The 286773-nt window shown below is 40.7% G+C and overlaps 2 protein-coding genes and 2 pseudogenes across 2 annotated transcripts; 1 reads left to right on the top strand and 3 right to left on the bottom strand.

Moving 5' to 3' along the window:
* Window positions 1-9130: 9130 nt before the first annotated feature.
* On the bottom strand, window positions 9131-56956 carry ANXA10 (annexin A10). Its single transcript, XM_068974347.1, has 12 exons — window positions 56849-56956; window positions 49975-50056; window positions 41521-41615; window positions 30668-30781; window positions 28771-28861; window positions 27727-27806; window positions 18261-18314; window positions 18083-18176; window positions 17125-17220; window positions 16554-16612; window positions 11685-11807; window positions 9131-9199 (listed from the first exon to the last, which is right to left on the bottom strand). The coding sequence occupies exons 1-12, from the start codon at window positions 56954-56956 to the stop codon at window positions 9131-9133; spliced, it is 1065 nt and encodes a 354-aa protein (XP_068830448.1).
* Window positions 56957-133068: 76112 nt separating this feature from the next.
* On the bottom strand, window positions 133069-133784 carry LOC138081228 (coenzyme Q-binding protein COQ10 homolog B, mitochondrial pseudogene; annotated as a pseudogene).
* Window positions 133785-144849: 11065 nt separating this feature from the next.
* MFSD14B (major facilitator superfamily domain containing 14B) lies at window positions 144850-267926 on the bottom strand. The gene is made up of 12 exons (XM_068974114.1): window positions 267545-267926; window positions 221495-221590; window positions 193503-193565; window positions 178317-178444; window positions 175937-176051; window positions 171867-172085; window positions 170882-170995; window positions 166227-166298; window positions 150687-150799; window positions 149135-149232; window positions 147238-147380; window positions 144850-146530 (listed from the first exon to the last, which is right to left on the bottom strand). Exons 1-12 carry the CDS (start codon window positions 267641-267643, stop codon window positions 146279-146281), a joined length of 1512 nt encoding a protein of 503 aa, XP_068830215.1. The 5' UTR covers window positions 267644-267926; the 3' UTR covers window positions 144850-146278.
* A 10653-nt stretch (window positions 267927-278579) lies between these two features.
* LOC138081533 (olfactory receptor 10AG1-like) lies at window positions 278580-279503 on the top strand (annotated as a pseudogene).
* Window positions 279504-286773: the final 7270 nt, after the last annotated feature.

Raw genomic sequence — 286773 nt, 5'->3', positions numbered from 1 at the left:
GGTATTAAGCACTGTCAGTAACCCAAGGGGAGTGTCTGGACCCGTGAAGCAGAAGCTCTCCGTCCTCCCCTCCCTCACGCTCTGGCAGCTACTGTCCTGTCTCTGTCTTATGGATCTAACTCGTCTGGGTGGTTAATATGAGTGGTTTTTTTTACAGTTATGTGACTTTCTGTATCAGACATCTTTCACTGGGGATTTTTGAAGTTCACCATGTTGTAACATTATCAGTCATTATGGTTGCTCAGCTGCTCAGTCGTGTCCGACTCTTTGTGACCCCATGGACTGCAGCACTCCAGACCCCCCTGTCCATCACCAACTCCTGGAGTCTACTCAAACTCATGTCCACCAAGTCGGTGATGCATCCAGCCATCTCACCCTCTGTCGTCCCCTTCTCCTCCTGCCTTCAATCTTTACTAGCATCAGGGTCTTTTCCGATGAGTCAGCTCTTTGAATCAGGTGACCAAAGTATTGGAGCTTCAGCATCAGTTCTTCCAATGAATATTCAGGGTTGATTTCCTTTAGAGTTGAGTTTGTGTATATACAGTTGGTTTATCTGGTGGATGAACATTTGAGTTGCTTCAACTTTTGCCTGCTGTGAATGGTGCTGCCAAGAACATGCGTGTACATGGATTTATTTCAGTGCCGGTTTCCAATTCTTTTGTGTGTATCCCCAGACGTAGAATTACTAGGCCATACATTAACTCCATGTTCAACTTTTGTAGAATCGCTGAAATATTCTCCACAACGGAACCGCTTCACACCGCCAGCCGCACTGTACAAGGGTTCTACTTTCTCTGCAGGCTCACTCCTCTTGTAGTTTTCTTTCTGAGACTATTATAGCCATTCTAGTGTGTGTGAAGTGATCCACGTCCCGTTGTGGTTTCAATTTACATTTCCCTAAACACTAAAGAGTTTGAACTTAGTCTTATGCTATGAAACAGATGCATATAGTCTTTGGAGAAATGCGTGTTCAAGTCCTTTGCTCACTTTGCATGTACGTTAGTTTCCTTTTGTTGCTGTGTTGTAGATGTTTTTTATATCTTCTAATACTAGACTCTTGTCAGGTATATGATTTGCAAATATTTTCTCCTACTCTGTAAGTTATCTTTTCTTCTTCTTCTTCTTTTTTTTGGTGATGTCCTTTGATGCACAAAAAATTTTGGTTTTGGTGAAATCTAACCTTTCTGATTTTCCTTTTGTTACCCTTGCTCTTGGTGTCATATCTAAGAATTCTTTCCCAGATCCAAGGTCATGCAGACTTAGCCCTATGTTTTCTCTAAGAGCTTTTCTTTTTGAGTTGTCAGTCCATTTTGGATGGATTTTGGTGTGTGGTATAAGAGAAGGTTCCAACCTCATCTGTTTGCACGTGGATACACAGTTGCCCCAGAAAAGTCTGTTCAGTTCTTTTTCCATGGAATGGTGATGGTGCCTGTCAGGACTCAGCTGACGGATATATGTGCTCTTCTTTCTGAATTCCTAGTGCTCTTCCATTAGTCTACCTGTCTGTTCTCATGCCAGTAACACCCTGCTTGAGCTTCCCTGATGGCTCAGATGGTAAAGAATCTGCCTGCAATGCGGGAGACTCAGGTTCAATTCCTGGGTCAGGAAGATCCCCTGGAGGAGGGCATGGCAACCAACTCCAGTATTCTTGCCTGGAAAATTCCAGGGACAGAGGAGCTACATACAGTCCATGGGGCTGCAAAGAGTCAAACACGACTGAGTGACTAACACTTGAACTTCACTTTCACCACCCTGTTTGATAACTATAGCTTGTGAAATGTATGGGTCTTCCAACTTTCTTTGTGTCCAATATGGTTTTGTCTGTTCCAAGTCCTTTGTAATTCCACATGAATTTGGGGATAGTCTTTTCCACTTCAGCAAAAACAGCTGTACAGGTTTCCACAGAGATTGCAGTGAATCTGTAGATCGCGTTGAGGAGCATTGAGGGATCGCAGAGTCTGACACCACTGAGCGACTGACTAACACTTTCAATTTTTTTGCTTGCACTCTATAACTTTGCCAAAGTTGTTTATTAGCTCTGATAGTTACTTTGTGAATCCTTCAGCATTTTCTACATATGGGATCATGCCACCTGTGAATAGAGTTCATTTCTTCCTTTTCTTCTTTTTCTTCTTACCTGAGGGCTCTGGCTAGTACTTCCAGTAGAATGTTGAACAGCAATGGAAGCAGACAGGTTGTCCTCCGAGGTGTTCGTTGCTTAGTTTTTTGGCCTCGACTGTCATGTTTCTCCCTTGGCAGCTGGGACGGCTCTGAGCTCACATGGACAGAGACCAGCACCTCAGCTCAGTCCTTGCTGCAGCTCCCAACAGGTTCAGTTCAGTTCAGTTGCTCAGTCATGTCTTACTCTTTGCGACCCCATGGACTGCAGCACGCCAGGCCTCCCTATCCATCACCAACTCTCGGAGTCCATCCAAACCCATGTCCATTGAGTCAGTGATGCCATCCAACCATCTCATCCTCTGTCATCCCCTTCTCCTGCTGTCAATCTTTCCCAGCATCGGGGTCTTTTCAAATGAGTCAGCTCTTCCCATCAGGTGGCCAAAGTATTGGAGCTTCAGCTTCAGCATCAGTCCTTCCAATAAACACCCAGGACTGATCTCCTTTAGGATGGACTGGTTGGATCTCCTTGCAGTCAAGGGACTCTCAAGAGTCTTCTCCAACACCACAGTTCAAAAGTATCAATTCTTTGGCACTCAGCTTTCCTCACAGTCCAACTCTCACACCCATACATGACTACTGGAAAACCATAGCCTTGACTAGATGGACCTTTGTTGGCAAAGTAATGTATGTGCTTTTTAATATGCTATCTAGGCTGGTCATAACTTTCCTTCCAAAGAGTAAGTATCTTTTAATTTCATGGCTGCAGTCACCATCTGCAGTGATTTTGGAGCCCCCCCAAAATAAGGTCAGCTACTGTTTCCATTGTTTCCCCATCTATTAGCCCTGAAGTGATGGGACCAGATACCATGATCTTAGTTTTCTGAATGTTGAATTTTAAGCCAACTTTTTCACTCTCCTCTTTCACTTGCATCAAGAGGCTCTTTAGTTCCTCTTCACTTTCTGCCATAAAGGTGGTTTTATCTGCATATCTGAGGTTATTGATATTTCTCCCAGCAATCTTGTGCTTCATCCAGCCTAGCGTTTTGCATGATGTACTCTGCATATAAGTTAAATAAGCAGGGTGACAGTATACAGCCTTGACGTACTCCTTTCCCTATTTGGAACCAGTCTGTTGTTCCATGTCCAGTTCTGTTGCTTCCTGACCTACATACAAATTTCTCAAGAGGCAGGTCAGGTGGTCTGGTATTCCCATCTCTTTCACAATTTTCCACAGTTGATTGTGATCCACACAGTCAAAGGCTTTGGCATAGTCAATAAAGCAGAAATAGATGATTTTCTGGAACTCTCTTGCTTTTTTGATGATCCAGCAGATGTTGGCAATTTGATCTCTGGTTCCTCTGCCTTTTCTAAAACCAGCTTGAACATTTGGAAGTTCACGGTTCATATATTACTGAAGACTGGCTTGGAAAATTTTGAGCATTACTTTACTAGGGTGTGAAATGAGTGCAGTTGTACAGTAGTTTGAGCATTCTTTGGCATTGCCTTTCTTTGGGATTGGAATGAAAACTGGCCTTTTCATTTCAAAACCTGACGGATTGCTACTGCTACTGCTAAGTCACTTCAGTCGTGTCCAACTCTGTGTGACCCCATAGACGACAGCCCACCAGGCTCCCCCATCCCTGGGACTCTCCAGGCAAGAACACTGGAGTGGGTTGCCATTTCCTTCTTCAATGCATGAAAGTGGAAAGTGAAAATTGAAAGTGAAGTTGCTCAGTCGTGTCCGACTCTGTGCGACCCCATGGACTGCAGCCTACCAGGCTCCTCCATCCATGGGATTTTCCAGGCAAGAGTACTGGAGTGGGGTGCCATTGCCTTCTCTGCTGATGGATTAGGACAGACATATTTGGGAGACAGGGGCCAGTATCCCACAGCGGGACACAGACACTGTCTTCAAGTCTGATGCTAAGCTGGTTGGAGGGAGAGAGATGGTGAATAAAAACGTCTCAGTGGTTTCCTGCTTTCCCCACTGTGTTCTTGACTCTGAGTTAAATCCCAGCTAATTTCCCACACTTCTCAGTTGATTCCGGCAACTTTTGCTTGCGTTTCTGATGTTTCTCTGCAGGGATAGGCCCTCATTTTGCCTCTGTTCCATCTTCTGAGACATCCCAGTTTGGCACTGTTTTAACATGTACAATGACAACTTTGGTCATAATAATGTTCCATAATATAAGAGCACTAAAAGTCAGTTTTTTTTAGCCAAACGACTAGCCTCTTTTCTGATTCAGTATTTAAGTTTTATTTTGTCTCTGGAAATGCCAGCAATTCAGTGCTAATTTATCTTTTCTCAGCTGTAGACTAAGAACACACCCAAACAAAATACATTCCTTTTACGTTGCTGGCTCTTTTCTATAGGTTAAACATAGGTGATAAGTCTCAGTTAATCAGAGGCCTCGTGCTGGTCACTTGGGCCTTTGGGTAGACACCCCTCCCTGTGTTTGGGGTTCCTGTGACCGCTGGAGGTCGATACGCACAAGCGGCCACTGCTCTAACGGTAACGCTCCCTCTAGCACAGAACCTCAGTGAGTGAGTTATGCGAAGACGAGGACAGCCGTGTTGTGCTGGCATTTAAACAACTAGGTGACGCTTTCAACAGAAAACTTGGGAGAAAAGAAAGGCCCTGACTGTGTCCAGTTTTCCTGAGCCCTGGGCACCTGGGAAACTCAGCTGGCCCAGATGCCCCCTTGTGTGTCAGGATGCGGTCACCACCCCTTCCCACGTGGCTAAGATGGGGCTTGTAGCGACTCCTCCTTACCCACGACCACCCTCAACATGCCCTCCCGACTCTTCTGCTTCATCTCATGTAGGATGAGCTGGACTGATTTCCCCTGCTGACCAACCGAACAAACATTTGCTACAGGTCTTTTCCTGTCCACCCCACAGGTCCCTGAACTATATAACCCACCTTCAGGCTCCTCCTAAAAGCTGCCTGGAGGGGATCTGCCAAAGATCTGTCCCCACCCAGCCCCTGTGAGGGTCACTGTGAGGTCAACGGTGCCATCACACCACATGCCCCACTCCCACACTGATCCTCTCCAGCCTCGTGTACTAACCCTGTGAATCGAAGCTGTTTCCTGCTGACCTTTGAGACCCTGCACACCCATGGTCAGCGTCTTCCCTTTGTGTTTGCCTCCTCCACTTACTGCAGTAAAATCTGCTTACCTAAGTCCAGAGGCTTTTTTTTTCCACACTATGCCAAAGACACAAAAAATATTACTTAGCTAAAGTGTAAGTTTCACAATTCCTTGAACAATGTATATAAAGATGTCTTAAGGTGAAAAACATCTATTTCTGCTTTATTGACTATGCCAAAGCCTTTGGCTATGTGGATCACAATAAACTGTGGAAAATTCTGAAAGATGAGAATACCACCACCTGACCTGCCTCCTGAGAAATCTGTATGCAGGTCAAGAAGCAACAGTTAGAACTGGACATGGAACAACAGACTGGTTCCAAATAGGAAAAGGAGTACGTCAAGGCTGCATATTGTCACCCTGCTTATTTAATTGATATGCAGAGTATATCATGAGAAATGCTGGACTGGAGGAAGCACAAGCTGGAATCAAGATTGCCGGGAGAAATATCAATAACTTCAGATATGCAGATGACACCACCCTTATGGCAGAAAGTGAAGAACTAAAGAGCCTCTTGATGAAAGTGAAAGAGGAGAGTGAAAAAGTTGGCTTAAAGCTCAACATTTAGAAAACGAAGATCATGGCATCTGGTCCCATCACTTCATGGCAAATAGATGGGGGAACAATGGACCTTATTTTGGGGGGCTCCAAAATCACTGCAGATGGTGACTGCAGTCATGAAATTAAAAGATGCTTACTCCTTGGAAGGAAAGTTATGACCAACCTAGACAGCATATTAAAAGGCAGAGACATTATTTTGTCAACAAAGATCCATCTAGTCAAGGCTATGGTTTTCCAGTAGTCACGTATGGATGTGAGATTTGGACTATAAAGAAAGCTGAGTGCCGAAGAATTGATGCTTTTGAACTGTGGTGTTGGAGAAGACTCTTGAGAGTCCTTTGGACTGCAAGGAGATCCAACCAGTCCATCCTAAGGAGATCAGTCCTGGGTGTTCATTGGAAGGACTGATATTGAAGCTGAAACTCCAATACTTTGGCCACCTGATGTGAAGAGCCGGCTCATTAGAAAAGACCCTGATGCCAGGAAATATTGAGGGCAGGAGGAGAAGGGGACGAAAGAGGATGAGATGGCTGGATGGCATCACCAACTCGATGGACATGGGTTTGGGTGGACTCCGGGAGTTGGTGATGGACAGGAAGGGCTGACGTGCTGTGGTTCATGGGGTCACAAAGAGTCAGACACGACCTAGTGACTGAACTGGAACTGGAAGGTGAAGTTTTTTTCAAGGAGTTTTTTTTTAATGAATAATTTTTTATTGAAGGATAATTGCTTTACAGAATTTTGTTGTTTTCTCAACATGAATCAGCCATATATGCCCTCCCTTGAGAACTGTCCTTCCATCTTCCTCCCCATCCCACCCCTCTAGGTTGATACAGAGCCCCTGTTTGAGTTTCCTGAGCCATGCAGCAAATTCCCATTGGCTATCAATTTTACATATGGTAATGAAAGTTTCCATGTTATTCTTTCCATACATCTCCCCCTCTCCTACCCTCTCCCCATGTCCATAAGCCTATTTTCTGTGTGTGTTTCTCCATCGCTGCTCTGTAAGTAAATTCTTCATTACCATTTTTCTAGATTCCGTATATATGCATTAGAATATGATATTTATCTTGCTTTTTCTGACTTACTTCACTCTGTATAATAGGGTCTAGGTTCATCCACCTCATCAGAACTGACTCACATGCATTCCTTTTTTATAGCTGAGTAATATTCCATTGTGTATATGTGCCACAAATTCTTTATCCATTCATCTGCTGATGGACATCTCGGTGGCTTCCATGTCCTGGCTACTGTAAACAGTGCTGCACTGAGCGATGGGGTACACGTGTCTTTGTCAGTTTTGGTTTCCTCAGGCTATATGCCTAGGTGTGTGCTTGCTGGGTCACATGGTGGTTTTATTCCTAGTTTTTAAAGGAATCTCCATACTGTCTTCCATAGTGGCTGTATCAATTTACATTCCCACCAACAGTGCAAGAGTGTTCCCTTTTCTCCACACCCTCTCCAGCATTTATTGTTTGTAGACTTTTTGATGAGGGCCATCTGACCAGTGTGGGCATTCCTCTAATAATGAGTGATGTTGAGCATCTTTTCATGTGTTTGTTAGCCATCTGTTTGTCTCTTTTGGAGAAATGTCTGTTTAGGTCTATTTCCCACTTTTTGATTGGATTGCTGTTTTTCTGGTATTGAGTTGTATGAGCTGCTTGTATATTCTGGAGATCAATCCTTTGTCAGTTGTTGCATTTGCTATTATTTTCTCCCCTAAGGTGGAAAGTTTTAAAGTTCTCATTGGGAATTCTAACAATATTTTTCTTCTAAGAGTTTTGGCTTGTACAACAGCTATGCTAAATGTCTCAAACAATTACTACTTTGGCTTGAAATGCTAATGATTTTTTTAATGGAAATAAAACCCAGGTTGAAATGATATAACATCATATGCATCAAGACAACCAGTTGAAGTCTTGAAAGTAGTTTCAGAAGTCTAATTATGAACTGTTTCTACATGCCCTGCACCCTCCCGTGAGGCAGAACCCAGTTCTGAGCAAGTGCACTGTATCCCTGAGCCCCGAGGGGCCGGTCTCCCGGGACTGGGCTGTGAGCCTGCAAAGTGTGTTCCCTGGGGAACAACACCCTCCTGTGAACGTCACTTAGGTTTCTGCCTGCCTGTCTTCATCTCCCTTCTGGCCTTCCTCACCTGCTGCCTCCAGGGTCTCGTTTGTGTGCTCACCCCCTGCCCCCGTGCCCGCTGTACCACTGTGTATTCTGGGACTGCACCCCTCTGTTGTGGGCTCACCCATCCCTGTCCCCGATTCTGTTCTTGCTACACTGTGGCTTCAAGCTCCATTCTCCCCAAATCTGACTCTATGAGTACCTTTTCTCTGCTTCCCCTAATTTACCAAATCTTTAGACACCAAAGGGATCAGCCTCACTGATGGGGCCAATCATGTGCTTGCTTCCAGAGACCCTGATGCTGCTGCTGTTGAGCAGTGAAGATGGAAACCGGGAGCAAGGACTCCTCTGAAGCAGCTGGAGTAAGTGGCTGGTTCAACACCAACGCCAAGGAAAACAGTACCTGGGATAAGGTGCTGTCACTAGGGTGGCTGTCAAACACACACACACGCCTGTGTTTATGTCTCTCACACATCTCAGCTTGACAAGCACAAAGCTGGCTGCATTCTGCTGTTTTGTGTCTTTGCGGTGGTGGTTTAGTCCCTTCAGTCGTGTCCAACTCTTTGTGACCCCTTGGACTGTAGCCCACCAGGCTCCTCTCTCCATGGGATTCTCCAGAGAATACTGGAGCGGGTTGCCATTCCCTTCTCCAAGGCATCTTCCTGACCCAAGGATTAAACCTGCATCTGTTGCGTTTCATGCATTGCAGGCAGATTCTTTATCAAGTGAGCCTTATGTCTTTGCTTTCATTTAAAAGGGCTTTAAATGTTCACTTAGCTTTAGTTGGCCCAGAGTCTTGAATGGGGGAGGGGATGGCCACCCACTGGTTGTCCTGGTCTCCTGCTGGGACAGACATAAGCCAACCCACTTCTTGTAGAAATTGATCCTTCACATTCAGTAACATATATTTCAATACAATGATTTCCTTTATTATTCTAGTATACACAATTTAACAAATTGCTGATTTAGATATGTGCAAATCCAATCCCATATACTTTCATCAGTAGGTTTTCCTTGAAGAACCTATTGATACTAATTATTCTTAAAATACTTTTAAAGAGAGAAAAGAAAATATGATTCTATAATTTCATAGTAAAAGGCAAATTAATCACAACCTATAGGTGACATGTCTGTGAAGATGACGGCGTACTCCAGATTCTCCTTTGCACTTAGTAGTCATCTGTGTCACCCGCACAGATGGCCAGCAGAGCCTTCTCATAGTGCCCTGATGCGAAATTCTGAAAAGGAGCACATATAAGGTATTTGAAACACAATGTCATAAAAAGAAGCATAATTCCTCTGAACTATACAGTGAGACACCATGGGCCATTAGCATCTCAAAAATTATTTTTCCATCCTGATGTAACATGTCCTGGGGACTCTTCCTGGTGGAGGTTATTGAAAAGTAATGACATGGTCATAGTCAACAGAATGGGGTTTATATAAAGCTGATGAAACCCTAATGGTTTTTATTTATTTATTTTTGGCTGTGCTTGGTCTTCATTGTTGCATGTGGGCCTGAATATGTTTTTATAAAGAAGAATGCTTAGCAGTAGAATTAATTCTTCTCCTCACCTTTAGATAAAGAGGTGCCCTAATGTTGTTACAAATTAGTGTAGAGTCTAGAGGGCACACTGGACAATATGTCTCAAATGGTTTAAAGATATTTATACTCATTAAAGCAGTCATTCTACTTCAAGAAGTCTATCCTAAGGAAATAATGATCAATTGTTGATGAGCCCAAGATTTGTGCTCCAAAACATATTGTGTACAATAATGAAAAAGTAAAAGATAATATATAATAATGTAGGGAGTTTATGCTCTTTACAACTAATACAATGGGATCCATGATTTAAAGAAATATTTCTTTAAGTAGTAAAACTTTGATGTTTACATATAGTTTTAAAAAGAAAGCACATACAACAAAACTTTACTGTTGGTTATCTGTGGTGAATAATTTGGTGTTGCTCCGTCACTCAGTCATGTCCAGCTCTTTGCAACCCTATGGACTGCAGCACGCCAGGCTTCCCTGTCCTTCACCATCTCTCAAGAGTTTGTTCAAACTCATGTCCATTGAGTCTGTGATGCCATCCAACCATCTCATCCTCTGTCATCCCCTTCTCCTCCTGCCCTCAATCTTTCCCAGCATCAGGGTCTTTTCCAATGAGTCAGTTCTTTGCATCAGGTGGCCAAAGTATTGGTGCTTCAGTTTCAGCATCAGTCCTTCCAGTGAAAATTCAGGACTGATTTCCTTTAGGATGGACTGGTTTGGTTTCCTTGCAGTCCAAGGGCCTCTTAAGAGTCTTCTCCAACACCACATTAGGGCAATTTAAATCCTTTTATCATCTTCTATAGTTTCTACATTATTTTCAAAAATGATAGTAATTAAAGTATTATAAAACTTATCTTTGTTAAAAGGCAACTCTCATGTTCATGTTCTCTTACACAGCTGTTACTTATAATTCACTGCTGTAAATGGACCAAGTTGCATTAATTATTTGTGAATATTAGTAGATTTTGAGGTGGCCATGGTTAACTGCTGTATAGTATTGAGCTAGTTTACTCACTGAGAAGATGAGTTATGCATTTCTCAGTGAGAAACGTTCATCCTCACTAAAGGTTTCGGGCTTTGAAGGTGGATGCGAGAAGAGTTTTATCAGAGACAAAGGAGGAAGATGTCTCTTAAGTACTCCAATAATCATTCCTCTGAAACCATCTCGACTTCCTGAGGCCTGCAAGGCCTCCTGGGTTATATGGTTTCTTGGTCCTGTGGTTGTCAAGTTTCTCCTGGATCTTTCAGTGGACTAAAAAGCTATTTTATGCAATGGAAATTTTCAAGAAACAATGTGTACAAGACAACAGGGCTTGTTTAGTGGCTAAGTCATGTCTGACTCTTTCCAACCCCATGAACTTGTAGCCTGCAAGGCTCCTCTGTTCATGGGATTTCCCAGGGAGGAATACTGGAGTGGACTGCCATTCCCTTCTCCAGGGGAATCTTCCCAGGTCTCCTGCTTGGCAGGTGGATTCTTTGCCACTGAGCTGCCTGGGAAGCCCAGAGGACCAGGCTGTGCTCAAAATATACCTCAAGATACATTACAGGCCCCTGTGCTTGGGTGCCATCTTGGAGTTCTTTATACTATTTTGAACCACAGGTCAAACATTGTCATTTTCCACTGTGTCCTCAAGTTACATATGCTGACATTTTTGGCTGGGCTTTATCAGGATCTAGGGTAGAGTTTACATGAGTCAGAGTGAAGACCCCAGGCTGCAGACTTCGGAGTCATCGTGTCAGCACCCTCCAGGGCTCATGGGTGCGCGTGCGCAGAACGTTACGGCCCCAGCACGTGTGGGGTCCCGACAGGCTGCCCTCCCCTCTGGTGGCACACAGGCGGCTGATCTCAGAAGGCGCTCTTCAATTAACGTGCTCCCGCTGCAGAATGCAGTCTTCTGGTGCTGGTGCTAAGGCCTCATCACACGATCAGGGCATGAATAGCACTCATGACCAGACCACTGACTTTTGCTTAAAACACATCAAAGAGGGGTAAGTGAGGAGAAGGGGTTTTCTCACCTACTGATGCTCTCCGGCTGCCTGACCCACTAATGTAGACGACCCCTTGACTGAACTTTTAGATTCCACCATGAAGTTATCTAAAGTTAGGCTCTCGTTTCAGTTTCAAGAAGGATGAAGTACGGGTGCAGGTAGATGACGATTAGGAGACTTACCTTGATGTCGTGGAAAAGGGACTTCCCATATCTCTCTTTGTACCGCTTCCTTACGGTCATCAGGTCGATTTCACTTCTGGCGATTAGAATCCTAATCACGGTTTTATTATGGAAGCCGAAGTCCTAAGAGACACAGCCAAGTGGGGGTGACCACCATGAGGAAGCAGCACCTTAAAGACAGTCCGTCTGAATAAACAGCCCTTTTCTGTGACCATGTCCTGTATTCCGCAGACCGTGGTGCTGGCACCCATGAGCACTGACTCAGACTCCGCCTCAGCAATGTGACCACCCCTGGCCGCGGTGCACACCCAGTGAAGCGGTCCATCTCCTCCACTTTTCCAATGCCTTGTCATCTCTGTTTCCAGGGTCACAGCCTTGAGGCTACTAGCCCTTTTCATTTCACCAGGTTCTGCAATAATCTTCCCTTTTATTTTTATTTATTTTAAAAATTAATTCTTATCGGAGTATAGGTGATTTACAAGGTTAGTTTTGGGTCTACAGCAAAGTGAATCAGTTATACCAAAACCTGTTGCCCAGCCATAGCTGACTCTGTGACCTCATGGACTGTAGCCACCAGGCTCCCCCGTCCCTGGGATTCTCCAGGCAAGAACACTGGAGTGGGTTGCCATTTCCTTCTCCAATGCATGAAAGTGAAAAGTGAAAGTGAAGTCGCCCAGTTGTGTCTGACTCTTAGCGACCCCATGGACTGCAGCCCACCAGGCTCCTCCGTCCATGGGATTTTCCAGGCAAGAGTACTGGGGGTGGGGTGCCATTGCCTTCTCCGATTATATATATAGCAGTGTGTATATGTTGATCTCAAATTCCTGTATTGATCCCTCTCTCCTCTTACCTGCTGGTAACCATGAGTCTGTTTTCTACCTCTGTGACTCTGTACTTCTCCCTTTAAACCTGGCCAGCCTCCTCATCGTCTCCCAGATGCTGCATTTTCGGATGCAGATGTGATCACTTGCTCTGTCTATATAAACATTCTTCCTGGGTTGGGAGGTGATCCCAGCTCTGGTTGATGAACCATTGGTATGTCTCTAAGATCACGATTATGTTTTTTTTTAATTAATTAATTTATTTTAATTGGAGGCTAATTACTTTAAAATATTGTATTGATTTTGCCATACATTGACATGAATCAGCCATGGGTGTACATGTATTCCCCATCCTGAAGCCCCTCCCACCTCCCTCCCCATCCCATCTCTCAGGGTCATCCCAGTGCACCAGCCCTGAGCACCCTGTCTCATGCATCGAACCTGGACTGGCAATCTGTTTCACATATGATAATATACATGTTTAAATGCTATTCTCTCAAATCATCCCACCCTCACCTTCTCCCACAGAGTCCAAAAGATTGTTCTTTACATCCGTGTCCCTTTTGCTGTCTCGCATATAGGGTCATCATTACCATCTTTTTAAATTCCATATATATGCATTAGTATACTGTATTGGTGTTTTTCTTTCTGAAGTAAGTCCGAAAGAAAGACGATTATGTTTTTATTTTATCATCTGCTTATTGTGGTAAACTGTGAAAATAATTCCAGGTATTTGAAATACTTGCTGATTTAACCTCCAGTATTGAAAAATGCACGAAAATTAATTCCTGTGTACTAGCTTCAGAAAGAATACCTCTGCACAAAGCAAGTTCAGATTGCCTGTTCAAATGGAGTGATGGTGACACCGAGTGGCCAGGAAGGATCAGCTAATTTTTGAGGTATGAATGTTTTATGTAGTGTTAGTCACTCAGTCGACCCCGTGGACTGTGGCCCACCAGGCTCCTCTCTCCATGGGATTCTCCAGGCAAGATACTGGAGTGGATTGCCATTCCCTTCTCCAGAGGATCTTTCCGACCCAAGGATCGAACCTGGGTCTCCTTCATTGCAGGCAGATCCTTTATGTCTGAGCTACAGGGAGATCCAGTTTTATGGATAGGTTCCAGTATTCTTGGGTTTCCCTGGTGGCTCAGCTGGTAAAGAAGCCGCCTGCAATGCAGTAGGCTTGGGTTTGATCCCTTGGTTGGGAAGATCCCTTGGAGAAGGGAACAGCTACCCACTCCAGTATTCTGGCCTGGAGAATTCCATGAACTGTATAGTCCATGGGGTCAAAAACAGTCGGACATGACTGAGCAACTTTCATTTTCTTCAGTGATCTGTCTGCCAATTCAGGAGCCATGGGTTTGATTGCTGGGTTAGGAAGATCCCCTGGGGGAGGGCATGGCAACCCACTCTAGTATTCTTGCTTGGACAATGCCACGGACAGAGGAGCCTGAGGGGGCTGCAGTCCATGGGGTTGAAAACAGTCGGACACGACTGAGCAGGCAGGCACACACAGGCACTACTAACAAGCTCTACCATAAGTTGAAGTGATGGAAATGAATGATTAACCAAGTTTCTGTATTTAAGTTGTGTGATTAGAGTGTGTTGGAGAAAATCAGAGATGCTTTCCTTGGTGAGGGCTGGTGAAAACAGCTTTCCCCGAACTTGACACTGGAGGGCCCTGACTTGATGTGGTCCTGTGCATGAGATCTCTGATTGCTGGAACACAGGCCTCTCCTCCACACCTGCGACGCTGACTACACACACCTTCCTTTTTGCACTGACACACTTCAGCAAAGCAGTTTTTATTATTAGGGGGCTCTCACTTGGGGCATAATCGGAATCAGTAATGTGATTATTTTCCCAAGGTCGTTCACGAGCAAAACTTTACTCTTGTTGGAGAAAGAAGAGTTGAAGTCATCCATTGTACATGCTAAGCCCTTTAGTCGTATCTGACTCCTTGCAAATCTATGGACTGGAGCCCACCAGGCTTCTCTGTCCCTGGGATTTTCGCATCAAGAATACTGGAGTGGATTACCCTGCCCTCCTCCAGGGGATCTTCCCGACCCAGGGACTGAATCTGCATCTCCTGTGGCTCCTGCATGGTAGGCGGCTTCTTTACTGCTGAGTCACAGGGTAAATCCAGTCACCCAATTGTTCGGTTGCCCATTTGTTTCTGACTCTGCAATCCCACGGACTGCAGCACACCAGGCCTCCCTGTCCCTCATTATCTCCTGGAGCTTGCCCAAGTTCATGTCCATTGAGTCAGTGATGCCATCCAGCCATCTCATCCACTGATGCCCTCTTCTCCTTCTGCCATCAATCTTTCCCAGCATCAGCGTCTTTTCCAATGAGTCATCTGGTTTCCATCAGATTACCAAAATACTGGAGCTTCACCATCAGTCCTTCCAAAGATTATTCGGGTTGATTTCTCTTAAGATTGACGAGTTTGATCTCCTTGCTGTCCAAGGGACTCTCAGGACTCTTCTCCAGCGCCTCAGTTTGAAGGCATCAATTGTTTGGTGTTCTGCCTTCTTTATTATTCAGCTCTCACAACCATATGTGACCACTGGGAAGACCGTAGCCTTGACTATATGGACCTTCGTCAGCAAAGTGATGTCTCTGCTTTTCGATACACTGTCTAGGTTTGTCATAGCTTTCCTGCCAAGAAGCAATCGTCTTCTGATTTCATGGCTGCAGTCACCACCCGCAGTGATTTTAGAGCCGAAGAAGGGGAAATCTGTCACTACTTCCACCTTTTCCCATGCAGTAATGGGGCCGGATGCCATGATCTAAGTTTTTTTTTAATACTTCGTCTTAAGCCAGCTCTTTCACTCTCTTCCTTCACCTTCATCAAGAGGCTGTTTAGTTCTGCTTCACTTTCTCCCATCAGAATGGTATCATCTGCATATCTGAGGTTGTTGATGTTTCTCCCACCTTTCTTGAGTCCAGCTTGTAACTCATCCAGCCTGGCATTTCTCATGATGTGCTCAGCGTATACGTTAAACAAACAGGGTGACAGCAGACAGCCCTTCCTTTCTCAAGTCACTCAATAGCCTTGCCCATTACACTTTTAGACAGATATTTAATCCAATCAGGTTTTCTTCTTGGAAATAGAATAACAAAGAAGCAGGGGACTGTGAGCGTCGATCTTCCTCCTATGTTCCGAGGATACAGAGGTTCTTGTACATAATAAAAAACACTGTACATAACTATAAGTAAATAAATCATTCTTGATGATTAGCATGTTATCCACACTTTCTGGCTACCTCTAAGAAGCTGGTCTCTAAAAATCACTTGGAGGATAAAACACTCTATTAAAATTACTCAACTACTGAGTTTTTAAAATGATTTTCATTGAGTTTTCAGGGCTGTGATGTGTGTAACGACTTGCATCAGACCTTGTCAGTTTCTCAGTGTCTCATGCATGTTGTGGATGCAATATGCATTGTCTCAGGCATGGAAGCATTTGTTTCTTTGAACATGAATGCACCAGAGGATGTGCAATTGACTATCACCTGAAAGTAAAAACATTTGTACTTAATTACAAATACAGCTTTAGAGTTTATCGTTGTCTGGCTGTTGCCTTTTAAGTGGTTTAAAAAAACCGCTATGCTGGAAAGTTTGTAGTGCTCTGACATTTTCTGCTTGACTCCATACGCTGTGTAATTGTCTGAGTATGAGGTGGCCGGGGCGGTGGGGGTGGCAGAGGGGGAGTTTCTTTGGAAGCTGTGAAAGCATTTGGCCTTTCAGTTTCTTCAGATGCTAAAAAAATGCTGAAGCACACCTCCTGGGGGGAAAGGCGCTAAGAAATACTTCTTAGGCACCTCCATTTGATATAGAAAGCAGAGCGTTATTTTTACTTGATAGGTCTCATTTTGGTGTGTAAAATATCTTTTCACTTGAGCATATCTACTTTGAAGGTAATATATTTGCATACAAACTCAAAAATGGGAATCAATATTTAAATGATTGAAGTAAAACTAGTCCTTTGAGAAAGTATACATGACTTCTGGAGAAATATTAAAAATATGTGGGTCATACTTACATGGATTGCACTATACAATCTGTAAGCAAAATAGGCTGGTTTGTCTCGAATACAGAGAACTAGGAAAAAACAGAGAGAAAAGAAGAAAGTTTGAGAGCAATAGTACATATTTTTTTTTCAAAATTTGGGAAACGATGAGAATGCTTTTTTTTTCCAGTTATAATCCTGGGAAACTGATATTTTGTGAGTTCTCTGTGGGATCGCTCATTGTACACTATATTACAATGTCAACATTTCAAATAGTGGTAAAACCATAACCTCTTTACAAGGGAAGGAAATTAGCATGTATGCGATGAATTTAAAGATGTGAGATCCCAATGACCTGAGAAGTCAAGGTTTCCTGTTATGAACACTGACAGCTCTTAGGAAGAGTATAGGTTCATGAAAGACATCAGCTTGCCATTGTATCAGGAGCTGATGTATTTTTTCTCTACAGAGAATGTAGAGAAATGTCTTGTCTCAATAATTAAATTCAAGGGAAACTAACTCAGTCACTTTAATTCAATTGAATACATCTTTATGTCAGTCAGAGCTACTCGACCCTTGATGTATCAAGTAAATTATTACTCACCAACTGCTACTAGCAGCTCTCGAAAGTATCCATTGTAACATTCATTAATGGCATCTACTATGTCTTGCCCAGAAATATTTTGAAATTCCTGGAAAACTTTAACAAATTGATTCAAAGGAGATTATTATGAATATTATAAATTTTAAATGTAGGCATTGATTTGACTGCTTATACACAGGAAGGCAAATCAAGTGTAGGTATGTGCAAATAAGTGTTGGGTTGGAGTGGGCCACCTTTTAAATTATTATAGACTTCTCTGTGTTATGGATAGTAGAAAAAAAAAAAGTATTGTAAAAAAATGAGAGAAGCAGGGACTTTCCTGGTGGTCCAGTGGCTAGGACTCCAGCTTCCACTCCATGGGATGCGGGTTTGATCCCTGGTCAGGGAAGTAAGATCCCTCATGCCACGTGGTGCAGCCGAAAAAAAAAAAAAAACAACCAGTTGAAAAACAAGAGAAATAGAAAGGTATCCAGCAGTTTGGGGAAAGCCAAAGAAAACACCTTTAAAACCAATATGGCAGCTTTGCGTGAATCACAGTTTCAGTAACAGTGACCTTGGTTCCTTCCAGACTTATTAACCTATGTTCAGCATATTCTGTTTAAGACGACACGTGACGCACTGAACAGGACACAGCTGATACATGTGAGTTCTTCACCAAAACCAGAGATGGCTTTCAAAGGTTTAGTACTGAAAGGTTGTTGCTGTTCAGTTGCTAAGTCCCGTCCGACTCTTTGCAACCCCAGGAACTGCTATAATTCAGTTAGTGGAAGAATAAAATTCTACAGAAACTTCCTTCCTTAGCAGTGTTAATGGATGAGGCATGTCTGTACAAATATAATCTAAAATAGGTGCCTTGAGAGAACTGGCTTTCCTCTATTTGTAACACCCCCTTCTCCCCAATTACCTACTTGCTTCTTATGCATAATCGGAGAGGAGCTATAAAACAGGAGGACGTTACCCAGGCACAGCTGCTGGTAGCTCTTGTTACACAGCATCAATTGCAGAAGCGTCTTGTGCTCCCCTGTCCCCTGCTGGCAGGCCTCCCACAGCACCTGAAACGCCGCAGGGCCGCCCGCTAGCACCACAGCCCCGGGCTGCCGGACAAAGCCCCCACAGCTGCCCCAGGTCCTAGTTACCATCGCGTCCTGAGTGGCCGTGGCTGGGTCTGTGTATCCTTCCTCCCTGGTTCCCTGGGAAGCAAGCACAGGTTTCCTTTGTAAGTGTCCTTTGTTTTAAAATTGGAACATGGCTGATTTTTCATACTGTTCATGTTCATGGGGTTCTTGCAGCAAGAATCCTGCAGTGGTTTGTCATTCCCTCCTCCAGGGGACCACATTTTGTCAGAACTCTCCACTGTCATCCGTCCATGAAGCTCCAGTACTTTGGCCACCTGATGTGAAGAGCCAACTCGTTTGAAAAGACCCTGATGCTGGGAAAGATTCAGGGCAGGATGAGAATGGGAATGAGATGTTTGGATGGCATCACCCACTCAATGGACATGGGTTTGAGCAAACTCTGGGAGATGCTGAAGGACAGGGGACCCTAGTGTGCTACAGTTCATGGTGACGCAAACAGTTGGACATGACATGGCAACTGAACAACAGCAACAGTTGTTTAAAACGTTGTGTTAGTCTCTGCTGTATAGCAGAGTGAACCAGCCACGTGTATACAGATATCACTCCCTCTTGAACATACGATAACTGGGTGACAAGCCTTTGAACCATCAAACACACTGGAGATTCCTAAGAAAGTGCTATCACTAGTTAGAGTTACTCTACATTTCTTGGATACTTTATAAGATGCTGGTCTCTTAAAAAAATGTGGGCACTTTGCGTTTTTTCTTTGCAGCCGAGGTAATCTTTCCGAGTTGATGAGCTTTTCACTTTGCCAGCCCTCTGTGCAGTATCTTCTCCTCCCTCCAAACAGCGTCTGCTGCCTGGCCGGCTGGTAGAGACAGGATATAATGTTGTCAGGAGGAAAACGCACAAAGAAAGCATGAGTTAATAATGGACCTCTGGTGCGGAACATCACACATAGGCAGCAGGAAAATAATCATGAAATCCAGATTTTGTGCAGTGAGAAGAGAGTATTTTGTACGTTTGTTTCACTCCTGCCTCTTTATCATATAAGGAAAGAACAGACACGGCCAAGCTGACCGAAGAGGACATTTCGAACAGGAGGGAGGGAGGGCTCACCAGGGCAAGGTCCTCTGGTCCCTGAGGGTCATGACGACACAGAGGAAAGAGAGGTGGGAGAGACGTGTGATGACCCAGTTTATCTCATGCTTCCTTTGGGAGACCTGAAGGAAACGTGCTTTTTGAACTTTGTGGGAATACTGAGTACCCTGTCTTTTGCTCTTACTGTTTTTTGGACTCTGCAAATGAACTCAGTGACACAGGACAGGGCAGAGGGCCCTGAAGACATCTCTGTGCATGATCTGCATCCAGGAGTCCCGTGAAGGATCCCAAGTGTCTCACCCGCTCCTGATGGAGAACCCTGACTGCTGGCTGGGAAGCACACAGGGGACCCTGACAGGTGGAGGGGCTTATGGCCACAGCAGGCAGACCCTTCGGCAGCCCTGGGCCATGAGGCAGACCACAGTGGCTGGAACCGTGTGGGGGACACAGCTGGACATGAGGGGATTCTTCAGTGAGAGCAGAGGTGAGGCCAGACCATCCTCAGAGGTTACCTGCTTCTGACCAAACTGAAACAGAGGAAGGGCTATACATTAACCAACTGAGGCTCATCTTCTCAGTGGAATTTGCTCTGACTGAGCTGAGGCACCTCTTAACTGACCCACCATCCCCTCCCCTGCTGTATTCTTCATCAGCTAACATGCTGGGAAATGCACCAATTTATTAGCTTTCTCCTGTTTGAATCTCCCCACTAAAATGCAAGCTTCTTAAGACTGGGGTCTTTGCCTTTTTTGATAATTCCCAGTTGTCCTTGGCACACTGAAGGCTTTTGATGAATACTCACTGAATCAATACTACACGAAGGAAGGAAAGATAAATACCTTCGATGTCACAGAAGTTAAACATCAGTTGGTAGAGATGGGAAGATTTTCTGGATCACTGAAGTGTTTTCAGTGATTTCCAATCACACGATGTAGCTAAGTTGTAAGAAATATTTAAGAATTTTCTGCAGTTCTGTGCATCTGATATTTTTGTTGAGAGGTAAGAATTTTGGACATTCAACTTGAAATGGGGCCCATATGTGTACTTCTTTGTGCAATTAATTGCCAAAAGCACTTTAAGCAGACGGGTAGATTAAGAAAATGTCAATCCGCTAATGTGTCATGTAGCTTTTCCCACCAAGCAGATTTGGTCACATAAAAAGCCCAAGTTAAGACAGTAGCCTGTTAGGGGATGCAAATGCCAGAGAAATGGCATAAACAGACATTTGGGTTAGGAACAGAATAAACTCGTGACAGGAAGAAATTAAGGGGGTTCAAGTCTAGCCAGAAGAGTCGGGAGCAAGCACAGTGGCTGCAGCTGGTCCCGGGGGCTGCAGGTAGTGGGTCGCCGGAGGCCCCAGGGCAGCCACCTGCGGAGCAGCAGAGGGGACTCCTGGCAGATGACCCTCTTCCTCTCTGTGGAGACACTTGTCATCTGTGTGTGATCATGCATGCGGATTAAGTAACCTCTAAGTGACTAATTCTTCATTATTTGACAGATAATTAGATCTCCCATAAGTCTGGTTTAATAGAAGCAGAGCAGAGGAAGTGCTGTGAATTTAAGTTCAGTGATTGGCATTCATTTCAAGAAGAACGTGTTCTGGTTGAGCGGTTTTCTTATTAGAAATAGCCCTGTTGGAAAATTGTTTGTAGATTAAGTAAAAGCACTTCTTTCCCAGAAAATATGACAATAATTTAAACACTGCACGTTTCATGAATACCTTCAAGCTTCCAATCCCCACTCTCTATTAATTCTCAAAAAAAACCCAAGTGTGTCTGAATGTCCATGGACAGTCTTTCCTTTGATTCTCAAAGTGAAGATGCAGAGGGAGGAGGTGGATGTGATTATAACTGTTGGAGAATTTTAGAACATGGGCACAGGGAGGGAACAGAGAGAAGAATGGTTTCATGACCATTAATTTACGGAGTATGTCTCTGGAATCTCAAGAAAGCAAAATGATAAACCCAAGGAAACACACTGACTTATAGCAGAGTTGAGAGGAAAAGATACATAGATAATACCTGCTTGTTTTACAAACAGTATCTGTCATCTCTCTATCTACTTTCTACCTCTCTACCTTCTATCATCATGTATCTAAGGAATCTAATATATCTGTTTACCTATCATCTATATTTCTATTTTCTACCTATCATCATCTGTTTTATTGGGCTCCAAAATCACTGCAATGGAGACTGCAACCAAGAAATTAAAAGATGCTTCCTCCTTGGAAGAAAAACTATGACAAACCTAGATAGCATATTAAACAGGGGGAGACGTTACTTCGCTGACAAAGGTCCATAGAGTCATGTATGCATGTGAGAGTTGGCCCATAAGGAAGGCTGAGGGCTGAAGAACTGATGCTTTTTTTTGTTTTTAAATAAATTTATTTATTTTAATTGGAAGCTGAAGAACTGATGCTTTTGAACTGTGGTGTTGGAGAAGACTCTTGAGAGTCCCTTGGACTGCAAGGAGATCAAACCAGTCAATCCTAAAGGAAATCGGTCCTGAATATTCATTGGAAGGACTGATGCTGAAGCTGGAACTCCAATACTTTGGCCACCTGATGTGAAGAACTGACTCATTGAAAAAGACCCTGATGCTGGCAAAGATTGAAGGTGGGAGGAGAAGGGGATGACAGAGGATGAGATGGTTGGATGGCATCACCTACTCAATGGACATGAGTTTGAGTAAACTCTGGGAGTTGGTGATGGACAGGGAGGTCCATGGGGTCCCAAAGAGTCAGACACGACTGAGCGGCTGAACTAACTGAACTGATTTCACTGGAAGAACTGATGCTGAAGCTGAAGCTCCAACACTTTGGTCACCTGATGTGAAGATCTGAATCACTGGAAAAGACCCTGATGCTGGGAAAGATTGAAGGCAGGAGGAATAAGGGGACGACAGAGGATGAGGTGGCTGGATGGCATCTCCAACTCAATGGACATGGGTTTGAGCGTGAGGCTATTTTCTATGTATCATTTATCATCGGTCATCATCTGTCTAAGGAATCTACCTAATCTACCTATTTGTCCATCTATCATCTGTCTATGGAGAGAGCTTCAGGCAGAGAACAAGGATCCCAACTCAGGGGAGAGAAGGGTCATGGTCCTGTGACAGCCTCTCAGTCAGCTGGCTGTTTCGGTTATTATCTACTCGCAGTTTCACAAGCCTGTAGGATGCAATTCCATTTCCTTTCTGTGAATATCTAGACAGATTCTCTGGCATGGGATATACCAGAGTTCGTGGTCAGCGGACATGCTGGACTTCATCAGTTCCCTAACTCACTTTTCACATTTTTCCAGTGCTCTAAGTTTATGGATTCAAATCCTAAACTAGGAGTTCCAAAATGAGTCATGAGTGTAGAAATCAGAAGCCAGTGGTCAAATTTAAAAATTTATGAGAAATTGTACATTTTACTAAGCATTACACAGGACTCCTGATCTTGAAAAAGACTATTAGTAAAGGATATTTTACTATGGCTTTTATAAGTTTCTTATATCCAGTTTCAATTGTGAGTTAAGTAACTTCTGTAAAATCTGTGTTATACTCATAAGGTATGTTTTACATTTTAAGAGAAATATACTGTGAAACCTCTTAAATATATAATATTTAAGTACACATTATTAATTTTCCTTGGCTTCTTATAAAATGTAGAACTCTCCCCATTTTTGATATTCTATGTTGAAAGGACAATTTTAATGCTCTGAAAAGCTATTTTAAGGTTAAACACACACACACTCAAGTTCCAACTATAGAAATTGAACTTCAGAAGTAATACTTTATCCTGTAAAGTCATAATCAAAATCAGGTGAAAGCCAGTGATAAAACAAATTGTGTGTTATTTCAAAATATGTATGTCTATACAGATAATATTATTGCATATACATGTGTACTGTATAAAAAATAAAGCATTATTGTTTAATTTCAGGAAAAAGGAACTGCAGTTTTGCTAAGGGAAAATATTGTGCCCTGATTTTTTTCCCTTTGTGACTTATTTTCTCTCATGTTTAATTTTCAGAACTGTTTGTTTTTCCTGAAATATAGAGCATTTGCTTTATAAAAATCCTCATTCTTGGGTATCAGTTACTTTTAGGTGTTTTGTAGCTCAGCCTTTGAAGAATGGTAGAGATTCTGAGAGGCAGCGCACTTGATCACTGGAATTTCACCAAATAGAAACAGAAGTGGAGAGGAGTCGATGAGGTGGAAACAATCCTGTTTACCATTGTGCTTCCCTGTTTTCAGGCTGGGCTCTTACTCAGCAGACGTGAAGTGTCGGCCCAGCCACAGGGCCCGTCTGAGCTTCCAGGGAGGAGGTGCCGTCAGCACGCTTCCCTCAGCTGGCTCTGAGATGTGAACCAGCAGTTATCTTTGTTTTTTTGCCTTAAATTTTTTGTTGTTGGTGTTTAGTTGATTTATAACGTTGTGTTAATTTCAGGTGTATAGCAAAGTGATTCAGTTATACATGTATACATATCAAAAAGATACACGCACCCCAATGTTCCCTGCAGCACTAGTCACAATAGCAGGACATGGAAACAGCCGAAGTGTCCATCAACAGAGGAACGGATACAGAAGACGCGGTGCATGCGCATGGCGGAACACTACTCAGCCGTAACGATGGTGGAATAATGCCATCTGCAGCAGCGCGGAGGGGACTGGAGATTGTCCTACTGGGTGGAGGTGAGTCAGAGAAGGACAGATATCGCATGATACCAGTTATATGTGGAATCTTAAGAAATGGTACAAATAAACTTATTTACAAAGCAGGTGCCATGTTACTGTGGGATCAACTGTGGACGAGAGAGAAAGGAAGCCAGACTTGGAAGGAGAGTCTGGACTGAGATATAGCCCTAGTGGAATACAAAATAGTCCTTACAGAATGCATTTTTACCCTACTTATATTTTTCTTTAACAAATTGAAATACATTTCTGTTTGGATACTAAGAAAATAAAGATATGTTTGCCCTTAGATGCAACTTGTGGATTTATAGCAGCACTGTTTTCTTTATTCTGTTGGGGCAGTACTAATGCCAATATGAATTTCTGACTGGAAACTGTTGCTTTAATTTACATTATGGAGTGTTAGTCCCGGAAAGCCAAGAAATGATGACCCTTCTAAGTTGAGAGAATCTTGTAACTAATCTTACAACATTTATCAGTTAGAAAATATTCGATTGATGCTTTGCCAAATGAGATTATTTTTACTATTAATAATGATTATTAAAAACTTTTTCACATAACAAGACTCAACTTCTGTCACAAATTTAAATAGGCTTATAGCTCAGTTGGTAAAGAATCCACCTGCATGCAGGATACCACAGTTCAATTCTGGTGGGATGATCTGCTGGAGAATGGATAGGCTACTCACTCCAGTATTCCTGAGCTTCCCTGTGGCTCAGCTGGTAAAGAATCTGCCATCTGGTAAAGAATCTGGTAAATCTCCTGCAATGCAGGAGATCTGGGTTCGATCTGGGTTGGGAAGATCCCCTGGAGAAGGGAAAGGCTACCCACTCCAGTATTCTGGCCTGGAGCATTCCATGGACTGCACGTCAATGGGGTCACAGAGTTGGACACACAGAAGCTCACACAGAAGCCTCCTGTTGGGCAACGTAAAGCCAAGCTCTGTGTTCTCTATTGATGTTATCATCCTAGAGAGTAGAATCTCTGAAGGTGAAAAGACAGCCTTCAGAATGGGAGAGAATAATAGCAAATGAAGCAACTGATAAACAACTAATCTCAAAAATATATAGGCAACTCCTGCAGCTCAATTCCAGAAAAATAAACGACCCAATCAAAAAATGGGCCAAAGAACTAAATAGACATTTCTCCACAGAAGACATACAGATGGCTAACAAACACATGAAAAGATGCTTAACATCACCCATTATCAGAGAAATGCAAATCAAGACCACAATGAGGTACCATTTCACACCAGTCAGAATGGCTGCGACCCAAAAGTCTACAAGCAATAAATGCTGGAGAGGGTGTGGAGAAAAGGGAACCCTCTTACACTGTTGGTGGGAATGCAAACTAGTACAGCCACTATGGAGAACAGTGTGGAGATTCCTTAAAAAACTGGAAATAGAACTGCCTTATGACCTAGCAATCCCATTGCTGGGCATACACACTGAGGAAACCAGAAGTGAAAGAGACGCGTGTACCCCAATGTTCATCGCAGCACTGTTTATAATAGCCAGGACATGGAAGCAACCTAGATGTCCATCAGCAGATGAATGGATAAGAAAGCTGTGGTACATATACACAATGGAATATTACTCAGCTATTAAAAAGAACACATTTGAATCAGTTCTAATGAGGTGGATGAAACTGGAGCCTATTATACAGAGTGAAGTAAGCCAGAAAGAAAAACACCAATCCAGTATACTAACACATATATATGGAATTTAGAAAGATGGTAATGATGACCCTATATGCGAGACAGCAAAAGAGACACAGATGTACAGAACAGTCTTTTGGACTCTGTGGGAGAGGAAGAGGGTGGGATGATTTGGGAGAATGGCATTGAAACATGTATAATATCATATATGAAACAAATCGCCAGTCCAGGTTCAATGCAGGATACAGGATGCCTGGGGCTTGTGCACTGGGATGACCCAGAGGGATGGTACGGGAAGGGAGGAGGGAGGGGGGTTCAGTATGTGGAACACGTATATACCTGTGGCGGATTCGTGTTGATGTATGGCAAAACCAATACAATATTGTAAAGTAATTAATCTCCAATTAAAATAAATAAATTTATATTTAAAAATAAAAATGACAGTAACAGGCATAAAAAAAGTTTAAAAAATTAAAATTCTTGATGCTTGGCAATGAATGAAATTCTCAGTTGGTGTTAAAATCAGGCCGATGTATTTACTCATTTTTTAACTGAATGATACCAAATACTGGGAAGTACAATATGAAGCTTTTAATCACAATAAACACACATTTGAATCGATATGTGAAGCTACCCTGGATGAGAAAGATAACAAAATTGGAGATTAAGAAGGAAAATAAAGTAGGTATTTAAATTTGCACACTGCCGTTGGTATTTTAAAGGAAAAAAAATCATTGTCAATAGTTGTTTTCTCATTTTAACTCTTTTCTATACACAGACTAGTTCTAGCCAGGGTAGAAATAATTCTTAATTTTTACCTTTCTCATGCAAAGTACTACATAAAACTGCCCATTTTTTAAAAACAAAGTTTTGTAGAATCAAAAAAAAAAAAAATCTCCCAAACTAAAGATTTGAACCTTCAGTTTCAGAAAGAAAAATTAGCTGTGGATCTGTCTACCATGGAATTTCCTGGTGGCTCAGACAGCAAGGAATATGCCTCCAGTGTGGGAGACACAGGTTTGATACTGGAGGAGGAAATGGCAACCCACTCCAGTATTTTTGCCTGGAGAATCCCATGGACAGAGGAGTCTGGTAGTCTATGGTCCATGGGGTTGCAAAAGAGTTGGACATGACTGAGCAATTAACACTGTCACTATTTTCCAGAATGGGTGGGAGATTTTCTGTAGTTTCCCCTGAGCCGATGTCCGCTTATTCTCTCTCATTTGGTAAGTTCTATAACCTGGGCTGGAACATCAGGAATTCCATCCACTACTCCCTGCTAGAAGATGGCTGGTCAGCAATCTGACTAATGACACACAGGGACAGTGGCAAGTTTGCTTGCCTAAATTCAAGCCTCTGGCTTCCTGCGCCATGTCATCAGACACTGAGGCTGTGTCTGAACGATTCGCTCAATACAAACTAAAGCAGAAGATGGAATTACAGACATAAAGAGCTGCTACGGAGGGCCCCCTGGTGGCTCAGATGGTAAAGAATCCCCCTGCAATGCAAGAGACACAGGTTTGATCCCTGGGTGGGAAAGATCCCCTGGAGAGGGAAATGAAAGTTCACTGCAGTATTCTTGCCTGGTTAATTCCATGGACAGAGGAGTCAGACATGACTGAATGATTAACACTTGTACTAAGGAGGGAAAACTAGTTTTTGTTTTCAATAAACCAGAATCTCTTAAATTAAAGTCATATGGGAGGCTCCTGAATCCCAGTTTCTTGTATTTCATCTGGTGGTTCTGACTGTCCACCAGCTGGGTGGGTCCTGGGTTCCTGATGCCTTAGATGGTGTGCACATTCTAATTGTAACTGTAATATTGTCAGCCTGTTGGTTCCCTCGTAATATATAATCAGCCATGCATTTATCTAAAACTATGATCATTTTGCTTAGAGTAGACTGTTTTGAGGACAGAGATGGTGTCTCATTCATACTGGTTTGTCTCTATATTCAACCCAAGTTTCCATTGTAGTGCCTTGAATTTACTGGCATTCAGTAACTGTTATTACTGGAGTTTCCTGTCCTATTTTTTGAAACTGAAACATTTCAGTAGTGCAAAGTGGAGCAAATCTAGGAATCTCTTACCTGGACCAAGCTCACGAGCATGTCTCTGAAGTGTCCTGAGGTCTCTGAGTAGATGTCCTCCTGCAGGTCACGGCTATATTCTGGGGGAGAGCACACCCACGTGGAAGGGTTAGTCACGACGGAACCGCACCTCCCTGTGTTCGCAGAGGTCAGTGCTGCTCCCATAGGGTGACATTCCTTGGTCTTCTACCACCTTCTACTTGCGTGAGGCCCATGAACACTCCACCCAACAAAACTGATCCCAATGATAACACAGGCCCAAGTCTACTTTCTTATAAAAATACTATCTCTATTCCAAAATTGAAAACAACACTGAGAATCATTTCACATTCTGTAACCCTTAAAATTCAGGGCTCTGTCTTCTCTTTCCTTGGCCCATGGCCTGGTCCAGCGGTCCCCCAAGTCTTTGTCCCGTCTTAATATTTTCAGTGAAGGGTCTTAATTCTCTCCCCCGGGGAAAGTCTTGTTTTTGTTTGAGTGCGATGGAGCTGATTGTCTGGAACATTTTGTTCACACTCAATGTCACAGTGATGCAATGGAACTTAAGGTCTTAAAGCTTTTTTGAATATGAAAGTCGTTAACCTTTCCGCTTTTAAAATGCATAAAAATCAGATTCTGAGGTGGATTCAGTGATGATGAGGTTTATGAAAAGTGAAGTTGTTGCCTATATTTGTAGAATTCACTGAGTCATAATTACATTTTGCTTTGTTCTGTCTTCGTAACTGTCCCTCTTGGGTGAGAGACAAGGTCTCCCTGAGCCACCGTCCTGAGTGCTCGCTGTCCTAAACTAAAGTCCACCTTGTAGAAACTCATCGTTATTTTCCTGGAAACTTTGCTTCACTCAATTATCTTGGAATTGCTTTGTTTTTAGTGCCCTAATCACCAACTCTACTTAGACAATTCATTAGTCTTGTGTAAGCGATATCTCACTTGTGACTGTCTTAGATAATTCTTTAAAATATATAAACTGGAATATTTCGCCTGTTATTTAAAAAATCTAAAGTTTATAATGTAAAACATATGTACAACTGTATATTTCCTTACGCAAATAGTAGGCTTCTCGCATCTGGAAAATTTCTCCATTTGTTCTCGAAGCTAATATGTCAATGAGGCAGCTCTCATCAGTGCCTGCTCCCTGCAAGGACAGAGCAAGAGACAGCTGAGGGCCTGCAAGGGGAGCAGCCCCGCAGTGAACCCAGGCGGCCCTGGTGCTCCGAGAGGAGCGGAGGGTGGGCGTGTGTGCGGGGTAGAGGAGGGCCTGCTTCCATCTGGCTTCGGGACCTACTAGGTGTGTAGCTTTCAAGAAGATAGTATCATCTGAAATGAGTTCCCTAATAAAATAAAACAGCACGGGCACCTCTAAATCATGTGGGAAAAGACATTTAAACGGTGCTCATGACACTCATTTTCTTTGCTGCTAGAATGTCAATTCTTGGGCAAACTGGCACTTGATTCTGGGTCCCTAATTCCCCAAGAATGGTGCAGAGACCTCACCCCATCTCTTCCCAGGTGTGGAGTTTTGTACCATTTGCCTGAATATTTGGACTGAGTACTCTCTGCAGCCTCTTCCAGTCATAGGATATTCCTCCCTGATGGTGATTTGAAAGACAACACATCTTTTTCAGAGAGCTTCACTGAAAAAATATAACAGTTTCATCTAAACATTGACATAGGACTTTCTCCTTAGGTTTTCAGTTACATCACTTTGCAAGAGGCGTGGACTGACATATGCAACACTTAAAAAGACATTAGTTGAAATTCATATTGTATATAAGGCCTGTGCTGACCTACTGGTCTTCCCTGGTGGCTTAGCAGTAACGAAACCACTGGCCAAGTAAGAGACACTGGTTTGATCCCTGGGTTGGGAGGATCCCTTGGAGAAGGAAATAGCAGCCCATTACAGTATTTTTGCCTAGGAAATCACATGGACAGAGGAGCCCGGAGTGCTACAGTCCATGGGGTCACAAAGAACCCGGACATGAGTTAGCGACTGAAACACACGACAGTGCTGGTTTGTGCATACGATAGCCATGACCCAGGTCCCCTAATTTCTCCCTTTCCCTTTTCGTGTTGTCCCCAGATGGGGGAAATCAGGTCCTTGGCAGGCATCCCCCTGGAGTGATTGCACCCTCTCTGCAGGTGTCTCATTCAGCATCTGGAAAGATGTGAAAAGTCATCTGTTCCCCTTCCGTAGCCAACAAACCTCTGACAAACCTGTAGTCAGTTTCTTTCATGACTGGCCTGTAAGAAAGAATTGTTCTGATCCTTTAGAAGCAAGATTTTGCTACATTTGAGCAGTAGTTTTGGTAAAGGACTAATTTAGGGTCACAAAAATATAGATGTCATCTATGTTTTTTCTCTGCTTCAGCATTACTGACTCTACTTTATGAGCCCAATTTATACAATAGTTTAAAGAGATTCACAAGAATGCTAACATTTCCATGTAACATAGGAAGACAAACCAGCTGATGCTGCTCTTTAGTCACTAAATTGTGTCCCACTTTTTGTGACCCCATTGACTGTAGCCTGCCAGGCTCCTCTGCCCATGGGATTCTTCAGGCAAGAATACTGGAGTGGATTGCCATGCCCTCCTCGAGTTCTTCCTGATCCAGAAATCGAACATGTGCCTGCTTCATTGGCAGGTGAATTCTTTACCACTGAGCCATCAGGGAAGCTGAAAGCCATACTGGGGAAGAGAAAAATGCAAACAGTCCCCAAAGAACCTGATTTCCTCTTTCCTCTTGGCAGCTCCACACAGGGCCGGGTCTTGGGTCTGAGTTTGCTCGAAAGAAGAGTCAAGTGACCTGCTGCTGGGCTATGGAGGCCTCCTCCTTTCATGACGACCCCCTCTCCCCAGGAGTTTCTCTTGTGTCTTCCTTGCTGACATGCCTCCTCCCCTCCCTGACCACACGTGGCAGTATCACAGGGTGGCCCGCTCTACCTTCATGGCGTGCCACAGCTCGTGGGCATCATACGAGGGTGGGGGGTACATGAGGCCGACCATGACGTCCTTGAAGTGATTGGAAAGCTTCTCCTTCAAGTCCCCGACCAGGTCCTGTGCAGGGAAAGCAAATACTTGCATTACACCACTTCCCAAGTTTGTGGGGAAAACGGGATAATTGCAGAACGTCTTCTAGCAGGATTCCCTTCTCCTTGCCCCTTCCCATAATAGCTAGTTTGGTTTGGGTTCACATGTGTGTATGTGGGTTACACCAGATGATGGACTTGAGGGTTTCAAAATGAGTGATGTCACCGAGGAAACCAGAATCGAAAGAGACACGTGTACCCCAATGTTCATCACAGCACTGTTTATAACATCCAGGACATGGAAACAACCTAGATGTCCATCAGCAGACGAATGGATAAGAAAGCTGTGGTACATATACACAATGGAGTATTATCCAGCCATTAAAAAGAATACATTTGAATCAGTTCTAATGAGATGGGTGAAACTGGAGCCTATTATGCAGAATGAAGTAAGCCAGAAAGAAAAACACCAATACAGTATACTAACGCATATATATGGAATTTAGAAAGATGGTAATGATAACCCTGTATGCGAGACAGCAAAAGAGACACAGATGTATAAAACAGTCTTTTGGACTCTGTGGGAGAGGGAGAGGATGGGATGATTTGGGAGAATGGCATTGAAACATGTATAATATCCTATATGAAACAAATCCCCAGTCCAGGTTTGATGCAGGATACAGGATGCTTGGGGGTGGTGCACTGGGATGACCCAGAGGGATGGTACGGGGAGGGATGTGGGAGGGGGGTACAGGATGGGGAACACGTGTATACTCGTGGCGGATTCATGTTGATGTATGGCAAAACCAATACAATATTGTAAAGTAATTAGCCTCCAATTAAAATAAATAAATTTATATTTTAAAAAAAGAAAAAAAAGAAAATGAGTGTGTGGTCATATCTCCATGCCAGACATCATCTGTATGGATATTCTAGTTACACAAACATAGAACCATGATCCTTCTTTAATCCCAACACAACCCCTCTTCTGAGCTCATAAATAAAAGTTAAAATCTGAAAAGTTTAAAATAAATAAAAGTTGAAACTGAAAGCATTTCAGTAGGGAGTGTAATAGTTTTGTGTGGAAGTAATGAAATATTAGTCCTTAAAGAAAATATGCATTTTGTTTTATCATTGTAGCAGTGTCTTTCAGTAAAGAGTTTCTGGTTATACTGTTGCCAAAAAGCTTGTGTAAATGAGTTAAGTAAGCCGTCTGGGAACTTTATCCAAATAGTCACCTGAAAAAGAAAGACAAGCATGCTAGATTTTTGTCCTTGAAATACAGCTCTAAAGGCATGAAACTGATGGTTTTTAGTTTTCATTTTACTCATATAGAGTAGATGTTTAAAAATATAAGATATGTGCAATTTATGTTTTCTAGGGTTACAAAGATATCTGAAAGATTTGTTAAATGTACCATTTCTTGTTAAAATGTACAGTATATATTCAGTTTTATGTTAAAATATGCAACAGTTTAGTTATGAGATGAATTATAAGATAATTATGAGATAATTCAATAAGGCACAATAAACTTTGTTACAGTAAAAAACAAAATTGTCATAATTTTCATTTTATTTGGTACAATCTGGCAGTATTTTTCCTGTGTTTCTTTTTTAGCAAAGAAAAGCATCACCCACAAGGTGGTGATTGGTGACAGAGAGAATCTATTGAATTTTTGCTCAGGTCAAGGCAGTCTGTTGAATGTCTGGAGCTGTGGCTGGTCTTGGAGTATATATAAGACTTATAAGATCGCCTCCTCACGGAGCTGGTATTCCAGTCAATTCCTTGTCTTTTGGCGTCAACTGTTTCTAATTTCTGAAACAGTCCTGTGTGCTGTCAGGAGGCAGGCAAAAGCAACGATAAAGCCGTCGTGAGCACACGAGCTTGTGAAGACTTTGCTCTCCTGCCCACGTGAGCTCAGCACATCGTTTTGAAGGAACGGCAGCAGTGGACTCAGTGGGTTTTTATTTCTGCTTTTTCTCAGACAAGATGGTAGGAGCTGGAGAAAAACAACACACAGTCTCTGTTTTCAAGAGGATCCACATCCGCAAACATCCCAGACACAATGTAAGTGGAAATGTGAGCTGATGCTTTGGAAGGCTCTGATCGTCATTTTTCACATCATAAGATCCTGAACACTAGTTCAAGAGGGTTCTAAAAATTCAGATAAGAGGTCAGAATGGCCTTACAGGTTTAGGGACACGAGACAGACGAGAAGTTGCTTTGGGATGGGCGTTCAGAAGTCGCTTCTGATAGTTAACTTTATTCACTTTTGCTGGGCCATTAACATTGTTCTAGATGTTTCTGTGAAGGTGTTTTTAGATGAGTAACATTGAAATCAGTGGACTTCAAGTCAAGTGGATTGCCCTCCACTATGTGGGCACGACTCCTTCAGTCTGCTGAAGACGTTCCCTCAAGAGTTCTGCCAGCAGCTGGTCCTTGACCTCAGGCTCCTACCCTCTCTGAGCCTCCAGTTGGCCCGGGTCTCGGCTGGCCTGCCCTGTGGATTTTGGCCTGTCCGCCTCCACAGTCATGTAGCTAATCCCTCACTTCTCCCTGCCTCTAGGTGCCTGTGGGCATCCTTCCAATAGCGAGGACCTTGCATCGTCAGAACAGCATGAGGGTGGCACGCTTCCTTCAGCATGGCTTATGACTTGTCTCTCGGTGAGTTTACTCTCCCACTGCAGCAAAATCAACTGCGAACTAATAATAAAGGTGTATCTGGAGAATCCCAGATACTTTATTCAATGAACCTGAAAATATAACAGGTCAAAATTTGTGACATGCAGCTGAGACAGTGATTGAACATACATTTTAGCTTTAAATATTTATATTTGAAAAGAAACAGGCAGTCAATGACCTAATCTTCCACCTCAAGAAAACTAGAAAGAAAAGAATACATTTAATCCAGTATAACAAGGGAGGAAATGACAGGATGGAATGCAGACTGTGATGGATTAATGTAACTGTATTACACATGTATGAAATATATATTCATATATTTTAAATTTTAAAAAAGGGAGGAAATGAGAATAAGATCATAATTCAATGAAATAGAAAATTAATAAATACTAAAACTGTCAATGAAATCAAAACCTAATTTTCTGAATGTTAATAAAATTCTAATTAGACTGACAAGAAAAAATATTGGCAATGTAAGAGAAACATACTCAAATACTACAGATATTAATGGGAAAAAGAGAATATTATGAACACATTTATACCGCTATATATATTTTTAGTTGAAATATAATTTATTTACAATGTTGTGTTAGTTTCAGGTGATTAAGCTATATATATATGTTTATATGTTCTTTTTTCATAATCTTTTAGGTTATTACAAAGTGTTGACTAAATTTCCCTGTGCTACACAGTAGGTCCTTGTTGCTTATCTGTTTTACATATAGTGATGTGTATGTGTTAATCCCATCCTGCTAATTTATCCCTCCCCCACATTTACTCTTGGCAACCCCAAGTCTGTTCTCTGCGTGTGTGAGTCTGTTTCTGGTTTGTAGATAAGTTCATTTGTGTCATCTTTCAGATTCTACACATAAGTGATGTCATACACTGTCTGTCTTCTCTATCTGACTTGTTTCACTAAGTATAGTGCTCTCTGGGGTCTCTATGTTGCTGCCAGTGGCATTATCTCGTTGTTTATGGCTGAGCAATATTCCATATACATACCACATACACATTCCACATCGTCTTTACCCATTCCTATGTCCATGGACATCTAGGGTGCTTCCATGTCCTGGCTATTGTGAACAGTGCTGCTGTGAACACTGGGGTGCATGTGTCTTTTTGCCATCATCATAGAGCCTAAAATAATACCTGCTGGAGAGGCTGCACTCAGCACCTGTAGGTCATTCCTGTCACCTGGCTGCTGCGTCCCTAGGGACCGCCTGTGGAGGTGTCATGACAGGCGAGCAGAGCCATGCTCAGTTTGCTGGGGGAGGGTGGGCAAGGTAGCCCTTCTGCACTCCTGCTGGGAATAGGAATTGGTGCAGCCTCTGTGGAGAACAGCATGGAAGCTCCTCAGAAAACTAAACATACAATTACCATATGATCTTGAAATCCAAGTCCTAGGCATATATCTGGATAAAAACATAAAGATACACCACTATATTTTAAAATTTAGTTGAAAAGTATAAATTTGTTGACAGCCACAAATTACCAAAATAGTCAAGAAGAATTTCGAACTCAATCTAAATTTCCTTATATAAACAAAAACAAACAAACAACAACAACAAAAAACCCCAAAACTGGATTCACAAGTAATCCACCCTCTTTAATCTCTAGACCCAAGTGGAGTCACTTCATAAAATCTATAACACATTTTAATGTAGAAGTAAAATCATTTCTACACAATATTTTGTGGAAAGCAGAGGGTGAAAGAAGACTTCTCAATTTATGCAACTAATATTGTCCTAATACCCCAGTAAAAAAAAAAAATTAAAAATTAAGAATTCAGTGCCATGCCTCAAAGGTTCAAAGGGGGCCAGACAGAAACGGTAGAATCAGCAACTCTTTGCGAGCCTTCCTCCGGCCGTCAGGGAAGCTGATTGTTTCTCTGCCACGGCAGCTCCACCCTTGAGTTTATTACACTAGATGAATGACCATATTACATGAATTTATGGCCCCCCAAGTCTGTCTCAGGCTTCCCAGCTGGCTCAGCGGTACAGAATCTTTCTAGCAATGCAGGAGAGGTGGGGTTGATCCCTGGGTCGAGAAAATGCCCCTGGAGAAGGAAAGACCCACACTCCAGTCTTCTTGCCTGGGAAAGCCCATGGACAGAGGCGCCTGGCGGGCTACAGTCCATGGGGTAAAAAGAATCGGACACGACTGAGCGACTAAACAACAAGAAATGGCTTTATCACAAATGTTCCCAAATCTGGCCGAGTGCTGAGTGGTCAGATGTGCAGAGTTTATGGTGTACACCCTGTATAAACGAACCTGTAACAAGTTGGAGAATGAAGGAATGAACGTGGGAGGAGAAAGCGCTAAATTTACTGATTAAACGTAAAAAATACAGGCAATGGCTTGGGCATGGAAAAATCTTCCATTTGATCTTCAGTCATTTCTGGGGCCCCTATTCCTCCCGAAAATTCGTGACAGCATCTTCCCCTTACTTTCCCTGTGATCGCAGTGGGCTCTAACCTGAACACCGCGCGGGTTCCACAGCCCGGTGAGGCTCGGCGTGGCCGCTAGATGGCGCGGAGGAGTTGTGCGCCGGAGCGCGGGTGTACACATGTGCGTGTGTGCACATGGCTGTAGCACATGGATTTGATAACGGACCTCGAGGAAGCTGGAGCACTTCGGTGAAAAAGACTGCGGGTGGCGCACGGGCGGGAGGTGGCCTAGGTTCAGTCCGGGCGGAGCATCAGCTGCGCTGTGGGTGGCTCGCCTGGCTGCCCGGGCCGGTCTGCATAGCGAGGACAGCTCCCACCTCAGCGTGGACCTTACTAGACAGTGTTTGCTCAGGTGAAGTCCTTAACATGTTTTCTGGCTGGTATGAGGCACTCAAAAGGTCTTTTTTCCCAAGAAAATATTAGGTAATTTGCTGTAGGTTTAAAATGGCGGGTACTAGCTGTGTTCTCTCTCCCCCTTTTTTCTTTCTCTCCACCCCGGAGAAGGCAATGGCACCCCACTCCAGTACTCTTGCCTGGAGAATCCCATGGACGCAGGAGCCTGGTAGGCTGCAGTCCATGGGGTCGCTAAGAGTCGGACATGACTGAGCGACTTCACTTTCACTTTTCACTTTCATGCATTGGAGGAGGAAATGGCAACCCCCTCCAGTGTTCTTGCCTGGAGAATCCCAGGGACGGGGGAGCCTGGTGGGCTGCCTTCTGTGGGATCGCACAGAGTCGGACACGACTGAAGCGACTTAGCAGCAGCAGCAGCCACCTCATTAGTTGTCTGTTCCCTTGTATTTCTCACAGCCTTTACAGTATCCAGTTGTCAGTGATTCCATGGCCTCTGACTTACGAATGCATCCCCAAACTGACGATTTTATGCCCAGTTACCCCTGCAGCCTCGGCCTCTCGTGGTCATTGCTCCTGCGGTCAGTGCCCAGGCCTCCACAAGCGCCCCCTTGTGCCCTCCCGTTTGCCCTCCCAGCACACCTGACAGGTGACCCTGGAGCGTGCACATCAGCTAGTCACTTCTCTGCAGAAAGGCCCTTACCCACTCCAAACTCCAGGACGAATTACAACTCCTTTTGTGCGGCTCAGCTCAGAATATAGCAAACGTGCAGGTGTTTTATGTGATGGTCTCCAGGGCGCTCAATGGGCCTGTGGTGGTCACATCCCTGCCCTCACCTCCTGCTGCTGCTATCCCTGCTCCCCACCGGCTCCACCCGGCCGGCTTCCTGCAGCTCCTGGGTCTTCAGGCCCCTCCCTCAGCGCCCCGCGTGTTCCTTTGCTGTCTGTGCCGTTGGCCTCCTTCATAGAGCCTGCTGTCCCCGTTTACAATATGCCCTGTTTATCGCCAGGCTTCATCTTTTCTCCAGAGCACGAGTTCATTCTAACATGGTATTCGTGCATGTGTGCGTTGCTTCAGTCGTGTGTGACTCTTTGCGACCTATGGACTGTAGCCCGCCAGGCTCCTCTGTCCTTGGAATTTCCCAAGCAAGAATTCTGGAGGGGGTTGCCCTTTCCTTCTCCAGGGGATCTTCCTGACCCAGGGATCGCACCTGGATCTCTGAAGTCTCCTGCATTGGCACGTGTGTTCTTTGCCACTAGTACAACCTGGGAAGCTCGCTGTAGTGGTGGCTCGTTTTTCAGGACATCAGAAGACAGTGCTTTCATTACGGAAAATAGGTATCGAGTCACATGTTGAAGTAGCCAAACTTCTCAGGCTCAGAGCGGAGCCTTCAACTGTGTCATCTAGTCAGCGTCTTAAATGCTCTCTGGAGGGGCAGACACAGCTTTGCAGATGCAGTCTTCTCAGGGCGCCTCTCCCAGCCTGACTGCTGCTCTTTCCTGTTTGCCAAAGACTCGCCCCAAAGGGACTCCGTGGGCTTCACGGCCTGGGCCTAAACTAAGCCGGTGGGAGGGCGCCGTTCAGGCGGATCTGTTGGAGCTGCAGGTGGGCCACGCCGCAGCGGCTCCGACAGCGCCACTTAAGCTAAAAGTGACGTGGCGGTTCCCTTTCTTTCTTCCTTTCACCTTTAGCTAAATGTGTGCACTCAGGGCAAGAGAAAGGAGGATGGCCCGCACTCTGCTTGTTGCAATACGTTTTTAACTTCTATCGCTTTTCCTGCTGTTGTGAAAAGATACTTGCTATTGAAGCCATGTTGTAGACCTGTATGAAGTGTGACTGAGAAGTTGTCTTCATTCTGCCGACCCCAATAGTCATCCTGTAAACACTCGGGAAATTGTATATTACATTATAAAAACACTTGTGCAAGCTGCTTTGTCACTGTGCACTGGTAAGTAAATTTTTAAAAAATGTATTTACTTATATTGACATATAGTTGACTTACAATGTTGTATTAGTTTCAGATATACAGCAGAGTGATTCATTATGATTGCTACAAGATAGTAAGTAGAGTTCCCTGTGCTATACAGTAAACCGTTGTTGTTTATCTGTTTTATTTACAGTGGTGTCTATCTGTTAATCCCAAAGGTGAAGGTGAAGTCGCTCAGTCGTGTTCGATTCTTTGCGACCCCATGGACTGTAGCCTACCAGGCTCCTCCGTCCATGAGATTCTCCAGGCTAGAATATCAAACTCGTAATTTATCCCCCCCAACACCTTTCCCCTTTGATACCATATGTTTGTTTTCTATGTGAGTCTGTTTCTGTTGTTTATGGAGATTCATCTGTATTATATTAAGGATTCTGTGTTTAAGTTTATGTTTCAGTTATGTTAAGGATTCTATGTTTAAGTATATTCTATGTTTAACATATCATATGGTATTTATCTTTCTCTGTTACTTCATTTGGTATGATAATATCTCTAAGTCCATCCATGTTGCTCCAAATGGCATTATTTCATTTTTTATGGCTGAGCAATATTCCGTTGTACGTATATACATATCACATCTTCTTTATCCATCCTTCTGTCATTGGACATTTAGGTTGTCTTATATATAAATGTCATGTCTCGGCTACTATATGCTGCTATGGACACTGGGATGCGTGTATCTTTTGAATTAGAATTTTCTCCAGATACATGCCCAGGAGTGGGGTTACTGGATCACAGGCCAACTGTTTTTAAGGAATCTCCACACTGCTCTCCACAGTGGCTGCACCAGTTTGTATCCTGGAGTATCACTTCAGGTGACCTTGCCCCCTCTAGGAACCACTGTCAGATTGCCCAGCCCTTCAGCTGGGGCAGTCCCTCCCAGCCCAGGGGCATGTTGGGTCCCAGCTTCCACTCCCCTGGGGAGAACTGCTTTGGGTAAGGGTCTGGAGTGCCGCTGACCAGTGTGTCGGCGGTGTTCCAAGGCTTCTTTGTGTGTCTCAAGACTAGTATCAGCAGCTCGTCTCTAATGTAAAGTATCAAATAGTAAAAAGTATTTAGGGAATGTGCCCAGAACTGTACCTTATTCAGCAGCTAAGAGAGTAATTTCCTCTCATCTTTGTTATTCATGTTAATAAAAATCAATGGTTAACATACAGGAAATCTATCAGCTCCCCCACAGGATGGGAAAACTAGCCTTGTCCAGGTGGAAGAAGTCATTCTGAACGTGAGCAGTGGGGGCAGTCAGGAAGCCATCCCCAACGTCTGGCAGGGTGACTGGGGGGCAGCCAGAGGAAGAAATGAAGGAAAAGGGACATTGAGGCAGTTTGTCAGTGTTTTTTTTTAACTGTTAAGTTTGCCCTAATGTGATTTTTTTCCCCTCCTTTTTATTTACAGGCAGAGTGGACTTCAGTGAATGCAGTTCCTGTTTTATATCAGACCCTGGCTGGACCCGATCCCTGACTCCAGGAGGTGAGGGCTGAGGGGTGGGAGGGAAGGTCAGTCGGCACACCTGGCAGGGAGGGAGAGGTGGGGAGCCAGGCCTGTGCGCCTCTCCTGGCAGGAGAGGATGTGGTGTGGCAGTCTTGGGGAGGGGGGTGTCTGGGGCTGCCTGAGTGTGCAGGTCCTGGGGGAGCGCACGGAGTCCTGGCTGGGCAGTTTGCAGACCTGCAGGGCCTCCTCTTGTTGCAGTGGGCAGCGCAAGAGGTGGCCAGCCCAGTGTGAGGGTCAGAGTGCAGATGCTGGGCACTTGGTGAGAGGGGTGGGAGGACGGGTTGAATTTGGTGCACAGATGGGTATTTTGCGGGGGAATCGACATTAATGCTCCTGTATTAAAGCGAGACAGTGGAGTTTCAGGTTTGGACTCCTCCTGCCTTCAGTTTAGGGATACCCAGGTTAAGGTCTTGGGGCAGCAGCTTGAGGGGGGTGACCATTTCCACATCCATTGGGTACCATGTGGGAATGCCCAAATCGGGACCATGTGAACCAGGGACCCACGGCAGTACAAGTGACTAGGTAACTGACCTGATGGGGTCTCTCAGAGCCAAGGGGCCCCAGCAGGCTCCTCTGAGGGTCCTCAAGTTCCCTGGAGGCCTGGGGCCCTAGCACAGGGGGTCTGACCACTCTGAGACCTTGGGCGTGTGGTAAGGCCCCTTCCCTGGAGGATCCAGTGTCTGAGAAGGTGCAGATGCCTCGTTTCTTAGTTTTTTCTTGGTCTGTTTTAGGGCCATTTTGTAGAGAGTGATAAAGTATTGCTTTTACCTAAGTTAACCTTATCTATGAAAAGCACAGATGTATGTAAACTTTTGGGATAAGAAGTTACTGAAAATGACCTCTCTTACAGCAGTATGCATATTACAGCAATATTGGGTGACTGATGCTGCAACTTGTATAGCTTTTATATTTTCTTTCAAAGGAAAACTACTCCGGGTATCATAGGAACATAAGAAAAGGAATAGTTTTGCCTAGGAAAAAAAAAAAAAAAAAACAACTGATTTCCTACTATGGCTTAATTCAGCTAATTTCATGAGCAGTGGTGGCTTTTTAGATGTCATTCATTCTAAAGCAGAGAACAGCTTTGTTTTGTGTACTGTCATTGTTCAGAGCCTGAGGTTTGGAGATGGACTAATTCCTTAAGAACTAGTCTTACAGAGGAAGAGTTATGATGGTATTTCATCGATAATGGTCAGTTGACAAAAAGTAATTGCTATTCCAGGTCCTTTTGGACCAAAGAGTTTTCATTTTTATTCTGTGGTTTAACTGCACAAAAAAGGAGAGAAATCCTTAACGGCACCTGCTTCGAAACCAGTGCATGATTACGTAAAGTATTCTGGATGGTTCTATTGCCTGAAACTATTTCTGAGCACCATTCTTTTCGAATGGTCTCTAACTGTAGATTTGGGAGGAAAAGCTAGTGGGGAAGCCACTTGGATAGAGATGCGGGTCCTCACCTCTCGGGAGAACTGGAGGGAAAGATCTTCTTTCTGGGCCTGGATTGTTAGTCCCTGTGTGCCTTCCCTGGAGCTGAACACGGGGTGTTCGCAGGCAGTGCCTAATTGGACCAGCTGGTGGTGTTGGGCTGTGAGAGGTTCTCAGAAAGGGCTGGTGGGGTCACACATCACGTACAGGCACTTCTGATGTGTCTCTTTCCCACATTCTGTGCCACATGTTTGAGGCAGAGGAACTGTCTCTAATGTTCAGTGAAGTCAGACACCTTTGTGATCAGAGACTGGAGAGCATACCAGACCCTGTTTGGAGGTGTCTCAGAAGTTCGCATGGAAACGAGAGGGGTTGGGGGGACTCACCCGGCTGAAGGCACCCAGGTAAGCCTCGGCGATCAGCAGCCTCTGGGTGTTGCAGCGCTGGGTCAGGATGTCGATCAGCAGGTCCTTGTCACAGCCTGGAAGAGAGTTGTGTTGGTGAGTGAGTGGGTGCTGTGAGTGCCACACTGCAGGTAGGGAGGGCCCACGGCGCAGCAGTCCGGCCAGTGGGCCAGCTCGTCCCCTGGTGCTCTCAGTGGAGGGAGAAGGCCCAGCTTGAGCGGAAGTTTCAGGGTACCCCTGCTGTGGCCAAGGTGCCTTCTGTCTCCCCCTTTCCTGGTGCTACAGACTTTTCTTTTTTAAAAGATTCAATAAAAATAGAGGGGAGGAGACAATGTGGCCTTTCTCCCCTCCCCTCCTACCCCACCAGCAAAAGGCTTCCCTGCATTCCACACTGATCTGGTTTGAACAGACCCTGTGTCCTTCTCACCACACGTCTCCGAATGACTTACAACAGATGTGCACTGAGAGGAAAGTCACTGCTCTGGTCCTGCTGGCAGCAGGTGAGTCCACCAGGGCCCTTGGCTTTTTTGGAGAAGGAATTCCCCACAGAAATGGGGTGAAGCAGGCACAGAGTTTATTGGCAGCACAGCTCGTGCAAAGCGAACAAAGAAGCAGTTCATGTAGAGCAGGAGCAAAGCAGAGACACAGACCTAGAGAAGAGAGCAGCAAGGTCCCTCATGAGGAGTGTGCCAGAGACGTGATTTAAATCACTGATCTGGGGCACTTTTTCTAGGGCTCTGTTCCGCTCTGGCCAGTTATCTCGCCTCTTTCCCCACATCTGACCTGTCCCAGGGCCCTCCCCATATATATGGTCATCTTTTAGCCAAGATGGATTCTAGCACAGAAGACTGTGGAAGGTTTGACGGCACTTATTATGATGTGAGAGCTGGACCATAAAGAAGGCTGAGTACTGAAGAATTGATGCTTTCAAACTGTGGTGCTGGAGAAGACTCTTAAGAGTCCCTTGGACAGCATGGAGATCAAATTAGTCAATCTAAAGGAAATCAACCTTGAATATTCATTGGAAGGGCTGACGCTGGAGCTGAAGCTCCAATACTTTGGCCACCTGATGCAGAGTCAATTCATTGAAAAAGACCCTGATGCTGGGAAAGATTGAAGGCAGGAGGAGAAGGGGACAACAGAGGATGAAATGGTTGGGTGCATCACTGACTCAATGGACGTCAGTTTGAGCAAGTTCCAGGAGTTGGTGAAGGACAAGGAAGCCTGGTGTGCTGTAGTCCATGGGGTTGCAAAGAGTCTAACGTGACTGAGCGACTAAACAAGAACATTATGGGATGGTGCCCCTCCCTTTCTGACCCCTGAGGAGCCTTCTTGCACACTTGTGCCTAGTGGGGCGGGGTCTGGTCTCCCTGACCTCAAGAGTGACAGATACGCTCATCCTCTCTCCTACTCCTGCAGAGCTCAGCTCCTGCCACTAACGCTGTCGCTGGAGTATCAGGGAAGACACAGCTCCAGTTTAACCCACCTGACAAACTTCAGCTGCTCTGCTCAGGGTCCCATCTGCCCCTTACTCAGTGCAGACCCTCCAGAGAAGGAAGAGCCTTGGGGGAGGGAGCTGTGAGAGGAGGGAGTCAGGCCCCTGCTTGTAACAGAGGCCCTGCTCCTAGGCTCTGAGGCCGGCGCTTCCTCCTCCACCAACCCATCGACCTGGTAAAATGGCAGGATGTACAATCGCTGCAGGGAGATTTAGCTATAATTGTGGTCCGCCTGCCAGTGCAGGAGACATAAAAGGTGCAGGTTTGATCCCCGGGTTAGAAAGATCTCCTGGAGAAGGAAATGGCAACCCAGTCCAGCACTCTTGCCTGGAGAATCCCATGGACAGAGGAGCCTGGTGAGCTGTAGTTCATTGGGTCGCAAAGAGTCGGACACAACTGGGCAGATTAGCATGCACACACGCGGTCACAGTAGTGACCAGGAAGACCCCAGCCAGCCCTCAGTTTGACTAGTATTTAGATAGACTTCTTCCTATCATCAGCCTTTGATCTTTGCTTTTCTTTTTCCTGAGACCATTTACTTTGGAAAACTTGTGGTTGTAAATGCTTTCTTTACTCCTTTGAGATGTAAATCTTCTCCCAACCACTTGCTAGAAGGCTAGAAATGCCTTCCTCAGGGCTTAGGACCCACCCTTTTGAGCTGTAGTCGCAAGTATGACAGTTGCTGTTCCCGGGCTCTGTGGCAGGCGGCACCCTCAGCACCACTGGGCAGACTTAGCTGTCCTCATTGCATGACCGGGCCCCCATCCTGCGTCCTCTGAACCACTCCCTAGCTCAGCCCAGGGCTCAGACCTCGCAGGCCTTTGTCCCAGAGGAGCTGGGGCTGGTCTCTGCTTTGGTAAGGGCACCCTGGCCTGTTGAGTTGTGTGCGGTATAATTTTTCTCTGACAAATTATGGAGATGAGTAGAAAAGCGAGTTGAAGCGCTGGGATGTTAAGCAGATTGTTTTGGGGATTTCATGCGTCCTGGAAATGCTGGGCTCATAGGAAGGCAGTGAGTTGGCTGTGGAAACGTGCAGTGAGCAAGGGTGAGGTTTGGATAAAGGTGGACGGCAGGTCTCTGAAGACCCAGTGTGGGGCGGGGTGTCTGTTCATGTGAGAAAGAGGGTGTGGCAGTGGCAGAGTGGAGGTAGAGAGGCAGAGAATCTTCTCCAAAGACTGGAATTTCAGATTTGTGACCAAAAGGTAGCCTGCAGTGAAGTGGCACCGAGCAGCAGGGTGCCCAGGCTCCCGGGTTACATCCTGGACCCAAGGTATGTGAGATGGTTCCAAAGGAGTCTGTTGACCACGTGATCCAAAATGAATGTAGCTTTAATAATAAGTAGAAGGTTTTTTGGTGTTAACCATCTGGGGATGTCCATGTGTAGAGTTGTCTCTAGTGTTGTTGGAAGAGGGCGTTTGCTGTGACCAGTGTGTTCTCTTGACAAAACTCTGTGAGTTTTACTCCAAGTATCTCTTGTCTTCCTACTTTTGTATTCTAGCCCCCTATGATGAAAAGGACATCATTCTTATTTATTTTTTGGTGTTAGTTCTAGAAGGCCTTGTAGGTCTTCGTAGCCTTCAATCTCTTTGGCATTAGTGTTTGGGGCATAGACTTGCATTACTGTGATATTGAATTGTTTACCTTGGAAACAAACAGAGATCATTCTGTAGTTTTTGAGACTGCACCCAAGTACTCCATTTTGGACTCATTTGATGACTGTGAGGGCTACTCCATTTCTTCTAAGGAATTCTTGTCCACAGTAGTAAAACGATCGTTATCTGAATTAAATTCACGCATTCCAATCTGTTTTAGTTCATTAATTCCTAAAATATCAATGTTGGGCCTTACGAAGCATTACTATGAACAAAACTAGCGGAGGTGATGGAATTCTAGCTGAGCTATTTCAAATCCTAAAAGATGATGCTGTCAAAGTGTTGCACTAATATGCCAGCGAATTTGGAAAACCCAGCAGTGGCCACAGAAGTGGAAAAGGTCAGTTTTCATTCCAATCCCAAAGAAAGGCAATGCCAAAGAATGCTCACATTACTGCACAATTGTACTTATTTCATGTACTAACAAGGTTATGCTCAAAACCCTTCAAGCTAGGCTTCACATAATGACCCTAGAACTCCCAGAGGTTCCAGCTGGATTTAGAAAAGGCGGAGGAACTAGAAATCAAATTGCCAACATCCATTGGATTGCAGAAAAGCAAGAGAATTCCAGGAAAACATCTACTTCTGCTTCATTAACTATGCTAAAGCCTTTGCCTGTATGGATCACAACAATCTGTGGAAAATTCTTAAAGAGATGAGAATACCAGGTCTCCTTACCTGCCTCCTGAGAAACCTGTATGCACGTCAAGAAGCAACAGTTAGAACTGGACATGAAACAACAGACTGGTACCAAATTGGGAAAGGAGTACATCAAGGCTGTATATTGTCACCGTGCTTATTTAACTTATATGCAGAGTTCAGTTCAGTTCAGTACTCAGTCCTGTCCAACTCTTTGTGACTCCATGGACTGCAGCATGCCAGGCTTCTCTGTCCATCACCAACTCCCGGATCTTGCTCAAATGCACCTCCGTCAAGTCAGTGATGTCATACAACCATCTCATCCTCTGTTGTCCCTTTCTCCACCTGCCTTCAATCTTTCCCAGCATCAGGGTCTTTGCCAATAAGTCAGTTCTTCGCATCTGGTGGCCAAAGTATTGGAGCTTCAGCTTCAGCATCAGTCCTTTCAATGAATATTCAGAACTGATTTCCTTTAGACAGAGTACACCATGCAAAATGCTAGGCTGGATGAAGCACAAGCTGAAATAAAGACTGCTGGGAGAAGTATAAGTAACCACAGATATTCAGATGATACCACCCTTATGGTGGAAATGGAAGAGGAACTAAAGAGCCTCTTGATGAAGGTGAAAGAGGAGAGTGAAAAGGCTGGCTTAAAACTCAACATTCAAAAAACTAAGATCATGTCATCTGGTCCCATCACTTCATGGCAAATAGATGGGGAAACCATGGAAACAGTGTCAGACTTTATTTTTCTGGGCTCCAAAATCACTGCAGAGGGTGATTGCAGCCATGAAATTAAAAGACGCTTGCTCCTTGGAAGAAAAGCTATGACAAACCTAGACAGCATGTTAAAAAGCAGAGACATTACTTTGCCAACAGAGGTCCATCTAGTCAAAGCTATGGTTTTTCCAGTGGTCACATATGGATGTGAGAGTTGGACTATAAAGAAGGCTGAGCACTGAAGAATTGATGCTTTTGAATTGTGGTGTTGGAGAAGACTCTTGAGATTGGACTACAAAGAGATCAATCCAGTCAATCCTAAAGGAAATCAATCCTGAATATTCATTGGAAGGACTGATGCTAAAGCGCTAATACTTTGGCCACCTGATGTGAAGAACAGACTCATTGGAAAAGATCCTGATACTGGGAAAGATTGAGAGCAGGAGCAGAAAGGAACAACAGAGAATGAGATGGTTGGATGACATATGAGTTTTGAGCAAGGTCCAGGAGATGGTAATGGACAGTGAACTGGTGTGCTGTAGTCCATAGGGTGGCAAAGAGTCAGACACAACTAAGCAACTGAACAACAACAAATAAGATTTTTTCAGTTATATATACATATTGATTTTGCCATCATCACACATAATTATTGTAATGTGATTTTTGTTTTTATCCTGTTGGGATATCCACAATACACCTCTTTGAATTACTCTCCATTTTTAAAAGTTCATAGCAATTCTGGCTCATTTATTCTTCTAGAAGTTTTTAAAATTATTTTCATATGGATCTCAAAAAATGTTATTCAAATATCAATTACAATAACTGTAAACTTAGGAACCAACTTAGAGAAGTCACTAACATATCTGTTGAATTATTTATGTGTTTTTCTTTTCTAAAAGACTAAGTAAACATTTGTATAGTTTTTGCAAATTACAAGAAACTTTATTTGGTTAAAATTAGTCATATTTGTATTTCTATCAATATTTCAAGTTATATTATTTTTATTTTGGTCTTAACAGAATAATTCCTTAATGAAATAGATGATATTGAACTTTATGTGGACCTTGTGTCCAGAAAAATTATTGAACTCTCATGCTGCTGCTGGTGCTGCTAAGTCACTCAGTCTGGTCCGACTCTGTGTGACCCTATGGACAGCAGCCCACAAGGCTCCTCTGTCATCAGATTCTCTAGGCAAGAATACTGGAGTGGGTGCCATTTCCTTCTCCTGAACTCTCATACTTCTAATAATTTTTTACTGGATTACCTTGGATTTTGAAATTTGCTGATAATGTCTGCTGCAGAAACAATGTCCTATTGCATTGGGGCCAGGAATTTCTAAATAATTCCTACTTGATGGTTTAACAGAAAAGCATAGTGTAATGATCCTTACCAGTTTTATGGGCTTGTATGATGTATGGTTGATTCTTGTTATTCATGATGTGTTTCTACAAAGTCACCATGAACATGAATTAGTAGATGCTGAATGGTTGCTTCCAGGGGAGATACAGGAAAACTCAGCCACGAGGTGTAAAGGGACACTTCCTCCACTTGTATAAATAGTGTCTACATACACCCTACAGCTCACACTGTATTATTGCTGAGTAAGGGCAGGGGCAGGTGGTGGAGGATCTAATTTAAGTAGCACCGAGGGTCCCACAAAGATTCGTTTTGTCTTGCGGGCAGTTTTGCCATGATTTAGGTGTGTAGGTCAAAGATAGTTCCCATTGTCCAGGATCTGATAGGGATGGTCTGGAAGTTACATGTGCTAACTGAGACAAAATAAACACAGGTGCTCTGTGCTCTAAGCGTGCACGGGCTGGGGAAGCAGCTCGTCACAGCTGGGGCTTGGCAAGTGCACTGTTAGAGACCGTTACCTGGGAGGCACTGCTTTTCCTTGGTGAACTGTTATACACTGTAAGACACATTTTATTAAAACAACTCCCTTTCATTTGCATCGGACCATATTTTTGCTTTCTGATTTTTCTAAGTATCAATAAAGCACAGAGCCAAGTCAAAAATCGTCAAGTAGGATTACATCAAACTCAAAAGCTTCTGCAAAGGAAAAGATTACAGTTAACAGTACTGCATTGCATCGCTGAAAGCTGCTGAGAGAGTAATCAGTGAATGTTCTCAGCATAGTAACAAAAATGGGAATTATGTGGTGAGAAGGATGTGTAAGCTAACCTTACTGGGTTAACCATTTAGCGACAGGCATGTCAAATCATCATGTGTACATACACCTTGAACTTACACTGTTGTATGTCAGTTATGTCTCAGCAAAGCTGGAAAGAACCCACAGTAGCCAAGGAGAACACTTGCAGTTGTCATTTTTGGTTGAACTTTGCCAGGAGCATCAAGATGGCTTGACTTTCCAAGCATGTTGACCTGTGTCCTTGCTCCATCACCCTGAAGCATGCCTGCGCTGTCACATGCAGAACCTCCTGGAATCCTTCAGCTAAAACACTGACAAGCAAAAGCTGCAAGGGTCGAAGTGAATCTGAATTCTGACCCTAAAATTGCAATGACAAGAAAACTGAAACTGTTGCAAAGAAAAAAACTTTTTTTTCAATGAGTAGATTGCTCTGACCTATAGTTTTAAAGCAAAATATTCTCCAGAAGGAAGAATTCATCCACAACTTTCTGTTACCCTGCCTTTAGATTTTTCTAGTGATGATTGATATTTCAAAAGGCATGGAAGCAGTGCAGATTCTTAAAGTGGACTTCAGAGCATATTCAAATTCTTTATTATTTTCCTCTGGGGTCCTGCTAGTGGACACACACACAGACACACAGACACACAGACACACACATACACATAGTATTGCTCTCATAAAAGCAACCTTGTCTTCCAAGCTGATAGTTTGCTTTCTCCTGAAAGGCTTTGTATGTTTGGTGCAAACGTTCTGGTGTCAGTGTTTATCTCCCTGCTCACCAGCCGTCTCCTTTAGCGCAGGCTGACGTCTCACAGCTCTGTGTTGAATCTTAAAGATTAAATCTCTTTTTAAAAAAGACTCAACAACTTCCCCCTTCTCTCTACATTTCTTTCCTAAACTCTTGCTCGTTCACTGGACATGCACTTCTAAGGCGGGAGACCCAGCCTCCCCACCCTGGGAGCTCACAGACTGGTCAGCAGTTGATAGAGGTGGACAGGCTGGGTGAGAGGGTGGGGGCAGGGCTGTGGAGAGGAGGCGTCTGGCCTGATGAGTTTGGAGCACAAGGAAGGGCTATGAAGAGGAAGGCTCACTTGAGGGGGTTCCTGAAAGACGAGAATTTGAATGCCGAGTGGATTGGAGAAGAACACAGCCTTCCAGGTGGGGTGGGGGAACAGTGGGGTGGGGTGGGGGGTGCTGGGCCAGTTTGCAGGATGTAGAGGAGCTGCCCCCCGGAAACAGCAGAAAGAGGGCTGGTTTAGCCGGATATGGAGGTCGCAAAGGAAACAGGCTAGAAAACAGACATAGTGAGAAAGGACGCTTATCCCAGATAAAGTTTTTGACTTAAGAATTTCATTGAGTAGTAGTGGTGAGACGCTTAAGAATTTGAGGCAAAGATATATTGATCAGATGTGCAATGGTGAGAAGCAATTCTGGTTATCTTTTCTATTTTTTTATTCTATTTCTTTGCCCAGCTTTTTGTTCGAAGCTGTGTTTGCCTTCTGTGGGGCTTCCCTGGGGGCTCAGATGGTAAAGAATTTGCCTGCAGTGCAGGAGAGCTGGGTTCAGTCCCTGAGTTGGGAATATCCCCTGGAGAAGGAATGGCAACCCACTCCAGTATTCTTGCCTGGAGGATCCATGGACAGAGGAGTCTGGTGGGCTACAGTCCATGGGGCTGCAGAGTCAGACACGACTAAGAGAGCATGCACACACAGTCATAAAATAAGGTAAAAACACAGAAAAAATGATCACAAAGGAGCTAGACATCCCCAGACTCACCGAATCCCTGGAGTGCGCCTCCCAGCAACTCAGCATCCAGCACGGGGTTGAAATTCGGAGCTGGGAAGATGGTACCCTGAACCTGATGGGCAGGGTGAAAGAGAGAGAGGAGTTGGGTAATTCTCACCAAAGACTTCAGCATGTTTTTCATATAAATAAAAACAAAAGTACATTCTACATGTTTGAATTACTCTAAGACACACACATGGGTATTTTAAACAGATGTGTTACTTGTATGTCAGTTGCGGGGACTTAGTTGTGTTCTTTTCAGTCCCATGTTCTCTCCCGTATTGGGATCTAGAAATTGAGCAACTAGTACTGATAGTATAAAAGTGTAAGAATCAAATAAATACATGTCTTCTTAGTAAACAGTAAGCATTTTCTTAGGAATTGGAGACTACTTAGAAACTGAAAAGAGAACTCTATTATGGGGCTTCATTCCATTTAAATGCTGCTGCTGCTGCTGCTGCTGCTGCTGCTAAGTCGCGTCAGTCGTGTCTGACTCTGTGAGACCCCATAGACAGCAGCCCACCAGGTTCCCCTGTCCCTGGGATTCTCCAGGCAAGAACACTGGAGTGGGTTGCCCTTTCCTTCTCCAATGCATGAAAGTGAAAAGGGAAAGTGAAGTCACTCAGTCATGTCCGACTCTTAGCGACCCCATGGACTGCAGCCCACCAGGCTCCTCCGTCCATGGGATTCTCCAGGCAAGAGGACTGGAGTGGGGTACTGTTGCCTTCTCTGCCATTTAAATGAGTTACAGATTAATCCTTTGTCTGTTGCTTCATTTGCAAATATTTTCTCCCATTCTGACCGATGTCTTTCCCTCTTGTTTATGATTTCCTTTGCTGTGCAAAAGCTTTTAAGTTTACCTAGGTCCCATTTGTTTATTTTTGCTTCTCTTTTCATTGCTCTAGGAGGTGGGGCAAAAAAGATCTTGCTGTGCTTTATGTCAGAGCATGTTTTTCTTAGATTTTTCTCTAATAGTTTTATAGTATCTGGTCTTATATTTAGGTCTAAGCCAGAAAGAGAAAAATAAATATTGTATATTCACACATATATGTGGAATCTAGAAAAATGATACAGATGAACGTATTTGCAGAGCAGAAACAGAGACACAGATGTAGGGGATAGACTTGTGGGCGTGGGGGTGAGGGGAAGGGGGACAAGCTGAGAGTAGCGTTGACATGTATAAATGCTTGTTTGTTGTTCCTCACTAGGTCGTGGCTGCCTCTTTGTGACCCCAGTGGACTGTAGCACGTCAGGCCTCCTTGTCCACCGTCTTCTGGAGTTTGCCCAAGTTCATGTCCTTTGAATCGGTGATGCCATCCAACCGTCCCAGTCTCTGCTGCTCTCTTCTCCTTTTGCTTTTAATCTTTCCCAGCATCAGAGTCTTTTCCGATGAGCTGGCTGTTCACATCAGGTGGCCAGAGGATTGGAGCTTCAGGTACCATGTGTGAAACAGATAGCCAGAGGGAAGCTGCTGTAGAGCACACGGAGCTCAGCTCTGTGCTCTGTGATGACCTAGAGGGGAGGGATGGCGGGGCAAGGGAGGTCCCAGAGGGAGGGGGTATATGTACACACGTGACTGCTTCACTTCACTGTACAGAAGAAACTAATGCTACACTGCAAAGCAACTGTACCCCAATAAAAAATAAACAATGAGTTAGATGTGGCAGTTACCACCACAGCTTTAAAAAAAAAAATTCAGGGGCCCTTAAGTCATATTATAGAAAATTGAAATATTGAATCCAGAATTGAAATTCACAAAAACCTAGACGATGCAGGTAGAGTGGAGGGTTTTTGGCAGAAACTGGCAGGTGCAGAGGAAGACCTGAGCTTCTGAAGGCCCTCCTTTCATACTCTGTCGTGTGCCAATAGTAGAGTGACTCTTCGTCTCTTGCTTGAGCCTGAGCCAGCAGTGCTGGGCTGGGTAGGATCACACGCCGAGCAGGAACCGCCAGTTCAGGTGTGCTGAGAAGGGGAGCTCCCCCCGTCTGTTGTGCGTTTGCCCAGAAATGATGGGGAAAGAGCCTTCCCATGGTGACGGGTCTCTGGGTCCTTGAGCAGGCTTGCAAGCAATTCTGCTGAACACACAACATTCTGGGGCCCCCGGTGAAAGAGCAGAAAATTAATTAATTGATGAGCCTGGTTTCTAGTCTTAAGAAACATGCATATACCACCGCCAAAAGATTAATGAAAAGATTTCGGGAGGAGTAAGAGCACTGTTCACCTGTGTTAAAACTAAGAATTAAATTCAATTTGTGTTCTACTTGACCGATATTATTAATAAGTTTTTATACTCAGAGGCACAAACGTGTCCGTGGAATATTCTTTCTAAATCCTAGATGGACAGATGTGTGATTAAAAAATACGGACATAGTTTAGGACCTTAGGATGCCCACGCGTGTGTCTGCACGCCAATGTCCAGTTCACTTCTGATACAGTGAAAGTGAAAGTAGCTCAGTCGTGTCTGACTCTTTGCGACCACATGGACTCTACAGCCCATGGGATTCTCCAGGCTGGAGTACTGGAATGGGGAGCCTTCCCTTCTCCAGGGGATCTTCCCAACTCAGGGATCGAACCCAGGTTGCCTGCATTGCAGGTGGATTCTTTACCAGCTGAGCCACAAGGGAAGCCCAAGGATATTGAAGTGGGTAGCCTATCCCTTCTCCAGCGGGTCTTCACGACCTAGGAATTGAACTGGGGTCTCCTGCATTGCAGGCAGATTCTTTACCAGCTGAGCTATGAGGGATATCTCAAGCTTATTGGCGATGACCCAGGGCCTAGTTTTCTTGAGCCAACTCTCATTTCTATACACTGTTGCATAGGAGACAATATGAGTTTTATTTCCCTGTTCACTATCATCCCCGTGAGTGAGACTCTACTAAGAAAATAGACTTTGATTCTTCTTTCAGTCACTAAAGTGAGTTCAGAAAGCAGACTCTAAGGTAAACTCCTAAACTGAGTTCTCTTCACCTCAGCTGTTTTCTTTTGAATCTTATACTCCTAGAGCAATGTAAGATTTAAACTTTTGAAAGACAAGCCCTGCCTTTAAATGTGAAATTTATTCTCTGATCTTTGTCACTGTCTTTTACTAAGTCCCTTTCATCTGCGTAGCTTTTTCTCAGTTTTTTTGTTGGGAAAACTAAAGGCTCATTGAGGCATGTTCATTGTAGGAGTTAGAAGGCTGTTGCACAGGTCTTGGGTGATGGTGCCATTCATTGCCAGGTGACCTTGGTCTTGCTGCAAGCTCTCAGACAAAGGACTGTCTTACTTATTTATTTTTTAATTCATGGGAGTATAATTGCTTTACAGTGTTTCATTAGTTTTTGTTGTACAATGAAGTAAATCAGCTACATATATATGCATACAGCCTCTTGAACCTCCCTCCCAGCCCCCCATCCCACCCCTCCCAGCCATCACAAAGCACTGAGCTGAGCTCTCTGTGCTTTACAGACACTTCCCACTGGCCGTCTGCTTTACACATGGTAGTGTACATGTGTCAGCCCCAGTCTCCCAGTTTGTCCCTGTCTTAAAGTGTAAATGAGGAAATGTATTTGGAAACAGTGAGACATATTGTTACATATGTGTAAATAGCTTAGGCCATCTCATCTCTGAAGGTACAAATGTCCATCACAAAGCAGAGCATTTCATTCCTGGCTGGACTAGGGTCCTCCAGAATTCCAACTGGAGTGAGTGCTATAAAATGAAACTATTCATATATTTTGCAAAAGAAAAAAAAAAGGCACACACACTTACAGAGCTCTAAAAGTAATACATAAGGAAAGTTGCTGTTCAGTCGCTAAGTTGTGTCTGACTCTTTGTGATCCCATGGACTGCAGCAAGCCAGGCTTCCCTGTCCTCCACTATCTCCTGGATTTTGCTCCAACTCATGTCCATTGAGTCAGTGATGCCATCCAACCATCTCAACCTTTGTTGCCCCCGTCTCCCCTTGAACTGTCTATAGTGATTTATTAGAAAAAATTTGCATGTGAAATAAAAATCCACAGTTTTTTCTTCATTGTTTTTTTAAAATCCTCACACAGACTACTAATACAATGTATTTTTACAATATAATGCAAAAATTCTTTCTTTCTGTTTACACTTCTCATCTCTTGCCACTTAAAGTACTCTCCTTATCTATTCGTCTTAGAAAACACTAAAAATGTTTTAGAAGTAAATTCAACACTAAAAGTAAAAAAGAAATTGTGAATGGTCAGTAATTCAAACAACAGTTTTCTAGTGAGCTCTTGTCATTCATGCCCATTTAGATAGCATATTAAATCATTATATTCATTTCATATCAATTATTGTGTTTCAGTTATGCTGGAGTCAGCAACATTGTTTCATGTAAGGTACCTATTTAGGGTTCCTTGGAATGCTGGCCTCCTCATTTAATGGTCATATTTCCTTGTTTCATTGAGAAGTAACTGACATGTGGCATTGTGCACAATGTGATGTGATGTCTGTGTGTGGTGTGAAGTGCTCCCCTCAGTACAGTTAGTTGGCACATCTGCCACCGTTGTTTAGTTGCTTCAGTTGTGTCTGACTTTGGGACCCCATGGACTGTAGCCTGCCAGGCTCCTCTGTCCATGGGGTTCTCCAGTCAAGAATACTGGAGTGGGTTGCCATGCCCTCCTCCAGGGGATCTTCCCAACCCAGGAATCGAACCAGCATCTCTAATATCTCCTGCATTGGCAGGCGGGTTCTTTTCTACTCGCACCACCTGGGAAGCCCAATAGAGATTGTAGGGGTGTCTAATTCTGAGTCCCCTGGCAGGTATAATGTGCACCTGAACTGAGGCAGATGGCGTGTTCTCAATGAATACAGATCACTTATCTGACCAAGTGTAGTTTTACTTACTGATTTTCAAGGTCTATTTTAAGTTAACCCAATCACTGTAATTTAACCTTCTGAAAGAGTGAGAAACTGTTATGTTAGGTACTTTTCAGCATGTATGCCTCTTAAAGTGAAGTCCCTTTTTATATATGTGTTCCTAATTTGTTCACGTCTTAGAGCAAATTGGAAATTTTGAAAAAGTGGACACTTTCCAATGTGACATAAAAAATAATTCATCTATGATAAAATTTTTTTGCCTTGAAAATGGACAGAGTTAGACATAGTGTCACTTAAAAATAAGTCCTAATGCCTGTCATTTCCACTTGAATTCTTACCACAAGGTAAGCAGAATATGATCTTCATTTCTACTCATTTGTGAGTTTAGATTTTGACAAAGGGATGAAACATACTCCCTTTTAAAAAGACAGAACAAACTGCCTCAGCAATTCACTATGCAGAAGGTTATGAGTAATTTGTAAATTTAAAATTGGTTCCAGAACCTACTCCCCTGAGTGAATAATGAATGGGTTTCTTCAACTGACAGAAAAATTTCAGAATTATTATCTGGAACTGAATACAGACTGGAAGACTCACAGATTGCTCATGAAGTTGATAAAAACATCTTGATCCAATAGGTGCATGGATCAGTGCATATTTCATCTCTTCATAGCTGACCTAGGGGCCAAGGTCCGTAAACCCACGTTGCTCCTTATTCAGCACCCACTCTCCTCTGCCTTTTGTGTCAACCGCACACTAACCACTTGGGAGCCTCAAGAGTTTCGGCTCTGAAATGTCAGCTGGCCTGACTGGTGCCTGCCAGTAGGCAGGTCTCAATGAATGACTCAGCGTAGTTTCAGTGTCATAGGATCCCTAGATCTCCAGGGAAGTGAGCATTTTTGGAGCCCTTTGGAAAACCCTTCAGGAGTCCTGGGTCTTCATTCACGGGCATATTGTCACCTTTGGGGCACTGGTCCCTGGTCTCCACTGACTCAGTTCTGAACACCCTGCACCCACTCACCTGTCACTCCTGCCTGCAAAAACGTCCTGAACGATTTCAGTGGCTTGGAGGCAAACAACACCATGGGGTGATTAACCCGCTGTCTCCCACCTTCCAGGAGCGTGTCCTTCAGTCCCTCTGCTCCTGGCAACACCTTCCTCAGGTCCCCTTATCTCAGCCTCTGCTCCTGCTTCCTTGATGCTCTTCCCTCCCCCAGCATCCCCCCCCCACCCCACACACACCCAGCGAGCTGTCCCCGCAGCCAGAGAGGTCCCTTGCGGGTCAGACACACCACCTATCCTTCTGCCTCAAGTGCCCCCGCCCAGAGCCGGATTTCCCATGCTAGTTTTCTGCTCTGGTGCACAGTGGGGATGCTGTTCACGTGAGAGAAACATCCTGAGACACCGGGATTTACGCACACACCGCGGGGGCTGGCCTGAGCACGCTGCAGGGCATCAGCAGAGCGTGTCCTCACACCCCGGGGGCAGAGCAGGAGTGTGTGGGGTAGAGCAAGAGCCTGAACCTCGGCGCATCAGTCAGTGTCCACGGTGACTCTGCCTGTGACTGAGAATAGACCAAAGTACGGAGGTTTCAACCGCGTGAGCAGAGCTCTGCGCACCATTCCAGGCTGTCTGTGGCGGTTTTGCCTGACTTCCTCTCTCCTGAACCTCTCAGCTCCCGCACACAACAGCCCCACGCTGCAGCCCTAGGGCACTGCTGTCACCCACCCGTGCCCACCTCCGTACCCATTCCCATCCCCGGACCCCTCCGTGGCTCTAGGGAGCGTCCACTCAGGATTTGACTGATGGCTCCAAGGCCACAAGTAAAGGAGTCCCTCCTGACATTCCCCTCCCCCCCAGGAGTGTCTGCACCCTTCCAGAGTGCAGCCGTGTGTCATCCCTTGCCAGTGGCTGGTACCCCATCAGGAAATGACCCTAATTCCCTCCTTCCTTCAAAATACCAACAGAAAGCCACCCCTGCAGCGCTGTGCAGGACCTTGGCCACCTCCCAGATACTCAGAGTGACGGAAGCACACACCCAAGCTAGGATCAGTGGGGCGGAGCGCTGCGGCACAGAGGGAAATGTTCCTCTCAACTCTCCCGGGGTTCCCAGAGCACCAAGTCTCCTTAACTGGACTTCCTGCATTTCGTTGAGGATGGACCTGAACGTGACTGGTCGTGCAAGGCTAGAGACTGAACATTCTCATGAATAAAGGAAGAATATTTGGATTTCCAGGCGTCAGTTTAGGAAGAGACACAACAAGTCACGAGAATGGAGGTGACCCAGAATTACACTCTTTCCTCCCAGACTCTGGAGTCAGCCCAGATTGCGCCTGTACTGTGGCTTTCCCTGATTTTATTGTGTATTACCTGTGGCTGACTTTTGTTATTAAACATGGCCTTGCTTTTTTTGCATTTACCTTTTCCTCCAAATTTTCAGTTTCTGCAGGACAGTGACACTTCCTGCTTTTCAGAGCATTTAGGGCAGCACCTTATTCAGGAAGTGGGCCCTGAGAATGTTTGTAAAATGCTAATTAGAAAAGTGTATGGACCCAAAGGCATCTGCATGCATCTCCCAGCTTCAGAATCCGCTCTTCACAGAAGCGGGCTGTGCTCCGCCCCCCTTCACCCGGGCTTCCTGGGCAGTCCCGGCAGCCGTCTGGTGAGACTGGGGTGTCAAGTGTTTTACAGGTGAGGAGGCGCTGGGGCCCAGTGAGTGGTGTGTCAGGAAGCCCACACTCAGCTCCAAATTTACCTTCCTGGCTGGTGCTTTTTCCACTAGAGCTGGAGTTGATGTAAAATAAAATAACATGTACTGTTGAGGCCCCTATTCACTTCTTTTTGCCAGGGAAAATGTCCCTATTTGCAAAGATTCCTGTGGGTAAAACCAAAACTCTAAAAGCATAAATTCTTACTCTTAAGCCAGTTCTAATAGAACAAGAAAGGGGTGTGTATGTGTGTGTGTCTGTGTGTGTGTGAAGGAGGGGTTGAGGACATTAGAGAAGACAGCCAAAAATAGATCCAGCGGCTGGGCCACTGACGAGCATTTAAGAGCAGAATGTCTAATAGTTAACCTCACAAACAGCGTTAGTCACTCAGTCGTTGTCTGACTCTTTTGCGACCTGACTGTAGCCCACGAGGCTCCTCTGTCCATGGGGCTCTCCAGGCAAGAATACTGCAGCGGGTTGCCATGCCCTCCTCCAGGGGATCTTCCCAACCCAGGGACTGAACCTGGGTCTCCTGTGTCTCCTGCATTGGCAGGTGGATTCTTCTTCTTCTTCTTTTTTTTTTTTTAAGGATAATTGCTTTACAGAATTTTCTTGTTTTCTGTCAAACCTCAACATGAATCAGCCACAGGTATATATATATATATATATATATCCCCTCCCTTTTGAACCTCCCTCCCATCTCCCACCCCATCCTACCCGTCTAGTTTGCTACAGAACCCCTGTTTGAGTTTCCTTAGCCATGCAGCGAATTCCTGTTGCCTGTCTATTTTACATAGTTTCCATGTTTACATGTTACTCTTTCCATACGTCTCACCCTCTCCTCCCCTCTCCCCAAGTCCATTAGTCTATTCTCTATGTCTGTTTCTCCACTGCTGCCCTGTAAATAAATTCTTCAGTACCATTTTTCTATATTCCCTATATGTGTGTTAGAATACGGTGTTTATCTTTCTCTTTCTGACTTGCTTCACCCTGTATAATAGGTTCTAGATTCATCTACCTCATCAGAACTGACCACTGAACTCACCTGGGAAGCCCAAGGAAATATGCATCTAGCATGTAATAAAAATAAAGCTTTGTGATCTGATGACTACCATAGCTCCTGATATTAAGATGTGCTAAGTCATTTCAGTTGTGTCTGACTATGTGACACTATGAACTGTAACCCGCCAGACTCCTCTGTTCGTGGGATTCTCCAGGTGAGAATACTGGAGTGAGTCGCCATGCTCTCCTCGAAGGGATCTTCCCTGATATTAAGATCAGTTCAGTTCAGTTCAGTCACTCAGTCGTGTCCGACTCTTTGCAACCCCATGAATCACAGAACAACTGGCCTCCCTGTCCATCACCAACTCCCCAAGTTCACTCAGACTCACATCCATCGAGTCAGTGATGCCATCCAGCCATCTCATCCTCAGTCATCCCCTTCTCTTCCTGCCCCCAATCCCTCCCAGCATCAGAGTCTTTTCCAATGAGTCAACTCTTCGCATGAGGTGGCCAAAGTACTAGAGTTTCAGCTTTAGCATCATTCCTTCCAAAGAAATCCCAGGGCTGATCTCCTTCAGAATAGGCTGAGTTATATTCTGAAATTGATGCAGAAGTGTTTATGACTATGAACCGATTACTAAATTAGTTTCTGTAAGATCTGTACAACTTAGTAGATGGATGTTAGGAGTTTAAGAAAAGGATCAAGGAACCTGGATTCAACCACGCGGTCTCTGATGATTGTGGTCCAAGAGTGTCTTCCCTCACAGGACTTTATATTTTGAGGAAACAGTTATGAAAGATGTAACTGAAGATAACTTTATCTGAATAACAGGTATTGTGAACATTATCTTAATAATATGTAGTAGAACATTATAAAACTTATCCTCTTCAGAATGAATTGATGGCATCAAATGACTGCTTTCTCTTGAAGCCTCAAAATATTCAATTCCTAATCCCAGGAATCTAAGATGCTCCCGTGTTTGTAGGTGTGATTAAGTGAAGGGGTTTGAAGTGGAGAGTATCCTGGATTATCTGGGGGCCTTGAATATAGCCCTACCTATTGAGGCAGAGGGAGATTTGACTACAGCAGGTGACGTGAAGCTGACAGCAAGCTGCCGCGATGCAGGCTGTGAGGATGAAGGAAGGCACTTGTGCAGGGAGGTAGGTGACTTCTAGCTGCTGAAAGGGCAAAGAGACCCCCTTCCTAGAGGCTCCAGGAGGACCCAGCCCTGGGCACAGCAGCCTGGTGAGACCGATTTCAGGTTCCTGACTTCAGAGCTGTCAGAGGATACGTTGGTATTGTCTCCACCTTTCTGATACTTTGTTACAGAAGTAACAGAAAATGAAGCCTTCACCTTGGAATCCTCCTCTCCGTGTGTCCTCCCAGCCTGAACTCTTAGCTCACGAACCTGCTCAATCCATTAGGAACCCCACCCCCTCATCAAATGATACCCTTAAGTCAGCCCCCTGAATTCATTAATATCCAGCTTTCCCCTCCACCCCGAGATGCTGTTATGACTGTCAACGTAGAACTTCCACTTCTATTCAATCTGCTTTATTGTTGGAGTGCTTTGGTGCCATTTCTAGGAAGCCCGCATTTGATATGATACAATGAGGAAATCTGAAATAACATTCTGTCTGGATGAATAAAAGGCAATGGGTTATTACTGTTTTGTAAGTAAATAAAGACTGTCACTGAAGTTACCAGGAAGACTAGGTTTCATAGTTTAAAAGATCTTAGAAGCATTTTATGTGACTGATGCCAATTAATGAGAATTGTAAAAAGATTATTGCTGTTTGGAAACTCTGTCCAGGGTCTTTCAGAATAAACAGAAAAAAGACATAGGGTTGAGATTATGAATTACAGAAGAAACAATAAGATATAGAGACATAATTTAGGACATTATATTTAATGTATACATCCCTAGGAGAGAGCATAACTATGGAAGAAAAACAATAATAAGAAATAATAAAATAAAACTAATAAATAATATAATCATAATAAATACATAATAATAGCAAAATAATATATCACTATATAAAATAAAAATAAAATAATTAAAAACAGAGAAAAATGCATCATGAAAAATTCAAGCAGTGAAAGGATCACATCCTTGTGATGTGATAAAGAAGGACCATCTTGTCTCAGGGAATACTAATGAAAAATATCAAGGTCAGCACTTAAGGGACAACATTTATACCTATTCCAGTTGCTTACAAGGGACATAATCAAATTGGAATCCGAATTCTCCCTCATAAAATTAAATTTTAGAAGGCATTAATTTGATCAGTCTTTCCAGACTTCAGAGGAAACAATTGAGGATTCAAAGTTTTAAACCCAGTGAACTATAAATTGAAAGAAAGGGCAAAAGAAGAAGTTACCACTTACGTACCCTTTTCAAATCATAGTAAGAATGATTCAGCCCAGTAAAGCTGACAGTGGAAGAAGGAAGTGATGTGAAGAACAGAAGTAATTCCATACTCTTAGCACCTCAATCCAGAAATAATGGCACCCGCTGAGTTTCCAGTATGTCTCAAGAGTCATGGTAATTTATGCCTTATCTAACTCCCAGGAATTAAACAATCAGAAGTACACACAAGATGCATGAAACTTAGGTCACTTTCTGTTCAAGATCACAAACTTAGTGATGGGTGCAGACTGGCACCCACTCCAGTCTGAATCCACCCTCCCCCTCTGTGTGCTTTTAAAATTCAATTTATATTGGAATATGTTTAATACACAGTGTTGGGTTAGTTTTAGGAACAGCAAAGTGGTTCAGTTATACATATGCATGTATTCATTCTCTCTCAGATTCTTTCTTCATTTGAGTATTAGGTAGAGTTCCCCTGTGCTGTACGATAGGTCCTTGTTGATTTTCTCTTTTATGCATATCAGTGTGTATATGTCAGCCCCAAGCTCCTAGTTTACCACTATCCCCAATGTTTCCACTTTGGTCACCTTAAGTTCGTGGGTTTTTAAAAAAAAATTATTGATTGATGGTATCTGGTCCCATCAGTTCATGGCAAATAGATGGGGAAATGGTGGAAACAGTAGCTGACTTTATTTTTTTGGCCTCCAAAATCACTGCAGATGGTGACTGCAGCCTTGAAATTAAAAGATGCTTACTCCTTGAAAGGAAAGTTATGAGCAAATTAGACAGCATATTAAAAAGCAGAGACATTACTTTGCCAACAAAGGTCCATCTAGTCAAGGCTATAGGTTTTAGTAGTCATGTATGGATGTGAGAGTTGGACTACAAAGAAAGCTGAGTGCTGAATAATTGATGCTTTTGAACTGTGGTGTTGGAGAAGACTTTTGAGAGTCCCTTGGACTGCAAGGAGATCCAACCAGTCCATCCTAAAGGAGATCAGTGCTGGGTATTCACTGGAAGGACTGATGTTGAAGCTGAAACTCCAATACTTTGGCCACCTGATGTGAAGAGCTGACTCATTTGAAAAGACCCTGATTTGGGGAAAGATTGAGGGCAGGAGGAGAAGGGGATGAGATGGCTGGATGGCATCAGTGACTCGATGGACTTGGGTTTGGGTAGACTCATGTGATGGACAGGGAGGCCTGGCGTGCTGCAGTCCATGGGGTCACAATGAGTCGGACACGACTGAGCGACTGAACTGAACTGAACGGATTTATTTATTTTAACTGGAGGATAAGTATTATACTGTGATGGTTTTTGCCATATGTCAGTAGGAAACAGCCCCAGGTACACGTGTGTCCCCCATCCTGAGGCCCCTCCCACCTTCCTCCACACCCTCTCCCTCTAGGTTGTCCCAGAGCACTGGCTTCCGGTGTCCTGCGTCATCCATTGAACTCACACGGGTCATGTATTTTACACACGGCAATGTACATGTTTCAGTGCTATTCTCTCAAATCATCCCTCCCTTGCCTTTTCCCACTGAGTCCAAAAGTCTGTTCTTTACGTCTGTGTCTCCTTTGCTGCCCTGCATGTAGGATGGTCCGTACTGTCTTCCTAAACTCCACGTATGTGCATTAATATATAGTATTTGTCTTTCTCTGTCTAACTTACTTCAGAAAGAAATAGGCTTTGTTTTCTAAGATGTGGTACCTATACACAATGGAATATTGATAGATATTATGATATCTATATGATATTATGATATCTATATGATAAAATAGAGATTACATTTAATGTGTGAATGGAATATCATATATATGTATAATATATACAGGCTTTGTTTTCTAACCCTACCCCTAGCCCTAGCCTTTGTTTTCTAAGATGTAGTACGTATATACAGTTCAGGATTACTCAGCCATAAAAAAAGAATGAGAAAATGGCATTTTCTGCAACATGGTTGGAGTTAGACACTGTCCTGAGTGAAGTAAGTCAGAGAAAGACAAATGTTGTGTGATATCACTCATATGGAATCTGAAAAAATGATACAAATGAGTTTAAACTAAACACTGAGTCACAGACTTTGAAAACCATCCCCCCTATTTCCTTCCATGCACGGAACAGAATCCAGTGGGAATATTTTATCATTAAATAATTAACCTACACTTAGTACAATCATGTTAGCAAATAAGAACATCTCCGACAAAAGTTAAAACAGCATTTTTGATCTAATTGTCTACAAATTATTGGTAAATATTTAGTGGCAACAACAAAAGGAAATATCTGCCAAGCCCTCTTCTTGTGCTTTTCATATCTTTACATATAATTGTGTTTGTCCAAATGGAATCATGTTTTACATATTTGGCAATTTGCCTTTTCCTATGGGCTTCCCTGGTGGCTCAGATGGTAAAGAATCTGCCCGAAGTGCGGGAGACCTGAGTTCAATCCTTGTGTTGGGAGGATCCCCTGGCGGAGGGTGTGGCAACCTGCTCTGGTGTTCTTGCCTGGAGAACTCCTTTTCCTAGTGTACCAGTCTATAGGAAATAGCTTACAGTCTCTTCTGTTCTTTTATTTGAAGATAAAATTCTGCAGCAGCTCTAAAAATACTACTCAACCTGACTTACAGATAATCTAATTAAGAATAAGGTATCCTAACACTCTTTTAGTTCTCATCTATATCATTTAAATTAGAGACCTGACTCATACATCAGTGACCTTCCTCAGCGATCAATGCAAAGAAATAGAGGAGAACAACAGAATGGGAAAGACTAGAGATTTCTTCAAGAAAATTCGAGACATCAAGGGAACATTTCATGCAAAGATGGGCTCTATAAAGGACAGAAATGGTATGGACCTAACAGAAGCAGAAGATATTAAGAAGAGGTGGCAAGAATACACAGAAGAACTATACAAAAAAGATCTTCGCAACCCAGATAATCATGATGGTGTGATCACTCACCTAGAGCCAGACATCCTGGAATGTGAAGTCAAGTGGGCCTTACTTGACTTCACTACGAACAAAGCTAGTGTAGGTGATGGAATACCAGTGGAGCTACTTCAAATCCTGAAAGATGATGCTGTGAAAGTGCTGCACTCATTATGCCAGCAAATTTGGAAAACTCAGCAGTGGCCACAGGATTGGAAAAGGTCAGTTTTCATTGCAATCCCAAAGAAAGGCAGTGGCAAAGAATGCTCAAACTATTGCACAATTGTACTCATCTCACATGCTAGTAAAGTGTTGGGGGCCAGCGTGAGGAACTCCGCCCATGGGAAAGGTCATGAGGAAGGAGGCTTGGCATATGCAAAGGTGTGATCAAGCCTCAGGAAACCCCCTGTTCCCGAGCATCTACCCCCAAACCAGAGTCTGTTTTATGCTCTCACCTACACCTCTGACTTTACGGCGGGCTCTCCCCCATCACCATTCCTCTCGGAGAAGAAGTTACCTTGCAGCTCCAAGGCAATAAAAATTCCTGGGCGTGACAAGAATGTTTCAGCTTACGGACTCCTCTGAAGGTTATCTAGCCCAGCTGCATAGGTTCCTCCGACCACATGTGATTGTTTACAGCCTCCCAATCTGAGAGGCACGAGATGTTTTAGACTTACTAAAGGCAAATTCTTTTGGGGAGTTGGAAATTATTAGTATAGTGGGTTTGTTAGGAATTATATTGGTGAAGGGTTTTTCATTTGTTGTGTCAATAATTGCTGCTAATTCCCTGCTCTGGGTGGGACAAGGATGTCTCAGGTCAAACCTCTCTGCTGACAGACTAGCTTGTGTGACAGGATTATCCATATTCCTGCCACTATGCACATGATTGTTTACTACCTCTTAACCATAAACAGCACAGAGTTTTGGAGTATTTTGAGAGTCTTAATTAGCATAGGGCTTTTTCTTCTTGTTGAGTCAATGATTGCCGCCAGGCCTCCATATCCTTAGGCACCTGGGAATATATTAATCAATGTATTTGGAATATAGAAAAGGAAATATAGTAGTTTTTAAGGTTAGCAATACTAGACTTTTTGAGTGAATGAATTTTCTCTTTTGTAATAGATCACTGTAGTTTGTTATAAATCACTGTGTCCTTTCTATGTAAAAATGTAACTTTATCACTATCTTAAGACTAGATCTTAAGGGGAGCATTGGTGAAAGGATTTTCATTTGTTGGGCTGATGTTTGCTGCTAAATCTCCATATTCCCTGCCCTTATAATGAATATAACGAACATATAGGAGAAATAAGTATTAACCTTTAAGCATATAGGAGAAATAAGTATTAACCTTGAGGATTAATCATGTTAACCTTGGGTTAAATAAATTCCTTTCTTGATTGTAACTCACTACACCCTCACCCTATAGGAATGTAACTTTATTTGGAGGGTGGTGCCTGGTTTAAGAAAAAAATACCCTTGGAAAAAATAAGTTTTTGGTTATCAGAAAGAAAGGATCATAAAATCCCTAAGACCTTTTTATGTGAAGCACCTGATTTTGATAAAGGTCAGGACTGCTGACCCCCGCGTGACTCTGTATTCATCCCTATGTGTAACAAAAGGTATATAAGCAAACCCCAAAATAAAGAAATCGGATCAGTTTCCGGAAAGACTGATTCCCCCATGTCATTTCTTTCTTGCTCCCTGTTTTTCAGGCTGAATTCCCATCTGGAGCATGGATACTATTCCACGTAGACCAAGTTATTCAGCCTCTTTTTCTCCACTAATCTTCCTACTACACTATCCGTTTCTAATCTCTCTATATATCTGTAATTAAATATGTATTTTTCCAAGGACGCCGATGCTGTCCCCACCTTTGAATTCCCTGGATCCACCGGGGCTGGACCCCAGCAGTAAAATAATGCTCAAAATTCTCCAAACCAGGCTTCAGCAATATGTGAACCGTGAACTTCCAGATGTTCAAGCTGGTTTTAGAAAAGGCAGAGGAACCAGAGATCAAATGACCAACATCTGCTGGATCATGGAAAAAGCAAGAGAGTTCCAGAAAAACATCTATTTGTGCTTTATTGACTATGCCAAAGCCTTTGACTGTGTGGATCACAATAAACTGTGGAAAATTCTGGAAGAGATGGGAATACCAGACCACCTGACCTGCCTCTTGAGAAGCCTGTATGCAGGTCAGGAAGCAACAGTTAGAACTGGACATGGAACAACAGACTGGTTCCAAATAGGAAAAGGAGTACGTCAAGGCTGTATATTATCACCCTGCTTATTGAACTTATATGCAGAGTACATCACGAGAAACGCTGGGCTGGAAGAAGCACAAGCTGGAATCAAGATTGCTGGGAGAAATATCAATAACCTCAGATATGCAGCTGTCATCACCCTTATGGCAGAAAGTGAAGAGGAACTAAAAAGCCTCTTGATGAAAGTGAAAGAGGAGAGTGAAAAAGTTGGCTTAAAGCTCAACATTCAGAAAACGAAGATCATGGCATCCGGTCCCATCACTTCATGGGAAATAGATGGGGAAACATTGGAAACAGTGTCAGATTTTATTTTTGGGGGCTCCAAAATCACTGCAGATGGTGACTGCAGCCATGAAATTAAAAGATGCTTACTCCTTGGAAGAAAAATTATGACTAACCTAGATAGTATATTCGAAAGCAGAGCCATTACTTTGCCACCAAAGTCCATCTAGTCAAGGCTATGGTTTTTCCAGTAGTCATTTATGGATCTGAGAGTTGGACTGTGAAGAAGGCTGAGCGCCGAAGAATTGATGCTTTTGAACTGTGGTGTTGGAGAAGACTGTTGAGAGTCGCTTGGACTGCAAGGAGATCCAACCAGTCCATTCTGAAGATCAGCCCTGGGATTTCTTTGGAGGGAATGATGCTGAATCTGAAACTCCAGTACTTTGGCCACCTCATGCAAAGAGTTGACTCATTGGAAAAGACTCTGATGCTGGGAGGGATTTGGGGCAGGAGGAGAAGTGGGAGACAGAGGATGAGATGGCTGGATGGCATCACTGACTCGATGGATGTGAGTCTGAGTGAACTCCAGGAGTTGGTGATGGACAAGGAAGCCTGGCGTGCTGCGATTCATGGGGTCGCAAAGAGTCAGACACGACTGAGAGACTGAACTGAACTGAACTGACTCATGCATGTGTGCTGAGTCATGTCCACCTCTGTGATCCTATGGGCTGTAGCCCACCGGGTTCGTCTCTCCATGGGATTTCCCAGGCAAGAATACTCGAGTGGGTTGCCATTTCCTTCTTCATAGAATTTTTCTGACGTGGGCATTGAATCTGCATCTCTTGTGTCTCCTGCATTGGCAGGCAGGTTCTTTACCACTAGCGCCACCTGGGAAGCCCAGAGAGACCTGAAATCCACATCCCAAACAGAACAAAGTGTGGGTTTGCAGACCCTGGTGTTCTGAGGTGAAGGAGGCCTGTGTACCTCTTGCTCTCTGCCTGCCTACTCTGCAGTTTAAACAGTGCCTTTATGGTCTCTGTTTGATTCGAGGTTATCAACAAGGCTGTAGCAGGCAAGGCAAGTGTTCTTTGTTCTACATTACATACGAAAATGATGACTCAATATTTGTATAACATCCTCGGCTTAATAATTGGCAAACAAGAATAATAGTGTTCTGACGTTAAACCCAGATCTTTCCGTGTATATCTTACTTCTCATTCCTCTTCTCTCTTTTTCTTTAAACTCTTTGTTCTTATATTAAAAAAATTAATGCTGCTTTCATATTTATTTGTGTCTCTTTTAAAAAGATTAAAAAAAACCCTAGTGCCTATTACATAGTATAGAGGGAATAAGAGATATCATAACTTCAAATTTTTAAAGGTTAATTGGGAAGCAAATTCAATATAGGATCCATAGCTCAAACTAAAGGAACATGTGGAGTCCTGAATTTCAATCTTAAGATAGAGATTATGTTGCAGTTAATGAGTGAAGAATTGCATTTCATGGATTTATTATAACAGTTTCTACAAAACGAGGCTACTCCTAGATGAGTGGTGATTTCAGCCACTCTACACTAATTTTATATTTTTAGAGGTTGGTAACCAGCAGTCTCGGGAGCAATCCCACACCCAAGGAGTAGTGGCTGCATGGGCACAGGAGGGCTGAGAGGAGCTACTCCACTTTCAAGGTCAGGAGGGGTAGCGGTGAGGAGATACCCCTCGTCCAATGTAAGGAGCAGTGGCTGTGCTTTGCTGGAACAGCCGTGAAGAGATACCCCATGTCCAAGGTAAGAGAAACCCAAGTAAGACAGTAGGTGTTTCAAGAGGGAATCAGAGGGCAGACACACTGAAACCATAATCACAGAAAGCTAGTCAATCTAATCACACTAGGACCACAGCCTTGTCTAACTCAATGAAACCAAGCCATGCCCGCAGGGCCACCCAAGACTGGCGAGTCATGGTGGAGAGGCCTGACAGAATGTGGTCCACTGGAGAAGGGAATAGCAAACCACTTCAGTATTCTTGCCTTGAGAACCCCATGAACAGTAGGAAAAGGCAAAATGATAGGATACCAAAAGAGGAACTCCCAGGTCAGTAGATGCCCAATGTGCTACTGGAGATCAGCGGAGAAATAACTCCAGAAAGAATGAAGGGATGGAGCCAAAGCAAAAACAATATCCAGCTGTGGACGTGACTGGTGACAGAAGCAAGATCCAATGCTGTAAAGAGCAATATTGCATAGAACATGGAATGTCAGGTCCATGAATCAAGGCAAATTGGAAGTGGTCAAACAAGACATAGCAAGAGTGAACGTCAACATTCTAGGAATCAGTGAACTAAAGTGGATTGGAATGAGTGGATTTAACTCAGATGACCATTATATCTACTACTGTGGGCAGGAATCCCTTAGAAGAAATGGAATAGCCATCATGGTCAACAAAAGAGTTCAGAATGCAGTACTTGGATGCAATCTCAGAAACGACAGAATGATCTCTGTTCGTTTCCAAGGCAAACCATTCAATATCACGATAATCCAAGCCTATGCCCCAACCAGTAATGCTGAAGAAGCTGAAGTTGAATGGTTCTATGAAGACCTACAAGACCTTATAGAACTAACACCCAAAAAAGGTGTCCTTTTCATTATAGAGGACTAGAATGCAAAAGTAGAAAGTCAAGAAACACCTGGAATAACAGGCAAATTTGGCCTTGGAGTACGAATGAAGCAGGACAAAGGCTAATAGAGTTTTGCCAAGAGAACACACTGGTCATAGCAAACACCCTCTTCGAACAACACAAGAGAAGGCTCTACACATGGACATCACCAGATGGTCAACACCGAAATCAGACTGATTATATTCTTTGCAGCCAAAGATGGAGAATCTCTATACAGTCAACAAAAACAAGACCAGGAGCTGACTGTTGCTCAGATCATGAACTCCTTATTGCTAAATTCAGACTTAAATTGAAGAAAGTAGGGAAAACCACTAGACCATTCAGGTATGACCAAAATCAAATCCCTTATGATTATACAGTGGAAGTGAGAAATAGATTTAAGGGACTGGATCTGATAGACAGAGTGCCTGATGAACTATGGAATGAGGTTCATGACACTGTACAGGAGACAGGGATGAAGACCATCCCCAAGAAAAAGAAAAGCAAAAAAGTAAAATGGTTGTCTGGGGAGGCCTTACAAATAGCTGTGAAAAGAAGAGAAGTGAAAAGCAAAGGAGAAAAGGAAAGATATAAGCATCTGAATGCCGAGTTTCAAAGAATAAGAAGAAGAGATAAAAAATCCTTCCTCAGCGATCGATGCAAATAAACAGAGGCAAACAACAGAATGAGAAAGACTAGAGATTTCAAGAAAATTGAAGACACCAAGGGAACATTTCATGCAAAGATGGGCTCTATAAAGGACAGAAATGGTATGGACCTCACAGAAGAAGAAGATATTAAGAGGTAGCAAGAATACACAGGAGAACTGTACAAAAAAGATCTTCATGACCCAGATAATCACGATGGTGTGATCACTCAGCTAGAGCCAGACATCCTGGAATGTGAAGTCAAATGGGCCTTACTTGACTTCACTATGAACAAAGCTAGTGGAGGTGATGGAATTCCAGTGGAGCTATTTCAAATCCTGAAAGATGATGCTGTGAAAGTCCTGCACTCAATATGCCAGCAAATTTGGAAAAACCAGCAGTGGCCACAGGATTGGAAAAGGTCAGTTTTCATTCCAATCCCAAAGAAAGGCAATGGCAAAGAATGCTCAAACTATCACACCATTGCACTCATCTCACATGCTAGTAAAGTAATGCTCAAAATTCTCTAAGCCAGGCTTCAGCAATACGTGAACTATGAACTTTCAGATGTTCAAGCTGGTTTTAGAAAAAGCAGAGGAACCAGAGATATAATGGCCAACATCTGCTGGATCACTGAAAAAGCAAGAGAGTTCCAGAAAAACATCTATCTCTGCTTTCTTGACTATGCCAAAGCCTTTGACTGTGTGGATCACAATAAACTGTGGAAAATTCTGAAAGAGATGGGAATACCAGACCACCTGACCTGCATCTTGAGAAGCCTGTATGCAGGTCAGGAAGCAACTGTTAGAATTGGATATGGAACAACAGACTGGTTCCAAATAGGAAAAGGAGTACGTCAAGGGTGTATATTGTCACCCTGCTTATTGAACTTATATGCAGAGTACATCATGAGAGATGCTGGGCTGGAAGAAGCACAAGCTGGAATCAAGATTGCTGGGAGAAATATCAATAACCTCAGATATGCACATGACACCACCCTTATGGCAGAAAGTGAAGAGGAACTAAAAAGCCTCTTGATGAAAGTGAAAGAGGAGAGTGAAAAAGTTGGTAAAGCTCAACATTCAGAAAACGAAAATCATGGCATCTGGTCCCATCACTTCATGAGAAATAGATGGGGAAACAGTGGAAACAGTGTCAGACTTTATTTTTTTGGGCTCCAAAATCACTGCAGATGGTGATTGCAGCCATGAAATTAAAAGATGCTTACTCCTTGGAAAGAAAGTTATGACCAACCTAGATAGCATATTCTAAAGCAGAGACATTACTTTGCCGACTAAGGTCCGTCTAGTCAAGGCTATGGTTTTTCCAGTAGTCATTTATGGATGTGAGAGTTGGATTGTGAAGAAAGCTGAGCACCGAAGAATTGATGCTTTTGAACTGTGGTGTTGGAGAAGACTGTTGAGAGTCCCTTGGACTGCAAGGAGATCCAACCAGTCCATCCTAAAGGAGATCAGTCCTGGGTGTTCTTTGAAGGAATGATGCTTAGCTAAAACTCTAATACTTGGCCACCCCATGCGAAGAGTTGACTCATTGGAAAAGACTCTGATGCTGGGAGGAATTGGGGACAGGAGGAGAAGGGGATGACAGAGGATGAGATGGCTTGATGGAATCACCAACTCGATGGACATGGGTTTGGGTGGACTCTGGAGTTGGTGATGTACAGGGAGGCATGGCGTGCTGCGATTCATGGGGCTGCAAACAGTCGGACATGACTGAGTGACTGAATTTAAATGAACTGTACCAGCAATCTCAAAGCACAGTAATCTGGTTCACAAATAGAAACAGGCTCCTGGTGATTAGAAATTTTTTACCTTTGTAACAGAGATCAGTGATAACTTTATCTGGTTAACTGCCTGTTCTTGACACGTTAATGAGAAAAAGAGTGGCTTTTCTGGGCTACCATTTTACTTCCTTTTAAATCCTGAAAGACTGTTGTGGAAAAAGAATCATGATACTCTTTTCCCACGAGATTTTACCTTTATATTAATGCTTGATTCTAGCTGGGTTGACACTTTTTTTTCTTTTTTCTGAGTTAATATTAACTAAAGCAAGAGAATATGGTTTTTAAAGAATTCTCAGCTAAATAAAATACTGGATGGATAATCTGTAAATAAGTTGTTTAGCTATAAAATAAAGGAAATTTATATTTCTTTATTAAGGAAAATTTAACACAAAGATTTTAGGATTTCATAATAATTTCGATAGATACAACGTATGACTAATACATTTTACACAGCTAAATTAATGACCAGTTTAGGGCAATTTTTGCTTTGAATTATTTCAATAAATATCCTGCAAAGCAGTTCTGCCTCATTCTGTGAATGAAGATGCATACATCTAAAACAAAGCAAAACAAACACACACAAAAACACAAAAGCAGAGAATGTTAGTGAAGATAAAATATGGAGTCACAGTAAAGGTGGAAGCCATTCATTACTACAAGATTTCTTTATAGACATTAGCTGTGCTTCTGCCGTCATTGCGCCGAGGATGAAGAAGACAAAAGGACCGCTTGGTACCTTGACTGGTTTCATACCAGTTGGTTCACAGGTCTCTACTTCCTTAATGAAATGCATAATGGTGTCATAGTAAGGGATCAGGAAGACATTAGTTAACTTTATGGTTAGATAAAGTACTTTTAAATTGTGTGAAAAAGCAAGAGCATTCCAGAAAAACATCTACTTCTGCTTTATTGATTACACCAAAGCCTTTGACTGTGTGGATCACAACAAACTGTGGAAAATTGTTCAAGAGATGGGAATACCAGACCACCTTACCTGCATCCTGAAATATCTGTATGTAAGTCAAGAAGCAACAGTTAGAACTGTACTTGGAACAACAGACTAGTTCCAAATCAGGAAAGGAGTATGTCAAGTCTGTATATTGTCACACTGCTTATTTAACTTATATGAGAAATGCTGGGCTGGATGAAGCAAAACTGGAATCAAGATTGCCAGGAAAAATATCGATAACCTCAGATACACATATGACACCACCCTTGTGACAGAAAGCAAAAAAGAACTAAAGAGCCTCTTGATGAAAGTGGAAGACAAGAGTGAAAAGATTGGCTTAAAACTCAACATTCAGAAAACTAAGCTCATGGCATCTGGTCCCATCACTTCATAGCAAATAGATGGGAAAACAGTGGAAACAGTGAGAGATTTTATTTTGGGGGGCTCCAAAATCACTGCAGATGGTGACTGCAGCCATGAAATTAAAAGACGACTGCTCCTTGGAAGAAAAGCTTTGACAAACCTAGATAGCATATTAAAAAGCAGAGACATTTCTTTGCTGACAAAGGTCCATCTAGTCAAAGCTATGGTTTTTCCAGTAGTCATGTATGCATGTGACAGTTGGACTACAAAGAAAGCTGAGTGCTGAAGAATTGATGCTTTTGAAGTGTGGTGTTGGAGAAGACTCTTGAGAGTCCCTTGGACTGCAAGGAGATCCAACCAGTCCATCCTAAAGGAAATCAGTCTTGAATATTTATTGGAAAGACTGATGCTGAAGCTGAAAACTCTAATACTTTGGCCATCTGATGCAATGAACTGACTTAGTGGAAAAGACCTTGATGCTGGGAAAGACTGAAGGTAGGAGGAGAAAGGGACGACAGAGGATGAGATGGTTGGATGGCATCACTGACTTGACAGACATGAGTTTGAGCAAGCTCCGGGAGTTGGTGATGGACAGGGAAGTCTGGTATGCTGCAGTCCATGAGGTCACAAAGAGTTGGACACAACTGAGCAACTGAATTGAACTGAACTGAACTAAATTGTTTTAAGTATTTAAAGGTAATTTTTAATTTCTCAAGAATACCTGGTTTAATTGGATTTAAATAGTGTTATGCTTTTAATTGAAAAAATTGATCAATGTTCTGATAAATAGCAATCAATATAAGTGATCTCATTGTGAAGAAAAGATCTCAGAACTCTCAAATGTTTAGGAAGGTAAAGATAATTCAGAATCTAATTTTATGGTAAATTTGCTCCTATTTTTAATCTTCATAGTAACCTGTCAGCCAAGTGTCAAACCCCACAGTGATACTAGGATCTATTCAGAAAATGACAGCCACCTGCTCCAATGGGGGATCCAGTTTTATTTTATTTTTCAGAATAATACTCAATTGGTCACTTTTACACTTTAAAGTGTTGGTAATGCACCTACAGTTTTCCTAATAGATACTTAAGTACAGTGTTCTTTTTTGCTATAAATTGCATTTAGCATGTTTTTGTATTACTTTTCTTACTTTAAAAATGTGATAGCTACAGAAATGTAAGTGTTAAAGCAGTACTAGTATTAAGGTAATTTGAAAAACTTGAGAACATGTGTTGAGGAGACTAAAATCCATTAACATTCATGTGATGTCTTATATTACAGGAATGATTTCTGCCACATAAATATGGGTGTGCTGGATAGGAGTCTGTGGTGCGGGCTGCACCACAGAAGGCATATATTAATCTTTCTGGAAAGTGAAATTTGGTAGAGATAGATACTCATTTGATAGACAAACCATAGGGAAAATGTGGCAAACAGTCAAGATGTTTATATAACACTAATAGTGGGATTTGGGGCTTCTCTGGTGGCTCACTGGTAAAGGACCTGCCTGTCATTGTAGGAGATTAAAGTTCAATGCCTGGGTCTGAAAGATCCCTTGGAGAAGGAACTGGAAATCCACTCCAGTATTCTTGTCTGGGGAATCCCATGGACAGAGGAGCCTGGCGGGCTATAGTCCACAGGCTCACAAAGAGTCAGACACAACTTAGCAATTAAACAACAGCAACATAATAGCAGGATTTTAACACTGGTCACTTCATTGTGCCATTTTCACTGAGGCTGTGATTTTCTGGCAATGCAGTGGCCACCATTAGCATCCACACTGCAGAGTGAAGTGGAGCACCTGGCTGGGGCAGCAGAGAAGGTTCTAGATGCCCATTTTGTAACTCAGCCACTCAGCAACCTAGGAGAGGGGAAGAGTGAGAACATGTGTTGAGGAGACTAACACATTTAGAGATGGGATTAAGAGGTGGGATTACTTGGTTGGAGGTGACAGTGTCCTGAGACCCTCTGCTTTGCCATGGGAACCAAGGTGAAGTGTTCCAGGGTTGGGGTGTCTTTACCAAGGGAGCCGCTACAGAATTTGAACGTGACCATGGAGTCCTGACTACACAGCGACTCACACTGGACAAAGCCTAAAGCTGAGACTGCCCAGCTGCCCGAGGTGGGGAGGGTGGCTTTCCTGGGGCTGCCAGCCCCAAGTGTCTGTTCCATTCGGAGTTGGAGGGGAGGTAGGCGTGAGTGCGTTTACCACCAGCCAAGTGAGGGCCACAAAGCAGGTGCATTAATTCCGAGTTAATCTGAAGGGCTCTGGCTCCATGTCTTCCTTCAGGGGGTAACAGGAACTTTGAAAGCAGAGAGATACACAAACCTACCACAGTGGCCCGAGAGGCATCCTCTGTGGCCACAGGGCATCTTGACTGCACGTTACTTCAACACCCTTGATCCACACACTGTGGAGCTTATATAGACGCCATGTTCACCTGAGTTATTTTGAAGAATGAGGTATCATGTCAATCAGAGGTAGTTGCTTTTTTATTGAAATATATAGTTGATTTACAGTGTTGTGTTTCAGTTGAATAGCAAAGTAATTCATCTATCTGTACACATATATCTTTTTCTTTTTTTAAGATTCCTTTCCCTTATCAGTTCAGTCACTCAGTCATGTCTGACTCTTTGCAACCCCATGAATTGCAGCACTCCAGGCCTCCCTATCCATCACAAACTCCCAGAGTTTACTCAAACTCATGTCCATTGAGTCAGTGATGCCATCTAACCATCTCATCTCGGCTGTCTCCGTCTCCACCCACCTTCAATCTTTCCCAGCATCAGAGTCTTTTCCAATGAGTCAACTCTTCACATGAGGTGGCCAAGTATTAGAGTTTCAGCTTTAGCATCATTCCTTCCAAAGAACACCCAGGACTGATCTCTTTTAGGATGGACTGGTTGGATCTCCTTGCAGTCCAAGGGACTCTCAAGAGTCTTCTCCAACACCATACTTCAAAAGCATCAGTTCTTCGGTGCTCAGCTTTCTTCACAGTCCAACTCTCGCATCCATACATGACTACTGGAAAAACCATAGCTTTGACTAGATGAACCTTTGGTGACAAAGTAATGTCTCTGCTTTTTAATATGCTGTCTAGGTTGGTCATAACTTTTCTTCTAAGGAGCAATTGTCTTTTAATTTCATGGCTGCAGTCACCATCTGCAGTGATTTTGGAGCCTCCAAAATAAAATCTCTCACTGTTTCCACTGTTTCCCCATCTATTTCCCATGAAGTGATGGGACCAGATGCCATGATCTTCATTTTCTGAATGTTGAGCTTTAAGCCAACTTTTTCACTCTCCTTTTTCACTTTCATCAAGAGGCTCTTTAATTCTTCTTTGCTCTCTGCCATAAGGGTATTGTTATCTGCATATCTGAGGTTATTGATATTTCTCCCGGCAATCTTGATTCCAGCTTGTGCTTCATCCAGCCCAGCATCTCTCATGATGTACTCTGCATCATAGGTTAACATCATAAGTTAAATAAGCAGGATGACAATATACAGCCTTAATATACTCCTTTCCCAATTTGGAAGCAGTCTGTTGTTCCATGTCCAATTCTAACTATTGCTTCCTGACTTTCATGTAGATTTCTCAAGAGGCAGGTCATGTGGTCTGGCATTCCCATCTCTTGAAGAATTTTCCACAGTTTGTTGTGATCCACACAGTCAAAGGCTTTGGCATAGCCAATAAAGCATAAGTAGATGTTTTTCGGGAACTCTTGTGCATTTTTGATGATCCAAAGGAATTTGGCAATTTGATCTCTGATTCCTCTGCCTTTTCTAAATCCAGCTTAAACATCTGGAAGTTCACAGTTCACATGTTGAAGCCTGGCTTGGAGAATTTTGAGCATTACTTTACTAGCTTGTGAAATGAGTGCATTTGTGCAATAGTTTGAGCATTCTTTGGCATTGTCTTTCTTTGGGATTGGAATGAAAACTGACCTTTTCCAGTCCTGTGGCCACTGCTGAGTTTTCCAAATTTGCTGGCATATTGAGTGCAGCACTTTCACAGCCTCATCTTTCAGGATTTGAAATAGCTCCACTGGAATTCCATCACCTCCACTAGCTTTGTTCGTAATGCTTCCTAAGGCCCACTTGACTTCACATTCCAGGATGTCTGGCTCTAGGTGAGTGATCACATCATCGTGATAATCTAGGTTGTGAAGGTGTTTTTTGTTCAGTACTTCTGTGTATTCTTGCCACCTCTTCTTCTTCTGTTAGGTCCATACCATTTCTGTCCTTTATTGAGCCCATCTTTGCATGAAATGTTCCCTTGGTATCTCTAATTTCCTTGAAGAGATCTCTAGTCTTTCCCATTCTATTGTTTTCCTCTAATTCTTTGCATTGATCACTGAGAAGGCTTTCTTATCTCTCCTTGATATTCTTTGGAAATCTGCTTTCAAATGGGTGTCTCTTTCCTTTCCTCCTTTCCTTTATAGGTTATTACAAATTATTGAGTGTAGTTGCTTGTGCTATACAGTAGGTTCTTGTTGGTTGCCTATTTTATATGTAGTAGTGTCTGTATTTTAATCCCAATCTCCTAATTTATCCCTCCTTCCCCCTTTGCCCCCAGTAACCATAAGTTAGTTTTTATGTCTGAGTCTGTTTCTATTTTGTAAATAAATTCATTTGTGTCATTTTTGTTTTTTGTTTTTTTTGCTCTTTATTTTTCAGTTTTTACTTTACAATATTGTATTGGTTTTGCCATACATTGACATGAATCTGTCACAGGTGTACATGAGTTCCCAATCCTGAACCCCTCTCCCACTATCCTCCCCATATCATCTCTCTGGGTCATCCCAGTGCACCAGCCCCAAGCATCCTGTATCCTGTATCGAACCTAGACTGGCGATTCATTTCTTTTTTTTTTTTTTAAAATTGGTATCTTACTTTATTATTTTTTTGGGGAATGTTTTACATTTCTTTTTTTTAAATTTTACTTTATTTTACTTTACAATACTGTATTGGTTTTGCCATACATTGACATGAATCTGCCACAGTTATACACATATTCCCCATGCTGAACCCCTCTCCCTCCTCCCTCCCTGTACCATCCCTCTGGGTCGTCTCAGTGCACCAGCCCCAAGCATCTAGTATCATGCATCAAACCTGGACTGGCGATTCATTTCTTACATGATAGTATACATGTTTCAGTGCCATTCTCCCAAATCATCCCACCCTCTCCCTCTCCCACAGAGTCCAAAAGACTGTTCTATACATCTGTGTCTCTTTTGCTGTCTTGCATACAGGGTCATCATTACCATCTTTCTAAATTCCATATATATATGTGTTAGTATACTGTATTGGTGTTTTTCTTTCTGGCTTACTTTACTCTGTATAATTGGCTCCAGTTTCATCCATCTCATTAGAACTGATTCAAATGTATTCTTTTTAATGGCTGGATAATACTCCATTGTGTATATGTACCACAGCTTTCTTATCCATTCATCTGCTGATGGACATCTAGGTTGCTTCCATGTCCTGGTTATTATAAACAGTGCCACGATGAATATTGGGGTACATGTGTCTCTTTCAATTCTGGTTTCCTTGGTGTGTATGCCCAGCAGTGGGATTGCTGGGTCAGAAGGCAGTTCTACTTGCAATTTTTAAAGGAATCTCCACAGTGTTCTCCATAGTGGCTGTACTAGTTTGCATCAACAGTGTAGGAGGGTTCCCTTTTCTCCACACCCTCTCCAGCATTTATTGCTTGTAGACTTTTGGATCGCAGCCATTGTGACTGGTGTGAAATAGTACCTCATTGTGGTCTTGATTTGCATTTCTCTGATAATGAGCAATGTTGAGCATCTTTTCATGTGTTTGTTAGCCATCCATATGTCTTCTTTGGAGAAATGTCTATTTAGTTCTTTGGCCCATTTTTTGATTGGGTCATTTATTTTTCTGGAATTGAGCTGCATAAGTTGCTTGTATATTTTTGAGATTAGTTGTTTGTCAGTTGCTTCATTTGCTATTATTTTCTCCCATTCCGAAGGCTGTCTTTTCACCTTGCTTATAGTTTCCTTTGTTGTGCAGAAGCTTTTAATTTTAATTAGATCCCATTCATTTATTTTTGCTTTTATTTCCAGTATTCTGGGAGGTGGATCATAGAGGATCCTCCTGTGATGTATGTCGGAGAGTGTTTTGCTTGTGTTCTCCCCTAGGAGTTTTACAGTTTCTGGTCTTATGTTTAGATCTTTAATCCATTTTGAGTTTATTTTTGTGTATGGTGTTATAAAGTGTTCTAGTTTCACTCTTTTACAAGTGGTTGACCAGTTTTCCCAGCACCACTTGTAAAAGAGATTGTTTTAGATTACACATATTTGAGATACCATATATTATTTGTCTTTCTCTGTCTGACTTAGTGTGATAATCTCTGGGTCCACCCATGTTTCAGCAAATAGCATTACTTTATTCTTTTTATAGCTGAGTAATATTCCACTGTTTATATGTACCATATCCCCTTTATCCATTCATCTGTTGATGAATGCTTAGGTTGTTTCCATGTCTTGGCTGTTGCAAATAGTGCTACTCTGAACACTGGGGGTGTATCTATTCCTCATTATAACTATTAACTTCAACCTGTAACTCCACTTAGGTTTTCATTGTTCTTCTGAGAGTTTCATGGGACTCTACCATTTTCAAGAATCAACTTTATATAAAATTAGAAATGTTAACTTTGTTGAGATGTAAAATGAAAACTGTAAGTCTTATAGGTAACCACAGATAAATTTGTAGTGCTTTCCATTTTTTATCTCAGAAGTTAATGATAAATGCTTTAAAATGTTGTTGATCTGTAATTGTTTCTACCATGTAACATTAACAAGTTTATCACTGAACCTAACAGTTTTCAAGACTTTATGGAATTTTTCGATCAAAATCAGGCAGGAAGAACAAAGTTGACTGTCTCCTCCGTTTCTTTCTGTTATTAAAGGAACACTTATAGCATTAAATGCAGATGTTAGAAAAAATTATCAAATTAAAAATTTAAGATTTCATGATAAAAAACCGAAAAGATAGTGGAAGATTACACTAAAATTAACAGAAGGTAGGTAATGATAAAGACAAAGTAGAAATCAATAACAGAGAAGGCAATGGCACCCCACTCCAGTACTCTTGCCTGGGAAATCCATGGACAGAGGAGCCTGGTAGGCTGCAGTTCATGGGGTAGCTAAGAGTCAGACATGACTGAGCGACTTCATTTTCACTTTTTGTTTTCATGCATTGGAGAAGGAAATGGCAATCCCCTCCAATGTTCTTGCATGGAGAATCTCAGGGGCGGGGAAGCCTGGTGGGCTGCCGTCTATGGGGTCGCACAGAGTCGGACACGACTGAAGCGACTTAGCAGCAGCAGCAGCAGAAATCAATAAAACTGAAGAGAAAAATACATGAAACAAATGAAATGCAAGAAAGAAATCATAAGCTTGTATTCTGAACAACAGTAGAATTGGTAAAACTCCAGCCAGGCTGTCAAAAACAGAAAAAAATACAAACTATAAATATGAATATAGCTGAGACATCATTATGAAAAACGAATATTAAGAACAATTCCATGCCCATAAATATGATAATTTAAATTCCTTTTCCTTGGTAGACAAAAACTATCAAGCTTTACTCAAGAAAAACAAATAAGATGAATAGCCAGATCCTATTCACTTTCCCAGATTCATAGTTAGCATTGCATCAAGAGGAAGAACTTCAGGCACATAGTTTCACTGGAGATTTTTATCAATCATTCAAGGAATAAATAATAGCCAATTTCACAAATTCTCTTATAAGAAATAGAAGAGAACACTTTCTACCTCATTCTGTGGAGCCAGAATTGCACTAACCCCAAACCTAACCATTACAAGAAAAGAAAATTACAGAACAGTAACTTAGTAGGTGATTGCAGCCGTAAAATTAAAAGACAATTGCTCCTTGGAAGAAAAGCTATGACAAACCTAGACAGTGTGTTAAAAAGAAGAGACATTATTTTGCCTACCAAGATCAGTCTAGCCAAAGCTATAGTTTTTCCAGTAGTCATGTATGGATGTAAGAGTTGGCCCATAAAGAAGGCTGAGTGCTGAAGAATTGATGCTTTTGAACTGTGGTGTTGGAGGAGACTCTTGGGAATCCCTTGGACTGCAAGGAGATCCAACCAGTCAATCCTAAAGGAAGTCAACCTTGAATATTCATTGGAAGGACTGATGCTGAAGCTGAAGCTCCAATACTTTGACCACTTGATGCAAAGAACTGGCACATTGGAAAAGCCCCTGATGCTGGGAAAGATTTAAGGCAGGAGAAGGGGGTGGCAGAGGATTAAATGGTTGGATGGCATCACCGACTCAATGGACGTGAGTTTGAGCAAACACCGGAGATAGTGAAGGACAGGGAAGCCTGGCATGCTGCAGAACATAGGTTCACAAAGAGTCAAACACGACTTAATGAGTGAACAACAACAACTCTTAGTAACATAGATGCAAAAGTGCCCAATCTAAGAAAATCCAGTGCAGCAATATGTAAAAACAATAAGTAGCATGACCAAATAAGGATTATTCCAAGAATGCAAGACTGATTTGATGTTCAAAAATCAATCAGTTTATTTTATTATACCAGAAATCAAAGAAACTAAAACAGCTGAAACAGATTTGAAAAAGAAAAACATAATTAGAGGAATAATGCTGATTTTAAGAATTATTATGAAGTCACAGTATGAATGAGATTGTGATATTGGCTAATGTTCTAGAAAATAAGATGAATGAAACAGAATAGAGAATGAAGTAACAGACAAATAATCTTGAGTAAGATGTAAAAGCAGTTCAATGGAGAAAGAATAGTTTTCCCAAGAAATGGGCCTATAGAAAGAGAACATCAATATGCTAAAAATTTAAGCTTGACTTATACCTCCCACCTTATACAAAAATTAACCCCCACTTTATCTTAGGCCTAAATAGAAATGTTAAGTGTGTGAAATATCTGGAAGAAAATATAGAAGAAAATCTGCATGACTTTGGGTTAGTCAAAAGTTTTTAGTCATGACAACAAAAATGTAATCTATAAAGACAAAAAGATAAATTGAATTTTGTCAAAACTGAAAACTTTTGTTCTGTGAAAAATGTTAAAAAATGAAGACAGGGAATTCCTTGGTTGTTCAGTGGTTAGGACTGTATGCTTCCATTGCTGGGAGCATGGGTTTGATACCTGGTTGGGAACCTAAGATTCCACAAGCCATGTGGTTTGGTGAGGGGTTGGGGGGAAGGACAAGTAACAGAATGAGAGAAAATATTTGTAAATCATTCTCTCATGGGTCAGTGGTAAAGAATCTGCCAGCAATACAAGAGACCTGGGTTCAATCCCTGGGTTTGCAAGATCCCCTGGAGAAGGGAATGGCAACCCAACTCCAGTGTTCTTGCCTGGAGAATCCCATGGACAGAGAAGCCTGGCAAGCTACAATCCATGGGGTCACAAAGAGTCAACAAAACTGAGTGACTAACACTTAAAGATACTAAGAGATAAGCAGACACATTTTCAATGACGGTATGGTAATAAGTATATGAAAAACTATTGACATCATTTACGTTAAAAAGTTTGACATAAAGCTACAGTGAGATATTGCTGCATACATTGCTGGGTGGAAGGCAAAACTGTGGGCTGCTGAGGAATAACAACTGGGCAGTTTCTTATAAAGTTTAAACACAGTCTTATCATACAGCCTGATGATCTCAGTCCTAGATATTTGTCTAAAAGCAATGGATCCCCATGTTTATTCAAAAACCTTAATTTAAGTGTTCTTAGAAGCTTTATCGTAATTGCTAAAAGTTGAAAACAAGCCAGATGTCCTTCAAACTGAATAGATAACCAGACTGCAGAACACCCATTCAATGCTGCTTTTCAGCCATAAAACGACAACCTCTGAGTCATTCAACAAATTGGATATATGTTAAATGCATTCTACTAAGTGAAAGAAGCAAAATCTAAAAGATTTTATAGTCTGTGATTCCATTTATGTGAAAATCTGGAAACTCTAGTTAGAGTAATGGTAACTAGGTCAGTATTTGCCAGGGTTTGAGGGCTGGGGTCTTTGTTGACTCCTGACAGAAAGTGTGTATGGTGTTTGGGGTGATGGAAATGTCTATAAGGAAACATATTGGATCAATAACTCAAATCTCTTACAACTGTATACTGCAGAGAACATATTTTACCACACATGAATTTAACAAAATGAGCTATGATGGAAAGGAACCTGACAGGGAACACAGATTGTAGCAAAGCTGTTTAAATTGCACGTGAACCTTGTAACCAGAGTCAAGTGGATTGGGAGAAAGAAAGAGCCCTAAGTAACTTGGGAAAACAGTGTTTGACCAGAAACTGACACTCAGGATGAAAGGAACCCAGATAGGGTCCTCTTCCTGGCAGTTTACCATGTGTTAAATGTCACGGACGTGTGTTTGCATGCGTGTGTGCTCAGCTGCTCAGTCGTGTCCAACTCTTTGCAACCCATGGACTGTAGCCCTCCAAGCTTCTCTGTCCATGGCATCCTCCAGGCAAGAATACTGTAATGGGTTGCCATTTCCTTCTCCAGGGGATCTTCCTGACCCAGCGCTCAAACCTGCATCTCCTGAATTGGCTGGCAGATTGTCCTCCTCTGAACCACCAGGGAAGTCTTCATGTACATGTGTGATAGAGTTAAAGAAATGAGCAGGTGCCTTTTAGGTAGTTTCAGTTATAAATATGGAGGAGGTTGACATGTGGAGCCTGAATTAGATTGAATGTATCAATATGAAAACAGATGATGGATAGCTAGAGAGAGAAACCAGTCACCATAGGTAACTGTACTGTGAACCAGCTGTGTGGACAGGGAGGTGTCTGCAAAGCCTGTTAGCATTCCTTCTGTCCCACTGTCTCTGCTGGCCCAGCTAACACATGTTTCCCAAACACGTGCTTTTCCATCTCCACGTGAAATGCCTTTCCTCCTCTGAGGTCCCAACCCCCTACCCCCAACATCCTCTTTGTCTTTAGCTGAGATGTTTAAGCTGAGGGTCTCAGGCATTTTGGCGAGTGACTCAATTTTCTTGGTTCTTTCCCAGGTATACATGCTTTTCTGTCAGAGAACATTTAACAGGAGGACTCCTGTGTGCTGTTTTCTGTCTCTCATAAATCCTCTGTTCCTTATCAGTTTTTGGTAACTAGTGGAGCAGCACACTGCTCCCAGGACTGAGGTCATGAGATATAATGCGTGCATGGATTACCTTCAGTAAACATTCTCCTTACGACAAAACTGCTTAGTCACGACCCTCTTTCGTGAGATATGGATTGTCTTCTGATATTATGACCATTGTTAATTCCTAGTTTTCTTGATAACAGTTGCTGTACGTCTGGTTTTCTGATCTTTATTGTCAAAAGAAATTCCTTACACAACAGCCTATATATACTTACAGAAAGATCATTAAAGCATCCTTGCTCCACCAGAGGCTTGGGTCCCCGTGTCTTTCTTTCTCTCTCTCTCTCTCTCCCTCCCTCTGGCTAATTCTCTGGAGTGTGGAAACCCACCGAGGTCACTCTCCTGCCCAGGCTTTCAAGACCTCTTCGAGAGGACACCCTGTGCCTTCGTGAGCAGTGCAAGCCTTGTTCAAGGGTTTTATTGGTTCTCTATGTAAACCAGGGAATATTATCTTCTTTCTCTTTTTCACTTTTTTATTGTTGATCTTGAACACCAGGTTCCAGTCCATTAAAGGACCACACTTTTCAACTTCTGTGTGATTTTCTCCTGTTCATCTGTCTCATGCCCATTTAATTCTAGACCAGCCAGAAGAACATAGACAGATGGAAAATTCTTCCTCCCTGGCAGGGCTATTATTTGTACTTATTTTGGCCTGTAAAAACTAAAATAACATTTTCCGAAACCATTTCCAATCTCTGAAGCATTCAAATTACTCCAAATCAGTATTATATGTGAGAGAAAGACCAAGTTCACTAAGGGAGGCAATCAGAAGTCACTGACCTCCTCTTGAAGGAGAGCTTGACACATCCCTGTTCGGTTACCCTATGGTGTTTGGAATGTGTCAAATGACACAGAGAAGAAGTGCAGGGACTGAGGTCTCCAGGAGCTTTTATAGGTCATTAAATCATCGTAGGTTCAGGTGTGACCTTGGCTGCACCAAGAATTCTCACTTCAAAACCAGTAATTTGTGTGTCATTGAGGGTTCATAAATCTGACCCAGCTTTGCTTTGAAAGGACTACTGTACTCACTATGAATATTTGGCTTTATAAAATATGAGTTACATGCTTGATTAAACACACAGCAGTCAGTACAAAGGTGATGAAAGGTACACAGAAGGTGTGTGGCCCTACTTACAGTGCCTCTATCTTTATGCACCCTATTGGTTTTTAAAATTTACCCTTTAAAACGATGACATTTTGAGACTGGCAACTAAATGAAAGCTTCAGTTCAGTTCAGAGCTCAGTCATGTCCGACTCTTTGCAACCCCAAGAATCGCAGCATGCCAGGCCTCCCTGTCCACCGCCAACTCCCAGAGTTCACTCAAAATCATGTCCATCGAGTCAGTGATGCCATCCAGCCATCTCATCCTCTGTCGTACCCTTCTCCTCCTGCCCCCAATCCCTCCCAGCATCAGGGTCTTTTCCAATGAGTCAACTCTTCACATGAGGTGGCCAAGTATTGGAGTTTCAGCTTTAGCATCAGTCCTTCCAGTGAACACCCAAGACTGGTCTCCTTCAGGATGGACTGGCGGGACCTCCTTGCAGTCCAAGGGACTCTCAAGAGTCTTCTTCAACACCACAGTTCAAAAGCATCAATTCTTCGATGCTCAGCTTTCTGTACAGTCCAACTCTCACATCCATACATGACTACTGGAAAAACCATAGCCTTGACTAAATGGACCTTTGTTGCCAAAGTAATAGCTCTGCTTTTTAATATGCTGTCTATGTTGGTCATAACTTTCCTTTCAAGGAGTAAGTGTCTTTTAATTTCATGGCTGCAATCACCATCTGCAGTGATTTTGGAGCCCAAAAAAATAAAGTCTGACACTGTTTCCACTGTTTCCCCATCTATTTCCCATGGAGTGATGGGACCAGATGCCATGATCTTAGTTTTCTGAATGTTGAGCTTTAAGCCAACTTTTTCACTCTCCTCTTTCACTTTCATCAAGAGGCTTTTTAGTTCCTCTTCACTTTCTGCCATAAGGGTGGTGTCATCTGCATATCTGATGTTATTGATATTTCTTCCAGCAATCTTGATTCCAGCTTGTGCTTCTTCCAGCCCAGCATTTCTCATGATGTACTCTGCATATAAGTTCAATAAGCAGGGTGATAATATACAGCTTTGACGTACTCCTTTTCCTATTTGGAACCAGTCTGTTGTTCCATGTCCAGTTCTAACTGTTGCTTCCTGACCCACATATAGGTTTCTCAAGAAGCAGGTCAAGTGGTCTGGTATTCCCATCTCTTTCAGAATTTCCCACAGTATATTGTGATCTACACAGTCAGTCAAAGGCTTTGGCATAGTCAGTAAAGCAGAAATAGATGTTTTTCTGGAACTCTCTTGCTTTTTCCATGATCCAGCGGATGTTGGCCATTTGATCTCTGGTTCCTCTGCCTTTTCTAAAACCAGCTTAAACATCTGGAAGTTCACATTTCACGTACTGCGGAAGCCTGGGTTGGGGAATTTTGAGCATTCCTTTACTAACATGTGAGATGAGTGCAATTGTGTGGTAGTTTGAGCATTCTTTGGCATTGCCTTTCTTTAGAATTGGAATGAAAACTGACCTTTTCCAGTCCTGTGGCCACTGCTGAGTTTTCCAAATTTGCTGGCATATTGAGTGCAGCACTTTCACAGCCTCATCTTTCAGGATTTGAAATAGCTCCACTGGAATTCCATCACCTCCACTAGCTTTGTTCATAGTGATGCTTTCTAAGGGCCACTTGACTTCACATTCCAGGATGTCTGGCTCTAGATGAGTGATCACATGATCGTGATTATCTGGATCATGAAGCTCTTTTTTTGTACAGTTCTTCCGTGTATTCTTGCCACCTCTTCTTAATATCTTCTGCTTCTGTCAGGTCCATACCATTTCTGTCCTTTATCGAGCCCATCTTTGCATGAAATGTTCCCTTGGTATCTTGAATTTTCTTGAAGAGATCTCTAGTCTTTCCTATTCTTTTGTTTTCCTCTATTTCTTTGCATTGATTGCTGAGGAAGGCTGTTCTTATCTCTCCTTGCTATTCTTTGCAATTCTGCATTCAGATGCTTATATCTTTGGTTTTCTCCTTTGCTTTTCACTTCTCTTCTTTTCACAGCTATTTGTAAGGCCTCCCCAGACAGCCATTTTTGCATTTCTTTTCTATGGGGATGGTCTTGATCCCTGTCTCCTGTACAATGTCATGAACCTCAGTCCATAGTTCATCAGGCACTCTATCTATCAGATCTAGGCCCTTAAACCTATTTCTCACTTCCACTGTATAATCATCAGGAATTTGATTTAGGTCATACCTGAATGGTCTAGTGGTTTTCCCTACTTTCTTCAATTTAAGTCTGAATTTGGCAATAAGGAGTTCATGATCTGAGCCACAGTCAGCTCCCAGTCTTGTTTTTGCTGACTATATAGAGCTTCTCCATCTTTGGCTGCAAAGAATATAATCAGTCTGATTTTGGTGTTGACCATCTGGTTATGTCCATGTGTAGAGTCATCTCTCTTGTTGTTGGAAGAGGGTGTTTGCTGTGACCAGTGCATTCTCTTGGCAAAACTCTATTAGCCTTTTGGGTGTTAGTACTAAAAGGCCTTGTAGGTCTTCATAGAAGTGCTCAACTTCAGCTTCTTCAGCATTACTGATTGGGGCATAGGCTTGGATTACCGTGATATTGAATGTTTTGCCTTGGAAACGAACAGAGATCATTCTGTCATTTTTGAGATTGCATCCAAGTACTGCATTTCAGACTCTTTTGTTGACCATGATGGCTACTCCATTTCTTCTAGGGGATTCCTGCCCGCAGTAGTAGATATAATGGTCATCTGAGTTAAATTCACCCATTCCAGTCCATTTTAATTCGCTGATTTCTAGAATGTTGACGTTCACTCTTGCTATGTCTTGTTTGACCACTTCCAATTTGCCTTGATTCATGGACCTGACATTCCATGTTCTATGCAATATTGCTCTTTACAGCATTGGATCTTGCTTCTATCACCAGTCACATCCACAACTGAGTATTGTTTTTGCTTTGGCTCCATCCCTTCATTCTTTCTGGAGTTATTTCTCCACTGATCTCCAGTAGCATATTGGGCACCTACTGACCTGGGGAGTTCCTCTTTCAGTATCTTATCATTTTGCCTTTTCATACATGGCTGAGGTCAGGGGAGGTGGCTGAGAGGAGCAAATCCACGTCGGGCACAGGAGGGCCGAGAGTAGCTACTCCACGTTCAAGGTAAAGAGGGGTGGCAGTGAGGAGATACCCCTTGCCTAAGGTAAGGAGCAGCAGCTGTGCTTTGCTGGAGCCGCCATGAAGAGATACCCCACGTCCAAAGTAAGAGAAACCCAAGTAAGTTGGTAGGTGTTGCGAGAGGGCATCAGAGGGTAGACACACTGAAACTATAATCACAGGAAACTAGCCATTCTGATCACATGGACCACAGCCTTGTCTAACTCAATGAAATTAAGCCATGCTGTGTGGGGCCACGCAGGATGGGCAGGTCATGGTGGAGAGGTCTGACAGAATGTGGTCCACTGGAGAAGGGAATGGGAAACCACCTCAGTATTCTTGGCTTGAGAACCCCATGAGCAGTATGAACAGTATGAAATGAAAGCTTAGTAGAATGTACATGTATATTCAGTACCTCTAAAGAATCGAACAATAATTCAAGCAGATTACTTTTATAGTGATGACAAGAACAGGAGTCAAGTTTTTTTTATAACTTGAAAAAATATTTCTTCCATGTTTTTAATCCTTCTCACTTAAAAATTAAATACCACTAATACTGTAATTGATAAATAGAATAATAAAATACATTCATATCTTGTTACTTTATTACAAATTGCCACAAAATAAACTGAAAAGATAATCCAGAGTGGCCTATGAGTGAAACTGATTCCCACTTTCTCTCTAACAGGACCATGTAACACACAGTATCATATGCACAAATAGCTTAGAATCACTCTTTTGTACATCATACGTGTCATGGTCTGTTAGCATCTTATTTTCCTGTTTCCTTTAAGTGTAGTGACCAGGGTGTCTGAAGGTTACATAAAGCATAATTTAGAAAGACTGTATTCACAACTCTGTACAGTGATAATGAGACAGGAGGGTGCAGGGCTCAACCTTTGAAGGAATGACAGAGCCCAAAGACATGACATAAACTGGCTAGACCCAAATGGGCACAGTGGTGGATGGGTTGACCTCCACTCGACCTGGAGTCTCGGTACACACTCACTGGAAAACAACAGCAAGCTGGGTGACACACCCCTGGCACCATGACCACAAAGTCAGAAAGTGGGCAGTGGCCCAATTCCTGGAAATCACAGCCCCTTCCTCCAAATAACTGGAATACTCCTCCAACTCATTAGCCTATGAAATTTCCCACTGCTACAAAAACTGACTCCCCCAAGGGAAGGCCTGCTCTTGCCTTCTGAGATGACCCACATGCTGTCTGTGGAGTGTGTATCTCCCTGAGTAAAACTTCTTTACATGACTGAACACAGACACATGCACACACACACATACACACACACTTTACCATGGCTCACTCTTGAATTCTTTCCTGCTCTAAGCCAGGAAGCCACACTTGGCAGCCATCCCAGGGCCTCAGATGTGACCCACTCTCTTTCCTGTGTCAGTAAGACGGGATGCTGACAAAGAAGATGAGTCTTAAAAAGCAGTCTTTACTATGCCTTGGATGAGAAAGGCATGTCCACAGGCTATAAGCAGAGTATTATGAATTCTTGTAGACAATTCCAAAGAGGCTCAAGAAGGGAGATTGACAATGTGAACTCTGAAATACATTTTAAAAATTCCCATGATCTTTTTGCTTTTGATGAATGATTACAAGAAGTTTGCACTGATAGCAGAAATTAGTGGTAGATAGAGGGCTGGGTATTGGTCTAAAGGTAGTGCTACAGCAATGAAGTGTCAGCCGGTAATGCCCTCTAAACCATCTCTCTATCTGCTTTCTCCACTTCCTGTTATCTTGGGAATGCATGACTCATTAGAGTAACCATGAGTCTCATTGCTCAGTCATCGTTGCTTCAGTCTTTAATCTCAAGACTTAACAAAAGAAGTATAGTTTTTGAAAGTGATTTGTGATAATCTGATGACGTTCTTGTACTGTTTGTTAAGTGGGCTGATTAATTCGAAAGCATAAAATAAAGATATCATCAACCATACTTTTCTTGTTGGGTTTTACAAGTCCCAGTGCTATTTATATTTGCAGTTGGTTCTGGCTTTGCCCTAATGCTGGGGGAATGAGCACCGTGTATTAACAAGAGTAGACGTATAATGCCAAAATATCTTCCCTGATAATTTGCAATCATCTGGAAACCTGGACATTTACAAGAAGTCAGCATGTCCAGAGAGGTATGTGAGAAAGATATCTTATCTTCCATGGACCCTGTAGTCTATACACTGTAAGCACTCTGGAAACTGAAAATGATGCTACAACATGAAACTGGTATCACTGTTATCGCAGTGAATAATAACTTGTAAACCAAGACCAGAAGCTTGTTTCCATGCTCCTCTTTAATGTTTTTACCTTCTCTTCTGTAACTCACTCCAGAATGATGGTGGTCCCTACACCATCATCAATGGAATTTGTCATTAGTGAAATTCGTGTTTTTGACAGTTGTACTCACTGTTGTGTCCACAAGACCCAGAAGTTTGAGCAGAGATAGAAGCAGGAGTCCAGGTAGGAGGCAGCTGCAGGAAGCCATCAGGTAATGATGATGGTGGTGTGGATGGCTGATTGTAGAGGATGGTGAGAGGTGTCGTGTAGTGAATGCTGTGACTGTAGAGCCTACAGGTTCTGCTGGTGGACAGTTGTGAAGTGTGAGGGAGACAGAGGGACTTCCCAAGTGGCTCAGTGGTAGCAAATCTGCCTGCAATGCAGGAGACTCGGTTTGATCCCTGGTCAGGAAGATTCCCTGGTCGGGAAGATCCCCTGGAGAAGGACATGGCAACCCACTCCAGTATTCTTGGATGGATAATTCCATGGGCAGAGAAGCCTGGCAGGTGACAATCCATGGTGTCACAGTGATCCGGACATGACTGAGCACACACAAACTCATGAGAGTCAGAGGAGTCAGGAGTAACTCTGATTTCCAAGTTTTCACCTTTCCTTTCCTCTGACCTAAACCAAGGATGGAGTGAGTTTTCACTTCCTGAGTAGACATCCGCTTGTATGAATCTGGGATTCAGGCACAGGTGATGAGTTGAGATGTACATTCCAAGAAGGCTCTGTGTGTAGATTGTAATTAAAGCCAGTAGATTGGATGCAATGACTGAAGGAGTGGCTATAAATAAGTTCGAGGGTTTAGCCCTGGGGCTTTCCCTGGCAGAGCCTAAGCTAGACCTCACCCATATGTCTGCAAGGGAAGGCAGAGAATGGGGTATATGTCAGGTCATGGAGGTCACTGCCAACCTCTACAGGACCCTGCAGGTAGAGGGGGTGGGTGACAGCTCAAGTAGGATGGAGCCAGGGAGATTCAGAGGCGAGGAGCTGGGTAACACAAGTACAGTACACTTTGGAGGACATAAAAAAGAGTTTGCAATAACTGGCGAAGGAAGTGGGATTTTGAAAACCTTTTTAGCATGGTAGAAGCTATTTACAGTAAAGATAATTTATTCATATAAGAGAATATATTTCTGTTTCCACCCTTGGAACTTTTGCTGCTACTGCTAAGTCACTTCAGTCGTGTCTGACTCTGTGCGAGCCCATAGACGGCAGCCCACCAGGCTCCCCCGTCCCTGGGATTCTCCAGGCAATAACACTGGAGTGGGTTGCCATTTCCTTCTCCAATGCATGGAAGTGAAAAGTGAGAGTGAAGTCGCTCGGTTGTGTCCGACCCTTAGTGACCCCATGGACTGCAGCCCACCAGCTCCTCCGTCCATGGGATTTTCCAGGCAAGAGTACTGAAATGGGGTTTTTCTGGTATTCAAATTTGCTCATGAATGTTATGAATACTTACACACATATATACGAATATACATATGTGTGTGTGTGTCTCTGTGTATGAGCGTGTTAGTAATGGTGCAGACTTACCCTTCTCTCTAGAAGCTATGTGTGCTGGGATGTTGAGAGCCAGGGCTTCTGCCTCAGCTGGGTACAAATGCTGGCACAGCTACTTAATAAAACTGCTAATAATAGTTTCCAGGCGTGTTTGTGCTCCATGTCTTCTCAGAGCATTACCTGCCAAGTAATCCTCCAAAGACTCATATAATACGGGTGCCATTATAGCACCTATTTTGCTGTGCTGTGTGCTGTGCTGAGTTGCTTAGTCATGTCCAGCTCTTTGCGATCCCACTGACTGCAGCCACGGGATTCTGTCCTCTGTCCATGGGATTCTCCAGGCAGAATACTGAAGGGGGTTGCCATAGCATCCTCCAGGAGATCTTCCTGACCCAAGGAAGGAATCCACATCTCTTATCCCTAATCTGCATTAGCAGGTGGGTTCTTTACCACTTGCACCACCTGAGAAGCCCATATCACCCATCTCACAGGTAGGAAAATTGAGATGCAGAAAGCTTAAGGAAGGGCTTCCCAGGTGGTGCTCAGTGGTAAAGAACCCGCCTGCCAAAACAGGAGATGCGGGTTCAATCCCTGGGTGGGGAAGATCCCCTGGAGGTGAAAAATGGCAACCCACTCTAGTATTCTTGCCTGGGAAATCCCATGGACAGAGGATCCTGGCGGGTGACAGTCCATGGGGTTGAAAAGAGTCGGACACAACTGAGTGACTAAACAACAAAGCTTGAGTAAATGGTCCTCAGCATAGAGTCTTGGGGGTAAAGCCGGCCCTGAGCGCTTGTTCAGTAGTGATCCTGCACTTCTGTTTGCCCTGCTCTTACAGTAAAGCAACCCGTAACTGCTAAAGGAGTTTTGAAATATTATTAGCAATAATAACAATACTTATTAGCAACATGCTGATATAGGGCTACAAGGAAAACGTGACTGCGTAGACTTTTCCAGTCCAGGATGTATGAGTTGAACAGAAGCCTCAGTTGCAGTGGAGGCCCTCACCCACATGAGTCATAAGTCTTGTTAAATCCTAGCATGTCAAGTTCAGACAACACAGTCCTGTGATAGTAAAATTCAATCGCGGTATGAATAACCTTTTCTTATTATTGGTTCAGTAAGTCATACTGTAGATAAGCAGTCAAAATCACATTTCTAGCTTGGAATGTTTCTCTCAGGAATCCCTTTCTATAGGAAAAATCTGCTTTTAAAATGCTCTTGTCTTTGAATCAACTGTACTCCAATAAAATTTTTTTAAAAAAGATCTTCCTCCTCCCAGCTTCTGCCTGCAAGAGAGGGGGGCCTTCTCAGCCCGAAGGCCCTCCTGGACTGAAAGCCCAGACTTGCTTCTAATTTACTGCCCATTCTGCCTTCCCCACCTGCCATTCACACCTGAGCAGCCGTGCATTTAATTCATGTTGTTGTTATTCAGTCCTCAGTCATGTCTGACTGTTTTCGACCCCATGGACTGTCACCTGCCAGTCTTCCCTGTCCATGGGATTTCCCAGGCAAGAATACTGGAGTCGACTGCCATTTCCTCCTCCAGGGGATCTTCTCCACCCAGGGATCAAACCCAAGTCTGTGCCTCCCGCATTGGCAGGTGGATTCTTTAATACTGAGCCTTGTTTTGTGTTAGTTGGGCTGAAATGCAGACTGCCTGGTTGCCCGTTCTAGACGTTAGCTCAGCTGCTGTTGTCAGACTGTTCTCAGGCCATTCTGGAAGCAAATCTATGAGAAACAGCATCTCTGTGAAAATACTGCTGCTACTTTCCTCTCTCAATTGGACTGACAAAGGGTCTGCTCTTTCCTTTATAACATAAACTCTAATTATGTAGGACAATCACACTTAGGGGCTTCCCTGGTAACTCAGCTGGTAAAGAATCCACCTGCAGTGCAGGAGACCTGGGTTGGGAAGATCCCCTGGAGGAGGGCATGGCAACCCACTCCAGTATTCTTGCCTGGAGAATCCCAATGGACAGAGGAGCCTGGAGGGTGACAGTCCATGGGGTTGCAAAGAGTCAGACACGACTGAGTGACTAACACACAGCAGTCGCACTTAGATGTTTTAATTTCTAGCTGTGTATGTGTGATGGATATGGTTTAGGAGTTACATTCTGTTTCGCCACTTCCTGCCTTTTCATTCCTGGAAAAATTATTTAATTTCTCTAAGCCTCAGTATATTCATATGGAAACTGGTAGATAAAATTTTCCTTGAAGGTTGTGAAACCTAAAAACAATATGTTTAAAACCAGTGAGCAGAATGTCTGGAGCCTCCATGAAGAATGGAAGGACCTTTGCCTGTCCAGGAGTATTCTTGTAAAAAGATTCACAGTGACTGTCCCATCAGACAAGGCACGCAAATCTCCTGCTGTTTATCACAGACTCAGGAAATTTTAATAGTGATAACTTCTCTCTGTGTAAAATTAAATGTAAATTCAGGTATGGAATGTGTGCTCAACATATTATATTGCTTGTGATCTTCCTATGATTAACTTTTTTCAGAGTCAATAAATGTGGTAGAAATAGGAAAGTTGTCAAAAGGAAAGGAAAAGGACTAAAATTTCCTTTGAGGCAAAAAGGAAGAGTGTTACCAAATAAAGGAGTCTATAATAAATAGAATGCTACTGTACAAAATGATGGAGGAGGAAGTGATAACCCAGTCCACTGTTCTTGCCTTGGAAAGCCCGTGGACAGAGGAGCCTGGTGGGCTACCGTCCATGGAGTCAGAGAAGAGTCAGGCACGACTAAGTGACTGAGCACGCGTACAAAAAGGGGAAATCAGTTGATGACAAAACCGGACAAAAACAGCCAACAGTTTTGGTAGAAGAATCAGGGCGATGTATGTGGAAGAGACAGTGTTTTTCCGTGGATAAGAGCTTGAGTTACAGTGACAGAGAGACCTGGTTTAGATACTGATTTGGGCATGTTTTTGGTAACGCTCTGCAGTGAAATTTCTTCCACTCCAAGACATACCACCTTCCTGACGGGTGATTTATATCTGGCTAAGTAGTAAATCAAAACAATTCCAGGCTTGCCAACATCATTTCATTAAATCTTGCTTTTAACAGTTTTATAGTCAAGCACACCTGTAAAATACTTACACCTGTAAAATACTTACAGGAAGGTGAATTTACCTCCTTGATGTAACAACTAACCCACTTGAATTACTTTAATCCCTTAGGGTCATCTAACTCCAAAATTCTGGAAAGTAATTTTCAAGGAGTGAATATGCTTCTTTCCTATAGAAATATAACTGCTTTTCTCTAATTCTTGCCTCTTGCTTGATTTCTGTTTAAATTTTCTATGTTTTGTAACTGGCATAATGGATTATTTTGGTGTTTATACCAAGGGGGTGAATTCAGGTGTCATTCAATCAGAGCTGCTGAGAAGAAGGCTCAGTCGATAATTTAACTTTAGTTTAAACTTAATAGTTTAATAAGCAACCCAGTCAGTAACTATCTCCCCTATGACTTGAGGACTTTTACTTATTGTGCAAAAGCCTGCCTTTTGCTGAAGGACACACACCCAGAATGGAGATTAAACAGGTGAACTTGACCTCATATATTGGCCTCTTTAATATCCAATTCTTCCCAGTTAGTCCATAAATCTTAAGGATATATATATAACTGGATTTATAAATGTATATCCTAAAGAATATAAATATGAAAATATAACATGATTATGTAAAACCCTTTATCATCAAAATTTTCTGAGATAATTCATAAAACCTAATATTTATCTCTGAAATAGATGATCAGAACACTTAAAATGAAAGTTTAGGTCTGCTGAAATCCAACTCTTTAATCTCTGATTATCTACAGAAGTATGGCAAACCACTGCATTTCTTTAAAAGCTTGTTATCATTGGTAACTTTTAGTAGTCTCTGAAATGTAATTTAAATATTTTATGAATATATATTTTGATAGATTGGCATAAAATATTAATATAAAACCATATGTACCACACAGAATATAGTTTTAATTACTTCCAAATGATTGTAGTTGAATGAAAAAAAGGGAGAAATTTTCTAGTCATCCACATACAATTATTTGAAAGTAATAATTGGGAGAAAATAACTTCTTTTACAAATTAAATCATTTACTGTGCTGGCCTAAATTATGTAACAACTTCTGTTTCTATAGTAGAATGTAACTGCCTTACAATTAATAAGATGATAAAGGAAGTTTCACCTGCAAATAAGATCCTGAAATCTCAAGATAAAATTAAGATTCATGAACCAACAGTGATGGAAAGTAGCTACTTTTTGGTTCCATTCAATACTTAATTTGAAAAGCAATATAAGTAAATAAAAATTTCTAGGGATTAATATTTTGTAAGTAGGTAAATAACATCATATTTGTGCCAAAGTTTAACCAAATAATTGTTTTCTTTTCTTGCATAAAATTTTTGCACTAAAATAAAAGGCTTCTGGAAAGAATTTTTAATGATACACATTTTTAGAAAATCCTCAACAAAAGTATATATAATTTCCAAGGCTGTGTGAAGTGGATATCTTTTCAAATGATGTATATTTAAATAACTCAGTGTCTCTATAGGCTCTTTGAAAGTTCATGGACTGTTAGAGTAATTGGATCAAAGTGACTCAGACAAGGAAAAAAATAAAATGACTAAACTAAGTCTTACATTTGTTTAAATTATGTATACTATCATGTAAGAAACGAATCACCAGTCTATGTTTGATCTAGGATACAGGATGCTTGGGGCTGGTGCACGGGGATGATCCAGAGAGATGATATGGGGTGGGAGGTGGGAGGGGCGTTCATGTTTGGGGACTCATGTACACTCGTGGTGGATTCATGTCAATGTACGGCAAAACCAATACAGTATTGTAAAGTAAAATAAAGTAAAAATAAAAATTAAAAAAAATAAACTATATTTTCTGAGCATACCATAGATTTTAAATAAAAATTAGCAATCAGGTTTACTTTTAGTTTCTTATAGAGAGAAATAAGTATGGAGACAAAAATAGCTTATTACTACTTCAGTTAGAATTCTGAGTCAGGTAACTTTAGAAAGTAGGGATCACTGAATTGCCTCTAGAGAACAATACATTATTTCAAAATTAGCACGAATTTGATATTTAATAACACAGACTTTGTTTAATAGTTACATTGGACACCTACTCATTAACACTTTAATGAAGATAAATCAAAACACCAATATTTCTTGTTGAAAATGTCAAGAACCACAAATGAAATTTTGTAAACAAGGTTTACACATCTCAAAAAACTATAAAGTTTTATGGAAATCGCCATTATACTCACATAGTCTCCGCAAAACATTTTGATGATAATGTTTAACTTCAGGGCAGATCAAAAGGTGTTTAGTGTGTGGTCAGTTGAATAGACTTGTTTCACCGTGTCCCTAGAAAGAACTCAAGTTCACCGTTCAATCCAACTTAAGTGTGTCCACTGTCCACTTTGGTTTCTCAGGCAAGAAAACAGAGGGTCAGTTATGGACAAGCATTTATTAATACACTGAGCCACCAGTCACAGGCAGAATTAATGCACAAAACAAACAGAATCGGTAGCTTAGCCCCTGGCTCTGTGTTGATTTAAGAAACATTAATTATCAAACCAATCGAAGCAGTGTAATCTTTTGAGAAAGCTGGTGACTTATGGAAAGTGGGTTGATTAACCACGTAGTTAATGATTTATTTTCTGCTTTGTCGTTTTTAACACTCAGACTTTTTCAGTTCCTCCAGCCTCTAGCTTCATGCTTCTCATGACTAGGTTTTATATGCATCTATACCATTCACTTGGAGAAGGAAATGGCAACCCGCTCCAGTATTCTTCCCTGGAAAATCCCGTGGATGGAGCAGCCTGGCAGGCTATGGTCAATGGGGTCGTGAAGAGTTCCACACGACTGAGTGACTAACACACATACCATTCACTAAATATATTAAACTGTTATGTGTCTTATGTTAAAAAATAGTTTATTTAGGAAAGAAATGATTACCCATCAGGAGAAGTTTTGGAGAAATCATATACGTGCACCATCATTTGTTCACTTGTGCTTCCCTCGGAGCTCGGTTGGTAAAGAATCTACCTGCAATGCAGGAGTCCCCGGTTTTATTCCTGGGTCAGGAAGATCTGCTGGAGAAGGGATAGGCTACCCAATCTGGTATTCTTGAGCTTCCTTTGTGGCTCAGCTGGTAAAGAATCTGCCTGTAATGTGGGAGAACTGGGTTCAATCCCCAGAGAAGAGAAAGGCTACCCACTACAGTATTCTGGCCTGGAGAATTCCATGTATAATTCATGGGGTCACAAAGCGTCACACATGATTGAGTGACTTTCACTTTCACTTATACACTTTTGTATGTATATATATTATTTTAGGATTTAGCCTTATTACATTTTGAGGAAACATTTTAAAAACAGCTTCAAAGTCCAATATATTGCTAGGAAATATCTGTAAGCATATGTTTCATACATTATTTCCCCAAAATACAAAATAAATGTGTATTACAGAATTTTACTCCTACTTGCCACTTAGTGAACAACCCAGTGTTCATTTGTTGTTGTTGTGAGTCAGTCACCTAGTCCTGTCTGGCTCTTCGAGACCCCATGGACTGCAGCATGCCAGGCTTCCCTGTCCCCTGCCATCTCCTGGAGTTTACCCAAGTTCATGTATATTGCATCAGTGATGCCAGCCAACCATCTCATTCTCTGTCACCCCCTTCTCCTTCTGCCTTCAACCTTTCCTAGCATCAGGATCTTTTCCAATGAGTTGGCTCTTCCCATCAGGTGGCACAGGTGTTGGAGCTTCAGTATCAGTCCTTCCAATGAATATTCAGGGTCGATTTCCTTTAGGATTGACTGGTTTGATCTCCTTGCTGTTAAAGGGACTCTCAAGAGTCTTCTCCAGCACCACAGTTCAAAAGCATCAATTTTCCACTGCTCAACTTCCTTTATGGTCCAACTCTCACATCTGTACATGACTACTGGAAAGACCATAGCTTTGACTAGTTGGACTTTTGTTGGCAAAGTGATGTCTTTGCTCTTTAAGACACTCTTTAGGTTTGTTACAGCTTTCCTGCCAAGAAGCAATTGTCTTCTAATTTCTTGGCTGCAGTCATCAGTGGCAGTGATTTTAAAGCCTAAGAAGAGGAAATCTGTCATTGTTTCCACCTTTCCCCCTTCTATTTGCTATTAAGTAATGGGACTAGATTCCATGATCTTAGTTTTTTAAATAATGAATTTAAGCTGGCTTTTCACTCTCCTCCACCCTCATCAATAGGCTCTTTAGTTCCTCTTCACTTTCTACCATTAGAGTGGTATCATCCACATATCTGAGGTTGTTGATATTTCTCCCAGCAATCTTGATTCCAGCTAGTAACTCATCCAGCCTGGCATTTCACATGATGTGCTTAACATCTCAGTTAAGTAAACAGGTTGACAATAAACATCTTTGGTATACTTCTTTCTCAGTCCTGAACCAGTCAGTTGTTCCATACAAGGTTCTAATTGCTGTTTCTTGACTTGCATACAGGTTTCTCAGGAGACAGGTAAGATGGCCTGGTATTCCCATCTCTTTAAGAATTTTCCACAGTTTGTTGTGATCCATGCAGTGAAAGGCTTTAGCGTAGTCAGTGAAGCAGAGGTAGATGTTTTTCTGGAATTCCCTTGCTGTCCCTTGATACCATAGTTTTCTTCTGCTGATTTGCATCATTGTAGCTATGGGGGTGGAGAAGGCAATGGCACCCCACTCCAGTACTCTTGCCTGGAAAATCCCATGGACAGAGGAGCCTGGTGGGCTGCAGTCCATGAGGTCACTAAGAGTCGGACACAACTCAGCGACTTCACTTTTCACTTTCATGTATTGGAGAAGGAAACGGCAACCCACTCTGGTTCTTGCCTGGAGAATCCCAGGGATGGGGGAGCCTGGTGGGCTGCCATCTATGGGGTTGCACAGAGTCAGACACGGCTGAAGCAACGCAGCAGCAGCAGCAGCAGCTATGGGGGTTGAGAAGATCAAGAATCAAAAAGCCACAAATTGAGGTCTGAAAGCTTCAAATTCACACTTCTCTTATTGAGACCTCTGCTTGAACATTGCTTCCTGATAATATCTTGACCTGGCCAACCTGTTCTTTTTTTTTTTTTAAGTTGATTTTTTAAAACTGAAGTAGTATAATAATGAGTACAACTCAGACAGTAAAGACTCTACCTGCAATGCAGGAGACCCAGGTTCGATCCCTAGGTTGGGCAGATACCCTAGAGAAAGAAACGGCAACCAACTCCAGTACTCTCGTCTGAAAAATCCCATGGAATGGTGGAACCTGGCAGGCTATAGTCCATGGGATCCCAAAGAGTCGGCCATGACTGAACGACTAACACTTTCACTTTTCAGAGTTGATTTAGAGTGTTGTGTTAATTACTTCTGTACAGAAATGTGATTGTTATATATACATATGTGTATATGTATATATATATATATACACACACACATACATGTACCTTTTATTTATATTCTTTTCCATTTTGGCTTATCACAGGATATTAAATGTAATCCCCTCTGCTGTAAGTAGGACTTTGTTGTTTATCCATCCTCTGTATAAAGCTTGTGCTGTGCTGTGCTTAGCCTCTCCATCATGTCTGACTCTTTGTGACCACATGAATTGTAGCCCTCCAGGCTCCTCTGTCCGTGGAGATTCTCCAGGTGAGAATGCTGGAGTAGGTTGCCATGCCCTCCTCCAGGGAATTTTCCCAACTCAGGGATCAAATCCGGGTCTCCTGCATTGCAAGCAGACTCTTTACCATCTGAGCCACAAGGAAAGCCCATATATATTTATATATGATATACATGAAGCATCCAAAATATTTTTGAATGAATGAATTTGTTTTTCTAAGGATTTGGAACCGAGGGCAAGGCAGTTGGTCATGTTGGTGGCCGCTGGATGCCCCCGTGTGGCCGTGCTTTCACCAGGTATGGTACATTTGGGTCACCTGTTAGTGTAAAGACCAAAGTTACAGGCCATCCAAATTCATCTACTTTTCAGGAATACTCTTTTCCAGGACTTTAAAAATGTTATCATTGGTTATCCTAGCTAGCAATCCCTGAAACCTCCATCTTTGTAAACCTCAAGACTCTCTCTGAAGCAAAACAGGAAATGTTAGCTTTCCTGAATTGTGTTGCTTATCAGTTATAACAATAGATTTTCCTTGTATAAACTGCATTTGTCCAACTCTAAATGTCACTGTCAATTTCATATATGGACAGAGTATTGCTCTTCAATCTAAAGCAATTTTTTGAGTGAATTCACATAGAATATACAATAGATATCTATGTCAGGCGTAAATGAAAAAATATGATTTTAAAAATTATCTTTATCTCTGCACTTTGGACATAGACTGATATTCAAAAGTCCATTTAAGGCTGCCTCTAATTGGAAGTTTGCGTTCACCCTTTCCATTTTATAGCAACAGAATTCATGAATAAAAATAACCTGTTTTAAATTATTTTTCAAATCAGAGACTCAAAACCTTATAAGAAATTTAGTTAAAACTCAAAGAAAAAAGTAACATACTACAAAATTATTTTTACCACTTTGAAAACTAGATTCTAGCACATTAGTTCAGAGAAGGCAATGGCACCCCACTCCAGGACTCTTGCCCGGAAAATCCCATGGACGGAGGAGCTTGGTGGGCTGCAGTCCATGGGGTCCCTGAGAGTTGCACACGACTGAGTGACTTCACTTTCACTTTCACGCATTGGAGAAGGAAATGGCAACCCACTCCAGTGTTCTTGCCTGGAGAACCCCAGGGACGGCAGAGCCTGGTGGGCTGCCGTCTATGAGGTCGCACAGAGTTGGACACGACTGAAGCGACTTAGCAGCAGCAGCAGCAGCAGCAACACATTTGTTATATATATTAATTTGGAACAAAGTTCAAATTTCTGGAATAGTAATTTTCATATATTTCACAGAGATTATAGGTCAGAGAATCATTTTCATTAAAGAAGGAGAAATATTATGATGGTAAATAGGTCTCATGTGAAATTAATATTAAAAGCAATGCGTATTGAAAAGCGGTATCAGGTGTTTCTGGAGGATATTTTCCTTTTGATTTATCAATACCTTTTTGAAACACTGTTTGTTATTTGGCTGTGCTGGGTCTCGTTGCTGCACAGGCTTTTCTTGAGCTGCAGAGAGTGGGGGCCCCGCTCTGTTGCAGAGTGCAGGCTTTGCTTTTTAGGGACTTCTCTTGCTGCGGCGCCGAGCTCTGGAGCACAGGCTCAGTAGTTGTGGCACACGGGCTTAGTTGTTCTGCAGCTTGTGGGATCTTCCCAGACCAGGAACTGAACCCTAGTCTTCTGCATTGGTAGGCGGATTCTTTTCCAGTGAGCCACCAGGGAAGCCCCAGTACCTTTTTTTGTTTGTTTTGAAATGGAAACACAAGATGTGTCTGACTCCCATGTGAACACTGGAGCTGCTCCTAGGGAGGAGTATCAGTTCTCAAGGAGCAGATGTGGACAAAGCAGAGCCATAACCATGACTTAACTTTTCTTGAAATCAGTAAATAAAGCTCATGGCATCATATAAAGATCCTTCCCTGCTGGCTCAAGCAGTAAAGAATCCACCTGCAATGCAGGAGACATTGGTTTGATTCCTAGGTCAAGAAGATCCCCTGGAGTAGGAAATGGCAACCCACTCCTGCATCTTACCTGGGAAATCCCATGGACAAAGGAGCCTGGTGGGTACAGTCCATGGGGTTGCAAAGAGTCGGACATGACTGAGCAACTGAGCACACACACTAGTCTTATCCACTGAAATAGCAAATATGTTTTTTGCAAAATGATATTTCATTTTGATGTGTGACTGTGAAGTATTTAAGAAATAGACAAGCTGGAATTTACATATCTAGGAATGTATTGTTGTTTGCCTTGGGAGATTATTAATGATGGCAGTGATGCCCTTGTTTCAGTGATAAAAGTGAATATTTTTCAGCACCAAATGTGCCAGCTTTGTTCTAAACACTTTAAATAGTTTAATTTGTTCCTATAAAGAACCCTATGAAGTAGGCTTTATTATTTCTCCATAATATAGTTGGGGTTGAATAGGTGGAAAATGAGATTCAGATGGTTGATGCTCTGTGGAGCATCCTTGTATGAGGTTTTAGTGAAGATAACGACCTGGAGTGTCAGGCAGGAGAGTCCAGGCAAACTATGGGCTTCCATCGAGGCCCCCCATATGGGAGGATGCGACACCCACAGATGGGACCATCACCTGTGGATGTGTGTTGCTTTGGGAGAATTTGCTAGAAGTTTCTGGTGAGATTTGTCTGTCTCTGGTTATGGAGGCGAGCCAGGCTGACTCGCCTGCACCAGCAGCTCCTGGTTGTTGTGGGCATTGTCTGGGGTTAGTTTGGAAGTGCTGCAGCGTGACTCCCGCCCGCGATGCAGTAAGGAGTTTCATGACGCAGCCCCCACTTCGGGCTTCTTTTCCTTTCAGGTGTCCCAGGCCCATTTTCTGGACAGCATCACAACCCCATGGCTCCTCCCCAACAAGTGGCAAAAGCCACTTTTGCTGGTGGCGATTTCCTCTGATGGTGCAAGGAACACTGCTTAATTTTGCCCACACAGCGGGTTTCTCTTTTACCTCTTCAGTTAGGGTAATGCCATCAGCATGTCAGCAGAGCACTGTTTTCTAGATGGAGCATAGGTTTGTCATCTTGATCAGCGGTTCCCAACCTTTCTGGCACCAGAGACCAATTTTCTGGAAGACAATTTTTCCACCAGCTGGGGATGAGAGGTGTTTTCAGGATGATTCAAGCTTTACATTTACTGTGCACCTTATTTTTAATCTAATCCCACTACTGATGATGACAGGAAGTGCCTAACCACAGCCTGGAGATTGGGGACTCCCCCTCTAGATGGTCAATGACCGTCCACCATCCATGCCACGTGGATAGTGTCTCTGATAGTGTCACAGGAAAGGGACCCCTCGGTGACATTCTTTCAACAGTCCACAGGGAAATGGAGGACCTGGAGGAACACCAGCCTCCTGAACATCCATGTGATGAGGTCCCCTAATATGCCCCACTCCAATCCCCATGATGCTGTGAAAGTGCTGCACTCAATATGCCAGCAAATTTGGAAAACTCAGCAGTGGCCACAGGACTGGAAAAGGTCAGTTTTCATTCCAATCCCAAAGAAAAGCAATGCCAAAGAATGCTCAGACTAGTGCACAATTGCACTCATCTCGCACACTAGTAAAGTAATGCTCAAAATTCTCCAAGCCAGGCTTCCGCAATACGTGAACTGTGAACTTCCAGATGTTCAAGCTGGTTTTAGAAAAGGCAGAGGAAACAGAGATCAAATTGCCAACACCCACTGGGTCATGGAAAAAGCAAGAGAGTTCCAGAAAAACATCTATTTCTGCTTTCTTGACTATGCCAAAGCCTTTGACTGTGTGGATCACAATAAACTGTGGAAAATTCTGGAAGAGATGGGAATATCAGGCCACCTGACCTGCCTCTTGAGAAACCTGCATGCAGGTTAGGAAGCAACAGTTAGAACTGGACATGGAACAACAGACTGGTTCCAAATAGGAAAAGGAGTACGTCAAGGCTGTATATTCTCACCCTGCTTATTTAACTTATACACAGAGTGCTGTTGATGCTAAGTCACTTCAGTCGTGTGCAACTCTGTGCGACTGCATAAACAGCAGCCCAGCAGGCTCCACCATCCCTGGGATTCTCCAGGCAAGAACACTGGAGTGGGTTGCCATTTCCTTCTCCCATGCACGAAAGTGAAAGGTGAAAGTGAAGTCACTCAGTCGTGTCCGACTGTTAGCGACTTCATGGACTGCAGCCCACCAGGCCCCTCCACCCATGGGATTTTCCAGGCGAGAGTACTGGAGTGGGTTGCCATTGCTTTTTCCGATGCTCTGATACTCTACGCAGAGTACATCATAAGAAACGCTGGGCTGGAAGAAGCATGAGCTGGAATCAAGATTGCCAGGAGAAATATCAATAACCTCAGATATGCAGATGACACCACCCTTATGGCAGATAGTGAAGAAGAACTAAAGAGCCTCTTGATGAAAGTGAAAGAGGAGAGTGAAAAAGTTGGCTTAAAGCTCAACATTCAGAAAACGAAGATCATGGCATCTGGTAAGTGCCATGGCACTTCATGGCAAATAGATGGGGCAACAGTGGAAACAGTGTCAGACTTTAAATTTTTGGGCTCCAAAATCGCTGCAGATGGTGATTGCAGTCACGAAATTAAAAGACGCCTACTCCTTGGAAGGAAATTTATGACCAACCTAGATAGCATATTAAAAAGCAGAGACATTACTTTGCCAACAAAGGTCTGTCTAGTCAAGCCTATGGTTTTTCCAGTGGTCATGTATGGATGTGAGAGTTTGACGATAAAGAAAGCTAAGTGCTGAAGAATTGATGCTTTTCAACTATGGTGTTGGAGAAGACTCTTGAGAGAGTCCCTTGGACTGCAAGGAGAACCAACCAATCCATCCTAAAGGAATTCATTAGCAGGACTGATGCTGAAGCTGAAACTCCAATACTTTAGCCATCTGATGCGGAGAGGTGACTCATTTGAAAAGATGTTAATGCTGGGAGGGATTGGGGGCAGGAGGAGAAGGGGACGACAGAGGATAATATGGTTTGATGGCATCACAGACACAATGGACATGGGTTTGTGTGGACTCCAGGAGTTGGTGATGGACAGGGAGGAGGCCTGGTATGCTGTAGTGCAGGGGGTCGCAGAGTTGGACACGACTAAGCGACTGAACTGAACTGAACCCCGTTGTATGTTCTTGAATGTACCTTTTCTTTCAAAGACAATGAATTTCATTAAATTCTTCTCTCCCTTTCCCTCCCTGTAGGATGACTATGTGACATAACCCACAGTGATGGGCACCTCAAGTCTCCTAATGCATGTATGTCCTTCGTAGTGGGCCCTGGTAACAGAAGCAAGTCCAGGGATTGTCACTCTGTTTCTGGGGAATTACATCAGGTTACTGTCTAGTGCAAGTACCGGTGGATACCACTGGGTGGCAGTGTCAAGCTTTTGCCAAGTGCTTGAGTCAGCTTTGATTTTTAGGTAATATCCATGTTACCAGATTTATCTGGGCTTCCCAGGTGGTGCTAGTGGTAAAGAATTGGCCTGCCATCGCTGGAGACTAAGAGATGTGGGTTCGATCCCTGGGTCAGGAAGATCCCCTGGAGGAGGGCATGGCAACCCACTCCAGTATTCTTGTATCCCATGATGCAGAAAAGCCTGACAGGTTACAGCCCCTGGGGTTGCAAAGAGTTGGATACGACTGAGCGACTAAGCACAGCTCAGTGTTCATAACATTAATTCCCCAGTGGTTCACTGGTAAAGAATCTGTCTGCCAAGCAGGAGACACAGGTTCAATCCCTGGGTTGGGAAGATCCCCTGAGGAAGAAAATGGCAACCCACTCCAGTATTCTCACTTGGAGAATCCCATGGACATAGGAAGCTGATGGGCTACAGTCCCATGGGGTCGCAAAGAGCTGGACATGACTGAAGCAACTTAGCACATAACACAGATTTTTTTAAATTTATATACAGTAATACTTGCTCCTTTTGGTGTGTAGGCCAGTGAATATTGAACTATACTTGACAGGTGCAGTGTCAGGTAACCATAACCACAAATGAGATACAATCTGTCACCTCAAAAGTCTCCCTCCTTCACCAGCATCCTCTGACGATCACTAACCTGTTAGCCATCACTGGAGTGCTGCCTTTCCCAGAACGCTATGTAAGTGGGGTAATGAACGCAGTGTGTAGCCTTCTGGGATTCAGCCATGCTCTTGCACGTATCAATAGTTCACTCCTTTCTGGCTGAGTGTTCTGTCATTGATGTGCCAGGCTTTGCTGGCCCATTCACCTAGTGAGGGCTATATGTCTTCTTTACAGCTTTGGCTAGTATGATGGTGCTGAAACACTGATGGGACTCCCCGGCAGTCCAGCAGTGAAGACTGAGCTCCCAGTGCGGGGCCTGGGGTCAGGCCCTGGCTGGCAATCCAAGGTCCTGTGTGCTGCATGGCACAGCCCCCCCCCAAAAAGCACTGATATGTGGGATTTTGTGAAACCATAAGTTTTCATTTCTCCTGAGTGAAACCATAAGTTTTCATTTCTCCTGAGTAAAACCTTAGAGTAAAACCTAAGTAGTTGCTTATGAGAGTCCGACAGACTGTCTTCCCAAGCAATGCCATGAGGTATTTCCACCAAGAGCGTAAGAGTCTAGTTGTTCTGCAGCATCTCTGTTCCAGCCAGCTTTCAAGGGACAGTGGGAGAGCAGAGTTACAGAGGGCTTGATTGTGTGGTGGTTCTTCGGGGGCCTAAGAAAAAGAGCAAAACCTCTTGTTTCTTAAAGCCTCACTCAAATCTAATTTTTTTCCCTTGGTAATTTTATGAATGTGTGCATGCATACTCAGTCATTAAGCCATGTCTGACTCTTTGTGACCCTATGGACTGTAGCTCGCCAGGCTCCTCTGTCCATGGGGATTCTCCAGGCAAGAATACTGGAGTGGGTTGCCATGCCCTTCTCCAGGGGATCTTCTCAACCCAGGGATTGAACCCGTGTCTCCTGAATCTCCTGCTTGGCAGATGGATCCTTTACCATTGAGCCACCAGGGATGTTATATCCAGGATATTATGAATGCTGTGCTGTGCTTAGTTGCTCAATTGTGTCTGACTCTTTGCGACCCCATGGACTGTAGCCTGCCAGGTTCCTCTCTCTGTTCATTGGATTCTCCACACAAAAATAATGGAGTGAGTTGCCATGCCCTCCTCCAGGGGATTTTCCTCACCCAGAAATCGAACCCAGGTCTCCTGCACTGCAGCCAGATTCTTTACCAGCTGAACTCCTAGCGAAGTCCCAATGTTATGAATAGAGGCTGATAAATCTCTCAGATGTTATTATGTGGTTTTTCTAGAAACCACACAATCAATTTTCGTGGCCTTCACTTTGATTTTGCAGTTGGCAGGACCAATAACTTATTTCTGGCTGTCTGAGGCATGCCCTAGTCACCCCCGTCTTAGAGATGTTTGAGCATTTCATGGGTTTTACTGAGCCCTGTTCTTTAGTTGGTTTACCCAGCCTCTTCCGGTACTGTATGGCTAACCAGTACTTCTAATTTAGTTTTAGTGTAGGGTTCAGGAGATGTGATCAGATTGAGAAATACACATAGCAATAATGTAATAAATAACTGTACTTTCAGTTGAATCAAGTTTATCTTTAATGGCAAAAATATGTAAAGAATTCATACAACTCAGCAGGAAAAAAGCAAACAATTTGATTAAAAACTGGAAAGAGGAACTGAATAGACATTTTCTTGAAAGAGTTAATTATACAAATGGCCAAGCTGCTGCTGTTACTAAGTCGCTTCAGTCGTGTCCAACTCTGTGTGACCCCATAGAGGGCAACGCACTAGGCTCCTCTGTCTCTGGGATTCTCCAGGCAAGAATGCTGGAGTGGGTTGCCATTTCCTTCTCCAATGCATGAAAGTGAGCAAAAGTGAAGTCGCTCAGTCGTGCCCGACTCTTAGTGACCCCATGGACTGCAGCCTACCAGGCTCCTCCGTTCATGAGATTTTCCAGGCAAGAGTAGTGGAGTGAGGTGCCATTGCCTTTTTTGAAATGGTCAAGAGGTGCATGAAAAAGTGTCCAACATTGTTAATCATCAGGTGAATACAAACCCAAACCACAATGAGCTATCACCTCACACCTGTCAGAATGGCCATCATCAAAAGACCAGAGGTAATGAATACTGACAAGGGTGTGGAGAAAGGGAGCCCTCCTGCACTGGTGGTGAGAGTGTAGACTGGTGCAGGCACCATGGAGAACAGTGTGGAGGCCCCTCAAAAGACTGAAACAGAGCTACCGCATGACCCGGCAATCCCACTCCTGGGTGCACATATAAAGAAATGAAAACAGGATAGATACCGAGGCGATATCTGCCTGCTGGGGTCCAGCCCTGGTGGATCCAGGGTGATTCAAAGGGGAGATGGAGTAGGCAAGGAAAAATTTATTTAATTAGAAATATAAGATTAGATTAGGAAAGAATAGTGTAGTAGGAAAATTAGTGGAGAAAACAGGCTGAATAACTTGGTTTCTGTGGAAAGCCAATAAAGTTCCAGACAAGGAACTTGCACCATCTATGTTAGGCCACCGACGTCCTCTTGAATAGCGGAGGGTGCCCCACCTTGGGCTCCTTTTCGCGTGGATCTTAGAAGCCGGGGTGAGTAAGTAGACATGGCGAGCCTCCACACCCCAGATGGGAATTCAGCCTGAAATTAGAGTAAAGAGGAGACACGGGGGAAACCAGTCCTTCCAATGGCTTGCCTGGCCTCTATTGTCTAGAAAGGCCTTTTATACCTTTTTGATTGTACATAGAGATCAATGGATAATACAAAATTATGCAGTGTTAGCAGCCCAGACTTATCAAAACCAGGCTTTTCTCTCCGCATACCTAGTTGTATACACAGTCTTAGGTGATTTACATCATCTTCCGGCCAAAAGGGCCAATTAACATTTTACAACCTTTTTTCTGATAAGGATTTGTCAACCAGAGGACTTATTTGTGTTGATCTTCCCGAAGTTTGGTGCCACTCTCAGAAAACACTAAATAAAGTTCATTCTTACATAGCAAAGATACAGCAATTTATAACAAGTGAAAGGAGTACAGTGATTTATAACAAAAGAAAAGTAATTAACTCAAAAGTCTAGTGTTGCTAACATGAAAACTACTATATAGCTTTTTCTATACCCCGTTTACATTGATTAACATCCTCCCAGGTGCCTAAAAGATAAAGAATGTGGAGGCCTGGCAGCAATCATTGAGTCAACAGTGAAATCCGTCACCAATATGATTTTTAGCTCTTTAGAAAATGCTCTGTATCTTTAAGATGCTTTAAGCTTTGTGCCTCTCATGGTTGGGGGGCTGTAAGCAATTCACAAGCTGTAAGAAGTCCAGGGGAACCTGTTAGGCAAACTAGAGAGTTTTCAGAGGGGGTTTGAACTGAAACATCCCTTTCAAATGCAGAAGACTAAAGCCCTAAGTTAACTTTTTCCAGAATGTGTCAGAAGAGTGGAAAAGTACAGTACAATAAGGCAGGCAGATTCTTATTTTGGGGGGGTACATGCTCAGAAAATACCAGGGGAAAACCCTGAGGCTTGACTCGCCTTGCCCATCAGGCCTCTGCCGCATGACCTTATCATGGGTGGGATTCCTCATGCTGGCTCCCGGCACCTGCCCCCATGTTCACTGCAGCTTTATTCACAGTGATCAAAATATGAAAATTGCCTGAGTCTGTCAATGGATGAGTGGGTAAAGAAGATGTGATATATAATATTATCATTCAGCCACGAGGAAGAGGGAGACTCTGCCATTTTGGCAAAAGGGGATTTGCTGAGTGGAGTAAGTCAGAGAGAGGCCCACACTGCACGATCTCATGCGTGGACTCAGAGATCCAGAGAGTGGGATGGTGATTGCAGGGCTGAGAGCGGGAAATAGGGGATGTCACTCAAGGGTACAGACTTCCAGCTTTAAGATGAGTAAGTTCTGGAAACAGGACAATTTAAATACCCTCACGGAAACACAGTGCAAGTGTATTTTCCCATCCATCTCACATGAATGCAGCTTGTCTTTGAATTTCTCTGTGAGTAGAAATGGAGAGAAAGCATTGACCAACCTCCTCACAGAACCACAGTCTCCTTTAGCACGTCCCCCAGTTTGAATATTCATCGTCACACTCTGCACTGTTGTGGCCCAGGGGCCAGTATTTATTAAGATTTGTGTCGTCTTCAGTGATGACACATCCAGGGTTCTTCAGCTTTTCTCACAGGACATTAAATGAGGAATTTTTGGGTATTGATGTACCTGCCTCTAGAAGAACTTTAATTAAAATCAAAATTTCTGTATGTCCCTCAGGTGTCCAACCCTGGTCTCTCCTAAATGTTTTAAATTAGCCACTTGAGTGGGCTGAGAGAATTGTCAGAGTTACCATAACCCAGCCCTGTTAAATGAGAATGAAGACCAGATTGGCAGGATACCATTCCCCCCAGTCATTCAGGTGAGATAAGACCTTCCATTCCAGCATCACGTCTGTTCCAACAATACAGTCTGGTGGATGAAACAGCCAGACATACACACACACACACACTCACACACACACACACACACACACACACACACACACCCCTTTGATTCATACATCACTGCGTTTAAGCCACACTCTTATCTGTAACAGGAAATGAGCAAGACCGTGGGAGCTCTTGTGCACAGAAGCCTTTCTGGGTCCCCCCGTTTCTTGTTTGTAGGGAACAGACTCCAGCCTCCATGACCTTCCCTGAGTCCCACAGGGAAGATGCAAACAGATGCTGTTCAGGGAAGAGGGTGGATGTAGAGACAAGGGAGGAGCAGCCGAGAAACAAAGGAGCAGCTTTGGAGCAGGTCCTGGTTTCCCCTCAAGGGATACAGATAACAATCTTTGAGCTCTTCTGCAGAACATTTTTTGTTCAGTCACTCAGTTCTGTCCGACCCTTTGTGACCCCATGGACTGCAGCATGCCAGGCTTCCCTATCCTTCACCATCTCCCAGAGTTTGCTCAAACTCTTGTCCATTGAGTCAGTGGTGCCATCCAACCATCTCGTCCTCTGTTGCCCCTTCTACTCCTGCCTTTAATCTTTCCTAGCACCCCCAATAGACATAATATGTTAGCATTCTTCACTCCAGAGAACATCACAGATTGATGACCTTGAGAAGCTCTTCAGGAGGCCACTTGAGGCCAGATTAAAGGACTGCAGTCCTTGTACACACTCTGATTCTTGTCAGCACTCCCCCACCTTGAACTGTCACTATAAAACTCCTCACCAGATCTGCCCAGGTTGAGACAGTTTTTCAAGGCAGGGCCTCACTGTGGCCCCCTTTGCCTGTTATTGTTGTTCAGTAGCTCAGTCATGTCTGACTCTTTGTGACCCCATGGACTGCAGCATGCCAAGCTTCCCTGTCCTTCACTATCTTCTGGAGTTTGCTCAAATTCAATCCATTGTTAAAGGGCTGCACTCAATATGCCAGCAAATTTGAAAACTCAGCAGTGGCCACAAGACTGGAAAAAATCACCCATCATTCCAATCCCAAATAAGGGCAATGCCAAAGAATGTTCAAACTACCACACAATTGCACTCATCTCAGATGCTAGCAAATTAATGCTCAAAATTCTCCAAGCTAGGCTTCAACAGCATGTGAACTGAGAACTTCCAGATGTTCAAACTGGATTTAGAAAAGGCAGAGGAAACAGAGATCAAACTGCCAACATCTGTTGGATCATCAAAAAAGCAAGAGAGTTCCAGAAAAACATCTATTTCTGCTTCATCGACTACACTAACAGCGTTGACTGTGTGGATCACAACAAACTGTGGAAAATTCTTTAAGAGCTGGGAATACCAGACCACCTCACCCACCTCCTGAGAAATCTGTATGCAGGTCAGGAAGCAACAGTTAGAATGGGACATGGAACAGCAGACTGGTTCCAAATTGGGAAAACAGTACATCAAGGCTGTATATTGTCACCCTGCTTATTTAACGTCTATGTAGAGTACATCATGCAAAATGCTGGGCTGGATGAAGCACAAACTGGAATCAAGATTGCCAGGAGAAATATCAATGACCTCAGATATGCAGATGACACCACCCTTATGGCAGAAAATGAAGAGGAACTAAAGAGCCTATTAATGAGGGTGGAGGAGAGTGAACAAGCTGGCTGAAAATTTAGCATTCAAAAAACTAAGATCATGGCATCCAGTCCCATCTCTTCATGCCAAATAGATGGGGAAAAAAGTGGAAACAGTGACAGACTATTTTCTTGGGCTCCAGAATTACTGCAGATGATGACTGCAGCCATGAAATTAAAATACACTTGCTCCTTGGAAGAAAAGCTATGACAAATCTAGACAGTGTATTAAAAACCAGACATTGCTTTTCTGACAAAGTTTGGTCTAGTCAAAGCTATGGTTTTTCCAGTAGTCATATATGGATGTGAGAGTTGGACCTTAAAGAAGGCTGAGCACCAAAGAATTGATGCTTTTGAACTGTGGTTTCGGAGAAGACTCTTGAGAGTCCCTTGGACTGCAAAGAGCTCAAACCAGTCATATTCATTGGGAGGACAAATGTGGAAGCTTATTAACACCTTATTAACACCTTATTAACACCTGTTTCTGTTTCAAGTATGGTTCACAAACAGGAACTGACTCACAGACAGAAGACAGGCTGGTGGCTGCCAAGAGGTAGGGGGTGAGGAGGGATGGAGTGAGAGTTTGGGATTAGCGGATGCATACTGTTATATACAAGATAGATAAACAATAAGGTCCTACTGTACAGCACAGGAAACTATACTCAATATCCTGGGATAAACCATAATGGAAAAGAATATGAAAAAGAACATATATATATATATATATATATATATATATATACATATATGAATCACTTTGCTCTACAGCAGAAACTAACACAGCATTGCAAATCAGCTATATTTCAAATTAAAAACTTTAAAACAAAATAAAAAATAAAACCTATGGGGGGGTGTGTTCTGTGGCCTCTTTTGAGTCCTCTCAGTTATGTAACCAGTTGCAATGTGTGCAGCTGGCAAACTCCACTCTAGAGCTTAATTAACAGAGACGTCTGTTTTGGGGGAAATAAGCAGCGAAGAAGAGAGGGCCAGGAACCCAATGCCCTCTCTCCACATCCCTGGCAGGAACTGGCACCAACGTGGCACCCACTGTGGGGAGGATGCCTATCAGTGACCAGGGGGGCAGATCCCAGCCCCGGCGAACAGCTGGATGGATGTGAGTTGCCCCCGTGGCTGCTTTATCTCTTGGGGAGAAAACGACACTGAAGAGAAGCAGCTTTATTGCTTTTGAGGCCACAGACTGTGACACGTAGCTCAGCTTGCAATGCCAGAGTGGGCTGGGGAGATACTTGTTTTGTCAAAATAACCTCACTAGCAGAAGTCAGTCTCTGTTCACCTGGGGGAAGGGTAACTACAGAAACCCAGGGACAGCCAGCTGCACAGTTACAGTGCTGCGCAGACGGTCATATGCTCACTTCTGAGCCACCCTGGGGACCATGCGCTGTGCATGGACACTGTCCAAGCACAAGCCTGTGCATCTGTGCCCACGGCCCCCCACTTCCTGCAGCTTCTGCCGTGATGCAGAGGGCACACCCCTGTATGAATCTCTGCTAAGGGAAAGGAGAATTGTCCTGACATACCCTCAGAGAGTGCAGCACTTCTGAGGCCACCAAAGTGTGTAGAACACATGTAACTCTGAGTTACAAATAACAGACCTGAAGTCTCTCCTAACTCCGTGCTGTCAATTGAGACATGGTCGGTGCTGTAAGAGGCACCCCACACCCTCAAGATATTAAACTGTATGGAAAGTCTTTATGAACAAATACTGTGTTTATTTTTCTTGTGGATTTTGAAGTAGCAACATAATACTTATCCTTTTTTCTTTTTTAAAATATTTTTAAATTTTAGTATTTTTAATATGAATTTATTTATTTTAATTGGAGGTTAATTACTTTACAATATCATATTGGTTTTGCCATACATCAACATGAATCCACCACAGGTATACACGTGTTCCCCATCCTGAATGCCCCTCCCTCCTTCCTCCCCGTACCATCCCTCTGGGTCGTCCCAGTGCACCAGCCGCGAGCATCCAGTATCATGCATCGAACCTGGACTGGCGATTCATTTTATATATGATATTATACATGTTTCAATGCCATTCTCCCAAATCATCCCACCCTCTCCCTCTCCCACAGAGTCCAAAAGACTGTTCTATACATCTGTGTCTCTTTTGCTGTCTCACATACAGGGTTATCGTTACCATCTTTCCAAATTCCATATATATGTGTTATTACACTGTATTGGTGTTTTTCTTTCTGGCTTACTTCACTCTGTATATTAGGCTCCAGTTTCATCCACCTCATTAGAACTGATTCAAATATATTTTTTTAATGGCTGAGTAATACTCCATTGTGTATATGTACCACAGCTTTCTTATCCATTCATCTGCTGATGGACATCTAGGTTGCTTCCACGTCCTTTTTTCTAATCACATCTTAATATATTTTGTTCCCTGTTTTTTTCTTGGATACATATTATTCTCTATAGTGGTAATTAGGGAAACGTTTACTTTTTTACTTAATGTATGACACACATACTTTTCATGCTCCAAAATGAGTCTTATATTTATTATTTTAATAGTTGAGTAATATTCTATCATATACTTTATAATATTTAGACTATTCTTTTTTTCCAGCACATTTTCTATTATAAATATTGTTTGACTAAACTTTCTTTTTATATTATTTTCTTAGGTTAAATACTTACAAGCATGATGCTAAGTCATAGAGTACATTATTTTATTTGTTTGTATAAGAGAAACAATTTTTATATTATTTTTGAAATTTTTGCCATCTGACAATTAGTGAACTGAATCTATCTTCCTTCAAGACACTCTTGCTAGTATGGGTGTTTTCCTTCTAATTAAATTTGAGTCAAATTGTATATCATTGCACTTTTTATTTGCATTTTGAAATTATATTGTGCATATCAATTTTCCACTTTCACATTAATTGATTTTTACTCTTGTATGAATTGGAGGAGGAAATGGCAATCCACTCCTGTATTCTTGCCAGTATAATTCCATGGAGAGAGGATCTTGGCAGGCTACAGTCCGTGGGGTTGCAAAGAGTCAGACATGACTGAGATACTGAGCACGCACATGCACTTGTATGAATAGTTCATATGATTAGCCCATTTTTCTTACCATATTTCTTGTAGATCTGAAGAGATTTTTTTTTTAAAATTTAATGTGCTACTGCAGCTGCTGCTGCTAAGTCGCTTCAGTCGTGTCCAACTCTATGCGACCCCATAGATGGCAGCCCACCAGGCTCCTGCATCCCTGGGATTCTCCAGGCAAGAACACTGGAGTGAGGTGCCGTTTCCTTCTCCAAAACATGAAAGTGAAAAGTGAAAGTGAAATCGCTCAGTCGTGCCCGACTCTTAGCAACCCCATGGACTGTGGCCCACCAGGCTCCTCCATCCATGGGATTTTCCAGGCAAGAGTGCTGGAGTGGGGTGCCATTGCCTCCTCCAGTTTAACGTGCACCATAATGTAGTTTATGTCACTGCCACAACAGTCTGTTGTAACACAGTTGCTGGTGAACAAGATACTCAGTTTTGCCGTTAGGCAGTCCTGCTTGCAGCTGAGGTCTTTCTTGTCCTTCCATTCTGCGGAGGCGGGTATGGGACTGTGGGCATGAGAGAGCCCTATTTAGAATATTCCTGATCACCACATGTAACCCTGTTAGAAAGTGTCTCTTTTCCATTTATGACAACAAACACAGAATCTTGGTGGGGTAGATTTATGTTGATCTACATGTGAATTTGAGATGGTGAGAAGGTGTATTAAAGCATGATTAACAGATGCTGCTGCTGCCTGGAGGTGGTTGAGGACCACTTTTCAAGACAAGGCCGTGGAGTAGGGAGTGGAAGGCATGGGACAAGTCCATCATTACACAAAGCATGCTCCTGGCTCCTACCTTGGGAGTCATGGAGATTGTGGTGTGTTCAGCTGCCCAATGTCCATTCATGAGCACTGTGACCGGCATGTGTGTTTTCACTTCTACACAAGATGGAGAGGTAGAGGTTTAAATATCCTGGTAATCTTCATGCAATCCAGTGAGATGGGAATGGTCATGTCTTAGACTAGGAAAGCAAGGCACCAAGAACTAGATCTCAGTCACCAGGTTTATTAAGGATGATATTTATTTCAGTCTGTTCACTAGACTGCTGCTTTGGAGTCTAATGGAGTTATTATAATGCATGGAACAAAGTTTAAAGTGTTATTGAATTGCTCTATATGACTGTTGAATTATTACAAGTACACTAAACGCTGGGCTGGAAGAAGCACAAGCTGGAATCAAGACTGTCGGGAGAAATATCAATAACCTCGGATATGCAGATGACATCACCCTTATGGCAGAAAGTGAAGAGGAACTAAAAAGCCTCTTGATGAAAGTGACAGAGGAGAGTGAAAAAGTTGGCTTAAAGCTCAACATTCAGAAAACGAAGATCATGGCATCTGGTAAGTGCCATGGAACTTCATGGCAAATAGATGGGGCAACAGTGGAAACAGTGTCAGACTATATTTTTGGGCTCCAAAATCACTGCAGATGGTGACTGCAGCCATGAAATTAAAAGACGCTTACTCCTTGGAAGGAAAGTTATGACCAACCTAGATAGCATATTTAAAAGCAGAGACATAACTTTGCCAGCAAAGGTCCGTCTAGTCAAGGCTATGGTTTTTCCTGTGGTCATGTATGGATGCGAGAGTTGGACTGTGAAGAAAGCTGAGCACCGAAGAATTGATGCTTTTGAACTGTGGTGTTGGAGAAGACTGTTGAGAGTCCCTTGGACTGCAAGGAGATCCAACCAGTTCATTCTAAAGGAGATCAGTCCTGGGTGTTCTTTGGAAGGAATGATGCTAAAGCTGAAACTCCAATACTTTGGCTACCTCATGTGAAGAGTTTACTCATTGAAAGACTGATGCTGGGAGGGACTGGGAGCAGGAGGATAAGGGGCCGACAGAGGATGAGATGGCTGGATGGCATCACTGACTCGATGGACGTGAGTCTGAGTGAACTCCGGGAGATGGTGATGAACAGGGAGGCCTGGCGTGCTGCGATTCATGGGGTCAGAAAGAGTTGGACACGACTGAGCGACTGAACTGACTGAGTGATGTTTACGTATAACTGATTCACTTTGCTATATGGTAGAAATGAACACACCATTGTAAGACAGCTATACCACATTTAAAGAAAAAAAAAAAGACTGCATATAAGGCACTTGTGTAGGCTCTAGGTTTGCAAGCATTGGATAAGCAATCAAAACCTGCCCTCATGGAGCTCAAGGTCCAGTGGGGAGAACGAGAAAATGGGGGATTAATAAATCCATAAACAAAGGAAACTGCAGAGATATATGTCATTAAGTACTGTGAACAAAACAAGCAGGGAAGCGATTTGGGGAATTTCTGGTGATAATACAGTGTAAAGATGGCTAAGGGTATCTCTCTAAGAAGGTAACATTTGAACAACAGCCTAAGAGCGCAGGAGCTCCGTGTATGCCAGAGACAAGGGGACACTTGTGGAAGCGTGTTCTCAGAGAGGGAACAGAACCTGCTAAGACTTGGAGGCAGGGGCCCAGCAAGGAAGCCTGTCCGTCTGGGGCCAGTGAGAGGAAGCAGGATCGAGGAGACACAGGCTTGCAGGTTATTTATTGTGACGACTGTGGGTCCTGCTCCAAGTGACAGGAAGGCTTTGGAGGGGGTGGTAAAGAGAGACTTCGTCGACGTATAAACAGCTGGTCGGTTTACATTTGGCCTCCACTTCTGTCACACAGGGGATTTGTGTTAAGCTTCTAACAGAATGCTATGGCTTCTTAGGTGATGCAGTGGTAAAGAATCCATTTGCCAGTACAGGAGATGCAAGAGACACAGGTTCGATTCCTGGGTCAAGAAGATTCCCTGGAGAAGGAAATGGCTGCGGCTGCTGCTGCTGCTAAGTCACTTCAGTCGTGTCCAACTCTGTGCGACCCCAGAGACGGCAGCCCACCGGGCTCCCCCATCCCTGGGATTCTCCAGGCAAGAATACTGGAGTGCGGTGCCATTTCCTTCTCCAATGCATGAAAGTGAAAAGTGAAAGTGAAGTCACTCAGTCGTGTCCGACTCTTAGCGACCCCATGGACTGTAGCCCGCCAGGCTCCTCCGTCCATTGGATTTTCCAGGCAAGAGTACTGGAGTGGGGTGCCTTCTCCAAGGAAATGGCACCTCCTTCCAGTATTCTTGCCTAGGAAATCCCATGGACAGAGGAGCCTGGCCAGGTACAGTCTATGGGGTTACAAACAGTTGGACATGACTGAGCGACTGAGCACATTGTCAAATGAAGAAAAACATTAGCGATGCCCAGGGGTCTGGGGGCTGCTGGAGAACATGTGGACTGTATCTCGTGGATGTGAAACCACCTTAGGAGATGATGCACACTTCCTCTAGTATACAAACCCTTCTGTTACCACAGAACTCTAAAGAGACTTTCCCATTTTCATAAATTTCATGTGAATGTATTTTTTCTGTTGTAAAGAATGTAATTTAGTAATAGCACACTTTATTGATCAATAGAAAATATATGCTTAACAGAAAGTTAATTTTTAAAAGCAGATAAACACTTAGCAAAGATCATTAAACTGATTTATTTTTAAACTCCCTTCTTAGAGTAGGTTCAGTTTAGTTTAGTTCAGTCGCTCAGTCGTGTCCGCCTCTTTGCAACTCCATGAATCGCATCACGCCAGGCCTCCCTGTCCATCACCAACTCCCAAAGTTCACTCAGACTCACGTCCATCAAGTCAGTGATGCCATCCAGCCATCTCATCCTCTGTCAGCCCCTTCTCCTCCTGCCCCCAATCCCTCCCAGCATCAGAGTCTTTGCCAGTGAGTCAACTCTTCGCATGAGGTGGCCAAAGTACTGGAGTTTCAGCTTTAGCATCATTCCTTCCAAAGAAATCCCAGGGCCGATCTCCTTCAGAATGGACTGGTTGGATCTCCTTGCAGTCCAAGCGACTCTCAAGAGTCTTCTCCAACACCACAGTTCAAAAGCATAAATTCTTCGGTGCTCAGCTTTCTTCACAGTCCAACTCTCGCATCCATACATGACCGCAGGAAAAACCATAGCCTTGACTAGACGGACCTTAGTCAGCAAAGTAATGTCTCTGCTTTTAAATATGCTATCTAGGTTGGTCATAACTTTCCTTCCAAGGAGTAAGCGTCTTAATTTCATGGCTCAGTCACCATCTGCAGTGATTTTGGAGCCCCCCAAAATAAAGTCTGACACTGTTTCCCCATCTTTTTCCATGAAGTGATGGGATCAGATGCCATGATCTTCGTTTTCTGAATGTTGAGCTTTAAGCCAACATTTCACTCTCCATTTTCACTTTCATCAAGAGGCTTTTTAGTTCCTCTTCACTTTTTGCCATAAGGGTGATGTCATCTGCATATCTGAGGTTATTGATATTTCTCCCGGCAATCTTGATTCCAGCTTGTGCTTCTTCCAGCCCAGCATTTCTCATGATGTACTCTGCATATAAGTTCAATAAGCAGGGTGATAATATACAGCCTTGACATACCCCTTTTCCTATTTGGAACCAGTCTGTTGTTCCATGTCCAGTTCTAACTGTTGCTTCCTGACCTGCATAAAGGTTTCTCAAGAGGCAGGTCATGTGGTCTGGTATTCCAATCTCTTTCAGAATTTTCTACAGTTTACTGTGATCCACACAGTAGGTCACTGTAATCAATAAATGTGTTATTCATACTTTTCAGGACAGTCATAGTTTTGCTATTTAAGAGTTATATCATGGACCTCTTATTGTTTGCTTGTTTGGTTTTTACTTTATATTTGGCTGTTCTGGGTCTTCATTGTTGCACTCAGGCCTCGTCAACCTGCTGCATGTGGGGGCTACTCTCTAGTTCACTGTTAAGTGTGTGGGTGTCTCCTTGAGGTGGCTGCTTTTTTGTTGTTGTGAAGCATGTTGTGGGCTCTAGGTGAAGGAAAGTTACACGGCTCAAAATCGCCTGGAGTTAAAACTCCCCTCCGGGTCCTCCCCACCATTCTATGCAAAACAAAGAACTCTCACCTGAAGAGAAAAATGGACATTAAGGCTGATTACGACCAGCTCCCAGCCAGTCCAGCCTCTGGCTGATCTCCAGAATTCCTTGCCACAGCCATTTAAGAGATACCTAACCCGAACAACTTTGGAGAAGAACAGGCCCCCTTAAGACAGTAGATTTCCACATATATGCCTATATATACTTGCTCTTTTCTTGGGTTAGTGATTGCTGCCCTTTCTCGCCTCATTAAAGGTGATCTGTTCTGGTACAGTGTCGTTCTCATTCTTTTTCCAAACCTTGCCTTCTCTGACTCCTTTACCCTACAGTTGGGGTGCAGAGTTACATGCCTAAATATGACAGTTTCCGCATTTCAGACCGGTAACTCAGGGTGCAGATTTTCCTGCCTGAAATACGAAATTCTCCACCTTTCATCCTAGAAAGTTGGGGAGCATAGTTTTCTGCCTGAAATAAATTTTCCTCATTTCAGGCCAGTAACTCAGGGCATAGAGTTTCCCGCCTGAAATCTGACATTTTCCACATTTCAGTCTGGAAACCTGGGGCACAGAATTTCCTGTCTGAAAAATGAAATTCTCATTTCACCGGCAAACATGGGGAGCAGATTTTCCAGCCCCAAATATGGGGTTTTCTATATTGCAGCTTATAAAATTGGGGCAGAGTTTCCCACCTGTTACATGAAATTTTCGTATTTCAGCCCGGAAACTTGGGGCACAGTTTCCTGCCTGAAGTATTAAACTTTCCTCATTTCAGCTCAGAAATTCGGGGCACAGATTTTCCTGCTTGACATATATGACATTTTACACATTACAGCCCTCAGCCTTGGGGTACAGTTTCCTGCCTGAAATATGACACTGTCTGCATTTCAGCCTGGAATCTTGGTGTATAGAGTTTGCTGCCTGATGTATGACATATTATGCATTTCTGCCCCGAAATTTGGGGCACAGAGTTTCCTGCATAAAATATTAAAAATATCTGCATTTCACTCTGGAAACTTGGGCAGAGAGTTACCTGCCTGAATAATGAAATCCTCTGTATTTCAGCCTGGAAACTGGGGGCACAGAGTTTCCTGACTGAATTACGAAATTCTCCAAACTTCATCCTGGAAAGTTGGGGCACATAATTTCCTGCCTGAAATATGACACCTTTAGCATTTCAGCCCAGAAACCTGGGGTGCTGAGTTTCCTGACTGAAATATGAAAATCTCTCCATTTCAGCCCAGAAAGTTGGAGGTGCAGAATTTCCTACCTAAAACATGAAATTCTCTGCATTTCAGCCTGGAAACTTGGGGCACAGATTTTCTTGCCTGAAATATGAAATTCTCTGCATTTCAGCCCAGGTTCTTGGGCCATAGAGTTTCCTGTCTGAAATATGAAATTCTCCTCATTTCACCTAGAAACACGGAGTGCAAATTTTCATGCCCGAAACGAGAATTTCCATATTTCATCCCAGAAACATGTGGTGCAGTTTCCCACCTAAAATTTGAAATTTTCCATATTTCAGCCTCAAAAGTAGGGATGTAGAGTTTGTACTAGCCAAGAGTTTGAAATAGCCAAGAAACATGCTTTTGTGAATCTGGGAATTGGGCCCTTATGGGAAAAACAATATTTTCCACCTGTGGAAGCCGGTTCACACTTGTTCATTTTTCTCTTCATTCCAACAACAGCTTTGGTCAAGTTTTTGGATTATCTGTAAGAAATAGGCTGCTTGCTACTTCTTTCTGGGAAGTCACCTGACAGTACTGTTTCAACTAATCAGGGTATGAAAGGTTGTGGCTATGAGCCATGAATGATGCCAGGATTTACGACCTCTGGAAGACAGGAATTTGGTCAGGAGCCAGAGACAAAGCACAATCTCTCAGAGCTTTTGTGTCAATGTTTTATTAAAGTATAAAAGAGATAGAGAAAGCTTCAGACATAGACATCAGAAGGGGACAGAAAGAGTGCCCCCTTGCTAGTTTTTTAGGTGTTTTATACCTGTTAGCAAGCTGCTAACCAGATAAAAGAAACACCTCGAGACTAAGAGAGTTGCACTAGGTCCCTCTCCCACAACATATATTTTGAGATAGCATTGGTACAAGGGGAGTCATCTCTGGTTGTAAAACAATTGACATGAATGTTAAAGACAGATTCTAAAGCAAATACATAGTTTTATTTACATAGTTTAAAAAGAACATTTCCGTAAGGAAAACACATTGTTTAGGTGAAGGTCTGAGAAAAGTTAAGTTCAGGTGGAACCAGGTGTCATCATGGCAACACACGATTAGAAGAAGTTTCCTGTAACTTTGTACAGAGAAGGAAAAAAATGTCTGTCACTTGCAGTTTATTTCCTCCTGCTAATTAGGGACCTCTGACCTTCCTACAGAGGCTGCTAACCCTCTCAGGTAACAACTGGCATGGCAATCAACACTCAAAGGACACCGTCCCATGACCTCTTTTCTAATGGAATGGTACAGTGTTTTCTAGCTGTGTCTTTACAAAGCTTTGAAAACACCAGAAAACATGTTTTGTGAACCTGAGAATTGGGCTCTGATGACTAAACAAGTATTTTCCATGTGAACGCTTGATAGTTGCAGCCTCAATCCTGCCAGAAAATCACACTTATTCATTTCTTTCTTCATTACCACAACAACTTTGGTTTAGTTTTGAGTTTTCTGAAAGGAACAGTCTGCGTGTCACTTCTTGCTGGGAAGTCATTTGATAGTACAGATTCACTAATTAGGAAGTGAAGATATGGCAGTCACCACCCACAGAACTCTCTCTTCTGACATCCTTTCTCATGGAATGGTACATTGTATCCGAGGAGTGTCTTTACACAGCTCTGAAACTGCACCAAACATGTTTTTGTGAACCTGGGAATAAGGCCTGATGGCGAAAGAAGTATTTTCCCACTATGAAAGCTAGATAGCTGCAGCCTTAAACTTGCAGTAAAACACATTGGTTCATTATTCTCTTCAACAACAGCTTTCACCATGATTTTGAGTTTTCTGAAACAAAAAGGATGCTGCCAACTTCAGGCTGGGAACTCATCTGACAGTAATTTCTAGTGATTTTCAGTGATTTTCACCTAATCAAAGTAACAGCAGGTATGGCAGTCAACAGTCACAGAACACTCTCCTCTGCCATTTTCCTCATGGAGTGGTACAGTGTGTCCTGAGTGTGTCTTTACACAACTCTGAAACAGCCAGGAAACACATGCTTTTGTGAACCTGGGAATTGGGCCTTTATGGTCAAAGCTGTATTTTCCACCTGTGGAAGCTAGATAATTGCAGCCTCAGAGCTGCCAGGAAAACACATGGATTCATTTTTCTTTTCATTACAACAACATCTTTGATCAAGTTATTGAATTTTCTGAAAGAAACAGGGTGCAGGCTATTTCTTTCTCAGAAGTCACCAGACAGTACTGTTTCATCTAATCAGGGAAACAACAGGTATGGCAGTCAACAACCACAGAACACTCTTCCTTGACCTCTTTTCTCATGGAATGGTACAGTGTTTCCTAGGTCTATTTTTACAAAGCTCTGAAAATGAAGGGAAACATGCTTCTTTGAACCTGGTTATTGGGGCCTGATGGCAAAAGAAGTATTTCCCCACTGTGAAAGCTGAGCATTTGTAGCCTAAAATCTGCTATAGAAACATATTGGTTCATTGTTTTCTTCATTACAGAAACAGCTTTGGTCTAGTTTTTGAGTATTCTGAGAATAAGGAGCTGGTTTCCACTTCTTGCTGAAGTCATCTGACAGCACAGTTTCAGCACGCACAGAACACTCTCCCCTGACATTTCTTTCTCATGGAATGGCACAGTGCTTCCTACGAGTGTCTTTACAAAGCTCAGAAAGCTCCAGGTTCATGCTTCTACAAGCCTGGGAACTGGGGCCTGATGGCAAACCAAGTATATTCCCACTGTGAAAGCTGGAGAACTGCAGCATCAGTCAGTCAGTCAGTTCAGTCGCTCAGTCGTGTCCGCCTCTTTGCAACCCCATGAATCGCAGTACGCCAGGCCTCCCTGTCCATCACCAACTCCCAAAGTTCACTCAGACTCACATCCATCGAGTCAGTGATGTCATCCAGCCATCTCATCCTCTGTCAGCCCCTTCTCCTCCTGCTCCCAATCCCTTCCAGCATCAGAGTCTTTTCCAGTGAGTCAACTGTTCACATGAGGTGGCCAAAGTACTGGAGTTTCAGCTTTAGCATCATTCCTTCCAAAGAAATCCCAGGGCCGATCTCCTTCAGAATGGACTGGTTGGATCTCCTTGCAGTCCAAGGGACTCTCAAGAGTCTTCTCCAACACCACAGGTCAACAGCATCAGTCTTGCCCAAAGAACTTCCTGGTTCTTTTCTATCATTACACCCACACCTTTGGTCTAGTTTTTAAGTTTTCTGAAAGAAACAAGCTGCTTGCCACTTCTTGGTAGGAAGTCATCTGACAGTACATATTCACCTAATCAGGGTAACAACACATAAGTCAGTCAACACTCACAGAACACTGTACTGTCATCTTTCCACATGATGGTACAATGTGTCCTATGTATGTCTTCACACAACTCAGAAAATGCCAGGAAACATGCATTTGTGAATCTGCAAACAAGAAAAACAAGGAAAAGCTATCTTTTCCACATTTACAAAATGGATAATTGCAGCCACAAACCTGCCAAGAAAAAGACTGGTTCATTTTTCTCTTCATGATAACAACTTTGGTCAAGTTTTCGAGTTTTATGTAAGAAACAGGCTGCTTGCCCCTTCTTGCTGGGAAGTCATCTGACAGTTCGGTTACACCTAACCAGAGTAACAACAGGTTTGGCAGTCAACACTCACTCACAGACACTCCTCCCGGCTTTTTTTCTCATGGAATGACATGCTGTGTCCTAGGAGCATCTTCAAATAGCACCAAAACTACAGGAACACTGCATTTCTGTGAACCTGGGAATTGGGGTCCGATGGCAAAATTAGCATTTCCCCCCAGTGAAAGCTGGAGAGTTGCAGCCTTAAACTTGCCAGAAACTCCCTGGTTTATTTTGCTCTTCCTTATAATAATAGCTTTGGTTGTGATGATTTTGAGTTTTCTGAAACAAAAAGGATGCTTCCAGCTTCTTGCAGGGAAGTCATCTGACAGAACAGTTTACCCTTATCAGCGTAACAACTGGTATGGTAGTCAACATTCACAGAACACTGCCCCCTGACACTTTTTCTCATGGAATGATACAATAAGTCCTAGAAGTGTCTCACACAGCTCTGAAACTGCAGGGAAACATGTTTTTGTGAACCTGGGCACTGGGGCCTAATGGCAAAAGAAGTATATTCACCCAGTGAAATCTGGGTAGTTTCAGCCTCATACTTGCCAGAAAAACATACTTCTTCATTTTCCTTTTCATTTCAACCACGCCTTTGGTCATGATTTTGAGTTTTCTGAAACAAAAAGCATGCTTCTGACTTCTTGCTGGGAAGTCATCTGACAGTACCTAATCAGAGTAACAACAAGAATGGCAGTCAACACTCACAGAAACTATCCTCTGACATTTTTTTTTTCTCATGGAATGGTACATTGTTTCCTAGGAGTGTCTTTACAAAGCTCCGAAAACATAGGGCAACATGTTTTTATGAACCTTGGAATTGGGGTCTGATGGCAAAAGAAGCATATGTCCATTGTTGAGGCTTGAGAGTTTCAGATTTGAACCTGCCAGAAAAACATGTTGGTTCATTTCTCTCTTCATTGCCAACATTTGTTGGATCATAGAAAAAGCAAGGGAATTCCACTTGCTTGGAGAGGCAACCCACTCCAGTATTCTTGCCTAGAAAATCCCATGGACGGGAGATCCTAGAGGGCTGCAAGAGTCGGACACGACTTCTTTATGGCCTAACTCTCACATCCATACGTGACTACTGGAAAAACTGTAACTTTGACTATGTGCATCTCCTTTTATTTTTTTAATTGAAGGATAATTGCTTTATAGAATTTCGTTTTCTGTCAAACCTCAACATGAATCAGCCATAGGTATACATATATCCTCTCCCTTTTGAACCTCCCTCCATCTTCTGCCCCTTCCCACCCCTCTAGATTGATACAGAGACCCTGAGTTTCCTGATCCATACAGCAAATGCCCATTGGCTATCTGTTTTACATAAGGTAATGTAAGTTTCCATGTTACTCTTGCCATACATCTCACCCTCTCCTCCCTTCACCCCATGTCCATAAGTCTATTCTCTATGTCTGTTTTTCCACTGCTGCCCTTAAAAATAAATTTTTCAGTACCATATTTCTAGATTCTGTATATATGTGTTAGAATACGATATTTATCTTACTCTTTCTGACTCATTTCAGTCTGTATAATAGGTTCTAAGTTCATCTATCTCATCAGAACTGACTCAAATGCATTCCTTTTTGTGGCTGAGTAATATTCCTTTGTGTGTATGTACCAAAACTTCTTTATCCATTCATCTGTTGAGGGACATCTAGGTTGCTTCCATGTTCTCTATGGTCAGAGAAGATGCTTGATATGATTTCAATTTTTCTTAAATTCACTGAGTTTTGATTTGTGACCCAAGATGTGGCCTATCTTGGAGAATGTTTCATGTGCACTTGAGAAGGTGTATTCTTCTGCATGTGGATGGAATGTCCTGAAGATATCAATGAGATTCATCTCATTTAATGTATCATTTAAGACTTGTGTTTCCTTATTAATTTTTTGTTTTGATGATCTATCCATTGATGTGAGTGGGGGTGTTAAATTCTCCTACTATTATTTTGTTACTATCAATTTCTCATTTTATGTCTGTTCCTGTTTGTCTTACGTTTTGAGGTGCTCCTATGTTGAGTACATAGATATTTACAGTTGTTATGTCTTCTTCTTGGATTGATCCCTTGGTCATTATGTAGTGTCCTTCCTTGTCTCTTGTAATCTTCTTTATATTAAGGTCTATTTTGTCTGATATGAGGATTGTTACTCCAGCTTTCTTTTGCTCCCCATTTGCATGGAATATATTTTCCCACCCTCTCACTTTCAGTCTATATGTGTCTTTAAGTCTGAAGTGGGTTTCTTGTAAACAGTATATATATGGGTCTTGATTTTGTATTCATTCACCAGTCTGTGTCTTTTGGTTGAACCATTTAATCCATTTACATTTAAAGCAGTTATTGATATATATATGTTCCTATTGCCATTTTCTAATTGTTTGGGGTTGATTTTTGTAGATCTTTTTTCTTCTGTTGTATTTCTTGACTATATAAATCCATTTAACATTTGTTGTAAAGGTGGTTTGGTGGTACTGAATTCTCTTAACTGTTGCTTGTCTGCAAAGGTTTTGCTTTCTCCATCAGTTCTGAATGAGATCCTTGCCAGGTATGGTAATCTCGGTTGTAGATATTCCCTTTTCAATACTTTAAATATATCCTGCCATTCCCTTCTTGCCTGCAGAGTTTCTGCTGAAAGACCAGCTGTTAAGCGTATGGGGTTTCCATTGTATTTTAGTTGTCGTTTCTCCTTACTGCTTTTAATATTCTTTCTTTGTGTTTAGTCTTTGTTAGTTTGATTTGTATGTGTCTTGGCATGTTTCTCCTTGGGTTTATCCTGTATGGGACTCTTTGTGCCTCTTGTACTTGATTGCCTATTTCCTTTTCCATGTTGGGGAAATTTTCAAGTATAGTCTTTTCAAAAATTTTCTCATACCCTTTCTTTTTCTCTTCTTCTGGGACCCATATAAATCAACTGTTGGTGTGTTTGATGTGGCCCCAGAGTTCTCTGAAACTGTCCTCAGCTCTTTTTATTCTTCTCACTTTATTCTGCTCTTCAGAAGTTGTTTACACCATTTTATCTTCCAGCTCACTGATTCATTCTTCTGCTTCAGATATTCTGCTATTGACTCCTTCTAGAATATTTTTAATTTCAGTAATTGTGTTGTCTCTGTATGCTTATTCTTTAATTCTTATAGGTCTTTGTTATTTGATTCTTGCATTTTCTCCATTTTGTTTTTCAAGGGTTTTGACCATCTTTACTATCATTATTCTGAATTCTTTTTCAGGCAAGTTTCCTATTTCCTCTTCATTTATTTGGACTTCTGTGTTTCTAGTTTGTTCCTTCATTTGTGCAGTGTTTCTTTGCCTTTTCATATATTTTTTTAAGTTCCCCAGGCTTTAAGGAAAGATGAATTCTTTCCTTGAAGAAGGTTGTATTCTTTATTCCTTTTGGTTTCTGCCCTCCTAAGGTTGGTTCAGTGGTTTGTGTGAGCTTCCTATAGGGTGAGATTTGTGCTTAGTTTTTGTTTGTTTTTCCTCTGATGGGCAAGGCTGAGTGAGGTGGTACTCCTGTCTGCTGATGACTGGGTCTGCATTTTTGTTTTGTTTGTTGTTTAGATGATGCATCCTGCACAGGGTGCTACTGGTGGTTGGCTGATGCCAGGTCTTGTATTCAAGTGGTTTCCTTTGTGTGAGTTCTCACTATGTGATACTTCCTAGAGTTAGTTCCCTGGTAGTCTAGGGTGTTGGAGTCAGTGCTCCCACTCCAAAGGCTCAGAGGTTTGATCTCTGGTCAGAAATGAGGATTCCACAAGTGGTTTTTTCTGGCATTAAGGGAGAGTGAAACAAATATCCAAAAATGAGAAACCAAAGATGAACCCCAGACAAATGGCATGTACAAAATCAGGCAAATAATAATTAAAATAATGGAATATACACAGGTACATATACACTCATGAAAAAAGTGAAAACAGTCCAACAAAAATAAAATACAGTGGATTGATCTGGTGAAAAATGGAAATAAAAAATTTTACTTACCAATTAAGAACAAAACTAACTTAAGCACAAACTGGAGAACAAAAGTAAAGCAAAGTGTCAAGTGGGAAATAAAGCAATGAAAACAAAACTAACAAATATGCTGAGTGGAAAGGAAAGAGAGGAAAGAAAGAAAGAGTAGATATGCAAAGTTAAATAGACGTAGATGAAAAAGATTTATATACATTAAAGATTAACTGCAAGGGGAAAAGAACAGTAGGAAAGGCAAACGAAGGAATAGATGTAGAAAAAATATAATAGGTTTAAAAAAATTAAAACATAAAAAGGAGAAAAGAGAAAAAAAATGGAAGAAGAAAAAAGGGAAAAAACAGGAAAATTTCACAGAACTGCAAAAGCTCAGTGCAGAGGCAGAGGTTTATAACAATAAAAAGTGTGACTGAATATACACATATACACCCAAAAGCAAAATGAAAACAGTTGAAAAAATATTAAGTACAATAGACTGACTCAGTGAACAAAGAAAATAAAAAATGATATCTACCAAAACAAAACTAATTAAAGCACAAACTGGAAAACAAAACTAAAGCAAGGTGCCAGTTGGGGAATAATGCAATGAAAATAAAACTAACAAATATGTTGAGAGGAAAGGAGAGAAAGAAAAGAAAGAAAGAATAGATATGCAAAGTAAAATAGAGGTAGACAAAGATTTATATACATTAAAGATTAACTGCAAGGGGAAAATAACAGTAGTAAAAGCAAACAAAGGAATAAATGTAGAAAAAATAATAATAGGTATAAAAATTAAAATTAAAAAAAGAGAAAAGAAGAGGAAAACTCCACAGAACTGCAAAAGCCCAACCTAGAGACAGAGGTTTATGACAATAAAAAATGTGACTGAGGAAAGAGAAAGGAATAAAAAAAAAGCTGAAAAACTTAATTGGATTTCTTAGTGCCAATAAAATCGACAACTACAACAGGGGGTAGAGGGGAGTGAGGAGAAAAAAATCCAAAAGAATCTACAGAACAAATAAAAAAATAAGAATAATAAATATTTTTCTTGAGTCACTGTTGTCAGTCCTTTCTCGCGCTGCAAATCACAGTCCACCTCCCCTCGCTAGGACGCCCTCCAACACTGTGCTGATCTCTGGACCTGCTGCGGGGGCTGCTGAGATTCTAATCTGGTCCTACTCCTGTGTGTTCTTGCCTCCAGTGTCCAGAGCTATCAGAGATAGTGCGTTTTCCTTTGCAGGAGCTCTCAGTGTCCTTTTATATATTCCATAGATACAGAATTTGCCTAGTTGATTAATGTGGATTTAATCTGAAGCTTGTACAGCTGGTGGGAAGGTTTTAGGTCTTCTTCCTTAGCCACACTGCCCCTGGGTTTCAACTGTGGTTTTATTTCCACCTCTCCATGTGGGTCATCCAGTGGGGTTTAGCTCCTGAGGCTGCCGTAGAGGGCTTGGGTTTGCCCCTGTGAAGGCCAGCTGTGGAGGTGGTGCAGCTGCTTGGGTTGCAGGGGTTCTGGCAGCACCAGGTACTCAGGGGAGTTGGCGGCTAGGGCAGCAGGAAACATAGTGCTCTAGAAGGGTATGGAAACCAATTTTGGCCAATATGCTCCAGTATTCTTGCCTGGAGAACCCCCCTCTCTGACAGAGAAGCCTGGCAGGCCACAGTCTACAGGGTTGCAAAGAGCTGGACAGGACCAAAGTGACCCTGTGCACATAAACACAAGACTTTATTATTATTATTATTTTGCGTGTGGTAGCTCTGCCCCAGTGAGAGTTGAGCATGAAGGTGGTGCAGTTACTTGGCTTGCAGGGACCCTGGCAGCATCAAGTGTGCAGGGACACAAACTACCTCCATGGCAGGAGTTATGGCCCTGTCAGAGTCTTTTCTCGAGCCTCTTGTAGCTGGCTATCAGAAGGCCTCTTTGGCCAGTCTTTCTCCGTTGCTCCACCTGGTCAGGCACTTAGAGGGAATCCCTTGCCTGGGGTCCCTCTCTGTTGTTCTACACATCAGGCATATAGAGGCCCCCCCCCCGACTGGGGTCCTACTCCGTAGACCCCATCAGGCACTTAAAGGGGCACCCTGGGTGGAGTTCTACTCTGCAGTTCAGTGCCTCAGGCGTTTGATGGGCCCGTCTCTCTATCGTTCAGCTGCCAATGCTGGTGTGTGCAGAGAGAGAGGCTATGGTGATGGCTCTACATCCTGTGCGTGACTCAGCAGTACTGCCTTTCTCCAGCTTTCCTCTGCAGGCATTTCCCACCATGATCTTCCCCCTCACATCCCCACAATCCGTCTCTGCACAGTCAACAGCAGCCCTCGCACTGGGTTTGCTCCACAATCCCTAAACTCCAGCTCCCAGCTGCTGCGCCTTCTAGGGTACCTGCATCCCTGTCCAGGGTATGTATGGCTGTGGTAAGGACTGTCTGATTCTCATTCTATTTCGGCTGCCACAGATCAGCTGTTTCACTTAAATGTTTCTCCTCTGACTCAGACAACTGCCCCGCTGTGGGGATTGGACCCCTGCTTCCGTCCCCCCACCTGCCGAGGATATGTCCACTCCTACTAACACTGTTTTTTCCCCTAGTTCCTTCATCCTACTGAGTTTTGTGTGGTTCTATATATGCTTTTCCACTGGTCAGGTCCTCCTGTACGATCTCAGCTGGTGATGCACTTCTGTGTCTGAAGGTGTATTCCTGATGCATCCATGAAGAGAGATGTATTCCACCTCCACCTACTCCTCCGCCATCTGTTCCCCCTCATCTTTTTTTTAACTGTACAAAAAATAAACAAATTAACTTTATTAAGTTACCACTTCAGTCCTTATGTCGATTGTTTATAAAAATATCAGTTTTAAATACATTATTGAAAGTGAATACACACAATAAATAGAAAATAAGGATGCATGGTGCTGCAGACATATAAACCAACTTATCTTGATTTATTGCCATTGATGTAGGCAAAATTTGACATGGATTCAGCATTACTGACACAGCAGTCAGAGTATCAGGGTGAGGGTTGCAAACTATGAGAAAAGTAGCTTAAAACTCTGGACCAAAAAAAAACCCTCTGGATCACTCACCAAAAGAAAGAAAAATATTGTTGTTTATCTGGAAGTTAACCTTAGTATAATACTCAATTATCTACTACTACCCATAGGGACAATTTAAAAATAAGAAAAGTGCCAGGGAACCTTCTCTAATAGTATTTTTAAGTCAGTTTTTACTCTAAGTATCTGGTTATTACTCAAATATCCTAAGCTATGAGGCAGGCCCTAAGGCAATAAATTATAAATAGTCTGAAATTAGTAACGTAAATGTGACATGGTTAATCTCAACCAACCTCTTTCAGGTGAGGTAATAATTAAAAGGTTTAAATTTACAGTTTCAATTTCTGCTCAAAAGAGTGATGTCAGTATTCTAGCAACAGTGATGACATCCTATTATTGTAAATATGCTAACATACATACTTCTCTGAATTATACTTGATTGAATTCTATGTACATGTGGTTCCATATTCCAAGTGTAAATTTTCAACGGTATGGGTTTATAATCAAAGCTGAGTTTGACAAATGCTTTCTGACTTCTGAAAGCAAATGATTAAAGCACTTCCTAAAAGTGAGTAAACTAGATACAATAGGTGACCATTTCATTTTTTTCTTTACAAGTGATGAACTTCATGAAGCATCATTTCCTGAGGTATGTTTGTTTCTGGAACATACAGCTTACATGCTCTTCTTTCAAAGGCAGCCACCATCTGCTTTACAACTTCACTGAAAAACTACTGTGGTAAGCTGAGAGTGTAGAAGTGAGCAAAATTCAAAAGAAATTGAAAAATCCAAAGTACAAGTTCTTGGGTAGTCAGGAAGACCTGGGTGAAAATGCCAAATAGTCTCCAAATGATTGAAGAGCTTCCCATCAGTACAGGATACCTTCACCAAATGTGGTTTCACCAAGGTTACTACTGATATACTGCACTTCAGTACAAGTGGAAATCCAATTTCTAATCGTGTTTTGCAGTATTCAGATCTCCTTGATATTATATCTGATTTTTTGCACCAAAGAACAAAATGCGTGTAATTCTCCATTCCATCATACATTTCCTGCATAGAATAACCTACAATTCTCCTTTCTGAATATTCTTTTGTTTATTAATGGTGCAGCAATTCTGAAGAAGGTTTTTGCGTGTATCTTTTTAGGCAAAATTGAGGTATGTAGTGGAAGAGTTCTGCTCATCAGTATACCATAGGAAGCTAAATAACTGACATTCTTCACAGGCACTGTGCTAGAGCCAGGGTTCTGGAGGCTGCGCCAACTTTGGACAGCATCCTGAGACCACCTTTGGGCTCTCTTACCTGTCTGAGCTGCCATGATCATGTTAGTGAAGCCCGTCACCAGTAAGCTGGGACCAGGCCCCAATTATCATCTTTCCAAGTGAATTTTGGTCTCCTAAAAACTCTGAGGGAAAGAATATTTCTTGTGTTTTTAATGGCAGGAAAGTAGATTTTAAATCTATTTAGACAAAGGCTTTTTGATTCTTGTATAAGTACAAAGCAACAACATACAATAGAAAATTCACAATTATCTTTGCTGATATTCTAAACTCTCAAGTTTGAAACCAGCAATTGGTGAGACTTAGAACTTCCCTAAGTGAAATTTTGGCAGCTTGTCACACTGATAGAAAAGTCAGACTAGAACAAGGAAAGCTCAAGTACTCTTACATGACAGAAGAGGACATGCTGTCTTCTAAAATTAATACGGTCAGAAAAGAAAATAGATGAATGTACTTTTTATGCTCTTACCACTCTTTCCTTTCACTCTTCTTTTTATTTACGGCTCAAGAATTTTGGTATGCAGATATTTTAAAATGCCCATTGTCACAAAATTCTTTTTTCTTTACAAGTTAAAGTTCTAATAGGCCTAACCTTGAAAACCACTGTCTAACCACTGTCATCTAGTGGTCATAATATTTTATTTTATTTTATTTTTTTTTTTATTTTCTCCATGGTTTATATTTTTACTTTCTCAACTTTTAAAAATGAGTGTAAGCGTATAGTCTGTAGTACATTTTAAATTAATTTTCTAGACAATATGACATAGGATTAAGAATCATTTCTTGGACATGAATCTTCAATTTCAGCATATACATTTGTGGATAGACAATTTAACACTTTATTAATGTAGCATTATAAAAAGTCTTAAAATGTGGCAGTATAATTCCTTCAGTTTTGTTGTTCTTTTCCAAAATTGTTTTGGCTATTGTGAGTCCTTTGCATTTCCATATAACTTTTAGAATCAGTTTTATCAGTTTCTAAAAGAAAAAGTCTATGGTATTTGAATTTGGCTTGTGTTGAATATATTAATTCTCAGACAACATACTATGTACAAAGAACACCCCAAAGTTCAACCAAGAAAAACATACTACAATAATAAATTAATTAAAATGATAAAAGAATACGAAGTCAATGTACAAAAATCAATTTTAGCTCTATCTAATAGCAAGAAACAATTAGAAAAATTCATATTAAAAATACTGTTTATACTAAGAGCTCAAAACATGAAATATTCAGGGGTAAATTTAACAAAATACTTGCAAGACCTATACAATGAAAACTACAAAACATTTCTGAGTTGTATTAAAGAAAATCTAAATAAATGCAAAGATATACCATGTCATGAATTATAGGTTAAGATATAAATTCTTGGTCATAATATTTTAAAACACAATGACTCTAATCATCATTACCCTCTTTCCAAGACAAGTAACGGCTTTTAAAAAATGGCCCTGATGGCCATTAAAGCAGCTATACACACATAACCCATAAAAAAATCCCCAAATAGCTAACATACTGAAGTACCCTAATACATCTAATGTATCTTAATATTTTGTAATACATTTATCTTTACCTGTTCATGTTCTTGAACATTATAAATGATTCAACTTAATGAAGCTAATCGCAGGCAGAGTTGAAAAGAAAATTTCAATCCATCCTTAAGTATGAACAGACTAATAATCTCCACGTCACCTCACCTCTGCCCCTCAAATCTCATGGGGTTGTCCATAACATTTTTACAAGTTATGTTCCTTTTAAAAATCTTAGAAAATATAAGCCTTTTTATTCTTCTTAGCCCAAATGACCAAAATATAAAATCAAGTTATTAGAACTAAAATAACAACAACCAGTATTAGAGATCCATGTATTTTAGTATCCCAAAGACAAACATGCACAGTTATTCTTAGTTGACACATAAGACATGTGAGAGTCACTGCAGAGAACCTCACAGCTCAGGCCATTCCAGTGGAGTTGCACTGGTAATAAGAACAAAACAGATTTCTGGGCTCAATATCAAGGAGGCTTAGACAAACACATAAACATCAAAAATAAAAAGAAAGGAAGAAAAAGTTTTCAATTATAAGCAAGCTAGAAAGAGACAGGGAGACCTAGCCAAGATGGTCATTCCTTCTGAGTTAATCACAGAACTGAGAAAGAAAAAAGCTAAAAAGAATAAAATCCAAGCTCCATAGCTTTGCATGGGAAATGATATAGCATACTCTGAGCAAGAATCTAAGGAATTAAGATGCAAGGGAGGAAGTGGAGGGGCTTCTCTTTCCATCACACCTAAGAACATTAACCCTCTTTGCAATTCTGAGAGATGTCAGTCGGAGAAGTGGGTAATGCTGCTATGAGGTGAAACATCTATGGTTCCACTGCACTGGGAGATGAGACTCCTACTTGGCCTTCTCATGCCACTGAGGCAGGAGACAAAGGGGTTGTGCTGCCAGTGAGGAGAAAGGAAAGCTATGTCCAGAACTTCAGGGATTCTCTGAGATAGTTCTTAGTACTCCATGCCTAGTAGCAAAATTACTGAAAAATTACAGATACTAATGATAATGATGATGATGTTGGTACAACTACTGAGGGTGCAGATCCGTTAGTAATTTAGATCTTGGTTAACTGTCAGAAAACTCCAACAAGCTGAAGTTTTATTGAAGGTCAAGGAAATGGAATGGGTAGAAGCAGAAGTTTTAAATATTAGCCAGTTCCAGAAAAACATCTACTTCTACATCATTAACTATGCCAAAATCTTTGACTGTGTGGATCACAACAAATTGTGGAAAATTCTTAAAGAGGTGGGAATACCAGGCCATCTTACCTGTCCCCTGAGAAATCTGTATGCAGGTCAAGAAGCAACAGTTAGAACCGGACATGGAACAAGGGACTGGTTCAAAATTGGGAAAGGAGTACATTAAGGCTGTATATTGTCACCTTGCTTAATTAACTTATATGTAGAGTACATCAGCAAAATGCCAGGCTGGATGGAGCACAAGCTGGAATCAAGATTGCTGGGAGAAATATCAATAACCTCAGATATGCATATGACACCACCCTTATGGCAGAAAGTGAAGAGGAACAAAAAAACCTCTTGATGAAGGTGAAAGAGGACAGTGAAAAAGTTGACATAACATTCAAAAAACAAAGATCATGGCATCTGGTTCCATTACTTCATGGCAAATAGATAGGGAAACAATGGAAACAGTGAGAGACTTCATTTTCTTGGGCTCCAAAATCACTACAGATGATTTTCTTGGGCTCCAAGATCACTACAGTGACTGCAGCCATGAAATTAAGACGCTTGCTCCTTGGAAGGGAAGTTATAACCAACCGAGACAGCATATTAAAAAGTGGAGACATTACTTTGCCAACAAACGTCCGCCTAGTCAAAGCTATAGTTTTTCCAGTAGTCATGTATGGATGTGAGAGTTGGACTATAAAGAAAGCTGAGCACTGAAGCATTGATGCTTTTGAACTGTGGTGTTGGAGAAGACTCTTGAGAGTTCCTTGGACTGCAAGGAGATTCAACCACTCCATCCTAAAGGAGATCAGTCCTGAATATTCATTGGAAGGACTGATGCTGAAGCTCCAATACTTTGGCCACCTGATGCAAAGAACTGACTCATTGGAAAAGCCCCTGATACTGGGAAATATTGAAGGCAGGAAGAGAAGGGGATGACAGAGGATGAGATGGTTGGATGGCATCAGCGACTTGATGGACTTGAGTTTGAGCAAGCTCTGGGAATTGGTGATGGACAGGGAAGTCTGGTGTGCTGCAGTCCATGGGTTGCAAAGAGTCAAACATGAATGAGCGATTGAACTGAACCGAAGGTCACATGACCAGTCACAGAAGTGAGGACAGAGCGGGTGACTATCATCTCCTTCCTTTTGCTGGTGTGAGTGTACATGTAGAGTTAGCATTTTCTTCTTTTCTTCTCTTCTGGTTTTATACAAGTTTTATTGCAGGTTAAAAGGCAGAGGAACCAGAGATCAAATTGCCAACATCCACTGGATCATGGGAAAAGCAAGAGAGTTCAAGAAAAACATCTATTTCTGCTTTCCTGACTATTCCAAAGCCTTTGACTGTGTGGATCACAATAAACTGTGGAAAATTCTGAAAGAGATGGGAACAGATTTCTCAAAGATGGTGGAGGAATAGGATGGGGAGACCAGTTTCTCCCCCACAAATTCATCAAAAGAACATTTAAACGCTGAGTAAATTCCACAAAACAACTTCTGAATGCCGGCAGAGGACATCAGGCACCAAGAAAAGCAGCCCATTGTCTTCGAAAGGAGGTAGGAAAATACATAAGGCAAAAAAAAGAGAGAAGAGGTAGGGACGGAGCTCCATCCCAGGAAGGGAGTCTTAAACAGAGAGAAATTTCCAAACACCAGGAAACACTCTCACTGCCGAGTCTGTGGCGAGCCTTGGAAGCACAGAGGGCAACAGAACAGGGAGGAAAAATAAATAAATAATTAAATCCCACAGATTATGAGCCCAACAGTAACTCCCCCAGCGGAGAAGCAGTGCAGACGCCTGCATCTGCCACTAGCAAGCGGGGGCTGGGCAGGGAGATGTGGGCTGCATTGCTTAGAGTAAGGGTCTGGCCTGAATGCCTGAGAGCAATCTGAGCAAACTAACTTGGGCGAGCAAACTAACTTGGGCTAGCAAACCAGACTGTGGGATAACTACCACGTGAAAAACCAGCCCTAACCCAGGACACCACCAGGCCCATGCACAGAACAAAGGACTGAACAGAGATAGCCAGCTGCAGACCATCCCCCTCTGGTGACAGGCAGCCAGAGCCAGAAGGGGGCAATCACAGCCCCAGAGAGACTTTATCTACAAAACTGTAAGTAGGCTTCTTTGCTAAGATTTCATGGGGTTCTGGACAGTCATCATCTGCCTGAGAAGGTGCGCCGGTTGTACACCCAGAAAACCGAGCAGCAGGGACTGGGGAGGTGATAAGTTGCAGCGACCGTGCTCACCAAACACATCATCACCTGAGCTGCTCAGACCTGGGAAGGGCACAAAACGCAGGCCCGATAGAGTCTGCACCTCTGAGGACTACCCGAGTGCCTGAACCTGAGCGGCTTAGACCTGGGAGGTGCATGCAGCCCAGGGCCGGCCTCAGACGGTTCCCAGTGGAGCAACCTAGAGCCTGAGCGGTGTGGGCAGGGAGGGTACACACGCCGTGAGTGGGGGTAGGCCCAGTGTTGCTGAGGCACTGCAAGCACACGCCAGTGTTATTTGTTTGCAGCATCCCTCCCTCCCCACAGTGCAACTGAACAAGTGAGCCTAAAGAAAGTGTCCACCACCGCCCCCTTTGTGTCAGGGCAGAAATTAAACACTGAAGAGACCAGCAAACAGAAGCTAAATCAGAGGGAACTGCCTTGGAAGCGACAGGTGCAATAGATTAAAACCCTGTTGTTAGTACCGACTACATCAGAGAAGGCAATGGCACACCACTCCAGTACTCTTGCCTGGAAACTCCCATGGATGGAGGAGCCTGGTAGGCTGCAGTCCATGGGGTCGCTGAGAGTTGGACACGACTCAGTGACTTCACTTTCACTTTTCACTTTCATGCATTGGAGAAGGAAATGGCAACCCACTTGTGTTCTTGCCTGGAGAATCCCAGGGATGGCAGAGCCTGGTGGGCTGCCATCTATTGGGTCGCACAGAATTGGACACGACTGAAATGACTTAGCAGCAGCAGCAGCAGTACCGACTACATAGGAAGGGGCCTATAGATCTTGAGAAATATAAGCCGGACCAAGGTACTATCCGAAAATGAATTGACCCTACAATATCCACAATAACACCAGAGAAAGTCCTAGATATATTTTTACTATTTTTAAGATCACTTTTTTTTAATTAAAAAAAATTTTTAAGTCCTCTATTACTCCTTTAATTTTCACTTTTATAACCTACTATTACTTTGCAAAAAAAAAAAAAGACCCTATTTTTTAAAAGAAAATTTCATATATAATTTTTGTGACTGTTTTTTTTCTCTTTTTTTCTTCTTTTCTTTAATATTGTATTTTTGAAATTCCAAACTCTACTCTAGATTTTTAATCTTTGCTTTTTGGTATTTGTTATCAATTCTGTACCTTTAAGAACCCAATCTTCAGTACCCATTTTTACTTGGGAGTGAGATTATTGGCTTGACTGCTCTCCCCCGCCTTTGGACTCTCGTTTTTCTCCACCAGGTTGCCTGTGTCTCCTCCCTACCCCCTCTCTTCTCTCTGTGAATTTGTGTGTGTTTCAGATGATGGAGATCACTTAGGGAACTGATTATTGGCTGGATCTGTCTCTCTCCTTTTGATTTCCCCCCTTTTATCCTCCTGGTCACCTCTGTCTCCTTCCTCCCTCTTCTCTTCTCTGTATAACTCCGTGAACAGCTCTGAGTGGCCCAGCTGTGGAGCGCACATAAGGAAGTGATTACTGGCTAACTTGCTCTCTCCTCTATTGATTCCATCTCATCTCATTCAGGTCACCTCTTGACTCCCTCCTCCCTCTTCTCTTCTCCATGTAACTCTGTGAACTTCTCTGGGTGTCCCTCACTGTGGAGAAACTTTTCATCTTTAACCTAGATGTTTTATCAATGGTGCTGTATAGAAGGAGAAGTCTTGAGACTACTGTAAAAATAAGACTGAAAACCAGAAGCAGGAGGCTTAAGTCCAATCCCTGAGAACATCAGAGAACTCCTGACTCCAGGGAACATTAATTGACAGGAGCTCATCAAACGCCTCCATACCTACACTGAAACCAAGCACTACCCAAGGGCCAACAAGTTCCAGAGCAAGACATACCATGCAAATTCTCTAGCAACACAGGAACACAGCCCTGAGTTTCAATATACAGGCTGCCCAAAGTTACTCCAAAACCACTGACATCTCATAACTCATTACTGGACACTTCATTGCACTCCAGAGAGAAGAAATCCAGCTCCACCCACCAGAACACCGACACAAGCTTTCCTAACCAGGAAACCTTGACAAGCCACCTGTACAGCCCCATCCAAAGTGAGGAAACTCCACAAGAAAGAGAACTCCACAAACTTCCAGAATACAGAAAGGACACTGCAAACTCAGCAATATAAACAAGGTGAAGAGACAGAGGAATACTCAGCAGGTAAAGGAACAGGATAAATGCTCACCAAACCAAACAAAAGAGGAAGAGATAGGGAATCTACCTGATAAAGAATTCCAAGTAATGATAGTGAAAATGATCCAAAATCTTGAAATCAAAATGGAATCACAGATAAATAGCCTGGAGACAAGGATTGAGAAGATGCAAGAAAGGTTTAACAAGGACCTAGAAGAAATAAAAAAGAGTCAATATATAATGAATAATGCAATAAATGAGATCAAAAACACTCTGGAGGCAACAAATAGTAGAATAACAGAGGCAGAAGATAGGATTAGTGAAACAGAAGATAGAATAGTAGAAATAAATGAATCAGAGAGGAAAAAAGAAAAACGAATTAAAAGAAATGAGGACAATCTCAGAGACCTCCAGAACAGTGTTAAACGCTCCAACATTCAAATCATAGGAGTCTCAGAAGAAGAAGACAAGAAGAAGGACCATGAGAAAATCCTTGAGGAGATAATAGTTGAAAACTTCCCTAAAATGGGGAAAGAAATAATCACCCAAGTCCAAGAAACACAGAGAGTTCCAAACAGGATAAACCCAAGGCGAAACACCCCAAAACACATATTAATCAAATTAACAAAGATCAAACACAAACAGCAAATATTAAAAGCAGCAAGGGAAAAACAACAAATAACACACAAGGGGATTCCCACAAGGATAACAGCTGATCTTTCAATAGAAACTCTTTAGGCCAGGAGGAATGGCAAGACATACTTAAAGTGATGAAAGAAAATAACCTACAGCCCAGATTACTGTACCCAGCAAGGATCTCATTCAAATATGAAGGAGAAATCAAAAGCTTTACAGACAAGCAAAAGCTGAGAGAATTCAGCACCAGCAAACCAGCTCTCCAACAAATGCTAAAGGATATTCTCTAGACAGGAAACACAAAAAGGGTGTATAAACTCAAACCCAAAACAATAAAGCAAATGGCAATGGGATCATACTTATCAATAATTACCTTAAACGTAAATAGGTTGAATGCCCGAACCAAAAGACAAAGACTGGCTGAATGGATACAAAAACAAGACCCCTATATATGTTGTCTACAAGAGACCCACCTCAAAACAAGGGACACATACAGACTGAAAGTGAAGGGCTGGAATAAGATATTCCATGCAAATATGCAGGTCAGAAAGCAACTGTTAGAACTGGACATGGAACAACACACTGGTTCCAAATAGGAAAAGGAGTATCTCAAGGCTATATATTGTCACCCCATTTATTTAACTTATATGCAGAGTACATCATGAGAAATGCTGGGCTGGATGAAGCACAAGCTGGAATCAAGACTCTCGGGAGAAATATCAATAACCTCAGATATATAGATGACACCACCCTTATGGCAGAAAGTGAAGAAGAACTAAAAAGCCTCTTGAAAGTGAAAGAAGAGAGTGAAAAAGTTGGCTTAAAGCTCAACATTCAGAAAACGAAGATCATGGCATCTGGTCCCATCACTTCATGGGAAATAGATGGGGAACAGTGGAAACATGGCTGAATTTATTTTTCTGGGCTCCAAAATCACTGGGGATGGTGATTGCAGCCATGAAATTAAAAGACCCTTACTCCTTGGAAGGAAAGTTATGACCAACCTAGACAGCATATTGAAAAACAGAGACATTACTTTGCCAAAAAAAGGTCCGTCTAGTCAAGGCTATCGTTTTTCCAGTGGTCATGTATGGATTTGAGAGTTGGATTGTGAAGAAAGCTGAGTGCCGAAGAATTGATGCTTTTGAACTGTGGTGTTGAAGAAGACTCTTGAGAGTCTCTTGGACTGCAAGGAGATCCAACCAGTGCATCCTGAAGGAGATCAGTCCTGGGTGTTCATTGGTAGGACTGATGTTGAAGCTGAAACTCCAGTACTTTGGCCACCTGATGCAAAGAGATGACTTATTTGAAAAGACCCTGATGATGGGAAAGGTTGAGGACAGGAGGAAAAGGGGACGACAGAGGATGAGATGGTTGGATGGCATCACCGACTCAATGGACATGGGTTTGGGGGGACTCCAGGAGTTGGTGATGGATAGGGAGGTTTGGCGTGCTGTGGTTCATGGGGTTGTAGAGTAGGACATGACTGAGCGACTGAACTGAACTGTGTCCAGAATTTATAAACAACTCTTACAACTCAATAATAGGACAGTCATCCTGATTCAAAACTAGGCAAAGGATTTGAATAGACATTAAAAAAAATAAAGTATATATAAATGGCAAATAAAGACACAAAAAGATGCCCAGTATGATTAGTCATTATGGAAATGCAAATCAAAAGCATGAGATACCGCTCTAAACCCAATAGAATGTCTACAAACAATAGGCAACAAAATAGAAATTAACAAGTATCTTTAAAGATATACAGAAATGAAGCTCTCCGACATTACAGATAGGATGGTAAAATGTGGAGCTGATGTGTCAGTTCCTCAAATGGTAAAATAGTACTAAATGACCTAGCAATTCTACTCCCTGATATATACCTAAGAGGATATGCTCACCAAAAAACATGGACAGGAATGTTTACAGTGGGTTAATATTCATATTAACCTAAAAGTGAAAACCATCCAAATACCAAATGATATTAATTGATAAATGAATAAAGGAAAATTCCATTTTGTACATTTGGTATATGCACAAAATAGAATAGTCACCCTTAAAAAGGAATAAAATTTGACACATGATACAACATGGATGAACCTTGAAAACACTGTATGGCAAAGAAGCCAGACACAAAATGTCACATACTGTATGATTCCATTTATATGAAACATTCAAACTAGGCAAATCTACAGACACAGAAAGTATATTACTGGTTTCCAGGGGATGGGATGGGGAAATTGGTAGTGATTGCTAATGGGGATGGGGTCTATCTTTTGGGATGATGGAAATGTTCTGGAATTGATGCTAACAGTTGCACAACTTTGTGAATAAACTAAACATCACTGAATTGTACACTGTAGAATGGTTAAAATAGTGATTTCTATCTCAATTTTAAAAATTTACGTAAGTTTTAAAAAAATTGTGACAAGATATACCTAATAATAAAATGGATCATTTTAAGCATTTTTAGGTTGGTTCAATGCCATTGAGTACATTTACCTTATTGTGCAACCAGCCTCACCATCCATCTCCAGAACTTTTCTTGCAAATCTTTGCAACTCCATGGACTATAGCCTGCAAGGCTCCTCTGTCCCTGGGATTTTCCAGCCAAGAATACTGGAGTGGGTTGCCATTTCCTCCCCCAGGAGATCTTCTCGACCCAGGGATCAAACCCATATTTCCTGAATCTCCTGAATTGCAGACACATTCTTTACCACTGAGCCACAGGGAAAGCTCAAAACTAAAACTCTATCCATTATATAATAACTTCCCACTTTTGTTTCCCCCAAGTCCTGGCAACCACTATTCTACTTTCTATGTGCATTTGACTAGATATTTCATATAAGTGGAATCATACAGTTTTTGTCCTTTTGTGACAAAAGTATGTGTCCTGCTTATTTCACTTAGTATAACATCTTCAAGGTTCATCCATGTTGTAACATGTGTTAGAATCCTTTCAAAGGCTGAATAATATTCCATTTGTGTATATACCATATTTTCTTCATCCACTCACTCAACAATGAACACTTGAGTTCTTCCACCTTTTGGCTACTGTGAACAATGCTGCTAATAAACATGGATGTACAAGTAACTGTTTGTATCCCTGCTTTTTGAAAAATTTTTAAAAAGTTGTGAACTCATTTTGAAGATTGTGAAATGAAACTAATTTTGAAAATACACATATCTTTCGCATTAACTTATGGACTAAAAACTTATTTTAGCTGAAAGTCACCCAAAGGAGAACCTAAAGATCAATGGTACCATTTGCTTTAAAGAAATACAAAAGACATAAAAGTATTCATTGCAAATTTATTATGCATTAGGAAGCTTAACTTAAAAACCAACAGCATGGTAAAAAAAGATATGTTATCTTTGTTCATAGCAGAACAGGTTTCAAAATATATATATTTTTAAGTGTATTCAGTCAGTACACAATCCTTTATAAAAGTTGTATATATATTTTTTCTGTCAATACTTTCATTATATTTATAAATACAAGATTTACACAGCACCCCATCAAAAAAAATTAAAACTCCTTATGATATAGCTACATATATTTCATACCTATAAAACTTTCAAAGGAGTGCTATGTTAAAGATGGGCCCTAGTTAATGCTCCACTTACTTGTGCAGCAAAACGCACATAAATCTATAAAGTTTTCTTTGTCCATAAAACATCTTGAAAAGTTAGCAAGACACTTGTGAAACTGAGCTTCTTAAACCCATATTTTAGGAAGGGATTTGCTGTGCATATTCCTATGAGATTTAAAAGGCAGATAACAGGTGAAAACAAAGACTGAAAACAAATGCCTACATATAACAGTTAAGGTAGGGATGTGATACAGTGAAAAGCAGGACACAGGATATGTGGGTGGGAGTAAATAGTAATAAAACATTACATGAGTCTAAACTTGGATATAAACTCCACTGGTATCCAGTTACTAACTCTCATCTGCACTTAGGAATGTTTACATTGTTGAAAACCTTCTTACAAGCACCCTCCAATTTCTATGTTGCCACCAGAATGCTTGATGTATGTTTTTCTTCTGTAAAATCACCATGGATGTAACCAGGACATTAGGTCTGGAATCTGAACTGCTAGTTCTTCATGATTTAGATTTATTAAAAAATTTTCCTTCCTCTGGTAAAGGTATTAAGCAATACTAATCAGTATTGTTACTATCCAGAGGTGTATATGCTGAATTTCATTCTAGCCAAGAATAGGAAGCAGAGAAGGAAAGGAGAGTAAGACTAGATTTTTGCTGATTTTAGAACAAAGGCAACAGATCCCTGATACTGAGTGACTCCTGAAGCAGCCACTCACAAACGGTCACGGGGTAAATGCACAGTTCAGAGGAACAGGAGAGGAGAAAATACGGGTTTTTTTATCTTAAATTTTGTCAGAGACAGCAGTTGTATTACAATCCTGCACCTTTTGAAAAGGACATGATCACTCCTACACTGACATTATTAAAGGAAAGCCATCATTTCTACCACAGATTCTGAGTTTCTGAATGTGGATCCCAGATAACTTTGAGAGTTGCATATTATTTGCAGAAAAGTATATTTCAAATCTTATTTAGTTCTAATGTATAATGAAAAGGAAAAGAATGGTGGAAGAGGCACAGGAGGAGGAAGGGGAGGAAGACAGAGGGATGGAGGTGGTTACTTCTCAAACTCAGCCCTGAAGGGTGCTACTAGTATCTCTGTTCCAGCACCATGAAGTCTCCATGTGGTGTGGTTCCACCATGGCTCTCAGAGATGGCGTCCACAGAATCTTTTCTGCAGAATTTATAGCTCAGTGCTCTGATGCCCAGGCTCTTCGAGGGAAGAAAGCTCCCAGATGCTGCTGTCCTGCAGTAGTGGCTCAATGTCCTCATCACTGCCCCGTTCTGGAGTGTTGGCCAGGCTGCCACTGATACTGTTGCTGTGTTTTTGAATTCCACTGCCTCTACTGTACTCAGGGATGAATACAGCAACCAGGAAAGACATAAGAACTATACATGCCCCAAACAAAAATGGTGGGCCTGGGATGACAGCTCCCTGGTGGGTGTGGAAACAAATGAAGATGAAGAATTTGGTTAGCCTTTCAAACTAAAATTAGTACTGGATAAGCCAAAAAAAAAAAAAAAAAAAAAACACCACTGAAAAGTGAGTTATTTTCTCATTAGCAAATGTTCATTAACTGTCATGGGAAACTCTAATAAAGCCTGGTGTCTGGAATACAATGGAGGGCAACTAATCACTGCTTTGTGTAACACTTTCCGACAGCTTAATCAATTATGTAAGCACAACTGTTTATCTCTAATCTTGCCCTGTGACCAGAGATCATGCAGTCTGTATACGTAAGAACATTAATTACAGTTTTATACAGAAATCTACATTAAACATAGATTGGAAGGAGGGAAGTAACAGCAAATAAAAGGTAGAAAAAGCACTTTAGCTCAATTTGTAGCTGGAAGTTTAGGTCATTTCATCTTTTATTTGGCCTCAGTTTCACCAGAGGACAGCATTCTGACCAGAGAAATTATGTAGGTGAAAACAGAATCTGAACAAAGGCAAGACAAATATTTTACATAAGACATTATCACTGAAATGATCCTGCCCTAGTCCCAAGAAGCAATGAACACACACTACTGTCGAATACAATAGTAATATTATAAAAATAAGAACACTTGCCAAACTTAAGGTCACAAGATTTTGTTCTAATCAGATACAATTGTTAAAAACTAGGCTTATTACCAAATTACCTGTAGGGCAGCATTGTTAGAAATCAATTCTGGTTCCAACTCAGTCAGTTCCACATGGAACATGTAGAATATGAAGCCATACAAGGCTGGCCCCAGTCCATTACAGAGTCCTCTTATTCCAGTTATGATACCCTGGGCAACTCCTAAATCAGAACAAAGAGAAGGGAGCCAGTCTTCTCAGAAAAGCATCTTAAGATTGGAGACTTCAGAGTCCTTTCTTTCAAACTATAAAATACTGATTAAGCTGGACTGAGTACCCATCATACTGATATCCATTCATTGTACAAATGTCTCCTTGTCCTTTCTATGCCCTTATAATGCTGTCCTCACTACCTGTCCTAAGATCTATAAGGATATGAAATGACACCGATGTTTCTAAAATCCCTATGAGGCTGAATTCCCCCTGAACAACAGATCTTCCTATAAACAGGGAATGATAAAATGAAAAATTTTAATACTCTCAATTTATAGGCAATTTCTATTTTTTTACGGATTGAGATTTTCCTCTTCTACTTATTTAATGGTGCTTTTACAGTAAAAATCTGTCCTTTGCATCTTGGATCCCTGCCCAAGTGTCAGTCACAGGGGTCCTGAACCTGTGTGCTTCTAGCACCTTCTGACAGATTCTGTTCCTCACGGTGATGGCTGTATTCCAAGTACACCTGTACTGAAAAATCCCAGAAGAGTCAATTTCTAGGTATCTCTGGTATCTCATGTGGCAGGTAAAAAATTAGCCCGAATCATGAGATAGATGTTTCTGTAAGTCAAAAACAGTCAAATATAATTCAACCTAATATACTGTGTTCTAATAAGTTTATTTGCTGACATTTAGAAACGTATGTATTAATATGTGTAAGCATAAAAGAAGCCAAAGCAAATTAATGCCCTGAGAGATAAGGTGGAAAAGTCTCTTAGAGCCCAGGCAATGCCCATCCTTCACAGATAGCTCATGCCTTTACTTCAACCACAGCATCTCCCAAGGATGCAGTCAGCTAAGTGACCATAACAGGATAACACACAGATTTGAAGTCTTCAAATGATAACTGCTATATTTAAAATAGATAACCAGCATGGATCTGTTGTTAAAAAAAAATTAAAAAACAAAAGTAGATATGAATAAAATGGCTAATTTCCAATGTGAAAAAATAAGTGCAACCAATAAACTATCTTTTCCAGTCTATTTTTTTTTTATTGAAACTTTTTAAAGAGCTCTAAGACATAATTTTTTTTTTCTAAAATTCACTATTTCCTGACTATTGTCAGGTAAACCATTAAGTGATGGAGAAGGAAAATAATTAATTTCAGCAGTAAGAAGTACCTGATAGGGAAGCCAGAGGCACAAGGATGAGGAGACTAGACATTTACAGTGCTACTCTACACAGTCATCTTACTTTTGTCTCTCACTCTGCATCCAAACATCAAGAACTACGCAGATTTATCTGTTCAAAGAATCATTTTCTAAACTGAGTAAATAGTGGACTTTGAGTGATTCCAAATTAAAGAAACTTCAGTGATTACAGTGATTAAATAAAGAACTCACTGTTTTACTAGCTAGTCTATCAATTATTTAACAGATATTTGTTAAAATATTTGAGTATAGTCTAGTAAATTCTGACAGTAACATAAAATAAGAGTCAAAAGAGGAATTAGATAGTTGTATTTCTAAGTATTCTGACTTGCTGTGTCCAGATTTCAAAAATATGAGTATAAAATCAAAGCAGGAAGGAAAAGAGAATTTTCCTATTTGCCAAAGTAAAGAGGTATGATTGTTCAGCAGGGACCACACAGCTGTAACCTGTTTCTAGGCTGATGTGGAAAGAGGCTCAGAGATGCACATGCTTCTGGCAGGTACATCTCCACTGAGGGAAAGAAACAGTGAGGGGGACAGTGACCTCACCTTGCTGATTTGACTCTGCATTCTGAGAGACGAGGGTACTGACTGCTGGGAACGTAATGCTGGACACGGCGGCCACAATCCCTGCTGCCCACATCATCCTGCAATGACAGGTCAGGCTGTGGTCAGGAGGCAGGCCAGCCCCAGTGAGAGAGCTGTTCAGAGTACAAGCAGCAAAAGCACAAAATGCTTTCTGTTGTCTTACATTAAGTTGTATTTATTTTTTTCCTCTTTGAAATTTCTTTTTTTAAACCTAGAACGTTACACAGTACACTGTTAATACTAATACTGATCACTTCATGAGCTGGGAAAGTTTCATTTCTTTATCTTACCTGTCAAAATATGTTTTTCTTACTGGTTTCTCTATTGCCATCTTTAAATGCAAGCTCAATGAAATTCAAAAGTATTTCTTGTTTTTGTAAATCCACATTTTTTCTCATCAATTTTCCACTTTTTTCTTTGTACTTTTCAAAGGCTCGCCTCCATACTGCCCTTAGGCTGCTCAGTTTCCTACCCTCAATAAAGTGTTGTGTGCAACCAACTGAGAAAAATGGAGACCTGGAGTTCAGGATGGCATCTTGCAGACTTCCAAGTCTGTTTCCTTTAGACCTTTGTCTCAATGAAAGGAACCTATGTTCCTTATGTGTGTGTTAGTATTAAGCGTGAGTGTGAGCAAAGTCCAGTGCCAATTGAGCTAAAAACCTGTCTGGCCAGACTGTCTTGCGGATGACAAGAATAACCTTACTTAAAAGGAAAAACCCTTTAGGTCGATAGAATCAGCTGTTGAACCAAAGTTAATAGGACTAAAATTAAGGTTTCCAAGAAAAAGAAGAATCTACCACTAACCACCTAAAGCATTTCAGGTTCTAAACTATGTCATTCATTTCTGGTTGGAAAATAAGGACCAAGTCAAACATTTTAAATGAAGATATGAACTGTAGTATTTGGTAATAGGCACATAAGGAAACTTGCCACACAACAAACAGTACTCACTTCTTTTTATTTTTTCTTATTCTACAGGGCTTAATTTGACTTCCTTTCCTATTAACAGGAATCTAACTGTTAGAAGTAATCACTGCCTCTGGTTACAGAAGCTTTTGAAGGAGATCTTAGTGTTCATATAACTCACATACTTTATATTATAAAGATTATGTCACTGTCCAATGTCACTCAGCTAATTATAGTGGTAAATCCTGCCATAATCAGTCATTTTTCCTTGTTTTCTTGTTTTGTTTTTGACTATATGTGCTGTCACCAAAAAGTGATAAATGTGTTTAACAATTAGGCATAAAACTTTTTTGGAGGGTTGGAGAAAGAGATACATATATTTAGCTAAGTAACATCTCACTGAAAGCTTGCTGAGGTGAAGGCAATCTGTCTGAATAATGCGGAATTATCTAGCTGTACCCTTCCTCAAACTAAGGCTATAGAGTTTCTGAAATTTTGAATACACTATGCTAGTAAAGTAACTCCTGCTTCTTTTGCATGAACACTCAACTAATTCAAGCTCGTCTAAAAGATAAATCTGTCATGAGAATCTATTGGAGAAACTTACCATGCTTGAGATCCAAAACCATACCAGGCTAACTGGAACATCTGGAAGCCCAAACCAAGGAGAACAGTGTTCTTATTCCCTAATGATCTCATCAGGCTAGTAAGAAAGACTGTCTGCAAAGCAAAGGGGATAATCATTAGAAATATAAGCACAGAGATTTGATGCAAGCTCTGTAGAAAAGCCCATTAATGGTGACCAAGAACATCTAATTGCAGCCCACTTGACCTGACACCTTGGAAACCACACAGTACTGATGTAGCTTCAAAAGAAGTGAAGCTTCAAGGGCTTCCCAAACTGACTTGGGCTCAGGGCCTTCAGCCTCCTCCCCAAAAATCTGTTTATGTGTTGCTTGTTGCTGTTCAATCACGAACTCTTTGACCCCATGGACTGCAGTACATCAGGCTGCACTGTCCTCCACTATATCTCGGAGTTTGCTCAAACTCATGTCCATTGAGTCGTTGATGTCACTGAACCATCTCATCCTCTGTTGCCCCATTCTCCTCCTGCCTTCAATGTTTCCCAGCATCAGGGTCTTTTACAATGAGTTGGCTCTTTGTTATCAGGTGGCCAAAGTATTAGAATTTCAGCTTCACTCCTTCTAGTGAATATTCAGGGTTGATTTCCTTTAGGACTGACTGCTTTGACCTTCTTATAGTCCAATTGGTGGGAGTTAACAGTTTCACAAAGTTGGATTGATACAAATATGATTTTAACAAATATAAAATACGTTAGTCACTCAGTCATCTCCAAGTCTTTGCAACCCCATGGACTATAGAACACCAGCCTCCTCTATCCATGGAATTCTTTAGGCAAGAATACCAGAGTGAGTTGCCATTCCCTTCTCCAGGGACTTTCCTAATCCAGAAATTGAACTCGTCTCCCACACTGCAGGCAGATTCTTTACTGTCTGAGCCACCACTCTGCTAAAAAAGTAGGTGAGACAGACTGAAAGGGGACAAGATAATGAATCTGGGCTAACTAACTAGAGTTAATATTAAAAAAAAATCATAAGCAACTTGAAAGTTTAACATAATTTACACTGACTGATATAGTTAAAAAGTAAAAGGCATTTACCTGAATGTATTCCTATGAGGTATATCAGTTCTAGTATTTTGGGAAAACAATTTTGTGGCATTCTCATTTCTCTTCCAGATAGACTTATCACAGGAGAGTGTTTCACATGGCCTACCATACTTTAAAACAGCATATAGCCCCTTCGTGGATCCCAGCCTTGTGATGAAGGGGCTTGCATAACTCAATGGAGCTATGAGCCATGCCCTGCAGGACCATCCATCACGGATGGATCATAGTGAAGAGTTCTGAGAGAATGTGGTCCACTGGAGGAGGGAATGGGAAACCTCTTCAGTGTTCTTGCCTGGAGAACCTCAAGAGCAGTATGAAAAGGCAAAAAGATATGACACCAGAAGATGAGCCCCCCAAGTTGGAAGGAATGCAATATGTTACTGGGGAAGATCAGAGGGCAATTATGAAGAGCTGAAGAAAGGATTAAGTGGGTTGGACAAAACAGGGATGACACTTAGCTGTGGATGTATCTGGGATCAAAGAAAAGTCTGATGCTGTAAAGAACAATACTGCATAGGAACCTGGAATGTTATGTTTATGAATCAAGTTGGACGTAGTCAAGCACAAGATGGAAGAGTGAACATTTTAAGAATCAGTAAACTAAAATGGACTGGAATGGGTGAATTTAATTCAGATGACCATTATATCTACTACTGTGGGCAAGAATCCCTTAGAAGAAATGGGTTAGCCCTTATAGTCAACAAACGAGTCCAAGACACAGTACTTGAGTGCAATCACAAAAACAATAAAATGATCTCAGTTCGTTTTCAAAGCAAACCATTCCAACATCACAGTAATCCAAGTCTATGCCCCAACCACTAATGCTGAAGAAACTGGAATAAAATAGTACTCTGAAGACTTATAAGACCTTCTAGAACTAACACCCAAAAAAGATGTCCTTTTCATTATAGGGGACTGGAATGCAAAAGTAGGAAGTTAAGAGATATCTGGAATAACAGGCAAGTTTGGCCTTGGAGTACAAAATGAAGCAGGGCCAAAGCTAACAGACTTTTGCCAAAAGAACGCACTGGTCATAGCAAACACCCTCTTCCAACAATATAAGGGATGGCTCTACACATGGATTTCACCAAATAGTCAATACTGAAATCAGATTGATTATATTCTTTGCAGCCAAAGATGGAGAAGCTTTATACACTCAGCAAAAACAAGACCTGGAGCTGGCTGTGGCTCAGATCATCATCTCCTTATCATAAAATTCAGGCTTAAACTGAAGAAAGTAGGGAAAACCACTGAGCCATTCAGGTAAGATCTAAATCAAATCCCTTATGATTATACAATGAAGACGATGAACAGATTCAGTAGATCTGATAGAGTAACTATAGAACTACGGATGGAGGTTTGTAACACGCTATAGGAGTCAATGACCAAAACCATCTCAAAAGAAAAAGAAATGCAAGAAGGCAAAGTGGTTGTCTGAGAAGGCTTTACAAATAGCTGAGGAAAGGAGAGAAGTGAAAGGCAAGGGAGAAAGGGAGAGATATACCCGAGTGAGTGCAGAAAATAGCAAGGAGGGATAAAAAGTCTTTGTCTCAGTAAATCAGCAAATTTGGAAGACTGAGCAGTGGTCACAGGACTACAAAGGGTCAGTTTTCATTCCAATCCCAAAGAAGGGCAATGTCAAATAATGTTCAAACTACCATACAATTGCACTCATTTCGCATGCTTGCAAAGTTATGCTTAAAATCCTTCAAGCGAGGCTTCAGCAGTACACGAACCAATAACTTCCAGATGTTCAAGCTGGGATCAGAAAAGGCAGAGGAATGAGAGATCAAATTGCCAATACTTGATGGATCATAGAGAAAGCAAAGGACTTCCAGAAAAACATATACTTCTGCTTCACTGACTATATTCTAAAGCCTTTGATTGTGTGGAAAACAGCAAACTGTGGAAAATTCTTAAAGAGATGGGAATACTAGATCACCTTACCTGTCTCCCAAGAAACCTGTATGCAAGTTAAGAAGCAAAGTAAGAATCGGACATGGAACAACTGACTGGTTCCAAATCAGGCAAGAAGTACATGAAGGCTGTATATTGTCACCCTGCTCATTAATTTATATGCCAAGCATATCATGAGAAATGCTGAGATTGATGAATCACAAGCTGAAATCAAGACTGCTAGGAGAAATATCAACAACCTCAGATATGCAGATGATACCACTCTAGTGGTAAGAAAGCAAAGAGGGATTAAAGAGCCTCTTCATGAAAGTGAAAAAGTTGGCTTGAAACTCAACATTAAAAATCTAAGATCAAGCCATCCAGTCCCATCACTTCACAGCAAATAAAAGGTGAAAAAGTGGAAACAGTGACAGATTTTATTTTCTTGGTCTCCAAAATCACTGCGGACAGTGACTGTAGCCATGAAATTAAAACACACTTGCTCCTTGGAAGGAAAGCTATGACAACTCTAGACAGCATATTAAAAAGCAGAGACATCACTTTGCTGACAAAGGTCCATATAGTCAATGCTATGGTTTTTCTGTAGTCACATACGGATGTAAGTTGGGTCATAAAGAAGGCTGGGCACTGAAAAATGGATGTTTTCAAATTTGGTGCTGGAGAAAACTCTTCAGAGTCTCTTGGACTGCAAGAAGATCAAACCAGTCAATCCTAAAGGAAATCAACCCTGGATACTCATTGGAAGGACCAATGTTGAGGTTGAAGCTCCAATCATTTGGGCACCTGATGGGAAGAGCAAACTCACTGGAAAAGATCCAGATGCTGGGAAGATTGAAGACAAAAGGAAAAGGGGGCTGCAGAGGATGAGATGATTAGATAGGATCACTGACTCAATGGACATGAATTTGATCAAGCTCTGGGCAATAGTGGAGGACAGAGGAGCTTGCATGCTGTAGTCCACGGGGTCATGAAAAGTTGGACATGACTAAGCAACTGAACAACATAGCTATTTCAGGGAAACAGCCTCTCTGCAGTCCCATACAATACAGTGAATGTACCTAAGCATAACAATGAATTAACTTGAAACACATATGCCCTGCTTCTTGTGGTCCTATATTTATAAAAGATGAGGAAACGTTTAATTATTGTTGTTCAGTTGCCTAGTCATGTCAAACTGTAACCTCATGGACTGCAGCACACCAGCCTCCCTGTCCCTCACCATCTCCTGAAATTTGCCCAAGTTCATGTCCATTGTATCGGTGATGGCATCCAGCCATCCATCCTCTGAAGCCCTCTTTTAGTTCTGCCCTCAATTTCTCCCAAGGGCTTTTTTCAATGAGTCTGCTGTGCACATCAGGTAACCAAATACTGGAGTTTCAGCTTCAGCACCAGTTCTTCCGAAGAGGATTCAGGGTTGTTTTCCCTTAAGATTGACTGGTTTGATTTCCTTGCTGTCGAAGGGACTCTCAGGAGTCTTTTTCAGCACCACAGTTCAAAGGCATCAGTCATTTGGTGCTCTGTCTTCTTTATGGTCTAGCTCTCACAACTGTATGTGATCACTGGGAAGGCCATAGCCTTGACTATATGGACCTCTGTCAGCAGGGTGATGTCTCTGCTTTTCAACACACCATCTAGGTTTGTCACCGCTTTCCTGCCAAGAAGCAAATGTCTTCTGATTTCATGGCTGCAGTCACCATTCGCAGTGATTTTAGAGCCCAGGAAGAGGAAATCTCTCACTACTTCCACCTTTTCTCCCTCTAATTGCCATGAAGTAATTACATATAATCCTAGTGTACTGACTTACCATATTTCTTCAGTTTTGTGGATAGCAAAAATTGTAATATTTACAAATTTTCACTTGTTTTTCCCTTTCACTATTTTTCAGTATTAAAATAATATTGAAACATTCTTCTGGTTAATTTCAGAATAGTGGAGAAAGACTGTGGTTGGTGGCTGTATAAGCAAATTTTTACATGCCAAACCTATGCGGTAGGGGTAACCACACATATTCTAAAAAGCACTAAAAATTTATATTAAATTCTAAAAGGAACAAGAAGGTGGAGGAGTAGGTGGATGTGGAGTACATCTCTCTCCAAGGATACATCAGGAATATACCTTCAGACACAGAAGTACTTGCAGAACACTGGCTGAGAGCAGACAGGAGTATCTGACCAATGGAAAAGAATATACAGAACCACACAGACCTCAGTAGGATGAAGGAACTAGGGGGAAAAACAGGAGTGTTAGTAGGACCGGACCTGCCCTCGGCAGGCTGGGAACTGAAACAGGGATCTGGGCGATTTGCATCAGGGCAATTGGCTGGGTCAGAGGAGAAACACTTAAGGCTGAGAGTGAAGCAGTTGATCTGTGGCAGCCTAAATGGAATGAGAATCAGACTGTCCTTGCCGCAGCCATACATACCCCAGACAGGGAAACTGGTCCCCTGGAAGGCGCAGCAGCTTGCAGCTGGAGTTTAGGAATTGTGGGGCAATCCCAGGGTGAGGGCTGCTGTTGACGGCAGAGACACAGGCTGAGGGGCCATGAGGGAGGAGTCTGTGGTGAGAAATGCCTGTGGAGGAAAGCCAGGCAGCCATGGAATGCAAGGCAATACTGCTGAGTTACACCTAGAGGGTGGAGCCATCACCATAGCCCTCTCTCCTCACATGCCAGCATCAGCACAGAACAACAGAGAGGCTGGCCCATCAAGTGCCTGATGCGCTGAACTACAGAGTTGGACCCCACCCAGTGTGCTCCTTTGAGTGACTGATGCACCGAAATACAGAGTAGGACCCCACCCAGGGGGCCCCTCGATGTGCCTGACATGCAGATCTACAGAGTAGGACCCCACGCAGGGGGCCCCTCTATGTGCCTGACGTGTAGAACAACAGAAAAGGACCCTAGGCAAGGGAGTCCTCTAAGTTCATGAATGGATGAAGCCACAGAGAAAGAATATCTAAAGAGGTCTTCTGACCACCAGCTACCAGACGCTTGAAAAAAGACTCTGATAGGGCCGTAACTCCTGTGGCTGAGGCAGTCCATGTCCTTGCACACTTGGTGCTGCCAAGGTCCGCGGGACCTAAGCAGATGAGCCACTTTCATGCTCAACCCTCAATGGGCAGAGCTGCCACAGGAAAAAAAAGTCTTGCATCTATGAACATTGCTTTGGTTGTGTCCAACTCTTTTTGACCCTGTGGACTGTAGGTTGCCAGGCTTCTCTGTCAGGGAGGTTCTCCCAGTGAGAATACTGGAGTATATTGGCCTATACTGGTTGTTATACCCTTCTAGAACACTATATTCCTGCTGCCCTACACACCAACTTCCCGAATACTTGGTGATGCCAGAGCCCCTAAGACCCAAGCAGCTGCACCACCTCCATGCCTGGCCTCACAGGGGCAAACCCCAGCCCTCCAGGGTAGCCTCATGAGCAAACCCCAGTGGAAGATCCACATGCAGTGGTGGAAATAAAACCACAATTGAAACCCAGGAGGAAGCGTGTCTAAGGCAGAAGACCAAAAACCTTCCAACCAGCTGTATAAGCTGCAGATTCAGTCCACATGATTCAGTAGGCAGATTCTGTGCCTATGGAATATAAAAAAGGTCATTGAGAGCTCCCACAAAAGAAAACACACTAGTTCGGACAGCTGTGAACATTTGAAGCAAGAACACACAGGAGTAGGACCAAATGAGAGTCTGAGTTGCCCTATAGCAGATTCAGAGACCAGAGCAATGTTGAGGGCATCTTGGAGAGGTGAGGTGAACTGTGACTCCCAGAGAGGGAAAGGATGCTAACAGCAGATACTCAATGAAGACATTTATTATTCCTATATTTGATTAGCTCTGTAGTTTCTTTTGGATTCTGCCCTGGCCCCCGCCCCCTAACCCACGTTTTTCCTCCCTCTACTGTAGTTGTCAGTTTTACTAGCACTATGAAATCTATTTAAGCTTTTGAGTTTTTTTTTTTTCCAATCACAATGACACTTTTTTATTGCTGTTATAAACCTCTGGGTCTACATTGCCTTTTGCAGTTTTGTGGTGTTTTCTTTTCTTCCTCTTTTTGTAATTTTAGTTTTAAAATTTTTTAAACCTATTACTTTTCTACATTTATTCCTTTGTTAGACTTTCCTACTGTTCTTTTCCCCTTGAACTTAATCTTTTATATATATAAATCTTTTTTATCTACTTCTATTTAACTTTGCATTTCTATTCTTTCTTTATCTCACCATATTTGTTAGTTTTATTCTCATTGTTTTATTCCCCAGTTGCTACCTTGCTTTAGTTTTGTTGTCCAGTTTGTGCTTTAGTTAGTTTTGTTCTAAACTGGTAGATATCTATCATTTTTGGTTTCCTTTGTTCACCAGGTCAATCTATTATACTTTATTTCTACTGGAATGTTTTGATTTTGCTTATGCATGTATATGTATATTCCATTATGTTAACTAATCTTTGCTTGATTTTGTAACTGGAATCTGTGTGGGGTTCATCTTTGGTTTATCATTTTTGGTATTTGTTTTAATATCATTTAGCACCATAAAAAAACAACCTATGGAATCTCTGTTCCTGGCCAGAGATCAAGCCCTGCGCCTTCAGAGCGGGACCACTGACCCCAAGACCCTAGACTACCAGAGAACTCCTAACCCTAGGGAGTATCACACAGTGAGAGTTCCCACAAAGGAGACAACCTGAGGACGAGACCTGGCATCACCCAACCAGCAGTAGTACCCTGTGCAGGACGCCAGATCCAAAAAATAAGCAAAACAATACAAGCCCAGTCATCAGCAGACAGGAGTACCCCCTCACTCAGCCTCGCCCATCAGGAAAAACAAACAGCACAAATCTCATCCTACACAAAGCTAAAACAAACCACTGGACCAACCTTAGGAGGACAGAAACCAAAACTAAGAAAGAATTCAACCTTGAAGCCTGGGAAAAGGAGACCTCAAACACAATATGTTTTTTTTTAAAAAATGAAACGGTAGAGAAATACTGCACAGATGAAGGAACAAACTAGAAACACAGAAGTCCAAATAAATGAAGAGGAAAAAGGCAACCTACCTGAAAAAGAATTCAGAATAATGATAGTAAACATGATCAAAAACCTTGAAAACAGAATGGAGAAAATGGATGAATCAATTAACAAAGACCTAGAAGAATTAAAGAATAAACATACAGAGACAAACTATGCAATTACTCAAATTAAAAACACTTTAGAAGGAATCAATAGCAGAATATCTGGAGTAGAAAAATGGATCAGGGAGCTGGAAGATAAACTTGTGGAAATAATGTCTGAAGAGCAGAATAAAGTAAAAAGAATGAAAAGAACTGAGGATAGTCTCAGAAACTTCTGGGAAAATATCAAACGCACCAGCATTCAAATAATAGGAGTCCCAGAAGAAGAGAAAAATACACGGGATGAGAAAATTTTTGAAGAGACTACATTGGAAAATTTCCCCAACATGGAAAAGGAAATAGCCAATCAAATTCAAGAAGAGGTGCAAAGAGTCCTACACAAGGAGAAACACACCTAGACACATACTAATCAAACTAAAAATGATTAAACACAAGGAAAGAATATTAAAAGCAGCAAGGGAAAAGCAACAAGTAACACAGAAGTGAAACCCCATATGTTTTAGCAGCTGAACTATCAGCAGAAACTTTGCAGCCCAGAAGAGAATGGCAGGATATATTTAAAGTACTAAGAAGGACCATTCAGGTATGACCTAAATCAAATTCCTTATGACTATAATGTGGAAGTGAGAAATAGATTTAAGGGATTAGATATGATAGACAAGAGTGCCTGATGAACTATGGATGGAGGTTGGTGACATTGTACAGGAGACAGGAATCAAGAACAACCCTAAGAAAAAGAAATGTAAAGAGCAAAATGACTGTCTGAGGAGGCCTTACAAACTGTGAAAAGAAGGGAAGCAAAAAGCAAAGGACAAAAGGAAAGATATACCCATTTGAACGCAGAGTTCCAAAGAATAGCAAAGAGAGATAAGAAAGCCTTCCTCAGCCATCAGTGCAAAGAAATGGAGGAAAACAATAGAATGGGAAAGACTAGAGATCTCTTCAAGAAAATTAGAGATACCAAGGGAACATTTCATGCAAAGATGGGCTTGATAAAGGACAGAAATGGTAGGGACCTAACAGAAGCAGAAGATATTAAGAAAAGGTGGTAAGAATACACAGAAGAACTGTACAAAAAAGATCTTCATGACCCAGATAATCATGATGGTGTGATCACTCACCTAGAGCCAGACATCCTGGAATGTGAAGTCAAATGGGCCTTAGGAAGCATCACTATGAAGAGAAGTAGTGGAGGTGATGGAATTCCAGTTGAGCTATTTCAAATCCTGAAAGATGATGCTGTGAAAGTGCTGCACTCAATATGCCAGCAAATTTGGAAAACTCAGCAGTGGCCACAGGACTGGAAAAGGTCAGTTTTCATTCCAATCCCAAAGAAAGGCAATGCCAAAGAATGCTGAAACTACCACACAATTGCACTCATCTCACACGCTAGTAAAGTAATGCTCAAAATTCTCCAAGGCAGGCTTCAGCAATACGTGAGCCGTGAACTTCCAGATGTTCAAACTGGTTTTAGAAAAGGCAGAGGAACCAGAGATCAAATTGCCAACATCTGCTGGGTCATTGAAAAAGCAAGAGAGTTCCAGAAAAACATCTATTTCTGCTTTATTGACTAATACGTCAAGGCTGTATATTGTCACCCTACTTATTTAACTTATATGCAGAGAACATCATAAGAAATGCTGGGATGGATGAAGCACAAGCTGGAATCAAGATTGCCAGGAGAAATATAAAAAACCTCGGACATGCAGATGACACCACTCTTATGGCAGAAAGTGAAGAAGAACTAAAGAGCCTCTTGATGAAAGTGAAAGAGGAGAGTGAAAAACTTGGCTTAAAGCTCAACATTCAGAAAACGAAGATCATGGCATCTGGTCCCATCACTTCATGGCAAATAGATGGGGAAACAGTGGAAACAGTGGCTGACTTTATTTTTCTGGGCTCCCAAATCACTGCAAATGGTGATTGCAGCCATGACATTAAAAGATGCTTACTCCTTGGAAGGAAAGTTATGACCAACCTAGACAGCATATTAAAAAGCAGAGACATTACTTTGCCAACAAATGTCCATCTAGTCAAGCCTATAGTTTTTCCAGTGGTCATGTATGGATTTGAGAGTTGGACTATAATGAAAGCTGAGTGCCGAAGATGTGATGCTTTTGAACCATGGTGTGGAGCTCCAACCAGTCCAACCTAAAGGAGATCAGTCCTGGTGTTCATTGGAAGGACTGATGTTGAAGCTGAAATTACTATACTTTGGTCACCTGATGCGAAGAGCTGACTCATTTGAAAAGACCCTGATGCTCGGAAAGTTTGGGGGCAGGAGAAGAAGGGGACGACAGAGGCTGAGATGGTTGGATTTCATCACTGACTCAGTGGACATGGGTTTGGGTGGACTCCGGGAGTTGCTGATGGACAGGGAGGCCTGGCACACTGTGGTCATAGGGTAGCAAAGAGTCAGACACGACTGAGTGACTGAGCTGAACTGAACAGAACTGAACTGAAGAAGGAAAAATCTACAACCAAGATCACTCTGTCTGGTAAGGATCTCATTCGTAACGATGGAGAAATCAAAAGCTTTTTCAGACAAGTAAAAGTTAAGAGAATTCAGTACCACCAAACCAGCTTTACAACATATATTAAACATATATAGTCAGAAAATATAAGAGAAGAAAAGGATCCACAAAAACAAACCCCAAAGAATTAAGAAAATGGCAATAGGAACATATATATCAACAATCACTTTAAAAGTAAATGGATTAAATACTTCAACCAAAAGACACAGACTGGCTGAATAGATATAAAAACAAGACCCAAATATATGCTGTCTACAAGAAACCCACTTCAGACCTAAAGCCACATATAGACTGAAAGTGAGAGGATGGAAAAATATATTCCAGACAAATGTAAAACAAAAGAAAGCTGGAGCAGCAATTCTTATATAAGACAAAGCAGTCCTTAAAGAGTATTCTTCAGGGTAGACTACACTTCAGGTCACAAATCAAACCTCAGTAAATTTAAGAAAACTAAAATCATATCAAGTGTCTTCTCCGACCACAATGCTATGAGACTACATTTCAATTACATGAAAAATACTGTAAAAAACACAAACACATGGAGATTAAACAATACATTTGTAAATAAGCAACAGTTTATTAAAGAAATCAAAAGGGAAATCAAAACATTCATAGAAACAAATGACAAAGAAAACACAACAACTCAAAACCTATGGGATGCAGCAAGAGCAGTTCTAAGAGCAAAGTTTATAGCAACACAATCCTACCTCAAGAAACAAAAACATCGTATAGACAACCTAATGTTGCACCTAAAACAACTGGAACAGAACAACAACAACAGCAAAACTCCCCCAAAAGTAGCAGAAGGAAAGAAATAATAAAGATCAGAGCACAAGTAAATGAAAAAGAAATGAAAGAAACAGTAGTAATGATTAATAAAACTTAAAGCTGGTTCTATGAGAAGATAAAGTTGACAAACCTTTAGCTAGACTCATCAAAAACAAAAGAGAAGAATCAAATAAACAAAATTAGAAATGAAAAAGGAGAGGATACAACAGAAAATGCAGAAATACAAAGGACCGTAAGAGACTATTATGAACAAATATATATGGCAATAAAATGGATAACCTGGAAGAAATGGACAGATTCTTAGAAGAGTTCAATCTTCCAAGAATGCACCAGAAAGAAAGAAATTATGAACAACCCAATTACAAGCACTGAAATTGAAAGTGTGATCAAAAATCTCCCAAAACACAAAAGCCTAGGACCAGATGGCTTCACAGGTGAATTGCCACAAGTGTTAAAGAGCTAATGCCTATTCTTCTAAACCTTTTTCAAAAAATTCCAGAGGAAGGTACACTTCCAAACTCATTCTTCAAGGCCACCATCACCCTAATAACAAAACCAGACAAAGACAACACACAAAAAAGAAAACTATAGGCCAATATCACTGATGAACATAGATGCAAAAATCCTCAATAAAATTCTTCCAAACAGAATTCAAGAACACATTAAAAAGCTCATACACCATGATCAAGTTGGGTTTATTCCACAGATGCAAGGATTCTTCAATATATGAATATCAATCAATGTGACATACCATATTAACAAATTGAAAGATAAAAACCATATGATCATCTCAATAGATGCAGAAAAACTATTTGACAAAATTCAGCACCCATTTATGATTAAAATTCTTCAAAAAAATGAGCATAGAAGGAACCTACCACAATATATTAAAGGCTATATATGATAAACCCACAGCAAACATGATTCTCAATGGTGAAAAACTGAAAGCATTCCCATAATATCAGGAACAAGAAAAGGGTGTCCGTCCACTCTCACCACTATTATTCATATTTTTTAAGCCTTAGGAACAGGAATCAGAGGAGAAAAAGGAATAAAAGAAATCCAGGTTGGAAAAGAAGAAGTAAAGCTCTCACTGTTTGCAAATGACATGATAGTATACATAGAAAACCCTAAAGATACTATCAGGAAATTACTAGAGCTAAACAGTGCATTTAGGAAAGTTTCAGGAAACAAAATCAATACAATAAAATCACTTGCATTCATATATACTAACAATGAAAAATCAGAAACAGAAATAAAGGGATCAATCCATTCACCATTGTAACAAAAAGAATAAAATATCTAGGAATAAAACCTAAGGAGACAAAAGAACTGTACATAGAAAACTATGACACTGATGAAAGAAATCAAAGATGACATAAACAGATGGAGAGAGATTCTGTGTTCCTGCATAAGCTGAATCAATATTGTGAAAATGACTATACTACCAAATGCAATCTACAGATTCAATGTGATCCCTATCAAATTACCAATGGTATTTTTCACAGAAGTAGAACAAAAAATTTCACAATTTATATGGAAACACAAAAGACCCTGAATAGCTAAAGCAGTCCTGAGAAAGAAAAATGAGGCTAGAGGAATCCATATTCCTGATTTCAGATTATACTACAAAGCTACAGTCATCAAGACAGTATGGTATTGGCACCAAAACAGAAAGAGCAATGGAACAAGACAGAAAGCCCAGAAATAAACCCATGAACCTGTGGGTACTTTATTTTTGACAAAGGAGGCAAGAATATATACGAGGCAAAGACAGCCTCTTCAATAAGTGGTGCTGGGAAAACTGGACAGCTACATGTAAAAGAATGAAATAAGAACACTTCTTAATGGCATCCAGTCCCATCACTTCATTGGAAATAGATGGGGAAACAGTGGAAACAGTGGCTGACTTTATTTTTCTGTGCTCCCAAATCACTGCAGATGGTGATTGCAGCCATGAAATTAAAAGACCCTAACTCCTTGGAAGGAAAGTTATGACTAACCCAGACAGCATATTAAAAAGCAGAGACATTACTTTATCAACAAAGGTCCATCTAGTCAAGGCTATGGTTTTTCCACTGGTTATGTATGGATTTGAGAGTTGGACTATAAGGAAAGCTGAGGGCCGAAGAATCGATGCTTTTGAACTGCGGTGTTGGAAAAAGACTCTTTGAGAGTCCCTTGGACTGCAAGGAGATCCAAAAAGTCCGTCCTAAAGGAGATCAGTCCTGGGTGTTCATTGGAAGGACTGATGTTGAAGCTGAAACTCCAGTACTTTGGCCACCTGATGTGAAGAGCTGACTCATTTCAAAAGACCCTGATGCAGGGAAAGTTTGGAGGCAGGAGGAGAAGGGGATGACAGAGCCTGAGATGGTTGCATGGCATCACTGACTCAATGGACATGGGTTTGGGCGGACTCTGGGAGTTGGTGATGGACAGGGAGGCCTGGTGTGCTGCAGTTCATGGGGTCGCAAAGAGTCAGACATGACTGAGCGACTAAACTGAACTGAACTAACACCATACAGAAAGATAAACTCTAAATGGATTAAAGACCTAAATGTAACACCAGAAACTATAAAACTCTTAGAGGAAAACATTAGCAGAACACTCGAGAACATAAATCAAAGCAAGATCCACTATGACCCACCTCCTAGAGTAATGGAAATAAAAACAAAAGCAAAGAAGTGGGACCTGATTAAACTTAAAAGCTTTTATACAGGAAAGGAAATTATAAGCAAGGTGAAAAGACAAACTTCAGAATGAGAAAATAATAGCAAATGAAACAACTGACAAAGGATTAATTTCCATAATATACAAGCAGCTCATACAACTCAATACCAGAAAAGCAAACAACCCAATCAAAACGTGGGGAAAAGACCTAAACGGACATTTCTCCAAAGAAGACCCACCAATGGTTAACAAACATACTAAAAGATTCTCAGTATCACTCATTTTTAGAGAAATGCACATCAAAAATACAATGAGATATCACCTCACACATGTCAGAAGAGCTATCATCAAAAAGTCTAACAATAAATGCTGGAGAGGATGTGGAGAAAAGGGAACCCTCTTGCACTGTTGATGTAAATGTAAAGTGACATAGACATGATGGAAGATGGTAGGAATAAAAAACTAGAAATATCATATGACTCAGCAATCCCACTATTGGGCATATACCTTGAGGAAACCAAAACTGAAAAAAACCGCCATGTACCCCAATGTTCACTGCAGCACTATTTACAATAGCTAGAACATGGACACAACCTAGATGTTCATTGACAAAGGAATGGATAAAGAAGTTATGGTACAAAACATAATGAAATATTATTCAGCCATAAAAAGGAATTTGAGTCAGTTCTAATGAGATGGATGAACCTAGAGCCTATTATACAGAGTGAGGTAAGTCAGAATTAGAAAGATAAATATTGTACACTAATGCACATATATAGAATCTAGAAAGATGGTACCAAAGAATTTATTTAGAGGGCAGCGAAGAAGCAATGGACATAGAGAATAGACTTATGGACCCAGGGAGAGGGCTGTAGAGGGTGAGATGTAGGGACAGAGTAACATGGAAACTTACATTACCATATGTAAGATAGATAGCCAATGGGAATTTGCTGTATGTCTCAGGGAAATCAAACAGGGTCTCTGCATCAACTAGAGGGTTGGGATGGAGAGGGAGGTGGGAGTGAGGTTTAAGAGGGAGGGAACACATGTATACCTATGGCTGATTCATGTTGATGTTTGACAGAAAGCAATAAAATTCTGTAAAGCAATTATCCTTCAATTAAGAAATTAATTTTAAAATATTTATATTAAATTCTTCCTATATCATAACCTCCAGATTTTACTAAAAAGAGAATAATTCTATGATCCGTATCCACATTAGTGGATACAGTGGGTATGATATTGTTCATAGCTGTATAACATGCTACCATGGCAGGGAAGGAACAGAACTGATACAGGGGTGCAAGAGACCTTCACGAATATTTCTTTGCAGCTTCCTGTGAATCCAAAGTTACTTCAGATTAAAAATGTTTAAAAAAAAAAAAAAAAAAGTGGGGTGGATGGGTAAAATAATACTCACCTGAGCCACAATAGACAGAATTCCTACCATAGCTATGAAGGCTGCAATTTTAACAGATCCAAATCCTATGACCTGTGAAGATGAACACATTTTGCAATGTATAAATAATATAAATTTTTTGCATTATATAAATAACAAGAAATGTTATGTTCCATTAAAGCTATAGAATAAAATAGTTGAGGAAAGTTCATGAAACCTTGACAATGGAAATTTATGCAGTGCTCAAAGCTAAACCTATTTAACTAATAATTTATAGCTAAACCTGTCATGAGAAATCACTGTAAGCAGGCACAACTTAATATAACTAAGATTAACTACTAGCACAATATTTTCTCTTACAGGTCTCCCTACTGTTTTCATATGCTTTCCCCACTACAATCCACCAAGAGCTATGTAACATTATCCACTACTAGGGAACAAAATGAAGAAAAGAAAAATTTGATTTTTGATGCTGTCAACATAGAATATGTTCACTTAGAAAGTTAAGTGGTTCTCAACTTTGCTTGCATATTAAAATCATGTGGGCAACCGAGAAAGGGAGAGGGGAGAAAAGAGATGCTGGAACTCACGTGATATCAATTAAATCAGACTCTCTGGGCCCAGACACAGGTATGTTTTAAAAAGCTCCCATGGTTATTCCAATGAGCAGCCAAAGTTAGCTAGCAATGATTTCTAAGCCTCTTAAGCTTAAGAGCAGCTATGAAATGCCTGAAATTTTAAGTTTTAAACATCAAGTTTTTAAAGTTAGTTTCCCATCTATTGAAACTATAAAATCCAGAAAAAAACTGTAAAAATTATTGTAAATAATCTTCACATTTCATAAATGATTATCTTGCTTCAAACCACACAATTAGCTAATGAAAGAGAGCCAGAACTTCTGATTCCCAAACCAGTGCTGCTGACATTAACACTATCCTATCACTCTCCAATTGAATGCAATTTAAAAAATTGGAATCTATGGTGGTTTAGTTGCTAAGTCATGTTTACTTTTGCAACCCCATGGACTGTAGCTTACCAGGCTCCTCTGTCCATGGGACTTCTCAGGCAAGAATACCAGAGTGGGTTGCCATTTCCTTCTGTAGGGGATCTTCCCAACTCAGGATAGAACCCACGTCTCCTGGACTGCAGAGAGTCCTTCCTGTTGAGCCACCAGGGAAGCCCATGTATGTATTTTTTAATTGAAGTACAGTTGATTTACAATGTTGTATTAACTTGTGCTATATAGCAAAGTGACTCAGTTATACATTCTATACATTCTTATGTTCTTTTCCCAGGACACTGAATATACAGAGTGCTATATACACTGTGATATACAGTAGGACTTTGTTGTCCATTCATTCTATATGTAAAAGTTTCTATCCACTAACCCTAAAAACCTAGTCCATCCCCCCTCATTCCCCAATAAATATATTTCTAAAACAGCTTTACTGAGGTAGAATTAAAAATACCATACAACCCACCCATTGCAAGCGCACAATTCAATTCAATGGTTTTAGTATTGATATGGGTTTCCCTGGTGGCTTATATAGTAAAGAATCTGCCTGCAATGTGGGAGACCTGGGTTCGATCCCTGGGTTGGGAAGAACCCCTAGAGGACAGCATAGCAAGCCACTCCAGTATTCTTGCCTGGAGAATCCCCATGGACAGAGGAGCCTGGTAGGCTACAGTGCATGGGGTACCAAAGAGTTGGACACAACTGAGCAACTAAGCACTGTACAGTATTGATACAGAGTTGGGCAATTATTACCATGAAAAATTTTAGAAGATCTCATCACTCTTCAAAGAAACATGGTACCCCATTAGGAGTCCCATTCCCACAACCTACCCCACCACCCAGTCAGTAATCTACTTCCTGTCTCTCTGAATTTATTTATTCGGAGCCTTTCATATAAATGGAATCACACTATATATGGTTCTGAGTTCTTTCATTTAGCATAACGTTTTCAAAGTTCACCCATCTTGTAGCATGTGTCAGTGCTTCATTGCTTTTTATTGCCAAAAAAAACCCCCTGTACATTGCATTGTACAGATGTATCATGTTTGTTGATCCATTTCATCAGTTAATAGGCAGATAGGCTGTTTCTACTTTGCTTCTACTTTTTGGCTATATGAATAATAATTTTTGTTAAGTGTTTTTGTACAGATAGGTGTTTTCAATTCTCTTGGCTATATACCTAGAAATAGATTTGCTGGGAACCCTATGCTGGACACTGAGGAACCACCAGGCTCTTTTCCACAGTAGCTACCCCATTTTACATTCCCACCAGCATGTATGAGGGTTGCCATTTCTCCATATCTTAAGTTGTTGTTGTTTCTTTTTTATTACAGCTTTCTTAGCAGGTGTGTTTGGTTTCCTTGATGGGTAATGATGTTAGCCATCCTCTCATGTGCTTATTGGCCATCTGTATATTTTCCTTGAAGAAATATGTATTCAAAATTTTTTGCCTACTTTTTTAGTTGAGTTATATGTCTTTTTATTGTTGAATAAAGTTTTAAATATATACTGGATATTAAATTTCTTATAAAATAGATGATTTATAAGTAAACACAATTTAAACTAAAAATATGTGTGTTAATTGTATGTGAGCTCTAAAAAGTGAGCATAAATACAGAATAACAGAATTATTCTGATTTGTTTTAACTGTTGTTGTTGATGGTGATATAAGCATATGTAGAGTTGGACTGTGAAGAAACCTGAGCGCCAAAGAATTGCTGCTTTTGAACTGTGGTGTTGGAGAAGACTCTTGAGAGTCCCTTGGACTGCAAGGGGATCTGGGTGTTCTATGGAAGGAATGATGTTAAACCTGAAACTCCAGTACTTTGGCCACCTCATGTGAAGAGCTGACTCATTGGAAAAGACTCTGATGCTGGGAGGGATTGGGGGCAGGAGGAAAAGGCGATGACAGAGGATGAGATGGCTGGATGGCATCACCGACTTGATGGACGTGAGTTTGAGTGAACTCTGGGAGTTGGTGATGAACAGGGAGGCCTGGCGTGCTGCAATTCATGGGGTCACAAAGAGTCAGACACAACTGAGTGACTGAACTGAACTGATAGGAAAAATGGATAGAGAAGAAAATATTCACTGTTGTTAACTATACATGTGAAGAAAGGAGACTTTTTTTTTACTTTCTTCCTTGGGCTTTCCCATTTTTCCTACATTATTTTCCACATTAAATGTACATTTAATGATGCATATGTAATTTTCTACATTTAACTCCTGGGCTTCCCAGGGGGCGCTAGTAGTAAAGAACCCACCTGCCAGTGTGGGAGATGCAAGAAACATGGGTTTGATCCTTGGGTCAGGAAGATTCCCTGGAGTTAGGAAAAACCCCACTCCAGTATTCTTGCCTGGAAAATTCCATGGGCAGAGAGCCTGGCAGGTTATAGTCCACGGGGCCACAAAGAGTTGGACATAACAGACTGACTGAGCACATACACACACACACACACACAAAACACAGTATCTCACTACTTTTCCCTCTAAATCTCCAGCATCCTCCAACCATAAATGAGTAAAACAAAAAAAGAACTGCTTGAAAAAAAAGCTTTACTTAAATGTGCTACCATATAAAATACTATAGTCTCACACTCTCAGGAAAACTATGAGTGGCAAACTTAACAAATTTTATTTGAAATATCTCTAAAAATAGAGGAATTTATCTTAGGGGGAGGCTTGCTCTGACAAAGTGGAGTAAACCACTAAAAGAAGGACTTCCAGTAAAATCAGTGAAAGACCAAGGCAGGATTACAATGAAAGGCAGTTCAGACCTCAGCAACCAGAGAGACCTGAGACAGCAGCTGGAAAAGCAAACTTTTTAAAATTGCCTTAAGTCAACTGCCTTTTGGGGGAAAATGTGAAGCATAACTTTTAAAGGGAGAAAAATCAGAAGACAGAAAAGATTACTTTGGTCATTATCTGTGACCTACCGTGAAGTCCACAGTGGTGTTTTTTTGTTTTTGTTTTCAGTGGGGAGTGTGTCAGGGGCAGGTGGGGGTGGTTTGCAACATGTGGGATCTTACTTCCCCAACCAGGCACCGAACCTACATCATCTGCACTGGAAGCATGGAATCTTAACCACTGGACTGCCAGGAAAGTCCCTACAGTGGCCTACTGTAGATGGCTAGGCAAACTGAATGTGATCAGTCAGACCCAGGGGTCACGGTTCTTCTGAAATAAACTTTACCTCTCTGAAATTTAATAATTTAATAAATTTTGTTTCTACTAATTATTTCTGTGTAATTCTCATAATTCTCAAGGAAATTTTTCCCACAGTGAACATTGTATTTTAAAAAATTATTGCACTAGAGTTCTCCTGACTACTAATTATATGTCAGCACCTACGTTTACAACTATAAGTAAGTCAACACATTTTTTCCTCTTACAGGCTGTGTGCTTAGCTGCTCAGTCGTGTCTGACTCTTTGCGACTCCATGGACTGTAGTCCACCAGGCTCCTCTGTCCGTGGGGATTCTCTATGCACAAATACTGGAGTGGGTTTCCATGCCCTCCTCAGGGGAACTTCCCAACCCAGGAATTGAACCAAGGTCTCCTGCATAGCAGGTGGATTCTTACCAGCTGAGGTACCCGGGGTTTTTCCACAAAACACTTCAAGACCGATCCCAGTCTCTGATTTTCCGGCATTCCTTACTCACCTGCCTGAGATAGAGAAAAAAACTTGAATACTGCCCAGCTTCAGGAAGGTATGAAAGAAAAACAGTGATGCAGATTAGCAAAATGGTAGAATCTTTTCCAACTTTCTTCAGTGACTAGAAATAAGCAGAAACAGAAACATAAAAAGCAAATAGATACTGATGTCACTGATATTCTGGGATATTAGCTTCACTGTTTTTTGATTTCTTAAGGTGGATAACAAAAGATGAATGGATTAAAAAAGGAAGTGAGCCTTAACATTAAATCTATTACCACCTCTCTAAGGACATTACAAGTCCTAATTTCAGAGGTATATATTTCATATATTACAGTCTTTTCTCTTTTTTAAAAAAACATTTTTGCTCATCTCATATGAATACTGGTTCATATACTGAAACAGATCCTGGACATACTATGAACAGACTCTGAAAAATAAAAAAATCCACATTGCTACAGAACCTTTTAAGAAAATCTCATCTCTTTTCACTCATAATAACTCCTTTAAAGCCACAAACATTACATGGTTTTCATTACACATAAATTTATTCTTTAAAATATTAATAATTTGCCCACACTATTGGCAGAAAAATAAATGTGCTCCAGGCATGAGGTCAGTGACAAGATTCTCTGACTAGTAACAACTTTTTCAATATTATACCTTTGCCCAAAATCCTTACACTCTTTTCTACACAGGATGTCTGAGTAGACCAAAAGTTGCACCAAAAGCGCATCTCGTCTCTCATGGTAACCACATACTTCAGTTCAGTCAATCAGTCGTGTCCGACTCTTAAGAATTATCAATTTTATATATTCTTTGGTGTACAGTTCACCTCTGTCCCTTATTTTCAATTAATTTTTTTCTATTTTTACTAGAGAAAAACAATAAACCAGCAACTGCTAGGATGCTTGAATCTGCAGAAATGCACTTTTATTTGCATGGTTTAGAAAGATATTTAGGAAAGTAAGTGTTTTCATGTTTTTATTTACCGCAAAAGGGTCTGCTTGTTTCCAAGAAATCCGGGCTCCCCAGGAGAGAGGTCTCATTTTCTCTGGCAAAGATTCCGGAACAGCCAACAAGATGAAGCAGATGTCTAGAAGAGCTACCACTGTGGCTACTAGCACAACAACGCTGTCTCCATAACTGGCAGAAAGGTACGCTCCAATGGCTGGGCTGCTAACCAGACTGGCTGCAAAAGTGGCTGAGACCTATGAAGAAAGAACACTCTCACCCAGGGTTGCATCTACAGCAGGTGCGCACTTACATTCCTGTTTCCAACCAGGGTCCCACAGGTGCATATCTAAAACCATCCTTCTCTAACTTTAAAAATACAATAGGACTGTATTGCATACAACTTTTAAGAATGAAAAGTAATTTTCTTCTAAGAATTTGCTCACAAGTTATTAACTAATTTGAATAACTTTCTAATTCTTGTAGCTTTCTAGAAGTTACTCTAGAAAGCTACATGAACAAAAAAATGATTTATTTAGAAATAAAAATTGTAAAACCTTCCCCACAAATAAACCACACATATTTTAATCTTCTGTAATTAGGGAACAGGGATATAGAGAGAAAGGAACAAAAAAGTTTTTGCAGGGTTGATAACAAAATCTACAAATTACTCAGAAACTAGGCTTGATTTCATCTTCCAAAACTGTGCACCGTTTCACCATTTCATTAGCACTAACTGGGGGTGGAAATCCCTGGCAGTCTTAGAAAAAGCTATATAACAACAACAAAAATGCAAAAAGATTTGTTGAAGGAGACCTCAAAAGCTTTGTAACTAGAGAAATCCCTGGGCTAGGAGTTTCTGTCATGCTGTCACCCCCAACGTCCTAATACCAAAGACCACTGAGTCAGCTGATCACACTTACAACTTGAATCCATATAAGCATGTAGAAGGCTCTCTTTATTTTGAAATGTAGTCTGAATGTTCAGAAGCTTAAGTGGACAGCCTCCAAATTATAACCAGATTGAGTGTGAAAAGCACATTTATAAGCTGGTCATCTAAACTTCTAATGGATTTTAATAGCAACTACAGAAATCATTAACTATGACTGAAATTATGACTCCTGGGTAACCAATGATATTCTTCCTTTATCCATAACCCCCAAGTGACTGTAAAAATACAATGTATTGGAAATTAGTATTATACCAAAATTATAAAAGCCAAAAGTTAAAAATTTCTGGGGGGAAAAAAGGAAGTACATAGAATTCCAATTTGAGGAATAGGAATTCCCTGGTTCAATAATTATTGAGTATTTATATGTGCTAGAAAAATAAGAAAACAGGGCTCCTGGCCTTAATTACATAGCATTCCAAGAGTAAAGAACTAAAGATCATGGAGCATACAAATATCTCAGTATTTGTCAAAAGGACATTTTTAATTATTCTGTATCTGTAAGCTAGCTTGCAAACTTTTTTTCTATTTCTTTTTTCAGGTTTGCCATCTCAACATCTAACACACAGAGTTAAATGTAAAGGTTAGTCATTGGCCAACCCCGAGTCCTATGATCCAGTCCAGGCAGCCTTATGGCCTGGAGGGCATATTTCAGCAGGGCACTCCTCTAAGTAACTTCTCTCAACATACCTATGACCAGGCATTATTATAACTGGCATTTTACAGATGAAGAACCGAGCTAGAGATAGGGAAACTAAGTCATGACCACTTTGGTTCCAGAATTCTCTCTCTCTGAAATCCTTCCTTAAATACTACTGCTTAGCACAGCAGCTTTGTGAGGGATTTTTCTGATGAAGGCAAAAGAAAATCTAATAAAACTGAAGAGGAACGGTGTTTCCTGCAATGTTGAGAAAAGCTTCACAAGTGTGATAAATGAGGCTTCTGGCACCCCTCAACTCTGCTGACCACCCTTAAAAAGCCCACCTTGAACATCCTGCCTTCTTTGAAGCTTTCCTATCTGTTTCTCCCTCTGTCCTCCTCCACAGCATTCAGGAGATGTCCCTGTCTTAGGACATGACATGAGAAACATTCAGGGGAGGTAGGAAGAAGGAAGGAAGGAGAAGCAAGTAATAGCTAGAGGGCAAGTGGCTTGGAAAAGTTTTTAAACTACTGATGTCTAAAGTCAACAAACTAAAAATGACTGTTGTGTTTTGTGGAACAACAGTAACTGGCATATATGTCCATTACTGAGCCATACAATTATTCATTCAGTCAACACTAAATGACTGCTTACTGTCTTTCAGGAAGTGGAATTTAATAGAAAGAATAAGACTCAGGAGAGAAGTAACCTGAGTTTCTGGCCTTCAGTCCCTCTCCAACCATTCAACAATCCAGTCAGGTTACCTTTCTTCTTCCATCTTCTTACTATAAACATTTCAAACACAGGAGAGTTGAAAGAAGAACAAAATGTACACTAAAGGGGAGCAAAATAAGCTACCCCAAAATGTGCCACTTTGGCATGTGGATTGTTTCACACAGAAGGCAATTATGACCCAGGAGACTCAGGCAAAGCTTTTTACCTTTCCCAGAATAGCCTACTGCAGTCCATAGGGTCTAAGAGTCAGACACGACTGAGTGACTGAACTTAGCTGATAACAACCTAAAAGAGCTTAGAAAGGAGGCCTATACCAAGAAATACTGGTAAACACTAGATAACTTTTTACATTAGATACTAAATACTAAAGATAACTTTTTGTATTAAAAGATAATACTATAATAAAGATACTAAGTACTAAAGATAAATTTTTAATATTAGAAAGACTTACCTACATGTAATGGCAAACATTTGATTTGCTCTCCTTGTCTTCCTGTGAATTATCTTCCTCCCCTTTGAAGTCCCAGACCCCTATAATCTTTCTCCTTAGCTCAGGATGGTATATAAGCCTCACCCACTGACAGTCCTTGAGCCTTTCACATCTTTGTGAGACTCCCACACATATGAAATTAAATTTTTTTTTCTCCTATTAATCTATCTTTGGTTTTAGTTGCTAAATCACGTCTCACTCTTGCAACTCCATGGACTGTAGCCCACCAGGCTCCTCAGGATTCCCCAGGTAATAATACTGGAGTGGGTTGCCATTTTGTTCTACAGGTTCTCCCCAACTTTATGTCAATTTAATTATTTTGCTCACTCTTCCCTTGTGGCTCAGCTGGTAAAGAATTCGCCTGCAATGCGGGAGAACTGGCTTTGATCCCTGGGTTGGGAAGATCCCCTGGAGAAGGGAAAGGTTACCCCACTCCAGTATTCTGGCCTGGGGAATTCAGTGGACTGTATAGTCCATGGAGTCACAAAGAGTTGGACACAACTGAGCGACTTTCACTCCCTTAACTCAAAGAACCTAAAAGGGAAGAAGGGAAAACTTTCCCTGTTCATACCCACATACCCCAAGAGGTTCACGCATTGAACACATGCCCACAAATGCTCACCTGTCACTTTCCCCCATTGAACTACTTAAGTATTTCTCAACGTTGTGACACTCTGACCTAAATGGTTTCAGACTGCCGTCTTTTATAGGTCTTTTTTCTCCTACATAATCACAATGCCAATATCTTGCCTAAGAAAATCAGATGTGACTTTCTAATATTCAATTATCCCAAAAAGGTCTCCTATAACTTTTGTTATTGACTCAACAATTATTTCCTGAATGAATGTAGTCCTTTTTCTGTAGTACTACATTCCAAATAAGTGTCTGAGTCATACAACCTGCAATACAGTGACAATGAATTAACATAACTGAGGTTCTATCACCTCTCCAGTTCTAATTAGGTGCACAGAGATCTATGATTGTAGCAACTGTTTACTGTTTATGGTTCCTCAAGAGATCAGCTAACAAGAAACAAATCAAACCAAATTAAAAAAAACTTTGCAAGTGACAACTCACATATCCTGCCAATCTTCCAACACTAAAACCAAAGGATAAACCAGTAGCAATTTCTACCTTGCTATTTTTAGTTTCTCACAAGTCTCCTTTTTTATTTCAACTGTTTTGGATTTTCTTTACATAATTAACACTATTTTAATAAAAGCTCACTTTCTAGTATATTTTTAGTAGAATGTTTATTATTTCTCTGGTTAAAAACCACAATCTATTATCTTACCCATCCATAAGCAGTACTTCGCTCATGTTCCTGAGTGACATCAGCTACATAGGCAAATATCACAGAGAACGTGACTGAGAAGACTCCAGATATGGAAATCATTGCAAAATACCACCTATAAAAAGATTATTTTAAGCATTCATGAAAGAAGTAGTGTATATACACTTTTATAATCAAAACCAAAGATATCATATAAAGGTTATACACCAAAATATAAATTGTAAAAATACACGTATATTTAAAGATATAAAGGACAACTAATAAAATTATAATCAAGATGGAGAGGAAGTAGAAACATACCAATACTGTCGTTGCTCAAGGGGTGTCAGTACATGCAGTTTAAAAACATGAAAAAGTAGGAGTACGCAATAAAGTTAGTTTTAATGGTAGCCAGAACAGAAATTAAAACTTTCTAAATTTCTGAGTTTTAGCTGAGAAAAATACATACACACAAAAGCAGGAAGCATTTTAAAAATTAATATAAGACAAAAAATTTCTACCGTATAAAATAGATGCTTAACAAAAATCTAGTTAAAATATTAGCCAACAGAATCTCATCGAACAAAATGTAGTATTTTAATTCTAGGATGTAATGATGCTTCAATATTAGAAATCTATTAATATAATTAATCATGGTAACAGATTTAAGGAGAAAGTTCAAATAATCTCCACTGATACTAATGGCATCAAAACTTGATATTCCCTTGATTTTAAGAAAGAAAATCCCTAACCAAAATAGGAACTGGTATTTTTCAACCCAAAAGCTAGTTTGATATTCAAGGATGAAACATAAAATTTCCTTCGTATACATGAGGAAGACAGGTCCATACTCATCACTTTTATTTAACAATAATGAAAGATTTCTATTTTATGCATTAGTCAATACAAGCAATAGAAACAGCTGCATGACAACTGGAAGAGAAGAGGTAAAACCATTTTAAGATTCTAAAGAAAAAAATTGTAAGATATTGAGAGGACACTGAAAAAACAAAAAAACTAATGCATCAGAGAAGTAGGACTTGTTCTTGAACAGAAAGAATCAATACCAAAAAGTATTTTATAAAAATCTATCTGGTAGGAGCCAAAATGATTCCTTATAGGTAGTCAACACATTTAGAACATGACAAATATTGACATAAAATTCCTATCAGATAACCAAACGAGAGTATTCATATTGAGTATCCCCCAAATCTATCAGTTGCATTTAAACCCAAAATGACTGAAACACAAAAGACCCTTCCATTCTAAACTGTGTTATTCACATAGGAATAGCATCTCAGCAACAGGAATTCTGACCAAAATATCATTCATTCTTTGGGCTCAATAAAAACTAAGTTACAAGTCAGGTACAAATTTCAACACATTTTTATTAACCAAATGACTTTGGTTATTACATGCTAATTATTCTCTCCCTATTTATCATGAAAAAATAAGATCAAATTAAAATTCACATTATGATTCAGAATAGGCTGCTGGACATAATACGGTACACACTAAAGTGACTCCTGCCCCCTTTTAAAAAATTAATTCATTTTTGTCTGCATTGGGTCTTTGTTGCTGGATGCAGGCTTTCACGAGTTGTGGCGGGTGGGCTTCTCATTGCAGTGGCTTATTGTGGGGCACCAGCTCTAGGGCACGAGGCTTCAATAGCTGTGGCACACTGGCCTACTTGCCCAGTGGCATGTGGAATCTTCCTGGGCCAGGGATCAAATTCATGTCCCGTGCATTGGCAGACAGAATTCCAACTGGACCATCAGGAAAGTTGGACTCTTGACTTTTGATGTAAACTATGTTCATGTCAGTGCCCTAGAACAGGGGTCTTCAACCCCCAGGCAGTGGACTGTGGCCTGTTAGGAAGCGGGCCACCCAGTGAGAGGTGAGCAAGAGAAGCTTCACCTGCTGTTCCCCATGGCTCCCCACTGCTCTCATTACAACCAGAAACACACACCCACCCCTCCTTGTCTGTGAAAAAATTGTCTTCTGTGAAACTGGTCCCTGGTGCCAAAAAGCTTGGGGATTGCTGCATGAGCTGACAAAAACAACACATCTTCAAAGTCAAATGAGCCACAACTGAGTGAGTACAGAGACTGTCTGCTCCCTCCCAGGACCCAATCATGTAACTTACCTCACGACAAATACAACTGCCCTTAGAGACATCTTTTATTTCTATTCTTCACCTAAGTAACTATCTTAGACTTAATTTCATGTCCTCATTTATAAAATGGACATGATGGCAACTGCCTACTTGTTTTCAGTATTAGCAAAGAGTTCAAATGAAAATACAGGAACAATTGGTCTGCAAAGGTTGAAAAGTGCACTGTATGTATTGTCCATATGTGACTCCAAACAGACAGTCATGATGGAGGGCCTAGTCACTCACCATGGACTGATTCTCATCAGTGGAATTGGGAAGCAGGTGAAGAAGACAGTGACAAGAAGAAAGGGCTTCCTTCCCCACACATCAGACAGTGCACCTATGAGTGGGGCACTCAAAAACGAGAGCAGACCCTGGAGAAGAAAGCAGAAGGGTCAAATTTATAATGTGATTCCCTCAATTACTTATAATTTTCATTTTCTAAATGAATTTCTAAATGCTCTAATTCATTTTAGTGGCTCTGAAACAGAGTAATTTGTAACATTAAATACAACCTGTTTTTTTTTTTAAAAATTCTAACAAAATTTGTAAGCATGCTATTTGAGAGGGAAGAAAAGGATAAAAGCTTGTTTTCTGGGTGAAACTGGAAAAGTGAGGTGATATGAAATATATATACTCACAGCTGGCCCTTAATGTGAACACACACCAAAGGTATGGGAAGAACCCAGACACTTAATTCATTTTATAAAAACATACAGTGTATCTATTACGTGCAAAGCTCTGAATTAAGCGGTGAAAGGAAGACACTCAGATGAATACATACCTTCTGCTCTCAAAGGGCTTGTAAGCTAATAGGGATACACAGGATGAATGTGCATATACTAAATGTCCATAAAAGAAGTAGATTCTATTTGTCTGATGAATTTAGGATCAGTTCAGTTCAGTTCAGTCGCTCAGTCGTGTCTGACTCTTTGTGACCCCATGAATCGCAGCACGCCAGGCTTCCCTGTCCATCACCAACTCCCAGAGTTCACTCAGATTCACATTCATCGAGTCCATGATGCCATTCAGCCATCTCATCCTCTGCCGTCCCCTTCTCCTCCTGCCCCCAATCCCTCCCAGCATCAGAGTCTTTTCCAATGAGTCAACTCTTAGCATGAGGTGGCCAAAGTATTGAAGGTTCAGCTTTAGTGTCATTCCTTCCAAAGAAATCCCAGGGCTGATTTCCTTCAGAATGGACTGGTTGCATCTCCTTGCAGTCCAAGGGACTCTCAAGAGTCTTCTCCAACACCACAGTTCAAAAGCATCAATTCTTCGGCGCTCAGCTTTCTTCATAGTCCAACTCTCACATCCATACATGACCACAGGAAAAACCATAGCCTTGACTAGATGTACCTTAGTCAGCAAAGTAATGTCTCTGCTTTTGAATATGCTATCTAGGTTGGTCATAACTTTTCTTCCAAGGAGTAAGCATCTTTTAATTTCATGGCTGCAGTCACCATCTGCAGTGATTTTGGAGCCCCCAAAAATAAAGTCTGACACTGTTTCCACTGTTTTCCCATCTATTTCCCATGAATTTAGGATAGAGATAATGAGAAGTTGCACAAGAGCTGAGGCTAAAGGGAGGCAAGAGCACCACCACACATAAGCAAAGAAAGTAAAAAAATGTCGCTGGTCACTCTGCTGGCTGACCACTTCCATATCAATTTCTTTTTTGATGTCAGGGCCCTTTGAGGTGGCCACAGGCCTGCCTCTCAGACTCTGTTGGTGCCACTGTCCTCCCTTTAGATGCTATGCCTATATGCATGGCCACCACCACTTACATTATGAATAGTTTTCCAATCTCTTTTCTGAGTTCTGTGTCTATAGTCAAATGGACTTTCCTACTTGGACATTTAACATGAACACTGTTCCCTATAAACCTGACCAAACACCCACATCCTATCTTGGCTAAGAAGCTGTCCAAAACTTCCCCATCATTCCTTTGCTCCCCAAGGTGATTTTTCAGACCATTCTCTTATAATGACTTCTCTAGGTCTATCCCTTGCTGTGATGCATTTCAGCATTTCTTGCCTGGATTTAAATAAAAAAATCTACTGTTCCCTGCCCTTCGTTCTACTTCCTTTCAATCTGTCCTCCACATAATCCCAAGAGAAACCTTGATGAGCTGCAACTTCAGTTCTTTGATCCCCTGTTTAAAAATCTCAACTGTGCAGAACTGAAATTCTTCAAGTGTTTGAACTCTGCTTTTAAATAGTAAAATTAAAAATGAGTGGTGGAAAACCAAGATAGATGAGATAAGAGCGGGGAGATGTTGATAAATAATGAAACTAGATGATGAGTACATGGGTGTTTATTATCTTATTCTCTCTTTTTGTATATCTGAATTTTCATAATATATTAAAAAAAAATCTTCAGCACAGCATACAGATAGAACCCTTAAAAATCTAGTACCTAGCACACATCCTATGCTTTGGCTATATGCAATACTTCTTAGTTTTCTGAACATACTACATTCCTTTGTGCAAATGGGCATTTGCAAGGCCCTTGCTGTGCTTGTAGGCATTTTCCACACTTGGACCTGGTAAACGACTAGTCATTCTTTTCAACTCTGGGCCAGGAGTACCTCTTCCTCTATTTTCTTAGCTACTCAAACAGAATTAATCACATTGGTTTCTGAGGGGTGCAAAACAAATAACTCCTGTCCCCACTCTGGCACATATCTCTTCTATTGTAACTATGATACTCTATTACAATTACTTGTTATTTGTCTATCTTCTTTATTAGATTAGAAATTGAGATTAAGGTTAGAGGAATGATTTTCTTTCATCTCTGTACCCTTGGTACCTACCACACAGTCCGGTGATAAAGGTTTGCAAAGAGGTTTGGTAACCTGAATAGAACTTTTATGAGGAAATCAACTCATGTTTCTAAAGCTGAGAAGAGAAACAACAGGATTCTAATCCGCTATCAGCCACTAGTAAACCCAGAGACAATGGGCCAGGAGACAGGTAAACCGAAGCAAGGGGGAGGTAAGACTAAGACTCAGTGGAGGGGAGGTAAGCTTAGGAGAAAAGCATTTGACTCCTCTAAAATAAAATATTAATCTATGCCTATCCTTGGAAGAAAAGCTATGACAAAACTAGACAACATATTAAAAAGCAGAGACATTACTTTGCCAACAAAGGTCCTTACAGTCAAAGCTATGGTTTTTCCAGTAGTCAGGTATGCATGTGAGAGTTGGACCATAAAGAAGGCTGAGCACTGAAGAAGTGATGCTTTTGAACCGTGATGCTGGAGAAGACTCTTGAGAGTCCCTTGAACTGCAAGGAGATCAAACCAATCAATCCTAAAGGAAATCAATCCTGAATATTCAATGGAGGAACTGACGCTGAAGCTGAAGCTCTAATACTCTAGCCACCTGATGGGAAGAGCTGACTCATTAGAAAAGACCCTGATGCTGGGAAAGACTGACGGCGTGAGGAGAAGGGGACGACAGAGGACTAGACAGTTGGATGATATCACTGACTCAATGGACATGAGTTTGAGCAAGCTCAGGGAGATGTTGATGGGCAGGGAGGTCTGGTATGCTGCAGTCCATGGGATTGCAAAGAGTTGGACAAGACTGAGCGACTGAACAACAAGGCATCAAACTGTGCAATTTATAAGACACATTGGATTTCCAGCATTTGGTCTGTTTTTGCATCAAAAGAGTTAAATGATCTCTTTAACTAAGAGCCAAACAGAAGCAGGGCTGAAATTCATGCCCTGCAACATCAGTTTTATAAATTTAGAAAAGCAAATCTTTTATGTTGCTTTAAAATCCTCTAAAAATATCAAATACCTGAGTTCTTGGGTAGTATAGAACTGGTCAAGGAAAACATGGTAATAAATTTAAGAGGACAAAAGAATAGAAATAAGAATCATCTCAAAAACAGTAACAAAATCTAAACACAAAGAACCCTGGAAAATTTTTTGGACAGTTCTGATTTTATATTTCATACAATAAGATATGGAATGCATGCCATTAAAACAAAGGACATGAGAAGGCCAAGAATTAAAGTTTTATTTAAAATAATGCAGTTTTTACAAAAAAAAAAAAAAGATACTATTATCTAGATTCTGGGTTTCAATTGTAATTTAATCTATTAAGTAATTATTATTTTAAAATAATGCTCAGTGACAACTGTTGTTCAGTTGCTCAGTAGTGTCTGACTCTTTGTGACCCCATGGACTGCAGCCCACCAGGCTCCCCTGTTTTACACCATCTCCCAGAGTTTGCTCAAACTCATGTCCATTGAAAAGATGATGCCATTCAACTATCTCATCCTCTGTCACCCCCTTCTCCTCCTGACCTCAATCTTTCAATCATTAAAAGATCATTGTATTTTTTAAAAATAATTCTCAGTGACAACAGATACTCAAAATAGCCTCTGGGAGAACCTACATTTATTATGATGCTGAAATACAATCTAATAAAATACTTGCCTCTTTGGAAAACTTGTATTTCTCAAAAATCAAAGACTTTCTTCTGTTTCAGAATTACTTCTTCATCACCCAATCCATCCTAGATCCTATCATGACACATTATTAGAATAGTAGATTGAGAAGGATATCTGTACCTTGACTAGGCAAGTACTGCAGCAGTCCTAAAGAGGAAGAGCATGATTTGCAAATGAGAAAATATTTAAAGATTAAAACCAGACTGGGACTTCGCCGGTGGTCCAGTGGTTAAGACGCCACACTCCAAATGCAGGGGACACAGGTTTGATCCCTGGTCTGGGAACTAAGATACCACATGCCACAAAGCATGGGCAAACAACACCACCACCAGAGTGACATCAAAATCTTAGCCTTTAGCATAAATATAGTTGGCTCTCATTATCTACACTGGTTATGTTCTGTAAGTTTCCCACGAACACTGAATTAAGAGAATCTGGAACTGCTGTTGTAGAGGAAACAGAAGGTTGTATTCTTACCATTCTCTGGTCACATATTTTAATTAACTAATCAATATATAACCTTGGTTAATGTGTATTTCTCTTGAAAGATGACTTATTTAATATGTAGGCTGCTGACTTATTAACACTGAAGTCTCAGCCTCAGCACTATGACTCATGTCTGAATGAGGCTTATCTAACACAGTATTTTCTCCATAATGTATATCAACACTCCCCTACACTAAGAAACACTTAACAACACTTGGTCATTTTAAATGGGAAAATTGTCAACAAAAGGAACAAAAATGCAAGATGCATAGCACTACATGGACTGCAAAATGGACATGCTCACAGTATGAGACCTGAAACAAAAAGAGTGTCCTTTGTCCAGCCTCAGCTGGAAACATGCAGCTGGGCAACTCAGACTACCTCCTCATGTCACACATGCATGAACACGAAAGCACTGTACTGACTCAGAGGTTGCAGATGAATTTAGTGAGTAGGCAGATTTTGCAAACAAGAAATCTGGAAGTAACAAGGGCTGAATGTACTAAGCCATGCTATCAGGGTTCAGTGACTACTGGATAAAACATGGTGTGCAGAGTCCAGTGTGGACCAAGAATTAGTATGTCAGTTTTGTAAATTAGCTTCCCAGTCCAGTAGATTTTTAAGGAGGCATAATTAACTGGTCAGTAATCCTAACATGGCCTTCAGTTCACTTCATTTGCTCAGTCGTGTCCGACTCTTTGTGACGCTCTGGACTGCAGCACACCAGGCTTCTGTGTCTATCACCAATTCCCAGTGCTTGCTCAAACTCACATCCACTGAGTCGGTTATGACATCCAACCATCTCATCCTCTGCCATCCCCTTCTCCTGACTGCTGCCTTCAATCTTTCAGGGTCTTTTCCAGTGAGTCAGTCCCCTGCATCAGGTGGCCAAAGTATTGGCGTTTCAGCTTCAGCATCAGTCCTTCCAATGAATATTCAGGACTGATTTCCTTTAGGATTGACTGGTTTGATCTCCTGGCAGTCCAAGGGACTCTCAAGAGTCTTCTCCAACACCACAGTTTAAAAGCATCAGTTCTTCAGCTCTCGGCTTTCTTTATAGTCCAACTCTCACATCCATACATGACTACTGGAAAAACCATAGCTTTGACTAGATGGACCTTTGTTGGCAAAGTGATGTCTCTGCTTTTTAATATGCTGTCTAGGTTAGTCATAGCTTTTCTTCCAAGGACCAAAAGTCTTTTAATTTCATGGCTGCATTCACCATCTGCAGTAATTTTGAAGCCCAAGAAAAGAAAGTCTCTCACTATTTCCATTGTTTCCCCATCTATTTGCCATGAAGTGATGGGACCAGACGCCATGATCTTAGTTTTTTGAATGTTGAGCTTTAAGCCAGCTTTTTCGCTCTCCTCTTTCATTTGCATCAAAAGAGTCTTTAGTTCCTTTTCTCTTTCTGCCATAATGGTAGACATGGCCTTACAGGCTCTAATTTGACAAAATAGCAATTAAAGCTTATTGTTGAATTAAATACAATTATCTATAAACTTTTTAAAGCATATAAAGAATGGCAATTACAACTCACTTGAAGCAAAAATACATGAATTTTATACTTTATACAGCTATCATAAAAGTATTAAGCATAAGGTGTCCTTAACATAAGCAGCTGACAAATATTTGACTAAATAAATGTGTCAATACTGTTAAAGTTTTAAAACTAAAAAATTTTTTTGTTTTGTTTCCTTCAAATATTTTAATTAACTCTGTAACTCAGTATGAGAAAAATGGTACCCAAGAAAAATAAGATATAGTCATTTAAATGCTTTTGAAAACTTTAATTTTTCAATGAAAAAGTTCACATCTTATGACATCCTTTATAAGCCACATATAGACATAGATTACTCCCAAATTATATCATTCACTTTGATTTTGCATACAGTATTTTACTAATAATGACTTTCATCTCTTTCATTTTTTAAAAGGAGATCAAAGAGAAATTTTCACACTGATGGGATTGTTTTTATTTATATAACTGACAAATGCAAATTTTTCACATAAAAAATAGTCCTAAAACAAGAAGCACCTTTCAGACCTAGGATACATTATACCCTACACAGTACACAGCTTTTCTTTCCAGGACGCACAACAATCAGTTTTATAGGACAAATGACAAATATGACACACTAAAATCCAGGAAAGGTGATTTGAAAAGCATGAGGAAGGTCTAAGAACAGCTAGTAATTCTGAAACTTCTGGGAGAGACCAATACGGGCAAGAGGGCTGAAATGTTTTCTTTTGATTAAGGGAGAAAAGAGATGGATATAGGGAAGATCCACTGAAACAAAATTTTAATTAAAATATAAAGAAACAGACTGTTTTCACTTAATCTTAGAAGTAATAGGGCCATTACTTCAAATTGATTCCAAGAAAAAATAACAGCACATCTATATGCCACTCTGTTCTATGGCTTTCACACAAATGTCTTACCCTATGAGAAGGGTACTACTAGGGTAAGTAACTAGCCTAAGGCTCAGGGCTCATAAGCAGCAGAACCAGGATTCAGCTCAGGCTGAGGTGGCTCTAAGACCTGAGATTAACCCGGCCCATAATTCAAATCAATTATCACACTATTTTTCTTACTAACATTTTAGTGTCTCTGTCCTGAAGCACACAAAGTACTAGACTTTACCTACTTGTGAATTCTCTTAAGCACATTTCAATAAATGTATAAATTACCAGTCTGTTATAAAATGATATTTAAAATTTATGAAGTCATCTCTCTCAAGTAGTTTGCTTTACAATATTGTTTACAGATAATTAAAAGGATAGTTTTTATCCAACTTCCTGTCCGAATTAAGGAAGCAAGATTGTGTACGTGTGTGTATGAAAAACACTTCTGTATTTAGTAATACTGACGAGTACCTAAAAGGGGACTTTAAAGGTATCTTGTTTTTTATTTTTTAATTCTTAGAGACATCAGTCAACAATTTCTCTGTGTGTTTGTGCTATGCAATGGTTAATGATTTAATTCATGAAATCGCAGGATGAGACAGTTTGGCAGTAATTCCTAGGCTCAGATAAACTCTTGACATCTTAAATGTCCCTGTATGAGTGTTCAGGCAGAGGCTCTACATGACCATGTCCTTGATCAGACTTAACCATCCAGTCTAGACTGAGAAGAAGCATTCCATGTGAATCCTTGTGGTCAAGCCCTGGGATGGATTGCTGGGTCTTCCACTTTCCCCCTCTTTCAGCCTCTTGCTGTGATGTTAAAGCTAGACAAGAATAAAGCAGCATGCTTTAGAGGCACTTTGCTCATACTGATTGACCCAGCTATATACCAATCCTGGACATCCAGCCAACTTAGTTTTAGTTAGTTTGGGACACTGATGAAGATATCTAGTTTTTAAATATGTATAAAATAAGCTAAAGAAGAAAGCTATAAGAAGTTTCAAGGTGGACACTGGGCAATCAGACCAACTGTCTTCATGAATAATATTATTAGTCACTCCATCTGGTCATATTAAATCCAGCAGTAATAACTTGACTTCATCTACTAAGTCAAACCACAGCATCTCAGCCTGGTTATACTTCCAATGAAGTGTAGCCAAAACTACTTTAGTGGTTAGTTTTATGTGTCAGTTTGGCTAGGCTATAGTACCCAGTTATTTAGTCAAACACTAGCATGGGTGTTGCCATGAAGCTAATTTGTAGATGTGGTCTAACATCTACAATTAAATGGCTTTAAAGGGTATTTTTGTTGTTTAGTTGCTAGGTCATGTCCAACTCTTTGTGACCCCATGGGCTATAACCCGCCAGGTTCCTCTATCCATGGGACTTCCCAGGTAAGAATACTGGAATGGGTTGCCATTTCCATCTCCAGGGGCTCTTCCCAACCCAGGGATTGAACCCATGTCTCCTGCATTGGCAGGCAAATTTTTTACCAACAAGCCAGCCACCAGGGAAACCAAAGTAAAGGGTAGTACCCTCAATAATATGGGAGTCTCATTTAAGTCAGTTGAAGGCCTTACGAGGAAAATCTGAGGTTTCCAGAGGAAAAAATTCTGCCTCAGACTGTAGCATCCTCAGGACTGTAACATCAACTCTGGCCAAATTTCCAGCCTGTCCTACATATTTCAGACTTGCTAGCCCCACAATCATGTGAGCCAATTCCTTAAAGTAAGCCTCTTTATACAAATATTCCATTGGTCTTATTTCTCTGGAGAACTCTAACACAACTTATTGCTAGTCATATAACAATGTCTGCTATATATTTCAATATCATAAAGATAAAAATTGCTAGTGAAAAAATTTTTGAGTAGGACTTTGAAAACCTGAGAAGTATGATTAAGTATGAGTTTTCCCCTTTATAACTGTTAAGATGAACAGGTACTAAATTAACAATCATTAAAATGAGAGGATTAATGCAAAACAAATTTCATTATTGAAAAATTAAGAATTGAACAATCTTTATTAGAAAAATAAAGAACTTGAAGACACTTCATAAAAGTAGCCAGCAAATAATGTAAAAATACCTAACCTCACTTGTAATTAAAAAAATACAAATAAAATTACAGTGAGACATCATTCTCAAGCTATCAAATTGGTAAAGATCTGAAAAGTAATACTTGTATTGGAGGATGGTGAAACAGATATACATACTGCTGATGGGTGTGTGAAATGGCACAGTTGCTCTAGGAGATAATGTGGTACTATATATTCAAGATTTCTTAAAATGCCCACACTTTTCTACTCACTAGTTAAAATTTTACAACTCTATTTCTAAGGAAACAATAAAAATATATAAAGATTTATTTTAAAAATTTACTCAGAATTATCTTCAATAGTTTACAATTAGAAACCACTTATACAGGGAAATAGATAAACAAATTATGGAATATTAATACAATGGAGTATCATATAACCATTGCAGACAATACACGTAGTTTTTACTTTGCATGGTAGTATGGAACTGAAAGAAATGACTGCAAGCTGAAACCATGTAGTTATTCTAATCAATGGGAAAAACTGATTTATTCTTTGACTTTCAGAAATTTTTGTCAGAACAGTGAAAATTCTTTTACTATCACTTATAAATGTCTAGTGAGATGAAAGAAATAGAAAAACTAGTATTTATTTAGTACATCGTAATTTAAAGCATTAATAATTAAAATGTTCTTTGTAAAAAAAATCATTAAGAGTCATAAGACTAGCACTTTTCTTCTTTGAAAGTCTTACATGATGCACATATCTTCTATGAACTGGAAAACTGTCATAAGCATTTCTAGGTTTGGATCAGATTCCAACATATCACTGGGTCAAAGAGGCAACACAATACACGTTTTGCTTTACATGCATGAACTAAGAGATGCACAGTGACCAGGTCATTAACACTTTGAAATGTCACAACGGGTTATGACGTGCATCTGTTATTGACATAGTGTTTTGTGGACTGAGGAGTTAGCAGTTATTTATATTTTATGCAACTACTCACAGTTAATACATATGGTAGTGGAAATCTGAATTGTGTGTTGGGAGACTCATGCTATTTAGCTGAACTGTGGCAACTGAAATTTGTGTGTACTACAACATGCAAAGAGAGGGCTGCTTGTACTTCATGTAGTTTTAATGTCATGGGGAAATTAGTAAGGTATAATTAGCAAATGCTGATATAAGGGAAAAAGAAACATAGTTACAGTCTCTAAGTAAGCTGGATCTTGACTTTATCAAAAGGACTATAAAAAAGCCTGGAAGAACTTTTAATTCAACAATATTTGTTGTTGTTTAGTCACTAGGTTGTGCCCAACTCTTTGGTGACTCCATGGACTGTGGCCTGCCATGTTCTGCCCATGGGATTCTCCAGGCAAGAATACTGGAGTGTGTTGCCATTTCCTTCTTCAGGGGATCTTACAGACCCAGGGATCAAACCCACATCTCCTGCACTGGCAGGTCAACTCTTTACCATCTGAGCCACCAGGGAAGCTGAGTGCTAAGAACTATGCTGGGGATAGCAGTGAGCAAAGTGGACAAAAATCCACGTCTTTAAGAAACTTTCAGTCTAAAAGAGGAGGAGTGAGGAGAACACAATAACAAGATAAAGCAAAATATACAGCATGTCAAAGGAGAGATAATGCTTTGGAGAAAAAGCAGAGTAAGAGGATTAAGAGTGATGAGAACTGGATACATTACTCAAGATGGCAGTCAGTGAAGCCTTCACTGACAAAATAACATCCAGGTGAGGAGATGAGGGTTAGAGAGTAGACTTTCAAAACCTGGGAAAAGCAAGCAGAAAAAACCCAGTACCTGCAGAGCCTTCAGGCAGAAATAGGCTGAGGAAGTTGTGGCTGCAGCAAGGTCAGTAGGAAGTGGAACAGAGTAGAAGGATGCTGTCAAGAGACAATGGGGGTTGGGGTTGGGTTGGTTAAGAAAAGTGCCACAGGGACCCCCAGAGGTCCAGTGTTTAAGACTGTGCGCCTCCAATACAGGGGACAAAGGTTCAATCCTTGGTCAGGAAACTAAGATTCCACACGTTGCTTAGCACAGTGTGTGTGTGTGTGTGTGTATATATATATATATAAACATATACATACACATATTATACATACATATACACACACACACACACGTGTGTGTGTGTGTGTGTGTATAAAAGAGAGGAAGAAGAATGCCACCAACTGGTTTATATTTTATCATGATCTCTACCAGAGGGCTTCCCTGGTAGCTCAGTTGGTAAAGAATACACCTGCAATGCAGGAGACCCTGGTTTGATTCCTGGGTTGGGAAGTTCCCCTGGAGAAGAGACGGGTTACTCACTCCAGTGTTCTTGGACTTCCCTTGTGGCTCAGATGGTAGAGTCCACCTGCAATGAAGGAGACCTGGGTTTGATCCCTGCATCAGGAATATCCTCTGGAGGAGGACATGGCTACCCAAACCAGTATTCTTGTCTGGAGACTCCCATGGACAGAGGAGACTGGTATAGTCCACCAGGCTGCAAAGAGTCAGACATAACTGAGCCACTAAGCACAGTACACACAGCACTGAAAGGGGAACAAGTAGAGTTTTGATGATGGTTCTATTCTGAAGTAGAATTTGCTGATGGATTGGGTTCTGGATATGTATGGAAGAGAAAGAAGACTGATTCTAGGAATTTTGGCATAAGCAAGAATGGCATGACAAGTAACTATTATGAGGAAGACTTGTGAGTTGGTCAGGCTGGAGGGGAAGACCAGGAATTTAGTTTTGGAGCTGTTAACTTTCAAATATTATTATGCAAGGAAGTAGAGATGTCTATTAGGCAACTGAATATACAAAGTCTAAAGTTCCAGCTCAAGGTCTAGGAAGATACTTACTTGAGAGTTTAAAGTCTTAAGTCTGATGATATCATTAAAGGAGTTAAGTATAGAAAGAAAAAAGAAATTGTCCCTGGCTTGAGCCCCTTATCTGTCAGAAGTCTAGGAGATGAAGAACATAAATTACTTGTCAGTAACAGGGTTAAGAAAGAAATTAATTTGAAAACACAATTTTTAGAAACTCAAATTACTGTATGACCCAGAAATTCTACTCCTAGCAATGTACCTATGATAAAGTGAAAACAATGTCCATATCAAAACTTGTATACAAATGTTCAAAGCAGCATTATTCACAATAATATAAAAAACCAGAAACAACCCCAAAATGTCTATCAACTGATAAATGGATAAACTGTGGTATGGATACAGAGTGAAATACTGTTTGGCCGTAAAAAGAATAAAGTACTAATAAGTACTACAGGTGAAATTTGAAAACACCATAAGAAAAGAAGTCAGTCATAAAAGACCATACTGTATATTCCATTTATGTGAAATGTCCAGAATAGACAAACCAATAGAGACAGAAAGCAGATTTGTACTTGAGATTAGGGAGGAATGAGGAGTACAGGATTTATTTTTGTAGCAATGAAAATGTGATAAAATTGACTGTGTTGATGGCTGCACAACCCTGAGTATAATGAAAAAACCATACATGCACTTTAAATGGATGACTTGCATGGTAGGTGAATTATATCTCAGTAAAGCTGCTGCAATAACCAAAACCACAAACAAACAACCCCCTGCCCAGCTGGAGAATTCACAAAAGAGAACTGGTTACTCTTGTATACTTACTTTATTGATGCTCACCCCAAATCTATTATGATAGTAAACTTACAAAGTGAAAGTTAACTGTAGAAAATCTACAAAGATGAACAAACTGTATGAGGAAGAAAATTAAATCCACATTCTTTCAAACTTCAGGTGATTCCTTTTCAATCATTTCCCCCCCCACCCCCCCACCCCCACCCCCCCCGCTTACTTACATTTATTTTGGTCAAAATAAAGCTGAAATCATACTATATTACATTATACCACACATATGTATGTGTGGCTATACCACACATATCTATTCTTCTGATTTTAAGGAATTTAAAAAGTTTCTACACGTTTATTATTACAAACAGTCCTTTAGCCGAATCTCTGAATAACTCAATTTGAGAAGAACAAATTTCTAGAACTGCAATTACTTTGTTAAAATATGTGAATATTTTTTTAACTCTAAAAATACTGCCTCCCAGAAAAGCTACACCAATTTACCCTCTCATCAACAGTGCAAGGGGACACAATTTACCACAAATTGAACTAGTTCTTGTCAGTTTAAAATTTTTTACCAATGTGCATGAAAAAACATTGTCTTATTTAATTTGGGACTAATTTCTTAATAGTGATAAACTTATTTTCACATTGACGTCTTTTGTAAACTGCCAGCTTACATCCTTCTTTGCCCTTCTGGGATATTAGTCATTTTCCTACAGTTTTACTTTGAGAATGCTTCTATGTATTCCTCCTTCTATCATAAATAACATTTTGTCATTTGTATTTTAAGTTTGATGATGGCGGCTTTGACTTACCAAAATTTAAAGATTGATATAAATGACTCAATCTTTTCATTTATGTATAATTCTTATTCTAAAAAAGAAAATCTTTCCCCAGACTGGTGAGAAAAGTGATCATCAGACTTTCCTTCTAACAGTTTCTGTTATTTTTCTTTGCAACATTTACTAAGTATTTAACACATGAATGTAGAGTGCTAATAGTTTTACATATACTAGCTCACTGAATCCTCACAATCTCCCTACAAGAGATCTTTTATCTTTCTCATAGCTTTCCAGTGAAGGGAAGATTACATTATATGACTAAGGTAACCGTTAATAAGATGCAGAACAGAAATTTAAAGCTAAAGCAATATAAAAGCCATATTTGTTCCACTGTGCTCATATCCATATTAAGACATTTTAATAGAGCTATGCTTGGCTGTAGGGTTCTTTCATATCCTCATCTGAGAAACAACGACCAGTTACTAAAACATGTAACTCCTTAAGTTCAATAAATATTGAAGTTCAATAGTTGCTGAAGTTATTTATAAGTCCTGGTCCACACCCTTGAATCAACTTACATACTTTATGTTCTATGTTTTTTTACAATAATATTGTGGGTATCTGTAAGTGAAAGTATGATAAGCTTGCCACCTGGCTTTCAGACACAGACCAAGTTGGATTTATTCTGTAGAACCAGACTAACAGATTTTATTCGCTCCACATGATAAAATAAAAAGATCTACAGAGTGACTTTCAAAGAATCCACTATAATGATACACTTATGTAGTATCTGTAATCAATGCCCTCTCTCATTTAGTTTTTCATTTGCTCATGTAAATAAAACTGCTCACAAACTAGTGCTTAAATAAAAACACACCAGATTCTTGATAATATTCCTCCTCTCAATGAGTATTAAAAATGTCTTATTTTACTTTATTTAAATTGTTCTGCTTTACTTATGTTATTATTGTAAGCATTCTCAAATTCTTTTTGAAAATAGACAAAGAATAAACAGTATTCATTACAATTAATGTTGCTCAAAGCATTCCTCTGAATTTAGCAAAGTACTATGGCATAATTTTAAGTGTGCTTTTCAAAACAACATAAAATTATGTAGACTGATATTACCTAAGTTGAAAAGAACAAATTAGATGCGGAACACACATACTTTACTACAAATTGGGACTGGAAGAAATCACATTAAAATTTAAACAATGAATTAAGGTTAATTATGTCGAGTGGTTGAGAGCTCAGAAAATTGTGTCTAGAACACCAGCCTTGACATAAGACTTTACATCCAACTAAATCTTGATGACTCCATCTTCAATCTCAAAGTCTATCTTAAAAGAAGACATTAATACTTGACCGATTTTTAAGACTGATTTTATTGTTAATAGAGGAATTAAAAGTTCACACAATTATACTCTTCATATTCTGCTCTGTACATGTTAATAAAAATAAAGCAGTGCCTTATGGATTTGGGTTGTATTTTATTTTGACTTTGATAATTCAACTAAAAATTTGATTTACAAAATTTACAAATGGTAATAGTTTTCCAGAGTCCTACTTAAACTTCCAGAGTTAAGCTATCAAGGATTCCTGGCTTTGGTTTGTTGTGGACCAAACAAAAATTGTTCTTACCTTTACACCCTGAATGAGACCATTCATGAGGAATGTGTGTTGAGGAAACGTTTCATGTAGAACCTACAAAAAGCAAACAAACATCAAGAAAAATTCTAAAGAAAATGAAAGGGAAAGATTTCTGACTCTTGTTAATGGCAGACTAGGTAACTAAACCCTGGAATGAAAAATATTAAGGAATAATGAAATATGGAAAATGTCTTAAAAGTATGAAAAGGTAACAAGATAATGAGGTAAGAACCTAAAAACGTATGCCAAGGATTCAGTTGCTTTAGCTAAAAAAGCACAAACAATTTAGAGGATGTACTGCAAAGAGTTACTCAAACTCAGTTATGAACCTGCAGCCCAGCTTCATGGCATGTACATGGTCCAGGAAACCTCAAACCTTAAATTCAGATTATACTGATCCAGACTGATAGCCTCTCCAGATGTTTAGAAGAAAAAAATCTAAAGTTATTTCTGAAAAGGCCATCACTCCGGCTTCACATCAACCATATATGTACTTTCTCAAATATAATGACAAGGACATAATCAAAGGTAATCAGATACAAAAGTAAATAAGACACCATGAACAAGAAAACAGCAAACAGTACGTAACAAACACTCAAAGACCTCACGTTTTGGAATTATTTAACAGACTTTAAAAATAGCATGCTTACTGTGTTACAAGACATATAAAGTAACCTTGAAACTTTGCAGCAGATTAAAAGAATGAAAGTCTAGAAGAGAAAATACTAAATTAAAAACTCAATGGGTATGTTTAACAAGATTAAACACAGTTTAAGACAGAATAACTGAACCAAAAGGTAGGTTAAGAGAAGTTATCCAGAATGCAGCAGAGGCAAATAGACAGGATATAAGACAGAAAGTAAGAGACACAGAGAAGCCAATAAGAAAGTCTAACAATGTAAACTAGTCCAGTAATAACAGTGAGGCAGAGATAATATTTTAGAAGCCAGTGATTGAGAATGTAGTTGAATCAATGACAGACATCAATGAAGAGATTAAAGCACCTATCAAATTTTAAGCAGTATAAAAAGAAATCCACATTTGCAATCAAATTAAAATTATAGAGAACCATAAAAAAATTCTTTAAAACAGAAATAACAGATTGCTTTCAAAGGAACAACAGTTAGATTATTTCTTAAGACTAACATTTTTGAACTGAGACAAGGAGTGTGCTATTCTATCATCAGGATAGTAAGAAAAATAAAACAAATGCCAATCTAAAATTGTATACCCAGTTAAAATGTCCTCTGACACAAAGGCAAGTATCCACATTTTTTGATTTGGCAAAAACAAGTTTATTAACTTATAGTAATGAGTTTACTAACTTATAGACTCCGCTAATTTGACTTTGTGGATCACAATAAACTGTGGAAAATTCTGAAAGAGATGGGAATACCAGACCACCTGACCTGCCTCTTGAGAAACCTGTATGCAGGTCAGGAAGCAACAGTTAGAACATGACATGGAACAACAGACTGGTTCCAAATAGGAAAAGGAGTACGTCAAGGCTGTATATTGTCACCCTACTTATTTAACTTCTATGTAGAGTACATCATGAGAAACGGTGGGCTGGAAGAAGCACAAGCTGGAATCAAGATTGCCAGGAGAAATATCAGTAACCTCAGATAGGCAGATGACACCACCCTTATGGCAGAAAGTGAAGAGGAACTAAAAAGCCTCTTGATGAAAGTGAAAGAGGAGAGTGAAAAAGTTGGCTTAAAGCTCAACATTCAGAAAACGAAGATCATGGCATCTAGTCCCATCACTTCATGGGAAATAGATGGGGAAACAGTGGAAACAGTGTCAGACTTTATTTTGGGGGGGCTCCAAAATCACTGCAGATGGTGACTGCAGCCATGAAATTAAATGATGCTTACTCCTTGGAAGGAAAGTTATAAGCAACTTAGACAGCATATTAAAAAGCAGAGACATCACTTTGCCAACAAAGGTCCGTCTAGTCAAGGCTATGGTTTTTCCAGTGGTCATGCACTGATGTGAGAGTTGGACTGTGAAGAAAGCTGAGTGCCAAAGAATTCATGCCTTTGAACTGTGGTGTTGGAGAGGACTTTTGAGAGTCCCTTGGACTGCAAGGAGATCCAACCAGTCCATTCTGAAGGAGATCAGCCCTGGGTGTTCTTTGGAAGGAATGATGCTAAAGCTGAAACTCCAGTACTTTGGCCACCTCATGCAAAGAGTTGATTCACTGGAAAAGACCCTGATGCTGGGAGGGACTGGGGACAGGAGGAGAAAGGGACGACAGAGGATGAGATGGCTGGATGGCATCACTGACTTGATGGACGTGAGTTTGAGTGCTGCGATTCATGGGGTCGCAAAAAGTTGGACACGACTGAGTTACTGAACTCAACTGAACTGAACATATTTAAAAAAATACTTTCAAGAGAAGGAAAATTATAGAGGTATAATTAAGGTTCAAGATGCAAAATAAAATAAAGATCATGGAAAATGGTATATAAATGAACAGGGATGCTGCAAAACAAAAATAACAGGTCTTATAGTTTTTATTTTTATTATACAGAAGTAAAATATTTAATTGGATTTTACATAGAGCAGTGTGTACATGACTATGTAAAATGGATAGGCTACAAAGACCTGTTGTATAGCACACGGAACTCTGCTCAATATTATGTGCTTGCCTGCATGGTAGGGAGGTTTGAGGGAGAATGGATACATGTATATGTATGGCTGAATCCTTGCACTATTCACCTGAAACTACCACAACCCTGTTAATCAGTTGGCTATATGCCAATATAAAATGAAAAGCTTGAAGTCTGAAGTAAAAAAAAAAAAAGCTTAGAGAAGGAAATGACAACCCGCTCCAGTATTCTTGCCTGCTAAATCCCATGGCAGAGGAGCCTGGCGGGCTATACAGTTCAAGGGGTCACAAAAAGGCAAACAACTCTTTGTGACTAAACAACGAAAACAGAATACTTAACAATATTCATTTACCTCATTTATGCTAATATGCTGGACATCCTAAAGGAATCTTTAAGGAAATCAACCCTGAATATTCACTGGAAGGACTGACGCGGAAGCTGAAGCTCCAATACTTTGGCTACCTGATGTAAAGAGCTGACTCACTGGAAAAGACACTGATGCTGGGAAATATGGAAGGCAAAAGGAGAAGAGTGAGGCAGAGAATGAAATGGCTGGATAGCATTACCGATTCAATGGAAATGAACTTGGGCAACAATGGGAGACAGTGAGAGACAGGGAGGCCTGGCATGCTGCAGTCCATGGGGTTGCAAAGAGTTGGACATGACTTAACAACTGAACAGTAACATGTTAATATTATATAAAATTAAAGATATGGATTAAGAGTAGACTTTGATAAGTTTACATGTAATGCTATAGAAACCACAAAAATAACAGGAATAGAGTAGAATACTTATAATGTAATAGAAGAAAAAATAGCCTAACTATTCAATGCAAATGAAGGCAAAAAAGAACAAAATGACAACTTAGAACTGCAGTACATAGAAAAAAATAATGAAGTAATTGAATTCACAAAGACTTAATACACCAGTTAAAAGGCAAAAAAAGTGTAGCCTAAAACCAGAATTTGAATCACAAGATTTGGAACCAACGGATAACTTCACTCATACTGGGTTTGCCAAAAAATTCCTTCAGTTTTTAAGTAAAAATAAAAGACACATTTTTCATTTTGCCAAGAACTTTATTGAATAATGTATTTGACATTTTGTTCCACTTATCTTCTACCATTTTCCAGTCAACTTCGTAATTCGATCTTGCCTAAACTTTTTATCTTTTTGAGCAAAGAACTGTCACAGGTGGCTTCTACAGTCTTTCAGGGAATTCAAATTTTTTTTCCATTAAGATAATTTTGTATAGACTGAAATAAGTCAAAATCTGAAAGTGCAACATCTGGTGAACACAGTGGATGAATCAGAACTTCCCAGCCAAGTTATAACAATTTTTGCCTGGTCATCAAAGAAACATGCATTATTCTGATGGAATATTAAGCATTTTCTGTTGACTAATTTTGGATGCTTTTCATTGTGTGCTTTCAGTTGGTCTCAATGGGCGCAGTACTTGCTGGAATTAATTGTCTGGTTTTCCATATAGAGTCCATAATAAAGGACTTCCTACCAATCCCACCACATACATGACATCACCTTCTTTGGATGAAGACCAGCCTTCAGTATGGTTGGTGGTGGTTCATTTCATTTGCCCAGCAATCTTTTCCATTTCACATTATTGTACAGTATCCACTTTTCATTGTCCATCACAATTTTAAAAACTGGTATATTTTTGTTACATATAAGTTAAGAATCCAGTGTGCAAATACAGTCAAGAAGGGCTTTTCTTTTGCTTAACTTGTGTGGAACCCAAACATCAAAGTGACTGACATAACCAAGCTGGTGCAAATGATTTTCAATGCCTGGTTTTGGATATTGAGTATGTTGGCTCTCTCCCACGTGGTATAACATTGACTTTACCATCCAGCAAGAAATCTCCAGTATGAAACTTGGCAAGCCACTTTTGATACATTCAACAGTCACAGCACCTTTTCCATATACTGCTCTTTTTTCTGTGTTTCAGTTGTTTTTACCTTTCTTGAAATAGTAAAGCATAATATGTCAAAAAAATGTTGCTTTTTTCCTTCCACCTTCAATATTAAAATGGCTACAAAAAAATTCATCAATTTTGATTTTTTTTCCAAAAATTCATGCTGCTATGACAACCACCACAATACAATTTTACAAAACTTTCTAATGAAGTTAAAAGCAACTAAATGGAACTAGATAAAAATGGATAAACTGAACTTTTGCATAAACTAAGATCCCATAATGTTTAGCCAGAAAAAGAAAATCAAGCACATGAACATCAAGACATGTACAGAATGTTTATAGCAGCATTGTAGGAACAATGGAAAACTAGAAACAAATATTCATAAATTGCACTAACAGTGCACAATAGAAAAAAGGAAGCCCCAGAAGACAACATGAATGTTATACATTATGCCCTTTTTAGAAGTTCAAAAATAACCAGAATCAAATAACACAGACACATCCGTGTATTTATATATACAATAATGTGATCTAAATCTAGAAAGTAATCAAGCAAATGACAAAAAAAAAATTCAGAATTGTAGTTAACTTTGTGGATGAGGAGTAGGGAAAGAGATAGGCAAAGAGGACACTGAAATAAACTGTTATTGGGTTATGCATGGGTTCATCAGTATTCAACACATCCTTAAAAACTATACTGCAGCAATAAATTTTAAAAACAAAATAAGATGGATAAAACAAATGGGGGATGAATGTTTAATTAAATGTTTCATTCCATGAATGAAACAAATCTATGTATCATGAAGACAGTTATGATTAATCTATTTCTATGCACCTGAAATCCTATGAATTACAAAAACAGAGGGAAGGAAAGAGTGACTAGCCTCTAACTTTAGAAAGTTTACCTCCACAGATTTTTCAAAAAATGAAATTAAGATGTATCCATAGAAATGATTTCAAATCTATCCCTTAATAACATAATTTTTATAGGTTAGAAAAGATTTGCCATCGCAGCTAGTGGCATTTGAACTCTACTCACTGTACTGAAAAACAAACAAAAAAAAAATAGAAAAGATAAAGGACAACAAGTAACTCAAGTGCAAAATAAGTTTTCAGAAAAATCTTTTCTAATAACAAATTTCATCGAATAGAGATACAGAAATCTTCAAAGGGAATACTAATCAATATTAGAACTGTTTAATGATTTATCATATGCATTATAGAAATATGGTAAAATAGCAGAACATAACAGTATACTTTTAAAAAATGTTTCTCTGATCCCAGGTGTGTCAAAAATATTTTCTGATAAGAAAAATGTTTCTTTTATCCAGTCTTTTAGCCCCACTTTTTCCCTATTATACACTGTCAGACCAAGGCTGAGAGCTTAACAGGTATTTTTCAAACTCCCTTTCTCTATGGGTTTCAGGGGACTGCTGGTGAACACTACACCAGTAACTCCAGGACTGCCTTCACTCTGTCAAAGGGACAGTAATTCTGTTCACCTCTGCTGCCTCCAGCTTAATCCTCACCTTGCAGACCTCTGGTGTCCCCTAAAACAGTTCTACATTCAAGATGATCCAAATATGCATTCATTTATGCAGGTAATGTATCTAGCATAAAGAAATTAAATCTTTAATTTGGCAAGACCATATCCATGTCAATCTTAAAGGAAATCAACCCTAAATATTCACTGGAAGGACTGATGCTGAAGCTTAAACTCCGATACTTTGGCCACTTGATACAAAGAGCTGACTCACTGAAAAAGACTGATGCTGGGAAAGACTGAGGGCAAGAAAAGGGAGTGAAAGAAGATGAGATGGTTGGATGGTATCACCAACTCAATGGACAGGAGTGTGTGCAAATGTGAAGGACAGAGAAGCCTGGTGTGCTGCAGTTCATGGCGTTCCAAAGAGCTGGACACAACTGAGAAACCAACAACAACATATCCATGTATGAATGACAGAACATGGATTTACTGAACTGCATATTAGAATATATAGTTCTACAGGAATTAGATACAGGAGATCAGCCCTGGGATTTCTTTGGAAGGAATGATGCTGAAGCTGAAACTCCAGTACTTTGGCCACCTCATGAGAAGAGTTGACTCATTGGAAAAGACTCTGATGCTGGGAGGGATTGAGGGCAGGAGGAGAAGGGGATGACAGAGGATGAGATGGCTGGATGGCATCACTGACTTGATGGACGTGAGTCTGAGTGAACTCTGGGAATTGGTGATGGACAGGGAGGCCTGGCGTGCTGCAATTCATGGGGTCGCAAAGAGTCGGACACGACTGAACGACTGAACTGAACTGAAATGAGCAGCAGGCATGGCAGGGCAATGGAATTTCTGGCAGTATAAGAAACTGTTTCTGGGTAATAAAGCAATGATGTAGGCAGTTCTTCTAAAATTTTTTAATATGTGCTTTTTAAAACTTTCCTACTTTTTCCTATTAAAAAAAGATAATGAAATAGTAAAGTTTTATTAAAGAAATACGTAAAACAAAACAAGTCAATAGTTTATTTTCTACTAAGCTAAGGACTAAACCTTTATAAAATAAAGCAGCTATAAAGAAAATGGAAAAATTTTCCAAACTTTTCAAATTCAAAAAATTTTTTCAGTATATAAATAATTATACTACAAAAGACAGTAACTGTTATCACAACAAACCTAATGCTAGGACTTTTCTGGTGGTCCAGTGGTTGAGAATCCACCTGCCAATGCAGGGGACGTGGGTTTGATGCCTGATCCAGGGAGATTCCACATGCTGTCAGGAAACTAAACCTGTGTGCCACAACTACAGAAGCCTGCATGCTCTAGAGCCTGTGCTCTGCAACAAGAGATGCTGCTGCAATGAGAAGCTGGCATGCTGCAACTAGAAAAAGCCTGCACTGCAAGTAGAAAAAGCCTGCATAGCAACAAAGACTCAGCACAGCAAAATAATAATAATAATAATTTTAATTAATTAATTTTTAAAAAGTATACTGACTTTCAGGTCAACATGGTGGAGTAGAAAGACCAGCGTGCAACTCCTGTGAGAGCACCAAAACTGAAACTAGCTGTTAAAAACCATCGACAGGAGAACACTGGAACCCACCAAAAAAAAGATACCCCATGTCTAAAGACAAAGAAAAAGCCACAAGGAGGTGCCAGGAGGGGCTCAGTTGTGATAAAATCAAATCCTATACCTGTCAGGTGGGTGACCCACAAACTGGTGACAGTAATACCAAGGAAGTTCTCCCACTGTTGTGAAGGTTTAGAACTCCGCATCAGTCTTCCTAACCTGGGATCTGGCAAAGGAACTGGGAATCCCCAGGGAGTCTGACTTTGAAGACCAGCAGGATTTGATTACAGGGCTTCCACAGGACTGGGGGAAACAGACTGTGCTCCTAGAGGGCAGAAACAAAACCTTGTGTGCACCAAGACCTAGGGGAAAGGAGCAGTGACCCCACTGGAGGCTGAACCAGAGCTACCTGCTAGTGTTGGAGGGCCTCCTGTTGAGGCGTGGGTCAGCAGGGCCTCACCGTGGGAATGGGGGCACTGGCAGCAGCAGTCCTGGAAATGGACCCTTGGTATAAGTCCTCCTGGAGGTTGCCACTAACCCTACCAGAGAGGTGGCTAGCCTCAGGCTAAAAAACAAACAGGGAAGGAGCACAACTCCACCACCCATCAGCAGACAACTGAATTAAAGTTTTATCGAGCATGGCCCTGCCCACCATTGCAAGACCCAGTTTTCCCAGCCAGTCTATCCCGTCAGGAAGCTTATACAAGCCTCTTAGCCAACTTCATTAGAGGGCAGAGAGAAGAAACAAGAATAATCACAACTCTACAGCTGCTAGAAGAAAAACCACATTATAGAAAGTTAATCAGCATGAAAAAGCATAAAGTTATGTCCCAGATTAAGGGACAAGATAAAACACCAGAAAAACAACTAAATGAAGATAGGCAAGGAGGCCTGGAGTGCTGTAGTCCATGGGGTCACAAAGAGTCTGACATGACTGAGCAACTGAACTGAACCTTCCAGAGAGAGAACTGAGAATAAAGATAGTGAAGATGATCCAGGATATTGGGAAAACAATGGAGAAGATGCAGGAAGTGTTTGCCAAAGACCTGGAAGAATTGAAGAACAAAATAACAGATGAACAAAAAACTAGAAGGAACCGATAGCCAAATAACGGAGGTAGGAAAATGGATAGATGACCTGGAGGACAGAATGGTCAAAATCACTGCCACAGAACAGACTACAGAAAAAAGAATGAAGAGACCTCTGGGACAACAATTAACACACCAACATTCACATTATAGGTTGTCTCAGAAGGAGGCGAGAGAGAGAAAGGACCCAAGAAAATATTTGAAGAAATATTAGCTGCAAACTTTCTTAACATGGGAAAGGAAATCGTCAAGTCCAGGCAACACACAAAGTCTAAGGCAGGATAAACCAAAGGAGGAAAACACACAGCAATCAATATGACAAAAATTAAAAGCAAAGATAAAATATTAAAAGCAACAAGGGTAAAATAACAAATAACATACAAGGGAACTTGCACAAGGTTATAAGCTAGTTTCTCAATAGAAACTATACAAGCTAGCAGGGAAGGGCATGATATATTTAAAGTGATGAAAGAGAAGCACCTACCATCAAGACTACTCTACCCGGCAAGACTCTTATTCAGATTAGTGATCACCATCATGATTATCTGGGTCATGAAGATCTTTTTTGTACAGTTATCCTGTGTATTCTTGCCACCTCTTCTTAATATCTTCTCCTTCTGTTAGGTCCATACTATTTCTGTCCTTTATCGAGCCCATCTTTGCATGAAATGTCCCCTTGGTATCTCTAATTTTCTTGAAGAGATCTCTAGTCTTTCCCATTCTATTGTTTTCCTCTATTTCTTTGCATTGATATCTGAGGAAGGCTTTCTTATCTCTCCTTGTTATTCTTTGGAACTCTGCGTTCAAACGGGTATATCTTTCCTTTTCTCCTTTGCTTTTCACTTCTCTTCTTTTCACAGCTATTTGTACGGTCTCCTCAGACAGCCATTTTGCTTTTTTTGCATTTCTTTTTCTTGGGGATGATCTTGATCCCTGTCTCCTGTACAATGTCATGAACCTCCATCCATAGTTCATCGGGCACTCTATCAGATCTAGTCCCTTAAATCTATTTCTCACTTCCACTGTATAATTGTAAGAGATTTGATTTAGGTCATACCTGAATGGTCTAGTGGTTTTCCCTACTTTCTTCAATTTAAGTCTGAATTTGGCAATAAAGAGTTCATGTTCTGAGCCACAGTCAGCTCCCGGTCTTTTTGCTGACTGTATAGAGCCTCTCCATCTTCAGCTACAAAGAATATAATCAATCTGATTTTGGTGTTGACCATCTGGTGATGTCCGTGTGTAGAGTCTTCTCTTGTATTGTTGGAAGAAGGTGTTTGCTATGACCAGTGCATTCTCTTGGCAAAACTCTATTAGCCTTTGCCCTGCTTCATTCCATACTCCAAGGCCAACTTTGCCTGTTACTCTAGGTGTTTCTTGACTTCCTACTTTTGCATTTTAGTCCCCTATAATGAAAAGGACATCTTTTTTGGGTGTTAGTTCTAAAAGGTCTTATAGGTCTTCATAGAACCGTTCAGCTTCTTCAGCGTTACTGGTTGGGGCATAGGCATGGATTATTGTGATATTGAATGGCTTGCCTCGAAACAAACAGAGGTCATTCTGTCGTTTTTGACATTGTATCAAATTCTGCATTTCAGACTCTTTTGTTGACCATGATGTCTACTCTATTTCTTCTAAGGGATCCTTGCCCATAGAAGTAGATATAATGGTCATCTGAGTTAAATCGACCCATTCCAGTCCATTTTAGTTCGTTGATTCCTAGAGTGTCGATGTTCACTCTTGCCATCTCCCATTTGACCACTTTCAATTTGCCTTGATTCATGGACCTGACATTCCAGGTTCCTATGCGATATTGCTCTTTACAGCATCAGACCTTGCTTCTATCACCAGTCACACCCACAACTGGGTATTGTTTTTGCTTTGGCTCGATCCCTTCATTCTTTCTGGAGTTATTTCTCCACTGATCTCCAGTAGCATATTGGGCACTTACTGACCTGGGGAGTTCCTCTTTCAGTATCCTATCATTTTGCCTTTTCATACTGTTCATGGGGTTCTCAAGCAAGAATACTGAAGTGGTTTGCCATTCCCTTCTCCAATGGACCACATTCTGTCAGACCTCTCCACCATGACCCATCTGTCTTGGGTGGCCCCACACAGCATGGCTTAGTTTCATTTAGTTAGACAAGGCTTGGTCTGTGTTATCAGACTGGCTAGTTTTCTGTGATTATGGTTTCAGTGTGTCTGCCCTCTGATGCCTTCTCGCAACATCTACTGTCTTACTTGGGTTTCTCTTACCTTGGACGTGGGGTATCTCTTCACGGCTGCTCCAGCAAAGTGCAGCCGCTGCTCCTTACCTTGGAAGATGGGTATCTCCCATCACAGGGGACTGGAATGCAAAAGTTGGAAGTCAAGAGATACCTGGATAAACAGGCAAGTTTGTCCTCGGAGTACAAAATGAAGCAGGGCAAAGGCTAATAGAGTTTTGCCAAGAGAATGCACTAGTTATAGCAAACACCCTCTTCCAACAACACAAGACAAGACTATATACATGGACTTCACCAGATGGTCAATACCAAAATCAAACTGATTATATTCTTTGTAGCTGAAGATGGAGAAGCTCTATACAGTCAGCAAAAAGAAGACTGGGAGCTGACTGTGGCTCAGATCATGAACTCCCTATTGCCAATTTCAGGCTTAAATTGAAGAACGTAGTAGGGAAAACCACTAGACCATTCAGGTATGACCTAAATCAAATCCCTTATGATTTTATACAGTGGAAGTGACAAATAAGTTAAAGGGATTAGATCTGGTAGACAAAGTGACTGAAGATCTATGGACGGAGGGCCATGACACTGTATAGGAGGCACTGATTAAGACCATCCCCAAGAAAAAGAAATGCAAAAAGGCATAATGGTTTTCTGAGGAGGCCTTACAAATAACTGAGAAAACAAGAGAAGCAAAAGGCAAAGCAGAAAAGGAAAGATATACTCATCTGTATGCAGAGTTCCAAAAACAGCAAAGAGAGATAAGAAAGCCTTCCCAAGTGATCAATGCAAAGAAATAGAGAAAAACAATACAATGAGAAAGACTAGAGATCTCTTCAAGAATATCAGAGATACCAAGGGAATAATTCATGCAAGAATGGGCCCAATAAAGGACAGAAACAGCAAGGACTGAACAAAGCTATGTTTTTTCTAGTAGTCAGTCATGTATGGATGTGAGAGTTGAATCATAAAGAAAACTGAGCACCAAATAATTGATGCTTTTGAGCTGTGGTGTTGGAGAAGACTCTTGAGAGTCCCTTGGACTGCAAGGAGATCAAACCAGTCAATCCTAAAGAAAATCAGTACTGAATATTCATTGGAATGACTGATGCTGAAGCTAAAGCTCCAATACTTTAGCCACCTGATGCAAAGCACTGACTCATTGGAAAAGGGTACGACAGAGGATGAGATGGCTGGAAGCGATCACCAACTCAATGGACGTGATAAGCAAGCTCTGGGCATTGGTGATGGACAGGGAAGCCTGGCTGCTGCAGACCATGGGTCACAAAGAGTTGGACATGACTGAGCAACTGAACTGAACAGCCTAGTGGTTTTCCCTACTTCCTTCAATTTAAGCCTGAATTATGCAATAAAGAGCTCATGATCTGAGCCACAGTCAACTCCATGTTTTGTTTTTGCTGACTGTATAGAACTTCTCCAATTTTGGCTGCAAAGAACATAATCAACCGGATTTCCATACTGACCATTTGGTGATGTCCATGTGTAGAGTCATCTCTTGGGTTGTTGGAAAGGGTGTTTGCTATGACCAGTGTGTTCTCTTGGCAAAAGTCTGTTAATCTTTCTTGTGCTTCATTTTGTACTCCAACACCAAACTTGACAGTTACTCCAGGTATCTCTTGACTTCCTACTTTTGCATTTCAATTTCCAATAGTGAAAAGGACATCTCTTTCTGGTGTTAGTTCTAGAAGATCTTGTAGGTCTTCATAGAAGTGGTCAACTTCTTTCACATCATTGGTTGGGACACACACTTGGATTACTGTGATGTTGAATAAGGCTTGCCTTGGAAACAAACTGAGATTATTCTGTTGTTTTTGAGACTGCATCCAAGTACTGCATTTCCAAGAGCTAATCCATTTCTTCTAATGGATTCTTGCCTATAGTAGTAGATATGATGATCATCTGAATTAACTTCATCCATTCCTGTTCACATTCATTCAGTAAATCCTAACATGTCAATGTTCAATCTTGCCATCTCCTGGTTACCCACATCTAATTTATCTTAATTCATGCATCTAACATTCCAGATCCCTATGCAATATTTATTGTATTTATTGGACTTTCTTTCAGCACCAGACACATTCAAAGCTGAACGTCATTCCCGCTTCGGCCCAGCCACTTCATTCTTACTGCAGTTATCAGTAATTGACCTTCACTCTTCTGCAGTAGTATATTGGACACCTTCCAATTTGGGTGGCCATCTTTTTGCCTTTTTATACTGTCCCTGGGGTTCTCCAGGCAAGAATACTGTTCAGTTCAGTTCAATTGCTCAGTTGCATCCGACTCTTTGTGACCCCATGAATTGCAGCACGCCAGGTCTCCCTGTCCATCACCAACTTCCAGAGTTCACTCAAACTCATGTCCATCAAGTCGGTGATGCCATCCAACCATCTCATCTGTTGTCCCCTTCTCTTCCTGCCCCCAATCCCTCCCAGCATCAGAGTCTTTTCCAATGAGTCAACTCTTTGCATGAGGTGGCCAAAGTATTGGAGTTTCAGCTTCAGCATCATTCCTTCCAAAGAAATCCCAGGGCTGATCTCCTTCAGAATGGACTGGTTGCATTTCCTTGCAGTCCAAGGGACTCTCAAGAGTCTTCTCCAACACCACAGTTCAAAAGCATCAATCCTCCGGCGCTCAGCTTTCCTCACAGTCCAACTCTCACATCCATACATGACTGCTGGAAAAACCATAGCCTTGACTAGATGGACCTTAGTCGGCAAAGTAATGTCTCTGCTTTTGAATATGCTATCTAGGTTGGTCATCACTTTTCTTCCAAGGAGTAAGCGTCTTTTAATTTCATGGCTGCAGTCACCATCTGCAGTGATTTTGGAGCCCCAAAAAATAAAGTCTGACACTGCTTCCACTGTTTCCCCATCTACTTCCCATGAAGTGATGGGACCAGATGCCATGATCTTCGTTTTCTGAATCTTGAGCTTTAGGCTCAAGGAGATTTTCACTCTCCTCTTTCTTTTCCATCAAGAGGCTTTTTAGTTCTTCTTCACTTTTTGCCATAAGGGTGGTATCATCTGCATATCTGAGGTTATTGGTATTTCTCCTGGCAATCCTGATTTCAGCTTGTGCTTCTTCTAGCCCAGCATTTCTCATGTTGTATTCTGCATATAAGTTAAATTAATGGGCTGACAATATACAGCCTTGACATACTCCTTTTCCTATTTGGAATCAGTGGGTTGCAATTTTCTTCTCCAGTGGACGACGTTCTGTCAGAGCTCTTCACTATATCCTGTCCATCTTGGGTAGCCATGCAGTGCATGGCTCATAAATTTATGGAGTTACACAAGCCTCTTTGACACAGCAAGGTTGTGATCCATGAAGGGAAAACAAACATACATACATACATGTAAAAAAAAAAAAACAAACTTATATACAGAATATATAAAGAAATCTTACACATAGTGAAAAAAGAATAGACAACACAATTATTTAAAATGGATGAAATACTTGAGCTGACACTTCACAAACATAGTCACAAGACAAATATATAAAAAGGATATAAACTTCATCGATCATTAGGAAGATGGAAAATAAGGCCACACTGTACACATCAGAATCATTAACAATGAAATACCATATGTGGGTGAAGATGTAGAGCCTGGTTTACTGGAGGGTAAATTGATTTAACCACTCTGGAAAATTTTGGCAGTATATTGCAAACTGAACGAAACTCTGCAGTTTATTCTTAGGTAGAAACAAGAAAAAAAAACATATACACAGTCACCAACAGACATATACAGGAAATACCATAAAGCCAGTATGCGTAATAGGCAAACACAGGGAACCCAAATGTCCATCAACAAAAGAATGGATTTCTGTGGTTTGCCAAAAGGAATCTCAGGACTCAGAAACTGTTGCATTCACAGTTACAATTTAACAAAAGGATATATATAGCTCAGAACTGCAAAAACACTGTTGTTGCCTGAAGTTGAATAGCTTAATAAGTAAGTGCTTCTCAGTTTGTTGTGTTCCTCTGGTTGAATTCCAGAGTACTGAAATGGTTGTTTGTGATTGTTTTGTCCAGCTTTATTAGGACAGAATTTGTTGACCGTCTGTTCCATCATACCAAAGTGAAAATTCTAATGGTAAAATTCTGAAAAAAGTGAAAATTCTGGTGGCGCAGGTGAGATGAACTTCACCTCCAAGTCCCTTAACACCTGTGACAATTCAAGTATGATGAGAGTCCCGAATGGAAAAGACGGAAGTGAAAGTGAAAGTGAAGTCGCTCGGTCGTGTCCGACTCTTTGCAACCCCATGGACTGTAACCTACCAGGCTCCTCTGTCCGTGGGATTCTCCAGGCAAGAATACTGGAGTGGGTTGCCAGTTCCTTCTCCAGGGGATCTTCCCAACCCAAGGATTGAACCTGGGTCTCCCGCCTTGCAGGCAGATGCTTTAACCTCTGAGCCACCAGGGAAGCCCCGGAAAAGACAGAAATGGCAGCAAAAATATTTGAAACAATAATGGCCAAAACTTCCCAAATTTGATTAAAATACTCACACACATGCACACATATGGGAGTGGGTTGCCAGTTCCTTCTCCAGGGGATCTTTCCTATCCAGGGAATGTATCTCTTACATCCACCTGCACTGGCAGGTGGGTTCTTTACCACTTAGCACCACCTCAGTTCAGTTCAGTCAGTCAGTCAGTCATGACTGACTCTTTGCAACTCCATGAAATGTAGTATACCAGGCTTGTCCATCATCAGCTCCTGGAGATTGCTCAAACTCATGTCTACCAAGTTGGTGATGACATCCAACCATCTCATCCTCTGTCATCCCCTTCTCCTCCTGCCTTCAATCCAGCCCAGCATCAGGGTTTTTTCCAGTGAGTCAGTTCTTCACATAAGGTGGCCAAAGTATTGAAGCTTCAGCTTCAGCATCAGTCCTTCCAATGAATACTCAGGACTGATTTCCTTAGGACTCACTGGTTTGATCTTCTTGCAGTCCAAGGGACTCTCAAGAGTTTTCTCCAACATCACTATTCAAAAGCATCAGTGGATTGCTACATCAAAGTTGCTGAAAGAGTGGTTTCAAAAGTGCCACCTGGGAAGCCATATTTATATATATAAATCTACAGACCTCAGAAGCTAAACAAGCCACAGGTAAATAATCCAAAGAGAGAATTTCCTGGCAGTCCAGTGCTTAGGACTCTGCACTTTCATTACCACAGCCCAGGTTCAACCCCTCGTCAGGGAACCAAGATCCTCCAAGCTGCAATACATGGCTAAAAAACAAATAAAGAAACAAACACAACACAGTTCCACACCTAGACACGTTACAGCAAAAACTGTTGAAGACAAAGAGAAAATCTCTAAAGCAGCATGAAAAAGAAAATGAGTTACTACTTATAGTAGGACCCAACAAACTTACTGTGTAAAGGAACATAAATATAAGATAAATATTTTAGATAAGATGGTCTGTGTTACAACTACTCAACTCTGCCACTGTAGAACAAAAGCTTTCACATTCAGTCGGCACTGCTGTGGTCCAAGAAAATTTTACATTTGACTTTCATACAGTTTTCATGTGGAACCAAAAACATACTTTCTAGAAATGCAAAAAAAAAAAAAAAATTTAGTACACAGATCACATAAAAACAGGTAGTGGGCCAGATTAAGCCTGTGGACCATAGTTTACAGACCCTCTGACATCAAGTGAACTAAAATACTTATTAACAACTCTCTTCCCATCAGATGTAATAGATGCCAGAAGGCAATATAATGATATATAAAAAGTGCTGAAAAAATTATTTAAAAATCTAGAATGCACACCAAATATTTTATATACCAAATTCTAAGACAAAGAGACCCACCAACAGTTACCCTGCATTGATATTTTCATGTCAACTCTTCTTAAAATTATATTAACTTAGTAAGCTGGAAATCAGCATTTTTTAAAGCATTCACAAGTTTATAGATATAAAAGCATGCTACAGATTACAACATACAACACACAATAAGACAGAAATAAATGCCAAACAAAGATCATTGCATCTGAGTAGCTAAGACATGGTGACTGTCAGCTGCGCAAAGGAAGGTGAAGATTTAATGTCATCGTATTAATGCACTGGGCTCCCTTGGTGGCTCTGTGGTGAAGAGTCCATCTGCCAGTGCAGGAGACACAGGGGATGCAGGTTCGATCCCTGGGTCAGAAAGATCCCCTGGAGTAGGAAATGGCAACCCACTCCAGTATTTTTGCTTGGAAAATTCTGTTAGGAGAAGCACACTGACTGAAACTGCCCACCCTGGCCAGGCACCATAGTAACCATTTGCATGAGTTGTTTTAAGACAGGAGGTCCTGGAAAGGAAAGCGGAACTAAGAAGCTACCACCAACCACCAGAAGAGTTCAGGAAAGGTCAAAAGGTGACCACGTATTCAACCACCTCCCAGAATCCTTCTCTCTGGCATCCGTCTTGACTGAGCAATGTGTGCACCACCAGGAAAGACTCTGAGTCAGAATGACTGGCCAAAGACAACCTGGAAACTAATCTCATCACCATATAACCCAAGACTGCGAGCAATGTGGCAGAGCAGTTCTCCTGAGTTCACTTACCCAACTGCTCTCCGCCCAGACACCCCTTCCCAATAAAAATCTTTCTCTGTCAGCATATGTGTCTTCTCGGACAATTCATTTCCAAGTGTTAGACAAGAGACCACTTCTGGGGCCTGGAAGGTGTCCCCCTTCCTGCAACAATTCCATGGACAGAGGAGCCTGGTGGGCTACAGTCCACAGGGCTGCAAAGCGTCAGACACGACAGAGGGATTGAGCACACAAATATACATCATGTATTACAAGTACTTTTAGTGAATGGTACTTATTTTAATAATTATATGACACACAAAAGCATAATGAGATGGTAACAAGTAGGAAGGCTAGGGGACCCCAAGTGGAGGAAATAGACTGCAAGTGGAGGATTTTGTTTGTTTTGTTTTTTCCTTCTCTATACAAATGAAAAGTTTTCTTTTAACTATGTATTTGCTTGGAAATCTGTCTTTCTTTAAGACTCATGTCAATTGTTTTATGGCCAGGGATGTTAACTTTGTGCAAATGCCATCTCAAAATGCATGTTGTGGGAGAGAGGACTGATACAACTCTCTCAGTTTTCAGGTGATTCTTTAACAGATATATAACTCCTTGCTAAAAACTAGCACACTTTCTGCCCTCTTCTGAAGCCTATGTCAGAGGCTGCCTCTATCGCTTTATACTTAAAAAAAATTTATTACACAAAAGCTTCAAGTGATCAAGCCTCATCTCTGACCCTGGATGGATATCCTCTCCTCCGAAGGTCACGATTTGCAGCGTAGCTCACGGCTTAACGACTTGCAGCAGCAATCTTTCAGTAGGTTCTTGGTACCATGGTAAAAACACCATTAGGAAATTGTCAAAATCATATAAAATGAGACTGGAACACCTTATAAAGCAAACAATGTCAATTTGCTTATAGTCAGAACTTTACTTCCTTTTCAAGTGCAGAGCAATCATGCCTCAAAGTGCCTGTGTACTCTGCCAAAAATGCCTGAAAAACAACTTTATCCATCCATCCACCTCACTTCTCAAGAGAAAACACTGGTTATGCAAAGGAAGCAAATAGGCTGGACTGTGGAGCTGATGAGACAGGCTACATGTCTGTTATATGAACATATATGTTGAGAGTAAGTAAGGAGGTATAGGAAAACTGAATGTGGCAGCAAAGAGTTTGAAGAACATTCTTTGGATTAGCAGATCACCATGCAGAGAAAAGATGGGGTGGTAGGAAGAAATAGTGAGTCCTTGAATTTTTAGCAGGATTTCTGAAATGTGAGTTTACAAAAGAAAATCTGCAAATTGCAAAAAATAAAATTCTTCACTCATAAGAATTAATATTAAGCACATCTTTATTGAAATACATCCTCTATTTAAATAGACTTTAAGACTTTTAAAGAAATTTAATCAGATGACTTTATATTAAAATCAGATCAGGCACTCTAAAAGGATACACGTTTTGACAAGAGGGTAGAATATCAAACAGGAATGTAAGACAAGAGAGAAGTCATTTTTATGTATGAGCTATTAGTACTATTGGAAGGTTAAGGCCATTACGTAAGGCCAACTTTATGGTTTTGCTTCAGTGTATTAGGGGTGGAGACCTTTCTGATGGTGCCTAATTAACAAACTAAAGCTGTAATCTAGAACATGACCACATGAGAGAGGCAACAAATCTCACAGAGAAAATAATAAGTTAATTCTTGGGAATTCCCTGGTGATCCAGTGGTTCAGGATCTGCCTTCCGGTGCAGGGGATGCAGATTCAGTCTTTGTCACGGAATTAAAATCCCACATGCCATGGACAACTAAGCCCACGCATGCACATGTCACAACTAGAGTCCATGTGCTCTGCAGATGCCATGCAGCAACCAGAGATAAGGTCACATACCACAATAAAGAGCCTGTGTGCCACAACTAGCAAAAACAAAACAAAACAAAAAATGTTTTTAAAAAGACGTAAATTGTTCTACACTACTTAAATCAGTCCTAAGGAATGCTAGGATGCAGTCAGACTACAAAATATGATTGTGTGTATACCACAGTATATCTCCAAACTCTGATCTCAGGACTTTTTCTTGCCTTGGAAACAGAACAGAGTACTTGCTATCTACTAGCTACAGGAGAAGTTGGGGCAGGGGTAAGGAATACACGTGAACCATCATCCTGAAATTATACCAAGGTGGATGACAGAATCAAGATTCCAAGAACTGGAAACAGGATATTAGTAAACTCCATCATAAAGGAAGAGAATAACAAACTCCAGCTGTCATGAAACAAACCCTGTATTTGCCCCTTCCTTTTTGAACAACCTAAACTGTGGAAAATTCTGAAAGAGATGGGAATACCAGACCACCTGACCTGCCTCTTGAGAAACCTATATGCAGGTCAGGAAGCAACAGTTAGAACTGGACATGGAACAACAGACTGGTTCCAAATAGGAAAAGGGGTAAGTCAAGGCTGTATATTGTCACCCTGCTTATTTAACTTATATGCAGAGTACATCATGAGAAATGCTGGGCTGGAAGAAGCAGAAACTGGCATCAAGATTGCCGGGAGAAACATCAATAACCTCAGATATGCAGATGACACCACCCTTATGGCAGAAAGTGAAGAGGAACTAAAAAGCCTCTTGATGAAAGTAAAACTGGAGAGTGAAAATCTTGGCTTAAAGCTCAACATTCAGAAAACAAAGATCATGGCATCTGATGCCATCACTTCATGGAAAAGATGGGGAAATAGTGTCAAACTTTATTTTTTGGGGCTCCAAAATCACTGCAGATGGTGACTGCAGCCATGAAATTAAATGACGCTTACTCCTTGGAAGAAAAGGTATGACCAACCTAGACAGCATATTGAAAAGCAGAGACATTAATTTGCCTACAAAGGTCTGTCTAGTCAAGGCTATGGTTTTTCCAGTGGTCATGTATGGATGTGAGAGTTGGATTGTGAAGAAAGCTGAGCACTGAAGAATTGATGCTTTTGAACTGTGGTGTTGGAGAAGACTCTTGAGAGTCCCTTGGACTGCAAGGAGATGCAACCAGTCCCTTCTGAAGGAGATCAGCTCTAGGATTTCTTTGGTGGGAATGATGTTGAAGCCTGAAACTCCAGTACTTTGGCCACCTCATGTGAAGAGTTGATTCACTGGAAAAGACTCTGATGCTGGGAGGGATTGGGGGCAGGAGGAGAAGGGGACAACAGAGGATGAGATGGCTGGATGGCATCACTGACTCGATGGACGTGAGTCTGAGTGAACTCCAGGAGTTGGTGATGGACAGGGAGGCCTGGCGTGCTGCGATTCACGGGGTCATAAAGAGTCAGACACGACTGAGCGACTGAACTGAACTGAATACTATCACTTCTCTGTCCAACCAGAAAAGGCAGAAAGTGGAGGGTGTATGCCAGAGCAAATCTTTCTTTTTAAAAAAAGGAGTAAACCAGTTCTCCCACATCAAAAAAAACAAAGAAACCAACAAAGTTACCCAACTATGGTGTAAAGTCTGGAGGAGACAATAAAGTAAAAGACATTTAGTTTAATTTAGAAACACCAAAAGCTTAGAAAAAGCATGAGAACATGGGCTTCCTTTGTGGCTCAGCTGGTAAAGAATCTGCCCACAACGTTTGATCCCTGGGTTGGGAAGATCTCCTGGAGAAGGGAAAGGCTACCCACTCCAGTACTCTGGCCTGGACAATTCCATGGATTGTATAGCCCATGGGGTTGCAAAGAATCGGACACAACTGAGCAACTTTCACTAACTGAGCAATACTTTGTCTATGACACTGTAGAGTGACACTAGCAAATCTGTACTTCTCACATAACTAATCATTTTAACCAAACCTTTGCAAGCAGTAAAACTGCTCAGAATCTGCAAAGAGGCACTTGAACAGCATTTTAGCTGCCTTCTAAGATTGCATTCCAGATCTAATAGGGACACAGAAACCCTAAGAAAATTATCTGTTTTGGGCAGTAAGAAAGACGATATACTAGACCCCTGGGGCACTTTAGCTAATCAATTAAATTTAAAGTGAAGTGAAGTTGCTCAGTCGTGTCCAACTCTTTGCAACCCCATGGACTGTAGCCTACCAGGCTCCTAAGTCCATGGGATTTTCCAGGTAAGAATACTGGAGTGGGTTTCCATTTCCTTCTCCAGGAGATCTTCCCAACCCAGGGATTGAACCCAGGTCTCCCGCATTGTAGGCAGATGCTTTACAGTCAGAGCTACCAACAGGGATCTGATAATCTGGCAGCAGCTGGCGACAGCGCAGGTGCAAGGGTGTCAGCTACGCAACAGCACAGGGGTGGCCAAGAGGAGCTACCCCACGTCCAAGGAGCAGCTGGGAGAAGCTACCAAACGCACAAGCTCAGGGATAGCTGCCAAGAGGAGCTACCCCATATCCAAGGTAATGAGAGTGGCTGCACTTTGCTGGAGTAGCCGTGAAGAGATACCCCATGTCCAAGGTAAGAAAATCCAAGTAAGACGGAAGGTGCTGAGAGGGCAGACAGATTGCATCCACAATCACAGACAACTAGCCAATATGATCACACGGACCACAGCTTGTTTAACTCAATGAAATTAAGCCATTCTGTGTGGGGTCACCCAAGACGGAGGGGTCATGGTGGAGAAGGCTGACAGAATGTGGTCCACTGGAAAAGGGAATGGCAAACCACTTCAGTGTTCTTGCCTTGAGAACCCTATGAATAGTATGAAAAGGTAAAAAGTTAGGACACTGAAAGATGAACTCCCCAGGTCAACAGATGCCCAATATGCTACTAGAGATCACTGCAGAAGTAACTCCAGAAAGAATGAAGGGATGGAGCCAAAGCAAAAACAATACCCAGTTGTGGATGTGACTGGTGATAGAAACAAGGTCCGATGCTGTAAAGAGCAATATTGCACAGGAACATGGAATGTTAGGTCCATGAATCAAGTCAAACTGGAAGTGGTCAAACAGGAGATGGCAAGAGTGAACATTGACATTCTAGGAATCAGCAAATTAAAGTGAACTGGAATGGGTGAATTAAACTCAGATGACCATTATATCTACTACTGTGGGCAGGAATCCCTTAGAAGAAATGGAGTAGCCATCATGGTCAACAAAATAGTCAGAAATGCAGTACTTGGATGCAGTCTCAAAAATGACAGAATGATCTGTTTGTTTCCAAGGCAAACCATTCAATATCACGGTAATCCAAGTCTATGCCCCGACCAGTAATGCTGAAGAAGCTGAAGTTGAATGGTTCTATGAAGACCTACAAGACCTTTTAGAACTAACACCAAAAAAAGATTTCCTTTTCATTATAGGGGACTGGAATGCAAAAGTAGGAAGTCAAGAAACACCTGGAGTTAACAGGCAAATTTGGCCTTGGAGTACAGAATGAAGCAGGGCAAAGGCTAATAGAGTTTTGCCAAGACAACACACTGGTCATAGCAAACACCCTCTTCCAATAACACAAGAGAAGACTCTATACATGGACATCACCAGATGGTCGACACCAAAATCAGATTGATTATATTCTTTGCAGCCAAAGATGGAAAAGCTCTATACAGTCAGCAAAAACAAGACCAGGAGCTAACTGTGGCTCAGAACATGAACTCCTTATTGCCAAATTCAGACCTGGGGAAAACTACTAAAACATTCAGGTATGACCAAAATCAAATCCCTTATGATTACACAGTGGAAGTAAGAAATGGATTTAAGGGACTAGATCTGATAGAGGGCCCGATGAACTATGGATGGAGGTTTGTGACATTGTACAGGAGACAGGGATCAAGATCATCCCCAAGAAAAAGAAATGCAAAAAAGCAAAATGGCTGTCTGAGGAGGCCTTACAAATAGTTGTGAAAAGAAGAGAAGTGAAAAGCAAAGGAGAAAAGGAAAGATATACCTGTTTGAACTCAGAGTTCCAAAGAATAGCAAGGAGAGATAAGAAAGCCTTCTTCAGCGATCAATGCAAAGAAATAGAGGAAAACAACAGAATAGAAAAGACTAGAGATCTCTTCAAGAAGATTAGAGATACCAAAGCAACATTTCATGCAAAGATGGGCTCGATAAAGGACAGAAATGGTATGGACATAACAGAAGCAGAAGATATTAAGAAGAGGTGGCAAGAATACACAGAAGACCTATATAAAAAAGATCTCCACGACCCAGATAATCACGATGGTGTGATCACTCACCTAGAACCAGACATCGAGAATGTGAAGTCAAGTGGGCCTTAGGAAGTATTACTACGAACAGAGCTAGTGGAGGTGATGGAATTCTAGTTGAGCTATTTCAATTCCTAAAAGATGATGCTGTGAAAGTGCTGCACTCATTATGCCAGCAAATTTGGAAAACTCAGAAGTGGCCACAGGACTGGAAAAGGTCAGTTTTCATTCCAATCCCAAAGAAAGGCAATGCAAAAGAATGCTCAAACTACTGCACAATTGCACTCATCTCACACGCTAGTAAAATATTGCTCAAAATTCTCCAAGCCAGGCTTCAGCAATACGTGAACCATGAAATTCCAGATGTTCAAGCTGGTTTTAGAAAAGGCAGAGGAACCAGAGATCAAATTGCCAAAGCCGCTGGATCATCAAAAAAGCAAGAGATTTCCAGAAAAACATCTATTTCTGCTTTATTGACTATGCCAAAGCCTTTGACTGTGTGGATCACCACAAACCGTGGAAAATTCTTAAAGAGATGGGAATACCAGACTACCTGACCTGCCTCTTGAGGAACCTGTATAAAGGTCAGGAAGCAACAGTTATAACTGGACATGGAACAACAGACTGGTTCCAAATTGAGAAAGGAGTATGTCAAGGCTGTATAATGTTACCCTGCTTATTTCACTTATATGCAGAGTACATCATGAGAAACGCTGGGCTGGATGAAGCTCAGGGTGGAATCAAGATTCCTGGGAGAAATATCAATAACCTCAGATATGCAGATGACACCACCCTTATGGCAGAAAGTGAAGAAGAACTAAGGAGCCTCTTGATGAAAGTCAAAGAGGAGAGTGAAAAAGTTGGCTTAAAGCTCAACATTCAGAAAACTAAGATCATGGCATCCGGTTCCATCACTCTTGGCAAATAGATGGGGAAACAGTGGCTGACTTTATTTTTGGGGGCTCCAAAATCACTGCAGATGGTGACTGCAGGCATGAAATTAAAAGATCCTTAGAAGGAAAGTTATGACCATCCTAGACAGCATATTAAAAAGCAGACATTATTTTGTCAACAAATGTCTGTCCAGTCAAGGCTATGGTTTTTCCAGTGGTCATGTATGAATGTGAGAGTTGGACTGTAAAGAAAGCTGAGGGCAGAAGAATTGATGCTTTTGAACTGTGGTGTTGGAGAAGACTTTTGAGAGTCCCTTGGACTGCAAGGAGATCCAACCAGTCCATCCTAAAGGAAATCAGACCTGGGTATTCATTGGGAGGACTGATGCTGAAGATGAAACTCTAATACTTTGGCCACCTGATGTGAAGACCTGACTCATTTGAAAAGACCGTGATGTTGGGAAAAGATTGAGGGCAGGAGGAGAAGCGAATAACAGAGGATGAGATGGCTGGATGGTGCCGGGAGCCAGTGTGAGGAATCCCGCCCGTGACAAGGTCATGAGGAAGGAAGCTGACATACGCAAGGCGTGCTCAGACTTCAGGGACCCCTCTGGAAATTCCTAAGCATGTACCCCAACAAAAATCTGCCGGCTTTTGTGCTCTGCTTTTCCGCTTTTCTTATATTGTCTGGAAAAAAGTCAATTCAGGGTTTTAGTCTTCTGCCTTTGAAAGGGATGTTTCAGTTAAACCCCTCTGATAGCTCTCTAGCCTGCCTAACAGGTTCCCCAGACCTCTTACAGCTTGTGAATTGCTTACAGCCCCAGCTTGTGAATTGCTTACAGCCCCCCAACCGCGAGAGACATCTTAAAGATACAGAGCCTTTTCTAAAGAGTTAAAAATTATATTGGTAGAGGGTTTTCACTGTTGACTCAAGGATTGCTGCCAGACCTCCATATTCTTTATCTTTTAGGCACCTGGAAGGATGTTAATGTAAGCAAGATGTAGAAAAAGATACATAGTAGTTTTGATGTTAGCAACACTAGACTTTTGAGTTAATTGCTTCTCTTTTGCTGTAAATCACTGTACTCCCTCTACTTGTTATAAGTTGCTGTATCCTTGCTGTGTAAGAATGTAACTTTATTTAGTGCTTTCTGAGAGTGGCACCAGACCTCGGGAAGATCAACACAAATAAGCCTTGTGGTTGACAAACCCTTATTAGAAAAAAGGCTGTAAAATGTCAATTGGCCCTTTTGGCTGGAAGATGATGTAAATTACCTGAGACTTGTGTATACAATTAGGTATGCAGAGAAAAAAGCCTGGTTTTGATAAGAGTCTGGACTGCTAACGCTGCATAACTTTGTGTTACCCATTGATCTCCATGTTTTATCAAAAGTATAAAAGGCCTTCTGAACAATAAAGGACGGGACCAGATTCTTGGACCAGTTTCTCGGACTAGTCTCTGCCTGGTTTCTTGGGAATCTGGCTCCCCCCATGTCTCTCTCTCTCTCTTTTTTTCTCCCTTTTCTTCCCTCTGCTCTTTACTTTAATTTCAGGCTGAATTTCCATCTGGGGCACGGAGGCTTGCCAGGTCTACTTATTTGCCCTGGTTATTAAGATCCGCGCGAAAGGGAGCTTAAGGCGAGGCACCCTTAGATATTCAAGCGGGCACCGGTGGCCCAACGTAGATGGTGCAAATTCCTTGTCTGGAATTTTATTGGTCTTCCGCGTAAACCAAGCTATTCAGCCCTCTTTCTCCACTTAATCTTCCTACTGCACTATAGTTTCTTAATCTAATCTTATATTAATAAATAAACAAGTCTTTCCACGCCAACGCCGTCCACCCTTCGAATTCCCTGGATCCACCGGGGCAGGACCCCGGCAGGATGGCATCACCGACTTGATGGACATGAGTTTGGGTAAACTCTGGGAGTTGGTAATGGACAGGGAGGCCTGGCATGCTGCGGTTCATGGGGTTACAAAGAGTCGGACATAATTGAGCGACTGAACTGACTGACTGACTTATAATCTGGTATAGGGTCAAAATTTCCCAAGGATTTTAACTGTCTGGAAGATGGGTTTAGAATTTCTTATATGATATCAAAAAGACTAAAGTATTCCTCATTTCACTTTGAATTTTTATCAAATAAAGAATGGTTACAGAATAACTTCTGCATTGAGAAACCTGATGAACAACTATAAGTACAGACAACTGGTTGCATCAGAAAAGTACTATTTTGAAACTCTGAACTTTGCAACCTAAAGACACTTGAGGAGGGGTGGGCGGGAATCAGAAAACATGGGTCAAAAATTAAATTATAACAGTCTGTTAAAATGAATAGACTGGTGTGTCTATATTTATATTAAAAATATGTCTTAGAGAAGCAATCACTCAAGACACGTGTGCCTGTAACACGTACATTTATTCAAAGAAAATGCGCATTTTACACCTTTGTCCCAGGCAGCCCTAGGCACTAGGGACATAGTGAAGAACATGGCAGGCAGGATCTCATGAAACTTGAAATGGAGACCACTCATCCCTCATTAACTAATAACCAATAACCTTCTACAGTAAAGGATTAATGAAGAAAAAGGCAATGCAATGAAAAAGAATAAAACAGAGGATTAAAAACACAGGCAGTTTAACTTACTATTTCATCCAAGATGTGATTTTAAATGTGCTAGAAGAATTAAAACCTTTAAAAAGTGTATAGCAATGTAATAAGTAAAGGTAATAGTCACCCTCTCAAATTCTCTATTTTCTAAACCTAATTTGGGAACAAAGTTTACCTGGATCCAAAGGGATTCTCTGGTAAGGCAAAATGGTGACTGGGAAGAGTTAATCAACAATGATTTTTATAAAACAATTTAAGACAACTGAACTCTTAAGGGCAATTTAAAAATACCTTTATTAAAACTGAGTGTCAATAGACTTAAAGTCTACACCCCAATCTTTTCTTCAGCATCTCCCTTTCCTCTAACCACATCATATATCAGACCTCGGGATCAAATGGTCTCTGCAAAGAAATGGCCAAAGGTCAGCTACAAAAATGGAATTCTTCCTTCTTTCATTCATCACTGTCACTGTTATATAGCACTTACCGATCTCCTATTACTATGTTCTTAACTCAAAGGCTGTTACACCCATACTAAGTTACAAACTTCAACAAAGCATTGCAATGTTTTCCTCTAGGACTTCTAAAAGATTTTCCTAACTATGCAGACTAGAGTTCATACACAAGCACTCCCAAGATTCTGGTTCAGTGGAAGCAGTCCTGCTACCCAAGAATATTTAATAAGGAGATATTTTGTTGCAGGTGGTTCACAGTCTACAGTGGAAACAACACAATTAAACAGTCTTAAGTTACTGTCAAGAGCTACTCTCAAACACATACCTAGATATATAGCTCATATGCTTAAGGATGTCCCTGCTCTCATAAACAAGGACTTGATTCAGCAATACTTACAGTTAACATTGAAGTTGTCAATAGGCCCCATGCAAAGAATTCAAGGAAGATGACAACAGCAGCATGGTATACACTTGGTCGGCCAAAGCCTTGTAGCTAAAAAAAAAGAAGAAAATTATTATGAAAAACAGTAAACAGTTAAAAGAAACCCATTATCCTAAAATGGTACTTAACACATACAAGCTGTATAAACTTAGGACCTACCCATATTAAATAGTATGGGTAGGTCCTACCTATTTTCCAGTAGTCATGTATGGATACGAGAGTTGGATGATAAAGAAAGCTGAGCACCAAAGAATTGATACTTCAGAACTGTGGTGATGGAGAAGACTCTTGAGAGTCCCTTGGACTGCAAGGAGACCAAATCAGTCAATCTTAAAAGAAATCAGTCCTGAATGTTCATTGGACGGACTGATGCTGAAGCTGAAGCTCCTTTACTTTGGTCACCTGATGTGAAGAGTTGACTCATTAGAAAAGACCCTGATGCTGGGAAAAACTTAAGGCAAGAGGAGAAGGGGACAATAGAGGAAGGGATGGTTGGATGGCATCACTGACTCAATGGACATGAGTTTGAGCAAGTTATGGGAGTTGGTGATGGACAGGAAAGACTGGCATGCTGCAGTCCATGGGGTCGCCAAGAGTCGGACAGGACTGAGCGACTGAACTGAACTGATATTATTTAAGATAAAGCTTCATTCTGTGGTATCCCTGATTTCTTCATCTTCCCTTATGGAAGATGTCAAGACTATATATTTTCTACTTGGCCTGTCAATGTATATAACTGGAACTCTGGTAGAAAATCAACTGGGTCTTCAAGAGGCTCAGGTTCCAGGACCTGAATATTCTGTCTAAAGACACTAATTACGGGTTCCTTAGCCATTTGGCCTAAGTCTGAAGTTACCCTTGTTACATGAGAGAGGAAGACAGGGAGTCAACACTAAAAAGCTTCAGGGGCAGCACAGATGATTTAAAATGATAGGAGCTGGGGGAGGAACAATAAGGATTAGGTCAAATCTGCAAACACACTTTGATACATAAAGGTGTCAAAATCTAGCTTTCTGTTTCCCTTTTGTTTTAAAACTGTGCCTATTCTGATAATTTTCTTCAATTTATGATTTCTGGAGATAAAATCTAAAAGTCCACTGAATTAATGTTCTTTGACTCTGTGACAATGGTTATTACAAGATCAAATGCTTTATTAGCATTTTGTACTGGAAGTGATACTTACAAAAGACTCTGTAAAATCCCCTCTTCCCATGCTTTTCATACTTTAAAAGGTAAAAGCATATCTGCATGGTTTAATTAGAATCTAACCATGAGTAAATGATCAAATTCAGATTATGAGACATCTATAAGTCAACCAGCCTGGTCTCCTTAAAAATGTCAATGTCATAAAAGACCAAAGTAAAGGTAGGAGACTAGTACAGATTAAAGCAGACAAGTTATGACAACCAAATGGGGGATCCCGGACTGGATCCTGGATAAAAAGGACACGAGAGGGAAAAGCTCTAAATATGTAATATATATTAGATAATCATATGGCATTAATGTTACTGCAACTTATGGCTATCAAGTGATTTATCAAAAAAGGAGGTACATGTATACTTTCGAAAGCAAATGACACAAAATTTAATTTTGTTAATTGTTGAGCCTTGATGAAGGGAAGAACTATTCATTTTACTATTCTTCAAATTTTTTATTGTTTTGAAAATTTTCAAAAATTTCAGGCCAAGAACAATTGTTATTAAAAATCCAAACTTGTAAATTTCTAGATTTTCTCAACAACTAATAATAAGTAGTTTTAAATACCACTTAAATAAAGACATTTGCAAAACAGAAAGCATTTTACAAAATTTTAAAAACAAAAAAGGACCTTTAAGTACCAAACAATTAAAACAAAGAAAGACCTTTATTATAACACAACCTTCAAACCAGGTTTTGAAACAGGAGGGTAGAGGGCACAATCTTTAGAAGAATCACATAGCCTAGGATATATAGAACATAAACTGGTTAGAATCAACTAGGTCTCCTAAGAAACCTATGTGCAGGTCAAGAAGCAACAGTTAGAAGCAGACATGTAATGACTGGTTCCAAGTTGGGAAATGAGCATGACAAGACCATATACTGTCACCCTGTGTATTTAACTTATATACACACCGAGTACACCATGTGAACTGCCAGGCTGGATGAATCACAAACTGGTATCAAGACTGCAGGGGAAAATATTAACAACCTCAGATATGCAGATGATACCACTCTAATGCCAGAAGCTAAAGAGGAACTAAAGAGTTTCTTGATGGGGGTGAAAGAGGAGAGTGTAAAAGCTAGCTTGAAACTCATCATTAAAAATACTAAGATTAGGCATCCAGTCTCATCACTTCATGGCAAATAGAAGAGGTTAGAGTGAAAACAGTGACAGATTTTATTTTCTTGGGTCCCAAAATCACTGCAGATAGTGACTGCAGCCATGAAATTAAAAGACACTTGGTCCCTGGAAAGAAAGCTATGATAAACCTAGACAGCATATTAAAGAGAAGAGACGTCACTCTGCCAACAAAGATCTGTATAGTCAAAGATATGTTTTCCCAGTAGTCATATAAGAATGTGAGTTGGTCCATAAAGAAAGCTGAGCATCCAAGAATTGATGCTTTCTGGCTGTGATGCTAGAGAAGACTCTTGAGAGTCCCTTGGATGGCAAGGAGATCAAACAAGTCAATCCTAAAGGAAATCAACTGTGAATATTCATAGGAAGGGTTGTGGCTGAAGCTCCAATACTTTGGCCACCTGATGCAAAAAGCCAACTCACTGGAAAAGACCCTGATTCTGGGAAAGAGTGAACGCAAAAGAAGGGGGCAGCAGAGGAGGAGATGGTTAGATAGTATCACTGACTCAATGGACATGAACCTGAGCCAACTCCAAGAGACAGTGGAAGACAGAAGAGCCTGGCGAGCTATAGTTCATGGGGTCTGTCCATCACTGAATTCTTTCTGTGACACAACATTAAGAACCCAAGCTTCATTAAGTCCTGAGCCCAGGTGTGTAATCTCAGTTAAAACAGAGGTGAGTTCAAGTCACATCTGAGTTGTAACTGCACCAATTATAGAGTAGCTTTTCATTCTAGCTCCTTCATCTCTTGCAAGGTAGCCAGAGCAACCATTTAAATGTAAACTGATCCTCTTCGCCACCCTCCCTGGCTCGTACTGCCTGGAGCGACACATCTGGCACATCCAACACGGTCCTACACTCCCTATTTCCTTTGTTATCTGCTAAGGTTTTCTAGAAGATGTCTAACAAACTTCATTTTTGTTTACTGTCTACCTCCCATAGACTGGAAATGTAAATGCCATGAAGGAAATGGATTTTTTACATCTGTTTTGTTCAGAGATGTACTCCAAATAGTACAACCCACTATAACAAGCCCTCAATAAAATGCAGGTGAGATGGAAGAAGGAGCTCTTTGGAAAATAATGGTTTTTCTCTGGTCTCTTAAACCACAAAATCTAGAATTTAGAAAAAATGACCCATATTCCTCAAAGACATGGTATGGAGAAGATAAAAAGGAGAACCACATATTACATTAGTATACAGAGTAAAACAAATTTGAGCAATACTAGCCAAAAGCAACATGTGGATTTTGGGTTTTGGCCAAAAGGAAAAATTGAGTCAATTGTGAAGTAAAACTCACATTTTAAACTAAGATAAGAAAAAATCAAACATAATAAATCTTCTCTGCCCTCTGGCCTCCCCTCTCCCCACTGTGGATAGTTTATTTGCCTTATGCATCAACCAAACCTTTCCCATCAGTAGAAATTTCCCCTCATTCATAAATGGCAACATTCTCCTAAGATAACACCTTAAATATAACATTCTTTCTTGATTAAGGGGTCACATGGCTCTCAGAAATGGATTGTGTAAGCTGTAAATAATGTTAGTTGATATATAGCCCCTCTGTCTCAAAAACACTGGATATAACTGTGTCTTGATCTCTGAAGGAGTGCAATGATGTAACTGTGTATGGACCAGACGATTTTCAGAGTTTTCTGACATGCTCCTCCTGGTTAAAAACCTCATGCTTAGCTCAAAAAAAATTTCATTTCTTTCTTAGAGCAATTAAGTTTTCATCAACCCAATCATAGAAATTTGAAAACAGAATAGGTATTAAGTGATACTCAAGACTTATACTCATCATAATGGTACTGAAGACTTCTTTAAGTCCTTAAATCTTAGAGTTACAAGCTAATGTATTAAATTTTTTAAACAGAAGATATTTCTAATCTGTTTTAAAATCTACAAAATGAAAACAAAAGCAGAGGTAATGATAAAAATAAATTTTAAGAAGTAAATAGCTTATACACATTTACCAATAATTTCCAAATTATCTAGGGCTAAATTACCCACCCCACACTGCAAAGAATCTATCTCAAAACGTGGATGAATATATGTCAACAAATTGCATAACTATCATTATAAATCGTTCATTTTATCAATCATCATGCACATAGAATTTTTTAAAAAAGCTAATAAAAAACCCAAAATCTTTGAAAACTGCTCACACTAAGAAGCAAAGGAGGGTCATCTTTTTCTCATTTGCAGTTTCTGTGGTTTAGTGTAGTACTCTTTCCCAGGCAAGTTCTATTTATGAAGACCACTGGGATAGAGATCCACATGGCTACAATGCTAATTAAATATAAAAACAGGCACTCAGTTTGTGGGCATATATCATTAGACAATTATGCTATGTTTAACACCTTGCAAAAAAAGACAACCCGCCTTTTGTTCAAATAGTAAAAGTTTATACCTGTCAGTTAAAAATTGTTTAAATTAACATCTCTTCTAAAATGCGAACACTTTCTTTCATCTCTATGTAAACTACTTTAATTATCATTCATTCCTAGCAAATACGAATATGGCTTGACAGCCAGGCCTTGATATAGTGGGAATTTTGTGTGGGCAACTGTATAGGAGACGGTGACAAAAATAAATCTGCTTTCCTTCCAATTCCTCCTTAAGTTCTCCGTGTCTAGTATGCTGATGAAAAAAGCAGCACATGCTTCTTTAAATTATGAGCTAATTAGAAATGATTTGCTAAACTTTCAATTAATTAAAAGTTTTAATTAAATTACTAAAAAAGTTACTAGACTTTTAATTAAACTTTTAATTATTTCCAGTTGAGCATGATGTAGCAAAGCCTCTCTGGATCAGTTCAATGTCTCCCCTCTCCATTTTCAGTCATCAGTCAGTTCAGTTCAGTCACTCAGTCATGTCCAACTCATTGTGACCCCATGGACTGCAGCATGCCAGGCTTCCCTGTTCATCACCAACTCCAGGAGCTTCCTGTGTGTGTATGTGTATTAGTTGCTCAGTAGTGTCCACCCCAGGGACTGTAGCCCGCCAGGCTTCTCTGTCCAAGGAATTCTCCAGGCAAGAATATTGGAGTGGATTGCCATTCTCTTCACCAGAGGAACTTCCCAACCCAAGGATCGAACCCTGGTCTCCTGTCTCACAGGCAGATTCCTTACCATTTGAGCTACAGGGAAGTCCTGTAGAAGACTTCAAAAAATGAACTACAGATTCTTCCTATTCCTGTACACTAAAACTTTTAACAGTTATGACTGTGCTGTAAATTCCATTAGGTTTATTTCTCCACTTCCTAAGATATGGAGGGGCTTACCAACTTGATCTAACCAACATATATCAGATAAAGTAACAACACAGACCTCTGACGAAGGCCTCCAGAGGCCTTCAAGACCGCAGAGAAATTCCATCTCGGCATACAAGGATGAGAGCATACGAGACTCTCCCTATGAGGCCGTCTAGATCAACCAAGGGCCTGATACGGGCAAGGCCAGCTGAAATCATCCAACTCCGATCAAGCCAGCAGATGACTGAAAAAGTATGAGTAACTCCCTCCACCCCCTTAAAAAAAGAAAAATGCAGTGAAGAAACCCACACTGAGATGAACTAAAACTGCTAATCCAAAGAATACTTGTTTTAAGTCACTAAATTTTAGGGTAGTTCCTTATAAAAAGCAAATACTAATAGGAACTGATATAACCACCACCCCCTTGCCCTCATGATTAAACTCAAAACTGTTTTGAGTATCCTCTGTAGCTCCCCAATCTCACCCTTAGTCCAAACATAACTCAATGAAAAATGTGTGAGATTAAAGAATAACCTCTATCACAAACATCCTTTTTTACTTTTATTTTAAAAAGTAGATGGAGTAATCATTATATTTATTATAGATGTTTGCATTTATGAGGTTCCTTGGTGGCTCAGATGGTAAAGCGTCTGCCTGCAATGCAGGAGACCCGGTTCGATCCCTGGGTTGGGAAGATCTCCTGGAGAAGGAAATGGCAACCCACTTCAGTATTCTTGCCTGGAGAATCCCACGGATGGAGGAGCCTGGTTGGCTACAGTCCACGGGGTCGCAAAGAGTTGGACACAACTGAGCGACTTCACTTTCACTTTTCACTTTTGCGGTTACAAAGAGAAACAAGAATTTCTGAGAAATTTTTTGAACACTAAGCTACAAAAAATTAGTTCAAAGTAACAGTGGTGGCGGGAGCAGGAGAACGAGGGTGACATCTGGACTTAAAATATAAGCATGTGAAACAGGCTACAATATGAATGAACCTTGAGGATACTATGTTAAGTGAAATAAACCAGTCACACACACTGAAAAACAAATACCTTATGGTTCCACTTATACGAGGTATCTAGAGTAGCTGAACATAGAAACAAAATGTAGAATGGTGGATGCCAGATGGAGTAGGGCGAAAGAGGAAATTGTTACTTACTGGGTATAGTTTACTTTGGAAGATGAAAATGTTCTGTTAACAATGCAAATATTCTTAATACTACTGAACTGTACACTTAGAATTTAACTTCTTAATTGTTTCATATTATCTATATTTTACCACAATTAAAGAAAGTTTATATGTACATACATATATGCCTGCAACATGGGAGACCCGGGTTCGATCCCTGGGTCAGAAGAGCCTCTGGAGAAGGAAACGGCAACCCACTTCAGTACTCTTGCCTGAAAAACTCCATAGACAGAGGAGTCTGGTAGGTTATAATCTGTGGGGTTGCAAAGGGTCGGACACGACTGAGTGAGTTCACTTACACATACATATATATGTAGATTATATATATATGCATGTGGATATTCAAAATCATGTAAGAGACCTCCAAAGAGCATTTTTTTCCTCCTTTGGAGAAGAAGATCTGCAAAAGCGGCTGAAACTGAAGGAAAGGAAGCCTGTGTTATTAAAGATGATGAGAGGACCATATGGATTAAGACCTATTTCTTTCAAACATAAACCCCAAACAGAGACATCCAAGAGCAGCCAAAGGTCTAGACATGTCTTAGAGTTTCCAGTCACACACAGGGTGCTCCAGGGTGCTTATTACAGGAGTTATTTTTTTTAACTTATGATGATTTTCCTAGGATATTCAAAGTTAGCTTGTAGGTAAATAAAAGGCATGGTCCATAACTTTCTGTTTAAAAGACTGTATATTACCCATTATAGGAAAAGAGTAAGCACTCATTTTTTTTCTTTTAATGTGAGGAATTAACATTGTATTGCTTAAGAAGGAAAACAACTTCAACTCTCAGCTCTCTTAATTAAGCCTACTGTGATTCTCTCCTCAGGAGATGTGCCTAGACGTTTAACATCACTCTGGCTATACAGGAGTTTGTTAAAAAGTGAAAATGTTCGTCACTCAGCTGTCTTTGATTCTTTGTGACCCATGGACTGGAGCCCGCCAGGCTCCTCCATCCATGGAATTCTCCAGGCAAGAATACTGGAGTGGGTAGCAATTCCCTTCTGCAGGGGATGTTCCCAACCCAAGGATCAAACCTTTGTCTCCTGTACTGCAGGCAGATTCTTTACCTCTGACCACAGGAGTTTGTATTGTGTATTGTACTGTTGTGCAATACACAATGCAAAACAAGTACTCCCTGGACTTCATTCAAAGCCAGACACAGCAATCAACCAATGAATCACTGCACATATAATCCTAAAGTTACCTAATGAGCTTAACACAAAAAGCCAAAATATCAAATACATGAAAGGCATTATTAAGGGAATTAAATACTTGGACTTAGCACATCTCTTTTATCTTAATGTTTTATATAACAGTAGAGACTAATAGTTCAGTCACTCAGTCGTGTCCGACTCTTTGTGACCCCATGAACCGCAGCACACCAGGCCTCCCTGTCCATCACCAACTCCTGGAGTCTACCTAAACCCATGTCCATTGAGTTGGTGATGCCATCCAGCCATCTCATCCTCTGGCGTCCCCTTCTCCTCCTGCCCCCAATCCTTCCCAGCATTAGGGTCTTTCGCAATGAATCAACTCTTTGCATGAGGTGGCCAAAGTATTGGAGTTTCAGCTTCAACATCAGTCCTTCCAATGAACACCCAGGACTCATCTCCTTTAGAATGGACTGGGTGGATCTCCTTGCAGTCCAAGGGACTCTCAAGAGTCTTCTCCAACACTGCAGTTCAAAAGCATCAATTCTTCGGCGCTCAGCTTTCTTCACAGTCCAACTCTCACATCCATACATGACTACTGGAAAAACCATAGCCTTGACTAGATGTACCTTTGTTGGCAAAGTAATGTCTCTGCTTTTAAATATGCTATCTAGGTTGGTCATAACTTTCAATACTAAGAGAGTTAATTTTTAGGTAGGTTGATAGAGAGTCCAGGACCCTTGAGGAAGAGGAGGAGGCAACCCTTTTTTTTTTACATTCTTTCCTCTTAGGCCTCTGAGTTGCTATGGCAACAATCTATTTGCCTAAGACTAACTCTAACCTCAGGGCTAATGATTATACAACAAAACAATGTATCTTATTCAGAAACCTGTTTTTCTTCAAAAACCTATGCCCTTGATTATATGGATACAATATATCCCAACCAAAGACATCTTGTTCAGAGACCTGCTCCCCTTGGTTAATCTTGTTTTGATGTTATCTCAAGATGTATGTTGAGGAAGAGGAGCCTGGTAAAACTTTCACAACCTTGAGGTATATATACCTTGAGGTATATATAATATCCCACTAAAGCAGCAAGGGTGGGTACACTCCTACCCCCTTCCAGTGCCTTTCCCTGAAAGCTCCTCTCTATTCTTTCACTTTAATAAAATCTCTGCTAAACAAAGCTCTGAAAGACTGAGGCTGCGTCTTTTGTCCCAGAGTGAATTCTCCTTCAGAGACCTTCTCCTTCGAATTCCAACACCATTCACCATAAGCTATCACTAATGAGTTAACTATCTTTCTGCATTCCTTTTTATGGACTAGACATACATAAAAACATTACAACTCTTACATGAACATATGAAAGTCATAAAACATTAAAGTAAGGGAATATATTAATTAATATATGTTCTACCCTGCATAGGCAATCACAATGCTAGCAATGTGTCAATATTTTTATACATGTACATTATAGGTGTAAACATTCTTTTACATAAATGGTAACAGAATATGTATCTTCTTTCTTCTTTATGAATACCTTAACCTATTTTTCCATGTCACTGTATACAAATTCTTGTTCTCTGTAACTGATACACTGTATTCCACTGTATGAAAATACCATTATTTTAACCATTCCATGTTGATGGATATCAATGGAGTTTTGTCCTTTTCAGTGTTGTTGAAATAATAATTTTTATTTTAAAACATTTTAAAGATAATTTTAAACCTACAGAAACCAGTAGTCTTTGTATATCCCTTATGAGCTTTCCCAAATGATAACATATTAAATAACTATGGTATAATTATTCAAACCTGGATGCTTAACATCACTACACTACTTTAGCTAATTCACGAATCTTATTTGAATTCACTTTTTCCCCACTAATTTATTTTTCCTAGTTTAGGATCTAGTTAAGGATTTCACACTGCATTTAATTCTCATATTTCCTTAGACTTTTCCAATCTGAGATGATTCCTAAGATTTTTATTTTATATTTGCATGATCTTGACACTTTCAAGAAGCACTGGTATATACTTTACCAGTTATTTTGTAGAATGTCCTTCAATTTGAATTCGTCTAATGAACTCTCATGATTAGGTTAGTGATAATCACTAAAAATGTTTAATGAGATATAATTCATCTTTCCATATATTCACAAAGTTTTAAAACCATCACCCAAAAAGAAGTCCCATACTCATGAGCAGTCACTCCCCATTTTCTCCTCACCCCATCCCCTGGTAACAATCAAACTTCTAAATCTGTCTCCACAGATTTGCCTACTCTAGAATAATTTATAAACAGAATTCACAAATAGAATCATATGACACGTGGCTTATTGTGTCTTGCTGCTTCCATTCAGCATAATATTTTCAAAGTTCATCAATGTTCGTTATTCAATTCTATGGCCAAATAAAATTCCACTGTGAGAATGTACCGCATTCTGCTTATTCATTTATCAGTTTGATAGACACTTGAATTCGTTCTACCTTTGGCTATTACAAATACTGCTAGTATAAACACTGATATACAAATTTCTGTAGAACATAATTCTCTTGGCTATGCATTGAGGAGTAGAACTGCTGGGACAATTAATGTCCTTTTATATATACAAACGTACAGTATTCTAAGATAAATTCCTAAAAGTGGAATCGTAGGGCCAAAGGTTAAACACACTTTAAATTATAATCCGTAAGAAATAATTATAATAAAAAGCAATACAAACTGTTAGTGGAAAAAAAAAATCACTTCAGATTACATCAGCTAATCAACAAATGTCTCTAACACACACAATGCTTCTTAAAAAAAAAAAAAAAAAAAACAAGAAAGACTAAAAACCCAACAGTAAAATGGGCAAAAAACAAACTGTTCATAGAATAAGGTATTATATCAAATAGCCCTTCAACAACTTCATTCATAAAAAGAAAACTGCAAATTGAGCTTTACTCAGATAATGTCTCATTGTCAGATCAGGCAATCTTCCAAAGTTTGACAATATTCCCTCATATTGCTAATCACATGAAAAATCATACAATGTGGCAACATCTAGCAAAATTACTTACATATTTATCCTTCAAAGCAAGAATTCCACTTTAGGGATCTGTCCCAAAGACAAAACAGGAATAATATGAGGTTCATATAGACAGGGCACTGGACACTTGAATAGGGTTTCCCCCTCAAGGGACTCAGTTCATTCACTAAAGTAATACCAGAATCAGTTCAGTTCAGTCACTCAGTCATGTCTGACTCTTTGCAACCCCATGAACTGCAGCACACCAGGCCTCCCTGTCCATTACCAACTCCCAGAATTCACTCAGACTCATGTCCATCGAGTCAGTGATGCGATCCAGCCATCTCATCCTCTGTCGGCCCCTTCTCCTCCTGCCCCCAATCCCTTCCAGCATCAGAGTCTTTTCCAGTGAGTCAACTCTTCGCATGAGGTGGCCAAAGTACTGGAGTTTCAGCTTTAGCATCATTTCTTCCAAAGAAATCCCAGGGCTGATCTCCTTCAGAATGGACTGGTTGGATCTCCTTGCAGTCCAAGGGACTCTCAAGAGTCTTCTCCAACACCACAGTTCAAAAGCATTAATTCTTTGGTGCTCAGCCTTCTTCACAGTCCAACTGTCACATCCATACATGACCACTGGAAAAACCATAGCCTTGACTAGATGGACCTTAGCTGGCAAAGTAATGTCTCTGCTTTTGAATATGCTATCTAGGTTGGTCATAACTTTTCTTCCAAGGAGTAAGCGTCTTTTAATTTCATGGCTGCAGTCACCATCTGCAGTGATTCTGGAGCCCAAAAATATAAAGTCTGACACTGTTTCCACTCTTTCCCCATCTATTTGCCATAAAGTGATGGGACCAGATGCCATGATCTTAGTTTTCTGAATGTTGAGCTTTAAGCCACCTTTTTCACTCTCCACTTTCACTTTCATCAAGAGGCTTTTTAGTTCCTCTTCACTTTCTGCCATAAAGGTGGCGTCATCTGCATATCTGAGTTTATTGATATTTCTCCCGGCAATCTTGATTCCAGCTTGTGTTTCTTCCAGTCCAGTGTTTCTCATGATGTACTCTGCATATAAGTTAAATAAGCAGGGTGACAATATACAGCCTTGACGTATTCCTTTTCCTGTTTGGAACCAGTCTGTTGTTCCATGTCCAGTTGTAACTGTTGCTTCCTGACCTGCATATAGGTTTCTCAAGAGGCAGGTCAGGTGGTCTGGTATTCCCATCTCTTTCAGAATTTTCCAGTTTATTGTGATCCACACAGTCAAAGGCTTTGGCATAGTCAATAAAGCAGAAATTGATGTTTTTTCTGGAACTCTCTTGCTTTTTCCATGATCCAGCGGATGTTGCCCACTTGACTTCATATTCCAGGATATCTGGCTCTAGATGAGTGATCACACCATCGTGATTATCTGGGTCATGAAGATCTTTTTTGTACAGTTCTTCCATGTATTCTTGCCACCTTTTCTTAATATCTTCTGCTTCTGTTAGTTCCAGACCATTTCTATCCTTTATCGAGCCCATCTTTGCATGAAATGTTTCCTTGGTATCTCTAGTTTTCTTGAAGAGATCTCTAGTCCTTCCCATTCTGTTAGTTTCCTCTATTTCTTTGCATTGATTGCTGAAGAAGGCTTTCTTATCTCTTCTTGCTATTCTTTGGAACTCTGCATTCAGATGCTTACATCTTTCCTTTCCTCCTTCGCTTTTCACCTCTCTTTTCACAGCTATTTGTAAGGCCTCTCCAGACAGCCATTTTGCTTTTTAGCATTTCTTTTCCATGGGAATGGTCTTCATCCCTGTCTCCTGTACAATGTCATGAACCTCTTTCCATAGTTCATCAGGCACTCTATCAATCAGATCTAGGCCCTTAAATCTATTTCTCACTTCCACTGTATAATCATAAGGGATTTGGTTTAAGTCACACCTGAATGGTCTAGCGGTTTTCCCTATTTTCTTCAATTTAAGTCTGAATTTGGTAATAAGGAGTTCATGATCTGAGCCACAGTCAGCTCCTGGTCTTGTTTTTGTTGACTGTATAGAGCTTCTCCATCTTTGGCTGCAAAGAATATAATCAATCTGATTTCAGTGTTGACCAACTGGTGATGTACATGTGTAGAGTCTTCTCTTGTGTTGTTGGAAGAGGGTGTTTGCTATGACCAGTGCATTTTCTTGGCAAAACTCGAGTAGTCTTTGCCTTGGTTCATTCCGCATTCCAAGGCCAAATTTGCCTGTTACTGCAGGTGTTTCTTGACTTCCTACTTTTGCATTCCAGTCCCTATAATGGAAAGGACATCTTTTTGGGGTGTTAGTTGTAAAAGGCCTTGTAGGTCTTCATAGAAGTGCTCAATTTCAGCTTCTTCAGCATTACTGGTAGGGGCATAGACTTGGATTACTGTGATATTGAATGGTTTGCCTTGGAAACGAAGAGAGATCATACCAGAATAGAACATAGTAAATCCACACACTAGAGTATTATACAGTAATTACATACTGCTTTGGAGCAATGATCAGAATATGTTGTTAAGGAATAAAAAGCAAGGTACATACAGTACTTTTTAATCTAAGAGATCCAATACCATTAATACCTATGCACACACATATATTTGCTTATAATAAAAATCAAAACACAGGTGGAAGGAAGCATCCAAAGCAGTATCCAAAAAAAACCAGTTATACACGTGAGAAGGAGGGAGAGAAATGGGAGTGAGAGATGAAAGTAAGATTTCGTATCTTGTTTTATGTATTTGGTTTTGGAACGAAGGATTATAGATGCTTTGAAAGTGAAAGTCACTCAGTCATGTCCTACTCTTTGCGATCCCATGCAGCCCGCCAGGCTTCTCTGTCCCTGGAATTCTCCAGGCAAGAATAATTGGAGTGGGTAGCCATTCCCTTTTCCAGGGGATCTTCTTAACCCTGGGATCGAACCTGGGTCTCCTGCACTGCAGGCAGATTCTTTACCATCTGAACCTAAAATAAAATTAAATCCAAATGAAATAAATCAACTTGTGTATCAAGGTGCTGTTTAGTTGCTTTAAAATACAGAATTTGAATGGATGTCCTAAGGATCAAAAAAAAACAAAAAACAAAAAACACTAAGCTGTTTTAAAGTAATCATGTTGGTACTAGAAACACTTTTATTTTCTGAAACTTCAAATGTATCTAGTAGCACACAGTAAATAAGTTACTATGCTATTATCTCTAGGAACTAAGATTTTCATAGTAAGAGAAAAAGATACAAATGTAAAATGAAAGAAGTAAAATCTTGAAATCTTAAATTTGGTTTAAAAATATCAATATAGATTGTGGTATAATTATCTTAAAGGAAAATAGGACTTTCTAATTCTATTCACTGAAAAGGTGTACAAAAAAATGAGCAACCTAACAGGAGTGAACACCTCCTAGAGCACAGATTGTGGTCTTGAAACATCATTTCCCACTAAAAGAAAATTAAAATTTTGGGACAATAAGTTGATTAAAGGTTTTTGGTCAAAAAATGTACATGATGTTGGAACATATTTTGGCAAAAGCAAAGATGCTAGAGACAACTATAGTCATATCAAAAGGATTCAGGAACTAATCTAAAGGAACCCCCACTGGGGAAGGACTGAGTAAGAAGAGCAATATCTGCATGAATTGAAATGTAAGATCTTTGGTGGATGTTAGAAAACTAAGCTATTATTCTGAAAACTGGTAAATGTGGGAAAAAATGAGAAAGAAGCATGTATTCCCCTTTTCTACATCTCAGGATAACCAAACACTGATTAGCTTAAGTTCTTTTTAAGAATTTTGATAATGAATGAAAAAGGAATGATTAACTTATTATCTTCACACTTTGTTCAGTTCAGTTCAGTCGCTCAGTCGTGTAAGCTCAATGAAATAGTAAATCCAGGCAATAACTATTAATGGCCTTAAAGTCATTACGTCCCTTCATGAATCACAGCCTTGTCATGGCAATGGGGCTTATGTCATGCAAGGCCACACAATATGGAAGGGTCATAGTGGAGAGTTCTAACAAAATGTGGTCCACTGGAGGAGGGAATGGCAAACCATTCCAGTATTCTTGCCACGAGAACCCCATGAACAATATAAGGCAAAAAGATATGACACCAGATGATGAGCCCGCCAGGTCAGATTGTGTCCAATACACCACTGGAGAAGGAAATGGCAACCCACTCCAGTATTCTTGCCTAGAAAATTCCATGGATGGAGGAGCCTGGTGGGCTACAGTCCATGGGGTCACAAAGAGTCGGACACGACTGAGTGACTTCACAATATTATTGGGAAAGAGTGGAAGACAATTACAAATAGCTCTGAAAAGAATGAAGTGGCTGGGCCAAAGCAGAAATAATGCTCAGCTGTGATGGTGGCTGGTGGTGAAAGTAAACTCTGATGCTGTAAAGAACTGTACTGCATAGTGTGGGAAAGAGCACAGTAGCCAGGATGGTGTGGTCAGGCTCTCTCGCCCCACGCTCTGTAAACAATGCCCCTGCACAATTATGGAACATCTGAGATCACTTACAGCGCTGCACATGTGCATCACGAGGTACTTGCTTGGTCATGCGCTACTCTGTGTGGTACACCAGTAAAAACTTCACTTGGAAAAGCCCTGAGGGTTGTGTGCAGTTATGTTGTGTTCTGTCTAATGCTATGGCTGCTGCACCAGCCAGGAGAGAATAAATGCTTCTGCAGTTCCCATGGACTCTAGCATTTTCTTCCAGCCTCTTAGCTCGCACCTTGCAAACAATGCAGACAGATGAACAGGATGAGCAAGATGAACAGGATGAGTAAGACCACTGGCACTGTAAGCAGCAGCACACAGAGGAACCTGGAATATTAGGTTAGTCAACAAGAGTCTGAAATGAAATGCACTACTTGGGTGCAATCTCAAAAATAACAGAATGGTCTCAGTTCATGTTCAAGGCAAACCATTCAACATCACAGTAATCCAAGTCTGTGCTCCAACCAAGGATGCTGAAGAAGTTAAAACTAAATGGTTCTATGAACACCTATAAGACCTTCTAGAACTAACACCTAAGAAGATGTCATTTTCATCATAAGGGATTGGAATGCAAAAGTAGGAACTCAAGAGATACCCAGAATTATAGGCAAGTTTGGCCTTGGAGTACAAAATGAAGAAGGGCAGAGGCTAACAGATTTTTGTCAAGAGAACACACTGGTCATAACAAACACCTCTTCCAACAACATGAGATACAACCCTACACAAGGACACCACCAAATGGTCAATACCAAAATCAGATAGATTATATTCTTTGCAGCCAAAGATGGAGAAGCTCTATACAGTCAGCAAAAACAAGGCCTGGAGCTGACTGTGGCTCAGATCTTAAATTGAAGAAAGTAGGGAAAACCAGTAGGCCATTCAGGTACAACCTAAATCAAATTCTTTATGATTATACATGGAAGTGATGAATAAAGGGATGAGCCTTGGTGACCAGGGTGCATTAAGAACTATGTACAGATTCATATTGTACAGGAGTCACTGACCGAAACATCCCAAAGAAAAAGAAATGAAAGAAGGCAAAGTGGTTATCTGAGGAGGCTCTACAAATAGCTGAGGAAAGAAGAGAAGTAAAAAAGCAGGGGAGAAAGGGAAAGATATACCCAACTGAATACAGAGTTCCAGACAACACCAAGGAGAGATAACAAGGACTTCTCACAGGAACAGTGCAAAGAATAGAGGAAAATGATAGACTGGGAAAGACTAGATATCTCTTCAAGAAAACTGGACATATTAAGGGAATAGTTCATGCAAGGGTGGGTATGATAAAGGACAGGAATGGTAAGGAACTAACAGAAGCAGAAGAAATTAAAAAGAGATGGCAAGAATACACAGAAGAACTATACAAATAAGGTCTTAATGACCCAGATAACCATGAAGGTGTGGTCATTCATCTAGAGCCTGACATCCTGGAGTATGAAGTCAAGCGGGCCTAAGGATGCATTACTACAAACAAGGCTAAGGCTAGTAGAGGTATTGGAATTCCAGCTGAACTATTTCAAATACTAAAAGATGATGCTGTTAAGGCTAACGCTCAATATGTCAGCAAATGTGGAAAACTCACCAGTGGCCACTAGAAAAGGTCAGTTTTCATTCCAACCTCAAAGAAGGGCAATGCCAAAGAATGTACAAACTACCATACAGATGCACTCATTTCAAATGCTAGTCAGCTTGTACTCAAAATCTTCCAAGCTAGGCTTCAGCAATAGATGAACCAAGAATTTTCAGATGTACAAGCTGGGTTTAGAAAAGGCAGAGTAACCAGAAATCAAATTGCCAACACTCATCAGATCACATAGAAAGCAAAGAAATTCCAGAAAATCATCTGCTTCATTGACTATGCTAATAAAGTCTTTGACTGTGTGGATCACAATAAACTCTGGAAAATTCTTAAAGAGATGGAATATCAGATCACATTATGTGTCTCCTGAGAAATTTGTATGTGAGTGAAGAAGCAACAGTTAGAACTTTACATGGAACAATGGACTGACTTGAAATTAGGAAAAGAGTACTAGAAGGTTGTTTACTGTCACCCTGTTTATTTAACTTATATGAGGAGTACATCATGACAAATGCTGGGCTGGGTGAATCAAGATTGCTGGGAGAAATATCAATAACCTCAGATACGCAGATGATACCACTGTGATGGCAGAAAGTAAAGAGAAAGTGAAGGGCCTCTTGAAGAGGGTGAAAGCAGAGAGTAGAAAAACCTGGCCTAAAACTCAGTGTTCAAAAAACTAACATCATGGCATCCAATCCCATCACTTCATGGCAAATAGATGGGGAGAAAGTAAAAACAGTGATAGCTTTTATCTTTATTTCCTTGGGCTCCAAAATCACTGCACATCATGAAATTAAAAGACCTTTGTTTCTTGGAAGGAAAGCTACAACAAACCTAGTCAGTCGTGCCCGACTCTTTGCAACCCCATGGACAGTAGCCTACACCAAGCTCCTCTGTCCATGGGATTTTCTAGGCAAGAGTACTGAGTGGGTTGCCATTTCCTTCTCCAGGGAATCTTCCCGACCCAGGGATCAAACCCAGGTCTCCCACAATGTAGACTGATGCTTTACAGTCTGAGCCACCAAGGAAGTAATATCACAACAAACCTAGACAGAGTAGTAAAAAGCAGATACATCACTTTGCCTACAACGATCAGCACAGTCAAAGCTATGGTTTTCTCAGTAGTCACGTATGAAAGTAAGTGTTGGACCATAAAGAAGGCTTAGTGCTAAAGAATTGATGACTTCAAATTGTGGTGCTGGAGAAGAATCTTGAGAGTCCCTTGGACTGCAAGGAGATCAAACCATACAGTCCTAAAGGAAATAAACCCTGAATGTTCACTGGAAGGACTGATGCTGAAGCTGAAGGTCCAATACACTGAGCACCCAATGCAAAGAGCGGATTCATTGGAAAAGACCCGTGATGCTGGGAAAGATTGAAGGCAGCAGGAGAAGGGAACAGCAGAGGATGAGTTGGCATCACTGACTCAATGGACATGAGTCTGAGCAAACTCCAGAAGATAATGAAGGACAGGGAGGCCTGGCGTGCTGCAGTCCATGGGATTGCCAAGTGTCGGACACGACTGAGCAAATAAACAACAACAACAGAGTCATTTGGTAAAAGTGAATAAAGGATTTCACAGGGGAAGAAACAGACTAATACCTGAAACCTGACCATTCATAACATCACTAAGAGAGTCAAAGATTATTTCTCACATGACATGATACAACAAGAAATAATACCACTTATAAATTATTCTTTCCAAAATCAAATAAAACAAACAAAAGCTTGGAAGGTGATATTTAAAGACCTGTTTACACAAAATTTAGGTGAAAAAGAGATAACGTTTCAAGAACAAGATGGCAGAGGAGTAGGGGGGCATGGAGAACATCTCTTTCCATGGATACATCAGGAATGCACCTTCGACACAGAAGTGCATGCAGCACACTAGCTGAGAGGGGACAGGAGAACCTAACCAGCAGAAACTAATATATAGAACTATGCAAAACTCGGCAGAATGAATGAACTAGGGGGAAAAACAGGAGCGTTAGTAAAACTGGACCTGCCTTCGGCGGGTGGGGGAACTGAAGCAGAGATCTGAACACCACACTGGGGTAACTGAGTCAGAGGAGAAACATTTAAGGCTGAGAGTGAAAACCTGACCTGTGGCAGCCTAAATGGAATGAGGATCAGGCCTTGCCACAGCCATACATACCCTGGACAGGGATGCAGGTGCCCTAGAAGGCACAGTGGCTGGGGGCTGGAGTTTAGGGATTGTGGAGCAATCCCAGGGCGAGGCCTGCTGTTGACTGTGCAGAGATGGATAGAGGGGATGTGAGGAGGAGATTGCGGTAGGACATGCCTGTAGAGGAAAGCTAGGCAGCCATGGGAGAAAGGTAATACTGCTGAGTCACGCGTTGGGTGTGGAGCCATCACCATAGCCTCTCTCTCTCCAAACGCCAGCATTGGCAGCTGAACAACATAGAGGCTGGCCCATCAACTGCCTGATAGGGTGAACCACAGAGTAGGACTCCACCCAGCGTGCCCCATTAAGTACCTGATATGTCAATCTACAGAGTAGGACTCCAGCCAGGGGACCCCTCTATGTGCCTGACATGACAAAAAACAGACAGGGATCCCCAGCAAAGGAGCCCTCTAGTTACCTGAATGGGCAGGGCTGCAGAGAAAGACTAGCCAAAGAGGCCTTCTGATCACCAGCTACCAGAGGCTCGAAAAAACACTCTGATAGAGCCATAACTCCTGAGGCAGAGGCAGTCCTTTCCAAGCACACTGGGAGTGGCCAGGATCCCCGTGACCCAGGCAGCTATGCCACCTTCATGCTCAACCTTCACTGGGCCAAAGCTGCCACATGCAAAAATACTCTGACATCTATGCAACAAGGTCGCTTCTGTTGTGTCCAACTCTTTGCAATTCTGTGAACTGTGGCCTGCCAGGCTTCTCTGTCAGGGGAGTTCTCAGGCAAGAATACTGGAGTGTACAGGCCAAAACTGATTGCCATACCCTTCTAGAGCACTATATTTCCTGCTGCCCTAGCCACCAATCCCCCTGAGTACCTGGTGCTGCCAGAACCCCTGCAACCTAAGCACCTGCACCACCTTCACACCTAGTCATCACTGGGGCATAGCCAAGTCCTCCAGGGCAGCCTCAGGAGCAAACCCCAGTGCAGAGGTGGAAATAAGGCCACAGTTGAAACCCAGGTGCACTGTGCCTAAGAAAGAAGACCCCAAACCTTCCCACCAGCTGTACAAGCTACAGAGAAGTCCACATGATCAACTAAGCAGATTCTGTGTCTGTGTCATAAAAGGACATTGAGAGCTCCCACCAAAGAAAACACTAGTTCTGATAGCTGTGGACATTATTGGCAAGAACACATAGGGGCAGGGCCAGATTAGAATCTGAGCTGCCCCCACAGCAGGTCCAGAGATCAGCACAGGGCATCCTAGGGAGGTAAGATGGATGTGACTGCCAGCGAGGGAAAGGACTCTGATGGCAGTGACTCTAGAAATATACTTATTATTATTATGTTTTGACTTGTTCCATAGTTTCTTTTGGATTTTTTCTTTTTTCCCCCACCTCTGTTGTAGTTGTTGATTTTATTGGCATGATGAAATCTAATTAAGTGTTTGAGTTTTTGTTGTTGTTAAATTACACTTTTTAGTGTTGTTATAAACTTCTGCCTCTACACTGGGCTTTTGTAGTTCTGTGGAGTTTCCATTTTTCTTTTTTAAATTTTAATTTTTAACTTTTAAAAACCTATTATTTTTTTTTCTACACTTATTTGTTTGCTTTTCCTACTGATCTTTTCCTCTTGCGGTTATTCTTTACTGTATATAAATATCCTTAATCTACCTCTATTTAACTTTGCATGTCTATTCTTTTCTTTCTTTCCTTTTCCCTGAACATATTTGTTAGTTTCATTTTCATTGCTTTATTTCCACCTTGGCAACTTGCTTTAGTTTTGTTTTCCAATTTGTGCTTAGTTAGTTTTATTCTTAACTGGTAGATAAAATTTTTGGTTCCCTTTGTTTGCTGGGTCAATTTATTGTACTTTATTTTTGCTGGACTGTTTTAATTGCTTTTGAATGTATATGTTTCTATTCCATTGCAACTGCCATTTATCTGGGGTTCATCTTTGGTTTTTCATCTTTGGGTATTTGTTTTAATCTCACTTAATGCCATAACAAACCACTTGTGGAATCTTCATTCTTGACCAATGATCAAGCCCTGAGCCTTTGGAGTGGGAGCACTGATTCCAAGACCCTAGACTACCAGAGAACTAATCCTAAGGAGTATCAAATAGTGAGAACTCAAACAAAGGAAACCACCTGAATACAAGACTTGGCATCACCCAACCACCATACAGGACACCTCATCCAAAAACAAACAAAAATACAAATCCAATAATCAGCAGACAGGATTACCACCTCACTCAGCCTTGTCCATCATAGGAAAAACAATACAAAAGAAAACAAAACAAACAAAAAACTCACCACAAATCTCACACTACATGAAGCTTACACAACCGAATGGACCAAACTTAGGAGGGCAGAAATCAAAAGGAAGAAAGAATTCAACCTTGAAGCCTGGAAAAAGAAGACCTCAAACACAGTAAGTTTTAAAAAAATAATGAGAAGGCAGAGAAATACTGCACAAATGAAGGAACAAACTAGAAACACAGAAGTCCGAATAAATGAAGAGGAAATAGGCAAGCTATCGAAAAAAGAATTCAGAATAACGATAGTACAGATGATTAAAAACCTTGAAAGCAGAATGGAGAAAATACAACAATCAACTACCAAAAACCTAGAAGAATTAAAGAACAAACAACACAATTACTGAAATTAAAAATACACCAGAAGAAATCAATAGCTGAATATCTGAAGCAGAAGAACATATCAGTTAACTGGAACATAAAATGGTGGAAATAACTTCTGAAGAGCAGAATAAAGCAAAAAGAATGAAAAGAACTGAGGATAGTCTCAGAGACCTCTGGGACCATATCAAACACACCAACATTCGAAAAGAGGGGTCCCAGAAGAAGAGAAAAGAAAGGGTATGAGAAAATTTTGAAGGGATTATAATTGAAAATTTCCCCAACATGGAAAAGGAAATAGTCAAATTCAAGAGGCACAAGGAGTTACATACAGGATAAACCCAAGGAGAAATACGCCAAGACACATACTAATCAAACTAACAAAGATTAAACACAAAGAATTTATTAGAAGCAGCAAGGAAAAAGTAACAAGTAACATACAAGGTAAACCCCATATGTTTAACAGCTGATCTTTTAGCAGAAACTGTGGGCCAGAAGGGAATGGTAAGATATATTTAAAGTACTGAAATTCCCTTTTAAATCTACCACCAAGACTACTCTACTCAGCAAGGATCTCATTCAAAATTCATGGAGAAATCAAAAGCTTTGCGCACAAGCAAAAGTTAAGAGAATTCAGTACCACCAAACCAGCTTTAAAACAAATATTAAAGGGACTTTCATAGTCAAGAAATACAAGAGAAGAAAACAATTTACATAATCAAACCCAAACAATTAAGAAAATGGCAATAGGAATATCAATAACTACCTTAAATGTAAATGAATTAAATGCTCCAACCAAAAGAATCAGACTGGCTGAATGGATACAAAAACAAGACCCATATATATGCTGTCTACAAGAAACCCACTTCAGACCTAAAGACACATATAGACTGAAAGTGAGAGGATGGAAAAATATATTCCATGCAATTGGAAAGCAAAAGAAAGCTGGAGTAGCAATCCTCATATCAGACAAAATAGACCTTAAAATAAAGACTATTACAAAAGATTAGGAACACTACATAGTGAACAAGGGATCAATCCAAGAGGAAGACATAACAACTGTTAATATCTATCCAGCCAACATAGGAGCACCTCAACCTGTAAGACAAACAATAAGAGACATACAAGGAGAAACTGACAGTAACACAATAATAGTAGGAGATTTTAACGCCCCACTCACACCAATGGACTGGGCAGATCATCAAAACAGAAAAGTAATAAGGAACCACAAGTCTTAAATGATACATTAGATGAGAGGGATCTCATTGATATCTTCAGGACATTCCATCCAAATACAGAATACACATTCTTCTCAAGTGCACATGGAATATTCTCCAGGATAGACCACATCTTGGGTCACAAATCAAATATCAGTAAATTTAAGAAAACTGAAATCATATCAAGCATCTTTTCCGACTACAATGCTAAGAGACTAGATATCAATTACAAGAAAAAAAAAAACTGTAAAAAACACAAACCCATGGAGATTAAACAATACATTTCTAAATAATCAATAGGTTAATATAGAAATCAAAAGGGAAATCAAAAAATTTCTAGAAATAAATGACAATGAAAACAAGACAACTCAAACCTATAGGATGCAGCAAAAATAGTTCTTAGAGGGAAGTTTACAGCAATACAATCCTACCTAAAGAAAGAAGAAAAACATCAGAGACAACCTAAGTTTACACCTAAAACAACTGGAGAAAGAACAACCCCCCCCCCACACACACACACACTGCAAAATTAGCAGAAGGAAACAAATCATAAACATCAGAGCAGAAGTAACTGAAAATGAAAGAAACAATAGTAAAGATTAATAAAACTTAAAACTGGTTCTTTGAGAAGATAAACAAAATTGACAAACCTTCAGCCAGACTAATCAAGGAAAAAAAAGAAAGAATAATCAACTAAATCAGAAATTAAAAAGGAGAGGTTACAACAGACAATGAAGAAATACAAAGGAGTCTAAGAGACCATTATGAACAAACACAAGGCAATAAAATGGACAACGTGGAAGAAATGGATAGATTCTTAGAAAAATTCAATCTTCCAAGACTGAACCAGGAAGAAATGGAAATTATAAACAAAGCAATTACAAGCACTGAAATTGAAACTGTGATGAAAAATCTCCCAAAACACAGAAGCCCAGGACCAGAATCACAGGAGAATTCTATTATTTAGAAAAGAGCTAATGCCTATCCTTCTAAAACTCTTTCAAAAAATTGCAGAGGAAGGAACACTACCAAACTCATTCTATGAGGCCATCATCACCCTGATACCAAAACCAGACAAAGACAACACACAAAAAAGAAAACTAAAGGCCAATGTCACTGATGAACATAGAAACAAAAATCCTCAAAAGAGTTTTAGCAAACAGAATTCAACAACACATCAAAAGCTTATACGCCATGATCAAGTTGGGTTTATTCCAGAGATGCAAGGAATATACGCAATATACGCTAATCAATCAATGTGATGCACCATATTTACAAACTGAAAGATAAAAACCATATAATAATCTCAATAGGTGCAGAAAAAGCCTTTGACAAAATGCAGCACCCACTTACGATTAAAACACTTCAAATAATGGGCACGGAAGAACTTACCTCAACACAGTAAAGGCCATACATGATGAGCCTACAGCAAACATTATTCTCAATGGTGAAAAGCTGAAAGTATTCCCCCTAAGATCAGGATCAAGACAAGGGTGTCAACTTTCACCACTATTATTCAACATAGTTTTGGAAGTGCTAGCTATAGCAATCAGAGAAGAAAAAAATTAAAAGGAATCCAGATCGGAAAAGAAGTTCTCACGGTGTGCAGATGACATGATAGTACACCAAAAACATTAAACATACTATCAGAAAATTAGTAGATCTAAACAGTGAATTTAGCAAAGTCATAGAAAACAAAATCAATACAGAGAAATCATCTGCATTTCTATATACTAACAATGATAAATCAGAAAGAGAAAGAATCAATCCCATTCACCACTTAACAAAAAGAGTAACATATCTAGAGATAAAGTTACTGAAAGTGACAAAAGAATTGTACAAAGAAAAGTATAAGACACTGATGAATGAAATCAAAGATGACAAAAGCAGATGGACAGATATACCATGTTCCTGAGTAGAATCAATATTGTGAACATGACTATACTACCAAACACAGTCTACAGATTCAATACGATCCCCATCCAATTACCAATGGCATTTTACATAGAACTAGGACAAAAAATTTCACAATACATATGGAAACACAAAAGACCCTGAACAGCCAAAGCAGTCTTGAGAAAGAATGGAGCTGGAGGAATCCATATTCCTGACTTCAGATTATTATTACAAAGTTACAGTCACTAAGACAATATGGTACTGGCACAAAAGCAGAAATACAGATCAAAGGAATAAAATAGAAAGCCCAGAAATAAACCCATGCACCTATGGGTACCTTATTTTTGACAAAGGAGGCAAGAATATACAATGGGGCAAAGATAGCCTCTTCAATAAATGGTCCTGGGAAAACTGGACAGCAACATGTAAAAGATGGGAATTAGAACACTTCCTAACACCATACACAAAGATAAACTCAAAATGGATTAAAGACCTAAATGTAAGACCAGAAACTATAAAACTCTTAAAAGAAAACATAGGCAGAACACTTGATGACATATCAAAGCAAGATCCTCTATGACCCACCTCCTAGAGTAATGGAAATCAAAACAAAAGTAAACAAGTGGGACCTGATTAAACTTAAAAGTGTTTGTACAGCTAAGGAAGTTATAAGCAAGGTGAAAAGACAACCCTCAGGGGAGAAAATAACAGCAAGTGAAACAACTGACAAAGGATCAATTTCAAATATACAAGCAGTTCGTACAACTCAATACCAGAAAAGCAAACAACCCAATCAAAAAGTGAGAAAAGACCTATACAGACATTTCTGCCCTATACAGACATTTCTGCAAAGAAGACATACAGATGACTAACAAACACATGAAAAGATGCTCAACATTGCTCATTATTAGAGAAATGCAAATTGAAACTACAATGAGGTATCACCTCACACTGGTCAGAATGGCCATCATCAAAAAGTCTACAAATAATAAAAGCTGGAGAGGGTGTGGAGAAAAGGGAACACTCTTGCACTGTTGGTGGGCATGCAAATTCATACAGCCATTATAGGAGACAGTATGGAGAGTCCTTAAAAAGCTACGAATAAAACCACCATATGACCCAGCAATCCCACTCCTAGGCATATACCCTAAGGAAACCAAAACTGAAAAATACACATGTATCCCACTATTCATTGCAGCACTATTTACAACAGCTAGAATATGGAAGGGGCTTCCCTTGTGGCTCAGCTGGTAAAGAACATGGAGGCAACCTAGATGTCCATCGACAGAGGAATGGATAAAGAAGTTGTGGTACATATACACAACTGAATATTCAGTTCAGTTCAGTTCAGTCACTCAGTCATGTCCGACTCTTTGCAACCCCATGAATCGTAGCACGCCAGGCCTCCCTGTCCATCACCAACACCCAGAGTTCACTCAGACTCAAGTCCATCGAGTTGGTGATGCCATCCAACCATCTCATCCTCTGTCGTCCCCTTCTCCTCCTGCCCCCAATCCCTCCCAGCATCAGAGTCTTTTCCAATGAGAATTATTCAGTCATAAAAAGAATGCGTTTGAGTCAATGAAGTGGATGAACCTAGAGCCTACCATACAGAGTGAAGTCAGTCAGAAAGAGAAAGATAAATACCATATACTAATGCAAATGTATGGAATTTAGAAACATGGTACTGAAGAATTTATTTACAGGGCAGCAGTGGAGTAACAGACATAGAGAATAGACTTACAGACACAGGGAGAGGGGAGGAGAGGGTGAAATGTATGGAGAGAGTAACATGGAAACCTGTATTACCATATCTAAAAATACATAGCCAGTGGGAACTTGCTGTTATGTCTCAGGGAACTCAAACAGGGGCTCTGTATCAACCTAGAAGGGTGGGATGAAGAGGGAGATGGGAGGGAGGGGTTATAGGTATACCTGTGGCTGATTCATATTGAGAATTGACAGAAAACAACAAAATTCTGTAAAGCAATTATCCTTCAACTAAAAAATTAAATAAATTTATAGCTAAAAACAGAGAGATAGTGTTTCATCTAGAATAAGGTGATGAATACACGGGTATATTCATAACAAAATAGTAAAAACACCAAAAATTTATTAAGTCACCAAAAATTTAAAAAACAACTTGCCACATCAACAGTGCTTGAAAGTACCTGTCTCCTCATATTCTAATATTACAAATAAGTTTCACATTTTTGTTAGACTTTTTAAAAATGATTATCTCATTCTATTTTGGATTTCCCTGATTACAAATGAAATTGAGCTTCTTTCCTATGGTTATTGCTGTAGCTGCTGCTAAGTTGTTTCAGTTGTGTCTGACCCTGTGTGACTCCATAGACGGCAGCCCACCAGGCTCCCCCGTCCTTGGGATTCTCCAGGCAAGAACACTGGAGTGGGTTGCCATTTCCTTCTCCAATGCATGAAAGTGGAAAGTGAAAGTGAAGTCGCTCAGTCATGTCCAACTCTTAACGATCCCATGGGCTGCTGCCTCCTGGTGGGCTGGCTCCTCTGTCCATGGGATTTTCCAGGCAAAACTACTGGAGTGGGGTGTCACTGCCTTCTCCTCCTATGGTTATTAGGTATTTGCATTTTTTCTATGAATTGTTTACCTTTTGTACTTTTCATTAAAAGTGTGATATATCATATTTATTTACAGGACCCCTTTATGATCAATATAGTTTTCTTGCTGGCTCTTGATGGTAAAGATTCTGCCTGCAATGCGGGAAACCAGAGTTTGATCCCCAGGTTGATCCCCTGGAGGAGGAAATGGCAACCCACTCTGGTATTACTGCCTGGAAAATCCCATGGATGGTGGAGCCTGGTAGGCTACAGTCCACAGGGTCGCAAAAAGTTGGACATCACTGAGAAACTTCACTCACAATCAATATCAAAGATATTTATAGTGTGCAACATTAAGTCAATCCCCCTCATCCACTGGCACCTACAACCTTTTAAAAAAGGCACAAACAGAAAAATCAACAATTAACTGGAGACTTCCTTATCCACTTCCAATAATGGATAAAACAATTAGACAAGATTGACAAACAGAAGATTTCACCAACACTGTACACTAACTAGACATGACAGATGTTGAGTATCCTACCCTACTACAGCAGAATACACACTCTTCTCATGTGCACATGAAAAGACTATAAAACAAGTTTGAATAAATTTTAAACAATTAAAAATTACACAAAGTATATTGACCACAATAAAATGAAACCAGAAGTCAGTAACATACAAAAATTTGGAAAATTCATAAATGTGAATATTAATCAATGTATACCTAAAAATGATGATGGGTGAAAGATGAACTCACAGGGCAAGTTACCAAACTATCAGACGAAGGAAAAGAAAAAGATAACATATCAAATCTTCTTGAGTGCAGCTAAAGCACTGTTTAGAGGCAAACTTATAGCTGTAAATGCCTGATAACAGAAGATGTGAAGTCAATAATCTAGGTTTTCACTGTAAGAAACTAGAAAAGAGCAAACACAAAGCAAAAAAAAAAAAAAAAGGAAAGAACAGATTATAGAAAAGTAAATGCGATATAGAAAAGCTACAAACTCAAAAGTTGATATTTATGAAAATATCAAAATATTGACAAATCTTTAGAAAGGTAACAAGAAAAATAGAGGGAAGACTTAAATTGGTAAAATCAAAAGTGCATGATATGTCACAAGGGATTACTCAGTACTCAGGCATGTGTATGCCAACAAATTGGATAAACGAGTTGAAAGGGACAAATTCCTAGAAACACAAACTCTACTAAGGCTGAATCAAGAACAGATTATAAAAACAGACATAGAACTAGTAAGAAGAATGAATCAGTGATCAAAAACCTCCTGACAAAGAAAAGCCCTGAATCTGATGGCTTCACTTTAAACCAAACATTTAAAGAACACCAATCCCTCTCAAACTCTTCTCACAACTGAACACATTTTATGAAGCCTCTCTATGATGACAGCATTACCTGTATAAAGTCAGACAAACACACTTCAAGAAAAGACAACTAGAGAGTAGTTTTCCTATGTTGTTGATGTAATCAGTTCAGTTCAGTCGCTCAGTCGTGTCCAACTCTTTGCGACCCCGTGAACTGCAGCACGCCAGGCCTCCCTGTCCATCACCAACTCCCAGAGTCCACTCAGACTCATGTCCATTGAGTCAGTGATGTCATCCAGCCATCTCATCCTCTGTCATCCCCTTCTCCTGCCCACAATCCCTCCCAGCATCAGAGTCTTTTCCAGTGAGTCAACTCTTCGCATGAGGTGGCCAAAGTACTGGAGTTTCAGCTTTAGCATCATTCCTTCCAAAGAAATCCCAGGGCTGATCTCCTTCAGAATGGACTGGTTGCATCTCCTTGCAGTCCAAGGGACTCTCAACAGTCTTCTCCAACACCACAGTTCAAAAACATCTATTCTTTGGTGCTCAGCCTTCTTCACAGTCCAAATCTCATATCCATACATGACCACAGGAAAAACCATAGCCTTGACTAGATGGACCTTAGTCGGCAAAGTAATGTCTCTGCTTTTGAATATGCTATCTAGGTTGGTCATCACTTTTCTTCCAAGGAGTAAGCGTCTTTTAATTTCATGGCTGCAATCACCATCTGCAGTGATTTTGGAGCCCAAAAAAATAAAGTCTGACACTGCTTCCACTGTTTCCCCATCTATTTCCCATGAAGTGATGGGACCGGATGCCATGATCTTCGTTTTCTGAATGTTGAGCTTTAGGCCAACTTTTTCACTCTCCACTTTCACTTTCATCAAGAGGCTTTTTAGTTCCTCTTCACTTTCTGCCATAAGGGTGGTGTTATCTGCATATCTGAGGTTATTGATATTTCTCCCGGCAATAATGATTCCAGCTTGTGTTTCTTCCAGCCCAGTGTTTCTCATGATGTACTCTGCATAGAAGTTAAATAAGCAGGGTGACAATATACAGCCTTGACGTACTCCTTTTCCTATTTGGAACCAGTCTGTTGTTCCATGTCCAGTTCTAACTGTTGCTTCCTGACCTGCATACAGATTTCTCAAGAGGCAGGTCAGGTGGTTAACAAAATACTAGCAAACCAAATGTAGCAGCATACTAAAAGAGCTATACACCACGACCAAGTGAGATTTATTCCTGGAATGTAAAAATAGTTCACATATGAAAAGAAACCAATGAAATATACCATATCAAAATGAAGGGGGGAAAACTCACATGCTCAACCTCAAATGATGCAGAAAAAGCATTCCACAAAATTAACACCTTTCTATGGTTTAAAAAAAAAAAAATCCGAAAAACAAGCATCTAAGGAAACTATCTCAATATAATAAAAGGCACATATGCAAACTCCATGCCTAACATCAAAATAGTCAATGGTGGAAAAAACTTTTTATCCAAGATCAGGAAGATGCCCAGTTTCACAGTTTATATTCAACACAGAAGTGGAAGTTCTAGCCAGAGTAATTAGGGAAGAAAAAAAAATCAAAATGGAAAGGAAGGATCAAAATTATTTCTATTTAAGATGTTGTGATCATATATGGAAATCTCAAGGAACCCTGAATAGCCAAAATAAATCTAGAAAAATTAGAACAAACCTGTAGTTCTCACAATTCCTGATTTGAAAACATATTACTGGGTTAGCTAAAACCTTCCTTTGGCTTTTAAGTTAAAAAATAAAAGACTTTTTTTTTTTTTTTAATTTTCACCAAGAACTTTACTGAATAATGTATTCACCATTTTGTTCCACTACTTTCTGCCATTTTGCAGGCAACTTCAAAATTCCATCATTCAAAGCTTTTATCTTTTTGAGCAAAGAACTGCTCCAGGTGCCTTCTACAGTCTTCCAGGGAATTGACACTTTTTCCATTAAGAGAATTTCATAAATACTGAAATAAATGGAAATCTGGAAGTACAATGTCTGGCTAATATAACACAGAAATCAGAACTTCCCTGCCAAGATGTAACAGTTTCTGCCTGGTCACCAAAGGAAACATACAATCTTGCATTATCATGATGGAAGAGTATGTGTTTTCTGTTGACTAATTCCTGATGCTTTTTGGTCAAGTGTTGCTTTTAGTTTGTCTAACTGGGAGCAGTACTTGTTGGAAATAATCAATTGGTTTTCCAGAAGGAGCTCATAATAGGAGACTCCCTCCAATCCCACCATACACACAATGTCACCTTCTTTGCATGAAAACCAGCCTTGGTTTTCATTTGCTTGGTGGTTAAGTTTGCTTGCCCCATAATATCTTCACTTGTACATTATTGTACACTATCCACTGTTCATCACCTGTAACAATTTGTTTTAAAAACAGAATGTTTTCATTATGTTTAAGTAGAGAATCACGTGTAGAAATATAGTCAAGATTTTTTGGGCTTAATTTAGGTGGAACTCAAACACCAAAGTGATTAACAGAACCAAGCTGGTACAAATGGTTTTCAACACTTGATTTGGATATTTTGAGTGTGTCAGCTATCTCCTGCATGACATAACATTGATTGTTCTTGATTAATGTCTTGATTTAATTGCTTTCAACTTCAACTGGTTTACCTGACTGTGGAGCATTGTCCAGCAAGAAATCTCCAGCATAAAACTTTGGAAACTACTTTTGACATATTCAGTCAGTCACAGCACCCTCTCCATACACTGCATGTATTTTTTTTCTCTTTTTTTTTTGCATTTCAATTGCATTTTTACCTTTCTTGAAATAATAAAGCATAATATGTCCAAAATTTGTTTTTTCCATCTTCAATATTAAAATGGCTACACAAAAATTCACCAATTTTGTTTTTTTTATTAAATGCATGCTGATATAACAGCTGTCACAATAAAATCTAACTTGTTCTAAATGAACTTAAAGACAACTAAGCACTACTAGAGCCATCTTACAGAAAAACCAGAATGAACTTTTCTGCCAACCCAATACAAAAACAATCAAAACAGTGTGGTACTGTGATAAAGACAGACATGAAGACCAAATTAGTATAAGAGAATCCAGAGATAAACACTTGCACAATGGTCAAATAATTTGCAACAAGGGTGTTAAGACCCTTCAACAGAGAAAGAACAGTTTCTTCAATGAACAGTGCTAGGGAAGTGGGATATTCACATGCACAAGAATGTAGGAGACCTTTTTACTTTACATCATGTACAGAAAGGGCTTCCCTGGTGGCTCAGCTGGTAAAGAATCTGCCCACAATGTGGGAGACCAGGGTTCAATCCCTGCTTTGGGAAGATTCCACTGGAGAAGGGAAAGGCTACCCACTCCAGTATTCTGGCCCGAAGAATTCCAAAGAGTCCAAAATGACTGAGTGACCTTCACTTTCACTTTCTCATGTGCAAAAAACAAACTCAAAATGGATCAATGCCTTGAACATAGGAGCTAGAACTATAAAACTTAGATGACAACACAAAACAAAAGCTTCATGACATTGCACTTGGCAATAGAGACATTACTTTGCCAACAAAGGTCCGTCTAGTCAAGGCTACGGTTTTTCCAGTGGTCATGTATGGATGTGAGAGTTGGACTGTGAAGAAAGCTGAGCGCCGAAGACTTGATGCTTTTGAACTGTGGTGTTGGAGAAGATACTCGAGAGTCCCTTGGACTGCAAGGAGATGCAACCAGTCCATTCTGAAGGAGATCAGCCCTGGGATTTCTTTGGAGGGAATAATGCTGAAGCTGAAACTCCAGTACTTTGGCCACCTCATGGGAAGAGTTGACTCATTGGAAAAGACTCTGATGCTGGGAGGGATTGGGGGCAGGAGGAGAAGGGGATGACAGAGGATGAGATGGCTGGATGGCGTCACTGACTCGATGGACTTGAGTCTGAGTGAACTCCGGGAGTTGGTGATGGACAGGGAGGCCTGGGGTGCTGTGATTCATGGGGTTGCAAAGAGTTGGACAAGACTGAGCGACTGAACTGAACTGAACACCAAGAGAAAAAGAAAAAAACAGATACACTAAACTTGATCAAAACACAAACCTCTCCGCTGCTCTGTGACAATCTGAAGGGACAGCATGGGGAGGAAGGTGGGAAGTGGGGGGTTCAGGGGAGGGGACATATGTATGCCTATGGCCGATTCATGTATGGCAAAAACCATCACAAGGCTGTAAGGTAAATCCATATGTTGATAGCCTCACTTAAAACTCTAAATAAAAATAACTATGCTCAAAAAAAAAAAGTACAAACCTGTTGGATTTAATGTCCTTGTATGAAAGGACATTATTAACAGAAGGAAAAGACAACTCATAGGAGAATCTGCAAATCACATATCAGATAAGAGATTAATATCCAGAGCATATTTTTAACAACTCAAGAACACACACACACACACACACATCAAAAATTGGGCAACAAGAAATAAATACATGAAGGGATGCTCAATATTACCAATCATTAGGGAATGAAAACCAAAAGAAAAATGTGATATTACTTTGTGTTTATTAGGATGCCTAAGACTGAAAAACAAAAATTAAAACCAGAAAATAACAAGTGCTGACAAAGATATAGAGAAATTGGAACCCTGGTGCATTGTTAGTCAGAATGTAATATGCTATGGCCATTGTGAAAAACAGTATGGGGTTTCTAAGAAAACTTAAAATAGATCCAGTGTGGAGGAGCTCGAAGGCTTTGAACAAATACTGAAAATGTATTTGCTCCACTCATGACGAAGGTTGGAAGCTGGGAAGAGCATAACAAAGGGTTATGAGCATTTACCGAGTGCCCAAGGCTGGGAACGGATAACGAAGGGTTATATGCCCGGCCTTGAGGCATTTGAAGGCTTTTTTTTGACCACCTGTTTTTGAGAGCAAGGACTGTTGTTTTATGATAAGACTCTCTCTAGGGTTTCGCCAAAGCTATGTTATGGCTTGGGCGGTGGGAACTGTATTTTATGCTTAAATGTTTTAATGTTTATCTAGAATGGCTATGTGCAAGTCAGCCTTATGCTCTATTCCCTAAAAATTATAAAACTACCCAATTGGATAATAAATTTTGTCAGTCCACTAGAGGCTGTCCCTGAGTGTCCTTTTCAGAGTGAGGTTCTCCAAGCCTTACTATAGATCCAGTAATTCTACTTTCTATATGCAAAAGAACTGAATGCAGGGTCTCAAAGAGGTATTTACATCTACATTCATAGTAGCATTATTCACAACAGCCAAAAGGTAGAAGCCACCCAACTGTCCACTGGTATATTAATGTATGAACAAAATATGCTATATGAATGTAATGGAATATTTTTCAGCAACAAAGACAGGAAATTCTGACATGTTACAACATGGAGAAACCTTGAAGAGACTATGCTAAGTGAAATAAACCAGTCATAAAAGGACAGATGCTGTATGATTGTATTTATACTAGGTACCTAAAGTAGTCAAGGTAATACAGACAGTGGTTGCCAGGGGCTGGGAGGACAGGGAGATGGGGAGTTAATAGTTTAATGGGTACTGCCTGAGTTCAGTTTGGGATAATGAAAAGTTCTGGAGATGGACAATAGTAATGGTTGCACAACAATTCTAATGTACTCAAATGCCACTGAACCATACATTTAAAAATGGCCAACACGATAATTTTTATGTTATGTATACATATACAGTATGAATTTTTTTTTAAAGTAATTCGACATAGATCACAGACTCCAAAATTAGGTCCCTTAGTTTCATGATAAGTTTGTATACACACTATCATCACCATCCATGCAAGAGAAAGTTATGGTGGACTCCATTAAAATTAAAAAATTGTGTTTAACAAAGAGTTTAACTTTTATGCATATATAATAGCAAGCAAATATAAAGAAGAGCCAACCTGAGATGAACAATACAATGCATGAAATGAAAAATCCACTAGAAGGAATCAACAATAGACTGAATGGTACAGAGGAATGGATCAGCAAGCTGAAAGAGTAGTACAAAAAACTAAAGCACAACTGAAAAAAAGGAAGAAGAACAAAAAGAACAGAGCACAATGTAAAAGACCTTTAGGACAACATCAAGCATACTATAACACAAGTATTACAGGGGCCCAAAAGGAGAAAAGAAAGACTTACTTGAAGACACAATAGCTGAACATTTCCTTGACTGGGGAAAGGAAATAGACATCCCACACAGTCCAGGAATCACGGACATCTGAAACATGGTCAACCCAAAGAGGACCGCACCAAGATAATTAGTAATTAAAATGGCAAAAATAAAGAGAGAATACCGAAAGCTACAAATTAAGCACAAGTGAACTACCATAAAGCTATCAGCTGACGTCTCAGCCTAATCTATGCAGATGAGAAGGGAGTGGCACAATACTTAAAATGATGAAAGGAAAAAGACCCACAAAGAATTTCATTCAGATTTGATGGCAAGATCAAAAGTTTTACAGACAAGCAAAAGCTTGTTCAGCACCACCAAATCAACTTTACAAGAGTATTAAAAGGGACTTCTCTAATCGAGAAAACAAAGGCCACAACTAGAAACAAGAAAACGTAAAAGGAAAAATCTCATCTGTAAAGATAAACACAAAGCAGCTAATAAATAAGCCATGTATAAAGCCAGTAGGGATAATTAGCAAAATTAGCTAGCAATAATTAGCAAAATCATCTATCTACGATAAGCACATAAGGGATATAGAAAACAAAAAGACGTAAAATAGAACGTCAAAAACAGTAAGTGCAGGGTAGCAGGAATAAAAACGCAGGGTTGCTAAGATGCATTTAAAACTTAAGAGATCAGCAAATACAATACAGAAAAAAAGAGTTAGTCACTCAGTCGTTCCAACTCTACAACTCCATGGACTGCAGCCTGCCAGGCTCCTCTGACCATGGGATTTTCCAGGCAAGAATACTTAAGTGGGTGGTCATTCCCTTCTACAAGGGATCTTCCTACAGTGTTGCAGGTCAGTTTTACTTCAAAAACAAAGAAACAAACTCATAGAAAAAGAGATCCGATCTGTGGTTACCAGAGATTGGGGGGAGGGATTGCATGAGGAGGTCAAAAGGTATGAATTTCCAGTTATAAGTACTAGGAATATAACATACAATGATACACATAATGAACACCACTGTATGTTATATATGAAAATTAAGATATTAAGTCCTATCTTATAGTAAGTCCGATAAGAGTCGGACACAACCGAGCGACTTACACTTCACTTTCATAGTACGTTTACATTACACATAAGGTATGAGTGTGACAAGTGACACAAAACAACTATTAAAAATTATATAGCACAGCTGAGAAAGTAAAGATATAAAATAAATGGAGAGTACCTTGTTTATGGATCTATACGTTTTCAACTCTTTCTAAACTGATTTTCTGGATCGCCACAATCCCAATGAAAATATCAGCTGACTTTTTTGTGGAAACTGACAAGCTGATTTTATAATTCTAAAATGCAAAGGACTCAGAATAGCAGCCATTAAATTAAAAGACACTTGCTCCTTGGAAGAAAAGCTATGACAAATCTCGACAGCATATTAAAAAGCAGAGACATCACTTTGTTGACATAAGGCCATATAGTCAAAGCTACGGTTTTTCCAGTAGTCATGTATGAATGTGAGAGTTGGACCATCAAGAAGGCCAAGCCCCAAAGAATTTGAACTGTGGTGCTGTAGAAGACTTTGACAGACTCTTGGACAGCAAGGAGACCAAACGAGTCAATCCTAAAGGAAATCAACCCTGAATATTCACTGGAAGGACTGATGCTGAAGCTCCAATACTTTGACTACCTGATTCAAAGAGCCTGATCATTAGAAAAGACCTTGATGCTGGGAAATATTGAGGGCAGGGGGACAAGGAGACAACAGAGGATGAGACAGTTGGATGGCATCATCAACTCAATGGACATGAGTCTGAGCAAACTCTGGGAGAGAGTGAAGGACAGACAAGCCTGGCATGCTGCAGTCCGTGGGGTCACAAAGAGTTGGACATGACAACAGAATAGCCAAAATCATTTTAAAAGAGAAGAACAAGGATGTAGGACAAACTCGATTTGTTTCAAATCTTATTATGAATCTCCAGTAATAGAGATTGAATGGTATTGATGTAAAGATAAACAGATCAATGAAACAAAATAGAGAATCCAGAACAGACGGACACACATATGGGAAAACTGAATTTTGACAACGGTACAAAGGCAATTCAATGAATAAAGTTTTCTCAACAGATGATACAATAATTCATTGCCATATACAAAAAAAGAACTCCCATCCATACTTTGCACCGTATAAAAATTAACTCAAAATGGGTCATAAAACTAACTATAAAATCTAAAAAGATTCTAAATATATAAAAGGAAATAATTGTGATATTGAGTTAGGATTTCTTAGATATGAAAACAAAAACAATCCTTAAAAGAACATACTGATAAAATTAAAACTTCATCAAAATTAAAACTTCTGCTCAGAATATTTGCAAATGTATATCTGATAAAAGACTTGTAGCCCAAATAAAAAAAAATAAATAAACATTATATATCTATTATAAGATAATAACACAAAACAACAAATAAAAAGGCATAAGAGGTGAACAGACACCTCACCAAGAAGATATACGATGGCAAGTAAGCTTCTGGAAAGATGCTGAACAAAATTAGCCATAGAAAGATGCAAAATAAAAAGCACAGTAAGACACTGCTACACATCTAACAGAAGGGCAAAAATTGACTGACCAAGGGCACGGGTCTGGTGGCAATAGAAAACTTTAAATTAAAATTTTAAAATAGTTTGGCAGTTCCTTAAAATATAAAACAATACACCTATCATATGTTCTAGCCATTCTACTCCTAAGTATGACATTTACTTAAAAGAAAATAAAGTATAGTTCATACAAAGATTGGTTGATGACTGCTCATTGCAGAAGGCAATGGCACCCCACTCCAGTACTCCTGCCTGGAAAATCCCATGGACGGAGAAGCCTGGAAGGCTGCAGTCCATGGGGTCGCTGAGGGTCGGACACGACTGAGCGACTTCACTTTCACTTTTCACTTTCACGCATTGGAGAAGGAAATGGCACCCCACTCCAGTGTTCTTGCCTGGAGAATCCCAGGGACGGGGGAGCATGGTGGGCTGCCGTCTATGGGATTGCACAGAGTCAGACACGACTGAAGTGACTTAGCAGCAGCAGCAGCCCAAAACTGGTGATAAATGAAATTTTCACCAAGGGATGAACGAAAAATCAAACTGTGATATATCCATACATTTGAACACTTTGTTGTTGTTCAGTCATGCAGTCATGTTCAACTCTTTGTGAACCCATGGACTGCAGCACGCCAGGCTGCCCTGTCCTTCACCATCTCCCAGAGCTTGCTCAAACTCATGTCTATTGAGTCAATGATGCCATCCAACCATCTCATCCTATATTGCCCCTTACTCATCCCACCTACAATCTTTCCCAGCATCAGGGTCTTTTCTAATGAGTCAGCTCTTTGCATCAGGTGGCCAAAGTATTGGAGCTTCGGCATCTTTAGGACTGACTGATTTCATCTCCTTTCAGTTCAAGGGACTCTCAAGAGTCTTCCCCAACACCACAGATCTAAAGCATCAATTCTTCAGTGTTCAGCCTTCTTTATGGTCAGACTCTCATACCCATATATGACAGTGGGAAAATATATATACTCCTGTTAAGCAGAGACAGTTGTACACTTTTATCATCACTACTGAATGTTTTCCTCAATAGTGTAGTTCATATAATACAGAAGTATAGGACTAAGACATGAAATTACTGCCATTTGAAAAACTTGTGACTATCCAGAAGGCATCAGAGAATTAATGTATTTTAAAGGTAAAAATTACCAATGTCAGCAATAAAAAAAAAAAAGGACTAAAGATCCAAAAGTAATTTAAAAGAGCCTAAGAGGCTGTTAGGAACAGCTTTATGCCAATTAATCTGAAATTTTAGATGAAATGGACAAGTTCCTAGCAAAATACAACTTACTAAAACTAACTGAAAAAAATAAAAAATCAAACAGAAAATCTGAATTGTTCTAAAACTACGTTAGTCCAAAAAAGTGAAGAACTACAAAGTTCTATAACTGTATTTTCAATATTACACAAACTCTTCAGAGAATAAAGTAGAACTCTCCAATTTGTTTTATAAAGTCAACCAAAACATCATATAACAGCAACAAGTTAATTTCACTGATAGTCATAATTGCTGGTTTAAACTTGACTGAGAAAAGGAAAGATACAAGCATCTGAATGCAGAGTTCCAAAGAATAGCAAGGAGAGATAAGAAAGCCTTCCTCAGCAATCAATGCAAAGAATTAGAGGAAAACAAAAGAATGGGAAAGACTAGAGATCTCTTCAAGAAATTTAGAGCTACCAAGGGAACATTTCATGCAAAGATGGGCACAATAAAGGACAGAAATGGTAGAGACCTAACAGAAGCAGAAGATATTAAGAAGAGGTGGCAAGAATATACTGAAGAATTGTACGAAAAAGAACTTCATGACCCAGATAATCACGATGGTGTGATCACTCACCTAGAGCCAGACATCCTAGAATGTGAAGTCAAGTGGGCCTTAGAAAGAATCACTACGAACAAAGCTAATGGAGGTGATGGAATTTCAGTTAAGCTATTTCAAATCCTGAAAGATGATGCTGTGAAAGTGCTGCACTCAATATGCCAGCAAATTTGGAAAACTCAGCAGTGGCCACGGGACTGGAAAAGGTCAGTTTTCATTCCAATCCCAAAGAGGGGCAATGCAAAAGAATGCTCAAACTACCACACAATTGCACTCATCTCACACGCTAGTAAAGTAATGCTCAAAATTCTCCAAGCCAGGATTCAGCAATACGTGAACTGTGAACTTCCTGATGTTCAAGCTGGTTTTAGAAAAGGCAGAGGAACCAGAGATCAAATTTCCAACATCCGCTGGATCATGGAAAAAGCAAGAGAGTTCCAGAAAAACATCTATTTCTGCTTTATTAACTATGCCAAAGCCTTTGACTGTGTGGATTACGAGAAACTGTGGAAAATTCTGAGAGAGACGGGAACACCAGACCACCTGACCTGCCTCTTAAGAAACCTATATGGAGCTCAGGAAGCAACAGTTAGATCTGGACATAGAACAGACTGGTTCCAAAAAGGAAAAGGAGTACGTCAAGGCTGTATATTGTCACCCTGCTTATTTAACTTATATGCAGAGTACATCATGAGAAATGCTGGGCTGGAAGAAGCACAAGCTGGAATCAAGACTGCCGGGAGAAGTATCAATAACCTCAGATATGCAGATGACATCACCCTTATGGCAGAAAGTGAAGAGGAACTAAAAAACCTCTTGATGCAAGTGAAAAGAGGAGAGTGAAAAAGTTGGCTTAAAGCTCAACATTCAGAAAACGAAGATCATGGCACCTGGTCCCATCACTTCATGGGAAATAGATGGGGAAACAGTGGAAGCAGTGTCAGACTTTATTTTTGGGGGCTCCAAAATCACTGCAGATGGTGACTGCAGCCATGAAATTAAAAGATGCTTACTCCTCGGAAGGAAAGTTATGACCAACCTAGATAGCATATTCAAAAGCAGAGACATTATTTTTGCCAACAAAGGTCCGTCTAGCCAAGGCTATGGTTTTTCCTGTGATCATGTATGGATGTGAGAGTTGGACTGTGAAGAAAGCTGAGCGCCGAAGACTTGATGCTTTTGAACTGTGGTGTTGGAGAAGACTCTTGAGAGTCCCTTGGACTGCAAGGAGATGCAACCAGTCCATTCTGAAGGAGATCAGCCCTGGGATTTCTTTGGAGGGAATGATGCTGAAGCTGAAACTCCAGTACTTTGGCCACCTCATGGGAAGAGTTGACTCATTGGAAAAGCCTCTGATGCTGGGAGGGATTGGGGGCAGGAGGAGAAGGGGACGACAGAGGATGAGATGGCTCGATGGCATCTCTGACTTGATGGACATGAGTCTGAGTGAACTCCGGGAGTTGGTGATGGACAGGGAGGCCTGGCCTGCTGCGATTTATGGGGTCGCAGAGTCGGACACGACTGAGAGACTGAACTGATTTACTTCTCTAATACACTGTCGTGTCCGACTCTATGTGACCCCAGAGATGGCAGCCCACCAGGCTCCCCCATCCCTGGGATTCTCCAAGCAAGAACACTGGAGTGGGGTGCCATTTCCTTCTCCAATGCATGAAAGTGAAAAGTGAAAGTGAAGTCGCTCAGCCGTGTCTGACTGTTTGCAACCCCATGGACTGCAGCCTACCAGGCTCCCCCGTCCATGGGATTTTCCAGGCAAGAGTAGTCGAGTGGGGTGCCATTGCCTTCTCCGAATACATTTACTGATGATTCCCTAAATATTTAGATTAAAAGATACACAGCTGTAGTCCCTATCTTCAAAGACTTAATCTGTTAAGACAAACAGAGTGAAAGGATGCTTAGATACCCAAAGAAGCAAATTCTGAAAAATCCTGCCTTTATCAGGCCCAAGAACAATAAAACAACAACTCTAAGTCTGTGTTCTGATAAAGACTGGGCTTAATAGCAGAAAGCTGTCTAGACATCTGCATAATTCTAAACATGAAACATAAATGTCTCTGCTATGAAAGCATGATGCAGTTACTCATAAATTGCAATAGATCAACTACTCATGAATGCTTTTAATCTTTTTTCTGCTATCATTTATTTAACAGAGGTTGGTTGCACCACTGTCCCAGTACTGTTTTATTACTGAAATGACATACCGATTCCTAATAGTGTTAAGAACCAAAAGCTAATTTTAAGATAAATTTCCCCTAAAATGTCCCTAGGACCTCTTTCACTTTTGTTTTTGTTTTGTGTTTGTCTATACCACTCAGCATGTGGGATACAGGATCCTAGTTCCCTGATTAAGGATAAAACCAGTGCCGCCCTACAGTGGGAGTGAGGAATCGTAACCACTGGACCACCAGGGAAGTCCTCTCTTTAATTTTTTACAAACAAAACATATCTAGTGATTTCAGCCTTTGTTTGTCTGTTTTGGTAACAAACTGCTGTTTGATATTACTTCCATTTTGCCCATATGACATTCTTGTTCCTGTAAATCAAAATTAGTCTTTACAAGGGCCCTCTCTGAAACAATCTGAGGAAAATCAACTAAACAGACATCGAATGTAACCAGAATGGCACTGATCCTGAGAAGCCATCCATCAGGGATCTTAACTGGTATCCTAGTACTGGCTTTTTTTTTTTTTTTAAGTTTGTGAAGTCGCTCAGTTGTGTCCGACTCTTTGTGGCCCCATGGATTGTAGCCTACAATGCTCCTCCGTCCATGAGATTTTCCAGGCAAGAGTACTGGAGTGGGTTGCCACTTCCTTCTAATTGCTTTATAATATTGTGCTGGTACATCAACATCAATCAGCCACAGGCATACATGTGTTCCCTCCCTCCCATCTCCAGCCCTCTAGGTTGTCACAGAGCACTGGGTTGAGCTCCCTGTGTCATATAGCGAATTCCCACTGGCTGTCTATTTAACACATGGTGAGGTACGTGCTTCTGAAAGGTTGTTGTTCAATCACGACACCGGGATTCTTGGCCCCCGGAGAAGAATTCAATCCTGGACCAGAGACGAGGCTTGATCGCTCAGAGCTTTTGTGTAATAAAGTTTTATTAAAGTATAAAGGAGATAGAGAAAGCTTCTGACATAGGCATCAGAAGGGGGCAGAAAGAGTTCCCCCCTGCTAGTCTGCAGCTGGATGTTATATAGTCACCAGCAGTCTGTTAATGAAAGAAAGGAATGTCTCAAAACTTAGAATGGCACCAGGCCCCTCACCCATAAGATGTATTTTGGGATAATCTTGGCACCAAATGGTTTATCTTGGGCCATAAAAGGATTAACTTGAATCTTGAAGAAGGGCAGAGCACCATACAAATAGTTTCATTTACATAGATTAGAGGAACAATATCGCAGTATAACATACTGGTTTATCAAGTAGGTTCTAAGCCCAAAAGGTGGAACCAACTAAAAGACAGAGTTTGGGGTAAATGCATAGTACACTAGCATAGTTTAAGATAAACATTTCCATAAGAAAAAGGCAATGGTTAACTTCAAGTGAAACCAGGTGTCATTATGGCAACACAGAATTTTAAGAGAAACCTCCTTTTAAATTTGTATAGAGAAGGAGAAAATATCGCTAGTTTGTTTCCTCCTGCCGCTTAAGAGAGATAAAAATGTCTGACACTTGCAGGCTATTTCCTCCATTTGGAGACCCCTGGCCTTCCTGCCTGTTACCCTCTCATTTCCAGGCCACTCTCTCAATTCATCCCACCCTCGCCTTCCCCCACTGCGTTCACCAGTCTGTTCTCTATGTCTGCATCTCCACTGCTGCTCTGCAAATAGGTTCATCAGTACCATCTTCCTAGATTCCATACACATGTGTTAATATACAATATTTATTTCTCTTTCTGACTTACTTCACTCTGCACAATAGGCTCTAGGTTCATTCACCTCATTAGGACTGACTCAAATGTGTTCTTTTTTATAGCTGAGTAATATTCCACCATACATACATATAATATCTATATCCATTCATCTGTCAGTGGACATAAAGTTTGCTTCTATGTAGTTCATGAACACTGTGAGATACCTAGTATGCAAAATTCAGTTGTATTTTCTTTGCAGGAAATCTTTAATTCTCATTAGATGCTCAAAGGTAAATGACTCCAAAAGGGATTTCCCTTTACCTGGAAACAGGAAATATGCTTTCAATGATAATGCAAATAATTCTGACACAATGTTTCAAGGTGTTACATACACATACAACTAGGGAGAGACAGAGCAAAGAAAGGACACTGAAACAAGAACTTATTTGCTACAGACACCTCCCTTTTCTAGAATGCAATGATCTCTTAGAATAAATACGTGATTCCCTTCTATTATTCAGGTCAATACATCTCTTGCCAAACAAGACAGAAAACGGTTCAACCAAATCCCTGGACATGGGCAGTCTTGCTTGTGATTATTAGTAGAATCTAAAAACCTGAAACGATGAATACACTATTATAGAATCAAGGTATAAGGAAATTCCAACACATCAAAATGAATCAATTCTTGTTGTTTAGTTGCTAAACAACTGGGGGCGTGGGGGCGGGGTGGAGGCAAAGAATGTAGCACCTGTTAGCAACCTAGAAAGAAACTACAAGCAGGAAAGACTTATGATTTGGGGGTACTGGCATATGACATGAGGATATTCAAGGCATTCACTTCTTTCCCAGGCCACACATATTACAAAACGTGCCACTGGCTGACCTCTGTCACCTGCCCATTCTACTGATCTCACTAAACAGAGCAAGCACCAAAACTCATTGTCAGGATTCACTGCAATTTATCAACGCTGACTAGCTGCACCCTCAGAGACAAGGAAAGACTGGACAGGAATCTATTTATTCCTAATTAGCAGCAAGACTCCTATCAGTTTCATTGACTACACATCTTTCAAAAGTTTCTGCTCTAAGCACCTAAACTTAGCAATTTTAATTTTTAGGTTGGGCTCTAGTTACTGTATAGATTAGTACATGGGAGAGAACTGAACGCTTTTTATCAGTCACAGATGACTTATACATTCTGACCAATCATTTATGTTCAAAATATTGAGAAAGGTTGTATAACTTGCCCTAAGTTATATAGGTAATAAAAGGTGGAAAGGGAAATTCCAAGCATGTTCATCTAATCATTATGCTACAATGTGTCAAGTTGTCAGGTTATTTTTTTTATACAATAAGCCAAGGAAAGCCAATGAAAATATTTAAGGACAGCAGTAATGATCATATTTACATTCTTGATTCCACTAATCAATAAGGTGGAGAGCAACCTGATGGTAAAGCAACAGTATCAAAGTCAAAATCTAGCTCAAAAATGCTGAGGAACTGAACCACAGGAATGCAGAAAGGATTAAAAAAAACACAAAACCTAAAATCTTTACCTGGTAAACGTAAATAGACTTATTAATGTATGAGATGAAAGATGGAAAAGGATGAAGGAGGCTACCTCCAAGCTTGGTACCTTGGCCAATGGTCAGTAATTATGGTCTATTGATTCAAAGACAGGAGGAGGAGCTGGCAATTTGGTCTCCTCTAAGCGGCAGGAAGACAAGTCTACTTTTTATGTAATTAAAAACAAAACGAGAAAAACCCAATTCTACAGAATTTCCCTCCTACCGAAAAACCTTCCCACTTTCCAGAAATCTTATCTTTGAAATGAGGAACCCTTAAGGGTTGTTTTTCCAAAAATAAAAAGTCATTTGGGCAGGAGGGGGTCTTCAACATTATTTATCATTCTTTTAAAAGCAAATTAAATTCGAAGCCGATCGCATACAATTTAATTTTCCTAAAGTTTCTATTTTTCTTTGGAAGTCTCGTTGGCATTAGTTTGTATTCATTGTACCATTTCTATGTCTCCTGTCTAAAATAAACTCCAAAAAATATTTTAAAAAATGACACTCTATGCTTAGAGTTCCACCGGCAGACATCTAAACGCCACGAACACAGCCTGTCTGCCAACCCAGGCCAATAAAACCAGTGCTTCAGAAGTCATCTGAATCTCACGTGAAACTGTTAAAGAGATTGGCCTGAATAAACTCCTCAGCCGAACCCTAGGATCGGCAGCTCCCTCTGAAATCCTGCTCACCAAACGCTGCAGCGACAAGCCTAGAGAACCAAGAAGGAACAGGAAGGACCTGCCCAGCATCCACTCAACCTTCCGGGTCCAGGATCCAGGGCCCAAGGCAGGTTCTGAATGCTCTCCGCACATCTTCTAAGTTGGCTCAAGCCAGAAATGAACCATGAAAGCAGTACCGGCTGTCACGTGTATGGAGAACTCTGAAAAAATCACATTACTTATATTCACAATCCCACATCGGGCGTCTTCTGAAACAACCAAGTCGCCTAATTTTTAATCTAGCGGTGAGCAACGCTAGAGCAGTGATGAAGTCGGCTGGCTGAGTCGGAAAAGTTTTCCGAGAGCCAGAGCCCCTGCGCCGAGCTGACGGTCAATGCCTCACCCCCAAGCGGAACCAGATCCCAGTCCCGCAATGGGTGGCCCTGGACTCCGGCCGCGAACACGGCCCGACCTCCCCTGACTCCGGGTTTCGGGCTGGGCGATGCGGCCGGCCTCCAAGCCCACGCTCACCGAGTTGCCGCCCGCGGCCCGGGAGCCCGCGCGCTTCTCTGGCATGGCTCCTGCCTCCGCCTCCGACGCTGCTTTCTCCTCCGGAGGTTCCGCCTTCATGCTGCGGTCATGCCTCCGCCGGCTCTGGGAGCCCCTGGATTACAGCTTAGCTGCAAAAGCGGTGGCGGGGCCCGCGCTCTCATGGGCTCTGGGGCCCAAAACGGCCGTAGGTCAAGCGGCAGGCCAGCAGCAAGGCCGTGGGTTGTGAGGGATGCGGAGGCAGCAAGAGCGCGACTGCAACCACAGCCGCCGAACCGAACACAACTCAGGTAGCTGCCCACCTCTTCCTCGGCCGGCCCGCCCCGCCCCCGCTTCTCCCACAAGCTGCCGCGGGGAAGGAGGCCTCCGCCCGGATCTCAGCTCCCGCCAGAAGCTGAGGTCCAGCACCTGAAGCCTCAGCGGCGCCTGCCCACCTCAGGCCCCTCCTCCACGCTTCCGGGGCCTCCTTGGCTTCCGGATTCCGCAGCGCGCCGGAAATGCGTCATCACCTAAGGCCTCCAATCGTATTTTCTTTTTCCTGAGCTGGTGTGGACAAGTGAGAGTGTCCGTGTATATTGTTAGTGACTGTACTTTTGGCCTTGGTTTGGAAGCCAAACCGCCGAACTATTTTTTTCTGATGCCGCCAACAGTTATATGGATGGGCATGTTCTCAGTTCAGTTCAGTAGCCAAGTTGTGTTCGACTCTTTGCGACCCCTATGGACAGCACAGCATCATCTTTCAGAATTTGAAACAGCTCAACTGGAATTCCATCACCTCCACTAGCTTTGTTCACAGTGATGCTTTCTAAGGCCCACTTGACTTCATATTCCAGGATATCTGGCTCTAGATGAGTGATCACACCATCGTGATTATCTGGGTCGTGAAGGTCTTTTTTTGTACGGTTCTTCTGTGTATTCTTGCCACCTCTTCTTAATATCTTATGCTTCTGTTAGGTCCAGACCATTTCTGTCCTTTATCGAGCCCATCTTTGCATGAAATGTTCCCTTGGTATCTCTAATTTTCTTGAAGAGATCTCTAGTCTTTCCCACTCTTTTGTTTTCCTCTATTTCTTTGCATTGATCGCTGAAGAAGGCTTTCTTATCTCTTCTTGCTATTCTTTGGAACTCTGCATTCAGATGCTTATATCTTTCCTTTCCTCCTTTGCTTTTCACCTCTCTTCACAGCTATTTGTAAGGCCTCCCCAGACAGCCATTTTGCTTTTTTTCATTTCTTTTCCATGGGGATGGTCTTCATCCCTGTCTCCTGTACAATGTCACGAACCTCATTCCATAGTTCATCAGGCACTCTATCTATCAGATCTAGGCCCTTAAATCTATTTCTCACTTTCACTGTATAATCATAAGGGATTTGATTTAAGTCATATCTGAATGGTCTAGCGGTTTTCCCTGCTTTCTTCAATTTAAGTCTGAGTTTGATAATAAGGAGTTCATGATCTGAGCCACAGTCAGCTCCTGGTCTTGTTTTTGTTGACTGTATAGAGCTTCTCCATCTTTGGCTGCAAAGAATATAATCAATCTGATTTCGGTGTTGACCACATGGTGATGTCCATGTGCAGAGTCTTCTCTTGTGTTGTTGGAAGAGAGTGTTTGCTGTAACCAGTGCATTTTCTTGGCAAAACTCTCTTAGTCTTTGCCCTGCTTCATTCCGCATTCCAAGGCCAAATTTGTGTGTTACTTCAGGTGTTTCTTGACTTCCTACTTTTGCATTCCAGTCCCCTATAATGAAAAGGACATCTTTTGGGGGTGTTAGTTGTAAAAGGTCTTGTAGGTCTTCATAAAACCGTTCACCTTCAGCTTCTTCAGCGTTACTGGTTGATGCATAGACTTGGATAACTGTGATATTGAATGGTTTGCCTTGGAGACGAACAGAGATCATTCTGTCGTTTCTGAGATTGCATCCAAGTACTGCATTCTGAACTCTTTTGTTGACCATGATGGCTACTCCATTTCTTCTGAGGGATTCCTGCCCACAGTAGTAGATATAATGGTCCTCTGAGTTAAATTCACCCATTCCAGTCCATTTTAGTTTGCTGATTCCTAGAATGTCGACGTTCACCCTTGCTATCTCTTGTTTGACCACTTCCAATTTGCCTTGATTCACGGACCTGACATTCCAGGTTCCTATGCAATATTGCTCTTTACAGTATCGGATCTTGCTTCTATCACCAGTCACATCCACAACTGGATATTGTTGTTTTGGCTCCATCCCTTCATTCTTTCTGGAGTTATTTCTCCACTGATCTCCAGTAGCATATTGGGCACCTACTGACCTGGGGAGTTCCTCTTTTGGTATCCTATCATTTTGCCTTTTCATACTGTTCATGGGGTTCTCAAGGCAAGAATACTGAAGCGGCTTGCCATTCCCTTCTCCAGTGGACCACATTCTGTCAGGCCTCTCCACCATGACCCGCCCGTCTTGGCTTGCCCCTCGGGCATGGCTTGGTTTCATTGAGTTAGACAAGGCTGTGGTCTTAGTGTGATTAGATTGACTAGTTTTCTGTGAGTATGGTTTCAGTGTGTCTGCCCTCTGATGGCCTCTTGCAACACTTACCATCTTACTTGGGTTTCTCTTACCTTGGCTGTGGGGTATCTCTTCATGGCTGCTCCAGCAAAGCACAGCCGCTGTTCCTTACCTTGGACGATGGGTATCTCCTTACCATCACCGTTCCTGACCTTCAACGTGGGATAGCTCCTCTAGGCCCTAGCCACCACTCCTCAGGTGGCTCCTCCCAGCTACTGCCCCTGGCCTTGAGCACCGGGTGGCACCTCAAAGTCACTGCCCCTGGCCTCAGGCACAAGGTGGCTTCTCCTGGCCACCCCAATCTCGGACACGGGGTATCTCCTCCCGGCCACCACTGGCCTCGGACGCGGGGTAGCTCCTCTCGGCCGCCGCCCCTGACCTCGGACGGGGGGTGTCTCCTTCTGGCCGCTGCCCCTGACCGCAGACGCAGTGTAGCTCCTCCCAGCCGCTGCCACTGACCTCGGACGCAGGGTAGCTCCTCTTGGTTGCTGCCCCTGACCTCGGATGCAGGGTAGCTCCTTTAGGCCATTCCTGCGCTGTCGCAGCCTGGCACTCTAGGCCGCTGCCCCTGACCTCGGACGTGGGGTAGCTCCTCTCGCCTGCTGCACTCAATATGCCAGCAAGTTTGGAAAACTTAGCAGTGGCCACAGGACTGAAAAAGGTCAGTTTTCATTCCAATCCCAAAGAAAGGCAATGCAAAAGAATGCTCAAACTACTGCACAATTGCACTCATCTCACATGCTAGTAAAGTAATGCTCAAAATTCTCCAAGCCAGACTTCAGCAATACGTGAACCGTGAACTCCCTGATGTCTAAACTGGTTTTAGAAAAGGCAGAGGAACCAGAGATCAAATTTCCAACATCCGCTGGATCATGGAAAAAGCAAGAGAGTTCCAGAAAAACATCTATTTCTGCTTTATTGACTATGCCAAAGCCTTTGACTGTGTGGATCACAACAAACTGTGGAAAATTCTTCAAGAGATGGGAATACCAGACCACCTGACCTGCCTCTTGAGAAATCTGTATGCAGGTCAGGAAGCAACAGTTAGAACTGGACATGGAACAACAGACTGGTTCCAAACTGGGAAAGGAGTACGTCCAGGCTGTATAATGTTACCCTGGTTATTTAACTTCAATGCAGAGTACATCATGAGAAATGCTGGACTGGAAGAAACACAAGCTGGAATCCAGATTGCCAGGAGAAATATCAATAACCTCAGATATGCAGATGATACCACCCTTATGGCAGAAAGCGAAGAAGAACTAAAGAGCCTCTTGATGAAAGTGAAAGAGGAGAGTGAAAGAGTTGGCTTAAAGCTCAACATTCAGAAAGCTAAGATCATGGCTTCTGATTCCATCACTTTATGTCAAATAGATGGGGAAACAGTGGAAACAGTAGCAGATTTTTTTTTTTTTTTTTGGCCCCGAGATCACTGCAGATGGTGACTGCAGCTATGGAATTAAAAGAGACGTACTCTTGGAAGAAAAGTATGACCAACCTAGACAGCAGGCTAAAAAGCAAAGACAGTACTTTGCCAACAAATGCGAATCTAGTCAAAGTTATGATTTTTTCAGTAGTCATGTATGGATGTGAGAGTTGGAATATAAAGAAAGCTGAGTGCCGAAGAATTGATGCTTTTGAACTGTGGTGTTGGAGAAGACTCTTGAGAGTCCCTTGGACTTCAAGGAGATCCAACTAGTCCATCCTAAAAGAAATCAATCCTGAATTTTCATTGGAAGGACTGATGCTGTAGCTGAAGCTCCAATACTTTGGCCACCTGATGCAAACAGCTGACTCATTTGAAAAGACCCTGATGCTGGGAAAGATTGAGGGCAGGAGGAGAAGGGGATGACAGAGCATGAGATGGCTGGATGGCATCACCAACTCAATGAGTTTGAGTAAACTCCACGAGTTGGTGATGGACATGGAGGCCTGGCATGCTGCAGTCCATGAAGTTGCAAATAGTCGGATACGACTGAGCAACTGAACTGGAACTGAAACAAAGTAGAAATAGAATCACACACATTGCAAACAAACTTAAAGTTATCAAGAGGGAAAAGTAGAAGGGAGGGGTAAACTGAGAGATTGGGATTGAAATATAGAAACTAACCTGTCTAAATAGATAGCTAGTAAGAACCTAGTGTGTGGAGAAGGAAATGGCAACCCATTCCAGTATTCTTGCCTGATAAATCCCATGGACAGAAGAACCTGGTAAGCTACAGTCCATGGGGTTGCAAAGAGCTGGAGATGACTGAGCGACTTTACTAACTAAGAACCTACTGTATAGCACAGGAACCCTACTCAATACTCTGCAATAATCTATATTGGAATAGAATCTTAAAAAGAGTCAAACTATGTTTATGTATGACTGATTCACTCTGCTATATAGCAGAAGCTAAATAACATTGGAAATCAACTGTAGTCCCATAAAAATTAATTTAAAAAGAGTAAGTGTAAAGCAATAATACAAAGCAAAAGATAACATTGTCCAAATAGTATTTTCTTTTCAGGATCTCAACATTTTGCACATTAAACTATATAATTTATTTAATGAGAGATTGTATTAGGCAGATTTTATTTTGCAAACTCTACAGTTACAGCTAAAAATTAATAAGGAGCATTGGATAAAAAATGGTTCAATTCAGTCTCTCAGTCGTGTCCAACTCTTTGCGACCCCATGGACTGCAGCATGCCAGGCCTCCCTGTCCATCACCAACTTCCAGAGTTTACTCAAACTCACGTCCATTGAGTCGGTGATGCCATCCAGCCATCATCCTCTGTCGTCCCCTTCTCCTCCTGCCCTCAATCTTTCCCAGCATCAGGGTCTTTTCAAATGAGTCAGTTCTTCACATCAGGTGGCCAAAATATTAGAGTTTCAGCTTCAGCATCAGTCCTTCCAATGAATATTCAGGACTGACTTCCTTTAGGATGAATTAGTTGTATCTCCTTGCAGTCCAAGGGACTCTCAAGAATCTTCTCCAACATCACAGTTCAAAAGCATAAATTCTTCAGTGCTCAACTTTCTTTATAGTCCAGCTCTCACACTCATACATGACTACTGGAAAAACCATAGCTTTGACTAGACAGACCTTTGTTGGCAAAGTAATGTCTCTGCTTTTTAATATGCTGTCTAAGTGATACATAAATACTAAAAATATATTAAAATCACAAAAAATAAGAAAAAACAGTGAAAATCTATATGTATAAGAGAAAATATATGTATAGGAGAAACAAAACACAAACAGCAAGGCAGTAAATTTAAATTTAGTCATATTTATAAAACTGCTATTAAAATGTATAGCAATCCAATCAATGTACAGCATGGTCTTGATGTTGTTCAGTGACCAAGTCTCATCTGATTCTGCAACCCCGTGGACTGCAGCACATCAGGCTTCCCTGTCCTTTACTATCTCCTGGAGTTTGTTCAAACTCATGCTCATTGAGTCAGTGATGCCATCTCATCCTCCGTCATTCCCTTCTCCTTTTGTCAGTGAGCTGACTCTTCACATGATGTGACCAAAGTATTGAAGCTTCAGCTTCAGCACCAATCCTCCCAGTGAATATTCGGGGTTGATTTCCTTTAGGATTAACCAGTTTGATTTCCTTCCTGTTCAAGGGACCCTCAAAAGTCTTCTCCAACACCACAGTTTGAAAGCAGCAATTCTTCGGCACTCGGCCTTCTTTATATTCTAACTCTCATATCCATACGTGACTACTGGAAAAACCATAGCTTTAACTATACGTAGGTTTGTCAGCAAAGTGATGCCTTTGCTTTTTAATACCCACTCTAGGTTTGTCATAGCTTTTCTTTCAAGAAACAAACGCCTTTTGATTTCATGGCTGCTCACCATCCACACTGGTTTTGGTGCCCAAGAACATAATATAGAGCATGGTGACTATGGGCTTCCCTGGTGGCTCAGAGGTTAAAGCCTCTGCCTCCAGTGCAGGAGACCCAGGTTTGATCCCTGTGTCGGGAAGATCCCCTGGAGAAGGAAATGGCAACCCACTCCAGTACTCTTGCCTGGAGAATCCCATGGATTGAGGTGCCTGGTGGGCTGCAGTCCACGGGGTCACAAAGAGTTGGACATGACTGAGTGACTTTACTTTACTTTTATGGTGACTATAGTTAAATAATTTTGCATATTTGAAAGTTGCTAAGAGAAATTTTTAAAAATTCACATCACAAGAAAAAAAATGCATAACTTTGGGTGGTGATGGATATTAACATTAGACACTGTAATGATCGTTTAAACTATATTTATGTTGTGCAGCAGATGTTAATATAACGCTGTAAGTCAAGTAGATCTCATCTAATCACTGAATTTTAAAGGTCATGCTTTATGTTATGTAAATTATGCCTCAGCACTATTACTAATTTAAGCATCAAAGCCTAATGAAAATAATAATGACGTTGTGTTGTTAGGCTCAAATATATCTATAAAACAAATTAATATGCATAAATACGTACCATGAATACTTATTCCATTATGTGTCATGCTGTCATCAGTCTAAAGGTGTGCATGTTGCAGCATGCTATAACAGCCTTTTTTAATGACCAAAACTGAGGACTGCGGCAGTCCTCTTTATGCTTTATGCTCTGCAAATATGCCTGTTTTATTGATATACAGTGAACATCATTCCCTAACCTTCTCAGAGCCACATTGGACCAGGTGATTAGTTTCTACAGTGACATATGGGTAGAAGTGATGTGTTTATTACATATAGAGGCTCTGAATAGTGTATTTGTTTCCTTTTGTTCCGTCTGTCTGGCATCTCAGGTTTCTGCATGCTGAAGATCCAGTAGGAAACTACAAAGAAGAACTAGGAACAGTGGGACCCCTAGATGAAGACAACCAGGGTTTCTTCATTACTGACTGCAAACGTGTGCTGTAATATGATAGTAAAATATTTATTTATTTTGTTACACTGATATATTTGAGGTATTATCCCAGAGTGTAGATTTGTTTTCAGGTGATGATGATATTGAATTGAACACAGAAACATTCAACTCACAATCCTAACTATAGATTTAAGGATTATATCAGTTTAATCACATGGGTGATGGGTGACTGACATTCCATTTGTTCCATCCTGTAAGTAAAACTTAGTTGAAACAAATCATCAGTGCAATTCTCATTTATAAATAAACGTGACACTAAATGACATAGATACACTATCAATTCTAAAAAAGAGTGTGTAAGTCCAATTTATGAGGAACATGCTGTAATAAAAAGAAGCAAATTTAAAATACAAAAAAGAAACATAATTTTAGAAACATGAATAGTGTTTCAAATTGTCAAAGAATCTCTAAACAGAAAGAAAAAAATGTGCTTATGAGCAGAAGTGGATATTAGCCTTGTAACCTCATTCCTGATAATTTTACCTACATATCTGCCTGGAAGAGCTGAAATAGAAAAAGCATTTTGACAGGGGAAGGTTTTTTTTTTCCCTGTATTAAATCATTGGGTTTAAATTTTTTTAAATTATTAATTGGAGGATAATTGCTTTGCAGTGTTGCACTGGTTCTGCCATTAAACAAAGTAAATCAGTCATAGGTGTACATACATCTCCTCTGTCTTTAACCTCCCTCCCACACCCAACCCCATTGCCCTCAGGTTGTCACAGAGCTTCAGGTTGAGCTCCCTGTTTTATATATTTAGAAACTTCCCACTAGCTCTCTGCTTTACATGCGGTGGTGTATATGTCTCAGTGTTAATCTTTCAGCTTGTCCCTCCCTCTCCTCCCCTCGCTGTGTCCACAAGTCTGTTCTCTATGTCTGCGTCTATATTCCTGCCTTGCAAATAGGTTTTTCAGTATCATTTTTCTCGAATATACATATATATATGTATCTATGTGTGTGTGTGTGTGTGTGTGTGTGTGTGTGTGTTAATATAGGATATCTGTCTTTCTCTTTCTGACTTACTTCATTCTGCATAATAGGCTCTAGGATATTTTTAAAGTGCCTTTCATTTTGAATCTGCTACGTTGATGACCAGCTAGATATCCTAACATGAATAAAACTACCCAGATTTTTGTCAGCATGTACAACATGCTTTAATTTCCACAAAAGTTAATCTAGGAACAGTGTTCTACTTCTGAAAAGGGATCTAATCCTCCTCACAGTGTATTGGAAAGAACAACCACATCACGTTCGTGTATTAGTAAGTGACACACTTTTCTAAAGATGTGAAAGATGAGCTCTGAATGAATTATGGGAATAAAATTAAGGAAGGCAAACACAGCAATTACTAATGGTCTGAAATGCAATAAATTGAAAGTTTTAAATTTTTTTTCAGAAAGAACTATTGGTACTAGATAATTAAGTGTCATTTTCCCACCCCCACCGAGGGGAACATTTATGCCAAGAAGGAGCTTCAGAGGACAAATCATCTACAGAAAAAGTAGTCTTAAAACATAAACCCAGATGATTACCGAACAGAAGCAGTCTTCTAGAAACTAAACTGATACTCAAGAGAAAATGTTCCTCAGGGTGAGCATGACTACTTCCTACATAAGAGCAGGTGATCTTTGAAGAATACTCCAGAGTGACAGTGGCTTCCTGATTCAAAAGAATTGTAAAAATTTACAGGGTTAAAACATCTATATTCTCATAGATAACTTCATGTAAATCCATGAAGGTAAGTTAGATGGTTTTATTTAAAAGTAGTTCTGAATTTGAGGTTTAAGATAAAAAGGATAAAACAGGACAATATGAAATTCTGCGATCTTTATCTGAAAATTAGTTAACTTAAATTAACCAATGTATTTCTTAACTTTTTTTAATGATAAAATAAAATTAGAAATAAGTGAAATAGCAATAATAACAATATTTATAATAAAACTTTTACTTGAGGTAACTTTCACAACTAATTCTAGTGGAAATAGAGAAATAAGAGAGAACATTTGTTGACTCAATTTTTTTTTTTTAATCAAAGTATTAATGCCAAAACAATAGTTTGTGGAACTGGAAGTTGGGAACAGACATAGTAGATTTAATGAAATATGAAAACACCGAGAACAAACATTAATAAAGTGTTATGAAAATTGTCACACAGTGTTGACTGCCTGATATCTGATTACATGAGCTTGAGGTGAAGCAAGATAACAGGGCTCTGTGTGCGTGTGTTAGTCCCACTCATATGCTTTTGCCATTTGCATTCCTAAAATAATCAATCATAGGGTTTAAATAAAGTTACATTTATTAGATAAAATTACAAAGGGATTATATAGGAAGCATTTTATTTGGTTGTAAGAGAAGCAGATGACAATGGATCAGAGAATTCCATAGGTTAAGAACAGACTATATTAAAATATCATGAGAGTGAAAGTCACTCAGTCATGTCTGACTCTGTGACCACATGGACAGTCCACAGAATTCTCCAGGCCTGAATACTAGAGTGGGTAGCCTATCCCTTCTATAGTGGATCTTCCCAACCCAGCAATCCAGGGTCTCCTGCATTGCAGGTGGATTCTTTACCAACTGAGCTATCAGGGAACCCCAATATCATGAAGAATGGGTCATATCTATGGACTGAGTTAAAGGTTAGTTGGTATTTGTAATGCAGTGTACAATGGGTATTAATAGGGAACGTTATTGGATCCCGTGATGTAACATACTTTCCATATGTAGCATAACTGATGGGTGAGATACACAGTAGAGAACAATACTATTACACGTATCTGTTCCCCCAGGAACAAGGAATGAGTTTAAGAAAGTCAGTCCTCATTGGAGTAGAAATAGGAGGGCTTAAAATGTTTTGAATAAGAATTAAGCAAAAGTTTTAAGTGAAAAGCTTTGAATTAAAAGGAAATGGAATAAGTCAATAGGTACAGAAAAAGAAATTGATGAACCCAAAGAAAATCAATAGCAAGCTTGTGTCATATATAATTTCACTTTTAAAAGGGGTGAAATAATTTAATACTATTCCTGTACAATGAGCTCTAAATAAAAATGCACACATCGTATTATCTCTGGTATCATTACTGCTGCTGCTCAGTCACGTCCATCATGTCTGACTCTTTGTGATCCCATGGACCATACCCCACCAAGCTCCTTGTCCATGGAATTTTCTAGGGAAGAATACTGGAGTGGGTTGCCATCCCCTCCTCCAAGGGATCTTCCTTGTCCATGGATCAAACCTACATCTCCGGTATCTCCTGCATTTCAGGCAATTTTTTTTTTTTATTTCCGAGAGAGCAGGGAAGCCTTCTGGTATCACTACAACCAAGTATAAGAAAATGAGGATTTTATGTCTCTAATTGACTTTAACTGTACATCAGTTCATTGCTGATGTTTCAAATCTCATTTCTTAGGAACTGAGCAAGGCAAAGCAGGAATACTTGCATGGATTATGTAAATAAGTTCATGCATCTAATTCATTTAACAGAAGGGAAACGTTACTCAAAAGCATTAATAAATTGACCATATTGAATTTACCATATCTACAGATGGAGCACAAATTAAGAACCGAAAAATCAAACATCACTACAATGATGGAATTTATCCTCTTGGGGTTTTCTGATAGTCCCAATTTCCAATGGATTTTTTTGGGGGATTTTTTAGTCCTCTATCTGACCATCCTGATGTGCAATAATGTCATTGTGCTGATAACAAGAATTGACCCTACTCTCCAGACCCCCATGTGCTTTCTTCCTCAATCACTTTTTCGTTTCAGAAATCTGTTATGTAAATGTCACTATCCCAAGAATGCTCACAGACCTAGTGAGCCAGAAAGGGCACATTTGTTTCATTGCCTGTGCTACCCAAACATGTTTGGTCCTTCTGTTTGGAGGTTTAGAGTGTCTCCTCCTGGCCGTGATGGCCTATGACCGTGACGTGGCCTTTTGTAACCCTCTTCACTATGGTCTGATCATGAGCCCCCAGGTCTGTGTCCAGCTGGTCACTGCCACCTGGGTCTGTGGAGTTCCTGTTGTAATGGGGCAAATATGGCAGGTTTCCTCTCTGCCCTTTTGTGGGTCTACCACAATTAATCATTTTTTTTCTGTGACCTCCCCCCAGTATTCAAGCTGCTGTGGGGACACATTCGTGAACGAGATAGCAGTCTATGCAGTTGCAGTGGTATTCATCATGGTTCCATTTCCGTTGATTGGTGTCTCCTACGGCAAAATCATCTCCAACTTTCTGAAACCGTGATCTGCCAGCGCAAAGGGCTAAAGCCTTCTCCACTTGCTAGTCTCACCTCACAGTGGTGGTCTTATTCTACCGCACAGCCTCTACCACCCGTTTATAGCCCAAACCAAGTCAATCTGAAGAAACTGGGAAGCTGATCTCTTTTCTATACAGTTTGGATCCCAACATTGAATCCCATTATATTTACTCTGAGGAACAAATATACCACCGTAGCATTGAGAAAACAACTAAGTAAATTATCAACTTGACTTACAGAACTTACAGAAGCAATTATTTGTTTCTATGTTTCTCATGTAAATACATCAGAAAATATCTAGTTTATTTCTATGTTCCTATAAAATGATAGTATCATCACTGCCATCTCAGATTATGTGAAAGGACCTTAGTTTCAAAGAGTTAAGGGTTTCTGGGTTATCAAAGCACACATTATCTCCATGGCAATGATCTATTTTGAAGACCTATCTTTCCTCTCACTAGGATAGAGTGAGTTAAGAGATTTCCTGATTAATAAAATGATAGTTAACTGCTATATAACTAATGATTATGGTCATGCCCTGTAAGAAATTTGCTTGAAACTTCCCATTCCTTCAGGCATAATCACTGTCCTTTTCTGTACTTAATGATTGGATTTAGATGATGAAAAAACAACAACCACATCCAAGCTGGTGGGAGTAGGGGAATTTGAGTGCTTTCTTGCAGTTTTTCCTTCTTTCTCTGTTTTGCAACTGTCCATATCCCTTTCAGAGTACAAACCCTGAAAGGATCCTTGTTACTTCAATGCTGACTGTTTTCTAGTGACATCATTTCCTCCATCTTGTAGCTTCGTGTTTTGCTTTTGTAGTGTCTTCTTAGTATAAAGAATATTAGGAATTTAAACTATAAACTCCATTGGGTTGAATGTTGATCCTCTAAATATATGTCAGGTTACAACCTGCAAACCTGAACTTATTAGGAAAATAAAAGCCTTTGCAGATTTAATTCAGTTAAGGACTTTGAAATAAGATTATCTTAATTTAAGGGAAGGGCACTATATCCTATGATCAGTGTTCTTAGTTCTTATAAGGGGGGAAGAGAGATTAAGTTAAAAACAGAGATGCAGCGATACATAGAAGGGTACAATGTGAAGATGGAGGAAGCAACCGGGAGGGACACATGACACAGCCATGAAGCAAAGGAGGTCAGGGACCACCGAAAGCTGAAAGAGGCAAGGAGTGACTATCACTTCAGAGTCTGTGGAGGAAAACCCTGCCAGCACTGTGATTTGGGACGCTGGCTTTTAAAGAGGTGAGAAAGTCAACTTTTGTTCTTTAAACCACTCAATTTGTGATAACTTGTTACAATAGATCTAGGAAAGTAATACACTGTGTATGCAGTCATTTTATTAAGGTGTTTTTATTCTAATCATCTGGAATAAATTCTGTGTCTTTTGGGAACAGTGATTTTAAAAATATGTAGATTTTTTTTTTTTTTACTTTAAAAACTATATCAATGAAGACTCATAAAAATATTTGCCCAAGAATGATGGTTAATTGTGTTTGTTCAAGAATGTTTGTTAAAAGCTTTTTAATACTGCAAAAGAGAACACTAGCAAAGCAAAGGTAAGCGGTTCTCATTTGGAGCATAGTAGACACGGGTGCCCGTTTACCATGTGATGCTGCACAGTCTCTCAAGACAATGTTTTAGAGCCACTCCAGTGAGGAAATTCCAAGCTTTTCAGGCATGTAAGCAAGCACATAAATACATGTATAAAACATAACTCTATTTTTGCAAAACAAAGGGAGATAGCATCCATATATTCATATAACATTTCATATGTGCATCTTTATAGTTGGTGTGTATATATGTCAGCAATATCTGAATATGTATTAGAAGAGAGAAAGGACTGCTTTACAGTGACAGGAGTTCAGATAATGTCTGACTTATTTATACTTTTTTTTGGAATATGGATTTATTAAAAAGAGTATAATATACATATCACAAAAATAATAAATTTTATTCAGAACATAACTACATATGGAAGAAAATTACTGCATTTCTTCTTTTCTTATTGACTCCCAATGTTTTACAGAATATTTAGTAGCTAACAGAGAAATGTCAATATCAGCCAAATAATCTTTGATATTTTAAAGAAATAACACATTTTTTAATGAACTAAATGGAATCAGAATATATAATATTTGATCATTTATTTTAAAAAAGGACTAAAATAGCTTTAATTATAGTTACAGATAGAGATAAATTTAAGATTATGAAATGGATATATATGTACATAGGTACTATTGCATATGTATAATATACATTATATATCATATAAACATATATATTTCAATATTCATTGGAAGGACTGATGCTGAAGCCAAAGTTAAATAGCTGACTCATTAGAAAAGACCCTGATGCTGGGAAAGATTGAAGGTAGAAGGAGAAGAGGGCATCAAGAGGAGGGAGGGGGATTCAGGATGGGGAACACGTGTATACCTGTGGCAGATTCATGTTGATGTATGGCAAAACCAATACAATATTGTAAAGTTATTAACCTCCAATTAAAATAAATAAATTTATATTAAAAAAAAAGGAAGATGAGATGGCTGGATGGCATCATGGATTTAGTGGACATAAACTTAGGCAAACTCCAGAAGATGGTGAGAGACAGGGTGGCCTGGAGTGCTGCAGTCCATAGGGATGTGAAGAGTTGGACACGGCTGGAAGACTGAACAACAACAACAACAACAAATATATATTTATATATAGCTATACAAAAATAGAAAAATGACTGACTTCACTCTTTTCACAGAGAGGACATGAAACACTCACAACCCAGAAGCATATCTCACTTCAGTGATAACATTAGCTCTTTGGGGATTTTTCTGTATTCCCAATATCTGAGTGCTTCTTTTTGTAATATTTGCTTTTTAATGTGATTATACTGGTGAGAAGCAATGTCAATATTCGCATAAACACAGTTGGCCAGGCTCTCAAATTTGCATGTATCTTTTCCTCAGTAACTTTTCCTTCTTGGAAATCTGTTATGTATCTGTCACTCTTTCTAGAATGTCCATAAACCTTCAGTCAGTATATATCTATATCTATCTATCTATCTATCTATCTATCTATCTATCTATCTATCTATCTATCTATCTATATATACACATTTTAAAGGAACTACAAAGATGTATTTTATTTGTATTCTTGGGGGACACAGAACAGTTGGTCTTGACAGTTATGGCCCGTGATTGCTATGTGGCCAACTGTAACTTCCGCAGCTTCCCCTACTTATAAATCAGGAGCTCTGTATTCAGCTGATAATGCTTGGCTCTTGGATCACTGGTGTTACAGCCAGGATAAGGCAAACATGCCAGATTTCCCCTCTGTCATTTTCAGATCTAACTAAAGCTGGGCTGTGGCGATGTTTTTCTGAATGAGATGTCAGTCTCTATAGTTGTACTATTAGTGAATCGTTTGTTATGATCCCTTTTCAGTTGACACTTGGCTTCTACAGTAAAATCACTTCTCCATCCTATGTTGCCATCGGCAACGGAATGAGCCAAAGTTTTCTCCACCTGCTCACCTCACACCACACGTGTGCCTTAAGTTGCTTTGGTTGTGTCCGCCTCTCTGCTACCCTGTGGACCATAGCCCAGCCGGCTCTTGTGTCCATGAGATTCTCCAGGCAAGAACACTGGCATGGGCTGCTGTGCCTTTCTCCAGGGGATCTTCCCTACACAGGGATCAAACCTGTGTCTCTTATGTCTCCTGCATTGGCAGGTAGGTTCTTTACCATTAGAGCCACCTGAGAAGCACCATAGTTGAGCCTTTATTTTGTGGACCCAGAACCATTACGTATTTATGACACGATTCCAACATTTTTACAGGAAAGATTTTTTTTCTCCTTTCTATACTGTGCTACCCTGATGTTTAATCCCATGATATATACTCTGAGGAATAAGGATGGCATGACAGCTTTGAGAAAATGACTGCCTTAATGTTTAACATCTTATCCACTGCTTTGAGCAGTGATCTTTTCCCCACTTAGTTCTACAGTGTCTTAATCAGACTTTTTTGGAATTTTGCTTCCTACATTAATATGTTGATTATCCTCATGATCCTGCCATTTTATGCTTGACTTTCTGATATCAGGATTATCTCCCTAGTGTTTGTATTTATAAGAAATTAATTTTTTCGCTGGTCTCATATTTAATGGAGTAGTCTCTGTCAGCAAAAATTCACTGCTTATTTGATTTGTTCTTGTTCAGTTGGTAAGTCATGTCCGACTCTGTATCTTCATGGACCGTAGCATGCCAGGCTCCTCAGTCCTCCACTGTCTCTCGGAATTTGCTCAGATTCATGTCCATTGAGTCAGTGACACTATTAATATCCAACCGTCTCATCCTCTGCTGTCTCCTCCTTTCTGCCTTCCTCTTTACTAGCATCAGGGTCTTTTACATTGAGTTGGCTCTCTGTATCAGGTGGCCAAAGTACTAAAACAATATAGTATATTTTGTCTATCAATTGGCCTCCCAATATTTTTATTCAAAATTCATAATGTATATTCTAATTTGTCTCCCTCTGTATTTTTATAACTTACTTAAAACCAAAAGATTTCAGCTAGCAAAGATTACTGCATATGGAAAGTTTTAGAAAATACTTGTTGAATAACTATAGAACATGGGCATACTTGAATAAGCAAAAGTTCATACTACAGAAAATGTAGAAAAGATGGTCTTTTAATAAATTATATTAATTTAAATATATATAAAGATGCAGAAAAAAGAGAGTTGACCCTCACTTCACAAAATTTATTTTAAAATGTAATCTCAGAAAATTTGTAAACTTAAGTAAAAATGCATAACAATGAGTCTTTACCAGGATAATGTTTATTAACTTAATGATGTTTTCTTCATGTGAGAAGAGTATTTTTGATAAAATTATTAGTCATAATGTAAACATTAATCAGTTGAACTTCCTGGACTAAGAAATACTGCTATGCAGAGTGAAAATTTTCAATATAAAAATTTTAAATATGCTATAGTTAAAGGAGTGCTCTAAATCAAAAGCATCAAAAATTCAGGAGAAAAATTGACAATAGACTTAAAGCTGCATTTCACAAGACAGGATAATCTAAATGCCAAGAAAAAAGAAGAAAATAACTCATTCAGTTCAGTTCAGTCGCTCAGTTGTGTCCGATTCTTTGCGACCCCATGAATTGCAGCACGCCAGGCCTCCCTGTCCATCACCAATTCCCAGAGTTCACTCAGACTCACGTGCATTGAGTCAGTGATGCCATCCAGCCATCACATCCTGGGTCGTCCCCTTCTCCTCCTGCCCCCAATCCCTCCCAGCATCAGAGTCTTTTCCAATGAGTCAACTCTTCACATGAGGTGGCCAAAATACTGGAGTTTCAGCTTTAGCATCATTCCTTCCAAAGAAATCTCAGGGCTGATCTCCTTCAGAATGGACTGGTTGCATCTCCTTGCAGTCCAAGGGACTCTCAACAGTCTTCTCCAACAACACAGTTCAAAAGCATCAATTCTTTGGCACTCAGCCTTCTTCACAGTCCAGCTCTCACATCCATACATGACCACAGGAAAAACCATAGCCTTGACTAGACGGACCTTAGTCGGCAAAGTAATGTCTCTGCTTTTGAATATGCTAATAACTCATTAGCAACCAGTAAATGCAAATTAAAACCAAGTGAAATCTGTGACACATTCATTACAAGGATGAAATAAATAAAAAGACTCACCCTATCACATACGTATAAGATGTGGAGTAATGAAAGCTCTTTCCTGGTGCTGATATGTGAATTGTACACCATATTAGCACACAGCCTGCCTTCATGAAGAAAATCTTACCCTTAACCATGTACCAGGAGAAATGTGTACACATGTGTGCCAAGGGATGCATCTGAGAATGCTCATTTTACATCATTCATAATGTCAAATCTTTATCAAACTAGAATTATATGTAATTGTGATAATTTCACACAGAGGAAAATCAAGGAGTTATAGAAATGAATAAAAAGCAATTATGTACAGCATGGATTAAGCATATTTTTAAGCAAACCAAATCATAATCATATGTACATATCCTTTTTGTTAAGCTAAAAAGCCATATTTAGAACACCATTTATCATATGTATATACATAATTCCCCCTATTTCTTAAATTTTATTTAATGAGCATATTCTATCATGGAAAAAAGTTATTATGCTTTCTTATTTTTGGCTATGCTTCTATTTTTTCCTGAAACTTATTCAGAAAAATGAATTACCTTTTATTATAAAAAAGTAGTAATCAAGCAACAAAAATATGATTCAAGACTGCTGATGCCACTGAATTGCTTCAAAAAATAAATTAACATCTTTATAAAAGGACATACTTAAAGCCAAGTTTAATTTTCCAACCTCTAAAACAACAACAACAAAAAAATAACTTTCATTTGTGTTTAAGAGGCACTGGGTCACAACAAGCCAGTCTAGTTTCAAGCACTAGACATTTTTGATAAATTATAGAACATATTTTAAAGGTATCATATAACTGTGGGAGAAAAAAATAGATGACAATATTGAAAACAAGGTTCATTAAGTCATAAAATATTCACACTTTTTCAAGCCACTTTGTTGCAGTATCATGTTACTGCATATCTTAGTGTGTTGTGCATGCTTACTGATCAATTCAGAGGATGATCACAATTGTAATATTGGTCAATTGGATATTCCTCTCCACACATACACAACGCATAGGAAAATGTCTCAGAGTTTTTACTACTGTATCATTGTTCAGATTACAATTTACTTTTTTTTTTTAACAGATGAAGCTGTTGTCTGTATGTTGAAAGAATAATTTTCTTCTGTGAATTGTTAATTCATCTGTTTTACCCATTTTTAAAATTTATACTTTGGACTTTTCCTCTGTATTAAAAATCGAGCCAAGATTACTTTATTTGAAATGAGTTGTAACAATTTCCCCCTTATATTAATTATATTTGATACTTATGGGGCTTGCAACTTTTTATCATCTAGAATCATTTATTTTTACACAGTGTGTGTGTGTGTGTCCTGCATTCTAAATTTTAATGAGTTAAACTTTCTTTACTTCAAAATTATAAAACACATTTCTTAGAATACTTTCATCATTTCACTCTAAAATATACAAAATTGTGTATCATTTGGAGTTTATCCTGCTGTGGGATAGTTATCAAAAATACACATAGTTTGTTTTTTTCCCCTCTAAGCCTGCCCAGTTGTCCGAATAACAGTTATTTTTATTTTTATTATTTTTTAATTTCTTTATTTTTTAAAATTTTACTTATTTTACTTTACAGTACTGTATTGATTTTGCCATACATCAACATGAATCCGCCACGGGTGTACATGCGTTCCCAATCCTGAACGACCCCCCACCTCCCTCCCCATACCATCTCTCTAGATTGGATGCAGGATACAGGATGCTTGGGGCTGGTGCACTGGGATGACCCAGAGAGAATAACAGTTATTTTTAAATGCCCACGCTTTTCCAATTT

Source organism: Capricornis sumatraensis, chromosome 6 (genome assembly GCF_032405125.1).
Source record: "Capricornis sumatraensis isolate serow.1 chromosome 6, serow.2, whole genome shotgun sequence".
In the NCBI taxonomy this organism is placed as follows: Eukaryota; Metazoa; Chordata; class Mammalia; order Artiodactyla; family Bovidae; genus Capricornis; species Capricornis sumatraensis.
This window is presented reverse-complemented; position numbering and strand designations above follow the sequence as displayed.

Coding starts and splice junctions, on each gene's coding strand:
- ANXA10 (XM_068974347.1), bottom strand. CDS start 56,956: ATGCAGGAAGTCCAGTTAAGGAGACTTGGTGCTCTGGGAACCCCGGGA. Junction 18,315..27,726: donor TGCTCGTGAGCTTGGTCCAG/GTAAGAGATTCC, acceptor CTTGCTTCCCAG/GGAACCAGGGAGGAAGGATA. Junction 17,221..18,082: donor CTACCAGCAGCTGTGCCTGG/GTAACGTCCTCC, acceptor AATTTGTTAAAG/TTTTCCAGGAATTTCAAAAT.
- MFSD14B (XM_068974114.1), bottom strand. CDS start 267,643: ATGAAGGCGGAACCTCCGGAGGAGAAAGCAGCGTCGGAGGCGGAGGCA. Junction 172,086..175,936: donor GAAGTACTGCTTATGGATGG/GTAAGATAATAG, acceptor CTTTCTTCATAG/GTCTCAGCCACTTTTGCAGC. Junction 149,233..150,686: donor GGTTTTGGATCTCAAGCATG/GTAAGTTTCTCC, acceptor CTGTCATTGCAG/GATGATGTGGGCAGCAGGGA.